The sequence below is a fragment of the Ixodes scapularis genome, unplaced genomic scaffold (assembly GCF_016920785.2).
Source record: "Ixodes scapularis isolate PalLabHiFi unplaced genomic scaffold, ASM1692078v2 PGA_scaffold5__190_contigs__length_132052651, whole genome shotgun sequence".
Lineage (NCBI taxonomy): Eukaryota > Metazoa > Arthropoda > Arachnida > Ixodida > Ixodidae > Ixodes > Ixodes scapularis.
Window position 1 is genome coordinate 116,777,670 of NW_024609880.1, and position 288,358 is coordinate 117,066,027.

The window sequence follows — 288,358 nt, forward strand, 5'->3', positions numbered from 1 at the left end:
GAATGCACAAAAATATAATGTGGAATAGTCATGCACAATAATATTACAATTTTATTTTGCGTGTAATAAAACTTGTTGCGTGTAATAACGAAGTAGTGACAGGTTGCGAAAAGCTTTAATTTTGATTAATACATTTCAATTCGCGACCGTTGGCTTCGTTTGTGCTACAATGACATTAAATAAGCGAAGGGAGGCTTGCTTGTGGGCAAGTTGGTGCACGGCGCTCAGGAAACTTGTGCCATCAAAGGCGGGGACATGCGGACAAGCGCTTATCCGTGTGCCTTTTGTGTGACTGTGCGTACGAGTCTCCTGAGCGTTAAATTGGTAATCACGCTCCGCCACGTGGTACGTCACTTCAAAATGCGACGGTGTAAGATTTGAGAATTACTTAAACATGAAGCGATTTACTTAGGCGACAGAGGACAAAAGTACCAGGCAACTTACAAACATGCAACGAAGTGTCTCAATTCCTGCCTTCTTTCTCGTACAAACCTGCGAAGGAAATGCGATTGTTAGCGCCCTGAGAAAAATGACTTTCAGTTGTCATGGGCAGCTTAAGAAACGGAGGGCGTGGTTTATTATTTTACCGCTTCGGGCTTTGTGATTTTTCCTTCTGTATTCTTATCGACAAATACCACAAACTCTTTGGGTGCGGGGCGCCAAGGGAAAGATTCAGATTCGACACGACCTACGTCTCTTAAATTGTCAATCAACATAGGTGTGATCACATGGCGTTGTTAACGTAAGAAGTCGTACACTCTTATACGAGGAACCTTTTCACATCACCGCTGCTTTATTGCCTAGTTACAAACATAACTATGTTTAACCGTAAAGTGCTATGTGCTGGACATGGTTTCCATTTTTCTTGTAGTGTTGGTGTGCTACAGTCTGGCTGTAAATTTAGAATACTCTTATTTGCAGTTTGTTCTCTAAATGTTGTAGTTACTGGTACTTCGCAATTGTTTCGGAATTACAGTTACTGAACGCGAGAGACGATTGAACTACTTCGAAAGCAGTTCTTGCGCCTATTTTCGTTTCTTAGTTACAACGAGAGCATAATTTATCGTGAAATATCTTTAAAAAAAGATATCCCTTATTCACTCGACTAAATATATTTACAGGACTAAAAATATAAAAAAAACATATTTCCTCACCAAAAACTCTTCGAGATTCTTGCTCTGTAGGAAAACGAAAATAGATGACCATAAGCAAAATATATATCAGTTTTCGAAATACGTTTCGCGGCTTTCAAGAGACGATGCCTGATGATCTATTTTTTTTTTGCAATTTTACCTGGCATCTTTATTAGAGTGGGGAACGATTTATTAGTACCTTACACGCATCACTGAAGGTAAACTATCACACATTTGATATCTTGTTCCTGGTACTTCATTTGCTTGTGAGAATGTCACAGATGTTTATTTCGCTTCTTGAAGCATTCATTTTATACTAAATTGCGTCACCCAAGTTTTTATATTCAATATAAGTTAGACATATATATATATATATATATATATATATATATATATATATATATATATATATATATATATATATATATATATGTAAATATTAGCTTTAAATTACGAATTGTGTTTTATGGCGATGTACCGTACCTGGTGCAACAAAACTTCCATTTACAAAACTCACGTCCCTGTGGGTAATACTCACAATATATTGGACGTCGTACCCTTCTTCCGATCCACATTTCGCATGATCGAGTTTGACCTGCAATTATTTCACCGTTATGATTTGAACATATTGTAAATGAGTATGATAGATTGAATAGCATGTATAATCTTCAGAATCAGATTTTGCGACAGTACTATATCTGCCAGATTTTCGCTGCTGAAAACAACATTTGACAAATTTCTCATCAATATCTTATTTTGTTATGTAAAAGCAGCGAGCATTATTAGCACATAAAGGGATTTCTTCTCTAAAAATATAAATGTACTCTAATTCAAAAACTTCTTTTTTCAGTACACATCATTCTGAGAAAACACGAGATGTTTTTGAGACGTATCCCTGCCGAATGCCGTAGGATATGTGCTAGTTGATATTGGAATGCCAAGGGCGTATTAGCGCTTTTAGACGAGAACGAAGAAGAAACTAAACACGCACCAGCGCTGCTTTTGAGTGTCTAGTATCTTCTTCGTCCTCGTCTGAAAGCGCTACTCTGCCCTCGAAGGTTTTGAGCCCAATCCCAGGTCGTATCAGTTAAAGCCTCACACATAATGGGTTCATAAATTTATAGACCCGGGTTGTTCTGCTTTCTTTGTTTTGTTTTAAACAGTGACGCCACGGCATCGGCCTATTTGTTGCTACGCTAAAAGAATGGAATAAAAATATATCAGGCAAAGTGTGCTGCGATTAAGAGTGGTAGCTGTTGCGTCGTTGAAAGATGTGCTCTAGAAAATTCGCTTTTAGCCAATGTGCTATAGGAGATTTTCTTGAAGTTGTTGTGCTCTGCGATATTTACTTTAGAAACCTTGATTTTGCTATCGTAGGATATGTGCTAAATGCGCCGGAGAGCCTCGCAGAACACGGGAAAAACAGTGTTCATTTTTTTGTTTTATTTTTGTTTTTGCAGCTTTATGGTTCTTTGCCATTTGATTAATTCGTTTACACGGCCCGACAACGTATAGGGCGTGGAAAACAACAACTCGTGCCCCGATTTTTTTGGGAGTGAGAAACCCTGCGAATGTAGGGAATCAAATCAACATTTATTTTCTTATCTGTAAGGTCGCTTCCAAAATTTTTTGGGCGAAATTTTGTTACCAGCTTACCCACGACAGGCACTTCTGCAAAAGCACTGACAGTGGTCCCTCGTACTCGCCGCAACTTTCTAAAAAAAAAAGACGTTTAGTTGAACAGAGATTAAGATATTAACCAGGTGGTTCCCAAGGATTCTACGTCAAAATGTCCAACGGGTCTGTATGTCCAATATTGGACATTTCGTCTCGGTGGACATTTCGTCTCGTTGGACATTTTTCCCTGCTTAGACATTTCGTCTCTTTGGACATTTTGACACTTTGGACATTTTGACCCGATTGGACATTTCGTCTCGTTGGACATTTTGACTCTTTGGACATTTCAACCCGATTGGACTTTTCGAATCGGTAGACGTTTTCACCCGATGGGCATTTTGACCTCTTTGTATCGTTGGCCCAGACTCTGGCACTGCATTATGCTGAGACGGACGTCTTTAGAATTCCGAATACTTACACGCGCCCCGGGTTTTCGCTAAAGCGGTAGTAGGGCGATGACTTGAAGAAATCTGACAAACTTTTTTTGGAAAAAAACAAAATATTTCTAATCGCAAAAAAACAAACAAAAACCAAGACGTTGCGGACGCTGAACGTCCGCTAAAATGTAACCCTAGCGGTTGGAAGAAACTGTCAAATTTCAGATTTGTGCGCTGGTTAAAAGGTGAAGGGGGGGGGGGTGATTTTTTTAAATTAACAAATGGGGCCCGTTCCCGGTGACGGACGCTATTCATCTTTATGTATTCGCGGGCTCTGTTGACCACCATTTTAGCACTGACAATTTCTAAGTATTGCCTAAAATGAATCAGACTGCGCTATGTTCCGAAAAATTGAGTTAATTGCTCCAGCCGCTGGAGTTATATACTGGCGGGGTTGGTGCTGACCGCGATATTCAGCTTATTTTTGCGATGCTTAAAACAGGGCTTCCTTCCTTAACCTGCAAATTAGGAGACAGCTAAGGCAATATAATTAAACGTGATGAATAACGGCAGCAAATGCAATAATAGATTTTGTAGTTAGGATACGGTGATTGAAGCAAAGATAAAATAGCTCTAACTAAAACTTTGGATTAGGTAGCTGGTTCATGACTAAAAGGGATCAAAAACGCAAAAAGACACGAACGAAAAAAAAGAGGAAAAAAAAGAAAGGTTGTGTTCCATGTCTTCTTTTTCGTCTGTATCTTTTTGCCTCTACAATGTTATCTTATATTGAGCCAATTTTAATATATAAAAACCAAGGAGGGTGCTTCGTGCCCATGTCCACGAGGTTCACATGCGGACGTTTGCAGCAGAAGCGTTTAAAACGAGATTCAAGAAGAAATTACTCATTGCACGTGCAAAACCTTAGAACAAAATTGTGCCTCCATGAGCTTGGCCGACAAAAGAGGTCGGCGCCTTTTGCGTTAAACAGGGTCTTTTGTGTAAACGGGGTCACCGACCGATCGGACCCAGTGTCCCCGACAGTGGGGCGAAATCCTTGAACAAAATTTTATCTCCACAGACCTTGACCCACAAAAGAGAAAACGAAAGAATTTAGCGCCTTTTGTGTTAAACCGAGGGTTGTGGGTAGTCAATCAGCCAAGATAGAGCACTTCTACATGAACATTTTGACCCCTTTTGGATATTTGTCTCCATGGACATTTTGACTCGATGGACATTTTGACCCTATTGGACATTTCGTCTCGATGGACATTTCGACTCGATGGACCTTTTGACCCGATTGTACATTTCGTCTCGATGGACATTTTGACTCGATGGACATTCTGACCCGATTGGACATTTTGTCTCGATGGACATTTTGACACGGGTGTCACGTGGCCTATTGGACATTTTGACTCGATGGACATTTCGTCTCGTTGGACATTTTGACCAGAAGCCGTTCCCAAAGTTGTAAACGTCTTGTCTTTGTGCCCTTCTTTCTTGTTCTCTTCTTAATTGTAAAAAAAAAAAGTCCTTTCATGCGATTTTACAGTGAGGTGATCTCATATTTAAAAAAAAAAAATAAAATCACTATTTCCCACAGACAGCTTCTTTTTTTATGGCTTCCATAAACCTTCGGGAAGTGGGTATAATATGTGTTTTCAAGATGACCCCCGTATGCAGAGACCCCTCTCCTTCTTAAAACGTTTTTTGTTGGTACGGCCCTGGCCCGAACCGGCAGGTTTTGATAATCACTCTCGTATCTCACAGCTGTCAATGAGGGGCAACGTTGTGGGTGCGATATGAATTTAGCGGCGCGTGGACCTCATGGAAAGACGCAACAGAGTCAAAGACGCGATACCCCCCCCCCCCCCCCCCCCCCCATGAGAAGCTATCTCATTGAAATAAGAAGTATTATTCGGATCTTTAATCCTATTCAACCGAAATTACTTCTTTTTTTTTTAACCAGGAACTTGTATTCGTTTGTCGTGACACAAAGCTAACTGAAATTGTTTCTGCGGAACGCCTCCTCTTCCTATCCCCTCTTTTTGTCTGCCGTTTACTCTCCAGCTCTGCCCAACACCTCCTGGGTAACATATAATATTATGGAGGATATAATATTCAGCGTAAGTGCTGAATATTCCAGCGTCACCATAGAACGTCACCGTAGGTCAGAGATTGGAGGTGACTTCGGCCTAGCGTTCGCCTAGCAGTCGTGCTCTCACTGATTGAGCAAAAGCTTCAGCCGAATGATGACGCAGTACTTGGGTCCAATCTCTGGCCGTATACGGTGGCCTTCTTTAGTGACTCAGGAAAATTCTGCACTTAGGCCTTTTTTATGTAGGAGGTGTTACTTTGCTACACTTTATCTCAGGTTACTTCATCCCAAGACAGCTTATCGGGGACACTTCATGCCAAAAAACATTTTCTTCCACGGCATTTTAGCGCAAGACGCTTCATCCCAGGGACATTTCATGCCAGGACATCTTACACAGGAACATGTTTGCTGTCACTGGCAGATTAAGGAACGCATGGTGCGGCCTGTTCTGCTCACGTTCATTGCCCTGTGATTCGATATGTGGTGTTCTTACTAGCTAATGACGCAATCTCATAGGCCGCGGAGCTATAAGATGATCCAGGCTCTTTGCACGACCTTTGATTCTCAGACAATCAGCGACCGTAAGATCATCTCGCTTAATTCTTGAGTCTTTATATAAACGAAACTAGGCGCCCGTCACCCCTCTTCCTTGTTAGTTTTATTCTTTCAAACTGAAGTAACAACATTTTCGGGACGCAAGGCTTTGACATTTATAGTTCAAAATGTGAATACGGGTGCTTTGTATGCTCACCGCACACGACGGAGTCGAGAAGAAGGTGCGCAACATGAAACCTCGTTGTTCGTACGTAGAATTGGGCTGGGATCACGTCGTTGTAGCCGCTGTCGACCAACACCTGGTATGAAGTTCTGTTGTCCGCTACGTCGGACGCTACAGGTGGAGCATTGCCTGTCGCGGCGAGCACCAGACCAATGACCATCGACGGAAACGATGACAGTAGCTTCGTAGCCATTGTCGTGTGTCTACGGTCCACAAGAGAAGCCTAGAAAGAAGACGGTATCCTACTTACTGCACCTCGCACACTAGTCACAAACGCCAATAGTAAGCTACTGGCCTCCCTGTGTCGCTCTTCTACTTGTACTCATCTTTCCGCTATGTACGTCGACGAGCAATCTCGCGGCTATGTGATTGGTCGGCGTCAAGGTCAAGTGCACGTTGGCCAATCACGGCCGCCGGATCTCTCGAAGACTTGCTCGCCAAGTGTCCCGATTTGGGCCCCAAGTCTGGGCAGCCTTAGATAACAACCATGGCGCGGTGAGGCTCCATCAGAGCATGCTCATGTCATACGCCTATCTGATGTTAATATACTCAGTTTAGCTTTAAGTCCGACCGCAGTTTGTCCAATCTGATAAAGCCAATCAATCGGAGCCAAATGTGCATTGTCATGGCACTCATCGCAGTTGTGCGTTTTTTGTCACTGGCTAAACGAATCATGCACAGTGAATGCGCTCCGATTTCGAATTTCTTTTTCTCTCTGCATGAGTGGTTAAGCCGGCGATAGCGGACCCGCAAAGACTACGAGCGCGGCGACAATTCACTTTCAAACGATTTATAGGACTCCGATTAGCCAATAAGACCTGTCGAATAACTACTATTTGAGAAAACGCATACGATTGACTTTGCGCATGGCCACAAACACTCTAACTCTAACCTGCGTAAGAACGTGCGCTACAAACCTACTGTGACAGGATTGAGCTAAACGAAAGTTTATGGGCTAAACTTAAGCATGTATTAGCGATAGTGCAACGCGCAAAACGCAAAACGACGTTTAGTGGGTGTTAACGAATGAATTGATTGCGCCCGTGATGATTAACTTAAATGACATTTTTTGACACGAGCCTTTTTTTTTTGTCTGTTGGTCCGTGTTACGGGCACCGTTCATTGCATGTCAGTGTTTAAAATTGGATTTTGATTCGTGTATATTTTTGCTGATACACTGAATATTCCATATTCGACTTCTACACACCAACAAATTAAAAAAAAACCAAAAAAACTCGGGGCATGGCGAGTTCAAAGCGTATAAGAAACGTAAAAATAGTTAAGAACGCCCCGAGGTTCTTAAACTGTCAGCGACAATAACTAAGTATGGAATCGTCTCCATGCAAAAGTAATTATACGCGTTAGGACTAAAGCACATGAGGAATTTTTCCACTTACTTTTAGCGAAAATTGATTCGACGTGCGTGATCGTACGTAATGTACTAACTGCATCGTTTTTTTAGGGAGGATTTAGTTATAAACAAAATAAGACACAAAGGCTGCGAATTTAACGACTGCTCGTCTATGATTGATAAAGGGCGTCGCTTTTTTGAGCTAACCTCCCTGGCAAGTGTGGAGGATATTGTTTCTCGAACCTGCCCGTATGTGATTCGGAGTTTTATTGTTCTATGTATCGGGAATCGCTGTAAAACGTCGAGTGTATTTTATATCCTACATATCACTAAGTTCGTCTTTATTCGGTCTTGTGCGTCTTTCTACGCTACTTTTTCTTCTGTGTCATTTTTTTTTTTATCCTGGCTTGCCAAAAATGGCTAGCTCAGCTTTCCCATACTAATTCCGTAAAATTTAAAAAAAAAGTTAAAATTACTGGTCAGAATTAATAAATTCGCATGCTGCTGCTGGTGAGAAAATCATTGTTAGAATTATTTTCTGAGTGGGTGGCGCATGTAACTGCCTTTCACGTAGTTCACATGAAGCGAATGTACGACTAACGCAACAGTCATGCTGGTATCGACTTTGCATGTCTCCAGTATGTACTGAATCATATGTTTAAGTGCTTGCTTTACGGTTAATACATTTGTCAACGGAATGATTTCATCTCTTAGCGACTCCCGGAAGGCGTCTGGTTGGATATTTTATCGGGTTCAAGGACGTTAATCTGAATACGTGGATATCTAGAAACATACCTTCAATGTATCAGAGTGATGGCCGACGTTTGGCTCAACTTTATTTAGTGAGATGTTTTCTACTATACTCTTGGTCTTTCTCGAGATTGTTTTTGCACCTTTTCATATCACTTTGGCCATCTGGGTGTGCGTGCGTGTGTGTGGGTGACTCATATTCTCCCGCGTGGTTTCCTGCTGGCTACGCTCTTTCGGTTCGCCATGGCGAATTAAGGCCCGATCACACGCTTGCAACCGAGCACGACTGACTAAGACAAGACCGCTTTTTAAGCCTCTTGTGAAGGGGCTTAGGACCGGATGCGTTGCTGCGGAGCTGGTCCTTAACAGTCGCCACAGGTTTAAAACTTGCTAATGTTTGTAGGTGGGCTAGTCGGTGATGCATTGTAAACATAGAAATAAAACAGCGCAAACGAACACAAGGGCAAGTAGAAAAAGGGGCACAGACACAGCGCTGTGTCTGTGTCCCTTCTTCTACCTGTCCTTGTGTTCGTTTGTGCTGTTGTTATTTCTATGTTTAAAACTTGGTCTTGTCTCAATGGGTGCTACTCGGTTGCAAGTGTGTGAACGGGCCTTTCTGAGAAGAGCGCGGGGAGAAGGATAGGATATTTCAGTTTTTGTAATTAAATTTTGACTTCCACGTCACTTATGTTCTGTACTGAGCAAACATGCATTTGCTCGATACGCCGAGCGACAATGTACAAATTACGCCTGAGAAATCCGGTGCGTTTACGTAGACTGTTTATTCAGGTCCACATATATTCTCAGCGTCATCATTGGCCGAGCTCCCTCTGTAGATTGCATCGATTGGTTCTCGTAGTGTTTTGGGGGAAAGTAGACGCTTCTTAGTCTTGGTAGTGCAACAGACGCTCAATCGATAACAAGGTACGGTCTGCCACGACGCGCCACCGTACATAGGCGGAGGCGAGATGGATCAGTTTACACTACAGGCCGCATCGGCGCTAGTAGTCGAGGCGGAATTCATTCGTTTACAACACTGACCGCGTTGACGCTAGTATAGTCGTGGACGCTTCAGGCAATTCCGGGAACGTGCGCAGCTGAGTGGCAGCTGAGAGATAATAGGGGATTTTAGGGAACCGTTTGTGCACATCCGATGCGGTACGATGGGCCCTCTGGTACGAACTCCGCATATACGAGTCTTCTGTGGCAGCGCGCGCGCAGTTTGTACCGGAGGGCCAATCGTACAGTATCGGATGTGCAACAACGGTTCACTAAGACTCCCTAATGATCAGCGGAGAGACACCACAAAACGGAACGGCCCGTTCAAACTCTACTCATTTCACAAAAAGAGCTCTCCAATATCCCGAAGGGGGCCAGACCTCCCTTCCTCCCCGCGGCCGCCCACAAGGGCTTAAAGGGAAGCTGAAGAATTTCTTGAAAGAAAAAAACGATTTAGAGGTATATTTTAAAGTATTTTTTTATTTCGTGAATCTGAGTGTCACGTATGTCTCTGTTTCTCCCTGTCTGTGTTTTGTCCCTATCGTTCTTGCTGACCGTTTACTTATGCATTATGTACCAACTAGCTTAACTTGAGCCTGTTAATCGCGTTTGTTTTCCCCGAAGATATAACTAGACGCAAGAAAACACGAAGGACCTCCGACCAATGGTTACGTCATGAAAGGATCTTTCTGCCGCCAAGCGCGTGTCGCTCGTGTGGGCAGCGCGTGCAATTGCAAGCTTGCAAGGGGTAACGTATTTTTTCACCTTTTTGAAAATAGCGAGAGTGCGAGTGGGCATAGCCGTGATAGCCGATGAGGACGTAACACTCCGGCGAGAAGGGACTTCAGCGGTATATTTGAATATAATTTTCTGCAACCTCCGTGCACCAAATTGAAAACTAAACTTCGTTCCAGCTTCGGTCCAGACGCAGCCGATGCTACAAGCGCGAGCATGTGGCCCAGAACAGTGCTTGCACTGCACGAGCGCGAGTGCTTGGCAGGGTTGCTGAAAGCCCGGAGCTCGTGCTTGTAGCTTTGGCTGCGTCTCGACCGAAGCTAAAACGAAGTATAATCTTGATATTTGTGAACCTGTAGGCTCAATAAAGATGATTTAAGTGTTTTTACTGAAATACAAAACTGCTTTAGCTTCTCTTCAACAATGTCAATTCCCCAATGATCTTGGTCGGAAGGGGAACTACCCACTCCCGTCCTCTAAACGAAGGCTCCGTTCCCTTCCCATGCAGGGAAAGCGGGTTCCACTTTCGGGAGTTCGCGGCAACTTGCTGCCAAAGGGAAAAGCGTGGGACATCGGGCGCCTCCGTTGGACGCTCCGGGTGACCACGGAGCCGATTCCCCGAGTTCTTTTAGCTGCGCTCAGTCGGCCATCGCTAAAGGCAGGCCTGAGGATAATAGTATTGTAAGGGAAGAGAAAGTAAGTGTTGTGCCGTCTTGGCTTGGAAAAGGGGGGGGGGGGGTGAGTCAAAGATTGAGGGAAGAAGGACTGTAGAGACTGTTTTACTAAAAGAGGGCAAGAGAAAAAGGAGATGGCTGCCGGCGCTTTCCTCCTTAGGTTAGGAACGAGAGGATGACCGGGATGAACGCCTTGGACGCGTTTGTTTCTCCAAGTTCGATTGCTTTCTTTACGGTTTCCTCTATTTTACTTACAGGTGTAATTAGAACTAGCGGAATCAATTACAACAATCTTCTGGCCATCGGGGCATCATTCTTCCGTAATAGGCTGCACGTATGAAAAAGCTCAGAATAATATAGGAGGACATCGGTATCGCGCACAAGATCCGACAAAGGAAACTGCGGCTGCATTGTCTTCAAACTCCATCGCTTTCCAAATGATTAAAACTTCCGGCGGCAGTGGGTGTCGTCCCCAAACAGAAAAGGCATTTCCCCGACGCCATTCTCCCGAGTGTGCTGGGAACATTTCCCGAATAGAGCGCGCACCAGAGTTACCGCTGTACCCGTAATGAACACGGACTACGCTCGCAAGGAGAGTGCAAGTTTTCTCGTGAGAATTGCTGTTTCATCTTGAACTTTTCCTAACTTAATTTATCTTAAAGCTGATACGTTGCCGTAGTAACTATGACTTGATTTTATTATCCATAGCGTTCAGTCGAAGGTTCATTTCTGCCTCCGGGTGTGGCTAAAAAGTGTCGAAAAGTTAGTTCTATCTCTTTTTCTTTACCGCGATCTCTTGTGGAGAGAGCTGCCTTCTATCGTTCCCTGCAATGTGCTTATTTCGCGCGTCCTTGTAAACATTATATTTAATTGTTGTGGACGAGAGGAACGCCAGAATATTATTGGTGTACTGCATCTAAAACGACAAAAGATCTCAAGGAAAATTTAATCGCTGAAAACGGTTGCAGTATTTTAAATACTCACCTCCGGTTTCTATCGGTGGCACGCTCAGTGCCGTTCTTCTCGGCATCCCCATACTGGTAAATACCATAATGGGGGGCAAGAAACGCTTTCAATGAGCTGAAAACACCAACCGCGGCACACAAGAACACAAGACGCGCCCTAAGTCGGATACCCAACACTTTGGGGCACCCAACTACAACACCCGATGCGGGAGAGGCGCCCAGAAGAGCGCTTTCAACAACGCTTGTAATCACTCAGCAAGGCCGCGAAACTTGACGCTCGCTAGGTGGCGCCAGAATAATTACAATGGCGCTACACGCGATCAAACGGTCTAGAGTGGAAGGGATGCTGCGTCACTGTCGGAGGTCGCGTTGTGCTTTACTTCGTGGAGGTTTGACCGAGACGGTAGACCTCATCGGATTGTCTTTCACCAAGTACAGCAGTCAAATGTAAAATATTCGGCTTTGAAATGTTATAAGGCCGAATAAGGATCGAATCAGAGAACGAGCCTAAAGGCAGGCCTTGTCTCTTAGGTGGTATTGCCTAATATCGCTCCTCCTCAATTTTATTTACTTTGATCCACACCGTACAACCGTACCCTCAGGGCTGCAAAAAATGTAAATAATGGTACCCTGAGCTTTCCGAATCGTATTTATTCAAATTATTCTTCGCCATCTTGGTCTTCGTCTACCTCCCTTTTTCACTCACTTTTTTCGCACGCTGTAAAGGGAAACAAAACTCGAATTAAACCAGGTTTGTAATGAAACAATGCTTTTAATTTTTTATCATACAAGATGTTTTTGTTGAACTTTCAATGCTATGCTGACTCTATTTTGTGTTATAACTTTTTATCTGTTTAAGAGCTTTGATCGGAGGAATGTTTTTCTTCTATTTTTCAATGAAATCTGCTGCTTTTTCACGCACTTTTGGTGATATATTCTGTTCCATTTGTTTTAAAACGCAGCTCTTAGGCGCCCGTTTCCGGCTAGAGCGGCGTCGGTGTAACCGCGTGGTGCATGATGGGCAAATTTCCTCGCTAAATTTAGCGGAACATTTTTCCCGCTAAATTTAGCGGACAGTTTTCCCCGCTAAATCTAGCGGAAAATTTTCCCCGTTAAATCTAGCGGAAAATTTTCCCCGCTAAATTTGGCGGAAATGTTTTCCTAAATGGGGCGAGCAGGAGAAGAGGAGGGGCATAGCCCCCTCTCTGTACCTTCCCCTCCTCCTCCTCAAGAGCTGCGCCCTAATTCGGTGTTACAGGGAGGCGTAAACGGCTTTCATTTTTAGAGCGCAGCTCTAAGGTGCCCGTTTCCGGCTTGAGCGGCGTCGCCATCGCCGTCGGCGTAACCGCTAAATCTAGAGCAAAAATTTTCCCGCTAAATCTAGCAAAAATATTTCCCCCCTAAATCTAGCAGAAACAATTTTCCTTTAAATCTAGCGGGGAAACTTCCCCGCTAAATCTAGCGGAAAAATTTCCCCGTTAAATCTTGCGGAAAAATCTCCCCGCTAAATTTAGTGGAAAAATTTTCCCGCTAAATCTAGCGGAAAATATTTTCCGCTAACTCTAGCGGGGGAAATTCCCCGCTAAATCTAGCGAAAAAATTTCCCCGCGAAATCCAGCGGAAAAATTTCCCCGCTCAATCTAGCGGAAAAATCTCCCCGCTCAATCTAGCGGAAAAATCTCCCCGCTAAATTTAGCAGGGAAATTTAGCGGCGATTTTCCCCGTTAAATGTAGCGGAAAAATTTCCCCTCTAAATCTAGCGGAAAAATTTCCTCGCTAAATCTGGCGAAAAGCTTCTCTGGGGGTCACGTGACCCCCCCCCCCCCCCCCGACGTCACGTGACCCCCAAGGTTACGTGACTCCCCCCCCCCCCGAGAATACGTGACCTTGTGTACCCTTCCCTCCTCCTCCTCAAGAGCTGCGCTCTAATTCGACGATTCGGCGTTACAGGGAGTTGTAAGCGGCTTTCATTTTTTTTCGTGTAAATCTGTATATTTCCCAACTTCGTTTCAAATTGTATGTGTGGAACCATTGGTAGCTTGTTTATTTTACCCCACCATATCTTGTCTTTTTTTATCTCGTGGAAAATACATGCTAAAGTGTAGAATTCTTCATGGTAGATTTGTTAGTGACATTATCATAGAAAACAGATACTATTTTCTCGAAGATTACATTCATCTAATAACAGATTATCTTAAATGTACAACAAGCCGAATGACCAATCTCTTTTTGCGCCTCCCGAAATATCGGTCCAGTGAGAAGACGATGGCAGGTCCACCTTAACCTTTTCCTTGATTTCTTTCTTTGAACCATTTTAAGGCGAAAGCCTTACCGGTCGCATTGCGCCAAAAAGCGCTGGCGTTATGCCCGAAAGATGATCACCCGAGTACGTCATCAAGCACGCACCTCAGAAATAAAACACAAAGAAAAGTACAGCAACGCAGATGCATCGTCACGGAAGCCGTGGAGCCGGCGGGGTTCGCCGCGCATGCGCAGTGGGTGAGCGTGATGTGACCGCCAAAGCACCGTGTGAAAAAGGAAAACGTGGTGCACTGCTTGTAGGAATGCTTTTGTATTCCTCCACGTAAGCAGTCTTAAGTGTCTCTGCTAAATTTTTATTTCTGTTCGTCTTTCAAACACTTTTCTTTTTTTGTAGCTTGTGGTATTTGTTTATATAAATCATGCTGCGGCTTGCATTCATATACGCGCGGGGCCCAAAAAATATGAAATTTTAAATTAAAAAAGCACATGTTTATTTTTACAACTTTCTACGTTAATCAGCTTCGAAGTAGTCTCCATTTGAGTGGATACATTCGCCCAAACGTGTTTTTCACTTTAAGGAACAATTCTGCAACTTATCCAGAGTAATGGTTTCCAATTTCTCCCTTGTTTCTTATCCGACCTCTTTGTCATCCACAAGATGTATTCCTTTCAGGATATTTTTTTACAAAGGGCGAAGAGAGATACGTCACACGGGGTGGGGTCCGGGAAGTATGGACGGTGGAGTAGCGGTGTCATGCCATTTTTGTTCAAAAGTATTGCACTGACAGAGCGTTCACTCTGGAAGGTATTTGATCCACAGGGAGTAAACAAGACAGGGACGTCACTGAAACTTTTTTCATGTAAAATAATCTCGGTCAAAAATGCGTTGACACGAACTCTAGAAAACTCAACTCAGTTCAGCAAGTTATTCAATTGTTCTTCAAAGATCTGCCAAGACCAAATCCCGAACTTTTTCAATGTTTCCATCAATTTAGGAGGTTGAGGGTCGCCCTGAAGAAGGTGGGTCGTCTATGAAAAGCTCAACGGCCTTGAAGCGAGAAAACCACTCTAGACTTGCGCTTTCTCCATAACATTTTTTTTTGTAAGCTGTGTGAACCGTTACAAGTGCTTCCGCCGCCGTTTTCTCTAAAAGAAAACAGAATTTCACGCCCGCACGCCGTTGTTTCAAATCAGACATTTAAAAAAAAATAACAAGGGGTGATTGCGATGCGCTTGGGGAATAAATTGCCAACATGCAGCTAGAACTTTAAGAGACGACGCCGGTCGGCAAACTGACTCGAATGGGTTGCCGCTAAACGCGGCTAGACGCGGATGCTGCTATTGCGAACGTATCGCCCCCCCTCCCCCCCCCCCCCACAAATACATTCCGGTCACTATTGAGTCCTCCCCCCCTTCCCCCCCCCCCCCCCCCCCCCCCTTTCCTTTCGTACATATGTATGCCGAATTGTCTTGCTGTGTGTCATGAGCATTATTAATTAGTGGTCCAGGTCAAACCATTTTTCCTTCAAAACATAGATGGTATTCACTGTACTCTGCTTTAGCGGAAATTGGCTAACGGCGAAGGCTACTGCCATGTAGAACAAATCAGATAATCAGAGCGAGGCAGGTAACAACTTTCTATCAGAGCACCTACCTCCCTTGTAGAGCTGTCGCGTGCTGCACTCAATCGTTTTCATTGGATCACGACGGTCGTGGTGTTCGCCCTTTGTCAGGTTACACTGATACAATGTGTAGACATCGTAACCTAGCCGTTGCTTACTGCGCAAACTCAGGATGCACCTCCACGCCTTGCCTGCCGAAAACTACAATCTTGATGACAAAAATAGCTCACAGAAGCGTTCTTGAAGCTGGCTCTCAGCAAACCACTAAGCAACATACGCAGAAATGGCCGCCAGGAAATACGCCCATAGATGATGCAGTGACGTGTATATTACTAAAAGAGCGTTGTTTAAAAAGGAAAAAAAAAAGCGCTCGGTTTGCGAAATTTAAATGTCAAAAAGTACGTTCTGCTGTGTTGTATAGCGCCTATAGGAGCCGTGTGTGGAATACCCCGTGCTTCTGACGTATTCGCTCACTGGCTCTGATTGGGAGAACTTAAAGTTCCCTTTCCTCCAGTGCACCGTTTATCTTTCGGCCGAGATAATAAACCAGAACCTTTTCCACCGTGCCTTTAATATCCCCTTTTGATTTTGTTGGTTCTGTGGGCCTCTCTGTTCTTCTTGGTGTTGTTTGTGTTTCCTCAGTCGTTGCCTCTGATTTAGCCACCTTTGTTTTGTGTCGCATTTTTTTTTCATAGATATCGATAATAGATCCAGAATTTTATTTAGTGCCTGCCAACAGACAATTGGCCTGGGCAGCAGTACACTCTACGGTGAGTGAATACAAGGATGTTTTTCAAGTAATGAAATAAAATAAAAAAATTTTATCGTCTAAAACAGATTTGCCCTGCACATTCCTGTTTTTGTGGTGTATTTCAAAATCAACAGCCTCTGATAAGTTATTAGCCCATATATACGAGCTGAACCTTGCTGAATATGGTCGAACAACGGACGGCATGTGTCAGTAAATTGAGAGCGATGGGTTCCCGCGTGGACAAACGGCCGATCAGTCCAGCTCACCCACGCGCTCAAACCCATCGCTCTCGAGTGTCTGACAGGCGCCGTCTGCCGTTCGACCAAACTCAGCAAGGTTCCGTAGTGCTACCTGTCTTTCTGCGCCGACGGTGAGTGGCGACAACTTCGTCGCTTTTTTAATACGCAAATCTGCCGCGTATGATCGTAATCTCGGGTCTTTCAGGATGAGTAAAGGTTGCAAACTGAGTTATGAGAATACAACGAGGGTCCCAAAAAGTACTTTAGTGCCTCGTTTAATAAATAAATGACAGGACGAGTTTTAAGAACCTATTAGTGCTCCGCAGCCGATGGGGTTGGGGAAAAAGCTGACAATGTTGCCAAAGAACCAATGACAAAGCAAGAAGCACGGGAATGGAAGACCGCGCACTTCGCTTCTGAAGTTCTATAGGTTAGCTCTAGCTTTCATTTCCCTTTTCCCAAAAACTGATACGATATCATGATATGGAGGAATGCCCGATCGTGCACTTTCAACGCGCATTGCAGCCACTAAGGATGGCGGTTTTTGGCAAATGATGCACGGATGCTAGTCCTGAGCATGAGCTGCGAGCATCGACCAACAATATGGCGGCCTGTGAATTCATCACCCTATTAAGTGCGTATTTCTTTAATACAAAATAATTTATTCAGACTAATCTTACCCTAATTCACTCGAACGATAACTGACATATCGTCTATCGAAAGCGTAAGAAGCCGAACTGCAAATATAAATTAAAAATTTCTCAATATATCTCAGAGCAAACCGAAAGGTAAATAGTTGTAAAATGCTGCCAATACAAAAACTGAGCGATAACTTAAGGCTTTTCTAGAGGCAGATACCTTCTTATTTCGCTGAGTAAGTCGCGACATTGGACTTAAAATAAAAAACAACAACTAAGTGAATCCTCGAAAAAGAGCTATTCATTATTTCTTTAATGGTTTTTCCTACACCTAGTCCTAAATAGTTGATTTATGGATAGATTTAATATGTTTAATTTATTTTTTCCTACATTATAATATATAGCTTTTCCTATGTTGCTTCATAAATGTGCAATACGCTAGTCTGTTCTTTTAGGATGTGTTTCTTTGTTCTGCCACGGGGGTAAAAGCTCGTCAGGCAACCAAAAGTTTTGTTTTTCTCTAACTCCCTTTTTGAAATGGGGAAAAATAAAGAATTTACATTTGAATACCTCTCAGCTGGTTGGCTGTGAACTCTTAAGGCTATCACGCAACTGTATTTGGTTTGTCGTGCATTCAGTAGTTGTATATCAATCGGTAGAAAACATGCAGAGTGCAGAGTAGCCAATGGGCAAACTTGCAAAAATGCATTTAAATTCAAATACAAAACACTTCTACAAACATTTGTTCAGTTGCACTTCGTGTACGATATTTAAATACAACCTACAAATACAACGAGGGTATTCGATCATTTTCAATTACTTTTACCATTCATTCTGCACTGAAAGATGGACATCATTGACCTAAGTCTAACCGGGTAAAAAAGGCCGTGCCCATAGAAAGAGTAGAGTTGATATATACAAATGATCGAGTGCTCAAAATATTGCTTCAGCTATGAAAGCGAAATTAGTTTGTCATAACTTGATAGGCAGGTACAGCATTGAGAAAAGTGATGATTTTAATGTGAGATTAATTCTAAAGGCTCAGTTGAGGCATCAAATCCTTCTGAAACAACATGTCGCTAGTGCAGCGTGTTTAACAATTTGGATCACTACACCAAAAAGGTAATAATTAGATTCGTCTCTTTCATTCATTGTTCTACTCTTGCTTTTTTTTCCTGTTATGTTAATCATTCGCAAATCGGAGCAGGTTTTATGCGTATCGCAAAGAGTGTCCACAGTCTCCCCATCTTTATGACATGAAAGATAGCTTGCAGAAGCGTTCTTAAAGCTGGCTGTCAGCTTTCAGTCAGCAACAGGCGCAGCAATAGCCATCGTGTGAAAATACGCCTTTACATGATACAGCGATGTGTTCGTTACTAACTAAACAGTGTTAAAAAAAGCGTTGAGTTTGCCAAAATTAAATTTCGGAAAGTTTGTTCTGCTATGTTGCATAGCGCCTATCGATGCCCATCGGTATGGAATGCCCCTGTTATTGGGGTGCATTCACTCACTGGCTCTGATCAGGAGAATTTAGGGTTTCCCTCTTCCGGTCCACCATTTTCTTTCGGCCGAGATATTAAACCAAAACGTTTTCTACTGTACCTTCAATTTCTATTGGTGGTTCTGGTGGTTCTGTAGGCCTGTGTGTTGTTCTCGGTGGTGCTTCTGTTTCCCAATAGAAAGTCGTCGCCTCTGATGTAGTCACCATTGTTTCTGTCGTTTCTGTTGATGAAAAAGGATATGTCGAGCGTATTCCTGTTTTTGTGGTGTATTTTAAAGTCAACAGCATCTTTTAAGGGTTTGGCCTATATAAATAGCATTGACGGAAGGATATGTTGCAGGCCCTTCTTTGGGGTGAGTGTTCCGAAAACTATTGTCATCGACAGTTTAAAGGGGAACTAACGGCTTTTTAAAATACTCGCGTTCTAGGGTCATAATAAATTCTACAAGTTCTAGGAATCATAAACAATCATAAACAACCCGAAATCGCATTCATGCACACGGAAATTTGCATATTAAAAGCCTTTACAAACAACATGAAGTTAATGCGACGGCTTAAGAAAGTAAATCACTCAACCAAAAAGTTATTCATTTTACTCATCCCGTTATTTGACTGTTCTAGTCTTCTCTCATATTCTGTGATGTTTATTATGCTCAAAGCGGACCACGTCTCATGCTCATCGCAAAGAGTGTCTCGTCCCCAGTATCGCATTTTTGCGAAGAAAATTCTCTCAACATTGTATTTGGGCAGTATTTGATATACTTAAGTTTTAGCATTTAAATGAATTACCTGATATGTAATTAAATATAATATACTCAAATTAATTCATAAATACAACCCGGTTACTTTTGGGTCAACCCTCGTAGGTGTGTAAGCTGCACGTCTCTTTCTAGGTCTCTGGAACATTATTAATTAGTGGTCCACGTCAAACTATTTTTTTCCTTCAAAACAGAGGTGGCTGTGGTATCCACTCCACCCCATTTCATCAGAAATTTGCAAATGGCGAAGGCTACAGACCCAAAGAACAAATCAAATCTTCAGAGCAAGCCAGGTGACAACTTTTTCTGAGAGTAGCAACTTCCCGTGTAGAGTTGTCAGATGTTGTGTTCCATCGTTTTCATTGGCTCACGATGGTCGTGGCATTCGCCCTTTGTCGGGTCACACTTATACAAAGTGTAGATATCGTAGCTCAGTCGTTGTTTACGGCGAAAACACAGAATGCAATTCTACGTAGGGTCTGTCGAAAACTATCATCTTGATGACTGGAAAGATAGCTTGCAGAAGCGTTCTTAAAGCTGGCTGTCAGCATTCAGTCGGCAACAGACGTAGCAATAGCCACCGTATAAAAACACGCCCTTAGATGATGCAGCGATGTATACGTTACTGACTAAACGGTGTTTAAAAAAAGTGCTGAGTTTGCGAAAATTAAATTATAGTATATCGGATACCACAGCCACCTATGTTTTGAAGAAGAAAAAAGGATTTGACCTGGACCAGAGTTCCAGAGACCTAGAAAGAGACGTTCTGTTTTCATACGTACGAGGATTGACGCAAAAGTAATCGGGATGTAATTATCAATTACTTGAGTATATTATATTTAATTACATGTCAGGTAATGTATTTAATGCTAAAACGTAAGTATATCAAATGCTGCCCGAATACGACCTTGAGCAATGTTTTTCCCAGTCAATGTGATAGTGGGGAGACTGGGGACACTCTTTGCGACACGCCTGAAACCTGCTCCGCTTTGCGCATAATTAACATAACAGGAAAAAATAAAGTTCGTCCTCCTTTTCTATGTATCTTCTTCATGTTTATAACGTTCTGCTATGTTGCATGGCGCCTATAAATACCCATCCGTATGGAATTCCCCTGTCATTGGGGCGCATTCTATTACTGGTTTTGATTAGAAGAATTTAGGGTTTTCCTCTCTCCGGTCCACCGTTTTCTTTGGGCCAAGATATTAAACCAAAACCTTTTCCACTGTACCGTCAATATACTCTGTTGGTTCTGTAGGCCTCCTTGTGGTTCTTGGTGATGTTCGGGTTTTCTTGGTCGTCGCTTTTGGAGGCCTCCTTGTGGTTCTTGGTGATGTTCGGGTTTTCTTGGTCGTCGCTTTTGGAGGCCTCCTTGTGGTTCTTGGTGATGTTCGGGTTATCTTGGTAGTCGGTTCTACAGGCCACTCTGTTGTGCTTGGTGATCCTTCTGTTTCCCAAGTCGTCGCCTCTGATGTAGTCACCACTGGTTTTCTCGTTTCTGTTGTTTTAAAAGGATATGTCGAGTGTATTCCTGTTTTTGTGGCGTATTTTAAAGTCAACAGCATATTTCAAGATTTTGGCCCACATACATAGCATTGCGGGGAGGACATGTTGCAGACCCTTGTTCGGAGTGGGTATCCCTACAACTATTGTCATCGACACCTTAAAGCGGCACTAAGGGCTTTCTAAGGTCCTCGCGTTCTATGGTCATAACCCGATCTACAGGCTCTAGGAATCATAAACAACCCGAAATCGCATTCATGCGCAGCCAAATGTCGTTAATGCGACGGCTTAACAAATTAAGTCACTCAACCAAAAAGGGAATAATTTTCCTCATCCCATAAACTGATTGTTGTAGTCTTCTTTTTTTTCTGGGATGTTTATTATCCTCAAAGTGGGCCAGGTTTCATGCTCATCGCAAAGAGTGTCCCCAGTATCGCATTTGATTGCGAAGAAAATTTGCTCAACATCGTATTTGAGCAGCATTGAAATACTAAATTTCCAGTATTGAAATATATTCCCCAATATGTAATTAAAGATAGACAATGTATTTTAAATATGTGCTTGAAATACTTGTATTTTAAATAAGTCCTATCTTGGGTAGCACTAACCACACAAATAATTTGTTTTGCCAAATTTCCCAAACGAAGGTGCAATTTGAAATATTTAACTTTTCTAGCCTATCTTTTAGAGAGGTTATTGACTTGATCGTGATGCGTTTTGAACGTTGAGATGCCATACGCCTCGCAAGTAGGCTCATTTTCGTCTCCTGCGCATGAGAAAGGAAATAGTGGTGACGTCAGAACGCCGAGCCCTGATTGGCTGATCGCGACCCCCTATCTCAGCGTCGTCTGCTCCTTTGCAACGTCGTCTGCTCGCAACGTCGTCTGCGCCTGTCTTACCTTTCCTGCAACTTTCGGAGCGTACTCGACTTCGCCTTTAAAGGGCAGACGAAATAACTCGAGCGGTACGTTGTTTTTCTCTAAAACTAGCAGACGCGCATCAAGGAGGGAAGTCAAAGGACTCACTGGCGAGGTGTCCCGGGGCGCCGAGGTTTGTTTGCTTAAACCGAGAGTGAGCGTGTTAGTGTCCGCAAGTTCCCTCCCAAATACGTTTTTCATCCTTTCGTGTGCGGCGAGACTCCTCACTTTTTAATGGCGTCGGCAGGTTGGCGCAGTTAACGCCGTCTGCTTTACGTCTGCTAGTCAAAGCGATGGCTGCTTTACCTTTCCTGCGTCTGTCGGAGATTCACCGCTTTTTCACCGGCGAGAGTCACCGTTGCCTCGGGAAGCAAGGAGATAACAAGAGGAAGAAATTGACCTCTTAATCTAAAATTGAGGTCAGCGATCAAAGTATAATACGGGAAGGGTTCACAAGGGTCGCGCGGGCATATTCCATTCAGCACGCCAGCCGGTCGTGGGCAGACCGTCGCCGAGTCGCGGAGCGCCTGCTAGGCCTAACTGCCCAACTCGTTTGGTCGCGTTCGGTGGAATCGAGGCCGTTGGAGCTTTTCCTGGGTGTTTGTGAATCCAGCGTTCTTGTTCGTCGTGGTCTGTTTCAAGGACTTCTTAATTTTTTCTTGCTGCTTGAAGTCGGGACGCGTCAGAAGCGCAGGGAGAAAAATAAACGTCCGTGGGTCGTCGCGACCGCGACGCTGTCGGCCATGCTGATTTGATCGTAAGAAGTGCGTAAGACAGCTTCGGAGCTGCCGTAGGATTTCGTCGTAACCTGCGCAAAACTTACGAAAATTTCGTTTCCTGAATACGAATTTGTTCTCAAGTTTTGTCTTACGCACATTTTTGGCGTACGATCGTTTCGTGAATCTGGCCTCTGCACTTCGGAAAGTCGCAGGAAAGGTAAGACAGACGCAGACGACGTTTGCGAGCAGATGACGTTGCAAAGGAGCAGACGACGCTCAGATAGGGGGTCGCGATCAGCCAATCAGGGCTCGGCGTTCTGACGTCATCACTACCCCCTGCGCAAGAAGCAGACGAACTTGCCCTCCGCATTCTCTGTCCTGCCTATACGTCCGTGTGTTTAGCTTTTCTACCAAGGTAGCGCTGCTAAATGGGGCTTATGATCTCGAAACTAGAACTGCGTCTTCGCGTAAAAAATTGCATCCAGGTACCTTTTCGGTGTCTAGATTTTATACAAACATAAAGCATTATGGGAAAACCGCAAAATGTCGTGTTACACTGTAAAAGAAACAGAACAAACAAACATACAAAGAAACAAACAACAACAACAGAATCATTGCTTTGCACAATCTCCCGTGGCCAACATGCCAACCTCTGAACGTAACAACGTTGGCGTTCAAATTTGGATAAGATGTGGTGCTTCCTTTTAGGCTTTAAAAATTTCTTTAAAAAAGTACATGAAAGCTATAATAATCCCGTTTGTGCAGTTGACTTGTACCGAAAGAGGAACATAATATGGGAGTATAATCGCCAGGATTAGTCGAATAATGAACTAAAATGTGTTTATTAACTTTTCTCTAGTGAAGATAAACATATGGTTCTAATCAGAAACTTCCTCAGCGTAACTGAAAACCACGGAATATGTTCATATTAAAAAGACAAAAAAGCGTACGTGTGAAGTGATGTTACCACCCGTGCAGCGGGAGCAAGGCTACCGGTGTGGTAAGGCGCCCGCGCGATTTTTCCGTCTCTTATCATCCCTGTTTTCTCACCACCAGCCTTGTGCCTGTGTCACGATTGGTAACTCTGGCAAACTAGTGCAGTTCTTAAGCGTTCAAACCCTCTCTAAAAGTAGATGATTTAGGGGCTTTCGATTATGCTCAGCTAATTTTAATTTGAACTATGTTTACTTTCACTACTTAAAAGTTAGCAAATCTAAATTAAATCATTGATCTATCGCGACGATTAACCCCCTATATTACGTCCCCCGGGCCCTATAACTTACCTGCACAGACCGAATAATTGTACCTTTCACAACTTTTTTTTTTAATTTCTAAGGTTTGCAAAATGCTTTGTTTATAGTGTGTCCAAAATAGATTCTAACTCTCTAAGACGAGCCAAACAAATCGGCGCCGGCGCATACAAAGCTCGAACTTTCACTAAATGTGCATTTATGTGCGGAATTTCACCTGGTGAAATTCCAGGACGTTGCGAAGGCCCTTTATGTGAAAAATAAAACCACCAACTTTGCCACGGTCAACGGCGGACCTGTTCGCAGATGACCGAGTTAGCAGTGGTTTTAACTTGGACCACCATCTTCCGATTGGCACAGCGAGCGGACGACAGAGTGCGCCGGCTGTTTACTGTGCCTGTAGATAGATTGTGCAACAAGTTACAATCACAGCTAGCTTGGTCGTCTGCGAACACGAACGCCTTGACTCGGGCAAGTTTGTTGTTCTAATTTTTCACAAGAAGAAAGCTACGCCTTTAAACTTTACCAGGTCAAATTCACCTCATCAGTACACCCTCAATGAGACTTCAAGCTTTCTATTTGCAGGCGCCGATTTGTCCAGTTTTGTTTAGAGCGCTGTGATGTATTGTGGACACCCTATAAATGCCTTCTAGACACAGTTTTTTTTTTCAGGTATTGGGAAAGACAGGTCGGAACTCGTCTAGTTGATTTAGTAAGTAAGGATCGGATGGACCAACTGATATGCACACGAGGTCGCAAATGCATTATTTCACGTTGTTTGTAAAATACATCGAGTTAACAATACGTTTGATTTCCAATGCTGTTCTTCAGCCGTGACCAGGCTGAAAAACCCGTAACATGTGACAATGACGAGTGTATTGATGATGACGACAAAGTTGGTGGAAATGGCACTCTCACTGCTATTCTGATCTTAATTGTTCAATACCTACATCTAAAAAAATTATGAATTGGTAGATTTCTACTTTATATTTGTTCGAATACTGGGTAATTCACGTTTCTTGGTCAATTTCGCCTTGTTTATGTAACATTTCAGGTGCTGAAAAGGGATCAATAATTAAAATTTATATTGATATTTTGTTAGAGACATAAATTGTTCAACAAAATATACTTTAGTAACCATGTTAAACTTTGAGCCCACACATGCCTCCCAAATATATCGCTCACCATCTCCCATGCCGTTCTGTAAAACCAAGGAAACAAATAGCGCTTCATAAACTCAAGACCGTCTAAAATGTTGCATATCACTATTTTGCTTAGTGACGGTAAATCTATTTCATCAATAAACGGGCTTGGCCTCGGCTCTATTCGAATGCGATTTTATATAATCGATGCTTTGCTTGGAGCATCAGTAAAACATACAACAAATGTTTTGTTCCAGATCAACTGGAAAAGGCTAACATTATAGTAGCAAATTCCATGTAAAACAAAACTGGGCCAATTAATTTTGCGTTCGAAAGTGCCGACACCGTTCTAGAGCCCTTTGTCAATGTGCACTTTTGACAATTGCTCATGAGGGTTATGAGGAAGCTTAACGACTTTTGTACCATGCCAATTTTTTATCTAGCAACTGAACGTACGAAGGCATGATAATAATAATAATAATAGTCTTTAATTTATGTGTCCACAAACAGCACAGGGCCTTTTGTGTGGTACACAGCAAATTATGACAAGATAAAAAGTATAAGCATAAAGAAGACATAGCTATCCCAAAAATAACTCACAAAACAAACAGAACATATAGCGACATCTGACAAGCAAGATAAGGTAAAAGAAGAAGAGGCACTGAAAATACATATACAGCAACCTCAAAAAGAGAGAGACACGTTCAATGTATTCGTTCAATATATACCTTCAGGCATGAGAGGCACGTTTAATATTATTACAATTTAATTGTGTTTTTTTTTTTGCAATTCGGACCTGTTGGTGTCATTTGTGGTACAAAACTGTAAAATAAGTCAAACAAGACTTGTTGTCTGGCTAGTTCATCCATAATGCTCCGGGAACTTGTAAACAAAAACAAATATGCATAAAAATAAGGGGACACGAACAAGCACTTGACCGTGTCCCGATACCTTCGTGCCACTCTCTGCGTACGCTGATAAGTTTCCTGAGCGTTAAATAAGTAATTGTGCTTCTCTAGTACGCCATTTCAAAATACAGCGGTGTAAGATTTAAGATTAGCACAAACATGACGCGATTTTGTTAGGCTATGTGAGCACAGAGAAGCCAGCAACTTACAAGTAAGCACTCATGTGTGTCCTCCCGTGAGTTCCTTCTAATACAGAACTACCAAGAGAATGGAAAAAAAAAGTGAATGGGGAAGAGTTATTAAGTACAATCAGATAGCGTTGGTGTTAGGACGATAAGTTGGGCTAATTGGTTGTACTTTATTGAAGTAAAACTCCTTAAGACAGCGACAGAAGAAATTATATGCTAACAGGACACGACTGTGGTGCCTGGAACGCGTTTCCAGTTGGTGTGTTTACTTCGTCTATAAGAGTGGTTCCTCGATTTCCGTCTGGTGGCGTCATACGGGCGTCATGCTGTTGCCAATCCCGAGCCTGGCGGCGTCCCAACAGCGGTGGTGGATGTGGCAGACGCCTGTCCTTCTGCAGGTCGCACTCCAGGTTGACAGCTCACGGAAGCTTCGGGAGCCAGGAGTTGGGACGCCGTGACGACAGCGACACTCGCGTTCGCTCGTGCTTTTCGCCAGCATTTCTCGGACCAACCGACAGGATCGTAACATCCGACGGCCTGACACTTTTGTGGCGTCATTTGTTCCCACTTCGTTACCACTTTTGATGTATGGGCGGAATAGGATGCTAAACACACCAGTCGGAGAAGTGCTCCAGGAATCATAGCGTGATCTGTCACAAGGCTCAGTGACGCAGTGCAGACCGCGTTTTTAGGAATAAACATCTGTTCAGTCACGTTATTTACCAAGCTCCTTTTTTTGGATTACGAAGGTTGGTTTCCCTAAGCGCGTTGCGGGAAAGAGGTTTATGCTCCAAATATTCTTATAGTAGCGATGTTTTGACCATAACGAACAAGACAAAAAAAAGTATGAGTTTTCTTTTTTTTTGCATAACACGAGACAGTGAATCACGGAGAACAATTGTGGAATCTCAGTGAATGACGCAGCCAAGAATACAAGTAGACAGAAAAAAAAAAAAAAAAAACGATCTGCAGGGCTACAACGAGCATGACGTTTCACTTGTCCATTGTCTCTGCGCACATCATTGTTTTTTGTTCTAATGATATCCTGATCTTTGTCAATCGTTTAGATCGCTATTATTGTTTGCCATGATTGACTGTCTGTCTGCTATCCAGGAAAGGCAATGTAGATGCATTTTTAGACTGTATTGTATGCCGCGTATTGTTTCCATTGTCCTTGCTGGGATGAGGCGGTAAGCACACAGGTGAGCTATTTAGAATACTCTTATTTACAGTATTTTCCCCAAGCTTTATATAGGCGATGCATCAGATGTGTTTCGCAGTCACAATATTTATTTGAAGATCTTATAATCACCGACTCACCGACAGCTTAAAAACGCGGGTCCCATGGATCTTATTATGCGGAGAGCAAGTTTTCTGTGTATTGCAAAGGTGTTGCGATGATGTCAAAACGCCGAGCTCCTATTGGCTGATTGAGAAAAATAGGGGGCAGGCCTCAAGGCATCTAGCCAATGAGGTCTACCCACTGTCCTTCCAATCGGAGCCAATCAGAGCGCGGCGGCGTTCTGACGTCACTGCAACTACTGCGCAAGAAGCAGACGACCTGCTGTCCGCATAGCAATGTCGGACTACTTTAGTGACCTGAGCGAAGTTAACGAGGCTCGTTGCACCGCAAAACATCGTGTCAAAATGTGGCATGCGGCGATCCATTCCGCGTGAACGTCGCGGAACCGGACGCTAGAGCCTGATTCACACGATGAGATTCTGCCCGCTATTTTCATTAAAACTTTGGTCTGAGCTAGTTGGCCCATGAGAGGTATAAGGTTTAAAAGCGCAAACAGACTGGGAAAATAGAAAATAACTTGAAACGAAAGGGACAAGGCGCTACTTTGATTTGAGAGTAGCGCGCTGTTCCTGATGTTTGTGTTATTTTCTAAAGTCCTTGTCTGTTTTCGCTTTTAAACCTTATACCGCTACTTTCAGTCGCGAGTCGTCGTTCGGGCTGCAAGAGCGTGGTAGGTCGCTGCGGTGCTCGACGTCGAGACTAGGTTCCAGGCGGGTTTTACAATTCTGGCTGAGCAACCGCACTTTCAGTAAACCATTTTCATCAGCCAGTTTCGGTAAGCCGGCGCTGCCGCGATGCATCGAGCGAAATTTAGTCTTTCTGTACGCGCCACGACCTAGCTGGAGCTCCGCACGCGCTCGAGCACTGCCGCCTGCCTCCCGTGAACTAAGGCTATGGCGGCTTCACGTTGGCGCCGAACGCTTGGTGCTATCGGTGTATTGCGATGTCTAAAAAAACAAAAAACAAAAAAAAACCACCATTGTTGCACATATAAGGAACATTTCTTTTGTGACCAACATACCCTTTTACAGAAAAAGCCCGAAGCAATGTTTATTGTTAATGCACGCCTCCGCGAAGTTCCCGTCAAATAGGAAGACAAGCAAGCTCCCCCATAGCACCTCTTGTGATGTTCATGAAATATTTTCTGACCAGTTCTCCAGGTGATTAGCTGAACTGCTAGGTAGCGAGAGATTTGTTGGAGATTTTTTCACACTTTTGTAAGACGACTAATCCCAGCTTATCTGTCTTATAGCACAACAGGGTGACCTCGCCAGGTCCCATGCTTCGTTTTTCTTTTTTTTAAAGAAATTTATAGCCTCAGAAAGTTTTACTTCAACGGGCTCGAAAACCCCTTCCGAAACAGAAGTGACGAATGTCTTTTAGCGGCCAAGGGAATGCCTGTGTTTGTAAAGATTAAGAGGGTCCTTTCACTGCGATTTTCTCGTGAGTTGATGCAACATGCCTGCGGAATTGAAAGAGGCTAGCAAACTATTTGCTTCAAAAATTCGTTTACTTAATAATATTTTTTTCTTTCTTGGGGGCACAAAAATTACACTAAGAGTTTTTCCAAATTTATTTTGAAAGAATGATAAATAAATTAATAATATTTTGATTTAAAAGAAAGCCCACATTGTTGGGCACAACCGTAATGAGTTTCATTCCCCCAGTAAGATTACACATGTCTGAAATGTTCCTTAACTAGAGTGAAAAAAATGACCTTTTTATAACCTCTACATGATTCAGTGTTTCGGAGCGAGACCTGCTATGCAGCAAGTGTAAAGTTTTGATTTGTTTATTTTAAAAGAAGCTAAGAAACCGGCAAGAAATATTAAAGCCCAATGTAATCCTGCCATCTTCTTTAAAGGAATACCCCGGCGTTTTCTTCATAGTCCCCGATTTGCCTCAAAATTGAAGAAACGCACCTAAGAACATTCATATTAAAAATTGCGCAAAAGAGACGGGACAAAAAGACGAAGAAGCACACAGGACAAACGCTTGTCCTGTGTGCTTCTTCGTCTTTTTGTCCCGTCTGTTTTGTGCTATATTTAATATGAATGTCCACTACCAACTTGCCCAGCCAACCAAGCTTTTACAGCACCTAAGAACATCGCTGAAATAGTCACCCACCCCGTTTTTTTAAAGGAAGTCTATACTGGCAACGATGAAAAAGTGACGTGAGGGGAAGGCAAGGATTCACTCTTTAAATCGTAGACTTTGTTGCCAACTGATTAAAAGCAGTTTAAGGTTGTCAAATGAATGCTTTGGGAGCTTGCTCCAGCACCGGCCCAGCGGCACTAAACAAATGCTCGGCATAGTCTGTACTTAGACAGCCCGCTCGACCTGCAAGCCTGCCCCCTCCTGACATCACGGCACTGAAAAGCGCGGGTGTATTTGAATGTTCCTTTTGACATCATGTTCACTTGCCGATTTCCCAATAGCAATTCTTAATTTCTCGATACTTAATTGCTTACCTAAACGGGTGAAGGCCGATGATTCCGAATATATAGTTAGTTGGGGTAGCTCAAAAGATCGCCTGAGTGCCCCTTAAAGCTCTCAGTGGCGCGCTTTCCGTACCTTGTTTCCGCCTCTCACGGCGCGCGAGACTTCGCGAGACTGCCCCGGCATAGCCAGTTGCAACACGGCGCCTACACCAACGAATATTTCACGCCTTCGCTGCACGATTGTCAACGACCTTGAGCTTTTGCGCAAGGTTCTGGCGGGTGTCCTGGAGCCCTTGATCGAGTGGCAAGATGTCACCGTGAATTTCCACTTCGCGACAGAAAAAGGTAATTACGGGCCATGCGGCACAGGAGTCGCTAGATTTGTTGCCGTTAATTCGATGGCGACAGCGGAACAGGTTGGGAGTCACATTTCGTCGATTCCACACCTTACACACATGTCTGTGTACAAAACATGCTCAAACCGCTGAACCTGAAGTGCTCGTAGACTTTAAACTAACCTCCATTGCCAGCAATATAAATTACCCCATTTTCTTCTTGGACGATTGAAGGACCTTGAATTTCGTTTGCCAGATGGCGAAGTTAGCATCTGCGTTCATACGACCCTCAGCAGTATGACGCAATCCTTAACCCACCGTTGGCATGGTCAGATTAGTTTTCGTAAACTGTTCGAGTATTGTATATGCATGAAGGTTGACACTCAGAAATAATACTCGGCTATGAAGTCTGTGTTCGCGGACAACATGATGGTATAAAAATATTATCCTTACCAAAAACCATCCGATATTCCTTTCCTGTAGGAACGTGAAAATATGTTAGTATGATCAAACTGCTATTTTTCTTAATTTGTAGTGTTTATGGTGGGGAAACAGCTTGAACACTAAGCGATTACAAAAAGAGATAGAAGTCACACCCACCATCAGTGACAATGTGCAACAGCTCAACTCAAACGGGTATTTTTGGCGGTTTCAAAAAAAGATACCCGATGAGTTTTTATTTCAAAAGACTTCCTGGCTCCTTCAGTTCGACTAAAGAACGTTTATTAACACCTGACGCATCACTGAATATAAATGTTCACTTATTGGATATCCTGTTCCTATGCACCACGGGTCTCAGACCCGCGGCCCCCAGTCATCAAGTGGGTGCTTATCCCCGTTCCCCTGTGTCAAGCGCCACAGGCCTCATAAATAATCGTTTAATGACGTCGGTTCCTTTACGTTCGAAACACTCTGCTTCGATAACACTTGATCACCTATTAGAGCGCAGCTCTTAGGGACCCGTTCCCGGCTTGAGCGGCGTCGGCGTCGCCGTTGGCGTCGGCGTCGGCGTAACCATGGTCACCCCAAGGTCACGCGACCCCCCAAGGTCATGTGGCCCCCAAGGTCACCCCAAGGTCACGTGACACCCAAAGTCACGTGACCCCCCCCCCCGAGGTCACGTGACCACCCCCAGGGTAACGTGACCCCCCCGCCGAGGTCACGTGACCCCCGCCGAGGTCACGTGACCTCCCCGATGACGTCATCGTCACTGATGACGTCACCGGCATCCGCATCGTCATCGTCATCATCACTGATGACATCATCAGTGACGTCACTGATGACCTCACCAGCATCCGCATCGTCATCGTCATCATCACTGATGACGTCATCAGTTACGTCACTGATGACGTCACCGGCATCCGCATCGTCATCGTCATCATCACGAGTTACGTCATCAGTGACGTCACTGATGACGTCACCGACATCCGCATCGTCATCGTCATCATCGCTGATGACGTCATCGGACTCCGCATCGTCATCGTCACTGATGACGTCATCAGTGACGTCACTGATGACCTCACCGGCATCCGCATCGTCATCATCACTGATGACGTCACCAGCATCTGCATCGTCATCATCATGGATTACGTCATCAGTGACGTCACTGATGACGTCACTGATGACGTCATGAGTGACGATAACGATGCGGACTCCGATGACGTCATCAGCGATGGCGACGTCATCGGAGTCCGCATCGTCATCGTCACTGATGACCTCACCGGCATCCGCATCGTCATCGTCATCATCACTGATGACGTCATCAGTGACGTCACTGATGACGTCACCGGCATCCGCATCGTCATTGTCATCATCACGAATGACGTCTTCAGTAACGTCACTGATGACATCATCGGCATCGTCACGTGACCCCCAAGGTCACGTGACCCCCCCTATGTCACTTCACCCCCCAGTACCCTTCCCTCCTCCTCCTCAAGAGCTGCGCTCTAATTCGGTGTTACAGGGAGTTGTAAACGGCTTTCACTTTTTTTGTGTATTCCCTGATATTTCGTACTGAGTATTGTTTCCTTTCAATGTATATGATTCTCAGCTCTTTCTAGTGTTATTCAACTGCACGACAATCCACTACAATGCTACCAGCGCAAGCTCTCCAGGGTCCCTAGACTCACCAGACAAAAAGTTAGAGCCGAAAGTTCGCGGAGCGCACCGATTTGGACGTTTGCGTAAAAAGCGCCAAGCCATCTTCGTAATGGGCCAATCGGTGCACTCCGTCAACTTAGGCCCCAACTTTGTGTTCTGACGAGCTTAGACGCCCCAGGACGCACCTCGACTGCACGAACGCACGCTCAGCAGGAACAACTTTCAAACATAAAACTGTGAACTTTGCTTTGTAGCTGTCAAGAAAAATCATTAAAGCCGAAAAAAAAAGTTTTATAATGCTGTTCTAAAAATTTTCAGGGGAACGAGAAGTTTTGAATACAGTTTTTTTTTTTGCTTTTTGGAGACATACGATGCATTTAAATACTTCCCGAGGGAACTGAGTGACAGTGGCAGCGACTGTGTGCTTGCTCTCTCGTTTTATTGAGAAAAAAAAAATGCAAGAACGTTGGCGGTGCGGTGTCATTTCAGATCTCGTTATCACGTCAGGGAAGGGCCCAAAAGTAATCAGAGAATGACATCAAAAGTTAAAGATGTCACCGCTTTAAAACGGCAAGTTTGCGTAAAGCAGAGAGCACGAGTTTCCTTCTCCAGAAAATACCAAACGTTCCGCTGTTGAGAGACTCGGCTACTTTGCACAATGAAAACGGGCAGTTTTTTTTTTTATTTTGCTCTTAAAACAGATATTTCTTTTCTTTCTTTTTATTCCCCCCCCCCCCCCTCTCCCTGTTTTGTGTTTATTCTCGGACCTCGTCAGAGATGGGATATCTGGCCCCCAAACCCGAATGAGTTTGAGACCTTTTCTACAGACCAAATCAACTCAATAACGTCACGCCAGAGCGGTGGCGCTGCTGTCGGTACTGCGCATGCGCAGATGCTTCCCTCCTCCCGAATTTGGTTTCTGCGCAGGCGCAGTGCCCACACCTGGTGCGGGCAACGCGGGCTTCTATGTAAACACTGGTGTATACACGGTCTCACTTTAAGTCTTAACTCCGACAGCAGCGTACACGCCACGATCGGTCGGAGCCGATCAAGTGCCGCCAAAAGTGCGTCGTCACGGCGCTCGTTGCCTTTGTAGGTTTGCTATTTCCAGCAATACCATGCAATCACTCACAGTGATTGGTCCTGCGCGTGATTGGCTTAACAGGCGACAGCAAACCCACGAAAACGAGGATCACCGTGACGGTGCTCGTTTGGCGCTGATTGGTCGACTCCATTGTATCGTAGCGTCGGCTGCGGCAATTGGCTGCGGCCGGTGTTAAAAGTGAAAAGAAGTATAGTTCTCCATTTAACTTGTACAAGTGTCACACTCGTAGTTTTTTTAATTTTTAAATCGTTTTTTTTTCTATTACATTGTTCTTTGCAGTAGATAAAATTACCACCCGAGTTTTCATGTCCGTATACGTTAGAAATATAACGACTTCAAAGTTAAGAATCACATTTAATGGAGATATTATATATCTGGTTCATCAACAACTTAAAAGTAGTACCATTAGGGTGACACTCACGGTAAATTCGAGTTGGCTTTTTGTTAGCTGGTTGCAGCTGAGGTCACCGAGTGCCGACTGTAATTAGTAAACCGTTATGATTAGGACACAGTTCGAGTGCGTGTGGCAAGGACAAATAAATATTACACTGCGCAGGCGAAGATTTCACGAAAGCAATACTATACCACAATGTTTCCGTTTTTGCCAGACTTAGACCGGCGAAAACATGTTTGTAGAGAACTGGACCATTTTATCATCAATATTTCCCGTTGTTACGTCTAACCAGTGAGTTATATATATTTTTTGCAGTTGTAATTTTCTCCAAGATATTAACATAATTTAATTCAGGAACTTCTTACGGTAAAGTGTAGCTTTTTTAACGGAAATAATTATAAGAAAACACGAAAAGGTTTTGTGACCTAGGCAAGCCGTATCAGAGGTTTAACATCTCGCAGAAATGTCTCGATGGATTTATTGAATCACACAGGCTGCAAAATCCAACTTGAACATTCGGTATATCTCGTAGCTGACTAATATCTTGTAGCTGCGAGGTTGCGATATATGAGTAATGTGTTTCTAAACGTCAGAGAGCGGGCTGTGCTTTTCACGCTATAGGTGTTGCAGTAGAACTCGTTAAATCCTTTACAACAGGTTAGCAACGAGGCTACCTATAAATCATTACACATAAATAGCTTGCTTAAGGTGTTTTCGGTATAGATCAATGAACGCTGCAAAGTAACCCCTAGCAAGCGTATCAAAATAATAAAAAAAACTGAAAAAAGCAACAAAATGGAAGCTTCCCTCTAATCGCTTAGCCGGCAAATCAACACTATTGTAGCCCTACGAAAAAAAAAAAAATCGAGACGTTCAAATTAAATACAACCGCTAATGGAGTGTTATTGATGCACAATTGCTCTTCATTATAGCTTAGAGACCTTTCGGCAGATGGCGCAAGCTAGTTTTTGAATGGCGAAAAGCGCACATCTTTATCATCCTCTGGTTTTGTTCGTGTTTACCCAGTTCTCGTTGCTGTTGTAAGATCTCTCGGGTAAGACAAAATAAAGCTATGTACAACCTTCCACTTCAGTTCCCAGCGTTTATATTTCATGTAGTACATTACCGCTGACAAACGCCTGCTTATTCACTGTTGACTGACAAATTATGGGGGCACGACACCTAAACGGAAGCCATGACGCTTATTCGCATGTTCACTTAGGTCGGTTACCTCAAATATGCCAAATGCTTTCACAGCAATGACCTTTGTTCATTTTTGCTGTCGTGCCCACAATGCGCACTTTTGATGGAAAGTGTTTTGCCATTACTGTTTACAGTGCTCGTACATTTTTTTTTGTATCTCGGCTTCTCTTAGTAATCTCGGGGGATGTCGAAATGAATCCAGGTCCCGAAACCGATAGGGGTAACACAGTTAGTATTCTTGCTGCTGTTCAAATAATCGAGGCTGCGCAGACAGACGTGCTGGCGAATTTTGTATATCTAGAAAGGAGACAACATGATAGCGACATATCAGTTCAACGGCTCTTTTCTAGGACAAGTGCCGTTGAAGCGAAGTTGACTGAGCTGAGATGAACACTGTATCGGAGACCACGCTTGCGCCTTCCCAATGCGTGTCCATTGAGTGGGCTAATATTCAAAAACAGTGGGAAGACAATGAAAATTGACTTCGAATGTCAATTTTGTTGTTTTTTGGCTGTCCTGATAACCCGGCCAAAACATGGCAGCAGTCAAATCAAATCAAAGGTTTATTTAAAAAAAACAAAAAAAAAACAGGAGGAATCGCCAAACAAAAAGTTGTTAATAAGCTGCTTGACGGGGTCTCGGATCCCTTTACATTTTCAGCAGCTTTCATATTCAAAATCACATGTTTACATAACAAAGTCATAACAAAAAGATGCATTTAAATATCTCACTTCCTGAATCTACAAACTGTACAAGCGGATGTCTGTTTTTATTGAACGCGTACATGTGTGGGCTGTTTGTGACATACTTGCTTAATAAGGATGGTACATTATGACGTAGTGACTGAAAGTTAGGTATATGCGAGATTGAGAAAACAGATATGTTTCAGTATGACGTATGTTAACATTGTTTCGGTTTTTTTTAAGTCCTGAAAGAATGTACGAAAAATCTACAAATACCTCAGATAAGACACAAAGCGTTTAAGGTAAACTGTACTCGCACATGTTCCCACAGGATAGAAAATATTAAAAATTTTGTAAACCAAGGTTACGCGTAGTCTACGCGAAACATCCGCAATAGAGCGCAATATATTTTTCAGTACTAATATTATATCTTGAAGATATATTATTACTGTCTTTGTTGTTGTAGCCCACACAAGATGACAATACCTTAAACGAGACCGAAATGGAGCACGGTAAATTTCTAGCTTAATGTTGTGGGGCAAAACACTACGACAACGAGTGGCAATTATGACAATTTGAGAAATTTTACCAATTGGATACTTGGAATGAGATTCCCATATCCAGTGCCCCGAAAAAAATACACTTAAAATTTTATGTTCATTTACTAGTCCAATTGTCGAACTGCCAAGTTGGATTTAAGATTTAGTACGATTGGTTTATTTGTAGCCCTGAATAAAATAGCCTTGGAGTTTGTTGGGTTTACGTTGAGCTGATTTACCGCAGACAACATAGAAAACTCTCTTAGAACAGAGTTTGCTTTGCATATCACTGTATTAGCATCGTCACCATAGTGAAACAGGTTTGTATCGTCTGCATAAATAATAATCTGTGCTATATCAATGTTCACAATAACATTGATGTAGGCATTAAGCAGAAGAGGTCTTAATATACTTCATTGTGGAACGCGTGCTGTATATTTCACAAAGAAGAGAATGACCATCAATAGCAAGACACTGTTTCTTATGTTGTAAATACTATTTCAGTAAAAGAACTGGCACACCATGGACGCCTTAGCGACTTAATTTCGCGCGCAAAATTTTGTGATTTAAGACATGAAATGCTTTGCTAGAATCGATTAACACACCTAATGTAATAAGCCTCTTTTGTATGTTCCGCATTATAATTTAATTTAAAAAAAAAAACGCAGCTGCAGTTTTTGATTTGTCTTTTCGAAAATTAAACTGGTTGTCTGTTGACACACAATGATTTACACAATAATGATCGAGACGGGCAAAAATAATTTTCTGGAGTCCTTAGAGAAAACACACCACGGATATAGACCTAAAGTTTTTTTACCATGTTTTTATCACCACATTTGTATATGACTGAAACTTTAGCAAACTTCACATTTGCGGGAAATATCCCAGATAATGATATATATATATATATATATATATATATATAAGAAGAAGAAACGAACCCTTAGTAAAAACAGCAACAACGGACGATTTAATTTTCGACGTTTCGGACGGAGTCCTGCCTTCGTCAGGAAGAACTTTTACAAATGAATGCGGGTGGTATTTATACAATGCTGCGGTCGAGTCCAAATTTTGGCGGGGTGACGGTTGGAGCCTTCATAAAAGAGAAGCGTAGGGCAGTTCTTACCCGGGGGAGGAAGCTTGACGGTCGGGGCCCCGACCGTCCAGCTTGTTCACACGGATAAGAACTGCCCTACGCTTCTCTTTTACGAAAGCTACAACCGTCTCCCCGCCAGAATTCGGACTCAACCGTAGCATTGTATAAATACCACCCGCGTTCATCTGTTGAAGTTCTTCCTGACGAAGGCCGGACTCCGGCCGAAACGTCGGAAATTAAATCGTCCGTTGTTGCTGTTTTCCTCCACTAAGGGTTTCTTTTCTTCTTCTATACCGACGCCTTCGGCCCCCCGCTACCATGCGCGTTGTATATATATATATATATATATATATATATATATATATATATATATATATATATGTATTCATTTATTTAAGCGCTAGGCATGGCACAATACTGTCCTTTACAAATTTCGCTGGTTTTATTTCTAGCTTGTCAATATCACTAATGTTACTGCTTGCGAGCCCTGAACTATGTTGAAGACTTCCTTGTCAATGGGGTCAGGAAAAAAGTATAATCGACGTGTCTGACATAACGAATGGCACTGTCGTCATAAGCAGTAGTCTGTGTATTTGTAAAGTGGGCGTTAAAAATTCGGCTAGGCACGCTTTCGACATAGTTCTACCTTCTAGGGATAGTTCTCTTATACAGGAAGATACCTTAGTGCGATTAAGAGCTTCATCTATAACTTTCCAAAAAACCTCATGGCGCTGTCTTGTGGCATGATAGACTTTTTGCGGATAGTACGACAACTTTGCTTTCCTTAGCTCGGACGTTAATTCGTTTCTAATTTTTTTTAAGCGTTATAGCTTTTCTTGATTTCTTTACGAACACCCTATCTAAGCGGTTTTTCTTTAGCAACATTTTTATGTGCAGAGGGGTTACCCACTGCTTCCTCAGTTTTCTGTTTACAGCTACTGCTTTGAATGGAAAAAGTTACTCATAACGTGCTTTGAAAATATGCAAGACTTCAAAGTTCGTTGGACATGTCCTAGTCAGTAACGTCTCTGACTCGCAACCGAAGGGTCGTGGTTTTAAATCTCGCCTACAATTACAAAGTTTTTTTCGTGAAAGAGGTGTTGAACCAGGTATCGATGTATGAGTGGGGTTTTGGAGTTCGTAGCATCACATTCAACGCTTCTGTGGCCTTATTTTGCGAACACCCACATTTCGAACGGATGGTTGAATTTTTTGAAAAGAAGGGCGCGACCAAAACGAGGAATGTGACGTCACGATTCTCTTCGAGCAGTTAAGAATGAGGCGAAGCGGCCTTGCTTCTCTCCTCGTCGCTTCGGTTCACTTACTTAAGTGGACGAAGCGAAGAGGAGAGGGAGCAAGAATCGTGACGTCACATGTCTCGTCGGCCTTGTTGGCCGTGTTTATTCGCGCACTTAGTTTTCCAAAAATACGGCCATCCATTAGAGATATCGCTGTATGAGTGGTGTTTTTGTGTTTTGCAACGTCTCGCCTATCGCTCCCAGACTTGTTTTTTGCACTCCTAATTTCGGTTCAGTATCCCGATAAGGAATGTGTTTTACGTTTTAAAGATAAATCATGTGAGCTATGCGGTGACCTTTTACTTCGCATTACATGTCATATTTTTAATCACTTTCATTCGACGCGTGACATCACATTTAACGTGAGTGTTATGAGTTGTTTGAATTTACAGCGCGAGCTCATGACCATATCGACCAGTCAGTATTTCCGCGTCACGCCACCGACGCCAGCTTTTCTGCGACACGAGCTCCTTAACGCTTCAGCGTTAACATTGCAAATATAGCCAGTTGTGTGTCGTGTCTAGTCAAAGCAGCAGATACTTGTGAGAACAGACCCTGCATTTGATGTAGCAGACCGAATTTTCGCAGGGACTCACATCAGGTGCACGGGGAAAATGCGCACACACACACGCACACACATACACACACAAACACACACACGCGCGTACACACACACACACACACATTTAAATGTTTTATCAAAGCACAGGCTGAAAGTCAGAGTTAGTGTTTTAGTCAAGTTTTATGTAGGTTGAAGATGAGTCCTAACGAAAAACACTAACACACACAAAAGCACTCAAAAACAAACCAACTAAAACCTCCCCGATGTATTGGATTGTAGACATGGATGTCTTTTGCTCAGTCAGGCGAATTCACTCTGGGTGTGCTTACATGAGAAATCAAACTCATAGAATCAAAAGAAAGTAGGTTTCACACAATAAATACACCCATCAGTTTGTGTGTCTACTAAGGAAAATGTAAGAAAAAAACTTTAAGTGCCTCGGTACGAAACAAAGTAATAAGAGCTAAAAAGCAGCAGAGTTTCCAGCCTATACACGTCGGAGAACAGGCTTCTCAGAGATTTTTTTTAACTTCTTGTTTGATGTAAGGTCAAGCAAAGAATCGGGCACTTCAATAAAGATTTTTGGGAGATAAAATGAACGAATACCTTCACCGTAATGAGCACTACCACGTGGAGGTTGGAAACGCGGAGCGAATCTCAGATCACGAAGTGGACTTGGTGGCACCTTGAAGTCACTGCCCCGTCCATATTGATAAACTATCTATGTGACCCACCGAGGTTTTTTTAAATGTTTTGAACTAACCCTTGAAAAATTTTTGAGGGGTTTGAGTTGTTCGTCAAAATTTTCTAAACGGTCTGACGTACCGTTTAGAAATATCTAAAGAGTGTAAGATACCCGTCATAGTTTTTTTAGATGCCTCCGGGGTGAGTTTCAGTTCTTTCCGTGAAACCACAGCAGCCATCGAAATTGTTCTAACGGGTGCGTGGTAGAGATCACGTGACCCTACAGGATATATGCGTCGGGGAAGTCGCTTGGCCATTTTGTATCGGGTGGCCGCAACGTCTCTGTGTGTTCTGTGTATGTGCTTCACGGGCTGGAGTAAGTATGCCTAGGACACCTCCCCGCGTACCCTCTCGCCTTCGCTCGCGAGGGAGAGAGGTTGCGGGGGAAAATGGGAGGGGTAAATTTTGCTCTTTGATTGAAGAAAACCTGTTTTTTGTCAGTCGAAATACAGCCATCCTCCGAAGCTGGACGCCCTTTTCGCTCCGTCAACAAGCACTAACTAGATGCGGGACAACGAGCGGACTCTCAGCATTGGCTTCTCGTTCTATCCGTGATAGCTATATCTTCTAGAGAAGCTGGCTGTGCGAATCAAGAAAAAGGCATTTCAGTGCCCTGTTCCTTGCACCTTTTCGTCCGTTCGGTTTCAAAAATATCCAACGATCGAGAAAGACGCCGCAGACGCCGTCGCGACGGCATCAGGGACGACAGCGTAACTGTGCTCAGGATTTCCCAAAGGCGGCGGATGTTGGTTACGCGTTCGTGGTTTTTGCTAAACGTGCTACTGACAGTGTGTATGTGTATGTATGGTGCACCTGCTTGATTTTATACGTGGAACTACCGCACATTCCAGGAATTCACTCAGCGGCATTGTGAGTACCTCGAAAGATATTTTTTGCGACAAAGAACTCGGTTGTACCTACTTGATCTGATAGCTTTTGTGTACAGCTGCTTGCGCCTGGGTTTGAATAAACATTGGTTCTTATCGTCTTTTGAGTTACAACATGGATGTAAAACTAAATGTCTGAAACGAATGTTCAATAGGGTTTCAAATTGCATTTTTGGTTCATGGTTCACAGTCATTTCGGCGCCTAAGGGGTTGAAGGCTCTAAAAGGCTGATAGGATGTGAGAGGCCGAAGGGTCTGAAGGGCTGAGGGGGTTTGAAGAGCTGAAGGCATTTAAACGATTGAAGGGGTTTAAGGGGCTGAAGGGGTTTGATGGGTTGAGGCGTTTAAAGCGCTGGAAGGTTCCCATAACACATCAGGACTGAAGTGTTATTTTCAATGAGTAAAAGTGTCGCCAGATAACAATTTGGAGAAACAGTGAGTTAAACAAGCTAACTCGAGCGAGGCAAACAAGTTGTCACTGGATAGAAAGTCTTTGTTATTTTTGACAATTTTCAATATTTCAACTTTTTAATGCCAGAACTGTGGACAGTTAAAACATAGTGATGCGGTGCTTGAGTTTACTGTAGGCTAACGGGGCGCAATGTTCTTTCTAAGTGACAGTGGTAGAAATCCTTTTATATTCTACAGGAAACAAGAAGCAGTTCTCAGTCGTTGGCATTGATAAGACAAGTGAGTATTCCACGAAAGGACACAGTCAAATTAAGGCCTATGCATTTACTAACATTCGACATACCATTATTACACGGGCTACTGGAGTTATTTAGAAGCAGTGGAAAATTCAAACTTGCATTTTTAAGGGATAGTGAAAGCATATCAGCTTTGTTTTGGAAGCATTAACACAAAGTTATTTGAAAAGAGTGTGATTTCAGATAAGATCGAACAGGGGGTGGCTGGTCGACCTTTTTAATTTGCTCCATAATTTTATATGTTATTTCCCGATGTCCAAAATAAACGAAATCAGAATTATTTTCACCAAGAAAAAAAATTGTCGCACGAAAAATCGTACATCACGTAGAGGTGGAATGTAGCTTTAGCTTGCATAGCCGGAGGGTGCAACTTTGGTGATTAAGAACTAAAATTATACTTCTTAGGTCAATTTCATATTGTTTTAACACAACCTATATGTACTTAGCAATACGAAAAAGAATATTATTATTCTTTAGTATGTTTTAAAAAATAAATAAAAAACATCAATTTTGGCTCCTTGACCGTTTTTCCCCCAACTTTGCAGGCCTGTATCCTAGGAAATAATTTAGTCAGAAACGTCATATTTTAAGTAAATACACTACTTATAAATGGAAGTACATTCACTAAAATTCACATTTATTTAAGCGCGGGTCGGGGAGATTTTAGCAAGCAAACACGAGACAAGCACCAAGATAAAAATATTTTAAGGGCGATTTAAAAAAAATCCCGTTCTTGATTTGTTTTAAACTCTGACCAGTCATTCTACTCTATATGGGGGTTAATATCAATTGAAAACATCTTGCATTATATTGATGGTGTAATAGATACAGCACCTCTACCGAGCCCCTTCCGCGAAGCTCGGCACGGTGTACCCCTGTGGTGCGAGGCAGTTATTGCGACTTCTTACTTTGAGAGAAAAGTATATTTTTATTCGTTCGAGTATAGCAAGTCACATCTTTTGCACGTTCTAATAAATTGAGCATTAAATATAATAAATTACATATCATATACAACACACTTCTGGCTTCATAGGTTTGAAAATTGACAGAATTTGACGCAAACATTTTCTGACGGTGTGCACTTTTCCAAGGGTTTTTTCCAATGAGTTTTTTCCAAGGGGACCCGACAGACCGTGCCACTTCCAAGTCACAGGTCGAAGCTTCTGATGTTTTGCATAGCCACACACGCCACGACTGAATACCAGGAAAGGCGCGCATTGCCACCCACTCTTCATTTTTGCGTTCACGGAATTCAACAACCTTGTATTCGTCCAAAATTGTGAAATTCACTCCTTTTAGTTTTTGGGAAAAACTGTTCACCATGCATTTTGCAGACTGTATGGCCTTTCCTGGGAGCTGTCTCAAGGTGTGAAGCGTTGCTTGGTGTTTGACGAGTCCTCCAACTCCGCCCCACGCGTTTTTCCCGTGCCCAGTGGCAATTGGGCCTCGGGAAAAATTTTTTTTTTTTTGAATTCATGAAGTTGGAAGCGATTCTTGAAGTGACTGGCGGCACCATCACTTAATTAAGTCAAATAAGAGTACACAGCGAGGTTGTCATCGACCCACTCTCTCACTTTTTGTACAGCCAGACAGGCATGAGCGGAGTCATGATGCAAGTCGTCACTGATGACGGCAAAAGTGTATGTCGACTTTCTAGTCGTCAATACACACGTAAACATTGAGACCTGATTTTTTTTTCCAGTGGTACGCTTGAATCTCGTCAAGAAGGATAACAGTTCAGTTTTCAGCAAAGTCGATGTGGAAGACAATGCTAGAACGCTGCGCGCACTGCTTTTCTTCGTAGATGGCTTTGCCTTGCGTCTGTCTGATATGGTTGTGAATGATCAACCTTGAGACAGACACACGAAGCTCTTCCAGAAAAGTGACCGGATCTAAAGTCTTTTTCACGAGCTCGCCTGACTCCCATGCTGCCGAGACTATCTCTTCATCCTCGGAAATGTTGTTTTTCGAGTGTAAGACACTGGCCTTTAGGACAATGGTCACATTCGCCTAAAAGGCACTGGCGCGATAGGGGGTTGCAAATGAACGCCGAGTTCAATTCCGCTGCGTCAAGTTGTAAGCCAGCGGCCGTTTGTAGAGAGGCGACACAGAGGTTATAGTTTGCGCAGTACACACAAACGCACGCTTCTTGCTGGGGATTGCATTTAACCCATCGGGGTCGCAGGGAGTAAAATTTCGTCAATCCGATGCCGGAGTCGGGATGGTCACTTTTATATACACGAAACGCTTCTCTCATTGACCGTGTCATAAAACGTTTCGGCTTGAACGTCTTCTGGCCTTCGAGCACAACGGAAATGACGTCCTTCTGATTGGGACTCCTGCCCAGAACACTCTAGCTCGTCTTTCATGTAGTACTCAGCCGCTGCAGATATGTTTTCAGGGCTCACCTTACCTCTTGTATAGGGATCGGGCACATACCACACGCCGCGGTTCCCTGAGCTTCCGAGACCTATTAATGATGCAGATCGATGACTCTGGGATAAATTTCTGGACTTCATTTCTTGTCAAGATTGATGGCAGGAGGGTCAGCACTTGACAGCGTTCCCGTGGAGAGGCTGTGGTCGCAAAAGGTGTATCCACACGACGGACCGGGCCGCGGACCGATTGATCACGTGATGCGCGGCCCGCGGGCCGCCCGGCTGCAATGAGCATCCACACGGCGGACCAAAAGAGCAGACGACAGAATGAACGGGCCGGTCAAACCCTCGACCTCACAGCTCCGCCAAACACATGCAGCGAGCTGCTTTGAGGCTATTTGTAAGGAGCCAAGATGGAGGTTGAACGAAAGAGACTTTTGGCCGCGGTGGCCGTGGCGTTGACTACTGAGGGCGAGGAGGACTTAAGTGAACCGAAAAGGGCATGCATATATTGTCCCGCAGAGCGGGAAATTGCTCCACGAGCGTGATGAAGCAAAAAGTTGCATCGTCGCACCATGTTGCCATCGTCGCACAACAAAAGGTTCGTCTTCAACAGTTGGCGCCAAAAAAACACGACTTTGGATTTGGATTCCAATCCAAACAACAAAAGTCCGCTTGTTGCCAGACTTAGCACTTCAATTATACTAAAAACGCCTCGGTTCGCCGCCAAGGTCCGGGCGAGAAAAGTCGCTTGGCATTTCTCAGAAGCGCGGGCCGCGGACCGCCGGCGGACCTCAAAAAGCGGTGACGTAAGATCACGTGATGCGCGGCCCGCGGACCAAAACAGCAATTTGGTCCGTCGTGTGGATACACCTAAAGGCGCGGCAAATGTTGTCCGCCCACTCGGTGCATGTGGAGCGCTTTTGCTCCGACGACCCCGATGCCACGTTATATATATATATATATATATATATATATATATATATATATATATATATATATATATTAAATTTCTGTCCCGCCACAGGTTTTGTTGACGAATTTCAATTACTACGCGACCTCGACAACTTTGCTCGAAATTTAAGATTGCGGGAATACTTCTTGGACAAAACTTCTAGCTTTAACACCTCTCAGCAGCGAGCAACGAGCGACTGGACGCCAAAAGCTAACCGTGATAATTGTCTTGACTTATACATAGCCGCTGTGCAAAAAGACATAATGCGGGAATATCGCAGGCAGGCGGGAAGACGGGATAACCTCACTAAATCCGAACGGGCTAGCTTAAAAACCCTAAGCAATAGGACAGACATAACGATAAAACCAGCCGATAAAGGAGGAGCAATTGTGATTCTTAGCACTTCTGAATACATCCGAGAAGGAAACCGCCAACTAAATGACTCAAAGTTTTATGAACCTCTCGCGGATGACCCTACGGCGCACCACACTCAGATTGTGACCTCGGTTCTTAAGGATCTCCTAGACGAGGGCAGAATAACTGCTAACGAACATAAATTAATGAAACCGGTACAGCCTTCTCCGGGCCGCTTCTATATGCTCCCTAAGATTCACAAACCTGGTAACCCAGGGCGTCCAATCATATCCGGAATAGGTACAGTAACCGAACCCATATCAGGATATGTAGACAGTTTAATTAAACATATACCTACAATTCTTGATTCGTACATTAAAGACAGAACTCACTTCTTAAGAGAAATATCAAATTTATGCATACCAAAAGAATCATATCTCGTTACACTCGATGTGTCATCGCTGTATACGAATATTCCACATGATGATGGAATACTCTCTTTAATTGACATGTACGAACTCCACAAACAACCGGATACCCCAGATGGACACGTCGTCGCTACTCTAGCGAGGCTTGTCTTAGAACTAAACACGTTCGAATTTAACAATAAATACTTTAGGCAGGTTAGCGGAACCGCGACGGGCACCAAAATGGCCCCGAACTATGCCAACATATTCATGGGAAAATTAGAATCTCAGTTTCTTTCTGAATGTCCCGTAAAGCCGCTAATATACAAAAGGTTTATAGATGATATATTTATTGTATGGTCGCACACTGAGGAGGAGCTGGTGGACTTCATAGGTCGATACAATGCTGCTCATCCGAGCATCCGCTTTACACATTCGTACTCTCAAACCGAAATAAACTTTCTAGACGTCAACGTTAAGATAGACGAAAGTAAACTCGCCACGAGCCTGTACCGTAAGCCAACAGATCGGCAGCAATACCTTCATTATCAAAGCGACCACCCACACCATTGCAAGAACAGCATTCCCTATAGCCAAGCTCATCGTTTCAAACGAATTTGTTCAAAAGAGACAGACTTTGATGCGAGCAGTCAAAATTTAAAGTCAGTGCTAGAGAAACAAAAGTATCCACCCCGTATAATCGACGATGCAATCAGAAAAGCCAAACAACTGAACCGCGCAGACCTCATCAGCCCGCGCCCCACGCAAAGCGCCACACAACGCACAAATCTCTGTCTAACTTATAGCATAAACCATCCTAATGTAAATAATGTCTTGAGACGACATTATAACATTCTCGAACAAAGCGAGCGCCTTAAACGCGCGTTTCCATCCGCCCCGGGGGTAGTCCACAGACGATCGCGTAACCTCAAAGACGCGCTAGTAAACTCTCGGATAAATTCATCGCCACCACCTAACGAATGTAGGCCTTGCAGGCACCAAGGATGTCTAATCTGTAAACAGATGCAGCACACAAGCACGGCCAGCAGCACGCACTCGCAGTTCTCGATCAAAATTAAAGGAAACTTAACATGTGCCTCGTCGAATGTCATTTACTTATCGGAGTGTACGGTATGCAAAATGCAATACATAGGGCAGACTAGAACGGCATTTAGACTGCGCTTTAATAATCACAAATCTCACGCCACAAATCTTCCGGCACTGCCTTTATCCAAACACCTCGCTCTCCCAAAACATTCTTTTGATAAATTGTCAGTGACGCTCCTAGAATCTGGATTTAAATCAAATCGCGAACGTGAGCAGCGTGAATCCTACCTAATTTACCGATTTAACACTATTAAACAAGGAATAAATGAAAGCCCCGGTACTCTGGCATCGATTAAAATGCTAACAGACGAATAGCAACAACAATCCAAAAACATTTTTTTTTGTAGATTTTGTTGTTAACAGTGGTACTGTGTTTGGGGCCGGAACTGGACCATCAACTTCTCTTTTATTTCCAGGTTCTGATGTCTATTGTATTTCTTTTTACTTCTAGGTTTAACATTGTTCCCTTCCAGGTTTGACTCATGTATGCCGGCATGCACACAAGTGACCGTGCCGCCTTTTTTTTTTTTTTTTGAGACAGCACTTCAGTTTGCGCGTGTAACTTTCGTCTATTGTACGCTATCGTCTATATAGGTCACCGCTGCCGGCCCGGACACAAAGTCACCCTGCGCCCCCTCTCAAGAAGCTACAACCGTCATCCCGCCGTCCTTGAAACTTGGCACCGACCGTCAAGCTTCTTCACCCGGATAAGAACTGCCCTACGCTTCCCTCTCTCGAAAGCTTCAACCGTCACCCCTCCGAAATTTGGACTCGACCGTAGCATTGTATAAATACCACCCGCGTTCATCTGTAAAAGTTCTTCCTGACGAAGGCCGGACTCCGGCCGAAACGTCGAAGATTAAATCGTCCGTTGTTGCTGTTTTTCACTAAGGGTTTTTTTCTTCTCAGTTATATATATATATATATATATATATATATATATATATATATATATATTATATATATAATACTTTTTTTTTTTTTACAAAATAACAAGTTGCATTGATTGCGTCCCAACACGGGGTGGGGTCACCCCGTGCCGAGCTTCGGATAAGGGGTTTGCTAGAGGAGCTCTGGCTCCTCTAGCAAAAAGATGATGCCAGGTTAGGTTAGAGAAATTAATAATGTATGAAATATGTATACATATTTTTTTTTTTGATGGAGCATGGGGAACATAAGCTCGGGATATTGAAAGTATTGTTTTTTTGTGTCAAAATGCAGTGTGCTGCATAGACCTGTCAGGATTTGTGTAGCGATTTTGTCCAGTCTAAATAATGAATAACCTTTCCTGAGCTTGTTATTTTTCCTTTACAAATGCAAACCGCTAAAGTAACCATGATTTATAAAGGAGGCGATATAAATAATCTCTCCAACTATAGACCTATTTCCATTCTTCCTGTATTTCCAAGGGGCTTGAGAAAATCATTCATTCACGCTGAATTACCTTTTTTATCAAGCATATGTTGTTGTCTAATTCACACTGTGGTTTCCGGAAAAATATGTCGACTGAGATTGCGCTCATAAAGCAGAAAGAGATAATTATTGAAGCTTTTGAAAAAAAAAGCTGGTTTCACTCGGCATTTTTATAGATCTTTCTAAGGCGTTTGACCCCTTGAATCATAACATCTTAATTGCTAAGCTTGACATGTATGGTGTTCATGGGACAATGTTATCACCGATTAAATCGTATCTCCTAAACCGTAAGCAGTGCGTATCTCATAATTCATTCCTATCATCTACTGTTGATATTAAATCAGGCGTCCTACAAGGCAGCACCTTGGGGCCCCTATTATTTATTATTTATATGAATGACGTTTTCAATATCAATACCGAAGTACAGTCAATAGCATATGCTGATGATATAACCTTGTTTTTTACTGGTACTGACCCCGATAAACTTATAGTTTCTGCTAACAATTTACTCTCTTCCTTAAAAATGTGGGCTGACTTGAACTGCTTAAAAATTAACGCCAATAAAACAAGGGCCTTATTGTTTAGACTCAGAAATAAAATAGCACGTGTGTCTACAAATCTTTGCTTGGGCGGAAATAATATTGAATTCGTTCAGGAAATTAAAGCTCTGGGTGTTTTCTTCTCGGAACATCTCACGTGGGACCAACACATAAACCACGTTGGCATGAAATTAAACAAACTTAATGGCTTGATGAATAAACATAGACATATTTTGCCACAAAACACACACAAAAAAAACTCCTATATAATTCATTGTTTCTGCCGACTCTCACTTACTGTCATGTCATATGGGGAACAACTACAAATCAGAACATGTTAAAATTACTCGTCGCACAAAAAAGGGCTCTACGTATTATAACTCACGTTCCATGGTTTACATCAGCTCGTAAGTATTTTAATGAAGGAAATATTATAAATGTGTTAAAAATGCATGATTTCAGACTAGTTTCTCTTTACAAAAGTGCAGTAACAATAAACAACGCACCACTGCTACAATTATTTAATCTAATCAAACACATACCATCGTATAATATAGGACAGCCCGAAATATGGAAAATATCAACCATCAGAACCTCGTATGGACATCAATCTATACTTCATAGCTTGCCTGTTCTCCTTAAAGGGAAGCTACGGAGCTTCTTGGAAAAAATGAGTTAAAAGTGAATTCTAGTGTATTTTTACCCCGTGAACCCGAATACCCAAACCATTTGCTGCGTAAGTATTCTTAAACGCGAGAAAAATACGAAAGACAGTCGCTGTCCGTGACGTCATCGACGGCTCTTTTGGCTGCCCAAGGCTAGCGAGGCGGGGCTTCAGTCCTATTTTGAAATTGCTCGTATGACTCTCCGGCGCGTCGCATTGAAATACAATTTTGATATCTGTTAATCTAAAGGCCAAATGAACGCAATTCAAGTGTTTTTTCTCAAATGTATAAGTGCCCCCATCTTCCCTTTAACAACCTCGCAAAACAAAACATTACACCTGAAACATCAACAAAACAGTCCCCGAAGTCCCATTTCATATTTTACTGATGCGACGTTTTCGAATTTTTCTTTATGCTTATATGGTTTCTCGCTGTAGTATTTTTTTATGTGACCTTGTTGTATAGTATGTACGTATGGTTTTTTTGTGTGCATCATGATGTCTGCAATTTCATCACCTTATGTTTTACTTGACTAGGTATGTAGGCATGTATGTGATGTATATATGTGTGTATGTATGGCGTATTGCCTGTAAAGTGTGTTATTTATGCTGATTCACCAGTTATAATATTTGCGTTATCATTAGTTATTACTTGACCCGGTGTATATATTTTTGTGCGTTTATGTCTGTATTAATGTCACTCTACCTCTTCGTCGGTTAGACTTTAAATGTTCTGCTATGCTTTCAGTGATTATTTAGTTTGAATTTTATTGTGTACTTTATGTCAAGTGGTGGGGGGCAAGGGCCTGTCAAGCTGCAACTGCAGCTTGTTTTCCTGCTCTCCACACTCCTTTGGAGTGAAATATAACGATTATATTATTATTATTATTATTTGTTTTACTTCTACCGAGTCATGTCTCTTAAATGTTCCAAGTTACCATAATTGGCTATAAGCATTAAGTTTTGATGAGATTGACTTGAAATGGCTCTAATTGACTACAAATGTTTATTGTTTATAATTTTGTGATTTTTTTGTTTGTTTACACATGAACGGCTTCAAGTAGCTTTTGTTGGCTACTAACATCTTCTTTGACCAGATTGACCTGAAATGGCTGCCAATGGCTATTGATGAGATAATTGACAATTATTTGACAATGATCTATTTCGGTGTTGGTGAATGGGTATGGCTTCAACTGGCTATAATTAGCTATCAGCCTCTAGTTTTATATATATTTGCTATATATGGGCTACAAATTGCTATTAATAATGGATATTTAGAACTTTGAGCTATTTCTGTTTATGAGCTGGAATGGCTTCAGGTGGCTATTGTTTCCAACTAGAATCTATTTCTGACCAGATCGGCTTCAAATGGCTACAAATGGCTATTAGTAGCTAACTATTGATTGAGCCATTTTTGTATTTACGACATGGAATGGCTTCAAGTGAATATTGTTAGCTATTTATATTTATTTTCGACCAGTCTGACTTTATATGACTACTGATGGTAATTGATGGAATATTAATAATTCTGTGCTATTAAAATGAGTATGGCTCCAAGCAGTTAATATTGGCTTATTCCAATAATAGCTGCTTGGCCAAAATACAGACAAGCTATGGCTCTCAAGCATTAACCCACAAAATACCAGAAATCTTAAATGTAACCCCTGTGTCGTTGAACTATTGAAATCTCCAACTTCATCACCCAGATTTAAAGAGATTATAAAACACTACCCTTTGGTCGCAACTGAATAGGTCTGTATTTATGTATGAATGGTATGTATTTGTATTCTGTATTTGTAATTGTAGTTTTGTGAGAAGCTTCTAGCCATACGCCAGCGGTTATCTTTCTGTGTATTCAAGCTGAAACTTAATCTAAAACATATCCCCCTGTTAAATGTGCATATGCTAATCACATGTTTCTATGCTTGCAACCGGCTTGTCTGTTTGTGTTTATTATTACCATCGCCTTTCTTCTGCTGTGCGATGTAGAAGGGAGGGGGAGGCCTTGTCAGGTAAAGTCTGTTTTCCTTTTGCCCACTCACCCGTGACTCAAAGTCCAAATAAATGCTATTAATATTGTTATTGTGCGATTTTAGATAAATTTGATTGAAATGACTACAAATGACTATTAGTGACTAGTTTGATAGCTATGAAATTTTTTTCGCATTAACTTACAAAAATGACTAAATGGCTATATATTAGCATCTATTTCTGACCAGATTAGGTTCAAATGGCTAGCAATGGCTATTAGTGAGTATAATTGACAGTTCTGAGCTACATCAGTGTATATGGATGCAAATGGCTATAAGTGGCTATTATTAGCTATAAGCATTTCTTTTTTATTATATTGACTTGATATGGCTACAAATGGCAATTAGTGACTAGTATTGATAGTTATGGCTGATTTTTGTTTACTAACTAAAATGGCTTTAAGTGGCTATTGTTCGCTATTAGCATCTATTTCTGACCAGAATGGCTTCAAGTGGCTAGCAATGGCTGTGAGTGAGTATAAGCAATTATGTGCTATTCGGTGTTTATTGATTAAACTGGCAACGAGTGGCTATTATTGGTTTTCTACATTATTTTTATTAGATTGGCTTGAATGACTACAAATGGCTATTAGGGACTAGTGTTTATAAAATGAGCGAGTTTTGTGTTAGTAACTGAAATGACTTTAAGTGGCTGTTGTTGGCTATTAGCATCGATTTCTGACCAGATTGGCTTCAACTGTCTAGGAGCGGCTATTCGTGAGTATAATTGAAAATTCTGTGATATTTCAATGTTTATGAATAAAAGTAGATACAAGTATTCTTGGCTATATGCATTTATTTTTATTAGATTGGCTTGAAATGGCTACCAAAGGATCTTGGTGACTATTGTCCATTTTGGTGCTTACAAACTGGAATGGGTTTATGGGGCTAGCAGTGGCTATTAGTGAGTATAATTGACAATTCTGTGCTATTACGGTGTTTATGTACGAGAATATCTTCAGCTTGCTATTTTTGGCCATAAGCTTGTATTTTTATTAGTTTGGTAACTAAAATGGCTAGAAATGGCTGCTAGTAACTAGTACTGAATAATATAAGCTATTTCTGCGTTTACGAAATGGAATGTCTTCAATTGGGGGGGTTATTATTGGCTGTTAGCATCTCTTTTTTACTTAGATTGTCTTGAAATGAATACCAATGGCTACTAGTAGGTATAATTAAATACGTGCTGTATCAGTGTTTATGCATGATAATGGCCTTAAGTGGCTATTTTTGGCTATAAGCAATATGAGTTTAACTGAATAGTGTCCATATGCAAACAAGTTTACTGATGTGCATATGAACTTACTGGAGCAAATCAATTAATACAGAAGTTTTATAACCGAGTGTGTCTCAATTTTATTCAGTAACTGCATTGTTAACGATAGTAGGAACAGTGGAGCACATGACTAATATCAAACAAATTGTTGACACCGAGTTGACCACTCCTTTACTCCTTGCCAAGATATGGCACTACTTCTGTGTCTTCCGCCAACTCCATGTATTTTTGGTTCAGTTTCCTGTACTAGTCTGAACGGTATTTGCCGGCATTCTCAACGACGTGCCGACAGGCGGCGCAAAAAATGCATAAGGTCTAATAGATGTTCACGAGAACACAAAAATGATTAGGTCATGATGATGATGACGATAACATAATCTCGATATTAGGGAGAAAATGAGATTGATATACGCCGGCATGGCCCGTTATTTGTTTCCGGTTTTCTTCTGGCTCACGTACTTGACTGCAATAATCTGGTACGTAGTATCTGTCTATCTTATTCGGTACTTATTTATTTACTTTTAAAGCAATACAATATATAAAAAAGAGGGGGGTTACATAACACGCTGAAAAACTAAGGGGAAAACACGCATACACAAATTAACTGAAATAACGAAAATCAAGAAAAAGCATTTTTGAAAGTATAGTTGCGTCATTAACAATTGCTTTTTTTTTTGGGGGGGGGGGGGGGGGGGGGACCTGGTACCCCATTCTACTGATGTGCGAGGGTTGAAAGAGCAAACAAAATAAAAAAAAAGTTCATTCGCATGACATGCAAGTGGAAGTTTCAGAAGAAAGTTTGAAAATATCAACCTACCTGCAGCACGCAGTATCGATGCAGCCTAGTAATATCGTTACTAAAATGATTACATCTCCCTGAAAAAAAAAAAAAGATCTGTTAGCCGAACGGAGATTCAGATATTATCGCCAGAGTGGCAAAATTGTCATGATGACTTACTCCGCAAGCTTTTTGGAATATGCGCAGCTGGACTTTTTGGTTTATAGTTCGTGCTGTGTGGTCATCGAGAATGCAGTGACCAAACAACTACTTAGCGTAAACGATTGCCTACGCGTGCACCCAAAATGAGGCCACATTTGGCTCCGATTGCCTCCCTTCGTAGCTCACACTGGTCCATGCCGAGAAGTGGCTCTTGTTCACACCAGTATAGACCTTTTTCTAGTAAGCCACGGCGCGTGCGTACACCCACTATCCTGGCTTTGCTTCCCGCTCTCGCCATTTTAGAATGGCGCCATCCCGTACGCTCAACATTCCCAGCACCTACTTTTGCGCCTATTTTATCTGTTTTGTCGTTTTTGTTTTTTAGCATCGGTAGTATAGAGTATGTAAAGCAATTAAAAGCGATGCAACGCCGCGATGATAGTGTGTTGCGACGGGCGGAAGCATGCAGTGCTTCCCTTCATTTGTAGTTCGCAGAGCATCTGTCAGACGGCACTGGTTATAGGAAAAAGGTAAAAAAAAGGTGCATTCGGTGGAACGTTTATCCCATGGGAATACGCTGACAGGACCAAAGACCGAAAATGATGAAAACCTATCTCGTCAGAAAAGGAAAAGAAACCCGTTCTCATCTTTAATTTTATTCAAGTGATATCATTCTGCGTCTAATTCTCAACTTGTTCAACTTACGACTGGGCAAATAAAACCGACATATTGTCCAAGTTTAAATGCTTTCCCTCTTGGCCTGACCGTTGCTAACACATCTTGTATCTATAGTCACTAAGGGACGCTGTTATGATCACGTTAATCTTTCGCTAGACGATTCGTTCTGTGGTGTCCTTATCGTCAAATGTCGCAATTTATTTGAGTACGGAGCAACTGTATAAAATATCTGAAACTCGCTACGCCATGCGTTGCTTACTCCCTAAAAGAAAGGCCTGTGAGCGCGCTCTCCTGCAAAGCACGGAGACAGCCAATCACGGCGAACAACGAGAGGATACCAGCGAATGGCGAAGCTATGAATACGATGGCTGACAGGGGTAGCTGCTGCGTTGGGGAAAGTCATGCTAATTGTTGAAGGAAATTTTCCTTCAGCCAGTGTGCTGTGCAATGCTTGCAGTTGTTTCTTTTCTTTCAGATGAATTGGTATGGGAGACGTCTGTGAGATGTGGGCTTTGGTGGAACTACTGTGCGACTAACGTAGAAGTTTGGGCTAGTTGGTATTTCATGACTAAATATTAAAACAGCGCAGGGACACGGACAAGATCAAGAAGGTAGGCGAACTGTGCGAGATGTTGCATGTGTTAAAGAAGAATAGGGGCGTGCTTTTTTTCTTTTTTTTTTTACATCAAACGCTTTTTTAGAACGGGGTGCCCGTGACCGCGCCTGCGGTGGAAAATGCGAATCTACGCGAGCTGTTTTGTAGAGGCGCGGAAAGCTGACGAGAACGGAACCTGGGCGGCGGCAGGGGGGAGGCGAGGGACCGTGTCCGCACAGCGCGACCACGTAGGTACTTCGCAACGGCAGCTGCCCTAGGGGAGGGGGGAAGGGAGGGAAGGAAGGAAACATATGAGCCTATTTCAAATAGTCTACTCGCGATACTGTATTTCAGATACTTTTGGTAGTATTTTGGTGTCTTGAAAATACATTTCCTCTAAAGTATTTGCCAGTCTATCTTAATTACGTTTCTCACTACCTTGCACTCAGTATCCCAAATACATTTTTCAGATTTGGAAAAAAATTATTGCCGAAACAATCTAAAGAACTAGGGATTTTCACACTCCAGTCAAAAGCTGAACCTATTGCAAACTTGGAGCCAGGCGATTGAACCCAAATCAGGAAGCAAGGGAGGAGCAAAACGTAGTCTCCAAATGCCAACAAAATATCAAATGGATTCACCCAAGTACGCCCGCATCTGTATCGTCTGGTCCGTTTTTTTCTTCAAATAGTCTTTGAATATCACATCACGCTTGAAGCTAGCAAAGTGTTGGTGACTTCATCCGAATTCTACCCCATTTATCTAAATCTACACTCTCAAGAAAAAAGGGTGTAAAAAGGTGTATCGTTACAGCCTTTGCCCCGTATAATACACCCCAAAACTTCAATTCGACGTGCAGCGCCCTACAGTCGAACAGACGACCCCAAAGTTTACGAGGGGCTTGAGAGTCGTGTGGTACAACTTATTAAAATAGCTGATGTACGTTTTACTGAATAGAAAAAAAAAAGAATAATCGGGGTTTTCTTGGCCCTACTGTAAAAACTCAGTGTCTTATTTCTGTGTTCTTTGATACGTACTTTAGCTATTTAAAAAGTTGTATTGCACCGTTATCAAGCCCCTGGTAAATTTAGGGTAGTCTTTTCGACAATAGGGCTCTGTACGTCGAAATGAAGTTTTGGTGTGTATTATATGGGACAAAGGGTGTAACGATATACCCTTTTACACCCTTTTTGTTTGAGAGTGTAGTATGGTTACGTCAAAGGAAGATTGTGACTCCAACGCTTAATAAGGTCACAATCAACCATTTTTGGAAATTTCCGGTTCAGGGTGTTCTGCTATGAAAATGCGCGAGCGGGTTTTCGAGCGAGAGCAGACACACCTTCAGTTAAGGAAGCTAGATCTTGAGGCTTTACTGATCTGCAATGACCTAGATTTGGCTTTCCCAAAGCCCGTCCTCTGCCTATTGTGGCTTAACTTTCGCTTCCAAGCTCGTTCAAAGGCGTTTCTTTCATCCACTTCCGAATGCGCGGATTGTTTCATTCTCAAAATCCTCAAACAGTTTTCCGTCAGGCAGAGCAAGTTATATCTAAGCTGCTGGATTCTGACTCGGCAGTCTTCACATCTATGCCTCAAGAATGGTTTCTGCTGATGCGGAAGGGGGGCAAGGGAAAAGGGATTAAAAGCGGTTACGTGGTAACTTCCTTGTGTTACTTGTGTTTCCCTCTTGACATTCCTAATTTCTTTTTGACAGTTTGAAGGTACAGGCGCTCCTTCTCCCCCTTGACTGGGGAGACAAAATACTCGCTTTTGGTTGTTTATCAGCGACAGGTGCTTCTGTCCTCGAGCCGATGTTTCTCCTGAGCGTACACGTTTGTCGTTCACTGGCGTACTCATCATCAAGTCTGACTGCCTGATCAACTTTCAGTTCGGATGTTACAAATATGAAATGATGGACTATATGTCGAGTCCTCCGAGTTGCGTCAATGCATATTACAAACTTATTGCGAAATGCGTTATGAGCCGAACCTGCAGCCAAACTAAAGCACACCAATCGCCATGTCTACAATATGTGAGTTCCCCTTGTTCCTAAAATATTTTGGTACAAGTTACGTTGCATATCCCGAATTATTTCAAAGTAAACTTCGATTGCAGCAACTAGGTTGTATTTTTGGAGATCATGAGGATCAGAGGAGATGCTGATTTTCAGGGAAGTCGTCGCGAGTAGATCAATTCTGTCCTTTTAGATCACAGCTCTTAGGCGCCCGTTTCCGACTTGAGCGACGTCGGCGTTGGCGTAACCGCGTGTTGCAATATGGGACGCTTTCCATAATGACGTCACACGTGACGTCACGTGTGATGTCACAAGTGTGAAAGTTTGCGGTTAATGTTTGGCGGGAAATTATTTGAATAAATTTTGCGGGAACTTTTTTCGCTAAATTTAGCGGGACATTTTTCATAATGATGTCACGGGACGTCCCACGTGATTGTTAACGGCTCGTTTCACGTGACGTAACACGTGACGTCACACGTCAATTTATCGGGAAAATTTGCCCACTAATAATAGCAGGGTAATTTCACGTTAAATTTATTGGAAAAAGTTTTCCGCTTAATTTAACGGGAAAAGTTACCCGCTAAATTTAGCGGGGAAATGTTACCGCTACATGTAGAGAGAAATTTTCCCGAAAAATATATCGAAAAAAATTCCCCGCTATGCCTAGCGGAAACAGAAATTTTCGCTAAATTTAGCGGGAAATTCGGCGAACATTTGTCGCTAAATAGGATGGGATCAGGAGAGGAGCATGGAGAGGGAGGTGGGACAGTCCGTCCCCTCCGTACCCTCCCCTCCACCTCCTCAAGAGCTGCGCTCCAATTCGGCATTATTGAGAGTTGTAAACGTTTTTAATTTTTCTTATATTACCGGCTTGTGACCTACTTTCCAAGTATCTCCGGTTTGTTATTATATTAATGCTTCAAAGTATCTATACTCTATTCTGGATAGTTAAGAGTAAAAGTAACTTGAATACTGCTCTAAAAAAAATAAAAACACCTTCAAATGTAGGTGTTTAGTGTCTGATCTTAAATGCTTTTGTTGAGTATTTGGCACAGCACTGGAACGAAGGGATAGTCTTCTTCCCGCGAGCACGTCGGTTTTTCGGCAAAGCGGTGGCATACGCGGGGGAAAGGGGGAGGGGGAAGTGGGCAGCGAAAGAGAGCCTTGCCGTGTGTAAGGAATGACGGGGAGAGGGAAAGCAGTGCCCCTGCTGTTGAGTGCGGTTTTTGCGTTTGTACATGATCATTTTTTTTTTTTTTTTTGCCGGAAAGGGCACTAGCAGGTATTGCTGTGAAAGCGATGTGAGCAGGAAATGAGCGCGCCGTTTCGACCGCATTTTTGTCCCTGTGCACATCTATTTTTTTTTTTTAAATATATAATCGTAATCTAAACGTCTTCATTGGCTGGGATACTTTTATTGTTGACCGTGATCGACTGTTTTCGTGTTAAGCAGATAAGTAAACTGAGAGGCTTTTTTTTTTTAAGTGTCGACATATAGTACTGCCGCTTCAATCCAAGATAAACGTGGCTTATAAATAACTTTAAAAAAATGATTGGCTCGCCGTCCTTCGTGAGATTTTTTTTTCTGAAAAAGAAACGTTTAAAAAACAAAGCGAATATTCTAAAGTTCGAAAATTAGAATATGACCACGGGCAAGAGGCAACTAAAAAAAAGCGTTTTTTATGCGACAATTACTCACCGCAACCGAAGGTGTCGAGAAAATGGCGCGCAATATAATTTATCGACCTTCGTCTGTGCAAGTTGTTCGGAATCAATATCCGGTCGTATCCGCTATCGATTAAAAGCTGGAACAAAGTTTGTCTTTGTGATTTTTGCGACGCTGCAGGTGGAGCGTTGGTTATTGCCACGAGGACCAAACTGATAGCCATCGACGGAAAATATAACAATAGCTTCGTAGCCATTGTCGTGTTTCTACGGTCCACAATTGAAACCTGTAAAGAAATAAGCATATCCTATTTGATACACTGAAACACAGAGACCAAGGAGAAAGAGGGACGACAGGACAGCATAGTTTTTCCATACTTGCTGCACCTTGCGCACTAATCACACCAGGTCTGGCCATCTTTAGGCGACCATATTGACATGGTAATTATACTGAAGGTTTCGAGTTTTTGATAAATACCGATAAACTTCAAAAATTACCCCCCAGGTGGTTTCTACCAAAATCGGGGCAGCCCGACAAAACCCCGAATCGGAGCTGTCCTTGAGCGAGAGAAAACCCAGGCTTCACTGGAAGCAATTTTTTATATGTAGTTGCAGTTGGTGTTAAACGCAGGACATAGCCCACACTGAACAACATAAGCGCCGATAAACACCGATTGTTTGTTGTCAGACACTGACGATAGGCGTTGAAGAGCCCCCAATCTGCGGGGAAAAAAATAAACCTCGAAAACACCCCCAGATTGAAAGAAGAAATAAACCCGGAAAACGTGTAAGCGTAATCATAACGTACCTCCAATCATACACCTCTCATATTCTTCTGCTTTTCATTAGCCATTAAATAGATACTGAACCAAACATTTTAGTGTCCATATTAAGTGGCTTACGATGTTTCCCCGACCCAGCAGCCGCCGGTGTTCGCGAGCACACGTAACGCAAGTGACGTCATAGTCCTCTACTCGCGCTTAAGATGTTAGTGAAATGTATGGGCTCCGGGAAAAAGGAGAATAACGACAGGCTTCTCATATCCACGAATCAAAGCTAGGTGCTTGTTAGACCAAGTAATCGCCTAGAGATGAAAAGCCTGTCTTTATTCTCCTTTTCCCCGGAGCTCACACATTCACTGTCATTTTAAGCGTAACCATGACGTCAATTTCGTTGTGTGTGCTCGCACACACCGGCGGCTGCGGGCTCGTTGAGAGATTGTGCGCCACTTATTATGGACACTGAGATGATTAGTTCAGCATACCGTTAAGGCTTGCCGTTCAAATTTAATGTCGCCGATTCAAATTTCGGATTTGTGGAGATCCTAACCTACCTTGTAACGTCCAAAAACAAAAAAAAAATATTTTGAGTGTCCACAAACAATTCCGTTGCCTCTTTGTCACGTTATTCACCTGAATAACTTATATAAGTCAATGACTAAGTCATCGACTCAAAATCACACTCTGACACTAGCCTCTTTTTGTTAGTCCGTGTTGCGGTCACCGTTCATGACATATCAATGTTTTGAGAGGTTATCACATCGTCTTTGTTTTAGATGCGGAGCATCTCTTGCTCGGGTCTATGTCCCGCGGCGTCGTAGTCCGCACTCGCACTACACATGCGCAACTCTCCTCCTTCCCTCTCTCCAACAGCTGCGCGTTACCCTCTCCGCTCTCTCTCTCTCTACCAGCTGCGTGCACTTCGCGTGCGTTCGCTTCTACTCACACCGCGCACGCATGCGCAAATCTCCTCCTCCAGTCACCTCTCCTTCAAGTGTGAATATAAGCAGCGGTAGCGCGCTGCGCGCGTTCAGTTCACCGCTATTGACTTGCGTTGGTTACATGTCATCACACCACTCGCTGCAAGACGTATCATACGACGACCGCAAACAACAGCCAACTACCATTCACGGCACATGCATTGATCACGTCTTCACCAATTTCAAGATCCACCCACTGCACCAAGATCCTTCACGGTTCACTTCAGCGACCACAAAGACATCCTCATCAAAGCAAAGTGCACACCTCAAGTACTAGACGCTGCTCAATGAAGACCTTCGTGAACCGTTTCACCTTCGTCTACGCAATTAAAAAAATTACACCATCTACCCGAGGGGAACCATGGGGTGATGCGGAGCATCACGGAGTTTCCAACAACGTTCACGCGATGTGTGGTAACCAACGCAAGTTAACAACTTTACTAACAACGTTACTAACAACGTTACTAACACCGTTAATAACACCTTTAACAACAATCCGCGATGCTCCGCATCACCCCATGGTTCCCCTCGGGAAGATGGTGTAATTTTTTTATTTAGGCCCTTGAATCTTCCTTATACTGTCAATGAGAACAGAGCATACCGAGAGGCAGACAAAAATTAAGTAATTCGCCTTCCGGCATGTGTACTCGTATAGGTACAAACATAAGACTCGACTGATGTGTTGATTGATTAATTTATTGATAAATTATCACTCTGTGGCCAATTAGACTGCAGCAGTAGCCAATTAAAATGCCGAAGAACTAATAACGAAGCAAAAAGCGTGAATGTAATACGCCACATTGAACATGATGTTACCGTGAAGCCAGAGTGGAAACAAAAGTATATTTTTCACCCCGTCGTGCTTAAAGGGACATGCGCCAGGGGAAAGTGTTTTAATATTATTTACGATAATTGAATGAATTTTTCACAGATTATATCGCTTGATCTCCTCTTTATCAATCTGGTGTTCATTTTGATAGAGCTTGTTTTTTTTATGTTCTGGAAGCGATGTACATGCAGAAAAAAACACGTTCTTCCGCACAAGTGGGGCATGGTAACAAATTTGAAGGGGCCCTGACGAGGTTTCCGAGATCGCCTAAATATGGTGATAATTCAGTCTTCGGGCTCTGAGCATCATAGAAATGTTTAAAATACAATCAATCATTCGCGGCCGATTTCCCCATTAAAAAGGCAATCAAAGATCGCAACACACAGGGGTGATCACGGGCGATGGGAGGAGCATGGTCCAGCAGCCAAGGCGACATATGGCCAATAAAAACGCGACAGTTTGTGGAGGCTGCAAGCGCTGTTTTTATAAAATGTGTACGCTTTTGTGGATGATAACAGCAAATAAGGGTATAAACAAATGTTATTTTTTCGCGGAGAGTGGGCATGATACTGCAATAATCGTTTCAAAAACAGCGCTCTACGTTTGTTCGTTTGTTTGTTTTGTTTCGTCTTCCGCGGGAGTGAAAAGTCCGGTCGTCTGCTCTCTGTCTATGCGCGATGACAAACTCAACAGTAAAGTTAACTCAGTCGGTCGCTGATTGGCCTCCCTCTTGGTCACGTTATGTGCCATTGCGATTAAGATTTTTTTTGGGTGTTTGATGAAGTTTGAGGTATGCTGGTGAAGTAATAAAGTTTGCGGTGACGTCAAAATGTCGTCAAGATTCAGTTTGGCGATGGAGAAACGTTTGTGGTCGTCAGGCAGCTGGAGTTGCTAAAGTTAGTGAGGATGGCGACCTCACGCTCGGATACAGGGCGGGCCAAGGGAAGCTTGCATGGACAATCGCTGCGTTTTTTTTTTTTTTTTAATGTTCGGTTTCAGGTTGGTCAGGGACGTAATAGGGGAGTACTGCCCGACACTCGATGGCTATGACAGTGGCTGTGGGAGCTTTGGCGGCGTCGCGAGGGGCTCAATTACTGACAGCAGAGCAGCAGATGCTCTCATTTTCTGCGTTGCTGTCGACACTTTTTGCTGTGACAAAAACATCACCTTGCATCAACGCGCTGTGAGTCGCGATCTGTTAAATGTTACAGAGGCGGTAATTGATAACCTGGGTTTCAAGGTGGCTGGGCTTCGCGCAAATGGAAGACGGAAAGAAGACGACCAAGAAGTTTACCGCGTTCTGCTCGGTAAATACTCTTACGTGTGAGTATGCTGTGTTCTAATACAGTCTGAATAAAACGTTTTCTCAATGCGCTTGCACTAGTGCCCTCCGAAGAAAACTGGCTCCTCATTCACTTGAGGAGTGTGGTGTGAGATTGTCCTAAGCACGCTTTCAAACACACTCTCTTGACTGTATCTGTATGATTTATCGAAACGTGTAAAGCCCCATCAATGGGAAATCGTTAAGCTGCCAGCACGCTTTCATATTTTCACTTTACACTTGCCAAACTTTGATTTTATGGACAGATCATGATACATAATTATGATTGCCTGATCTTAGTACTAAACTGGTGTAGTCCATATCCAAAATTCTTTGAACGTCTTGCAACAATGTGTGCGGTGCCATTTTTGTTGCGTCAATATTCCGCCGCTGTTTGTCAATTTCGTAGCGTTGTTGGTAACAATCGAGGCTTACTGCTCAACGTCATCGATCCTCACCCACACCTGAGACCTAAGGGTTAGTATTGTTCTACGCTCTTGTGGCGCATCTACGTGCTCGTCGCACCGCCGGTCGCTGGTTTCTCGCCACAACCAACATGGCGGAAGTACACTTCCGCTCGAGATTTGTCTTTGAGTGCTGGCAAAGGCACGCGCGCGGGAACCTGGTTTTCGAAAGCGTCTTCTCTTCGCGAGTGCTTTTGCGAACAAAGGATTCTTCAGAACTACGCTTTCGCGCTCTGGCCTTTGCCTGCGATAAAGCGAACTGGTGAGACGGTGCTTGCTATTCGGCAACCGATTAAATAGCACTATGCATTTCGCATATGGTGGATTGGCTCTGGGAGCACAAGGCAAAACGCTGAACCAAGGTGTACAGGGAAATATGAGATATTTCTCATTCGAGAGCAGGGAAGGTATCAGTAAGATGGCATTTAAGGATAGGCTAAGTGAGAGAGATGCAGTATGATGGGCACGAAGAGTTCATAGCTATTTACACATCAGAAGCGTCGATACAAAATGGAGAATGCGGACTAGAAAACTTTGATCTAAATATACAGGCAATAGAACTGAGGTGCTTGAGAAAACAAAAGTTAAGAAGAGAGTTAAAGGAACTCATAGGGAAATATGCCAAACAGGCATGCAGACTAATTCGGCCTCGGAAATTTACAGATAATTTAAGAAGGGCATCACTAAGGAGCCCATTTTCGACAATTCTAGGGCAGCCCCTTGTTGTTCAATCCGAGGACGGGAGTGTTATGGACTAAGACATATAGAGCTATATATCAGGAAGTAGGTACGGTGTGTGGAACTTGCGGAGAGGAGGAGGAGGCGGCTAACCACTTGATACTTTACAGTAAGGGGCTTCATCCTGTAGTAGCTGAAGAGGCGGCAAAATTAATAAAAGCTCTGGAAAAAAGTAGTCATGGGGAAGATGGAGATAACCAAGAAGAGATGACTTGACTGGTGAGATATGTCGAGGGAAGGATGAATATTATTCCCTTCCGGGCGACCTGTAGGGTGGATGGTATGTTCAACCGGTTGCATAGCGGCGCCTCCATCGTGCGGATCGTATATATCTTTTAGGAATATATGTCTAGATATATATCTTTATGTTAATAAACGTTAGAAAAAATAAAAGAAAAACACTGGCTAGGTGGCTCAAGCCGCCACCCGATTAAGGGTTCAGCCTCATTTATCCATCCATCCATGGTCTATAGGGGATATCAAAAATAAGCGCCGTCTGTTGAGTTTGTCGCGGACTTCGCACTTCCGCGATGTTGGGGGGTTGCGTTTCTGTGAATTCCTCCTTCGCCAAGCTTGGTGACACAGTTTTGGAGGATTGCGACGAAAGTCGAGTAAGGCCCATGTGGCCACAGTCGAATAAGGGTCATGGATTTCACACGAGTATTGCGTGAGCACTCGACTTCGGTTCGTAACAATCAATGCCTCAGCCAGCACTAGGGTTGTGGCTCCTATCCAATTTCTGTGGTCACGGAAATAGCGGAACTCCAACAATGTCTGGAGCTCAGGAAGTTCCCCTTGCTTTGACAAAACCAGCGCGTGGCTATAATTTCTGTTGGCGGCATAGCCTCCGCCAACGTATCACGCGGCTCCTTATTATGTCCGTAAGTTGAGGATATGAACGCTGTTCGTTTCTCTCTTTTTTCTGCAACTGCCACAATGTGGAAACCAAAGTTAATGACTTTTGTGGGACTTTCAACGTAAAGAAATAATCTCGAATAGGATTTAGCAAAAATAAAAAAAAAATGTTGCACAGCACCTTAAACAACTAAATATTGATTAGGCAATAAGTTTTCTGCTGTTGCAGCTGTACACTAACAGAAGGTGATTCGTATCGTGTTTGCAGCATTCCTAGAGACCTTTTTTATTGCACAGCTGGCAAATCACCAAACATGATGTACGGGACCGAACATTCCTGTCGAGTACGGAATTGCCGGTGGCTTCTATCACTAGGCTATAGCTGGAGTTTTTTTGTTTTTTTTCCCCACTTGTTACCTTCCCCTTTAGCCACAAATGCCATATGCGTACTTCTGTAGCCCTGTGCCAGTTCATAGGTTTATTAAAACTCCGGTCCCGCTCCTTTCTTGGAATACATAACAATAATTTATGTGATTTCTGCTTTGATTGCTATAAGTAACACGGGTGACACTCAGGTGGCCCAAAAACATTTTTCTGAACCCTGACTTTTTATCAAAAGATACTTTACCGAATGGTCGACCGCCGCGAAGCGGCGTTTGCGGGTGAGTCAGCTGAGCTGACAACTTTTGTAATGAGTCGTCGCAGATTGTATGCCGCAAAGCGGCGTGAACGCAATGGAACGGGTGATTTAAAACGCGCCCCAGACATTCGCTAAAACATTGATTCCCTCAAATGACCGTTGTTTGCTAAAAAGTCATTCGCTCATGTGATATTAACTTAAGTAACACACTCAACAAAATAGTCGAGCAGATTCATAAAGCCTATATTGTTTACTGCATTACAAAAATACAGTAATAGGGGTTTCGCAGTGCAAACTAAGATAAACACAAAAGACAAGCAAGTTTGTACTCCGATCACCTATTTAGAAGCTGCTTTCCCTATTATCACCGTTGCGATGACTAAGCTTGGACGGTCCCCCGAGGGACCGTTGAAGCTTTGCAGCTTCCTCTCGCTGCACGCTTTCTCTCCGGGCCCTTTTACGTGTGTCGTAAAGACTGCAGGGAATGGGATTGTCAGGTCGACTAACTGCGACCATTTCGTCCATTTAAGTCCATCACCAGTTCCGGTGCCATGGCTTGACGTGGATGTCTCCACTGCTGAGGTAGTTCAGTTAGAACGAGCTGCTCCTGGGCTTCTATGTAGCCTCTGTTCTGGAGAAGAACCACAATCTTCGAAGAGTAAAGCTATACTCTCGAGGTTGTGCACCTCGACCGGAAATGGCTTTACGCACGACGCGAACCTTGGTGGGTCTCGTATAAAACGAACGGTCAAAACGAATATCTGAAGCGGTCGCGTAGCTTAGTGGCAAGGTGTCTGCCTCATACGCAGCGGACCGAGGCTCAATCCACAGAATGGGCTTCCTTTTTTTTCTAACGTTTTTTTTTTTTCCGAGCATTTGGCGATATCTACGGCATTTCTTCTTAGCAATTATCACACACACAAAAAACAAAAACAGAAAACGAATGCTCTCGACGAAACTGCGCTGAGCTAAATGGTAGGGGAGTCCTTCTCAGAAGGTGCAATGGGGGAAAGCGGGGCTTAGGTTGCCGGCTGGAGGCCGCGAAGCGGCGTGTACGGGGGGCCAAGTGGGTTGATAGTTTTGTAATGAGCAGCCGCTGACTGTCGCCGCGAAGCGGCGATAGTGGGAACACGCTTTCTAGTGATACGCGCGCCGTCCGAAAAGGGTGACCCAAATGGAATGAGCTCTGTGCGTCTTGCGTATAGCCATTTCCGGTCGTAGAACACCGTAACGGGCATACCGTTACAGTGTTCTACGGTCGCCACGGTACGGCTTTAGGCACGCGCTGAGGAGCATGCTTCTAAGTCGAACCGTAAACTGCCAGTAGAAATTCCGCTGCGCGCAGAAATGCTAAGTTAAGACGCCCCATTGCGTTTCCCAGCAGTTAACGACACTGCAGCCGAGATGATGTGTGACGACGGACGAGGCGCGTCCGATCTCGAAATCATGTGCCTTCTCCCGCGCCCTTTCAAGGAATGTTCTTATCGCTTCAGGTTGTGTACTCGAGTTCAGCGAAAACACTTGAATCACGTCCCCCACCAGACTGTCGTGTGGCAACCGAGACGTGACAGTCTTTACAAAAACCCGGTTGGACGGCGACAATTCCAGAAGGAAGGCGAATCTTTGTACAGACACACACGCACTTTACGCGTGACATTACGCCGTAGCTCATGCAGTTTAAGCGTTGCGATCACCTAAATTCGGTCACTTACGTAAAAATACATAATTAATGCGAGTTAAACGTAACACCGGTAATTTTATTTAAATAGTACCGAATTATGCAGTTTTTAAACTTTAAAACGCTGCGTTTACAAGAAGACCCTGCTATGTGGCATTTCGCATTTCCCTCTTGTGACCTCTTTGGGTACCAAATCCAGATGAAGTTTCAACTCAATCGCCACTCTTCGTCGACGTCATCAACACGCCGTGCTGGGGTTTTCTGCCAGTAGAGTTCGCCGGCAATGGAGATTAGGCTCCCCCCAAGGGGCGACATCATAATTGGGATTCTCCATTCTTTTTGCAGCATAGACAGGTCTGCTCTGAGCGCGCGCTCGCTGGGCTGAATCATCGGAGTCAGGTTAGCGAGAGCCAGGGCGCGATGAAGAGATGACTTTAATGGTACACGATTGACTTTGTCAGCTACGAACGTAGAGAGCGCGACACTCTTAGCGCAAACAAGCGATCGCCGGTTTTTCCAGTTTTTCTCTTTGAAACCACGAGATGTCTTCCAGGCTATTATTGCTACGGAAAGAACTCATTTAGTTCTATAACGTAAGCGATAAAATTTCGTGCTTGCTAATACTATTTAAAAGAAAAATGCAAAAATGCGCCAAAGACGTGTTCGCGCTAACAGTGTCGTGATGTGAACGACCGACTAAAAGAAATCGCAGAATTCCGGGTGTCCGGGCTATTCGGGTGACGAGCCAAGCGCATTCTAGATATCACTCCGCGGGTCCACAAGTCGGATGCACGTGGATCGCTCACCTGCTATTGACTGATAAAGCGTACCTGGTTTAGGAACAGGCTCATTCCATCGTCTCAGATTCCCCCGGTGCGTTACGAGTTTTGATTGCTTTTTTGATGGGAAAATTTTCCGCGTATCATCATGATTCAGAAATTTTTGGGATGCTGAGAGCCAGCTGAGCGAGTTATCATCATATTTAGGCGTTCTCAGAAACCTCTTCAGGGCCCCTTTAAAAGAACCTACTAAAATAAACCAATTCGCTACTTTTAAACCCCTGCGGGCAATAATAAAAAAAAATAATGTGTGCGAGACCTATTTTATTTTAAAATATATTGAAAATACCAAAACCGTCAATATTAAGGACACATATTCTTGTGGGTAAACTATGGAGATGCCCAAAATTACATGAAGAGAAAAACGCGTCTGATTATTACCATAGCAACAATCGTTGGCGGTTGAAATTATTATTTTGCTAATAATTTTTTTTTTGTGGGAAACTGAACCTACAGACAACTGCGATGAAGAGGAGACAGCATGTCCTACTTCTCAATATAAATCTGATGACGGGCGACGTCACAATGCATAGAACCGTGCACTGATGAAAGGCTCAAATTTGTGCCGTTTTGGCTTGCCGTGAGGCATTCCAATGCCTGTTTTACTGATTTTGCGATTATAACCGGCACGCAATATTTTTTATATATAAAACAGTAATATTCCAAGATAATGAAACACCATACAGCACAAAACCGAGTTTTGTTTTCTCAAAATATTGCCGTTTTTCGACCCGCACCTCCGCTTAATATATGCCAGCTAGTTCCCACTTTTAGCACTTTTTTAACGACAACCCACGTTTTGAGTTTCTTCAGCTTTCACTGAGTAACTATTTTGAGGAAGTTTTGAATGCAAAAGTAATGCACGGTAAGACTAAAGTACATCAGGAATATTTTTACGCTTACTTGCAGTTGAAGTTCCGTCAAACGCTTTGATACGAGTAGGAACCCCCACTGCTTCCCCTTTTCTCGAGAACGTGACTGAGATGTATAATAATAAGGAAGAAATTCGGAGTGTTTCAGTGTTTTACGATTACTCGCATATAATAGTGCAAATGGCATCGCCTTTCTTTTCAATTACGCCCCTTGGGACATGCGCGAGCAATTGCTTCTCCGAGGTACCCGTACATAATTTGGAGCCTATTGTTCTGAGCGCACTTGCGGGAAACACGAGTACGACTAACTTACAGTCGAATATTTTTACGTTTTTGTATATTTCAAGCACAAGCAAAAGCATAAAGAAAATCTCCCCCCCCCAAAAAAAAAACAAAAAAAAAACAAACAACAACAACAAAAAAACAAACAATTAGGTGTTTTTTTTTTTTGCAAGATTACATTGCATTATTGAACGCTGGTTCTTCGCCCATATAAAGTGCTAACGGTCCAAGCCAGAGTCTGAAATTTCAGAACTACCCGTTGTCTTATTCAAACGTTAAAACTTATAGGTGAGTTTTTAAAATTCCAAATGGAGAAGTGATGCCCGTTTTTGGTAACTGCCGTCATTCAGCTTCATGCATTTGAGTGCTGCGTCGGCCGCCGTTTTTCCATTAAAATTTTCAGAAAATCGTTCGAAACCTTTTAAGGTTAAATATCTTATTGAAAAGCATATTCATGTTATTTTCATTAAGACTTAGAATGTTTCTTCGTTGTATGATGCAAGCCTGAGGTGCCTAGGGAATACGAAAAAACGTCTATTCAGGCGTGCCAGGTGCCGTGACAGTCTCTCCGACTGGCATGCATATCATGAGTGCGAAACAAAATATGCGCAAAAAGTTGCTCTAGCTAGAAATTTTTACTACCAAATCACTCTCCCCAATATGTTGCGTACAAACCCCAAAAAACGTTGGACAGTAATAAATCCTAAATCGGCTGATGCATTAAATCTTATTGATATACCAGGAAATTCACTATCTGACCTCGAAAGTGCTCGTGTTTTGAATTCTGCTTTTTCTGCAGTATTTTCATGTGAGAATACAGCCCTGCCCACTACGGATACGTCTTTTGAACATGATAAAATGGAAGGTATAACGGCTAATTCATCTGGTGTTGTAAAACCAATTGATAACTTGAAGGTTTCTTTTTCGAGTGGTGAAGACGAAATTAATTTGTAGGTTTTAATGAATACTAAAACAATTTCCAGTGTCATATTATCCGCAATTTTTTCACAATCTTTGCTTTCTCATTCAGTTCCTAGTGACTGGAACGTCGGTAAAATTATCCCGTTATTTAAATCAGAAGAACGCAGCTCCCCCTTAAACTATCGGCCCATATCCATTACAAGGATGGCCTCAAACATTTTTGAACATATATTCCATTCGAACATCATTCGCTTTTTAGAGGAAAATCAAATAATTTTTAATTGCCAGCATGGGTTCTGAAGGGTCATTCCTGCGAGACTTAACTCGCAGGATTCATTCATGATATCCATCTTTCTATGGAATTCGGTTCCCAAATTGATGATATTTTTCTTGATTTCGCCAAAGCGTTCGACCGGGTCCTACATAAGCGTCCGTTGCAAAAACTTACCCCTCTAAAATTAGATAATAACATCATCCTGTGCATCAAAAACTGGCTTTCTAACCGAAGTGAGTACACGGTCGTGAACTCGCATTGTTCAACTTCTATTTTCCTGTGTCTTTGGGTGTTCCTCAAGGCTCCGTCCTTAGACCCTTGCTTTTCTTAATATATATTAATGACTTACCTTTATGTATTTCCTCCCGCATCCGTATATTTGCAGACGACTGCGTTGTAAATAGGCAAATTTCTAACGAAGAAGATAGCATGAAACTACAACATGACCTCACTAACCTATCATTGTGGTGCTCGACTTGGCTTATGAAGCTTAACCCTTCTAAATGCAAACTCATCTCATTTGTTAGGAAAGAGACCTTTTTTTATCATAACTATTTTATTGATTCTAACGTTGTTGAATCTGTTTCCTCTTATAAATACTTAGGTGTTCGCGTCGACTCGCATCTCTCCTGGAAGGTACATATTCGGTCACTGTTATCATCGTGCAATCGTTCCTTGGGCTACCTAAAACATACACTTCGTTGTGCTCCTCCTCACTTAAAGAAAACTGCATACCTTTCATTGATTCGGCCGAAACTTGAGTACGCATTGAGCATCTGGGATCCTCACCAAGCATATTTTATCACTAAAATTGAAGCCCTTCAAAACTGTGTCGCGCGCTTTACTTTTTTCTGATAATTCTCGATATTCCAGCGTCATTTTATTAAAGCAGAAAGCAGACCTTCCAGAACTGGCCTTAAGACGCAAGCTTTCTTGCTTATGCCTTTTTCATCGCATTTACTATGCACCATCTCTCAGCCAAGGCACCCTAACACAGTCGCCTTTCCTTACACCTCGTCTTAATCACTCATGTAAGACTGACCGTTTCACCTGCCGCACTTCTTTTTTGTATTCCTTCTTTCCTAAAACAGCAGTCTGGTGGAATGATCTAAAAGAGTGGATCGTCACCGATATTAACCCTGATAGCTTTCGTTCTCTTATCAGCAGCCATTTAGGCATTGTAACAGTAAGAAAGCACAAAACAAACAGAGGGACAAAAACAGACATGTACAAGCTTGTACATGTCTGTTTTTGTCCCTCTGTTTGTTTTGTGCTTTCTTACTGTTACATCTGTCCCAACACGCTCGTCAAAGTCTTTTTAGGCATTGTATGACACAATTTCTTGTATGTTGGCAATACTGTGGAAAATTTTACTTTCTGTTGCTTGATTTACGATATTTTATATGTTTGCACTGCTGTGCATGTTTTTATTTTATTATTTTTTGTGTGTTTCATATATGATGTGCTTATCTCCGCCTTATGTAATGTCCTCCCCAGAAGGGCGTTTAAGGTATTTCAATAAATAAATAAAGAAATATGATAACGATTAATTTTGACACTTTGGCATCTGATTTAGATCGCTAGACAAACCACGAAGCAAAAAATACCGTGATAGTAGGCCACGGCCTGTGCTTCTTAAACTGTTGGTGGCTATATAAGCTGTTTTTTCTAAGTAAGAGGACGTTAAATTGGCGCTTACTGCAGTACTGTAAAGGCCGGTGCACACATACAGCGGAGTGCTCAGTTAGAGCCTCATGAGCGCTCAAGCAGGTGTTCGGTTAGCGCTCCAACAGCGCTCGGTTAGCGCTCTCACGCTCCTTGTGGCGTGCTTGCTGCTGCGGACCAGCGCATGCACGGCGATTCTTTTATTGTTGTTTTTCCTTTGGTGATGAAAGAAGAGGAAGTAAGAGAGTTGTTCTCTAAACAGACGGTCGGGCAGAGAATCAAGAGTCATGAAATTTGAGCAACTAATTGATTGGGTACGACCTCATCTCTTTCTATTCGACGTACCTAACCCTGGTTTCAAAGACGCACGGTTAAAAAATAATCACCCTTGAAAGAGCTCTGTATCGGTCCCCCAGGCTGGGAACAAGGTTCGCCGGGCACCGGTCGGTATCTCGGTGGCTCGCGCACCCAGAAGGCTCTTTTGAGTGTTAAGCTGTCCACACACATATGCACTAATTGCGCATGTAACAGCATTTGTCACGTTTCAATTTCAGCGTTCACGTGTCCGCCATAATGCTGCTGATGCACACCCAACCACAAGAACCGGAACCGCAGTGCACGCTCTAATCCGCAGCAGTAACCGCGGCACAAGAAACGCTAACAAGGCTCTACTGACGCGCTAACAAGGCGCTATTAAAGCCGCTACTGAAGCGCTATCAAGGCGCTACTAAAGCGCTACTCGCACGCTATATTAGAACTAAGCCACGCGCTAGGAAGCGCCACATGAGCGCTCTTTCGAGCGCTCACGTGGTGCTCACTTAGCGCTGCACTGCATGTGGGAACAGGCCTTAACTGTGCTGCCTGGAACGCTAATTCCACTTGCGTGCTTACAGCCTCCTTTTTTGTGGTACCTTAATATACGCCAGACGAGGGAACGTTTGTGTCGTGTTGTTTCCTGCTACACTCCTAGCGGTGGCAGTGGAGCGGAGGTGGATTTGGCAGACACGTGTCCTAATGTAGATTGCTTTACAGCTTGACACTTCACGGAAGTTTTAGCGGGCAAGGATTTGGGACTCCGTGACAGCAATGACGCTGTGCGTTCGCTCGCCCCGGTGTGCCAGGACTTCTACAACCGACAGCCAGCATCGTGACATCTGACAACGTGATCTGCCGGCTCCCGTGCCGTAACTCTATGCTACTTAGTAACCACTTCTTATGGATGGAGGCATAGGACGCTCAATGCGCCAATCCAAGACGCGTTCCAAACTGTAGCTACTCGGTGTCACTCTACCAGGCAGGATGGCTAAACCCTTCTTGCTGTACACGCAGGTTCTGTGGCAGATGACTTCAGCAACGTCCCTGGAAACAAGATACCATGAGTTAACGAGTGCCGTGCGAATGGATCATCATGACCACCAGTGAGGATCTTTCTCCGCGATTTATTGGTCATTGGCTTATCTGGAACATGATGACCACGGTGCTCAGTGCACTGGTGTCTCAATGTTTTTGGACTGGCACAGTATACCGCCTAGAAGACAAGGCCTGACCCTCTCCCCCCTCCCCCCCTCCCCCTTACCGCACTCGAATACGCGAGTTCACGCGTTCCGTAAAGTACGCGCTCGTTCTCGGCGCCGCGGTCACAAGGCGGGCGGCAAAATGGTTTCCGCGGTGAGGCTAAAGCGGCACTCGCCCTCACAAAAGATGTGCGCAGTCTCACAAAGCGCATCCAGCAGGCAACAATGAATTCTTTCTATACTGGGCAGTCCACCAGCGCGACATCTCACGTTCGATCACATATCATATACATTTTTATTAACTTGGTACCTACACGCACAAAGATGATAAAAACCAGGAGGTGTGCCACCCTGCAATGCCAATACTTTTCCGAGTTTAACAAAGGCCTCGGGCACACAACCGACACTGCATAGTGAACCGAAGTTACTAAGTTGACGGACGCCTATTCAAACTATAGACAAACAAGGCCCCTTAGCCGAAACGCTTGGAGACCCCTTCTCAGACCGCTGAGCTACTAGAGAGTTGTTCTCCAGTTCAGTCTTGTTTCTTACTTGCATCGAGAGTTGAATTCAACGTTAAATATCACAACAAAGACCCGTATTTACTGGACTAATTATCACATCTAATGCAGAACAATTATGTTTTCACCGAACGCCTCTTAGATTCTTTCTCTGCAGGAAAATTAAAAGAGCTTATCATAACCAAAGCGTCAGTCTTCAAAATAGGTTTTGCTGTTTCAAGAAGAGATACCAGATAGATTGTATTTTTCAAAACTTTGCCTTGCACCCTCGGTTAGACTGTGGAATTAGATTTATTAGTAACTGACAAGTACCACTGAAGGTAAACTTTCCCTCATTTGATATCTAGTTTTTGGTACTTTATTTGTTTGTATGAATGTCAGAAATCTTTTTTCAGCTTTCTGTATCATTCGTTTTATATTAAATTGCTCTTTGTAGTACTTAAAAGTGCCATCCCAGTTGATATATTTAATATATTAGATTTATAGTAGTTTTGCAATTAAGGTTTGTGTTTTATACCGATATATCGGTTCCTGGTGTATCAACACTACAATTTTCAAACTCACATGCATCTAGGTAATACCCACAATATGTTGGACGTCGTTCCCAACTTGCGATCCATATTTTAGATTATCAAGTTTGAACTGTAATTAGTTTACCGTTATAGTTCGGGCATACTGTAAATGAGCATGATAACATTGAATAGTTATTATACTTTAAAGGTAGAGACCTCGCAAAAAGCACTGCTATACCATAATACTGATCCTAGATATACCAGATGTTGGCCGCCAAAAACATTATCTTGTAAGAAAATTCGACAAATTGATAATCAATATCTTATATTGTTAAGTAAAAGCCGCGAGTATTCTTAGCACACCAAGGAATTCCGTCTTTAAGAAATAAATGTACTCTAATTTAAGAACTTCCGTACAGTAACGTAGGCCATTTTTAATAGATACTTCTAATAGAACACTAGAAGTCTTCAGCCCTAGAGTAGGTCGTACCAATTAAAGCCCCACAAAACATGCGTTGACAAATTTATTGAACCATTGACGCTACGAGATATGAGTAATGCATTTCTAAACTTAAGATAGAAATTCGTTGTGTTGTTCATGGTAGGCCTTCTAATAAAACTCGTTAGTTGGTATAGTAAAAGTCAGCATCCTATGAAAGGTACCTATAAAGTTTTATAAATAAATCATGTAGCCGAGGTAATATCGTGGAATAACCGCGCTGTTCTAAGTTCTTTGTTTTGTTTTAAACAATGACGAAATTGGCCTATTTGTTATTTCGCTAAAAGAATATAGTAAAAAAACGATCACACACAGTGTGCTGTGATTGAGGGTGGCAGCTGTTGTGTTGATGAAAGGCGTGCGTAAGAAATTTGCTTTTAGTCAATGTGCTTTTGGAGATTTCCTTTTAGACGTTGTGCTCTAAATTAATTTCTCTAGAAGCTTTGTTTTTAGAATAATTGTAATAGATGTGCTAACTGTGCTGGAAAACCTTGCAGAACCCGGGCAAAAAGTTTTGATGGAAAACAAGACTCGTGCCCCGATCTTCTTGAGAGTGAGAAACCTGCAGTGAATGTAGAGAATCAAGCAACATTTGTTTTCTTATCTGTAGGATCGCTCCCAACCTCTTTAGGTGTTTTTTTTTTTAATATCAACTTACCCACGACAAACACTTTCGCAAAGGCACTAATAGTGGTCACTCGTACTCGCCGCAACTTTCTGAAAAAAAAAAATACTTTTTGGCTGAACATAGATTAAGAGATTAACCAGCTGGTTCCAAAAAGCTGTAAACGTTTTGTCTTTACACTCTCCTTCGTTGTATTTTATTTAATTGTAAAAAAAAATCTTTTCGTGTGTTTTTACTTGATGTGATATCATAATTGGAAAAGAAAATCACTTGATTCCACTCCGCCAGCTTCTTTCTTAAGGTTTCTATAAACCTGCGAAAAAAGTGTGTAAAATTCGTTTTGAAGATGACCGCCGTGTGCACAAACACTCCTCCTTCCTGAAATGTTTTCTGGATATGACCCTGACCCACGCCATCCCAAAATGGGGAAGTTTTGATTATCCCTCCGTACCTCACAACGGTTCATGCGGAGGAGTGTTGTTGGTGCGATCCAAATTTAGTGGCACGCGGATCTCATGGAAAGGTGCCGTACAGCCAAAGACGCAATACCATACAAGCCTACCTCATTAAAAAAAAATATAATTCCCATCTTTAACTTTATTCAACCGAGATATATTTTTTTTATTAATCTGAACTTATATCAGTTTGTCGTGACGCAAAGCTAACCGAAAGGTCCGCTGAAGCGCCTCCCTTCCCTGTCCACTCTTTTCGCCTGACCTTCATTCCCCGGCCCTGGCACACTTTGCCTCAGGTCACTTCATCCCCGTACAGCTTATCGGGAGACTTCATACCAAAAACATTTTCTTCTACGGTGTTTTACCAGACGTTTCATTCAAAGGACAGTTTATGACACAACTCAAGCAGGAACAGGTCTATTGTCCCTGGTAACCTGAGGAACGCATGGTGCGGCCTGTTATGCTCACGTTCATTGCCCTGTGATTTCTTGTGTGGTGCTCTTATTGGCTAATGACGCAATTTCATAGGCTGCGGAGCTATAAGATGATCCAGGCTCTTTCCACGTCCTGCGATTCGCAGACCACCAGTTACCATATGATCATCTCACTTAATTCTTGACTCTTTAAATAAAACAAAATGGGTGCCTTTCATCGATCTCCGTGTTTGTTTTATTCTTCCAAAATGAGGTAACAGCATTTCTTAGAGCCACTGTTTTGAAGTTTATAATGCAAAATGTGAATACGGGTACTTTGCACGCTCACCGCACACGGCGGAGTCGAGAAGGAGGGGCGCAACAGGAAACCGCCGTTGTTCGTTCGTAGAATTTGGTTAAAATGTGGTCGTCGTAGCCGCTGTCGACCAACACCTGGTACAGATTACAGTTGAAAACGAGCGTGTTGGTTAATATATACAAAACTTGAAAGTATAAAACAGAGAGGACGAGGACGGGAACAGGACATCTTTCATTTAGCAACAACATAGAATGGCACAACGATAAAACCGCCCCCAAGGGTCTCAACGTTCTCAAAGAGGGAAAGGAGATACTAGTTATAAAGGAAAGGGAATACACTAAAAGAAAAGTTTGAAAAGCGCATCAGTAATCTGGTTATTTTCGATTACTTAGAATTAACCTTGGTCATTGTCAGTGATGATGCGCAATTATTCTTGTTTGCAGTCCAAAAAGGGAATTGTACTATAAATATAAAAGTTTAAAATGCTCTAGCGTCACGACGAGGTGTCAATATTCTAGTCATCTCTGGTGTTAAGAATTCGACCTCTGTCTTTGTCAATGATAATGACGGTGCAGAAATGTTGTTGTTAACAGTCGCCATGGCAAATGACTCGATGATTTCTCTCCCAAATCTGTAAAACATGCAAAAAAGTTCGTAGACTGCGAAGAAAGGAAGGTTTATTCGATTCCACTAAGCTGTGGCAGTCAGTACATTGGACAGACTGGGAGATGCGTCAACCACCGACTCAGAGAACATAACTTGGAAGCATCAAAGGCTTCAACTGAGTCGTATCACCCCATTGTCGTTCACAGCCGCACATGCGATGACTGTACACCTCATTTTTCTAATACTAATATACTGGGCGGGCACAATAACAGATTGGGGAGAGAAATCATCGAGTCATTTGCCATGGGGACTGTTAACAACAACATTTCTGCACCGTCATTATCATTGACAAAGACAGAGGTCGAATTCTTAACACCAGAGATGACTAGAATATTGACACCTCGTCGTGACGCTACAGCTTTTTAAACTTTTATATTTATAGTACAATTCCCTTTTTGGACTGCAAACAAGAATAATTCCGCATTATCACTGACAATGACCAAGGTTAATTCTTAGTAATTGAAAATAAAAAGATACTGATGCGCTTTTCAAACTTTTCTTTTAGTGTATTCCCTTTCCTTTATAACTAGTATCTCCTTTCCCTCTTTGAGAACGTTGAGACCCTTGGGGGCGGTTTTATCGTTGTGCCATTCTATGTTGTTGCTAAATGAAAGATGAAAGTCCTGTTCCCGTCCTCGTCCTCTCTGTTTTATACTTTCAAGTTTTGTATCTGGTACAGAGTTTTGTCGTTCGTTACGTCGGACGCTACAGGCGGAGCATTGACTATCGCGGTGGGCACCAGACTGATGGACATTGACGGAAACAAGGAAGGTCAGTAGATTCGTGGCCACTGTCGTGATTTTACGGTATACAAGAAAAACCTGGAAAGGAAATGGATCCGACTTACTGCATTTCGCGCAGTAAGCGTAAAATCCAGTAGAAAGTTAGCGCCTTTCCTGTGTTCTTTTTCTGCTTGCCCTCGTCTCTACGCTATGCATGTTACTGTAATCGATAATTTTCGTTGATCTTTTTCCTTACTCCGCTACGCTCTCCGCAACAAAGACGCCGCTAATGCGCATGAGCGCCTTGACTGCAGAGTTCTAGATCTTGTAGCGGGTTACCGAGAGCGTTGCGCGACGGAAGCAACGACCTACAAAAACTACCGAATCACAAAAGGTGTAGGCAACCTTAGATCACAACCATCATGCAGCGACTCTTCATCAAAGCATGCTTATGTCATATATATACTCTGTTTCGCTTTAAGTCCGACCGCCGCCTGACTGATCCGACAAAGCCAATCAAGCAGCGTCGAATGTGCATCGTACGGTGACGCATCGCTTGGGTTCCGTGTTTTCGGTGTTTATTTTTAGAGCGCAGCTCCTGTTTCGCACGCAGCGACTGTGCGAAAAAAAATCGGTGCGACAGCCGACGCAGCGAGTTCGATCGCAGTGTTTGGTTTCACATGCTCCAACAACCGCGCGATTTCTGTCTGCGCGGCCGGCTCTTCGGACACGGACGCGACGCGTTTCACTTTGCCTAAACTACAACAAAAACGTCTCAAAAAGCACAAATGCTTTACAAATACACTAACTAAATATTTCTAATAATTAACCATTAAACCAAACGCTTTTAGGTGTCTAAATTTATTTTCGAATACGCAGCAGTCGCTTATGAAAGCTGGCTAATGAACGGCTGGTTGACGAGAAAGCAATCGCACCGACTCTGCGACAAAATACCAACTTGGTGCGAAAAAGTCGCAGAGCCGCTGCGACAGTATGACTCCGATTTTAATCGCAGATTTACTGGAAATTCCACCGATTTCGGACAAGAATCGCAGCATGTGAAACAGCCTTTAGGCGCCCGTTTCCGGTATGAGCGGCGTCGCCGTCGCCGTCGTCGTCGCCGTGGCGTAACCGCGCGGTGCATTATGGGAAATGTCCCAAATTCACCAAGCGGGACCCTCGTGACATCGCTCGTGACGTCACGTGTGACTTCACGAGGGTCCCGCGAAGTGCATTATTGGCCATTTTCCACGATGTCACGCGCGGGGATGAGGTGTGGGAGGAGGACAAGGGGGAGGGGAGGAGAGGGGGAGGAGGGGAAGGAGGAGGAGGCGGAGGAGGGAGGAGGAGGGGGAAGAGGAGAATGGAAGAGGAGGTAGAGGGATGATGATGAGGAGGAGGGAAGGCAAGGGAAGGAGGGAGGAGGATGAGCGGAAGGGAGGAGCTTGAAGGATGAGGGGAGAAGGGGGAGGCGAAGAAGGAGGAGGATGGGAGGAGGAGGAGGGGAGAAGAAGGACGAGGAGGAGGAGGAAAAGGCGGGAGGAGTAGCAGAGAGGAGGAATATACCCTCCCCTCGGTACCCTCCCCTCCTCCTCGTCAAGAGCTGCACTCTAATTAGGCTTTACACGGTGTTATAAACGTCTGTCGCTTTAGAGCGCAGCTCTTAGGGGCCCGTTCCCGGCTTGAGCGGCGTCGGCGTCGCCGTCGGCGTTGGCGTAACCAAGGTCATCCCAAGGTCACGTGGCCCCCAAGGTCATCCAAGGTCACGTGACCCCCAAGGTCACGTGACACCCAAAGTCACGTGACCCCCCGAGGTCACGTGACCCCCCCCCGAGGTCACGTGACCCCCTCCGGTCACATGACACCCCCAGGTCACGTGACCACCCCCAGGGTCACGTGACCCCCGCCGACTCCCCGATGACGTCACCGGCATCCGCTCGTCATCGTCATCATCACTGATGACGTCATCAGTGACGTCACTGATGACGTCATCAATGATGATGACGATGACGATGCGGATGCCGGTGACGTCACTGATGACGTCATCAGCGATGATGACGATGCGGATGCCGGTGACGTCATCAGTGACGTCACTGATGACGTCATCAGTGATGATGACGATGTGGATGCCGGTGAGGTCATCAGTGACGTCACTGATGACGTCATCAGTGATGATGACGATGACGAGCGGATGCCGGTGACGTCATCAGTGACGATGACGTCATCGGAGAGGTCACGTGACCTTGGCGGGGGTCACGTGACCTGGGGGTGTCACGTGACTTCGGCGGGCATCCGCATCGTCATCGTCACAGATGACGTCATCAGTGACGTCACTGATGACGTCACCGACATCCGCATCGTCATCGTCATCATCGCTGATGACGTCATCGGAGTCCGCATCGTCATCGTCACTGATGACGTCATCAGTGACGTCACTGATGACATCATCGGCATGGTCACGTGACTCCCCAAGGTCACGTGACCCCCCCAGGTCCCTTCACCCCCCAGTACCCTTCCCTCCTCCTCCTCAAGAGCTGCGCTCTAATTCGGTGTTACAGCGAGTTGTAAACGGCTTTCACTTTTTAGAGCGCAGCTCTTAGGCGCCCGTTTCCGGCTTGAGCGGCGTCGCCGTCGCCGTTGGCGTCGCCGTCGGCGTAACCGCGCGGTGCATTATGGGTAAATTTCCCCGCTAAATCTAGCGGAAAATTTCCCCGCTAAATCTAGCGGAAAAAATTTCCCCGCTAAATCTAGCGGAAAAAATTTCCCCGTTATATCTAGAGGAAAATTTTCGCCGCTAAATCTAGCAGAAAAATTTCCCCGCAAAATTTAGCGGAAAAATCTCTCCGCTAAATCTAGCGGAAAAAATTTCCCCGCTAAATCTAGCGGGAAAATCTCTCCGCTAAATCTAGCGGAAAAAATCTCTCCGCTAAATCTAGCGGAAAAATCCGCTAAATCTAGCGGAAAAAATTTCCCCGCTAAATCTAGCGGAAAAAATTTCCCCGCTAAATCTAGCGGAAAAAATTTCCCCGCAAACTAGCGGAAAAATCTCTCCGCTAAATCTAGCGGAAGAATTTCCCCGCTAAATCTAGCGGAAAAAATTTCCCCGCTAAATCTAGCGGAAAAAATTTCCCCGCTAAATCTAGCGGAAAAACTTTCCCCGCTAAATCTAGCGAAAAAAAATTTCCCCGCTATATCTAGCGGAAAAATTTTGGTCACGTGACCCGGGTCACGTGACCTGGGGAGTCACGTGACACCCCGAGGTCACGTGACCCCCTCCCGAGGTCACGTGACCTCTGAGGGGGCACGTGTTTGCCCCCACGTGACCCCACCAAGGTCACGTGCCCTCGGGGGGGTGGGGTCACGTGACCATAGCTACATGCGAATTTATTATCGCTGGCGAGGAAATTTAATTTTTAAAAGGCACTAATCAGTTTGTGGGAGCAGAACTCACAATGTTTGACGAGCCCGAATATAAGAAATGCCACATGGAAGAAACAGTCGCGTAGAACGACGCGGAAGATCGAATAAAGCGAATTTTGTAATCTAGAAGGCATAAAATATACATGACGGTTTACAGCAATAGCCGATCCACAGAATAATTAAACTCTGAATCATGTACTTTGAAAAACAATTTCTCCCACACATGACAGAGATGTTAATTGACAAAAGCGATGCCATTCATCAATCGTAGGCGAACAGTCAAATCCGCAGCCTTTGTGTGATATTTTTGTTTAGAACTCAGTCAGTATCTGAAAAAAAACATAGCAGTTTGGACATCGGCTCGAATCACGCACCTCAACTCAATTTCTGCTAAAAGCAAATGAAAACATTCCTGGTGTACTTTAGTCCTACCACGTATTACTTTTGGATTGGGACAATTCAAAATCTAGGTATAGTCGCTGGCGGTTTAAGAAACTCAGTGCATTTCTACCCATTTTCTCGCATTTTATATAATCTGAACTCGGCACAGCCAAGTGTTTTTTCTTTTCTTTATCTCTCAGAAACTTTAAAGCGCCGTTCACACAGTTGAAACCAAGTAGGACGGAGAGAGACAGAGACCGGTTTTTAAGCCTCTTACGACGTCTTTGGACCACCTCCGCAGCAGCGCGCCCGGTCCTAAGACGTCGCAAGAAGCTTAAATCCGGTCTTGTCTCTCAGTCGTTCTCAGTTACAAGTGTGTGAACGAACATTTAGGCGTGTATAGAATATTCAGGTGGACCGTAAGGTCCGCCTTACGATGGACCTTACGGTCCATCGTAAGGTGAAGTAGATTGTCGTCACCGCTCTTGTCGCGTGACCGAACTGGCTAGAACTGCAGAAAGACTGTTTCGTGACATGGGGGGCTAAGCTCGCCTCCGGCGGGAATCTCTCCGATGCCACGTCACGAGGGAGGGGATCGAGGAGCTTCTTTTGATTCCGCCCCGGCGAGTTTCCCACTCCCCCTCTTACATTTCCGACCCCCCCCCCCCCCCCCCCCCCTGCGGCGGCGAGTTCCCCAGCGTAGCTCCGATTTTTTCCTACGCTCCGCGGTGAAGGGTTTTTATTTTATTTAAATCGGGGGATCGGTGGCCGGCTGGGCTAGCGCACACCACCTCGGAGCACGTCGAGCGAAAGGTCCGTTGCAGAACCCAGGAGGCTGGGTTCAATCCCCACCCCTGCCCGTTTCGATGTTGATGAGCATCGTACCGGCGTGCAGTCGTGTAACACTACAGCGGGATGGACGTTAAAGACACCAGGCTAGCGCTTGTACGGTACTGCATGGCTAAATTTTTCATCTACAGCTGGGAGAATCTTCCCCGTTGAGGCAGAACAAGTTTTAGGCAGTATAAACATACATACAGCCCAATTTTTTTTAAAAATTTAAATCGTAAATGACAAATAAGAATAGGTAACAGCAGGGATGCTAATTATACAAACATTGCTTGGATGTGGGCTAGTTGACTAGACACTCTGATGGTTTGCTGCGCCACGTAGATGCAAGAAAAACGCTCTTGATAAATATATAAACTAAAGCAGAGTATAGACGAAAAACGACATACAAAAATGGCGCAGACTAACAACTGTGTAATTTCTTTCTCATCTTTCTCCCCCCACACCGCCACACAACTACAATATATATATATAGATTTTTTTTTTTTCAAAATAGGGTGCACGTGGAGCGAAAGCTCGCGCTGCAGAACCCAGGATCGTGGATTCACCCCCACCCCTGCCCTTTTCGGTGTTGATGAGCATCGTACCGGCATGCGGTCGTGTATCACTACTACGTGGTGCACGTTAAAGACCCTAGGTAAGCAGTCATACTGCACTGGCTAAATTGCTTATCTACAGTAGGTTAAATGTCGCAATGTTCTGGCATGTTCTCCTGCTGTATAAACAACTAACGGCCAATTTGTTTGTCAAAATACGGTGTGGAAGAAGAAAGATGAGGAAGAAATTACACAGTTGTTAGTCTGCGCCATTCATGTCTTTTCTTCTATCATATGTTTTAGTTTGAATTTTATCAAGTGCGTTTACCTTGCATCTACGCAGCACAGCAACCCATCAAAATAATTGTAAAAGTCTGTAGGTAATGGTAAATTGCGTTCCTGGTTAGAGATTGCCGTAAAAACACATTTGTTTCTAGGATTCACTTTGTAGATTTTGGAGGTAGGATTCACGACGGGGGCGACGGTTCATTCACGGCTCCATCGCCTCAAGCCCGGTTCGCCACGCAGTTCATCGCACAGCCACCTTACCACGTCTTTCGAGAGGCGATAGTGTTGTTGAAAATAAACGTCGTCCATGTCAAAACACATTGGCGTGGTTTAAATACCTATGCCGACGGCAAAACACGAACGAAAACGCTGCCATTTTGGACGCTTCTCCCTGATCTCGCGCCCAACTCGGCCAAACTCGCCTAGGTCGGAGCCGGCAAGCTTTTCCCATCCGCGGCGGCTTCTGCCACGTCTCAATGACGTCACCGTATCTCGCCGCGAGTTCCGAGTATGCAACTCTCCGACCGCCTCAAACCCTCCGTTTAACGTCACGATCTAGGGAGTGTCGGCGCGTGTCGTCATGCACGGCGCCGACCAATCGCGGCGGTCGGCGAGTTTGGCGGAGAACTCGCCTCAATCTCGCCGCGCCGAGCTTAGCCCCCATGGTCTCTCGTGCTGCGCCGTAGAGGTTGCACTTTGTCAGAGGATGTGTTCCTGCCACTGTGCATGGAGTCGCTTCCAGCAGCGTAATAACCGTATTACTGTGCAGGTAGTTGAAGAATACAGTACTTAATATAGCTTATTTCTGCGCCACGCACAAACTGGATATTTTTATGGTCTTATCAAACAAAAAGGCTGGCCGGGTATGTCCTATAAAACAAATGCAAAAAAAAAAGTGTGCCAAGGAAAATGAGTGGATTTACGTTTTGCTGTTTGTTGCGAGCCACGTGGTCGAAAGACCGACGTTTTAAACAAGCATCGACATATCAAGAGGCTTTCTCGATGTTTGCAGGACAATGTAAACAAACACTTTGTGCCACCAACGCCCCGCTTAGTAAAATCAGTGCTTTTTTTAGGCATTTTGCATTGTGTTGCAGTTGTCTATGCGTTTGATAATGTCAGCTTTATGTGCTTATGCCGGCAACACAATGTAGCTGTCAAGAGCCAATTTTTACATTTTGGAATTAGAGGAATGAAATGGAACGATTCAGCCATTCCAGGAGTGGGAATGGGCCCAGTGTCCCCATTCTTAGGTGTTGAAAGGAATTGAATTATCGCAAACTCTAATTCCTCGGAATGGAATTGGAATGAAATGGAGGTGCCCATTCCGCAACACTGATCTACAGTAAGACACGTGTTTCTGAAATCCAGCTCCGCTGCCCTGCCGCCCCCAGGAGCGTGGCAGACAACAACGCGACACAAACGTTACGTCATCGGACAGATATTTAGGGAACAGAAAGGAGGAAGTAAGCAGGCAAGTCGAATTAGAGTTCCAGGCAGCACAGTTTGCAGTAAGCGCCAAATTAGCGTCCTCATACTCAAAATGAATAGCTTTTAAATGACAAGTCCAAACGTCTATACCCACCGTCAGTGTAGGAAGCAGAGGCCGTGGCCTATTATGATGCCTCTTGCTTAGTGGCTTGTCCCTCGTCGTCCTTATCGACTGATACTGGAATCGCATAGCCTGTGGAGCGACCATAAGATGCAGCGGACTTGACACGTCCCGCATTATTTAAGCTGTTTGTGACTGTAAAAAAGTTCGCGGAGATGTGAAATTATTAAGTTATCAAAGCTCTCAGCTGTAAAACAAATACTATAATATGCAAAATGTCTGCAAAAAAAAATCGAGTCACAAAAATTATTTATGCATTGACGAATTTTCATTTTCCGCCGATTCACATCCCTTTTCGAAATAAAAAACAAAACGAAAAGAAAAAAAAAAAATTGTTGGGAAACGCGATATACGTTTTTTTTTCTTTATGCGTATACTACAGAAAGAAGTCAAAAACAAATAAAAAATGACTGCGAGTTAGTCGTGGACGTGGTTCATGCCAAGTGCGCGTTAGGGTGCCGTTTTGGGGTTGTGGGGATATTTATACAGCGTGTAGTTGGTCTGCCATTTAAAGCTGCGACGAGTCACTCGCTGCAGATGAGCAATTTAGCCAGTGCAGTACAACCGCTAGCCTGGGGTCTCTAACGTGCATCACGCAGTAGTGGTACAGGACCGCACGCCAGTACGATGCGGGCAGGGGTGGGGCACGAACCCAGGATCCCTGGGTTCTGCAGCGCGAGCTTTCGCTCCACGCGCATCGAGCTGGGTGTGCGCTTTAGCCCACTCTACCACCGATCCTTTCTTTTTTTTTTCTTTATTGTCGGCCACCGATCCCCCCAGTTAGGTGCCGTTGTATATACATTATGTGTTAATAGAAAGATTATCTGATTGGCACTGATAGCCTAACGAATGCAAGGCGTGGTGAGCCCAGGGCATTCTAATAAATGATTCGCAGCCAATAAGGAGCGCGGCCTCAACCGATAAGAACGTCGAAAAATAAACCGCGAAGCAAGAACCGTGATCACAGAAGGCCACGCCGTATGTCTCTTTAGCTGTCCACGACTATATTCAACATATGTTTTCACCGTCAGCCGTATAAAAATTCAGTGCCACTGACGAGGGAATGCAATCTCCAAGAAAACTGTTGTATGTTCTCGGGAAGGAAAAAAATTGTTATGCCTGAATACAAAACAATAACAAAAAAAATAATAAACGCGAGAAACGTGGGTCTAAAGACGCACGAGGCCAAATAGAAATTGCAGGGACTTCTCCTTAATTCCGGCATAAGACCCGCTTTAAAATATAAATTAAGTTGTTCAACGAGTGCCGGTACAAGCAATAATAGACTCCAAATTATCTATACGGACAGCTCGGGGCAAAAATTGCTTGCGCATGTTCCAAAGAGCGTAATTTAAAAGAAAAGTGACGCAAACTACAGATTATATGCGAGTAATCGTTAAACACTAAAACACTCCGCCGTTGTGTTCTATTATTATACATTTCGGTCACGTTCTCGAGAAAAAGCGAAGCACCTGGGATTCCAGGTCGGATCAGACCCCTTGACTCAACTTCAAGCGCAAGTAAGTGTAACATATTCCTGATAAAATTTAGTCTTAACATGTATCAACTTTACATTCAGAACATACTGAATACAGTTATACTCAGTGATAGCTCAAGAAACTCAAGACTTAGGCTATCAAGTACGAACGAGCTGGCGTATGGTGTGAATAAGAGTTGGTTTTTTCCCACCCTAGTCTTAAACATCACGTTTAATTTGGCGTACTTAGTTTTTAGTAACTAGTTTTTCGGCAAATTTAATGACTACTGCTGCAGTCTTATGTGCCAAGTAGCAAAAATCAAGCAATCGATCAATCATTGAATTTATCTGCATCTATACGAGTACACATGGAGGAGCTCAGACGACTGTTGGTTTTTTGTCAGCGTCCAGGCATGCTCTGGTCTAATACACGCCACAAGAAATATTCAAGATCTAAATACAAAGCATACACATGAAAACCTATGGAAACATTGATATGTAGTGAACGTTGAATGTAACACGGACTAACAGAAAAAGGCTCGAGTTAGAATTGGTTTTTAGTCAGTGACCTGGTCACTGACTTACATAAATTGTTTAATTGAGTCACACGAGCCAGACACGACGGAATTGCTTCCGAACATTCAGAACCATTTTGGCGTGTTGTGATATAAAAAATAGTTAATCAATTTGGCTGATAAGTTTTCTCTTCAGCGTAAGCATATTACGTTAGATACGCCGTGCACGCAACTTCACAGATTAGGCTCTCTTAGGGATGTAAAATTTGAACCACAAACATTCTTTCACATAGTAGTGGGCAAGTTTTATAATGGATAATGAAATGCGTTATAATATCAGACAGATGTATGGTCTGAACAAACGTTATCATTAGGCTTACGTCGTTTTCCGGGTTGATTTCTCTTGCGATTCGGGGGTGTTTTTTTCGGGGTTGTATTTTCTCCGAAAAAACTAATGCAATAAGAGGAGAAACCGGGATAAAGGTGTGTGGATACGAAGGAAGAAGCAACCTCGCGGGGAGATAAGTTTTTTTTTTTTTTTTTTTTCCCATGAAGGACGGTTTTAGTTTTTCACTGAAGGGCAGCTTCCATTCGGCGTTTAACCTGGTTTTCCCGGTTTCGAAAAATCCGCTCGCGGGTTTCATTTTCGGCGCTTATCATTATTTTCCGAAAACACGATTCCCTCGTTATGGTTCGGAGTGACCGTGTAAATTTGGTTACTTAAGGGTGGCGAGGCCCGGTGTGACTATAGTGTGCGAGGTACAGCAAGTATAGACAGACTTTGCTGTCCTGTCGTCCCTCTTTCTCTCTAGTCTCAAGGTTTTAGTCTATCAAGTAGGACACGCTTATTTCTTTACAGGTTTCACTTGTGGACCGTAGAAACACGACAATGACACTATTGTTATCGTTTCCGTTGATGGCTATCGGTCTGACACTCGCCGCAATAATCAATGTTCCGCCTGCAACGTCGCTATATTTTTCAAACCAAGGGAATAGAGGTATGGCGCCGGAGGAAACGGCGCGCAAGATTCTCCGATACATCGCTTGCGGTGAGTATAACGTCGCATGAAGAACGCACTTTTGATTTGTCTGTTGCCCGTTGTAATATTTCAGGCTTCCAACTTTAAAATATTATTTTTTCTAAAATGTTCTTTCTTCATGTAAAAGAAAAAAAGTCACAACGATCGACGGCAGCTAACCAGTTTTTTTTTTGTTTTTATATTTATAAACTACGTTTACTTCGCAGTCACGACGTAAGCGGGAGGACCTATGTGAACACTCTAAAAAAAGCCTGTGGGCCCAGTTGCCGGCTTAACACGGAAACACCCAATTGCGGTGAACAACAAAAGTATCCCAGGCAATCATAACATTATAGGTACTATTGAATATAAAAAAAAATAAAAAAAGAGATGTGCGCGGGGACAAACGATCAAGTGCCTATTTCTCTGCTCACAGCACTTTTTGCAGACGTTGTTGTTGGTGTCCCTTTCCGGCAAAAAAATGCTCACGTACAAACGGAAAACTTTTGTGTCCAGCAGACGCCCCGCTCTCCTTCTTTCCGTCGTTCCTCAGACATGGCAAGGCTCTCTCTCGCTCCCCCCACTCCCTTTCATCCATGTAGGCCGCCGCTATTCCGATAAACCCACGTGATCGCGAGAAAAACATGTTAAACCTTCACCAAGCTCGTTTGCGCCCTAACTTTTTGGCCGTTAGCACTCTCTCTTCCTCCCCCCCCCCCCCCCCCTCCCCCGCACCCTTACGGCAACCGCCGTCGCGAAATACCCACGTGGTCGAGCTGCGCGGACACACTCCCTCGCTTCCCCACTGCCTCCACACAGGTTCCATTCTCCACAGGTGATCTTTGAGCGTACACACTTTTTCTTCTCCTCCGCAGGCAGGGTCATGGGCGCCCCCGTTCTAAAAAAGCGTTACAAAAAAAAAAAATACAGCAACAACACATGCGACATTTGACACAATGGTTCCACCATAACACACTTCACCTTACACACGTCTCCCACATCACTTCCACAGAAGGAAAGGCACAGTTGCTGAAGGGACATCTACAACAGACCTTTCCAAAACGCAGGAGCTAGCGCTGTCAATCGCAGTGCACTTTCTGTGGTTGGTTATTTCTAATATTTTTTGTCTAATCGCTTCGTCATTCGCCGGTACACTTTCGTTAGGTTCGCCGTGAGTGGCTGCCTTCGTGCTCTGCAGAAAAGCGAACCACAGACTTTTCTTTTAGAGAATAAGCAACGCTTGTTATGTCGAGTTTCAGATATTTTATACAGTCGCTCCGCAGTCAACGAAATGGCGGCATTTGATAATAAGAACACCACAGAGCGAATCAACTAATAAAAAATTACAGGAGGACGCTTAAGCTTCGCCTTTAAGAGAGGAACGCGATAGGCAATCATGTAAAGCCTCGCTCATTCCCACGCCGTCGAAGCGTGTCTGGCTCACAACCGAAAGGTCATGGGCCTTAAATTTAAAAAAAATCCACCTTAAATTCGTCAAATATTTTTTAAGGCAAATGACTTTATTGAAATGATATCATTTGAGACATGCGGGGACTTCAGTGGCGATTATATATCACATTTTAATCAATTTCATTCCACGCGTAACCACACGTTTCACGTGAGCTTTGCGGGTTGTTTGAAATTACCGCCCTAGGTTATGTGACTGTGATGATATGATCCTATGGACCAAACAGAATTTTTTCGTCCCGCCGATGCCGATGCCGGTTTTTCAACGACACGAGATCCTAAACACTTTCGAGTTAAAATTACCGTGATCATAATTGTTTCCGTTAGTGACTATAGATACAAGATGTGTGACTAAAGGTCAGTCGAAGAGAGGAAGCGCTTCAGCTCAGGCAACATGTAGGCTATCTCTGCTCAACTGTAATCTAAGTTGAACGAGTTCGCATTTAAAAGACAAAAGAAATGATATCGACGAAGAAATGATATCGATTGTTCCTTTTTCTTCTAGTTTGAAACTTCCTCTTTTCCTGCCTCAGTCTCAGGCTATCATCACAATGGACAAAAGAAATATCTTATTTGCATGAAATTAAAGAGGTGAATGAGACTTTTCTTTATCTTTTCCGGCGAGATAGGTTATTACTCTTTTTCGGCTTCGGCCCTGACGGACTCCCATTGGTCAAGCCTGCCACCGAATGGACCTTTTTCCACTAACAAGCGCCGTTTGGGGGATGGTCGGCAAACTGCAAAAGAGGGGCAGCTCAGCATGACTCCGCCCGTCAGAACACATTGGCATCGCGCAGTTGCATCGGTTTCCAATGGGTTTTAACATCCATACTACCGATGGAAAAAAATAAATAAATAATCGTCAAATTCACTGATTTCTACTAGAGGGAGCTGGATGGCGCTTCAGCTCCGAGCCTGGGGCAGGTGAAGTCAGCGGAAGTTCGATGCTTGTCCCGGAAGCCTGGCGTCTGCCGGTCGCCCTAGTGCATTCAGTCGATGTTTTGGTTCATGCTTTGTTGTGTCTTTGAGTGGGCGTTAATAATGCCGTTTTAATTAAATCCTGATAATATGGCATTTGAACGTGGGACATATACAGGCTTGATAAACCAGAATCTCAAAATATTCTTATACAACTGCTTCCCAGCATACTTCTCAGGTCTGCATGCGCTGTTACTGCGTGGCAAGCAGGCACTCTTGAGATGACCCGAAAAAATCTATCGCCCTGAACGCTGTTCGGACCAGCACTCGGAAGACTTGAAAAACCCGTGAAGCGCTCACTTTCGGTGGCTTCCTACCTGCTTGCTCAATGCGCCACTCAGCCTCCTAGTGGAGATCGGTGTTGAAAACAGACGAAGTACGCGAAGAGGTAGGCGCTGACATTGCTGGTAGTCCGGGATGACGCCATGCCACTTCTTGGCCTGGATCGGTGTGAGATATGAGGCGAGGCAATCGGAGCTTGATGCTGCCTCGTTTTGGTGCTCACGTTGGCAATTGCTATGGCGGAGTTTTCGTTTAGGTACTTTATTCTCGATGAACACAGAGCAAGAACTATAAACAAGACAACGGTTGGGCACACCCAATTACCCGAAACAAAAGCTGTGAAAAGGGTTTAACCCCTCCCCCTACACAAACGCGCGCACATAGACACACCCCGGGAACGCAGAGAGGTTCCCTATGCGAATGCACTTACTTTCTCGAGGAGGAGCTCTTGGCGGTAGGAGACTTGAGGTTTCGAGTCTTTCGGCGTTTATAGATTGCGGAGTAAGTCAACGGGACAATTTCGCCGCTCTGATTGGCGATATTCTGTGAATCTCCGTCGAACTAAAATATCCTCGTTTTTTTCAGGGTACTGTTTTGATCTCCAAGAACCTCTCACTAGGGCGCTCAACAAATGCCTGCCGACGGTAGGCTGATATTGACAACCTTTGGCCTAAATTGTTTTAGTTAAATTTAATGTGAATTGACCCTCTAAGTGTGACGTCACTGCTCCGAACAAACCGTTGCTCCGGGCGTTGTTATGGACGAATAGAACGTACTGGAATTCTCTCCGGAAGAACGATCGGCCAAAAATTTAACGTAAACTTTAAACGTCTACAAATAACAGATATAGGAAGCCTAGATTTCGCACTTACCACACAGAAGTTTGCCGAGAATCGGCAGTTTCTGAAATATTTGCGACGATAACTTCCTGTCCTCAGACGTCTCGAGATGCCTGATGCAGACGACGAAGGCATGACGAACGCAGACGGAACGATAAACTATGGCGTCTGCAACAGCTTGAACCGTTTGCACAACGATATGCTTTTGATTTAGTTGGAGCATGGGAAACCTATGAAAGCGCATCAGGTTTATATAAAAAACGTAACAAGAAGAAACTAGTTGTATATGCGTGCGATACTGGAAACTGTCTGACGTAAAGTATGATAATTTGAATACTAATAACAATAATAATAATAATAATAATGCAATAATAATAATAATAACAAATAAATCAGTGTTTAATATAGTGTCCAAGAACGAACAATCGGTCTTAGTGCTGGCACACTTAAAACACACACACACACACACACATACAAACACACATTCACACGAGTGCAGAAGGCGAACGTGGTTCACCTCTAAGACTAAAACTATTAACAAGTACGACATACACTTAAATCAACAAGGGAAGTCAAAAGCACGAAACGGAGACATCACCAGGTGTGAGGGCACAAAGCAAATACTTGCATATCGTACTGACAAACATCAACCCTTCAAAAGATGAGCCCTGTTCTTGCAAGGGGATGTTTCAAACAGCGTTTCCGAACTTGCTCCTGCACGAGTTTAACATATCAATTGTATCAGAGTGGCGGTTATAACACTCAGCCGATCTTTGGTTCGGGTTTAAGTGGCTAAAATGTCGCGCTTTATAAAAAGATATTTGAAGCCGTGTAGCAACAACTGGAACTCTAAAGCTCACTTCGGACAGAAGGGGATCTGCCTTCACCGGACGCATCTGTAGAATCAACAAGTTGACGAGTTGCAAGTTACATCTTTGGTCTAAACAAAGATCACCCTTCTCAAGGTAACGATATTTAAAGATGGAAATGAATTTGTTTTGGATTCTTTCGACAGATAATCTGTTAGTTTTGGAAATGCCGTTCCGAACAACCGAGGCGTACTCAAGCAGGGATCTAACTAAGCGACAGAACAGCGTGAAAAAAGCGGTCGGGCTCTTGAATTCCTTTGTTATGCGAGCCGAGGCACCTCACGTGCGCAAGGCCGATTGAACCACTTTGGAAATGCGAGTGTTTAATCTAAGGGTTGAATCAAAAACAGCACCAAGGTCCCTCAGTTAACTTACACGTGACAGTAGTTCGCCATGATAACTATATGGAAGAATTACATCGTGGGACTTGCGAAAGTATGTCATTACTTTTGTTTCAGAATGATTCAAACGGAGCTCATTGTCTAAATACCAATGACCGAAGGAATATCGTCATTCTGAGGCGTAATGCAATCCTCTAAGGCCGATATTTATGTAAAGTTTTATATCATGAGCGTACTACAGAAATAACGAGTTTGATATAACCTGAGAGACATCATTTACAAAAGTATTGAAAAAAGGGGGCCCAGGACAGATCCCGAGGCACCCTAGAGCTTGCATTGTACATTTACGAGGTAGTATTGTTGACACAAACGAACGCTTCCCTATTGGACAAATAGCTTTTTCAAAAATTGTACACCGAACCACATACTCCATAAGAGTAAAGCTTCTATAAGAGAGTGTTGTGGTTGACTGCGTCGAAGGCCTTGCTCAGGTCGAAATAGAAATAAAAGACTTTTACAATCCACTGTAACGCCGAATTAGAACTCAGGTCTTGAGGAGGATGAGGGGAAGGAACGGAGAGGAGGGTTCACCCAACCACCTCATCTGTACCTTCATCTCCTGCCCCCCTCAGATTTCGCGGGAAATCTTTGCTAAATTTAGCAGAAACATTTTTCCGGTAAATTTAGTGGGGAATGTTTTCCGCTGAATTTAGCAAGGATCTTTTTCCGCTAAACTTAGCGGGAAAATCTTTCCGCAAAACTTAGCGGGATGATTTTTCCGCTAAATTTAGCGGGGAAGTTCGGCGCTAAACCTAGCGGAAGAATTTTTCCGCTAAATTTAGCGGGAAATTTTTTTGCTAAATTTAGCAGGGAAATTTTTTCCGTTAGGTTTGGTGAGAAAATTTTCCCACTAACTTTAGCGGATAATTTTTTCCGCTAAGTTTAGCGGGAATTTTTCCGCTAAATTTAACCAAATTTAGAGGGGAAATGTTTCCGCTAAATTTAGCGAGGAACTTTTTCCGTTAAATTTAGCGGAGAAATTTACCCATGATACAACGCGCGGTAACGTCACGAGTGACTCTCGGGACGTCACACGTGACGTCACGTGTGACGTCACGTGTGACGTCATTGTGGGAAATGTCCCATAATGCAACGAGCAATTACGCCGACAGCGTCGCCCACGCCGACGCCGACGGCGATGCGGCTCAAGCCGGGGACAGGCGCCTAAGAGCTGCGCTCTAAATTACGTCAAGCTGACCTCTATTACAAGCTACTTCAGATACAGCAGATGTAAAAAAACACGAGATAAAAAAACACAAAATTTTAACAACAAAAACACACTGCAATCTAGTTTTAGGTTAGAAAAAATAAGGTAATGGCCGCAGCAAATTTTTTAGTGTCAGATATGTAAAGAATTACGTCAGGAAGTGCGTTTCAGTCGTCAATAGCCAACGGTGAAGTAGACATTTGGTGAGTGAGGGTGAACGGTGAAATCAGACGGAGTTTACAAGACTGGTTGAGACGAGGGAAAATGCGCTAAGGAGGCGGTATCAAACTTTATCAGAGATTATTGTCAGAGAAAGATGAGACACCCGGTGGCGGTGAGAAGGTGTGTCAAGGTTCGCTGATTGGAGATATCCTGATATTCTTGCACAAGGTGAATAGTCGGAATACATAAAACGGAGGGCTCTGCTTTGAACGGATTGCAGGTTGTTAATTAGACATGCCTGCCTCCGTTACCATATGGAAGAAGCGAATTCTAGTTTAGTTCTGACCAAAGTAGTATAAGCGAATTGTTTTACTGGGAATGTAGCTTGTCTGAGGTTACGGCAAAGAACTCCGAAAGTGCAGTTAGCATCGGCGATGACAGATGTTATGTGATTGGTCCATGACGGGTCAGATGTCAGATGAATTCCTAGGTATTTATACGATGAACAAGCAGTTACTGGGATGTTAGAAATGTGAAAAGAGGAGGGTAGAGCATGTGAACTGGGGGATAACTATAGCGATTTACATTTATTATAGTTTAAACTGATTTGCCAATTTTGACACCATTGAAGTATATCTTGGAGATCGTTCTGCAAGATTAGTTGATCGTGGCGTGAATCAATAGGTTTATAGATGACACAGTCATCGGCGAACAAACGTACTGCAGAAGAGATGCCATGGTGGAGATCATTAATGTAGAAAAAAAAAGGAGGGGCCAAGAATGGTTCCCAGAGGGACGCCAGACGTTACTGTACTTGTGGTAGATTTTACATCGTTAATAGAAGTGTACTGAGTGCGATTAGGGAGGAATTCAGAAATCCATTTGACTACAGAGGGGTGAAGATTAATATCTCTCAGTTTCATTAAAAGACGTTGATGAGGAACCTTATCAAATGCTTATGAGAAGTCAATGAAGATGGCGTCAGTTTGAACATTGAAATCGAAAATCGAGGAAACGTCAGTTAGAAATGCATAGCTGTTTTTCGCATGAGTATGACTTGCGAAATATGTTCTGGTGCTTGGAAAGGAGGTTATGAGAGTCCAAAAAGTTTATTAAGCTTGAAGAGAGAAAACATGCTCCAAGAGTTTACATGAAACGCTGGTGAGCAAGATGGAACGATTGTTGCTGACTAGTTGGAGATCGCCTGTTTCATGAACGGGTATGACGGGGATACACCGCCTCCTACTCAGCCCCGGGAAAAGAAATCACGATTGTGACGGGAGGCATCGAAACCGGGCGGAAAGTAGTCGGAGGAACTAGCACTAGAACATAACCAAGTTTCCGTTGAGCAAACAATTGAGTGATTAGCGAGAGTAATGTTGCAAATGAAACATTCAGCTTTCGTCCGCAGCCCACGGAAATTCTGAGAAAATAATAATAATAATAATATTAATAAAGCTTTATTTATTCAGTGCCTCAGAGCAACCGTGAGGATTTGATAAGGTGGCAAATACAAAGAAAAATAAAGAGTGGCTCATTAAGGCACCGTCCTAGGCAGGATACGACAGCATATCAAGATCACGCTTGAAAGAAGCAAACTAACGAAAAATATCAAAACATGGTGACCCTACGTCGTTCACTGAAAATTGCATCCGAACTAACGGTGACAGTCTGTTCTTCGAAGAGAGATATAGTAAAGAGGGTTTTCTACAAACGCGAGTAGGCGCGTGAAAATGTACAGACCTCAACAGGTCCGCATCACATGCATTGACCGTGGATCACTTTGTGTAAAAAATAAAATATCACGCGAGAGTCTACGAGTCAATAAAGTTTGTAAGCTGTAAGTGTTAAGAGTATTGCCGCGCGCGCAGCTGACCAAGTAGGCAGCGCGCTCGTGGCCTAACGGTTATCGCGCTTGCCTTCCACGCAGGAGGCCAGGGTTCGATTCCTGGCCGCGGCTACACATATTTGTTGACTCTGTAATGTGATGTTCTGGTCAATTCGAGAACCGCCTTGTTGATTCGAGGTCGGAATGTTCTTCGCGCCGAAACTTTTACGTCGATTGTTCCAGAAGCCATTGCGTGTACTTAAGAGGCTCCGCGTGGTGAGCCGGGGTCAGTCTCGCCCCAGAGCTCGAACCTGCTGTTACGCCGCGACGCTCTGTTCTTATTCTTTGTGTTCTCTTTACTTTGGGCACAGGTTCGCCCCAGTAAACGTTAATTCGTCCGGTTTATTTATTGTTCTTCTAATCACCACCCGTGACATTCTGGTGGTGGTGCGGGGTACGCACCCTATGTTTCTTAACCGCGCCCCTCCGAGGACCCGTTCGGCAAGCCCCACTCCAAGTCGTCGATTCGTGGAAGAGGCAAGGCCCCGGGCAAGCCAGCGTCTGCAAGGACAACGCCCTGAGTATGAACCACTGCCGGACAAGACAAAGAAGCCATCAAAGCCGACGATGACTTCCCCGGCCCTGCAGACGGAAAACCTTCCAGCTGCGTCGTCCTACGTATAGGGAGTATTCACTGGACGCCATATTTGTGGGTGCTGTTTAGAGCGCATGCTCAGAACCAGCTCACATTAATAGGTTGCTGATAACGTCAATCTTGATGGTTTGGTATGCACGTTTCAAAAGAACTGTGGAAGCTCGCCATCAGCACGCGCTCAGCAGCAGCGCACAGGGATATGGCCGCCAGTGAATACTCCCTATTCTTGCCTGTGGTCCCCCGCGTGCCGACGCCATTCCATGGTGAAATCTACGAGGACGTAGAAGACTGACTCCTGCAGTACGACCGAGTGGCCCGCCACAACGGATGAACTGATGAGCAACGCGTCCAAGATATCTACTTCTCACTGGAAGGAACAGCAAGGCAGTGGTATGAAAATCACGAATTCGCCTTGACCACGTGGGGAGTCTGTAAGAACGACTTGAAGAAAACATTTGTCAGTCAACACCGACGTGAGCGTGCCGAAGGCTTGCTTCGAGGGAGGAACCAGGGACCCAAGGAAAGCGCGACATGTTTCACTGAAGACGTCCTCCACCTGTTCGCCCGCGCCGACCCGCAGGCCACAGATGAAAAGAAGCTACGGGTACTCATGCGAGGTGTCAGGAATGACATTTTCGGCGGCCTTGTCCGCAATCCTCCGTCGACAGTGGAAAACTCCATCTTGGAGGCAACCAACCTTGGAGGGGCGCTCCTCGCAAGGGCGAACCATTACTAGCGGTATAATGGCGCCACCGTGATTCCACCATCTACCTGCAGCATCAGTTCCGGCAACCCTGAACTCTGCGATCCGTGAGATGGTTAGAGACATTGTCCGCGAAGAGCTTAGGAAGTTGGTGCCGGCAGCAGAACGACCAGCTGCGCTCTCACTCACCGAGCTCGTCAAAGAGCAAGTGCAGCTGGCCTTTCAACCGGAGTCTCCTGTCGACATTGCTGAACCAGAAGAACCGGTGGTAACCTACGCTTCAGTGGCGCGACGACCACCACCGGCTGCTCGCCTATACACGTGGCCACCTCGGCGAAACGCCCCATGCGCCGCACTACCTCCGACGACACGAAGAACGGGTCCCGTACGTCCGCCCGGAACAGCCTGCACCCAGAAAAACAGACGTGTCGAGGACGCCCCACCGACGCCCTCTGTGCTTCCACTGCGGGGAAGCAGGCCACACCTACCACCGACGCCATACCGACGACGCGGGCTGCGCGGGTTCCAGCCGAACGACCCGCTCCCACGTAATGGTGAACGCCCTCGGGAAATCGACGAGTACCTGCGACGACCTCAGTCCCCCGAGCCTGCGTCCCGCCGAGAGTTCCGATCGCCGTCGCCACTACGTCAAGCTTCCCTGATGAACCGACCCCGACGTGAAAGCCTGTCGTCCCTCGCTCCTCCCCGGGGAAACTAGGCGCGGCAACCCCTGGAGGTGGTGTTGCCGAAGATGACCGACGCAAAAATCCTCCACGAACGTCGAAGGGCCCCCACTCTAACGACGCCGCACGTAAAAACCACGCTCCTGCGACTGTAAAGAACCTAAAGCGCGAAACACATGTACGACGAAACCGTCCAATCCGGCGTCCGACCGCGCAATACGACGGTCGGAGGCGAGGGTTTTCAACGCTCTCCGATGCTACGAAAACCCTCTCCCTCCAAGGACATTCCGGCAGTCCGCACGTCGGATCGGACGGTTTCGTCGTACATGTGTTTCGCGCTTAAACGTCGTTATCGACGGCCACGACGCGTCGGGTCTCGTCGAAACCGAAACAGACTACTCCGTCCTGAGTGGGAGGCTCTCCCAACGCCTTCGTAAAGTGACGACGCCTTGGGATGTTCCAAAGATACGAACTGCCGGTGGGAACCTCATCACACCAGTCGGGATGTGCAAAGCTCGCGTCGAGATTCACGGTGAGACATGTCCGGTGAAGTTCGTTGTTCTACGAGACTGTGCAGGAGACGTTATACTCTGCATGGACTTTCTCTGCGAATACAGCGCCGTCATCGATCTGGAAGCCAACCAGCTGACACTGCAGAAACCTGTTATGACGTCCGGGGATCAGGAAACAACGCCGGCCGCCTCAGCCACAGCACGTGTACTGTCCGAGCACGTGAACGTGCCACCGCGCTCGAGCGTACTGGTGACCGTCGGAACCGAGACAGCAATCTGCGGAGACGCCCTGCTGGAAGGTAATGTTCAACTGCTCCTGGTCAGAGGGATCGGTGTCGCCAGAGGCGTAACGAAGCTCAAAGATGGACGCACCGCTGTCCTTGTATTGAACTTCCGACAAGACGCTCATCACCTTACAAAAGGTACCACCATGGGACACATCGACGAGCTCCAGGACTCAGCCGCAGTCGCCGGAATCCCTGAAGACTCTCCTTCGTCGCAACGCGAAACAGCGTCATCTTCTGAGCTCGACATCGACCCAACCCTCCCCCTTTCCCACCGACGACAGCTGACTGACCTCCTCGCAGAGCTCTGTGAGTGCTTTGCCACGTCATCAAAGGTGCGCCAGACGACGATTGCGAAGCATCGAATAGTTACTAATGACGACGCCCATCCTGTGCATCGACCACCGTACCGAGTTTCCTTGATAGAAAGGGAAGTCATCCAGAAGCAAATTCGGGAAATGCTTGATGACGACATCGTCCAGCCCCCAAACAGTCCGTGGGCTTTCCCAGTAGTCCTGGTGAAGAAGAAAGACGGAGCCCCGAGGTTCTGCGTGGACTATCACCGGCTGAACGCAGTACCAAAAAAGGACGTCTACCCACTGCCACGCATCGACGACACTCTGGACCGGCTGCGCCACGCGCGATACTTTTCGTCGATGGACCTGAAGAGCGGGTACTGGCAGATAGAGATCGACGAACGGGATCGTGAAAAACTGCCTTCGTCACGCCGGACGGACTGTACGAATTTGAAGTGATGCCATTCGGACTGTGCACCGCACCGGCGACCTTCCAGCCCGTAATGGACACCGTCCTATCCGTCTTGAAATGGCAAAGCTGTCTTGTTTACCTCGACAACGTCGTGGTATTCGCAAGCGACCTCGGCGAGCATCTGAGACGCCTGCGAGCCGTGCTACAGGCTATCCAGAGTGCTGGACTGACACTATAACGCCATTAAAATGTCGGTTTGCTTATGGCAAGCTTAAATTCCTGGGCCATGTCGTGAGTGCTCAGGGTTTAAGCCCAGACCCTGACAAGATATCCGCTATCGCCGACTTTCCGAAGCCATCCGAAAAGAAAGCCATACGAAGATTTCTTGACCTGCGCGCTTACTACAGACGTTTCGTTCGCAATTTCGCCAAGATTTCTGCACCGCTCACGCATCTGACGAAGGATGACGTGGACTTCCGGTGGGGGGAGGAGCATGAACAAGTGCTCAACGAACTGAAGGAAAGACTCCAGTCGCCCCCTATCCTCGGACACTTAGATCCATCAGCGGAAACCGAAGTTCACACGGAAGCCAGCAACGCCGGACTCAGCGCGGTACTCGTCCAAAGACAAGATGGAGCAGGGAGGGTGGTCAAAAGCAGAGCAGAATTACTCAACGACCAACAAGGAATGCCTCGCTGTCGCCTGGCAGTTAACCAAGTTCCGCCCGTACCTGTATGAAATCCCGTTCCGCGTTGTCACGGACCACCACGCTCTCTGTTGGCTCGCCAACCTCAACGACCCGTCAGGACGCCTCGCTCCCTGGAGTCTTCAACTGCAAGAATTTGACGTAACCATTGTGGATAAGTCTGGCCGCAAGTATAACGACGCTGACTGTTTGTCTAGGACCCCAGTCAAATCTCCTTCTGACAGCACCGACGACGAGGATGACGCCCATTTTCTCGGCGCAGCTACAGATACCGACATGGGAGCACTTCAACGCGACGACACGGAACATCACGCCGTGATCGACTACCTCGAAGGTCAAGGAAGTTCAGTCCCGCAAGTCTTGGCCCAAGACTTGTCAAGCTTCGTTCTGCGGCAAGGCGTGCTCTTCAAGGAGAACTTCGGAACCAGCGACCCTGCTTGGCTCCTAGTTGTTCCTGCCAGCCTGCGAGAAGAAATCTTTCAAGCATGCCACGACGACGCGACGGCTGGACACCTTGTCTACAGCAGGACGCTCGCCCAGATTCGTGACAAATACTACTAGCCGAGACTCCCGAAAACCGTCCATCTGTACACACGGTCGTGCCATGAGTGCCAACTACGTAAGAAGCCTCCGACGAAGCCAGGAGGACACCTGTAGCCGATATCTTCCCCGACTACTCCCTTCCAGCAGGTCGGAATGAACTTGCTTGGGCCGTTCCGAACATTGACGCATGGAAACCGGTGGATTATTGTCGCGACCGATTATCTTACGCAATACGCCGAGACGAAAACCCTTCTATCAGGCACAGCGATTGAAGTCGCCAAGTTTTTCGTCGGGTCCATTCTCCTTAGACACGGCGCACCTGAAGTGCTGATCACAGATCGAGGATCATCTTTCATGGCCCAACTGATGCGAGAAATCCTTCGTCTCAGCCACACCAGTCATCGTCGCACCACCGCGTACCACCCGCAGACAAACGGGCTGACGGAGAGATTCAAGACCATCGCCGACATGATCTCTATGTACGTCGACGTGGAGCACAAGACATGGGACGAGGTGTTGCCGTACGTTACGTTTGCGTTTAACACAGTGGTTCAAGAAACCACTGGAATGATGCCGTTCCAACTGGTACACGGCCGGACGGTTACCACGATGCTCGATGCCATGCTGCCTCACGGGCCTACTGACGATGGCAACAACAACGCTCAACTGATTTCTCAGCGCGCCGAGGAAGCTCGTCAACTGGCAAGATTCAAGATTCAAGACCAACAGCGAGTCAAAGCACACCGGTATAACCTTCCTCGCAGGGAGGTCCACTTCCAACCCGGAGTCCGGGTATGGGTGTGGACATCGATACGGCCCCGCGGTCTCAGTGAAAAACTGCTTAAGCGCTATTTTGGGCGTTACAAGATCATACGCCGCCTCAGAGACCTGAACTACGAATTGCTTCCCGACGGAACACGACCATCGACAAGACGTCAGCCGCTACCCGATGTGGTGCACGTCGTCCGGCCTTTACGAACGATACAACTTTGCATTCTCGTCGACGAGTGAACTGTGGCTCGCGATTCTGCTGTCCTTTTGTTGTGTACATTTGTTTTCGTTTCGTGCTGCATCGGGACGATGTGTTTTTTTAAAGCGGGGAATAATGCCGCGCGCGCAGCTGACCAAGTAGGCAGCGCGCTCGTGGCCTAACGGTTACCGCGCTTGCCTTCCACGCAGGAGGCCAGGGTTCGATTCCTGGCCGCGGCTACACATATGTGTTGGCTCTGTAATACGATGTTCTGGTGAACTCGAGAACCGCCTTGCTGACTCGAGGTCACAATGTTCTGCGCGCCGAAGTTTCTACGTCGACTGTTTCAGAAGCCAACGCACATTAGAGGCTCCGCGTGGTGAGCCGGGGTCAGTCTCGCCCCAGCGCTCGAAGCTGCTGTTACGCCGACTTCGACGCCCGTGACGCTCTGTTCTTATTCTTTGTGTTCTCCTTATTTTGGGCACAAGTTCGCCCCAGTAAACGTTAATTTCGTCCTGTTTATATATTGTTCTTCTAATCACCACCCGTGACAATATCTTCGCGAACATAATAACACCTTCTATTAAAATGCCTGTCATACACAATGCGAACGAAACGCTTCTGTACGGATTCAGTTCGCGACACATCAATGGCCGTCAGCGAGTTCCATATCACACTATCAAGCTCAAGTTTTGTACGTACCATACTGTCACAGGTTCGGAAAAATTAACAATAAAAGATCCAAATGATCCCCATGCAAACAAAATTTATAATTTTGTCTGGACCGCTGACCGGACGATAGGTCCACGCCCTGGTGGACGGACTCACTGTGAGGGGCGAGGAACGAGACGGAGACGTTGCGTTAAAATAACGATGGATTTACTTGACTCACGTTCAAGACAACGTACACACCAAATGCAAACAAAAAATAATAATCACACGCTAACACTGCCCTTCTCGCGCGCGGCGCTTATACACATAGTGAAATTCAAGAAAAAAAAAACAAAGATCACACCGCTTTTCTTATCGCGAAAGGCGCTACTCACAAAACAAAACCAAAAAAATAATAACCGGCAGAGCAGCGGTTTAAAGGCCTTGTCCACACTGGACAGTACACAAGAACAAACGAACAAAAAAATGGTATAACAAAATAATAGCTCTAAATTGTACGATACATTTTTACAAGGGTGAGTGATGCGAACCTGGCTCCGGAGAGTGGTGTGGGTGACGCGGGCCTGTTGCGACGCTGGTCGAAACGGGGAAGTCTGTGCGTGCTTGGATGCTCCGTGCGATGCTCCTCGGCACCACACTCATCCACGAGCACACACACTTGGGGGCCTGCAGAGCCGCTCCGAGCTCTTCCCGCCTTCCGCCTTCCGCCGCACCCGCTGTCGCTCCCAACTTTCGCGACGCGTCCACCCACCGGTCCAGTCTCCGCATACACTGCCTTGACTCGGCTCGGAATCAAACCGAGGTCCTCACTTTCTCAAATTCCAGCGGCAGACACCACTCTCCCTTGCCCAAAAAATAATTGTTTCTCTGCAGTGGCAACAACAAAAATACAAAAAAAAAAAAAAAACACGTCACACTGGCAAGCCCCGCAGTGAGCCTACCCCAGCTAACCATAAAGCGCACCCCACTCGGACATCTCGAAGCTATCCCCAACATTCCGGGAAGCGAGTCGGCCCATCGCCTCCAACTAACAACCCCGCGAGAAACGTCTTCGAGACGAGGGGGGCCAAGGGGCCATAAAACAGAAAGCGGGCGAGACCCGAACTCTCCCGCTCAACCGACGAGGGGGCCAGGGGCCATAAAACAAAAAGTGGATGGGGCCCGAACCCTGCCGCTCAACGCGCGGGGCAAGGGAGCGTCCGACGACCGGATGCGCTCCCTCGTGAAAACTTTAACAAAAGATTTGTAAAAAAATAGTCGAATTCTGTGACACATACAAGGGAATAAGCGAACAATGTATAAAGGATTCTTAAAATCACGAGACAAGCGAAATATCAAACTCAGCTTTGGCATAAAGGGATAGCCGATACGTCCATAAGAAAAATAATGTGTGGCATCAAATGACATCCCAAGGTCACGAGCCACAGTGAGTCGTGCGACAGTGGCAAACTGGAGTAGGTAAGTGTAAGATAATATATCGCGTTTTCGAGACTTTGGCACAACTTCTGTTTTGCTTGGATAAAGTTGAAAAACAAAATACAAAATGCCACTCAGATATACATAGTATATTGTAAAAGACTGCAGTTGTAAGATGACCCTACATTCATAATGATCTTGATCTGTACAGCAAACATTATTAAGTGTAAAGTTTGTACGCACAATTCGATGTCGTTTACGAAGACGAGAAATAGAAGAGGCGCCGAGTTCAGTCCTTGAGAGACCCCAGATGTTATAAGAGTATCAGAGTAGCTCTCTGAAATCCTAACATTGTTCTGAAGTTCAGTCAAATAAGTCTTGAAGCAACTCAATAGTCCCTGTGATACTCACTATAAGGATAATTTATACAAAAGAAAATCATGATTCACTTTGTCAGAAGCCTGTCGAAATGTACAGTATTGACCTGACCACGAGAAAGAACTTCGGCAGTGATCTCAAACTCCTTGCAGGGTGTTGGCCAGCTAGTCCACGTCGGAAAGGTGGAGGATCAACGGAAAAAGGGGGCAGGGGGGGGGCAACATTTTGGTATTTTGGGACAAAATAGCAAGCAAAAGGAGAACATCAATGTTGTTTTATGTTGAAAATCAGCCGGCTCAAAGATTTTCTAGAGAAGAAACCTCGTGCTTTCTGCTTTTTGTAAGCTTTGTGCGCTGAGCTTGGCAAAGCTTAGGGCACGCGCTGAGTTCCACACCTTGATTTCGGCTATTCCCGACATCGCAGCGATCGGCATTGATTGTAACGAGCCCACATCAAATGCTCAGGCGGTGCTTGTGTCCACTGAATGAGCCGCATTTAGATATTCTCACCGCTAGGTTAACGCAGCTCGATAACAAAATCCCAGGGTTGCATTAAGCGGTATTCACACGAGGGAGAAATCCCGGGTATTTCTCCCCGGCACGCGCATCGCACGACGAAAACGTCAGGCTTTGCGACGTGCAAAAGCCTCGCGTTTTTATCTCGTGATGCGCGCGTGCCGGAGAGAAATCCCCGGGATTTCTCCGTCGTGTGAATACCCCTTTATTGACTATGCTAAAAATGCAATCCCCATAGTGTTGTCGTAATGTTTATCAAATGAAAGAAAAAGCCAGTAAGCTTGAATAAAATTAAAAACATTCCAACACAATATTGTTGCACGGCCTCCTTAAAGGGTAGGGAAACGAAATTCTGGAGCTCTTTTATTTGCCTTAATATGAAGCGGGTTGAAGTAGGACTTCACCAATACCAAGATTTCATTGAATAATGCGAGAAAGTGTAGTTTAAATAAATAAAACTACCTCGTAGATGCCTGCGAGGCTTCGATGGCATGTCGTAATGAAAACATGCAAATAAGAGCAGCTCCACAACGGAAAGTTCGCTTACTCATAAAACATTATTAGGGGTAAACGTACGTAGTATTGAGGCGCTTTGGTGAAGAAAGTAACAGCAGAGTTGGCCACCATTAGTTCAGTATTGGGTTGTCCTACCGGCGACGCTTGTTTGGTGTGATTTGAGGATTGCGTACGTGCAATGTAATACCGACACTATGAAATGTCTATTTAAACGGGCCCTAATGCCCACCTATCCTGATAATGGGATAGTCGCCTTGGTCAAGTGCAACGAACTTTATAGCTACAAAGTCAACACAAGCTACCATCGTTGCGAAAAAGAGACGGCCCACACGGCCGTGCAAAGCAGGGCAGATTTACACAAAACGCTCCGGCGTTTTTTTTGTTTTTTTTCGTGGGTGCGGGAGAGAGCCGACGTCTTGAAGATACGTTTGAACTGAAAAAGTGTCAGCAAGATACACGTAAATGCCAGTTCGCACTAGGAGCAAAACCGCACTGGCACCGCGTTCTTGGTAGCCGCTTCGCAAACGATATTTTAGAACCGATTTCATGAACCGCTGGGCCAGTAGACAATCGCAGCTCGATGGTGACGTGACGCTTGGCAGAGGAAGATTGGACCAGCAGTGAGCGGCTCCACAAAACTGCTCTGACATGTGTTGCCGTACCGTCATGTTGGAATAAAATGAACATACTAAAAAAAGTGTAGGTACCAATGTTGCGAAGGCAATCCACATGTCCTTCATTTGAGCTATATAACACAAAAAAGGTGATAGAATCGAGGAGGCTATCGCCGCATCTGAAAACAAGCGTCAGGTGCGACGAAAATAGAGGTCAGGGTTCGAACTATTCATAAGTGAGAGGTCCACTAAGGTCGCGCATATTCCATTCAGTGAGCCAGTGTGCAGATGGTCTTGTCGTGTGCAGATGGTCTTGTTCCTGGTCGTCGGAGCAATGCTGGTTCGGAGCGCCTTGCTAAGTCTAGCGTTCCTAGAAGGCCCTTAGCGGTGGCTTGGTGGGTGAGATCGTGGTCCTTGTAGTTTTTTCTGGTATCCATGGCTCCGCCCCGCTGCTCAGTTTAAATAATTTTTTTCCTCTTGCTGCTTCAATTCGGGACTCGCATGGTGAACACATAAAAATGCGCGTTTGTCGTCACGACGATGTAAGCGAGCGATCTTGCCAGCGATGTGGATTCGCTCATGAAAAGTGCGTAAACCTCTGGAGCTGTCGTAGGCGTGTCGTAAGATTTCATCGTAGCTTACGAAAAACTTGCGATAATTTCGCTTTGTGAATACAGATTTCTTAGGTTTCTTCGTAAGATCGGTTCGTGAATAAGCTTGTTACCTGTTGTGGACAACGAAGACAAGGCAGACGGGTCATACAAATACGACTATAGGCCTACTCGCTTCTCGGCCATCATGGCCACTGGATATGTAGCGGCATTTTCGTCCTCATTAATATCATCATACCGACCACTCTCGTCGCGTTGGTCGGCCATCGCACATTTGAGGCAGCTCCGCCGGCTCCGCGATATGCTACAGCGTCCGGATACTTCGACTAAGTGAGATCGAATGTCGTTGGTGTCTCCATGTAGCAAAGCTTGCAACTACGATACGCTTGACCCTTCATGGCATGATGACGTCAAGGCCGCGCTGGATCTGCCGGATCTCTCGAAATGCATCGCAATCTTCGATGACTGATTACGAAGCGGTTGCCAAAATCCTGTCATTTAAAAAGAAAAATTTAGCCATCCGCTTAGTGAGTCAGTGTATTGCAGTTCTGTGTCTGTTTTACGTCCCTTCTTTTCCCCGGCTCCAGGGTTACCATCTCAGTATTGAACCAGCTCGCCTGCACCCTTGCTTTAGTTACATAAAGTACAACCATGCGATCATCAATTACTGGTCTACCTGATCCTATTCGAGTTATTTCTTGATGCTTTCTGTAGATTTTAATTTTTGATTGAATATCCTTTTAATGAAGATTTTCTATATAATTAGTAATAAATTAACCAACTTCATCCCTTTGCTATTGGCCCATGTGGCCCCCAAACTAGCCCCAGACCTAAAAGAAACCCTAACAGAGTCCTCCTTTAAAAATAAAAAAGTCTAATACAAATATGCACATTGTATTTTATTAACAGATCATAAATAGAACAAAGCACATATATATATATATATAGCATATATATATATATATAAATATATATATATATATATATATATATATATTTTATTTATTTATAGGCGAATGCGGAGCGTTCATTGAGTTTGGCATGGCTGCATGGTGTACCTGTAGGGTTCCGTGTTTTCTGGGTTTCTTTTCCTTGGAATTCGGGAACGTTTTTAAAGGTTTGTGTTTTTGCATAGATCCGGTGTATTCCAAAATCTTCAAGGAACAACGCACGGGACACGAATAATTAAAAAAAAAAAAAAGGAAACATCCGAGTGCCGATGTACAGACTTAATGTCCAGGCGAGGTGGAGGTGGTGGCCAGTTAAGTGAGGGTTGTGTTTAGGGCAACACGAAGAAAAACAACAAAGGTAAAATAAATGAAAACATTTCCCGTTACACAATATCCTAAACCGGAGATGACATTGAATTTTTTTTTTTTTGTGAACTATTAACGTTACTGGTTGAGAAATAGAGATCTGACATTTTTATTAGTTTATTTCTTCTCCGTGGCGCACAAATACACACCCGAAAGAAATTCCTAAACATGTAATAAACCTTTAGCTATCTATAAAAGGTAAACAATCCTTGTTGACCTACCAGACAACTGTAAAAATGCAGGCCTATGTCAGCGGTGTTTCACTACAAGAGATAAAAAAATGGGAACCAAAGTAAAAAAGTTCTAGTTACAAAATAGATATATTTATTTACACCCAAGAGATCTTCCAAGCGCATCGAGAGTACAGTTAACACGAGTACCCGCTTTTTTCTGTTCAAGCATCAGCTTCCGCCATCTGGCAATGTATTTATCAGCTACAACGAAGAGAAATTGTGCAGAAATCACACTACATTAGCGGCGCAGATTGGTAATTTTAACACGTCTTGCTTTACAATCTTTTTTTAGGCTTACAGTATTCCTGAGTTTCCGGTTAAAAGGTTAGAGGAAAGCTTTCATTCGAATTTGTTTAGTTTTCCCCCGATTTTTATGAAATCGGCTCAGCGGTGTCTCTTCGGCGTTAGTCGGTCTAAACAAAAAACAGCTTAAACAGCCTATTTATACGTAATGATTCATATGTAAACGTTTTGCTATCCTGTCGTAAACCCTTTAACGAGTTCTAGCTGGAACACCTACCGTGAACAACAGTGCACATCGCTATCTGACGTTTAGAAGCACATTACTCATATCTCGTAGCCTTGCAGCTACGATACATATTGAATCGTTGAGGCAGAATGTTTTTAACCTAAGCGAATCAATAAATTTATCAGGGTATTTTCGTGATAACTTGGATCTTTGATACAGCCCTCTCTGAAGCTCAAAACTTTTCGTGTTTTTTTTTTTCTTTCCTTTAGAATTATATTGACTGAAAATGGCACGCGTTACTGTCGGAAATGCTAAAACTAGAGCATATTTATCGTTTATAAAACAAAAATTCATAGTGTAATATAGTTGTTGCACGTAACAGCATAACATATTGATTATATATTGGCCAAATTCTCTCCAATTATTGGTTTTAGTCGGTCTACGTCTGGCAAACACGGGAAAATATGGTATAGCAGTGCTTTCGCTGAATCTTCACCTGTGAAGTATAATGTTTATTTACCCTTGCCAAACAAATTCACAATGTTTCCGAATAATAACCATATACTAATTACAGAGGGATTACGGTGCCATCCTTTGTCACAATCTCACCCGGTACTCGGAGCATGTTGTAAGTATTACCCTAACGCTCAAGAGTTTCGTACATTTATTTTTTCTTTTTGTTGACACGCGAACTATATAAGGTATCTCAATTAAACGTAATTCGTCATTTTAAAGCTGATATATTCCTGACATATATCGACATATACACTCAGGTGTTAATATTCTGTACTGCCGAGGGCCATTTAAAAATGCCCTAAAAAGCGAAAGCAGAAAGTGTGACGTTCATACAAGCGAAGTTTAGAATTATACTCCGTTTCACTTTACCACCGGTCGCATCGGACAATGCAATGGAGTCGACCAAACAGCGCCAAAAAGAGGATTGTCGCGGTAATCGTTGTATTTGTAGGTCTGCTATTGCCGGCTAAACCAATCACGAAGAAAAAAAAACGCAGGATCGCGTCGCGTTTACTGTGCGTGATTCGTCTTCTTGGTGAAAGCGGAAAAAATGCGCGATGATCACACGACGTGATGCGTTTAGATATGTGACAGCTGTGCTGCATATTCAACAATATTGTGATGACCATCGATTGACATTGTGCCGACCGTGCGTCAAACGGTGGTCTGATATTAGGGTATTTCAGTAAAGCGTTCCCTCATTCCCGCTACGCTATCCGCAATCCGCTAAGACCTCCAATATGTGTAGCTTAGCTGATCCGCCGTTGCAAGTTTTAGTAGAACTTTCGCAACCGACTACACAGATTACAGCGTTACGTGAGCTAACACAGCGCTGCTAGGGGCTCTTTCAGACATGAAGGCTTGCGTGAAAGAAAGGTTTATAAAGCTATTCTTTACAATTGTTTTGTTGATGTCGCTATATTAATAGATTATTGTTTCTTTGTTGAATAAAACGTTAATCCTTGCTTCTTTTTTAATAAATAGTTATGGTGTTTGTTCTGGAATACAACTCACGGCAAACTTGTCCAAGCCAGTCCGATACATAGAGTTATTATAATGTACGCTAGCGGTTCAACTGGCGCTAGTGTCTATGCGACTTCCGTGACGCAAATTGAAGCAGACAGCAACCAGTCTACTTTTGCGGTGCTCCTGTGCATTCCTATGGGAAAACGCGCGTCCATTTTGTCTCTTCGCCAGAAAATAACACGAAACACTTTGGTTATTTCGGTCGTACCGAATGGTATGTACCTTGATTAACATTGTAAAAGTGTAATTGCTAAAGTTAGCGCATTTTTCTTCATCAGTGAACGATGTTTAACTTCGCTACATTTCAGTCCCAAACATGTGTTCCGCAGCAGGTGTGAAAAAACAAGCGACGATTCAAAGCAAAATTACAATAAAAAAATATAGAGTGTGTTAAAGGTTCGCCAGCATTCCGTGAGGCTTATATATTGCTAATATGCCAGTCCTCGCACTATATGAAACTGACCCGCTGTGCATCAGCGAATAAAAACATTCAAAACGTAAACAATAAAGTACGAAGGCTGTGAAAGGTGTCTCTTCGCATTGTTTTCTCTGCGGGCACATTTAAGCATGCATGCAGACACTTGTTCTCAAAGATTTCAAGCGTGCGGGTGATATTTTGAATGCAGAACAAGCATCTTCGCGCAGAACAGAAAGAATAAAGCGGTACTTACTTATTTAAAATCGGAATAAATTACGTGGCCTTCAATTTATTTTGATCGTACATGCACTGATAGTTACTGATGCAGTGTTAGTGCATGGTTCTTCCCGTCTCACGCGGCTTCCCAGATGACCTTCGTTCGTCTGGCACGTGTATCCTCATGCTGAAAAGCGCCGACGTCGTGTTCGCACTAACCGTGCCCAACAGTAGACATAAATACACGAACGAAGCCATTTTATGACCGTTTTAATGCAACGAATTTGAAAGAAAAACGCCGTAATTAACCAATTATTTCATCGGCCTGACTGAGAAATCTTCCAAGCTACCTAGTACGTATGAATTATTCTGGATATTTGCTTTTATGATCGAGCGCAGGGAGAAAATGCACTCACCTTCCCATAGAAATGCATTACCGGAAGTAAATTTTCGACTGGTTGCTGTTGCAGTACACTAGCGCCACTTGAACCTCTAGCGTACATTATAATAACTCTATGGTTCGATATGCGTTAAGCGCCAAAGTCATCGAGAGAAATCTTCAAGAATGAATGACAACAACCGTAGCTCTTCTGTAGTGTCGTTACGATCGGTCTTTCTTTCCACTTTCTCACTGTCACCGAAAATAAAACGCCACGCAAATTTCTCAGATCCGCCTGCCTGCTCGCTTTTTTGGTTTAGTTGTGCTCACGGCTAAAGCGGCCGAGCAGGAGGCCGCACACTTCACTTACAGCATTACGGATCGCGAAGCTTTTCTTTCCGCCATGGTCATAATTAGCATGTCCGCCATAAATCGCTACCTGTTGCACATCCTCAAAAGGCTTTGTCGCGGCTACCTCACCCAGCGGGAAGCTAAAATTCGCCATCAGAACCGCGAGACAGCGATCGCGAAGCTGACAGGCGCGACATGGCGGCCATCTAGAATTGCGTCCCTTGCTACAGTTCGGGAGGGTGACGACCTCAGGCGCGGAACCAAGAGTCGGGACTATGGCTCGCTGCTAGTATGGCCCCGAGGAAAGGGCCTGCAGTGGAAGTACTGAAGTAGAACTTTTATATACAGTGAATATACAAGTAGCATGGTCGACTGGTTAATCGGCAATCGGCGATTTCGGGCACCCCAATAACAAGTTATATAGCCCTCCGAGGGCGAGAAGGCCCTCTGAGAGAGAGGAGCCTTCCCCGGTGTTCGAGAGTTCACGAGGTGTCCGAAGTGCGGGGGCGGCTGATGCAATTTCCGGGTGTTCTTTCAGCGACGGGCAGATGATGTAATCCCTCGACGTTCTTGCCGCGCTCCAGTGGCTGATTTAAGGAGTCGACGTTCTTGCTGAAGCCCAACACCGACAGACCCACACACACACCGGCACGCACACGCACGCCGGTGTTTCTCCTTGCGAGGGCCCGCGATTCCAGATGGTCACGTGGCTTCCGGAAGACGTTCTTTTTGAGTTTAAAGCCCCCAGCGAAGGCCGTCACAACACCCTCGCTGGCTGTCAGTGTATCACTAATCGCGCGAGCTCTACCCTATGACACCGCAATACGGGTGCTACGTTTCTCGCTAATTTCGTAGAAAAGAGCACCTCGGCTAGCTTCTGCAGCTCTGCTAATTCTCCGCTATCATCGCTCTAGCGCATAGCGTAGCGGCGGTGCCGAAACGATCTACTAAAAATCTATATTGAAATAACGTTGCGTTGATTTAGCGTCGACACGTTGTTGATGAACGAATGATTTTAGGTCGTGATGTGTTTTCTCGCCAAATGTAGCGGGGAAACTGAATTGGAACATCGATCACGTGATGTTAAATTTCATGCTAAATTTATCTCTAAGTCCCGTGACGTCAGGTCACGTGACATCAATAGAAATTTTTGTAGATCGTTTCTTCCGTCCCACAAGGCTCTCCGCAATCCGTACGGTATCCAAAACTCTGGAGTCAGGGTCAGCGGCGCGCATGCGCACTAGCGGCGTCTTTGTTGCGGAGAGCGTAGTAGACTAGAGAACGATCTACAAAAACTCCCGAATTTTTCAGCGAGATTTAGCGGGGAAACTGAATTGGTGCATAGGTCACGTGACGTCTATTCTTCCGCTAACTTTAGCTGAGAAACTGAAGCGGTGCAAAGGTCACGTGACGTAAGTTTCGTGCTAAATTTAACGGGGAACCTGAATTTATCTGTAGGTCCCGTGGCGTCAGGTCGCGTGACATCAATTCTCCCACCGAATTTAGTGGGGAAACTGAATATGTGCATAGATCTGTGGGCATGGACGGATTGCTCGCTCAAATGTGTGAAAACGAAGACGACAAAAGGACTGCCATTCACGAGCGCGGCGACAGAGCACGCTCAGCGATCCCGACAATCAGTTTACATCGCGGATGCTGTTGAACTTTGTAAATATTGTACATAAATATGTAGTGCCAAGATTTTGGTTCCTACGTATTTGGTGAACCGGACGTGATCTAGACCCAGTCGCAGCTACGAGCGCGTTCACTTGCGCAGTCAGGCGGTTGATCTGCTCACGCATGTCATCAAGAGCAGTTGGAATCGGCGTGTTCTTGCTTGCAGATCTCGTCAAGGCTTACCATCAAACACCTGTGGAGCGGGCAGATGTTCCCAAAACGGCTGTCAAAGCACCATTCGGCCCTTTCAAGCTTCTCCGGATACCGTTCTGACTCGGAAACGACGCCCGAACCTTTCAGGGATTTATTGACACCGCCCTTGAGGCTTGCCTTTCTGCTTCCCACACGTTGATGATTTACCAGATTTCCGCCGTGATGAGACCGAACACGTCCACCTGCGTCAACTTTTCCAGTGCCTTGCCGACTACGGCGTCAGCATCAGCCAAGGAAAAGCGAACTGGGAGCAACACGTCTAGAATTCCTGGGACACAAAGCTAACCAGCACGGAATACCACCACTTAAAAAAAAATAGGTGGAAGTTATCGATCATTTTATAATACCCAAAACGATTCGTCAGCTGCGCAAATTTTTTCAGACTTGTAAATTTCTACAGAAGATTTGTTCCCCGATGCACTGGAATTCTATTACCACTGAAAGCCCTTCTGAACGTAAGCAGGCCACCTTCAATTGTTGTACAATGGAGTTTGACTGCAGAGCAAGCGTCGAACCGAACAAAATGTGAACTAGCCAACCGCTGTGCTTCTTTCACACCATGAACACGACACGATATATTGAAAAACGTTGTCAACGCCTCTGAAGTTGGACTAAGAGCAGTACTGCAGCAAGTGATAGATGCTGTATGGAAGCCGATTACTTTCTTTTCAAGACAACTACGGCCAGCGGAACAACGTTATAGCACCTTAGGGCGTGAGCTGTTAGCGATTCACAAGAATACGACATTTTCAAAATTTTCCACAAGGTACGCAGTTTTTTTCTACTCACGGATCACAAGCCTCTCAAATACGCCTTGCAAAGTGGCAAAGGCAGACATTAAGCCTTGCGAAACAAGACATTTGGCTTGCATTGCCGAATTCACAACCGACATCCGACACGTCAAATATGTTGTTAACCGTGCAGCAGAGGCTTTGTCTCGGCGCGTTCTTGTTTACTGCGGAATTAGCTTTCCTCCGGCAGTCGATATCGACGGCATCAGCACCGAGCAAAGGCAAGACAATGATATCCAGCAGGTGCGCGAATTTCTTGGCCGACTCATCCTGGACGAGATTACCTTTCCTACAACACCCAGGACATAGTCCGCGAAATGTGACACGTGAGGCAGTGGCATTAGTCAATTTCAAAGAATACAGAAACCAACTAACAGCGGAAATTAGAAAATCTAAAAGAATTTATTATTCTAGTATGTTTGATGCTGAGTGTCTAAAAAAGGCCGATATATTATGGAAACGTATAAATAATGTTTTCAATTCGTCTTACAAGCCAGAAAGTTTTGAAAATTTTAAACATAATGGAGAGGTCTTAAGTGCCTCAAACCTGGCAAACGTATTTAACAACCATTTTGTGAATATCGGGAACAACTCTTATTATCATGAATCGTCAGAAAATATTAAGCCTATCTCGGAATCGCTCTTTATGTACCCCACATATGAGACTGAGGTGTGCTCCTCTATTATGTGTCTGAGTAACAGTGGCAGTCGTGATGCGGATGATTTACAAATTAAACCTGTAAAATATGTAGCAGATATTATTGCCCCATATATAACATGCATATACAACCTCGCAATATCTTCAGGCATCTTTTCTAAAAATTGCAAATCGCGAAAGTTGTAGCTTCATTCAAATGAGCAAACAAAAATGAGTTAGGAAATTACCGTCCTATATCCATTCTTCCAGTATTTTCAATAAAGTTAGAAAAGATTATTCACTCCCGCATTATTAATTTCTGTGATAAGCACTCGCTCATTACTGACTGTCAATTTGGATTACGAAAACATAGATCAACAGAAACAGCCTTATTAGTTCAAAAAAACATATACTTAGAAATTTCGAAGACAAAATTTTGACGCTTGGGTTGTTTTTAGATTTCAGCAAAGCATTTGATTGCATAAATCATTTAATCCTGCTAGATAAATTATTTTCTTATGGCATTCGCGACCTTCCACTCACACTAGTTAAGTCATATTTACAGCATCGCTCCCAATTAGTGCAAATTAAAAATCAGAGATCAACACCTTTAAATATATTATCAGGAGTTCCCCAGGGAAGTATCCTCGGGCCACTTCTTTTTTTGTTATATATAAATGACATAGTGAAACTAGATTCAAGTTGCAAATATATTATCTATGCAGACGACACCAGTGTATTTTTTTCAGATTCATCCGAGGAGGGTCTTGTAAATAAAGCAAATGCGTTTCTTATAAAATTAAAAACATGGGCTAGTAGTAAATTGTTTAACTATTCATGTCTCAAAAACAAAAGCAATAATATTTCGCCCACGTGGTTCGAGCGATAGATTATACAATCCTCTCAACTTTGGATCCTTGCATATTGAATTTGTAAATAGTGTTAAAACACTTGGAGTTTTTTTTTTTGTGATAATATGCTCTGGACTAACCATATAAGAAAGCTCTGCTCTAAACTGGGTAAATCTGTAGGAATTATGAACAAACATAGACATGTTCTACCGAAAAGCGTAAAAAGGGTTTTATATAACTCATTATTTTATTCCCATTTGTGTTATTGCAATCTCGTCTGGGGAAATACGTCTGATTCAAATTTAAATATGATACATTTATTACAAAAAAAGGTGATACGAATAATAGCAGATGTTTCTTACATTCATCACACCGAATCATTGTTTCAATTATATAGGACCCTTAACATACAGCAAATTTATAACTACCGTTTAACAATAGCTTACAGAAATGCTACTTACGGCCGTTCCAGTACAATTCTTCAACTATCTGAATTAAAAGAAACAGAGAATCATTACCCGTCTAGGCATCACCAACCTTGGAAAATTCCGAAATGCAGGACAAATTATGGAAAACAAACAATACGTTATGCTTTACCTTTTTTGTTGAATGAATATTGTGATCAAAATATAGATGCAGTGAAAATGTCAAACAGCAGTATACTCAATTTGTATTTTAATACTTAAGAATGTATTCCTTATGTGCGCACTATATTTGCATTGTTTATTTCTGAACGCATTTTATTTGTTTTTGTGCTCCGTCATAGCTGCTGAGTGGGGGGTCCGGAGCTCGTCAAGCTGCATTTCTGCAGCTTTTTCTCCGGCCTCCCATTCACTACATGTATCTGTGGTGAGAATAAAGTTTGTATTGTAAAAATATAAACAGGCACACCAAGACCCTTTATACCCGCTGACTTTTGCAGGAAAGTCTGTGACTCCATGCAAGGCCTGTCCCACAAAAGCATTCGTGCTACATAAAAATTTATAACTGAACGCTTTCACTGGCCAGGTATCAACACAGATATTCCCAGCTGGACTCGATCCTTCATACAATGCCATAAGTCTAAGGCCCAGCGTCACGCCTATCCGCCATTTCATTTATTCCCGACCAGCAGAAAACGCTTCGACCATATTCATATCGACATCGAGTGTCCCCTACCGCCATGTAAAAGATACCGTACCCAAAAACCCAATATAACCTTTCACTATCTAGATTATCGAACAAGAATCCCTATAGAATTATATCTGGATTTCAAGATTTCAGACTGGCTTTCAGGTTTCCAATAACATTTCTAATTAGTTTTCTTGTTCCATGATCAAAACAGCGAAAGGTTATATTGGGGTTTGAGGTATGGTATCGTTAGGTCCTCACCTGCATTGATAAGCTTACGCCATGGCTGAAGGCGCTCAACACCCAAAACATCCAAGCGGACACTTAGGCTCACACCTCCGTCCAAGGTGGGTTTCCCGATTCGGCGTTTACCCCACTTTCATCAATTATTATGACTCATAGGAACCACCCGTATTTAAACAACAGCATAACACCCTATGGCAAATGGTCTCGGCAAACCCTTTCACCATTCACTTAAAACGCTCCTTATCGGGGGCAATCCAAACCCAACAAGTAGTATACAAACTTTCCCATCGTTCTCCAAGGACTCCGAGCAGCATTGGAAACAGATCCCCATTACAGACCAGTTGAGCTTGTATATGGTCAGCTCTTCACCTACCCAGTAGTTTTTGTTTTTTGTTTTTCTTCATCTGGACCAGATGAGCCAGCTCCTGATCCCATGACGCACACACGTCAGCTACGAGCGACAATGAGAAACCTCCGGCACATGCCACCGCGCACTCAAAACCGAACTACAGTATAGGTATCAAACGATCTCGACAACTGTAGCCGCATATTTCTACGAAAGAATGGCGTCAAGATATCTTTAGAAGAACTACTCTCTGAGCCTCCCAAGGTACTTTCAAGAGGAGCGGAAACCTTCACCGTCAATTTCAACGGGCGTCAAAAAAACGTTTTTGTCGAGCGCCTGATGCTGGCTCACTTGGAATATCTCTCGAATAAAAATGATACCACTGATGCTCATACCGTCAACGCTCGAGCCTCCACTAACCAATGCGGTTTCCCGGCAAGGCGAATTCCTGGAAAAAATACGACTCAAACTAATATTTTGCCGTAACGCTTCAACCGACACGAACCCTCCGGACTTCAATGCACACGAACTGAATTTAACCGATGTGACTCAAGATATTTAAGAGCCGAATCGTCTTCACCTCCCGTCTTCTTGCAACTACTACGATCCACCGCAAACAAGCACCTCAAATGGCATCATGGTATCTAACACCCATAAATGCACGACGCAAACAAAAATAAAAATATTTCTTTTTTAAGGGCGGAAGAGGGAACAGGGGGGAGGATGAGTACTTGTGGGCATTGACGGATTGCTCGCTCAATTCAATAAAAATAAAGACGACAAAAAGGGAGTGTCATTCACGAGCGCGGAAGCAGAGCACGCTCAACGATTCCAACAATCAGTCTACATCGCGGATCCTGTTGAACTTTGTAGATAATGCACAGCGCCAAGTGTTTGGTTCCTACAGGTCACGTGGGGTAAATTTAGCACCCAACATGAATTTGTCTGTAGGTTCCGTGACGTCAGGCCACGTGACATCAGTTGTTCCGTTAAGTTTCACGGGGAAACTGAATTGCTGTATAGGTCATGTGCCGTCAATCTTTACGCTAAATTTAGCGGGAAAACTGACGGTGTTTAAGCTCACGCCGTCGAAAGACCGGGGAAAGGGCCACTAACAGCTGGCGCTGTATAAGGCAACAAGCGCCGTGATAATGCACTTTCGACGGTATTTGATCGGTTCCAACGGACTGTAGCCTAGGCTGCCGTCGCACTACAACTAAGGCAAATTTAAGGAGCATAATATCTAATGAGTGAACATTTACATTCAGTGAAGCGCCAGGTACTAATTAACGTTCTTCAATTTAACCGAACAGGCCAGGCAGAGTTATGAAATATAAATTTATCAAGTATCTTCTGAAACCACAAAAAATATTAAGAAAATATACATTGTGGTCATGCTAATATCTTTTGCATTTTCCCACAGGTCGACGGTCCCATATCGTTTATGGTGAGGAAATTATTTCTATACCATCATGTAGTCCGCGGACACAAGCTTCATGGCAAAGCATTTGTACCGCGTACCAGCCCCCAGGCATACACAAGCGGAAACAGTTTATGGCCCCTAATCTGACCTTGTCAGCGATGGGTCACGGGCTGAGTAATAATGCCGAGGGTCGCGAAATGCCAATGCTTACTGTGCCATCTGGAAACAGGAAATGCAAGGCACTTCAATCTTCCAACATAAAAAAATAGTAATTTATACTTCTGACAATGCAGGTTAGCCCACAGGCTACGACCCCCTTTGTCGGAGCTGTTTGAGCATGCTTTGTACAGGAAAGTGAGCGTAATCTGTGGACTTGGGGAAATGAGACACCGAGCTTGTTCTGTTGCCTGGAGCAAATTGACGAAAACATATCAATTGACTCCCGTGCCACATGGCCCGTAATTACCTTTTCTGTCGCAAACTGGACACCCCTGATGACATCTTCACACTTGATCAAGCGCTCCATGGAAGACACTCACAAGAACTTTGCGCAAAAGATCAAGTTCGCTACCAATCGTGAAGCGAAGGCGCGCAAAATTCGTAGCTTTGGGCACCGCAGTGTTGCAGCTCGCTATGCCCAGGAGTCTCGCGAAGTCTCGCGAAGTCTCGCGCACCGCGAGAGGCGCATGCAAGATAGGAAAAGCACTAAGCGCTCCGAACGTAATCTGTCTAGCATAGCGGGCGCAGGAAACACACAAAGCTGATCTCACGGTTGGCAGTCCCGCAGTGTGAACGCTTAATCTTTGCGCCTACCCAAAACAGCGATTTTATACTATGCCAGAGTCGATGAGAGCTTAAGGGCAATGATAGGTTGACATAGGGCTTTAAAACGTCGTGCCTGTATCACCAGCTTTCCTTGAAATAAACAAACTAAAACTTTCGATGTCATTTTTTCCGCTTTCACTTGCTGGAAACAAAAAAAAAAAAGAAACAAAAAAGAAACCAAAAAAGAACACTGAGGCGCGTTAGAGTTATACAATTTTATTTTAAATATTTTTTATTCCAGTCAAGGAACAGCTTAAACATATATCTTACTGGGGAAATGAAACTCTTTCCAGTTATGCCCAAAAATGTAGGCATTTTCTGAACCGATATATTATTAATTAATTTATTCATTCTTGCAAAATACTTTTTTTTTTAAAAACTACTGGTCTAATCTTCGTGCTTCCCACCAAGAAAACAGTCCTTAATAAATGAACATACTTGTAACGAAATACAGTTTGTTAGCCTCAGCCAATACAGCAGGCACGCAGTATCAACTGACGAGAAACTCACAGTGATAGGTCAATCGGTCATTTTGCTGTAGGCCGTTTTTTAACCCCCAGGAAACTTCCTGTCACTCTGTTTCGGCAGACATTTTCGAGCCTCTTGATCTCAAATTTTCTGGGACGATAAAGTTCTACTGAAATAACAAAGTTGGGGATCCAGCGAGTTTTTCCTGTTGTGCTATAAAACAGATACGTTGGGTCGGTCGTTTTACAGGAGTATTAAAAATATCCAAGAAATCTCTCGCTATAACCAGTCCTTCAGCTAATCACCTTGAGAATTGGTCATTAAATGTTTCATGAACGTTACAAGTGGTGCTATGGTGGCGGCTATTTGTCTGATATTTGACCGGAACTTGGCGGGGACGTAACTGCAAAGAGCCCCTCTTTCTGGCGCTTTCAATAAGAGGGTCTCTTGGTCGCAGAGGAAATGTTACTTATATGTGCAAAAATAGTGTTTTCTAGAAATCCCAATTTAAAGCGCGGTTGAACAGGCACAATTCTAAAACCCGCCTCGTGCATTTTCTTCTGCGTTATTTCCTACGCATTGCCTTGTCAAGTCTTTCCCGACACCCTCGTCCTTTTTTTTTTACATTAGTTGCCTTTTCGTTAGATACCGAGTGATAATAAGATGCTTGAGACTTGCCACGCCAAGAGTTTCTTATTAGGCCAGTGACCACAGCTGCTGTACGCCAACTCAACTCTGTTGCGTCACGCCGAGGTTACACTTCCGGCCTGGGCTGTTTGGCGGAAGTCGCCATGCGGGACGAGCGTTCCTGTGTTGTTTTGTAAGAAACCAGACTAAAGCCTCCCTCGTCAAAACGGCGCGACTGGGACTGTAAAAAAAGAACCGGGAAAGGCTAGAATATAATTTCGCATGCGTTTTCTACCTTCTCGGGCTGAGAACGTGGATAGGTTCCCTGAAAAACGAAACCAGACACCGTCGGACCACGGTTGCTTGTGCTGGAAGCCCTCTGGGCTGAATTCACGGATAGTTGTGGTCGCCTGATTTATTTGTTTTGTTCCAACATGAATGCGTAAAAACCGTCAAGATTTCCGGACCCCCCACGGACCACGTTCAGTGAGTCTGAACGTTCAAACGGCCGTCTGCTTGTTCATACCCTCACCTGCTCTTAGACTCGTTCAAGCTGTTGTCTGCTCGTTCAGACGACAGCAGCTAGCATAGACCAAACGCGGAAATAAGAAGCCTCAAAAGACTTCTATGTTTTTTGGCCTCAAAAGACTTTTGACAGGCCTCGAAAGACATATGTTTGAATGTTGCTTTGGGTAAGTAAACCGAGCGACGTCGCGACTAAAAATAGCGAGCAGAAATTTAATAACGAATGAATCAGGCTTCAGCTTCCATTCTGCGGCGTTCACGCAGAATGAATAGCCGCACGCTACATCATTTACACGAAGTTTCGCGGTGCAACGAGCCTCGTTCATTTCGATCAGGTAACTAGAGTAGTGAGACATTGCTATACGGATACGTAGAATCGAAAATTCTAAGGGGAAAAATAGCACGGGGACAGACACCGCGACGCCGACAACCTCACGTTCCATTGGCTCGTTGATGCGGGACGCGGCGCTTCTTGCCCACACCCCATCGCGCGTGCGTAACGTCGATGGCGTTCCGCTAGGGGCACTCCGGTTTCTTTGTAAACATTAGTTGGTCAATGCCCTCCGACAACTTTAGAAACGCAGAGCATAGATCATTATACGAATACACGAAAGAATAAAACATCGAAGATGGGGACGGAAACAAATCTTCTTACATTTAGCAACAACAAACAATTACGCTTTTCGAGCCATCTGTCGTCCAAACTCCAACGGAAAGGTCATTCTATGCCGTTGCTAAATGAAAAAAAAAAAGTTTTTTTTTCCATCCCCGTTTTTAAAGTTTAATCTTTTCATATATTTGCATTTATTCACCAGCATGCTTGTTTTTAATTATTATTGGATTATTATGTTCACGGGGCGTGATAGGTTCTTTGTGAGTTTTTTATTGGCAAATGTCCCAATCTCATTGGCTGCCAAGCTATACTAAGATAAGGATGGCTAGTTGGGCTAGGTGCTTACTCATCATGGTGTAATACGCTAAGAAAAGAAGGCGAAAACCAAGGAAGAACTGGACGGGGCGCAGCGTAATTTTCAATTCACGGTTTATCTGGAAAATATACGAATACAACACTAAAACCGATACACTTGGCAACACAATAAGATATGGTCTAAGAACACACCCCCTCGGATGCCAGCGCCATTGGTTCCTCAGATAGTTAAATTCTTTGTCGGACAATGACAAAAAAGGTGCGCTCACACAGGAGTCATCGTTGTGGAATTTTGTAATTAAGGTTTCGTGAATTTCTCTAGCCGTTTTTTCCCTGTAATGATCCATGCACTGGCCTTACCAAAGATGAGTCTGCACTTGTCAGAGCTCGGCCCGCACTCGATACGGCAACAGTGGACCGCTAGATGACCAGACGGGGACTGCTTGATTGTTAATGCATGCTCTCTGACCCTATCATTGATGTACCTCCCCGTCTGGCCGACGTACACCAATATACCACATGACAGGGGAATTTTTCGCTAAAGCTTCAGAAACATCTCAAAGATCATGCAGAGGATGCCTTGCTGCTTCAAGTCTGCTAAGTTGAGAAATAAAATTGAGTTTCATTCTGTGAGGGGACAATTTTTTTAGTGCGGCCCTTAAGCAAGATTTAGCAATGCTGCTCTTCACCAACTTTGAGTGCGCCGAGCGGAACGGGAACATTCCTTTCTTGGAACGGGCATCAAACGTCCAGCAGGCATGCTCCGCACCGAAATACAAACCCAGACCCAAAAAATGCAGCCGACCTCGAACCGATGTCTCATGGGAGAATTTGAAGCCGTAAGAACAGCTCGTGAACAGTTTTAAGAACACCGCGATCGCATTATCATCCGCAAATACAGGATGGGACAGACACGAACCAAATGATCGTCCAGGTAACGAAAAACTTTCACATGTTCCTTCTGTTGCATTTTTACAGCAACGCTTGTCGCAATACGCAAGAAAAATGTCGCAAAGTAACGGTCCAGCATGCCCAGAGTGCGGACCCAGCTCTGAGAAGTGCAGCCTCTTCGTTGGTAAGACGAGTGTCATGAGCGATTACAGGACAACAGCGGCCAGAGAAATTCATGAAGCCTTTGTTATCAAATTCCACAATGATAACTTCTGTGTGAGCGCACTCTCTTTGCATTTTTAAGCTTTTCAAAGGCCAGACATATCCATTTCTGCCCTTCGATTTGGTTGTGCAACGTTTTTAACTATCTGAAGAACCAATGATGCTGGCATCTTAGGGGGGGGGGGGTGTTTTCGAGCGCAACTCTTAAGGCACGACCACATTGGCGTCGCGGAGGCCTGCGGCGCGACGGTCGGCACTGCCGGCTGCCGACCGAAACCAGTTTTCGGCTTCAACGGCGGCGCGACGTACAGCGCCGCAGAGCCAACTGCTCCTTGCGCGGTTCAGAGCTCGCCGCTCCGCGCCGCAGAGGAGAGGAGCCAATGGGAGGTAGCGTAGATAGTGACGTTGCGATGCCATGGCAACGCTCAAGCCGGTCCTCCACGCGTGTTTCACGTTCCGAAGGACGTAGCGTTCGTGTCGTCTGCTATCCCTATTTCTCCCCGATGCCTTCCCCAATGGAGCGGTTCCTTGAAACTGTGCTATTGTTTCCCTTTTAGGGACGAAACTCCTCAGGGCCTAGCCTTGTCCTTCCGTCCGGCGTCCGTGCAACATCGATTGCCATCCATCTGTCTTCTTAAAGAAGAAAAAATGTTTGCGCAGTCGACAGGATTCGAACCTGTGCGAGGAGACCCCAATGGATTTCTAGTCCATCGCCCTAACCACTCGGCCACGACTGCGGGAGGAGTAGGGGGCTCTGAGAGGTGGTAGTAACTCAAGAGCGCCGTCACGAATCACGCTACGAGAGTTTTGATTTTGAGACTTCATCAGCGCTCGCCTGCAACTGTGTTTACATTGTTAAAATAAAGGCAATCACTGCGTTCTTACTTCCTCTGGGAGTCGCTGTTTCGTGCGTGAAAACGAATGCAACGGTTGCTGAGCCTTCACGAGAAGATATAATGATATTATTGTAAATATGCATGTTTTTCGAATTGAGTCACTTGACGTCAGCTTTGAAAGAAAGTGTGCGTTCCATATTCGCAACGTGCTGTTATTAACCTTTAAAATTCAGGTTTCTGGTGTTAGGACAGACACGGACGTTTAGGAAGATGGGGAGAGTTAGGAATGTCGGATGTGCAACGTCGAGCATGATAGTTCTGTGTTTAGGTTTATGCAGATACATGAAAATGGCGAAATAACGCGAACTAAAAAGCAACTGTTTCGGCACAAACTACTTATGAGCCAAAAATAGGATGGTTATAATAATAATAATAATTTTATTTGCACATACTGGAAGGGGCCCATGTGGTGGTGTGCGGGGCTAGGCAGATAGATGAAAACCCTTACGCAGAGCGCCTGCCAGCCCGCCACCACATGTGAAAAAAAGAAAACCGATATATAAATGTACAGAATATACACACCACAGAAAGTGTGTAAAAAGGAAAGAAAAGAAAATGGAAAACATGTATCACATTATGACGAGGATGCCAGCTGCATCCCACACATTCTGGCAAGCTTTCGTGACTCTGCCCCGTTTGACGGCAATGGGCTGCGAGCACTGAGCGTAATTGTCCAGTTTTCAGTCAATGTTTCAACTACCTCGTTTCATCAATGGAAAGGTCAAATGAAAATCACGTTATCCAGAATGAACCGCATCGTTTGTCACTTGTGCATTGGACTGCGTAAATTACTGGTCGATCTTCTGCTTTTGAGGCAGAAAATATTGACGAGAACCACACTCGCAAAAGCTCACAAACGCACAGTTACCGTGTCGCCTACTCCACACCTCGCCGTAACCGCTGGTTGTACTAAACAGTACGATGGTAACCGCGCAAACGCGCGGCTTCCATTTGCGATCCATGGCCCCGTTGCGTTCGTGCGCGTGCGCAGACATTTGCCGAATTTTCGCCGAATCTTTGCCAAACATTCCTTCTAAATTTCGGCATGTGCGGAACTTTGCCCAATCTGAAGTTCGTCATATACGGTCCATCGCTAACTTTTACGGTGCAGGTGATAGACCCCCTAGCAACGACGCTCACGCCGTACTGGCTACTCGGGAACGCGCAGAAACTTAAATTTTGGATTCGGCGGCGCGTGTATCACTCAAAGCGCGTTAACCCCCGCCCCCCCCCCCCCCCCCCCCCTTCCCCGGCCTGCGGTCACGCAGCTTCGCGGCGACAGTGTGCGGCTGCTAGTCACAAAATTACTAACCCACTGAGCCCCCCCTTCTACGCCCGTACACGCAGCTTTGCAGCCGGCAACCCAAGCCCCGCTATCCCCCATGCACATCCGTAAATAGAGTCCCATATGACTAAGTTCAGCGCGTCGGCAACATTCGTTTTTTTTTTTTTTTTTCAGTGTTAATCGTAAAAAAAGAGATGTCGTAAATATCGCCAAATGCCTCGACAAAACAAAATGGTCGACGAAAAAAAAAAAAAAAGAAGTAAGCCCACACCGTGAATAGAACCCGGGTCTGCTACGTATGAGGCAGACATTTTACAACCAGGGTGTCGAACCGGAACCGAACCGAACCGAAAACCGGAACCGAACCGTTATTTTTGTTCAAACTGTAACTGAACCGAACCGAAATCTTCGCCGCCATCTTGGAACTGAACCGGAACCGAAAAAATATATTGGTAACCGGTTCAAAATGGTTAACGTTATTTTTGTTTTGTTTTGTTAGTATCACGAACATAAAACTGTATATGGGAATAAAAATTGGCAGTTGTATTGTCACTATGATTAATCACGTGTCACGTTGTCACGTGACGTCATGGTGTCAATGCATGTTGTCAAGTAATGTCACGTGACCCGTGACGTCACGTGACTCACTGCGTCAGATCGATCAAATTTGAGGAAGTCACTAGATGTATTACCCTTGTTGACAGCGTGACGTCATATGACATCACGATTTTGCACTGAGAGTCACGTGACACCGTGACGTAGGCGATTTTCATAACACCTAGTCGAGTGCACTGGTTGATGACAATCAGCATCGTCAAACATTCCGGTAACGGCTCGTGTTCAATTAAATATGATAATAGTCCAACTCTAATAATGCCTTAAGCTCAGCTCAAGCTTTTGATCTCCAAGCCTTAGCGCATGACTATGATGAACACTGACGGTATATAAATAGCGTCAGATCCCGTGGCCAGTTGTTCAAATTGCGAGTTGAGTAGGGGATCGACAGCTGTCTCTTTTCTTTCTTTTTTCCTGCATCTGCTATTGCGCGGAGGAGAAAACTAATGAATGTTTTCGCAAGCTATCAACGTCAAGGGTTACTTCTTAACAGTATTTACTGAAAGTACAAAAAAAAAAATGTTGCACGACCAATTTTAAATTATTGAGGCACCCAAACATTTTTTCGTTGTTGCTGAACTGCATCCGAAAGATGTCCCCGACTATAGAAGCATCGAAAGGACTAAATGCGACTTAATAATATGACGTTACATAGAACTACGTGCGTGTACAAAACGGATACTTGAAAAAATAAAAAAAATAATGATCCTATTGGCCTGAGAGGGACAGCCGAACGTTGGCAGTCGCTCCAAGTCTCACACCAGCATCGTTCTCAAGTTTTTGCCCAAGTTTCGACCACCTCTGTATTTTGCTTAAAAGAACCATAAAAATATTTTTAAACATTAACTAACTGTTACTTAAAATCACTCCCTGACGTTAATAACTGAATAAACTTGGCTTTGTTCTCCTTTCTAGGCAATGGCAGTCGCCAAAAAAATTAGAGAAATATAAGCATCTTTCATCCCCTCTACTCGGAGCCAGAAGCGGCCACGTGGCCTGGTGCCTATCCTATGCCGCCAACGTTAATCCTATCCCTGCGCTGGGGTTGGAAAGGAAGAAAATGCGCCTTGAGCACCAAATATTGATAGAGTTCGGCTATTCTCATCACCGCAGTGGTTGGACACGAGCCACTACCCAAGTGTCCGCCGAGGCATTGATTGTTGCGAGCCGATGTACAGTGCTCACGCAGTTCTCGCGTCCAGTCCATGAGCCGCACTTGACTGTCGTCTCATTTTGTCTTCGCAATTGACCCTTTTCAAAAGTGCACCGAGCAACATTGTTCGGTGACCATTGTTTGCTCACGAAGCGCGTGATTGGCTCCGAGTCCTCGCCGAACGGTGACGCCAGTGCTCGTTATCAACACGAGTTCAGCCGAGTTGACGCTGAACGCTGATGTCACCCTCGTGTCCAATGCATGCTCAGAGTATGTGAGCAAGCAATGGCAAACAGTCGTTGGTGCGGACTTATGAAAAAGAGTCTATATTCTACCGCGACAAAGAAGCTTCTGAATCAGTACTGGCCCGTGCGAGTATATTTGGGCCAGACTGGGACCAGTATACGCCTCTAAAAAATCATGAACATTCCAACCCAATATTGTTTTATGACCCTTTTAAACTTCACGGGGTGCAAAATAAAAGCAATGGCGGGTTGTTGTTAACAAACGACAAATAAAATTGTCGAATTAGCGCACCCAAACGGAGGAAGCAATTCCTCAGGAATACAAAATATTCTCTGCAGGAGCAACCAAATAAATAAATAAATAAATAAATAAATAAATAAATAAATAAAAAAGACGTATTTGTGCGTGCGTGGGGGGGGGGGGGGGGGGAGGCGGGGAAGGGCGGGGGGAAGTTAGTTGGAAAAACAAACTGTGTTGTAACGGTTCCTCTTCCTCGTATCTTCGACGCTGACCAAAAAGCGCGTCCCCGGAAACTACTTTGTTTGCAAAGACACTCTTGCCAAAAAACACGTTTTTCTTTTGCCAGACGCTCGCGCCGTTCCTCACGACGACGAACTAAGAATAATAATACGTGCCTTTCAAATACTTGGCTTTCATTGAGTGTGAACCTCCTGGAGCGTGCATTTTGCACCATTGAATTTTTCTCAGCAAGAAGAAATCTCAATGACCACGAGCATATAGAGTGATAACGTCACGTGCATACCATGTTAAACAGTTCAGCTTTCTGGTGACATGCGGTGTTTGCAACACTAGCAATAGATGCCCAAATTGTAAAGTTGTTCAGTATTTATAGCAGTTTTGCGATAATATACGGCAGACTAGAGAAAAGTTAGAGCGCATGACTATTGAAGCGTAGTATTCTAAAATGAGGGCCCAAAACAAGTGCAGGTAGAACCGAATATAACATTAGCGTCCCGAGGCAGTATTTTACGAAGTTTCGAGCCCATGCAAGCTGAGGAAATGTAATTTATACTAAGATTTTAAGAATCTTTGTCTGTCCTTCGCACTTTTTATGTAAAATCATGAATTTCATTGCATGCATCTTTACGCATCTCTTTTTGCCGCAAGGCGTTCTGTAAGGAATTATTAAAAAAAAAATACCAGTAATTATCTATCTTTTTTTGCACATCTCGTGTATTTGTCTTCCGATCCATCATGTGAGCACAGAGTCCTTTTTGGCGCACCCTCCAACCCGATGTCTCACACTGCCAATCAGCGAACCAAAAAAAAAGAACACAATTAGGCAGACTCAACAGCTCGCGTAGTTTTGAGTATCGTCCTTCCGTGTCGGTCTTAAGCGGTTATGTAAACTTTATAAAGTAAAATTTATTGATCAATATAAAAAATATGTTTAACTACTAACTGAATATTTTGAAACATAAATAAAGTGCCGACCACCCTAAAGCAATGTCCACCCCCCCCCCCCCCCAAAAAACAATACATATAAATATATATATATATATATGTGAAAGGTGTTTTGCCAATCTTTTCCGGCGTTTTTATCCTCGACAGGCACGCTGTAAGTGATTTCAGACAGCCTTACACACATTCCTGATTTTGGACCTGATTTAAATAACTCTGTGTTCCTCACCCATATAAGTTGTCAAACATAGAGAAGTCTGTTATTTCCTATTTTATGTGGTGAACATTACTTTTATGTTACTGTTGGCTGGACAAAAACAAGGTAAACAGGGGCGAGCGGCGGAACTATGGCGCTTACGCACGCAAAACCTCAGAAACTGTCCAATAAAGTAGCTGCCATGTCATGTCGAGAAGAACATGAAATACTATACTTAGTTTTATTTAAAAAAAAACTGTCTTGGAGGACGCATAAGATTCGCCTTTAAAAGTGGAACGAGATAGCGTTAACGGGTCTTGTACGCATCGCATTCTTATTTGCCGTGCAATCGTGCCTCGCTTGGCCTTGTCAGGAACGTGTCTGACTCGCAACCGAAGTGCAACCATTTGAGACACACGACGACCTTTAATTCACATTACATCTCATGTTTTAGTCACTTTCATTCCACGTGTGATGTCACGTTTCACGTGAGCATTGCGGGTCGTTTGAAATTCTTGCGCGAGGGCATGTAGCTGTGACGTCATGACCTTATCGACCAATCAGGATTTTCCGGTCACGCCACCGACATCGACTTTTCTGCAACATCAGCTCCTTAGAGCTATCGCTTTAAAATTATTAATTAGCAAGGGTGATGGTAATTTGCAAAGTAAATTGACCGTTATCTTGTCAAGAACAAACCTCAACAGGCGCGCTACATATCCTGTATAAGAAAATGTTCACTTGGGCAAGCGCTATTTCGGGCCAGATTCGATCTGAGTGCGAAGGTGCGTATAGATTAGAGTGAACAATTTCGATTACTTCTTTCTGCGTGATTAGTCGCATGCATCCCGGTGCTGACTGTAAATAATGTTTGGTTAGAAAGACAAGCATTTTCCGCTCGGTGTTTCTATAAAAAATAGACTGAAAGGAATTGCCCTAAAACATTCGTGACATTTTGATAATTTCATGGTTTTTAGCTCAGTTGTGTTGTCCTTATATATATATTGTGAAACGTATTTCGTAAACCACATTTCATTATACATATGGCCACCAGGTGCCCATTTTATGATTTTATGTGCTGTAATTAATTCCTTAGTTCAAGGACACAGTCATCATTTAAGTTTTAATATTGCGACACAAAGTTGTACCTAGGGCATTTTAGGCGACCTACCACACTTCGCGACAACATTTTAGACCGTGTAAGTAGATCAGCTTGAACTTCAAAATTTTATTTAAACACGAAGAAGCGAATGAAATGGACAGTATAGTTCTAAATTTCAAGCTGATTTATTTAAAGGTATGTACCAACAAGCTCAACGCTGTACTGTTGTACTGAAACATTTTGAATCAGGTAAAATATATGTGACTGGTAAACAAAGGGATGTTGAGTCGTATGAACACGACGTTATGTACGTTAATGTAGATTTTCTTTTACTCTTGCGTCGAAATTAAATAACTGAATTTCATATGTTTGGTACATAAAAACAAAGTGAACTTCACGGACGATAGAATAAACAATATAGTTAATCGTTTCACGGCGTAAACAGTGTCTATTGCCAAAACAACGCGGAAAATATATTCTGAATTTAGCGGTTCAAACCGGTTCGAACCGGTTTGAACCGTTATTTTTTGCTCCCTGGAACTGAAGCGGAACCGAACCGAAAGCCGTGAACCCGAACCCGAACCGAACCGATAAAAATTTCGGTTCGACACTCTGCTTACAACTAAGTTACGCTACCGCTTCGGAAACTCGCACTGTAACCACTGCCTACGTTGATGGCGGCAGCGCCTATCTCCATGAACCAGCCAATCCGGCGTGAGCGCCGTTACTAGGGTTTGTTTTGCCTGCGCGTTAAAAATATGCACCCGCGGGTCGGAGGCGGTGTTCTTGGTATTCCTTGGGCGCCGCCGGCCAGTGTTTGCCCTGCCCAGTGGCGGCTGTTTCAGGGGGGAAGGGGGTGGGGGGGGGGGGGGCAAAACACATGCCTTGCCCCCCACTCTGAGAACTGGGGGGGACGGGGGCAAGCGCCCCTTTCCCCCCCCCTCCCCCTCTCCCCCCCCCCCCTCTCCCTCCTCCGGTTGGTATGCCCATGAGCAAAGCGCTGACCTGTCCTTCGGTGTTTTGGTAGAACCACCTCGGCCGGACCCAAAGCTGTGCCTCCTTCCCTTTAGAGCGCGGCGACGTCGCAAGATCAACGAGCAGGCTAGGATAATCACATTCACGCTGATCACCAGGTCATCATGGACACCTACCATGTAGGCAGCGAGTGCGGTTTCGATGCCGATATATGTGAAAAATGAGAACCGAAACGGAAGTTTCTATACTCTGTTTCATACTTAGCGTGCAACGCTGTCAAAGCTACTGGCGCGAGCCCGTGGCTTCATCTATGCCTTTGTTTGCGCGAGAACTCGTGCAAAAGATCAACGAGATCAAGCGCCACGCTCGCGCCAGCAGCTTTGACAGCGTTGCACGCTAAGTATAGAACAGAGCATAACGAAGAGCAGACGACGAAAGAGCGAGAAATCCGACGGGAGGCGCGCGCGCGGTCGCGAGAGCCAGCGCTCTCACGTGACGCCCGCAAAACGGAGGCAAATGTGGACTCCTCGCGTTGAGACGCCGGACGGCCGTGTCGTCCGGCGGCGCCGTTCACGCTAGTGTGGTCAGGCCTTGAGGCGCCGGTTTCCAGGTTGAGCAGCGTCCCCGCCTCCGTCGATGTAACCGCGCGATGCATCATGGGACGTTTCTGATTATGACGTTACACGTGACGTCACGTGTGTCGTCACGAGGGTAAAATTTTCTCGCTAAATATAGCGGGAAATTTTTCCGCTAATTTTAGCGGGAACAATTTTCCGCCAAACTTAGCGGGGAAATTTTTGTACTAAATTTAGCAGAAAATTTTAGCCTCGTGACGTCACACGTGACGTCACGTGAATGAATATGACCTCATGTGACGTCACGAAGGTGATATTTCCCCGCTAAGTTTAGCGGGAAAACGTTTTCGCCATGCTTAAAGGTGAAATTTTACCCTCCTGACGTCACACGTGACGTCACAAATGACGTCACTTGGGACGTTCTGTGAATGAATGCGGCGTCACGTGAAATTTAGCGGAAAACTTTTTCCGCTAAATTTAGCGTAAACATTTTTCTGATAAATTTAGTGGAAAAACTGACGTCACGTGATCTCAACACCAATTCAGTTTTCCCGCTAATTTTAGCGGGAAAATTTGTGCTAAATTTCTTGCTAAATTTCCCGCTCAACTTTGCGGGAATATTTTCCGGCTAAACGTAGCGGGAAATTTAGCAAAAATTTTCCGCTGAATGGAAGGAGAGAAGTAGAGGCGGGGCCTTTCCAAAAACAGGTCTCAATATTCTTTTTTAAATTTTGTTAGACTTCTTATGACTTTCCGCGATCCTACTGAATTCCTTTATAAACACACTTTGTTTTGATTATGTTCAAAAAAACTTCCAAAAGAAAAATACTGATTTTTTTGTAGATTTATTTATAAAAAAAAATAAAAAGAAGTTATAATGACGTTTTTCTGTAGATTATTTTCTAAAAAAAATTCGAAAGGAAAAACAATAGATTTTGTTTTGTAGATTCATTTATAAAAAAAAAATAAAAAAAAGTTGTAACGACGTTTTTTTGTAGGTTATTTTCTAAAAAAAGGAAAAGAAAACTTATTGACATCATTTTTTATATTATGAAAAAAGGAAAAAAAAGCTTTTATTATTTTATATGGTCTGCGGCGATGGATATATGGTTCTACAAACCTTATAAAAATGTTCTGTGAATTTTTATTAAAAATGTGTTGACTTCTCGTTCACTCTGATTACTTTCTTTTGACTTTGACTTCCTGTTGACATATTCAACAGAAAGTTTGTTGATTTTGTGTTGAAACTTTTCTGGTGATTTTCTTCTGCCTGAGTCAAAAGAAAAGCTGTTAACTCTACGCTGATTATTTTCTGCTGACTTCCTGTTGGAAGTGTCATCAAAAATACTGCAGATGTTCTGTTTGCTTCGTGTTTAAAATCAGTTGACTTTTTATAGCCAGTGTCAATAGAAAGGCTACAGACTTTCTGTTGACTTTTTATTGAACATGGTACATCTTGACTAAATGTCAAAGATCACTAAGTTTCTCAATAGTCTCTGACAAGTTGAGAACCGAGGAAGGAGCTTCAGTTCTCCTGCCTCCAGCGCAAGCCTTCTATCCTTGACAACGCTTCGACCTCATTTGCCCCTCGAGCTGGAGCGCGCAGTAAAAGCACAACGGAAAGCATGGGACGCGTGCTGGAAGCCAGGCGTTCGAAAAACACACCCTGCCGTTCTCACTTTGTAAGTGACTATCGTGACTTTATTGACCCTATTCAACTAGTTAACTAGTAAAGAAAAGCAAAATAACTATTTTAAAGTGGAGAAACCGCCTTGACTTCCTTGGTCCTGAGCGGTGCAATGCACACAACCAATAACATTTGTTCTATGAGCCGTTTTTGTGGATGTTGTTGTAGCGACTACGCGGAATTAATATTAGTTCTACCAATGCTTTTTAATAAGAAATAGAGTCCACGAACTTCAACACTGTCTTCCCTCTGACAGACTTTCGAGAAGGAGATCGGAAACTTGGAATCTTAGTAAGTGCTGAGGTGGTCACCGGCCAAATGATTACCTTCAATATGCAGGCTACATAAGGCTCTGGAGCAGTTGACGGGACTGTGATTCTGGTGTTGAGTGCTTCATGGTGTTTGTGTTTGTTTCCAATGCTTATTTGTGGGATGTGTATGTACAAAGGGGACACTATACCCCAACAAAATTCAAAATATATATTTAAAAAATTGAGTGACTTTTTTAACGTTAATCTGCGGTTCCGTCAAAAGGAATTCAACACAATTTATGTAAGAAGGAATTCTAAAAAATGCATGTAAGAAAGAATCCTGAAAAATTTAAGTGGCCAATTTTTAACTAGGAGTTAAATACGTAGTCAAATAAAGTCTAAAAACATCAAAAAAGTTTAAAAAGAAGTTCAATACGATTCCAGAAAATTTTCAACCGAAATTCTAGAGAACTTAACTAAAGAATTTTGTAAGGGGGGTCAGGGTACGGAGCCTCCCCTTCTCCTCCTCAAGAGCTGCGCTCTAATTCGGCATTAAAGAGAATTGTAAACGTCTTTCATTTTTTGATTGTATATTTTCCAAATAAAACGTCAGTTCAAAGTTACGCCGCGTCCTGTCCAGTTCTTCCTTCACGTTCGTCCGTGTTCTTCTGGCGTATTACACAATAATAAGATGCACGGGGCTCGGCACTCCCCGCCTTTTTTAAGCTCTCAATGTGTCAGTGATTATAGGATCTTCGAATAAATATTGTCATTCCAAAACACACCAAACGCATCGCCTATATAAAGTTGAGCGAACAGAGTCTAAATAAAGGTATTCTAAAAAGCTCGCCCGCGTGTTTAGAGCGTCGTCCCCGCAAGGGCAGATGTTGAGGTCGAGAAAATATTAAGAAAAACGACTGAAAAATGAAAATCCCCTTGTCCGCTCCCGCCTCGATCGCACAGCAGATTTAAAACCAAGACTAAAATAAATGAATAGGATCCGTGAATCAAGTTGAATTTCATAAAAAGCCATTGCGTAACGAGAATAAAGAAAAATTCGGGCAGCAGCCAACAGAACGGCCCAGGTGAAACAAACGGGAAGAGAGGACCCCACAGGACCCGGCACCAGCCCCACCCCACGAGGGGGCACAGCTAGGAGGGTGACACTTACCGATTGATAATGGTCACAGAGCAACAAGTCAGCCAAGAAACCACCGCCACAGTGATACTTGATTCGCCCCTCCCCCTCTCTTCCCTAAAAGGAGCGCCATTGAGGCCGTCCCCCCTCACCGGGGAAGGGGGGGAGGAGGTGAACCCTGCAAGGAAAGTGGAAGATATACAAAGAATAAATTACACTCAATAAAACGCCTGTAAATGGGCCTTCTTGAAGAGCAGAAAAACAGCCAATCATAGCGAACAAATAATAACCATCCCACCGAATAACAAAGCTAAGAATATCGTTAGAAGAAGAACAAACGATGTGCGCAGAGACAATGGGCAAGTGAAACGTCATGCTCGTTGTATATCTACAGATTTATTTTTTATTCGGTCTAATTGTGCTCCGAGCTCCGTCATTCACTAAGATTCCGCAATTGTTCTCGGTGCTTCACTGTCTTGTGCTGTGCAAAGAGGGCACCTGATACTTTTTGTTTCGTTTTGTTGGTTACGGTCAAACATTGCTAAACAAAGAAATCTGAAGTATAAACCTCTTTCCCGCGAAGGACGTAGGAGAGCCAACAACTCTAATGACGAGATGACGTTCTGGCATTGAGCCTTGCGAAGCGTCACGCTGGGTGCGCTTAGCGTCCTATCTCGCCCATACATCAAAAGTGGTCTCGAAGTTGCAAGAAATGACGTCACAAAAGCCGGAGTGTCAGGCTGTCGGATGTCACGATCCTGGCAGTTGGTCCGAGAAATGCCTGCGAAAAGCACGAGGGAACGCAAGTGCCACTGTCGTCCCGGCGTCCCGACTCCTGTCTCCCGAAGTTTTCGTGAGTTGTCAAACTGGAGTGCGACCTGTAGCAGGACAGGCGTCTCCGACATCTGCCACCGCTGCTGGGACGCTGCCAGGATCGCGACCGGCTACAGCATGACGCTTCTGTAACGTCACGTGGCGGAAATCGAGGGACCACTCTTTTAGACGAGGTAAACACACAGCAGACGGAGACGCGTTCCAGGCACCATAGTTATGCCCTGTTAGAGTTAATTTTGTTTTGTCACTGTCCTTAGGAGTTTTACTTCAAGAATGTACAAAAAAAGTGAAAGCCGTTTACAACTCCCTGTAACGCCGAATTGGAGCGCAGCTCTTGAGGAGGAAAAAAAGAGGGTACTGGGGGGAGGTAGACACCCTCCACCTCCTCCTCCTCCTCCTCCCCTCATTCTTTAATATGCTCCGGGGGGGTCACCTGACCTCGGGGGGAGGGGTCACGTAACCTTGGGGGGTCGTGGGGGTAACGTGACCTTGAGGTGACCTTCGGAGGGGTCACGTGACCTTGGGGGTCACGTGACCTTGGGGTGACCTTCGTTACGCCGACGGCGACGCCGACGCCGCTCAAGCGAGAAACGGGCGCCTAAGAGCTGCGCTCTAAAACTATACCGACTTGCGAACCATATTAATGCATAGTGTTACACAGCACATATTTTTTGACAGTCTAAATGTATTTTGAATTTTGCACCAATCGCATGGGTCCTTCCCTAGGTTGCAGAGACAACACTTGTAAGTGCATTGTGAGAAAGTAGGCACTCCACATTTCTTAGAGTATAGCCTGAAACTGTGAAACAAAAGCAGCAGTGGCACGAAAGGGTTCTTCGTGTTGGAGTGCGTGCGTCCCCGCGAATTGCCAGCGCCATCTGATTATGCTTAACACCTTTTCCCTTCGCGGTACTAACTTTTGTACTTTCTTCGTAGAATTGTTTAAAAAAGAGGGCAGAACCCTGGGCAGTAGATGACTGCTTCGATGTAAGTGAACGGCTTTTTCGTGCTCTTATAGCCCATGAAAATCGCGTCATGTTTATGGGATTTTCAAATCTTATACAGCTGCATTTCGAAATGGCGTGTTGCAAAAGCATAATTACTTCTTTAACGCTTAGCAAACCTGTAAGCGTAAGCAGGGAGTTACATGAAGATATGAAGTGTTTCTTTGCGTTTCCTTTTTTTATGTACGCTTTTGTTTTTGTTTACAAGTTCCCGGAGCTTTATGGACCAACTCGCCAGAGAACATGTCTTGTTTCACCTATTTAACAGCGTTGTACCCCATACAGTGCCATTATTCGCGAATAGGAAAAAAAGCACAATGAAGTTGTAGTAATATTGAACATGTTTTTTCCGTCTCGTGTTTTTTACGTTCAGTTTCTTGATGAAACATTGATGGGGGTGGGAAATGATGAAATCATGATGACCCCCCTCAGCACTTGTCAAAGTTCAACATTGAGAAAGGACGCTTGAATGGTGTTTGCACTTTTAAATATAAAATTAAACTGCCCATTTTTTTACATAGAATTAGTCATTACTCTTAGCCTGTTTTAATCAATCTGGCAATCGGTACACAATAATTATTGTATTGTTTACTGATGCTCCAAGCAAAACATCGAATATCTAAAGAGCGCATTCTGAGAAAACCGAGGCCAGGCACGAATACTGATGAAATAGGTTTACCATTTCTAAAACACATATTGACATGGAACATTTTAAAACGTCATGAATTTATGACGCGCCATTTGTTTCCTTTGTCTTACAGCGCAACTTCCAACGAGGTGAGCGATATATTTGGGAGGCATGCGTGAGCTCAAACTTTAACATAGCTACTAAAAGACAATTTCTTCAACAATTTCTCTAAAAAAATGTTATTAACAATTTTAATTGTCTAGCCTATTTTGAACACTTAAAATGTTATTTAAACAAGGCAGAATTGACATAGAAGCGTAATTAACATAGTATCCGAATAAATATCTGGTTAAAGACTACCAATTCCTAAAAATAATTTCTTAGATGGAGGCAATGTACAACAGCAGTAAGGCCGCCATTTCCACAATCATTGTCATCATCATCAATATCATCGCCATTGTCACATGTTACAATTTTTTCAGCCTTGTGACGTCGGAAGTGTAGCCTAGTAGCTCAAACCCATTGTTAACTGAATGTCTTGTACAAACAACGTGAAATATTTTATATAATCGTAGAATTACAAAAAAAAAAAAAAACGACCGGAAAAAGAAAGTCTCAAACAAGGCTGAAAACGTATATATATATAGAGAGAGAAGGCTAAGTAAAGATGAAATACTAACCTCTATGTCATAGCCCGGGGCCAGACGGTTTCCATTAGTTGGGGGAGGGGGGGGGGAGTTAAACGGGATAGCAGCTGATCAAATTTTATGGCCACCAAATACATTTATATGTGGGTGGTTTCATTTGAAATCGAACACGCTTGTCGGAGTGGGTCTTTCGATTTTTTTGAATATATATGTAATTGCCCCATTTCTGGGAAGAACAAAACCGCTTTTCAAAATTTAAAAAAAAAATGTTTTGCTTCACAAAAAATTATTGAGTGGAGGAGAGTGAAAATCTGTTTTTCACTCCGTGGTTTTTCTACCCAGTTCTGTACGCTGGTATGAATACGGGAAGCATACAAAACTCACAGCTATTTTTTGTGCTCTTGTATGTTATTTGGGCTATTTTGTAGTTTAAAGGAAATTACCTTTGTAGTTTTTTTTATTGAGGTAAAAAATGCCAAACATCGTCTCTTTGGCAATCCGGTGACATCTTCAGAGCCTTGTAACTCATGAGTTATTATATTTGTCACTTATTAAATACTATACGGGTGTAGCCCTACACATGGGCTATCGACGGGCATAAGTTTTCTTTATTTTATTTTCACTGAATTTTTTATATAAAATTTCAAATATCGTCGAAAATTAAATTAACCGATATTTTGAACTCACTTTATCAAAAAAGGCCATTTTTTATTTTGTTCAACTTTTTTGTTATTGCTGCCGATCATATGAACTTTCAATTCGCTTGATGCGATCTTCCCCTTTTTTTGTTGTATCTTCTCTAGAAGTGATCGAAATCGACAATGCGGACAATGCGGTGACAATGCGGTGACAACTTCAGAGCCTTGTAACTCATGAGTTATTATATTTGTCGCTTACCAAATACTATGCGGGTGTAGCCCTATACATGGAATATCGATGGGCATAAGTTTAGTCTATTTTATTTTCACTGAATTTTTTATATAAAATTTCAAATATCGTCGAAAACAAAGTTAACCGATATTTTGAACCCACTTTATCGAAAACGGCCATTTATTATTTCGTTTAATTTTTTTATAATTGCTGCCGATCATATGAAATTTCAATTTGCTTGATGCGATTTCCCCCTTTTTTTTTGTTGTATCTTCTGTAGAAGTGATCCAAATCGCTCCCACGTTCTCAGAACAGTCAAACGCAGTTTCCGCAGGTCGGCTTCGCTGCAAAGACTATACTGCTTATTTGTGTGTTCAAATGCAGCGGGTAAATTCATTTCGATTGAGAACACTCGTGCTTGGCTACATTGTATTTTATTAATTTTTAATGATGGCAACTAACATTCCTTAGTCTGATATTTAGCGGTGCAGCGGATATTCCATTATCCGATGTTTAAAGCCAGGGCACAAGGGGCGGAGAAAACGGAACGAGCTCTTCGTGTAGCCAGACCGGGGTCATATACCTGTACAATCTTTGCATTAAGCTCGGTGCGACAAAGTGGAGAAACAAAGTCTACAGAGACATTAAGTGACTGCTTTCGATGCCTTCTGTGCATGTGGGAATCCTTGCTTCTTGGCATCAGAGATATCGATCAGTCTTGAACAAAACCTAACACTTTTATTTTTAACTGCACACACTCGTTCAAACAGAAGGGCCACCGTCTCAGGTTCTCGCCTTGGCTCCAGTTTTCGTTCTGTCCGTCTCGACTTACCACACTGTTGAACTTCTCGGGTGCATCCGACCGCTGCGGTACAAAGTTCAGCTCGCCCCCGCGCTCGATCGTCTCCACAGGCAAGCCAATGCCGTTGTTAAAAAGTTCCGATATTGTGTTGCTCGTGATCTGGACTATTTAAAGCACAGCAACATATGGTTTTACAAGTGAGTCCTAAATATATTAGCGTTAATTAATAGAAGTGACTATTTATCGCCAATTGGTGTTTGTGTTTTGTAAAAAATTGTCTTCGCTTCATGTAAACTCAGTCCGGTTTCCTCACTCTTTTTCTGCAAACTTCTTTTCCTTCTTAAAGAGGGGCATGTGATATTAGATATTTTTGATATACATGCTGACAATAAAGAACAGGTGATTGCATGGTTATTTGATCGCACGCGACAAGACACATCATGGATAGCGCCCGTGCCGGATGCTTCTAGGTTGTAACGAAGATGGGCCTATAGCGCGAAGGGCCGGGCCGGGCGTGCTGTACCTTCTTTACAAGCTGTGTATAGCACAAACAGATATATGACCCCGGTCTGGCTACAAGAAGAACTCGTTCCGTTTTCTCCGCCCTTTGTGCCCTAACTTTAAACATCGGATAATGGAACATCCGCTGCACCGCTAAATATCAGACTAAAGAATGTCAGTTGCCATCATTAAAAATTAATAAAATACAATGTAGCCAAGCACGAGTGTTTTCAATCCAAATGAATTTAACCGCTGCATTTGAAGACACAAATAAGCAGTATAGTCTTAGCAGCGAAGGCGACCTGCGGAAACTGCATTTGACTGTTCTGAGAACGTGGGAGCGATTTCGATCACTTCTACAGAAGATACAACAAGAAAAGGGGGAAATCGCATCAACCCAATTGAAATTTCATATGATCGGCAGCAATAATAAAAAAATTGAACGAAATAATAAATGTCCTTTTTCGATAAAGTGGGTTCAAAGTATCGGTTAATTTTAATTTCGACGATATTTCAAATTTTATATTAAAAATTCAGTGAAAATAAAATAAACGAAACTTCAGCCCGTCGATATTCCATATGTAGGGCTACACCCGCATGGTATTTGGTAAGCGAAAAATATAATAACTTATGAGTTACAAGGCTCTGAAGTTGTCACCGCATTGTGTCGTGGGAGAGATTTCGATCACTTCTAGAGAAGATACAACAACAAAAGGGGGAAATCACATCAAACCAATTGAAAGTTCATATGATCGGCAGCAATAATAAAAAATTTGAACGAAATAAAAAATGGCCTTTTTGATAAAGTGAGTTCAAAATATCGGTTAATTTCATTTTTGACGATATCTCAAATTTTATATAAAACTTTCAGTGAAAATAAAATAAAAAAAACTTGCACCCGGCGATAGCCCATGGATAGGGCTACACCCGCATAGTATTTAATAAGTGACAAATATAATAACTCATGTGTTACAAGGCTCTGAAGATGTGACCGGATTGTCAAAGAGACGATGTTTGGCATTTTTTACCTCAATAAATATAACTACAAAAGTATTTTCCTTTGAAATAATATAGTCCAAATAACATACAAGAGCACAAAAAAAAATGCTGCGAGTTTTGTATGCTTCCCGTGTTCATACCAGCGTACAGAACTGGGTAAAAAATCCGAGTAAAAAACCGATTTTCACCCTGCTCGACTCAATAATTTTTTGTGAAGCGAAATATTTTTTTTTTATATTTTGAAAGCGGTCTTGTTTTTTCCAGAAATAAGGCAATTACATATATTAAAAAAAAAAAAAAATCAAAAGACCCACTCCGACAAGCGTGTTCGATTTCAAATGAAACCGCCCATGTGGTCTGAACAAATGGGGGAAACGGAAACCAGGAAAAAGGAAAAAAACCCGCAAATGACACATTCTCAAGGATAAAACACGACAGAGCTAAATTAGAAAACACACGGTACTAACACGGACTGTAGCTGTCAGTTTGAGGTCAAAGGGACGGTGAAGTTGGATTTTCCTATCCATAGTTCACGGTCCGAACATGCACATAGAAGAGAGGTGACCTCAAAGCCGTGCATTGTAAAGGACAAACATTCACATTAGGTCATAAACTTTGCAAATCGAAGCCAGTTAAAAAAAACACGGCATAATGTTTCTTACGGATATCCCGCAAACATTCGGCCTCCAAACAGAGGGAGCGCTTATTTACTGCTCTTCCCTCTTTTACTGTCAAAATTGACTCAAAATGACAGCAAAACACACGCTTGTTGTCATTTTGTCTAGTGAAATTACTGACGTCGAATTCCACAAAGAAACACAATTTTTACACTCTTGCATGTGCTTTGACGCTTCTAAATACGGCTTTTTTTTTTTTTTTTTTGTACACACCGTCTATGCAGTGTCAAATGGTCAATGATACAGCGCTTGGTGTGAACAATATAGCACAAGCCACAATAAAAGGGGATTTTGTACCATAATATTCCAAAAGATAGACCACCTAACATCGAGCGCTAATCGGGTGAAAAAATGTAGTGGGCAAACTTTCGGTGTACAATCAAGAAAAGTTTAAAAATTGCTATTGTTAGGTCGTGTAGCAGGACGAGCTCTAGCTTGCAACTAAAATGTTTTGCGCTACTCTTTTTCCATATCTGGTAACGTACGACTAGTCCCTTAATCTACTTTTTTTAACATTTATAGTGCGTTCACAATAAATTCCAGCGCTATCAAACGAACTGGAAAAATCGGCGCCTGCAAAATATAGGAACCTCCAACTTCCATTGAATGTGCATTTAGGAGGTGCATTTGCCCCGGTGAAAATTCAAGGTGTAGCTCCCTTCCTGTAAAAAATGAAAATAACGAACTTTCCGGGTGTCAAGGCGGACCTGTTCGCACACCATCAAGTTAGCTGTGGTTGTAACTTGTGGCGCCATCTACCGATAGTCGCTTTTAAGAGACGACGCACTCTGTCGCTTTCTCGCTGCGCCAATCGGGAAATGGTGCCTCAAGTTGAATCCACTGCTGACTCGGTCCTGTGGGAACACTTCCGCCGTTGACCCTGGCAGGTTTGGTGGTTAATTTTTCGCATAATGGGAGCTACGTTTTGAAATTTCACCGGGCAAAACTCCGCCCATAAATGCACATTTGTTAAAAGTTCTGGCTTTGTGCAGGCGCCGATTTGTTTGACTCGTTTTAGAGCGTTATTCATTGTGGACACGGTTACAGTGTTTTTTCTAGGTTTTCAAGTTTGTTTTTAAACAAATCGTGAAAGCTATAAGAATGTGGTCTGTGCAGGTAAGTTTATGACCCTGGTGACATAATATATGTTGTACCCGCCACGATAGGTCGATGAATTAACTCAGATTTGTTATCTTTTTAATCAGTGACATTTAACATATATTTGAAATTAAAAGCTTGTTGAGCATCACCGATAGCCCCTAAATCAGTAACTTTTAGAGAGAGTTTGAGCGTTTGAGAAGTGCAGTAGTTCGGCTAAGGTTACAAATCATGTAACAGCTACAAGGCTGGTGGTAAGGAAACGTGGATGATAAGAAGCAGAAAACAAACAAAAAAAAAACAAAAAAACGCGCGGGCGCCTTACCACATCGGTACCCTCGCTTCTGCTGCACGGGTGGTAACATGAGCGCTCAACAATGCTTCACACGTACTTTCTTAAGTCTTTCTAATATTGACTTACGTAGTGGTCTCTCATTACGCCCAGCAAGTTTCAGATTAAAGCGATATTTTTGCTTCACTAATAAAAACTATAATGAACACAATTTAGTTTATTAATCGACTTAATATGCTGACGATTATACCCCTATATTATGTTCTCCTGACCGGATAACTCAACTCCGCGAACCGCATTAGTATAGCTTACATGGCCTTCTTAAACAAATTCGTAAAGCCTAAAATGAAGTACATGGTATTATCCAAACTTGAACCCCGAAGTCATTGCCTTAGAGGTCGGCACATTTGCCACGGAAAATTGCACGGAACAGTGTTTTTTTATGATTGTGTGACATGGCACTTTTCGTGTTTTTTTTTTTCATAATTGCAATGACCGGTTACAAAACCTAAGGCTTTGTGTTTGCATAAAAAACAAAACACTGAAACGGTCCCTGAATGCAATTCGCGCGAAGACGCAGTTAATGTCGAGATCATGAGCCCCTTTCAGAAGTACTATCTTGAGAGGAGAGTTCAACATGCGAACGTAAGCGAATAGCGTTTCAACGTTCGAGACAAACCACGATTAAGTCACTACACTCACCAAAGGATAGACTAGAAATGTGCCATGCATCAAATTGGACCCTTTAAGCAATTTCACAAAACAAATGGCTTTTCTACTTTGCACTGCCCAGAGATGGACTGTATTTTAAAGAGAAGTATTTGAAATGCTTACTTAAAATACTTTGAGTATTCTGTATTTAATTACATATTGGGGAACCCATTTGTCAGCTGTATTTAAATATTAAAAATTGAGTATTTCAAAAACATGTATTTCAAGTCCTGCCCAGATACAATTTTGAACAATTTTCTTCGTAATTCAATGTGATAGTAGGGACACGCTTCGCGATGAGCATGAAACCTGCTGCGCTTTTGGCATATTAAACATAGAAGGGGGAAAAAACAGAACAATGAATGAACGCAATGAGTACAATAGACGATATACGGTATGCGCAGCGCCATCTAGTGGGGCGCCGAAGGACATGCTCCGTCTCACCAGTTGGTTCGGGCGCTGGCAAACGCCAGGGCGCGAAAGCGTACCGTTCTGAAGAGACTTTCACTCGCACAAGCACTCGCGCACAGAACGCGCTTTCGTAAACCAGGCGCCTGCGCCCGTGCCTTTGCCGGCACTCGAAGACAAATTGTTAGCTGAGGAGTAAGTCCGCCATGTTGGTTACAGCGAGAAACCAGCGACCGGCGAAGCGACGTGCACGAACATACGCAACGAAAAGCGTAAAACTTCTACCAACCTTTAGCTTGCAAGTGTGGGCAAGGGTCGATGACGGTGACCAATTGGGCTCGATTGTTACCGGCAAAGCTACGAAATTGACACAGAGAAGAGGAATCTCGACTTAGCAAACATGGCAGCGCAAATAGTATTGACAGACGTTCGAATTATTTCGCACATGCTATATTGCGACAGCCAAGTGTTACTAACAGCACTCCACAAAAAAAAAAAAAAAAAATTCCGGAGACATTTGTGCACTTTTTATGAGTTGTGAATGCAAAAGCATGAATGTCGTTCTTCTGCTCCTTTAGTATTTCTACAGTGTACTGGCGTGGACGACCACGTTTCGCTACTGCCAAGGTGTCGACCGGCGGCTGAGGGCGCGCTCCCGTAAAGCGGCCGCAGCCCCCCCCCCCCTCTCCCCCCCTCCCCTTTTTCTCAGGCACTGCCTGGCACGAGACCGGTGGCTGGCATCAAACGTTGGAAATGCGACACCCTTTTGTGTGAAAAATTTCAGCTCCTTGAAACGATAGGTTTAAACACCCCAATGTCGATCTTTCTCAAGGCGCGCACGTGCACTTTGTGACGCGCGCACTGCCGTCGGCGCTCCAGTTTCGTGCGCTCTGGTGTTAAGCGCGAAACACACGTACGACGAAACCGTCCGATCCGACGTGCGGACCGCCGGAATGACCTTGGGGGGAGAGGGTTTTCGTAGCATCAGAGAGCGTTGAAAACCCTCGCCTCCGACCGTCGTATTGCGCGGTCGGACGTTGGATCGGACGGTTTCGTCGTACATGTGTTTCCCGCTTCATGCTGCCGAAAACCTGTATGTTACGATGACGGACGAATAAATTAAACATTTTAAATCTATCTATAACTCAACTGTTTAGCGCATGTGTGGGAGAAACCATTAAAGAAGAAGTGAATATAACTTTTCCAAGCATTCACCTAATATTTCTATTTTAATTATTTCAAGATCGCTTCTTACTTAGCGAAATAAGAGGAGAGTTGCCTCCGGAAGAGCCAGCACTCCAGTACATTTTACCTTTTGGTTTTCTCCGAAAGATATTGTGGGGTTTTAAGTTTATACCTGGATTTCGGCTGCTTAGTCCTTCGATCGAATGTATGTCAATTATCGTTTGAGTGAATTTGGGTCAGTTACTATAAAGAATACATGTTTTTTTTTAATTCTTAGCTTCAGTGAAATACGCGCTCTATAAGGTGATGTGTACGGGACGCCATATTGTTGGTCGATGTTCGCCGCTGATGCTCAGGACTATCATCCGTGCATCGTTTGCCAAAAACAGCCATCTTCAGTGGCTGGAATGCACATTTAAAGTACACAATCGGGCATTCTTCCCAATCAAGATACGAGTTTTGGAGAAAAAGGAAATGGAAGCTAGATTTCCCTAGAACTTAAGAAACGAAGTGCGCGATATTTTTTTTTTATCGCGCTTCTTGATTTGTGATTGGCTCTTTGGCAATCTCGTCAGATATTGTACCGACCCTATTGGCTACGGAGCGCTAATAGGATGCTATAAATTCACCATGTCCTTCTTTCTTCAGCAGTCATTGACAATAGTCCTCAGGATGTTCACAGCGAACAACGGAAACCAATATGTCCTCCCGTCAAGGCTCTCTAGTTGGGCTAATAACTTACAAGATGCTGTCGATTTTAAAATACACCCCAGAAACAGAAATGCCCCCGTCTCAAACACAAATGGAGGCGACGAGTGAAGGAATACCACCATTCCCAGAAAGAACAACGTGGCAAACAGAACCACCAATGCTACCAGAAACAACAACGTGGCAAACAGAACCACCAATACCACCAGAAACAACATCGTGGCAAACAGAACCACCAATACCAGGGGAGAGTGAAGGTACAGTGGAAAAGTTTCTCGTTGAATATCTCGGCCGACAAAAAACGATGGACGGAGAAAAGAAAACCTTAAATTCTCCGAATCAGAGCCAGTGAGAATATTCCACACGGAGAATCATCTATAGGCGCTATGCAACATTGCAGGTCGTAGTTTCTGACATTCAATTTTCGCAGACTGAGCTATTTGTTTCCCTTTGCTCTTAAAATACCGCTCAGTACATAACGTGCACGTCGTTGCATCATCTATGGGCGTATTTCCTGGCGGCCATTGCTGCGTCTCTTGTTGCTGAGTAGATACTGACAAGAACGCTTCTGCGAGCTAAATTCCGGGTGATCAAGATGATAGTTTTTGACCGACCATACATGTAAGTAAATTCTGAGTTTGCGCCTGAAAAATCGGTTTAGCTGCTACGATGTCTACATTTTGTATCAGTGTAACCTGAGAAAGGCCGAAGGCCAGGGCCGTTGTGAGCCAATGAAAATGACGGAACGCAGCATGTGACAGCGCTCCAAAAGATGTAGGCATGGGCGTACCAACCGGGGGGGGGGGGAGGCAAGGAGGGCGCTCACCCCCCCCCCCCCCCCCAGTTCTCAGAGTGGGGGGGGGGGGGGCAAGGCATGTGTTTTTCCCCCCCTGAAACGGCCGCCACTGGGCAGGGCAAACACTGGCCGGCGGCGCCCAAGGAATACCAAGGGCACTGCCACCCGACCCGCGCCGGCATATTTTTAACGGGTATACGATACAAACCCTAGCAACGGCGCTCACGCCAGATTGGCTGGTTTGTGGAGCCTTGCTCCACGAATAAGGCTCCACGGTCCCCTTGCCGAATCCCTCCGCGATGCGTGAGCCGGACGGGCCGTCCGGACCAGGGCGTAGGCCCTTACACTAAAGCAAGTTTTGCTTGCTTGCTTGGAGATGGGCGCTGCCGCCGTCAACATAGGCAGCGGATACAATGCGAGTTTCCGAAGACGTAGCGTAACTTAGTGGTGAGATGTCTGCCTCATGCGTATCAGTCCCGGGTTCTATTTATGGTGTGGGCTTACTTTTTTTTATTTTTTTTCCTCGAACATTTTGTTTCCTCAAGGCATTTGGCGATATTTACGACATTTCTTTTTTACCATTAACACACACACACACACACACACACAAAAAAAAATGTTGTTGATGAAATATCGCTGAACTAAATCGCATGGGACTCTATTTACAGAAGTGCATGGGGGACAGCGGGGCTTGTACGGGGGGAGGGGAGGGGGGCTAAGTGGGTTAGTAGATTTGTAATTAGCTGCCGCACACTGTCGCCGCGAAGCAGCGTGAACGCAGGCGCGGGGGTGGGTTAACGCGCTTCGAGTGATACACGCTCCGTCCGAATCCGAAATATAAGTTCGTGCGCGTTGCCGAGCAGCCCATCCGCCGTGAGCGTCGTTGCTAGGGTGTCTATTGCCTGCGCCGTTAAAGGATCCAGTGACCAAGGCGCCCAGTGCCTTGGTCACTGGCTCCCGGAGCCCGCCACTTTTTTACAACGCCTACACGCACACACACCGTAAAAGGTAGTGATGGCTGCCGAACTTCAGATTCGGCAAAGTTCCGCACATGCCGATATTTTGAAGGAAAGTTGGGCGAAGATTCGGCAAAAATTTGGCAAATGTCTGCCCACTCGCACGAACTCGACAAGGCTATGAATCGCAAATGGACGCAGCGCAGTCGCGCGGTTATTATCGCACAGTTTAGTACAACCATCGGTTACGGCGAGGTCTGGAGTAGCTAGGCTACACGCTAACTGTACGTTTGTGAGCTTTTGCAAGTGTGGTTCTCTTTAATATTTTCTGCCTCAAGAACACAAGATCGACCAGTATTTACTCAGTCCACTGCGCAAGTGACAAATGATGCGGTGCATTCTAGATAACGTGATTTTCATTTGACCTCTCCATTGATGCAACGAGGTACTTTAAACATTGACTGACAACTGACAATTACGCTCAGTGTGCGCAGCCCACTGCCGACAAACGGGGCAGAGTCACGAGAGCTTGCCAGAGTGTATGGGATGCATCTGGCATCCTCGTCATATTGTGATACATGTTTTCTCGCTTCGTTTCTTTCCTTTTTACCTACTTTCTGTAGTGTGTATACTCTGTACATTAAAGGCCCGTTCACACATGCAGCGGAGCGCTACATGCATAGCGCTAACCTCGCGCTAAGCGCGTGCTGACGGCAGCGTTCACCAGCTTTGTATCGCACCGTCAAAACTGTTGCTCATGGCAGACAATAAGTAGCTGACGACACGTGAGGAGCGCTACATGAGCGCTTCGCTGCATGTGAGAACCGGCCTTTATTTGTCGGTTTTGTTTATTCATATGTGGTAGTGGGCTGGGGCAGGCGCTCTGCGTAAGGGTTTTCACCTATCTGCCTAGCCCTAGCCCCCCCCCCCCCCCCCCTTCCCACCATCACATAGGCCAAGAAAGGTTTAGTTTTACTGCAGAGGAGAAATCAGCAGGGTTCAAGATGGTGACAATGGAGGATCGGGGACTGTTCCAGTCGCTGATGGCTTGAGGAATAAATGACCGATTGAAAGCGTTAAGAGAGCCAGAAATGCGTTTGATGGTGCAGACGTTTTTGAGGAGAGAAGATGTTCGGTCGGGGGGTAATAACAAAGTGGTCTTGAGGTCGGGAATGTGGTAGTAGAGTTTATGAATAAGGCACAGCTGAGACACTTTCCTGGGAAGCTGCAAAGAGGACATGGTTAGTTGAGTTTTTAGCGCTGAGTCACTGAAAGAAAAGTCATAATTGGATGAAATGAAGCGAGCAGCTCTGTTCTGAACTGCCTCTAGGGTATTGATGAGGTACAGTTAATGGGGATTCCAGATGGTTGAAGCATATTCTAATTTTAGTCTGACGTACGTGTCAAAGGTTAGCTTACGGACAAAGGGTGGAGCGCTGCTTATGTTACGTCTGATTAGTCCAAGAGTTCTAGATGAATCGGCAGTAATGGTTTCAATGTGATTATTCCAGGAAAGGTCAGATGTTAGTGTTAAACCGAGGTATATATACACAGTAGCGGTCTCAATCAGATCGGGCTCCAAGAAGTAATTAAATGACAGGGTGGTTTTTTTTCCTGGTGAAGTGAATTAGTTTGCATTTAGACTTTGTTTAAGAACATAATCCACTTTTGGCACCAATTGTTAATTTTATCTAGATCCTCCTGAAGCTGGTTATTACTTTGCACACAAGTTACTTTGTTATAGATGACGCAGTCGTCGACGAAAAAACGTATTTTCGAAGAAATCTCAATGGGAACGTCATTAATAAATATTAAAAAGAGTAAGGGCCCAAGTACGAACCCCTGGGGAAGACCAGAAGATACATTTATTAAGGAAGATTCATGATCAGTAATGGACGTTGTTGCGTTGGAAGGGTGGCGACCTCAGGTGCGGAACCAAGAGTCGGGGCTGTGGCTCGGTGCTAGCATGGCCCCGAGGAAACAGGCCTGGAATGGGAGTACTTAAGGAGAACTTTCATATACAGTGAATATACAAGTAGCATGGTCGACTGGTTAATCGGCAATCGGCAGTCTGCAGTCGGCGACTTCGGGCTCTATGAGCCCAAGTTATATAGCCCTCCGAGGGCGAAAATGCCCTCTGAGAGCGAGGAGCCTTCTCCGGTGTTCGAGTGTTCACGAGGTGTCCGAAGTGCGGGGGCGGCTGAGGCAATTTTCCGGCGTTCTTTCAGCGAGAGGCAGATGATGTAATCCCTCGACGTTCTTGCCGCGCTCCAGTGGCTGATGTAAGGAGTCGACGTTCTTGCTGAAACTCAACACCGACAGACCCACACACACACATGCACGCACACGTACGCCGGTGTTTCTCCTCGCGAGGGCCCGCGATTCCAGATGGTCTCGGGGCCTCAGGAAGCCGTTCTTTTTGAGTTTAAAGCCCCCAGCGAAGGCCGTCGCAGCAACGTGGGCTGTACACGGGAAAAAAGGAAGTCATGAATCCATGCAAATGGTTACTGGTCGAGGCAAAGTGATGATAGTTTAGAAAGAAGGCGTTGATGGGGGACACGGTCGAACGCTTTGGAAAAAAAGAAATACTGCGCCAGTTCGGACGTGACATTCAAGGTTAGTTTGCAAGTCATGGATGAAGTCGCACAGCTGTGTTTCGCAGGAAAGTACCTTTTGAAAACCGTGCTGCTGTTTAAAAAAATGAAATGGGATGATAGGCGCCTCATGATATCGGAGTAGAGGATACGCTTAAGTAGTTTGCAAGAAATTGAAGTCAAAGAAATAGGGCGATAATTAGATGCGGAAGAGCGGCTACCCTGTTTAAAGACTGGTATTACCCTTCCCACCTTCCAGTGAGATGGAAGGCAGCTTTGAGATAAGGATAGATTAAAGATGAGTTTGAAATACTCACTAAAAATAAAACTGGTCTTTCTTTTAAACTTTATAGTTGATGTTATCGGTTCCAGCGGACGAAGTAAGTTTTAGTTTATCAATCAATTTTTCAATACCGGTGGAGTTAACGTTAATAGGATGCATGCGCTCGTAAAGGTCTTCAGGGACAGTGGGGCGGAGTCCAAGCACTCGTTAGTAAACACTGATGAAAAGTATTGGTTAAAGACAGAACTATCATGCTCGACGTTGCACATCCGACATTCCTAACTCTCCCCATCTTCCTAAACGTCCGTCTGTTTCCTAACACCGCAAACCGGAATGTTAAAGGTTGAAAACGGCGCGTTGCGAATATGGAACGCGCACTTTCATGTAAAGATGACGTCAAGTGACTTAAATCGGAAAACATGCATATTTACAATATTGTTATCTCTTCTGGTGAAGGCTCAGCAAACGTTGCATCCGTTTTCGCGCACAAAGCGGTGACTCCCGGAGAAAGTAAGAACGCGGTGATTGCCTTTATTTTAACAATGTAAACACACTTGCAGGCGTGCGCTGATGAAGCCTCAAAATCAAAACTCTCGTATCGTGATTCGTGACTGCGCCGGCTACTACCCAACCTCGTTGTCGCGTCCCTTTCTGCAAACAAACACTAAAATTGCCAGTCAACACACAAAAGCGGCATCGATACAATTATCTTCTAGAATATCACCTTATTTAGTCATAACTGTTTCAATGGGCACTCCATGTTGTATTTATTTCAAGAAGAAAAAACAAAATTTCTTTCGTCAGAAAAAACAAAATATCAATGTTAAGTCTGGTAACATTGTATTTTTGCCGAATCATTGCCAAATCTGTAGAAAAGTTCGGCAAAAGTTGCGCCGAATTTTCGATTCGGCAAAAGTTCGGCCCATCACTAGTAAAAATATGCGATCCAGAGAGGGGGGGGAGAGGATCTGGTTTGGCCGCCCCCCCGCTCAAAAACAAGTTTGTACGCCACTGGAGGTAGGTACTCTGACGGAACGTTTTCACGTTCCTCAACCTGATTATCTGATTTGTTCTCTGCGGCAGTAGCCCTCGTCGTTTTCCAATTTCTGATAAAGCGGAGAATAGTGAATACCGCCAATGTTTTGAATGAAAAAATGAAAGTTGCTTACAAATGTCTGTAATGCGAAACTAGAGCGCAGCTCTTGAGGAGAAGAAGAAGAAAAAATAAGGGCAGGAGGATAAAACAGAGAGGTTAACCAAGCCTGCCTCAGTTGGCTACTCTGAGTTGGGGAAGGGGTGAGGAGATAAAAGAAGGAGGAAAGAAAAAGTAGAGGAGAGAAAGGTAACATTTACTAGCACTCACGTTAACACTGTGAGGGCAGAATCAATAATCAAGAACATGCCCCAGAGCCAATATGGTACTAAAACTAAGTACTGAAAATGCGTGCTGGACTGTCATCAATGCTCACACAAAACACTCGAGTTTTTGTACGCGACAGCGAGAAGTTCAGCTTCGCACATGAACAGTTACAGGAATTGGAAAACACATAATCCTCGATACGACAGCAAATAATGAACTATAGATAACTTTTTACAAACAGAACTCGAGGCCAGTTTCTGATAAAAATCGCAGAAGGGCGTTAGTGGCCTTCTCCCCTTTAAGTGGGGAGTCCGAGACCCCTAGTAGTTTAGACGTAGTAAATGGCCGGTCGTCTAGATGTGAAAGAATGCTCTTTATGAGTTTTCTTTCTGCATCGTAAAGTGCATAATCACATAATAAATTATATATAGTTTCTACACAATCATATCCCGGACAGTTCGGATCCTGCGCTTTTCCGATTCAGTGCAGACATTCCTGTGCGTAGGAAACGCCCAGACGTAATTTGTGTATAACAGCTTCAGTTCACTTGGGTAGGCTACGTGACACACGATATGTTTGGTCAGGATCCAGTAGATATAGAGGAGGGTAATGGTGTGCAGAGCTCTTCCAAAGACTTTTTGTTGCATTTCGGGCGTGGAGATTTATCAATGATGTGACACCGCTTCTGGAGTTGGCTATTTCGACGTCGGGAAATAAGGTATGGGTCTCCTGCGTTGCCCAGGGGTGCTGCGAAAAGGGACTTGTTAGGACTTGTTTTGGGAAGTACAAACTTTAGCGTCTCAAACTGCCACGCATGCAGAAGCGTGGCTGCTCTGGTACGGAGCTCGAGATCACGATGAAAAGCAACAACCAAAATTCGAACGCCGTCAAAGCTAAGACGCTAAGAGCGTGAGCCAAGAGGTGCCGTTTCACGCGTTCCAAACCTGACAAAGAAAGAGAAAAGTTAAAGCGTCGCGACACAGCTGTTCTGACGTCACCCCCCAGAGATAAGAGGCGCGTACCCTAGCGGTGGTGTCATGAATTCGGCACTTTCGATTGTCTTGCGGCGTTGAGTCTGGGCGATTTCTGGCGTCCAAAGGTGTTTTTTCGTTCTTTAGCACCAGACAGAATTTTTTAAAAAATCGGCTAACGAGTCATAAGTAGTACGAGGCTCAATCAGGCGAGCTTGTACTACCCGAAATGAGGGCGCTACAGTTTGTTCAAAGCTTCAGCGCAGGAGGCATATAGGCGAAAGTCGCAGCACTTTCCGCCAATTCATTTCCAGGTATCTTGCAGTGTCCAGGAACCCACTGAAACTCAACAGGGTGTCGTAGGTATGTGCACATGCTTTGGAGTGCAGGTTTAGAATCCGTAAACACCGTCCATGCCCTGAGGGGGCTTCGTCAATATAAATCGAGGGGTTTACTGAAGTCCTACAAGTTCAGCCGCTGTTGAAGATGTCTTGTGGCTAAGTTTGAAGTTAGAAGAAGGAGGGAGGCTACGGAGGGGAGGGTATGTCCTCCTCCTCCTCTCCTCCTCCTTCTACTGCCCTCCGCCTCCTCCTTTCCTCCTCCTCTCCTTCTGCCGCGGAATTTGTTCATGGGTGACGTGACACGAAGTCGTTACGTCATTTTCCTCGCTAATATTTATCGGAGAAACTGATTGGTGTTGAGGTCACGTGACGTCAATTTCCCCGCTAAACTTAACGGGGAAACTGAACACGCTAAAGATAGCGGGGAAATTGTCCCGATAAACTTAGCGGGGAAATTTTCAGGCTAAATTTGGCGGGGAAACTAAACCCGCTAACGATAGCGCGAAAATTGTCCCGCTAGATTTAGAGGGTGAATCTTCACGCTGGATTTAGCAGAAAAACTTGTCCGCCAAAGTTAGCGGGGTAATTTTTCCGCCGAGTTTAGCGGGGAAAGCTTTCCGCCAAAGTTAGCGGGAAAATTTAGCGGGGAAACGTCCCATAATAGGGAGTTTTCGTAGACCGCGTTTCCCACTCCGCTAAGCCCTCCGCAACGAAGAAGCCGTTATTAGGGAGTTGTAGTAGGTCGTTTTTCTCCTCCGCTACGTTATCCCCGAAGAAAACGCCGCAGCTGCGCATGCGCGCCGCCAGCCTTTTCTGCATAGTTCAAGGTCTTGTGGCGGATTACGGAGCGCTATCCGAATGCTTAGTGGGCTGCGGGAACGGTCTACTACAATTCCCTAATGTGCCTCCGCGCTGATGGCCTTGACTCTAGAGTTCCGGGTAGCTTAGCCTGTTGCGGAGAGCTTTGCGGGACGGCGAAAGCGATCTACGAAAACTCCTTAATGTAACGCGTGCAGTCACACCGACGGCGACGGCGACGCCGACGCCGCTCAAACCGAATATGAGCGCCAATGGTACGTTTACACCTGAAAAGAAATCCGCTCCCGCGGGAGCGGATCCGCTCCCGGCGGCGGCGGCGACGAGCGGGTTGCGTTTACATCTATTTCCTTCGAGCGGCGACGGCGGCAACGGCTTCGGCAGCTGTTCTCGTAACATACCGTCAAGTATGACGAGAAGGCGCGAGAGTTCCCACCTCGGCTGTCTCTCCCTGGCGTTGCTGCTCCCGGAAGAACGTATGCTCATGACGTAGGCAACGTCGCACTGCGCAAGAATGTCACATCCGGTCAGCGAAACGCCTCGTTCGGCGGCAGAAACGCTTTCCGCCCAGCGTTTCGCCCCAGCGGCAAAAGCTGGGCGGATTCGCTGGCGGATCCGCAAGTGTAAAAGTACCATAAGAGCTGAGCTTTAAAAAATGGTCTGAAATGAACCACTAATTAATAATGCTACAGATACATAGAAAGATACTACAGTATCCAAAAGTAAGAAGAATTAATTTCTGGAGAGCGGCCCGTCCGTAGTAGCAGCTTCCGTCGCTAGCAGCTATTGGCGTCACCCCTTCGGAGTCAGTTTGCCGACCGGCGTCGTCGGTTAAAGTTCAAGAGCCTTGTTGTAATTTTGTACCCCAAGCGCTTCAAAATCAATCCTTGTATTTAGCAATGTTATATCTCAAGTCACAACGGCCGTGAATTCTTTATTTTTTCTTTATTTAGGAAAACGGCGGCGGGAATTTTCGTAATGCCTCAGACATCTCACAAATAAGATGCTTTAAAGAAATCGGAAGTCTTCCAATGGTTTTGTCACTTCAAAACCGCTGAATTTTTCATCGGAGACCAACCTCGCTCAAGGCGACCCTTAACCTCCTCAGCTTACGGAAACTTCTAGACAGTTCGGGACTCGGTCTTGGTAGACCGTCCAAAAACAATTGAATAACTTGTTGAACGGAGGGAAGTGTCTTGGAGTTCGTGTCAACGCAGTTTGACCGAATTTGTTTTACATAAAAAAAGTCCCAGCGAAATGTCTGCCTCGTTTGCTCACTGCTGATCAGAGACATCTCCGAGTGTACGCCTTGTCAGTAAAACACTTCTTTTTAAACGAAAGTGGCTTGACATTGATTCTCCACAACCCTCTTTTTACCGGACCTGGCAAAGTGTGACTTTTTTTCTGTTCGCACGTTTGAAAAGTGGTAATCATGTTTGTACCGATGCTTTCATTCAAAAGGATATTACTCTAAGGTTGACTAACGTGGAAAATTGTCAAAATAGACAAATGCCCTTCTGTTACATCAATCCGGTTATTTCGGTTTCCCCCTGGTATATGTATGTAAGCCGCAGCATAATTTAATCAAGTATAGTAACACCAGCAACACAAAAAGTGTTTTAAAGACTGACAAAAATAAAAATGCTAGAAAGAAGGAAACGAAGGAAAAGGTTGAGGTGGCTCTGCCATCGCGTCCTCACAGGTCGGAGTTTTTGCGAAGCGCAAAAAGGGGTTGGACATCTGGATTGGTGTACGTTCAAAATAATTTGTTATTAGTCGAATCTCCTAGTATGGCTCTTCTTTGAGGTAAAAAAAAAAAAGAAAGACGTTTACAAATCGATTTTTTGAATTCCCCACGTAGATCCGGAGCGCTTTCCAAAATTCGCGAGGGAGGCGAAATTCATCCGCGGGACCCGCTCCCAATCGACGAGCGGAAGATAGACTCGCCTTTTTGAAACGGCCCCTTCACCCCCCCCCCCCCCCCCCCCACACCCCCCCCGGCTCGCCTCTCGGCCGTTCAAAATGGCCGCTGCTCGAACTTGACAAGCCCACCAACGCCTCAGTCGACTGATCTTTCCGACGACCAGTGACAGCTCTCACTGCTTGGCTGCAGAAATAACACGCGACACAGGCCGGGCGAAATTATACGGACCACGGCGCCCATGTCATAAATAACGAAAACGTCCGCGTTCGGCCAGTTCGGCACCGTCACATACCTTTCGGCCGCCTCGAAGCGGCGGGGCACGCACGGCGATTGCCATCGGTGGAGTTGAGATTGCTGGTACGACTTTGATAAACACACAGGTAACAAACCATCACTGGCACGGTCGTTGCCTAATCTGTTCTTGCTTCATTGCACGAGAAAACACCGGCGGCATGCAGTGTAAAAAAAGTAAACAATCAGTGGTGGCAAAATGAACAGGCTTTACCTTGCGTCTGCCTCCTTCCGATTTTCGGCCGTTCTTTCTCTCGTTCTTCCTCTCACAATCACAGATGTCAGCGCTTCCGATTTGTCACGCTCCTGTCCCGGCTTTCCATCCCTTTCCTACGCAAGGTAGAAGCGTTCGAGCCGTCACAATCCCGCGTAAACAACCGACGCATCCGAGCAGATCCAGCTCGACCGACTCGACTCCGTCACTCCGTCGACGGCGCGGCGGTCGCCGGTCGGCCCACCGTACTCGTCGCGCATGCGCCACCGCCGAGGGAGAAGAAATGACGTAGCGCGTTCTGTCAATTTCCGTGTAGATCTCTGAAATCCCGCGGATCAAGTTCGGCGGAGTTGGAGGCGCTCCACGGAGCGGGAGGCGCCAGAGATCTACGAGCGGAAGATGACTAAGTCAAGCCAGATCTGCGAGCGGAATATGCGCGCTCAAAATGGAGCGCTTTTGGAGCGCTCGAAATCTGCGACGGAATAGACCGATCTCACCAGGAGTTGCACGACGCCACCACTGCCGCGGTGCATTCTGGTACCTGTAGTTCTCCCCAGTTTTCTGGCCGCGTCAAGGCGCGTTGTACGCCCGGCGTTTGGCAATTTTCAGGTTAGCACGAGTCTTTTAGTCGGCCGTTTACTCACGGTTTTTGTGGGCGTCTTCACCCGTTCTGTGTCAAGGTGCTACAATAACCGCACTAGGCAAAAAGGCATCGGATTTTATGTCTTCCCGAAAGAAAGCAGCCCACGAAAAGAGTGTCTAAAAAAGGTAAAGAGAGCGGTAGAAGAGCGGCAGGAAAAAGAGTTTTTAGGTTTGTTTCGTTATTTGATTCATAATTTATATTCACCCCAGTGCACGATAACTAATTTCTAAAGAGGGTAAGCTTACACAGGGCATGAGACATAGTAGGGCGTGCTAAAGTGTTCCGTACGTCGGAATCTCCTTGAGCATTCGCTCCGTAGCGGTATATCCGTTGGTCTATCTCAATCGGAACTTCCACACTGCCTTGCTGCGACTGTTTTTAATACAATGTTTGCTTGATGAATTTTGGTGGTTACAACTGTTATTGATACGACATGTTTTGAGCACAACTGTGCTTCAAAAGATCAGTACAATCACTGAAGAAAAAGCAGCGAATCTCGGTTGGTATAACTTGAAATAAAACGACTTTTTCCAAATCAGACTTAATTTTTTTTTTGGTGGGCTATTATGCCACAACCTGATTTTGGCTGGCGTTACTGATCCATTCCGTATTAACACCAATCGACACAGCGGAAAAAAGCATTTTCCGTCGGACAGCTCTTATCGTTAACCAAATAAAATTGAATAGAAACTGTACACAAAAGCTCATCTCTACCCGAGGTTCTCAGGCATCTCGCATGGTTACGTTTCATTTTGACAAATGCGAGTTGTTACGGCTCTTCAGGCAGGTTCTTTTTGTGGATCGTTTCTTTGTGTGCAGGCTTCCCCCCGCAGTTCATCTGTACCAGACTTGTACCGTACGCATTACAAGTAATCAAATTACTTGTAATCGATTAGTTTTTGGAGTAATTTTGTAATCAGTTGATTACTTTTATTAGGCAGTAATCACAAGAGTAATCTAATTACTTTTTGAAGTAATAAAATTACTTGTAACCGTTACAATTTGTCCAAGGGACCCCCCAATCCCCCCCCCCCCCCCCCCCCCCGGGCACACGCCTTTTTTTTTATGAAATGACAAAAATAAAATTTGCTTCTTTTTTTTTTTTTGTGGTAATAAAACCCGAGACTCAGGAACACAGAAGGGGACGAACACAACACAACGTCTCAAACACAGCTGAACGTTTATTTTTCAGACACTCGTTTAAAAAGGCGAGCCCCCCCGGTGCCCCCGCCCGACATCCACAGTCCCGAAGGTCAAGCCACTTCCTCTCGTCCAGTCCACGTCAGCAGCCCTTCTCGCACACACAGCCATCCACATGCCCTAGGCGCCACAGAGTCGATGAGAACGTCCACGTAGTTGACTTATCACCCTCATCGAACGGAAAAAAGAAAGATTTTTACGGAGCTGTAGGAAACAAAATCAATCTCTTACTATGTACAGTTTCTGTGGAATGTCCGTTTTTTGTTTTGCTTTCGAGCTGCGACTGGGAGTGGGAAGCCCCAGGGAAGCCACAGTGCGTGACAAAGGCCATTCAGGGCGAAGTTTGAGGAAGCAGAATGTAGCTTTGTGAGTCCTTCGTTCAAACTAGCCCCCTCAAGCACACACACACAGAAATAAATAAAAAAGTCCTGCTGAGGGTACCTATCGCAGCTCGTAGGAGAACCAGAACCGAAGAATGCCTAAAGCGGATGCAAAATATAACAAAGGCAGTCGAAATATTTCCCTATTTCCCCTACGTGGCCTTTGTAACAAGCAATGTTTCGAGTTGAGAAGTGGTCGGGGCGATCTCTTCCGCTAATGGATACTGCACATGATCCGTTTCAAATCCTGGAGCTGCTGCTCTTTTGTATAACATGCGAGCTCATCCACATATGAATAATAAAATGAGCGACGCAAACTTTGAGCGACAACCCTTGCTCAAGCTTAACAAGATCCAGAACCCCCTCCGCTCCCCCCTTACACACACACACACACACTGGCGAACGCCCTGTTTCCGCATTGTGAAGGTGCAACGACCACGAAGAGGGAGCCAGTTTTTCTTCTTCAATACTTGTGCAAATGTGAAATATAGGTTGGAAGTGGCTCATTGTTATGAGCGCTAAAGATGTGTCTTCACACAATAAAGTAATTGGAAAAGTAACGATTACTTCTTTAAGTAATGTCCAATTACTTTTGCCGTCGAGTAATCAGGTAATCTAATCTTAATACTTTCTAGCCAAGAGTAATATTAATTGTAATCGATTACTTTTTTTAGTAACGTGTACAAGACTGATCTGTACCTTGTCGGAAAGGCTGTCAACCAGAATAAAACGAGTTTTAGAAAACGATCGCTCTCCGAGAATGTCTATCGAGCTCGTGTTCATTGTCGAATAAAAGTTATGCCCAAGCCTGCGCACTACATTGCTCAGTATTTCACCGACACATTTGACGCTGTTCCGCGGTGCTACACCGAGCCGATGGTCCCTCGAATTTTGTGCTCTTTCATGTTGAGGTAGATATTCACTTGCTTCCAAGTTTATCCGGAGTGCTCGAGGGAGTAGCGGCCTCGTTGTTTTTCCCGCTGTTGCAGTAAGACCACCGCGTGAACGCAGTGGGTTCACGCGCGTTCACGAAGGCGAAGAAGCGGACGACGACGAATCAGACGACAAAGCGATTCTAAAGAAATAAGACGACCGAAACTTTTTTCTTTTTTTTGCGCTTGATGACAAACTGAGGCATCACAAACAGCACAATCTTATAAAGTGCTGATATGCAGGAGAATCCAAGCTAACACCAGGGCTTCCCGAACTATGGTGTACGCCCACATGAGCCCTTTTAAGCCGGGAAGCCGGAGAGCGATGACTACAAGTAGCATGGCGGCGGAAATACTTCCGGAATGCGCGCGCCTGCGCAGTTCGCTTGGTGGCATCGGTCGCGAAATTAGAACAAAGCTCTTGAGTAAGAGGAGGGGATGGCACAGAGGAAAGGTATGCCTCTCCGTACCCTGCCCTCCTCCTCCTTAACCCGCTAAACTTAGCGGGAAAATTGTTCCCGCTATCCCCACTAAATTTAGCGGGGAAATTTACCCCCTAAATGTATCCGGGAAATGTTGCCGCAAAATGTAGCGGGGAAATTCTTCCCTTAAATTTGGTGGGAAAATTATTTCCGCTAAATTTAGGGGGAAACATTTTATACTATATTTAGTCGGGAAGTTTCCGGCTATATTTAGCGGGAAAGGTTTCCTGCTGAATTCAGCGGGAAAAATGTTCCGCCAAATTTAGCAGGGAAATTTCCCCCTAAGCTTAGCGGGCAAATTTTTCTGCTAAATTTAGTCATTAAATTGGCGTCATGTGACCTGAACACCAATTCAGTGTCCCCGCTAAATTTAGAAGGGAAACTGAATTGGTGTTGAGGTCATGTGACGCCCATTTCTCTGCTAAGTTAAGCGGGGAACGTAACCAGCTGAAATTAAAGGGGGAAGTTTCCCACTAAATTAACGGAAAATTTACCGTTAAATTTAGCCAAAACATTTCCAAGCTAAATTTAGCAGGAAAATGTCCGCGAATGTTAATTTAACGGGAAAATTTCCTGCTAAGTTTAGCGGAAATATTTTTCTATTGTTTTAGCGGGAAAATGTCCGCGCTAAATTTGGCGGGAACATTTCCCCGCTAACTTTAGCGGGGAAACGTTTCATAATGCACCGCACGCGGTTACGCCGACGCCGACGCCGACGCCGCTCATCCTGGGAAGGGGCGCCTACACTCTTAGAAAAAAAGGGTCAGTATAGTCCTTCCTAAAGGAGGAACGCTCTTGACACATATGTTCCTTCAGAAAGTGAGAAACTTTCGTCCCTAAAGCAGGGGAGCGAAAGTTCGTCCGTCGCCTGCATCTCATTATGGCTGCCACGAATCAAGCAAATCGAGCTCAATAAGGCTTTGCGAGAACACTAAGTCTATTGCACGGAGCGAGAAGAGCAGCAAACAAAAACGTAACGCGAACTTTCCGCGAGCTGTATTTATTTCCGAAGCCGGCTTCCCCCTGCAGGTAAAGAAACTTACGTTTCGAAAGCATGCAGTCACTCAGTCTTCTCATCGTCAGCACTGCGATGCTAAACGGAGACAATCGGCACCCAGTTCGCGCACTGTATGTCTTACCTTTGCTATTCCTCGAGCCACAATTCCTTCGTCAACCGTTGCGTCAATCGCACATCACGGAGGAGTGGTGGGTGAACCATTCGCCCGCAAAACCGAAAGCCGCTCTCAAAAAAAGCAAATGCGAAGCAGCCTCTTGGCTCATTTCAGCACGGTAACACGAAATTACGGCGTAGCCGCGTAGAGTAAAAGGAGGTTAAATTGCTTGCCACCAGATGGCAGGGTCACGCAGAGTAATGGCAAGTAGCTAGGCTAGGTGGCGCTAGATACCACCCAATTAATGTTCTAAAAAAATATTTTTATTTTCTCGAACGAGGTGGAGGGGCTTAGAGCGATAAACCGGGGTTCCGGACTGCACTCGAAAGTGACCCCCATAAGGCGGCTGCCATTGTACGCAAATTTGACCGCTCGTCACATTACCAAACCAAATACGTGACGTCACAGAAAAGATGGCAGCGTCCATGGCCACAGCTGGGCCGGAGCTTGTCGGATGCTTTGTTGGTTGTCGTTCGTCTCGGCGAGTTAATTTCAGACGCGGAAGCCGGAAGAGGCCGGTCGACAGCGACTTCAGAGTTCGGCGTGGTGTCTGACGTAGGTATAAAGGCGCGTTCACACTCTTGCAACCGATTACGACCGAGAAAGACTTCTTGGGACCGGATGCACTGAGCGGAGCTGGTCCTAAGAGATCGCAAGAGGCTTAAAAACCGGTTTGGTCTCTCTCGGTCGCACTCGGTTGCAAGAGTGTGAACGGGCCTTAAGGTGAAAATACGGAGGAACGGTGTGCATTTCGCTGGTGATCGACGGCGATATTGCCACGGAAGAGACAATCTGCCCTAAGTTGCTCGTAACCTCGGATTGATTCGGATACCGCTAGCGACGTTTCTGTGCTCTCGTTGACGATCGGAATCTTCGAGGTCTGCAGAGAAGCGTGTGCAATATATTTGGATTCACAGTTTAGCGACGGAAATTGCGTGAGTCGTGCATGGCAGTGTGCAATCGTGGTGCAGCTTCGTTCAAATAACCAAAGGCTCACTTTGGTTGTGCGGCGCCCAACCAAAGTGGCCTTCAAGCCGGTAGTTCCCGTGCCGTGCTAAATGATGCTGTGCTGCTTCCCAAATTGTTCCGGCGTAACGTGCACTTTCACGGAGCACAGGTGTTGCAGTTGGCATTGATTCCGCTGGTCTGTCGCACGCTTCGTCGGCACAAAAGTTTCATCAACACTGGTTATGCAAATAGCAAGCCGTATGGACATTTTACTGCGTGTGTTATCCTACACAGTCCACCCGTTTACGCCGCTTTGCGATGACAGTCTGCAGCGGCTCATTACCAGAAAATTGGTCCCACATCCATTACAGCTCCGTTCGCCCACGGCAGTTGCGAAACCCCGAGGAGGAGAATTTATTCGAACATAATGCCACTAAAGCAATGCAGCATCTTTAGTAGTCAGGGTAGACTCTCCTCTGTCAGTTTTGTTATATTGTCACGGATGCTTGCTCCGGTAATATCTTATATCAATATTCACTATTCTGGAAAGTTTCAGGCCATGCTCAGCTGTAATCGTATGTTCTGGTGGAGGTGCTGGGTACTTTACCCGTAGCCCTTCACTCTGTGTGCACCTTGGCGGCTCCTCGGCCGAGTTGCCCGATAACGGGACACGGGTGGCGGACTATCCCGCGTCTTAAACCCCCGGCGAGCCGTGAACCAACTCCTATCCCGAGCCCAGCAGAAAGACCGCAAGACGAGCAAGTACCACAAGGAAGAACCTCGAAAATACACCACGAAGAACCTGAAATCCGAGTCGGTCGCTGCTACCAGCAGGAACCACCGGAATTCGGTCTTTCGCCAGAAAAACCGAAGTTGACTTAGCCAACAATGACAAACCTGTAGCAGCGAACCGCGTCCACTCCCACCATCGTTTCTATGCCCGTCACACCTCACACTCCGACGCCCTTTCACGCATGGTTAATGAAGACGTCGAGGGCTGGATTAAACAATATGACCCTGTCGCCCGCCACAGTGGGTGGACAGACAACGAACTCCTGCAGAACATATACTTCTCGTGGAAGAAACTGTCAGGCACTGGTTTGAGAACCACGAATCCTCCTCAACGTCATGGGAAGTTTCAAATATCGAGCTGAAGTGAACGTTCATCAGGCAAAATTGACGAGACGGAGCCGAATTGCTAATTCTGTCCAGGACACGGTTCCAAAAGACGTCACTGCCTTCGTGGAGGATGTTTTGCGCCTGATCGAGCACCCACGCCAACCCTCGTGCTACAGAAGACGAGAAGCTAAGAATCCCATGCCCCTCATGTGAGGGACAGCACCTTCGGCAGCCTTGTCCGCAACCCCACGACGACAGTCGAAGGTTCATATCACCGAGGCTTCCAACATTGAATGTACACTGCAGGCCCGAGCCTGTCACTATCAACAACTCCCCAGCGTCTCGACGCTCGAGTCATACACCTGCAACTTCGACGCCAGACTCCCAGGCATCCGCAACATCATCCACATTAATTGTTGTCCGGGAGGAGATCAGGAAGCTACTTTATGCCATCAGTTGCCCAGCTTTTATTTTGATTGCCAAGATTGTTTCGGAACAAGTTCGACAGGCATTTCAACTGAAGACTTCTTCGAGCAAAGCGGCATCTGACGAACCGAGGGCGACTTATGCCGCAAAGTAACGACGTCCACCACCGGCTACCCGTTAGTATTGAATGCCAATTCAACGAGACACTCCAATGCCGAAGCATTCCCGACATCGGAAAGAACCATTGTAGGTTCTCGCTGAACAAAATACACAGAGGAAAACGGAGGTGCTGCGAATGGTCGACCGAAAGCCACTCTGCTACCACTGCATGAGGCCGACCTAGTCTACTGGAGGTGTCCGTACCAATGAATTGGCCTGCAAGAGTTTGCGCCGAACGACCTTCGACCACGTCTCGAGGAACGTCCGCGGGACATTCAGGATTATCTTCGGCGGCCTTTGCCCCTGGTGCTGACATTACCCCGAAGCTCCTGATCCCCATCACCTCGACGGGAGGTAAGCACGACAAAGCAGTTGAGCGGCAACGCAAGGACAGTTGATTTGGTGTTGGTTGTCGTCCAAGGACTATACCTAATAATTTGGTGACACCAATTATCTGTGTCCACGCAATGAAACACACAATTTCCAACTTTGACGGAGAATGCCGCTTGAGTGACCTGAAGAAATACAATGGTTGGTTGTTCTCAAAAGTGGTCACCAAGCATCACCCGACTTCACTTTGCCACACGAGACTTACACAAGTTGCAGTGGTCGCGGGATGCAGAAAAAATCGCCATTACAAAATGGAAGTGAACTGGCTTGGGATAGCAAACAAACACTGTTGCCTGTTGACAGCCATGAAGTCAACACTACAGCAGAAGGGACAGCCACATAAGCACTACATGCCCGAGCTTGCTGCATTGACGCAGAGAACTACCAGAAAAATTTGTGGATTAGAAGCCAGCTCTGCAGCTTCAGTGCATCAAATGTCAGTGGCCGCACGTGACGTATGATTACAAGACGGCATATGTCGGTCGAAGTTGCTACTCGACCAAACTGAACACCGACGTGCCAGGAGCGTCATCCGACAACAAGGAGCACAGGTACCACGAGTGAACGTCTGACACGAGACTGTTGCAGAAAGAACTCGTATGGAACCATTTTGTAAGAATCAATAATTATATAATTAAGTGGAAATAAACATATTTGATACACTAACCAGATAAACATATTTCCGCTCGCCTTTACGCCTTCAGAGCTTTTACACAAAAAATTATGTTCACCGCACGTGCTGGACCTTTTGAGGACACCCGGATCTCTGACCCCTCAATATTAATTGATGGGACATTCCAGACTGGCAGACTGGTTGCATTGGGCTGCACTCGTTCCACTCCTCCTGAACATGTGGCGCACCCGAAAACCAACTCCAGTGATGTGAAATTGTTGTTTATTAATTTATTTTCTCCAAGGGCCTCTGTAGGCATTGCAAAGTGGATACTTAAAGCTACACACATGATAACATCAAAGCACACGGACATTAATGAGCACAAACCGGGCCCAGCTACCGAAAATAAATATTACACTCGTAAGAAATAATTATTGCTGCAACTTGTTGACTGCAAAAACAAACACACCTCTGAGCATCTAATTTAAAAGTATGGATGCATTGTTATATAGCAGGACACTTTCTACACGTATGACACAACAGACCCTTTGCAAAACCCCATCAAGCAACATATCTTTCACCAATCTTTTTTTTTTTTTTTTTTTTTTTTTGCGTAAAGCACACGAATGGGCCCCAGTCCACGTCGAAGGCTATTGCAGCATTTGAGTCCAATAGGCGCTGAGCCAAGTTCACAGTGATGGCTGACATAACATTCTTGTCGAACAAATGCCCAAAGCATGAAGGCCTTGGGTAATTAAAGTAGTAGTTACTGCGATCCGTTTCATCACAATTTGGCAAACAGTGAAGGCTACAGTCTCAGTCAGTCGGTATGTCGGTTGGAGAGAGGCACATGACAACATATCAGCACAGTGCTCATCTGCACAGATTTGTCACACACCTTCACTCCGTCTCTCCGATTGGGTTTAGGGGGCTGTGACAACTGCCCTTTTCCAAGTTATGGTAAAACAAAGTATAGGCCGCCCACACTTTTGAAAAAAGTCTATTGAAGAGATATAAAGGGATGGTAGTCATCATTTTTCAACTTTCTCAGGAGCTTCCTCGCTAAAATTTGCTGCGATTTTGCAGTTGCCTAGGGCTGAAACAAATTTGGCTGGGCCCTATGTCCGACGCATACATTTCGCGTCGATTCTCAGACATTCCAATGTTCACAGGGATGGGCAGAATTTCAAATACAAGTATTTGAAATACGTATTTCAACTACTTTGTGTATTTTGCATTCGTATTTAATTACAAATTGGATAATGCAGTTGACGTGTGTATTTAAATACTAAAACGTGGGTATTTCAAATACAATTGCAATTAAATACAATTTTATGGGCGAAAATACATCCCTCGAATTTATTGTCACTGTCCAGAGCAGGAAGCAAAACTACGCTCTGCACCGGAATGCAGTGTCTCTCAATCAAGCTCACGCGTTTAGTGACTTTGTGATTACGGTGCTAGTCCAGGGCAAGAATAGTGACGAAATCGACGTTCACAGGCAGACTGGCTAAATAAGTGCCTGTGACAACTTGTGACGCTTTCCAGCCTGATTTCCATCTATATTTTTTGCCTGGAACATTCTAAATGCGCGGGTCATCCAGATTTTCGTAACTGGTGCGAGTTGCAACAATAAAAAATTCTCTAGCTAGTGCTGCGCGTCTTGGTCGTCTCGGTTCTTTGTTGGTCTATACCAAAATGTAATCGACAAAAAGAGCTGCTTGAAGCTCTGTACTTTTTTCACCTATTACGTCCAAACTTATTACATTTTTGTGATTATATTTCTATTACGTTACTAGAGCCTCGCACACTAACTTCCGAGTGTTCGACGCAAAATTAAAATGAGATACCCAGAAACTCGTTGCAGGTGCCCTGAAGTCGCTGACGCAAATTTCGAGGAATGTATTTCGAAAAGTATTTGCAGGAGGCCAAATACATTTGGTTGTATTTGTTTCTTGTACTTAAATGCTTTTTGGGAAATGTAATTAGATTTGTAATTAAATACATTTTTGACGAAGTATTTTGTATTTGTATTTCGATACATATTTGCATGTATTTTGCCCATCCCTGGACGTTCAAACAAAGCTAAGAGAATGCGAAAATTTCATGCTAAATAAAAGCACTGAAAGTTCTATCGACCCTCGAACACATCCGGGAATCCGAGCACCGGTACGGCGATATGGCAGAGGCTGTCTCATAGGTATTAATATCCGCATGATCCAGAGCGATCTTGCTCAAAAAAGGTATAAAGTCTCATCTTCATGTCTTCACATTATACCTGCGTCAGCGAGCACGAAGAAGCTCGAAGTCGTCGGAAAGCAGCTGCACATCACGGCTACCGCGCACCGAACAAACGTGCATCCGCCATCCGCCTGCTCTGGGCGCTGCCATCTTACCGGTGACGTCACGGCTCTTGGGAGGTCACGTGACGAGTTGTCACATTTGTGTACAATGTGGCGGCAACCGGGGGAGTGCCACTTCGGAACTTCCGGTTTATCACTCTAAGCCCCTCTAACTCGTTGATTTTCTCACGCCACCATCGCGTCTTCTTATCTTCGGGAACCTGTATTATACACATATATAGACACATTACGCGTGCAAGCATCAGGTGAACATACAGTGAGCGCATGGACATGTATCGCACGTACAAACATCAATACAACAGCACACTAACCCGATCACTACTCCCGAGCTCTGCGTTTCCGTCTTTGATAATGGTCGTCTTGAACGTACGGAATTTTTCGGTGACTCCCTACGCAATAAAAATTATTCCCAGCATGTTTATTTTTTCCCAGCAATGTCATACCTCTGAGAGTATTCTAAATGGCTCAGGGGATGAATCTATTATTAAAAAGAAAGCGCTTGATCATGCCGTAATTATTTGAAAGCCAATAAATTGAGCCGCTCCAATGTGGTTCCAAGCCATGAGTTTGTTTCCCCACACGGCACGTCGTAGCCTGTATTTCTACTGTACCGTTTGTCTTTCTATTTGGCTGCAATTGCCGTCTTGAATTAATCTCTGTAGAGCGGATATTTACTCAGCTGGGAGTGATGCTTCACGGGCAGAGAAATCGCTTTTCGATCAACCTGAATGCAGTCAAAGCCGCGACTTGCAGCAGGTGTTAAGTGTACGGAGCTACGCCGTGGTGAGCTCGAAAACTTCTAGCGCTCATCCCAGTGCGCCACTTGGAGGGCAGTTTCTCCAGGAACCTTAGTATATTTAAACAGTAAAATGAAGGATAGCGTGTTTTTTTTTTTCGATTTAAATTGCTTTTTTTAATGCTAAATTTCCATTGTAAATATACGTACTTTCCGTCATAATTTCGTACTTTTCCCCAGAGCGCAATCGCTCTCGGGGACCGACATTCACAGTGGCCACTGTACGATAGAAGCTTACCGTTCAGACCAGCGTTCCTACATGACTATCCACACGTCGATCGACTGCACCTAATCCCTCAAGTGGTCTTAAACTCTTTAATGTGAAGTGGAATGTCATCCTCGACACACCACCCCCTCCGATCACGACCCGACCAGCGGCATCAATGCCCGACAGTACGTCATCTCGTCTTGTTGTTACACCCCTGATACGCGAACACACGGTCATATCGGCGATAATTCCAGTCTTCTGTTCACTACGCACAACACTGCCACCACGATGTTGCTGACACGCAGAAATACAGAACCACGTTAAACGCCGGTTGTCGCTCGGCACGGGAAAACGCAACCGAACTCAGCACGGAAGGCACCCAGGCAGCCGGCAGGACGGCAGGAAATCCTGCCTGCCTTGGACGCAGTTCCTGCGATTTCCATAACGTCGAAAACGTCGACACAGTTCCGCGTGGTTTCGCTACTGCAGTTCCGCGTGCATCCCGCAATCCAAATACAGTGTACTAGAATACTTAGGTAGTGTTGGGACCGGAGCGGCTCGGCAACGGGAGCTCGTGAGGGCGCGTGTATTGACAGTTCGTGGCGGTGCTGTAGTCGAGTTATCCGGAAAAAATCGCGCAGCCCGCCTTTTTTTTTTTTTGTCACTTTGAGCGGTGCACGTGTCGGTACCACGATTTTATACGCTCCGTTTCACCTTATGTTGTACCGCAGCGAAGGCTAGAAGCGCGAGCTCATAGCGTTGGCAGCTGACCTTGGTGCACGACAGCTTGTGCCACCGAGATGTGCTTTAGAGCAAGGAGCTCGCGCTTGTAGCCTTTCCTGCGGTACGACACAAGGTGAAACAGAGTATAGTTCCGTGTGTTTTTCACTTCGAGCGGTGCGCGTGTCGGGACCACGATTTCATAGTTCCGTGTGTTCGATCGTAATATGCTTTGAAACTTGTGTTCTGATTTTGCGGATGGTGAACGCGTAAGGGCAGTGCCGAAATATCGTCGGCGAAACAGCGACAGAACTCTTGCTCTGGACCTGATTGCAAAACGGGCCTCATCCGAGTGAAAGGAGTGGAAACGGCGTCAATTTTCGGCGTTTTAAGTTCAATGTTAAAACGCCTGATAAAAATTGTCACGGCTTATAAGCCATCTCTTACAAGTGAACGTCGGGTGGTCCTCGGATGCTCGTGGCAGTCATGAAGAAATAAACAATTCTCAACCCTTTGCGACCGTCGCTTGGATGGTTCGTCGCATAAATGAACACAATATAGAGTGACAAGTGAAGCGAGCTGATTAAGGTCAAGAAAAAGAAGACGGACAGGAAAGAAGACAGAGAAGTTAACCTGGGGTATTAAAAACATATTAAAACAATCTCGGACTTTATTATGTGCCGTTTCGTTCTATTATAAAATAAGATAAGAAAAAAAAAATGCTTCCGAGTTTTAGATATCCCTTTCAAATATCCGATGTTCGGCATTTGCGACCAAGGAAATGGGCATTTTACTTAAAATCCTCCCCATCCGACAAACCGAAAGTCGGAGATAATTCTAAGCTGAAACATCTTGCAATCCGCTTTTTTAAAGTCGCAATCGTTTTTATATAAAGGAAGGGTAATGTAGCTTGTACCGTCCAATACATTGAAGCATCATGTTGCTAAGGATCAGTTTTAGTATAGCGTTGCTGGATCTTACGTACGCAATACGCAATAGTATAGTGTACGCTAAAAATGACCTGCTCGGACCGAATTTGGTTGTGCGTTACGTTTTCGAGTGAACACCGCGCATGATCTTGGTTAAATTTGCTAGAGCCGTAGAATTCCGCGTGCTTATAGCGCAACCATGGTCATGGAAAGAAATATTGAAAAAGAAAAATTGTCCAATAATTTTATTTCAGATTAAACCAAGCCACAGCTGTCTCGTCAAGCGCGCTTTTCTGCGGGGTACAGAGGCTACGAGTACGAGTGCGTAGCCAAATTCGATCAGGGAGCCTCCGTCAGTCGTCACGTGCAAACGACACCTTTTATCAATGCTATCGCGGAATGAGATTCATGACCCTGATGTCCAGCGCATAGCGAGAACTTCGGCGATTTCTTTTAGAGTCGTTCGTCCGTCGGCAATGAACTGTGGGAATAGGCTTAGCGTTGAGCAGCTCGCAGCGTCGACGCACACTGCGAACGGCGAACATTTCCACTGTGCACTCCTTCAGCTGCAGGGCGATCTGATTCGACCGTGGTTGGTCCCAGAAAGAATTGCCGAGCTGAACACCAGGCCATTTCACGTACCACAGAACTTAGAAAACACCACGTCGCCCTTGCTGCGCCAGTCGAGGCAACCGCCATCTTGAAACTGGCGCTCTCGTTAGGTCCGAGATCTCTCGAGAGCGTCCCGCAAGGCCCGCTAGCCAGCAACGCAAAATCCCCAGCGTTGCGTGCGTATGCAATACGGTAGCACTTCTGTTGCGTTCTACGCATGCGCACTCACAACCCGCAATCTCCTTGCGTACGCAAAGCTATAGCGTATGGTCCACTAAAACTGTCTATTGATGCTGCGGTACGACCGCTGGCAAGTCGTAGCTGTATCAGAAATCCTATGTGCACTCCACCAAAGCGGCACCAACGATTCATATTTTCGCGCGTGCAGCCGCGCATGCGCACACCTTCTGGATAACGCGCCGGTGTCGACACCTGTTGCGATCAATACCACGCGCTTCAGGCGAACCCCACTGATCTCTATTGTAGTAGGCTGGATCGCGGACCGCGGCCTCTGCAGCGGGGGCCGAGTGTCGCCACCGGCGGCCATTGATTGACACCAGCCAATGCATGGGACTCTACGGGAAGAACGAGAAAAAGTGCCGTTTTCCCAGTTTCTAAGCTGCTGTCGGCACTAAAACTTTTTGGGTGCATTTCGATAAGCCCGTCAAATAGCCTGCGTAAAAACACTAAAGCTGACAGCCCTCGCAGCTCTTATAAATAAATATTTTGTGGTCGAGAGTGACTCCGCTGTAGTGCAGCTCAATGAGACGAGAGTTACCTAGAGTTACCGCGGAGTCGGTGGCGATTTTGTTGAGTTGGGTTTAGCAGACGACAAGCTCGAAGGCCTTGCTACGCGGAATCGGCTCACTCCCGGAAAGCCGCCGTAGAGGTGGAGCTTCTTTGTTATTCATCAAGTTCTGGGCTTCTTCGAGGACGGTCTTATTGACGTCAAGTTCCTTTATTTACTCCACTACGAGAGCAAGCTTGCCAGCTCAGCCGTAGGTGCTCCGGTTGGCTTGATTTTTTTTAATCGGCGTTCGAACGTTTGAGGAATACCAATTCAGTCTCCAAACACCCGAGAAAGGGATTGCAGCACACCATAAAATACTCGCCTCCGAGCACAGCGTACATGCTTCAATATTCTTACTTTTGTGCGTTTCTCCCATAGAGTTGCGTGTATTGCCTGGTGTCAAGCAATGGCCGCCGGTGGCGACACCGACGGGCTCCCGATCCGCGATCCAGCCTACTACAATAGGGAGTACTCACTGGCGGCCATTTCCGTGTGCGCGACTGCTGAGCGCGAGCTGACGCTGAGCTTCCACAGTTCTTTTGCAACGTGCATTCCGCACCATCAAGATTGCCGGTCTTAGCAGCCTATTAATGAAGGCTCAGTCTGAGCATGCGCTCGAAGGAGCACCCAAAAATATGGCGTCCAGTGAATACTCCCTATAGAGATCAGTGGCGAACCCCTCCAATCCCAACACTACCCAAGTATTCTAGTACACTGTAATCCAGAGACGGCCTCTTACCCAGTGTACGTAGCGCAGCTGCCACTGCTCCCGAACTTCGCTGTTTCTAGCGGCTTCGTTTACTCGTTTGATAAAATTAGTGGTAAAAACGTCAATGCAACCGAAATGTTCTGCCCGTTTGGACTAGAAGACGGAGTTACATTCGGCCTTCGCAGCCGCTGAAGCTCAATCAACTCAACAACATTTACTAAACAACGTGCGCGACGTGCTCGAAAAACGAAACCGAAAGAAGATGAGTCGGGAGGGCGAAAGCTTTCTCCTGTCTGCCTGGAGGAGAGGAAAACGTCTCGTTCCTCCCTGTTTCTTGTGTCCGCTTGGGGGCGCGTCAGTAGAAGGGAGGAAGACGCGCCGTTGCTACCTTTTTCCTCCATTTTTTCTTAAAGAGTAAGAGCTCCACTCTAAAATTATGGTCTGGGGAGTATAAACCAGTGACCAGTAATTCGAACATTATAATTGAAAAAAAATGAAAATACATCAATGAAAATAAGCGAATGTAACAGAACATATCACCAACGGTACGCGGAAAAGTAGGAAATCTCGTCCAGATAAAACAATCTAGAGATTCCTTCGAACAAGGCTCCTAAACAGATACCAAGTTATAATCCCAGAAAGAATCACAATAGCACACCAGATACTTCCAAGAAAGCACCTTGAATAATACACACGCACGCACGCACACACGCACGCACGCACGCACGCACGTACAGATTGGTTCATAAAAAAAAGAACTGAAATACTTCCATTTTTCGTTCGTTTTCCTTTACAGCGTGTGAAAGAGAGAGCGTACCCCAGATCGATGATCATAAAAAGAAGCTGGACGAAGACGAAGAAGGCGTGTAATAAACTGAATAAATACCATTCAGAATGCTCACAGTGCTATTATTAACAATTCTTTTCTTTGCTGCCGACAGGTCACGGTGTTCTGTGTGCATCCAGTTAAATATGTTTATGAATACCATAGCAATACTATAGTCAATATCACATAGAAGACAAGGCCCGCCCCTTACGACATCATCAGTGGATCCCTGACCCGCCTTAAGTGGTATGCACACCGAAGCTAAACGAAAGCCGCCGAAAAGCGGCACAGATTGGTCCGTCTTGACGTCACCGGGAGCTAACGTCGCACTCCTCGACGCTACGTCGATTCACTATAGTCCGTTGCAACCTAAGAACGAAGGGCGAGGGTAAGACGGGCCGGGGAAGAGGAAGCAGACGCAACGCTAAAGAGAGAAGGAGGTTTCGACCTCTCTTCTCCAGCGTTCCGTCTGCTTCCTCCTCCCCGGCTCGTCTTACCCTCGCCCTTCGTTCTTAGGTTGCGACGGACTATAGTCATGGATGAAGAAAGAATAAACAATTAAAACAGGGACAACACAACTACATCTTTCAACTAGCAACAGACGCGTAAACTTTCAACAGCGAGCAGCTGACTATACCCAGTAAGAGTAGGGGAGAGAAGGGGAGAGAAGGAAAGATAAAACACGCGAAGTGCAAGTCAGGGTGGTAGGGTTATCTCGGATTTTAAAAATTCAACCTCAGTTTTCGTCAGCAGGAGGGAAGGGTTTGACACGTTGTTTTTTGCTGTGGTCATGGCGAATGATTCTATGATTTCCCTGCCGAATCTGCTGTCATGCCCCCCAAGGATTTTTGTGTCATCAAAGAGGGGATGACAACGCAAACACGAACGGGCATGTATGACTATGGGATGATAAGAATCTGGAGAGGCCTTAGAAACTTCGTTGTGATGTTCGCGGAGTCTGTGATTGGTGCATCTGCCGGTCTGTCCTATGTATTGATGGCCACAGCTCAAGGGGATGGAGTAAACTATAGTGATGATCTTTTTTGGGAGGAGGGAAAGGGGGGCGGGGCTTGTTCCAGAGGTTGTTTTGGATGAACTGAGTGTGAAAAGTTACCAGCTGGAAAAGAAATAGAGAAAGTTTGGTTCATCATAATGACGTGCCGAAAAATCAGATCATCTCTCAATCATGGGGAATTGGAGCCGGCAGGGATCCCAGCACGAGTTCACCGTGCTTTTTTCGCATGCAGGCGACAGTCCTGTCGGCACTCTGCTTTATCAGTAGCGACGGCTTTGGCGGGAGTGGCCCATCAACGATCACATCAAGCAGGTGGATTTCCACTGACTTCACGGCGAACGCGACCATGACTTCGACGGTTCTGCTTCGGGGGGCGTTCTTCAGTGTTCCCGTGGCTGCCACCCCTACTGCAACAAATGGACTATCCCAGCGGCTTTATAAGACGACCGACGCCACCACTTCTTCGGGAATTGGAGCCGGCAGGGATCCCAGCATGAGTTCACCGTGCTTTTTTCGCATGCAGGTTGGTACTGTTTACTCTGGATAATATCCTAGAGTTTGTTTTTACCTGCCGGCTCCACCCAAAGACGTTTTCCTAATGACGTATACACGTTATAAGCATCATTGCTTTTATGTGCACCGTAGATTTTGAAGAAAATTGGTATTTTTAGTATTGTTGTTATTATTGGCGGGTGATGTCGAATTGAATCCAGGCCCCCCTACGAAGGCTGAACAGATGGCAAATATGGAATCCATGCTTATGAGCCTAACTGCTAGCATGAATAGGGTTACGACACAACTTTCCAGTATTCAAAGTAAGCAAGAAGAATTTGAAAAGAAACTGGACACCTTGATTAAGAGCAATGACCACTTAGAAAAACGTGTTGATGGTTTTGAGGGATTGACCAAAAATCTACAAGCACGGATTGATGCTCTTTAAAACCGCAGTCGAAGGTGCAATCTGGTGTTTTACGGCATAGATGATACGAAGAGCAATGAGACATGGGAAGAATCGAAGAATCATGTGCTACAACTCTGTAATGATGAAATGGGCATCAACCCCATTTCGATTCAAAGGGCACATCGGATTGGTCAATTTAGAGCAAATGGGAAAAGGCCAATTATTGTAAACTTTGTGTCGTGGAATGAAAAAGAAAGCATTTTACACGCGGGGTTCAAATTTAAAAATACCAACTACAGTGTCTCAGAGGATTTTAGCAAACCACTTCGTGATAAAAGACGTATGTTATGAGATTTTTCAAAAGAAATAAGGTTAAACAAGGCTAACAAAGTCTTTTTGTCGTACGATAAGCTGATCGTGAATGGAGAAGCGTATATCTGGGATACTGAACAAAAGAAGGCGGTCCTCGTGCATGGTAATAGACATGTAAGAACACAAGAATGACATAGACCTTTCGCTCATACAACTTCTGATAATGTATCCATATCTTCAAATGCTCGCCCAACGGTTCTGTTGATAAACTGCCGCAGTCTTAAAAATAAAGTAGAAGAGTTTTTTTGTTTAGTAGAGGCAATACAGCCATGCGTAGTCATGGGCACTGAGTCGTGGCTCGATGACTCAGTGCTTAATAGCGCAGTGTTTCCTAAGGGCTTTGCAGTCTATCCTAATGACCGCAACGCGCATGGCGGTGGGGTGTTTTTATTGATAGACTCACGGTGGGCAAGCAGTGAGCTTCAAGTGCCGCCAAACGATACTGAATCTGTTTGGTGCCGAGTACACTTGCCCAAAGGAGGCACCCTTGTATTAGGCACTTACTATCGTCCCCCAAAAAGAAATAATATCGATGAACTTGGTCAAATACTGTCCACTATCTCTGATAGTTCTATTATTGTAGGAGGGGACTTTAATCTTCCCAATATCAATTGGGCAGGCACTGCATATACTTGTGATGACAGTTCCACCTTGTATAAATCTTTTAATGATCTATTTATTTCATTTGCTCAAAACCAATTCGTACTCACACCAACAAGCAAAAAACTCTATTTTGGATTTGTTACTGACGAATAACCCTAGTATATTTTCAAATGTCTCCATAATTCCTGGTATAAGTGATCACAGTGCAGTTGTATGTGAATTACCATTGCATAAAATAAATAGGGTGTCAAAGCCTCCACGCAAAGTAATGATGTACGGACAGGGTAATTATGAAAGTATTTCGTTTGAGCTCTCGGCATATTTCCCTTACTTTTCCGATCTCAGTAAAGAGTGCGACGTTAAAGAATTATGGAAAACTTTTAAGCATAAAATTAAGGTGCTCGCTGATTCTCACATACCATCCAGGACTATTAGGGAAAATAATAAGCATAAACCATGGATAAATGCTACAATTCGAAAACAAATGAAACGTAAAAGTCGAGTTTACAAAAAAATATAGAAAAAATCCGTCCGATATCTTAGAACAAAAACTTGAGGAGATAACCGCAAATCTTAAAAACGATATCCAAGAAAGCAAACAAATTTTCTACGAGTCTTTTGAAAACAAATTAAGAAATGGCCCTACTGAATTCTGAAAATTCGTTAAGGCAAATAAAAAAGAGGATACTTCAGTTCCTGGTTTATTGAAGGATGGCAACTTAGTGAACAGTGATATTGAAAAAGCGGAATCATTTAACACATACTTTAAATCAGTTTTTTCACCCCGCGCTCTTGGAGGTATTCATTCTCTGCCTGATAGAATAGCAAGATCTGTTATGCCAGAAGTGATAATAGGAATGGACGGGATTATAGCACTTCTAAGAGACCTAGACACTTCAAAGGCATACGGACCAGATGAGCTCTCGCCGGTAATTTTTCACAATTGTAAAGAGGAAATTGCAAGATACCTACATATAATATTTACCAAATCACTAACAACAGGCATAATTCCCGACGACTGGAAAAAAGCAAACGTAACTCTAATTTTTAAGTCAGGATCAAGAAATCTTGTTGAAAACTACCGCCCCGTGTCTCTGACATGTGTTGCGTGCAAACTCTTGGAGCATATATTATATAGCTCAATATATAACTTCTTAAGTTCCAGAAACTTTTTCTGTCCTTCCCAACATGGTTTCCGTCGTGGTTATTCGTGTGTAACTCAGCTAGCTGAATTTACACATTACCTTTCAAACGCCATTGACAACAAAAAACGAGTAGGTTGTACATTCTTGGATTTCTGTAAGGCGTTTGATACGGTGCCACATCATTTGTTATTGAATAAGCTTACAATAATAGGAATTAATGAAAATATTATAAATTGGCTTGCTGTTTACTTATCTCAGCGAGAACAAAGTGTTGTATTAAATGGTCAAAAATCTTCACCTGTACTTGTAACCTCGGAGGTGCTTTAGGGAAGTGTACTGGGACCTTTGTTATTTCTTATATTTATTAACGACATTTGCGAGGGGATACAGTCAAACATCAAGCTATTTGCGGATGATTGTGTATTATACAGAGTTATAGAAAATGACGCAGATGTGTGTATGATGCAAAAAGATATAGGTATTTTAGAACGCTGGTGCGATCATTGGGAAATGGACTTGAATATAAAAAAGTGCAAATACATGTGTTTTACTCGATCTATTGTTAGTATGGCTACAGATAAGATAAAGAACTGTGAACTTGAGCGGGTAGATAAACACAGATATTTGGGAGTTAATTTTTCGAATAATCTAAAATGGAATGACCACATAGATAGTATTGTAGCAAAGGCAAGTAAGATGTTATTTTTTATTTGGAGGAATTTTAAGAATACATCTCGTAGCGTAAGACAAACATTATATTTTTCTTTTATCAGACCTATTTTGGAGTATGCCTGTGTTATCTGGGACCCGCCTCAGTGTTACCTCGCGAATAAGTTAGAGCGAATTCAAAATCAGGCATTAAGGTTTGTCACAGGCGATTATAGTCCGTACTCGAGCCGTACAGAAATGAAGAATAGACTGGGTTGGAACCTTCTTAGACTTCGGAGAAAGTGTTTGCGGTTAAAATTCTTTCACAGTATACATCACGGAGAAACAGGCATTGAAAAGGGTCTTTACATTCTCGAACCACACCATGTATCTTCAAGGCGGAATCATTCTAAGACTGCGGCAGAGTATCGTTATCGTGCTGACTGTTTTTGCTATTCATTTTTTGTTCAAACCGCCCGGGAATGGAATGCCCTTCCGGAAGAACTGATAGCTATTATCAATGATGACGTCTTTTATGACAGACTGCGGAGAAGCGTGGTCGAGTGAAAATGTAGTACTGGATGATTGTCGATTGCGTTACTGAAAATGTTTTTTGAATGCGTTTTTCTTTTGTACCCCCCTGCATAATGCCTAACGGCGAAGCAGGTATTTGTGTAAATAAATAAAATTGGCACCGGAAAACCTCTTTCGCAGTTGGAACATTTTCAACGTTAGTTCGAGAAACATAACACAACTCCTAGAATTCCCAGCCGGGCAGCTGCTGCAGAGGAAGGTGTAATGTCGATGGCTATGGAACTCCTATATACACAACTGTATGACTAAACGGTGCAGTCGCTTTGGGAGGTCGGTGGACGAGTGTGCAAACGCCCCCCAGCTCGAAGGCTCATGCTGCAGAACCAAAGGATCGTGAGTCCAACACCAAACCCTGCTGGTTTTGTATATCACTGCTGGGTGATGCACGTTAAAGACCCAGGCTAGCGGTCGTACTGCACTGTCTAGCAGAGACACCAGGCGCATTTCTGGCTCACTAACTTTACGTTTTATAAACATACGCGCAACACAATTTATGCCGTTGCTTCTATCATGACGAAAACAATTCAATGACAACACGGGGTACAGGGACAATCACAATCATGTTCAAGCAAGAGCGCCAACCACCACGCACCTATAATCTCAGAGAGAGGATAGGACGAGAGCGCGCCGGGACATCAGAACGCCGAGCTATGGTTGGTATGATTAGTGGGTAGACCCAAAGCTTCTGCGCAACCTGGGCATTCCAAGCGTTTGGCCCAGGGGGCCCCTCCGGCAATCATGAGTAATTATCTTCACCACGAAGGGGTCAAGGGCAACTGGCCACGCGAGCGGTGCTCCGCCGCTGATAAAGGGCTGTCGCAGCGTATGCGCGGGGGCTGTTGGGATCGCGGCGCGGGCAAGGGCGGCCATTAAATGCTTACGTGTTGTTGAACCGTTGTGCTGTGTCATTCGCCGAGACCGGTAACAGCAAGGGAAATCCCACAAGCGATAGCTTCCTTCATCTTCACTGCACTCTTCAAACGCGTTAGAACACGGGAGGCCGACGTCCGGCGTTTGTCGCTCGCATTCGAATGCGTTTGACGAGTGCAGTGGAGACAAAGACAGCTGGCTTAGGTCTACCCACTGCTCGTTCCAACCAGAGCGCGTCGTTTTGCCGTCTCTTCGCCCTCTCGTCTCCTCCTCTCTCTTAGTTTCTCGGCGAATAGAGTAGCTTCTCCAATCACCCCGAGGTGTCTGCGTGGACCACGACTCAAGCGACGAAACGCCACTTGCAACCACACGACTCCAAATCCCGCCGTATAAAAATTAATCGGCTGAACATCAAACAAAAACAAAGGTCCGGTTGGAGAAAACACAAGATTCAAAGAAAAACAGAAAACACTTATGGACAAGGACAGACAGCACAATTCTTTCAACTCGCAACGAACATTTACCCTGATGTCTCCTTCAATACGTACAATCTCCCTCCCAAGTTTTTAAATTAAAAAAAAAAAGATGCATGAAAAAACACACGGAAAAAGACGAAACTCCTTCAAATAAAGTAGAAGATAAACACATAAAATAAAAACGAAAATCCATTGACAAGTTCAAACAGATGAGCGCTTTGACTAATGAGCCCTGACTTCAGGGCCCATTTTCTCGAACGCGAACCGTGGGTTAAAGTTAACTATTGTCCCTAGAAGGGGGAATTCTAGGTCACGTGACTGGGAGAGCAGGGGCGCCGAGGGAGGAGCAGTACCTACAAGCAAAATGGCCGCGACGTCGCTTAATGAGGGCTAATAGTTCTGCTTTGTTCTGCTGAACAATCATTTCGATCCGGCTGTTATATTAATGACGCACCATCAACCTATTAGCACGTCAAGCAAAGCGGTAGTTCAGAGGGACTACTAAACTAACCCACGGCAGCATTCCGCGAACGCATCACTCTTCAGCAGTACGGGATCCAAGACATATGACGGTACATAATCCTTGCAAGTGTTTTTATGGTGAGTAAAAAAATGTGTTGCGAACGAGTGTTGGTATATATTTATACTAACACGTTTAATTTGTTACACTATGCACGCCAACTCGTGAGCAGCGATTACTTTGCGGAGAAAGGGGGTTTTCCTCGATAAAGTCTTCATTCCGGGTGAACAGCTGGGACAGTGTACTGTTTTTTTGTTCGCAGTGCGCCGACAGTATGCCGACAGCCATCGAGGTTTCTACATATCCCCATTGGCCAGCAATTCAACGGTGACTTGGAGCTTAGCTTCTCGTCACCGGTGGATCGGTTGGGCAAACGGAAGAGAGGGCATACAGTTGAGGTCAGCAGGAATCGCAGAAACGTGCGTCGCAAGGAACAAAAACGAGACTACAGCACCGGCTTTGCCAGACTGGAAGGCACACGGGAAAGTTATGCGTTGTTTATGGCGAAATATATTGAAGGAAATGTTTCTTACATTTTCGAATATTCGTCGACAAACTCTAGCATAGTAGCTAAAATTTCTTCGTACCATCTGAAGCAAATAAATTGGTCTTCAAGTACAACATTACGATATTTTGACTTAAGGTACCATACTAGATCGATAACAACCAGCGGAAAAAGAGGATAAACAAAATGACTGGCTCGTTTCACCGATAGATGGCGCATCTTACTGCCCAATCAAGAATAATTATTGTTGCTTTATATCCAGCCGTTTATTACAGTACCTAGGTACTTTTTCCTTCCTAGGCACCGTGGTTTACCAAAATGGGTTTACCATCGCTTCGAGATAACCGGCCCAGGTAGTTCATCTCAACCCAGGATAGCTCAATAGAAGGAGCAGCTTGTTTTACTCGTCAGCGGCTATCCTGTTTGCTTCAATAATCTCTCGACCGAGCTTGTTTTTGTGTCTTCCAATTATGCTGGTGTCCTTGAATCGGGCTTCACAGTTCGTGCAGAAGTGTTTATGCGCAACAATTGGATGAAAAGAGTCTCTTGAAGCACGGGAAACGTCGAGGACGTGCTCTCTTAGGCGGATGCTCAGGCAACGTCTTGTCTAACCAACATATCGGTCACCGCATAAAATATTGAAGGAGTATACCACCCGCTCTTCACAAAGAACTGTCTGATGGGCATGTTGGATGGAACATCCTTTGGAGGCTTTCTTGTTGTTTACTCTCCTGCAAAGTTGTTTTAGGCGCAACTTGCACGATAAGACAATTGCAGTTTTGAAGCCGTGCTCATTCCCTGCAGTCTGTGTGAAGAGTTGTACACATAAGGTATAGAGGTTACGGGTGAAGCCTTACTACGTGGAGCACGGGACCTTTGCGTAGCTAAACTTAACTGAACCACAATGGCGCTCAGTAGGTCTTGCGGATATCCTGCTTTGAGGAGACGTTCTTTTTTGTTTTGAATGCTTACGCCAACAAAGTGAAAACGGGATTTGGTGCGAGAAGATGAAAGGAGAGACCGAATGATTCCATTTACCATGTATGCACAACTCTGCACACAGACTGAAGGCAAAGGAAGCGCGCTCCAATACTTCAGTTGTCTTTTCGTGCAAGTTGTGCCTAAAACAACTTTGCAGAAAAGTAAACAACAACGAGGCCCCCAAAGGATGTTCCATCAAAGATACCAATCAGACAATTCCCTTTAAAGAGCGGGTGGTATAATCCATCCCTTTTTTATGCGGTGATCGATACATTGGTCACAAAAGGCGTTGCCTGAACATCCGCCTAAGAGTGCACGAACTGTGAAGCCTGATTCCAGGACACCAGCATAATTGGAAGACACAAGAACAAGCCCGGCCGAGAGATTATTGAGTCACACACAATAGCCGGTGACGAACACAGCACCGGTGCTCCTTCTCTTGGGTTGTCCAAAGTTGAGATAAACTACCTGAAGCCTCAGCTGAATTTGTCAAAGGGCTCACCTATCTAACATTTGTCAATGAGTTTTCTTTGTTATTTCCCTTTTCTTTATCTTCTAGTTTATTCGAAGTATTTGTGTTATTTCCCGAGTTTTTTTATGTATTTGTTGTTTTTTAGTTTAAAAGTTGGGGGGGGGGGGGGTGGATAGTACGTATTGAAGGAGACATCAGTAAATGTTCGTCGCTAGCTGAAAGAACTGTGCTAACTTGAGGCCTTTAACGCCCCACCCCTACCCGTTTCGATCTGGATGAGCGGCGTGCGGTCGTGTATCACAACTGCGTGATGCACGTTAAAGACCCAAGGCTAGCGGTTGTACTCCACTGGCTAAATTGCTCATCTACAGCTGAGACATCAGCCGCCCACTGAGGCAGACTAATTTCTGGCTGTATAAACATACACACAATAATTTGCTTTTCTTTTTTTCCTCAAGTGTTTTTATTCTTTCTTTGTATCTTGTGAACAACTAACTACACGGGTAAGTCACACATCTGGAAGAATGGCTAACAGTTGATTACGCCTACGGTCAATGTGCAATTTCCCAAGTTATATGATCAATTTTATCGCGAAAGATGGTCAGGTATGTTTCTGCTATTTTCTCTGTTGAGCGCGCAGACTCTATTTTATTGTATTGAACGTGCTATTGTATTTTTTACGTGCCCCTTCGTACAGATAAATATTGGCAGATGCTGACTAAGGTGACAGGCGAACACACCGGCTTTTACTTGGTCGTAGCTCATATTTCTTAAACACAGATCAATTAGAGATGAAGAGTGCTCAGGCACACTTTTGGATAGCATACAAAATTCCGCAAATTATGCAACATTAGTAAAATGTCTAGTAGAGACCTCGTTGTTTCCCTTTTTATTATATTAATATTCATGTTCCCGCCGCAGATAAAAGTGAATCGACTTGTTGTGATAAAGTGAAAAAGTCCTCCTAAGCAATCCAAGAATGTAGTTACGATGCCAATGGGAGGGTGGTAGCGAACGGCAATTACCATGCTTTGTATTTTAATTTGCAAAAGTTCACAATCAGTCGTGCTTACAGTAAACCCTGGACATATTTCAATGCTATTTTGTTTTTTGACTAAAATACATGCACCACCACCGCTGCTACTAGGGCGATCTAAATAAAAGTAATCGCATATTTAGCAGAGGCAAACACTTTAATGTTGACTTTCTTAAACAGTTATGCGCAGGGATCAACGAAACCGATTAGTCGAATAATTAATCAATTAAATGATGGTGACTACTTGGGTTAAAATTTTTAATCGACGCCCATCCCTACAGACAATGAATGACAATTTTAGATCAGATCAGATCACTATGCACGCTATACACAAGAACGCAAAGACATTTTTTCATAGTTACGCACACAAAAAGCAGGGTCAGAAGGTTAAAAGGCGCGAACTGAAGAGGACGAAAAAACACACGTACGACACCAAAGAGTCCCAACTTCCAACTGCTTTAATGAAACACGAATCATCGTCAAACTGTCAAGCCACATCGTCTAAAGACAAGCAACAAAATGAAGTTCCTACGTGTCATCACACGGAGCCCTCACGAAACACGACTTCTTTGTTTAGCAGATAAAGGGATGGCATGCTTACGCATTTGTCAGCCCCTTCGTGTATACAGAAACCCTTTCCATCTTCTCATTCCCTCTCTTAATAAATCCTGTGCGCTCTAACAAAGGTTCACACCTACATCGTTTGCCGTGCTCTGCAGGATTCCCATCCGAATTATTGCGTACGGCTAGCTTGTTTTCCTGCGCTCTTTAATTAAATCATCGGCCAGTCTGACCGATGTAGACTTGCCCGCAACTAAAAGGAATATCATAAACCACCTTAGTCACGCATTCAGTGTATCTAGCTACATGTTTTTTGAGCACGTTATAAACTTTTCTTTTGACATCGCACAGCATATCTTTGAAAGTTTGCACGGGGCTGAGAACACTCCATTCCAACTTTGTCTAGCAGTCATCTTTTTTTTTTTTTTAATTGTGGGACACTTTAGGTGCAAATATGAAACCACCTGCACTGACATCTTGTTTGTCTGTTCACGACATTTGTCCCCGCCCTTTTGTTTGATTTTCTGTAGGACCCTTTGACGCACATATGTCACTAAGCTCGTCGGGTAAACGGCACTCGCTAAACGTGCAACCCGGTGATCAAAGCTGACCGGCAGTCCATGCTGGCACCTTTTTGTAATGGCTGCGTGAAGGCAGGTGGAAGCAGTCAAACGTTTCACAAGCTTTGGGTGGGCACTGCTAACAAAAAGGAGGCCTTTCTTAGTTCGTGGATCATAGCTCCAGCACAGATAACCCTTAGTACAAATGAGGGCAATTCTAGAAACTGAATACTACCATCATTAGGCATTTCCCATGTAAAGTGCAGTCCGCCGGACTGTGATCTAAACAAATTAACAATTTCTGCCACAGCATGCTCCATACTATTCGCTGTACATTTCCCCAAAATAACCAAGACTTATCCCCATAGCGAAAAATCTTGACCATATTCAACGCGTTAAGAGCCCCCGATATGTGCCTCTCCATAGCAGAAAGGTAAATGTCACACAAAACGGGTACCACGAAAGAACAAATACAAATACCCTTCTTCTGTACGTTGAACTGTTGACATAGGCGTACCAACCGGGGGGGGGGGGGGGGGGGGGCAATTAGGCGCTTGCCCCCCCCCACCCCCCCAGTTCTCAAAGTGGGGGCAAGGCATGTGTTTTGCCCCCCTCTCCCTCCCCCCCCCCCCCCTAAAACGGCCGCCAATGGGCAATGCAAACACTGTCCGACTGCGCCCAAGGGATACCAAGGGCACCGCCCCCCGGCCCTGGCAGGGGCGGATCCAGAACTCCGTTTTTTTTTTGTTTGTTTTTTTGGGGGAGGGGGAGGCGGGAAGCCTTGTAAGGATACTATTCTCCCATCTTTTTTGTGCACCGGGGGTCCAGCCATGTCAAATCGCCCTCCGAGAAGAGGGAAAGAGAGGGGGTCGACCTCGTTTGGAAGGGGAGGGGGGCGGCCGCCCCTCTTGGATCCGCCACTGGGCCCTAGGGGGGGGGGGGTGTCAGGTTTGACCCCCCACTCAAAAACAAGTTAGTACGCCACTGACTGTTTATTAAAAACAACGGCCGTGGACTGTAAGTACACTTCTAACAGCGCCATAAAATGTTTGCAGTTAACAAGAGTAGAATTCTGGAACCCCACTTCACCTGACTGCGTTATGATCTCACGAACAGCGGTGTAAAGTCCATGGTGGGAAACCAAGTAAAGGCCCATACGCACATTCGCGTTTGAACGCGTTTGAGTGCGTTGCGGAGTCCTTGCGGCCAGGCGCGGTCGCTTGCGGAGCGACGCGTGCCTCCCCGCAACGCTCGGTAGCGCGACGCAAGCGAGTAGAGACTTGTTCAACTTTCCGAAGCGTTGCGGTGCGTTCGGGTGCGTTCGACCAATCAGAAGCCGAAAGAGGAGAGGGGGTGACGTGTTCGCTCGCCCCACCCGGCCGACTCGGCGACTGCGAGACGTATCCGGTTCGCCGGTCGCAGTGCTTGCTTTTTCGTTTTGGGGAGCGGTGGGGACTGTATTTTCCAAGGCTGCGATGGTTCAAGCTTGACAAAACGTCGGGGAAGCCGGCGAGATCGCCCCAAGATCGAAACATTTCGACGCTGTCGCTGTGCGCCGCCATGTTGCCTTGGATCTCGCTTCCTATTGGTGAGCCACTAGCGACGATAGCGCGTTCTTATTGGCTCTTGACTGCGGTTGACTGCGTGTCAACGCAACTGTGCGTACAAGTTTGGCGCAAGCGGTGTTCGCAACGCAACGCGTCCGCTTGCCGCTACGGAACGCACCGCGCTCAAACGCGAATGTGCGTATGGACCTTAAAACAACTCTACTACATTCACAGAAAAGGCTGAAGCTGCATTCTGCAATCCTGTTTTCAAAATTTGAACTAGTTCGCCGGAGCCCCGTACCAGAAAGGGATCGTCAATGGCCAATGCACTTAGGTGACGCTGTAAGTACCTGCTGACCCTAACCTGCCAGGCACACTTTTTCGAAACTATGACTCCTAAGGGTCAGCTAGGCTTATGAGTCTTGCCGCTAAAGAAGACCTCCAAGACACCATTTTTTCCCTGTAGTATATGTCGCCAAAGCAACATGATCTTCTAGGCATGATGCGCCGGGTTGCCAACCGCGTCAGTGAACATGACAGAGAACGAGCCATCAGTAAAGAGGGGACTCTCTCAAGCACACAGTAAGTCAAGAGCCGAGGGAACAACCGCCTGTTAGGGAAATTGGCGACTTTCTGAGAGACAATGGCCTTACAGTGGTACAAGCCGTCAAAGAGGGCGGTTTTGTTGTGATAAAGAAATACATTTTTTAGGAGAAGGCATTAGCGCCTAATAAAAAGAATTTCAAGCCTGTGAAATTTGTCCCGAAGAAGCAAAAGACGGCTGCGCTCAGGTTGCTCAAAGGCGTGAGCCTTGAAGGAGTATGAAAGGCGGTTAACAAGGAAGAAAATGTTTTTTTGGGAAGTATTTAGAGGCAAGACTCATAAGCCTAGTTATCCCTTACGAGCCATTGTCTCGGAAAAAAAGTGCCTGGCAGGTTGAGGTCAGCAAGGGGATCGGTGGTGGAGTGGGCTAGCAAACACCAGCTCGGAGCACATGGAGCGAAAGCTCGCGCTGTAAAACCCAGGATCCTGGATTCAATCCCCACCCCTGCCCGTTTCGATCTAGATGAGCATCGTACCGGCGTGCGGTTGTGTATCACTACTGCGTGGTGCACCTCAGGCTAGTGGTTGTACTGCACTGGATAAATTTCTCATCTAAAGCTGGTAGACTCGTCGTCCGTCGAGGCAGACCAAGTTCTAGGCTTTATAAACATACACACAATCCAATTTTTTTTTCAGGTCAGCAGGTACTTACTGCGTCAGCTAAGTGCATTAACCATTGACGATCCCTTTCTGGTTCTGAGCTCCGGAGGACTAGTTCAAGTTTTGAAAACAGGATTGCAGAATGCGGCAGTTTTAGATCTCGTCTTATGCAATGACCCAAATATGGTTTCTAGCGCCCAGGTACATTCTGGAATAAGTGATAACGATGTTGCTGTTACCGAGTTGAATGTATCAGGCGTACCTGAACAGAAACAAGAGCCAAGCAAGTGTACTCATCTATGAAAAGGGTAATTTTGACGCCATCAATAATGCATAACAGACATATTTTCTAACTTTTTCATGTTTATCTGAGTCTTGTACAACAGAGGAGATTTGGATTTTGTTTCGCAATAAAATATTGGAATTAGTTGAGGCTTTTGTACCTTCAAGAAGTTTGCGGCAAAGGCGTAAAAAAAACCTTGGTTTAATGCCGAAATACGGAAACTACTGGGGAAAGCAATGCGGGCTTACAAAAAACGTTGTAAAGATAACTCTGACCTTAATTTGCAAGGGTTAAAACATATTAAAAATCAATTAAAAGTAACAATAAAGTTAGCTAAGCAGTCATTTTTTACCAGGCTAAACTGCGATCTTAAACGAAACCCAGAGGTATTCTGGAAATATGTGAAGACATGCAGGAAAGACGATATTTCTACCCCAGTTCTTAATGTTGACGGCCAAATGTTAAAGGAAAATGTGGAGAAGGCAGAATGTTTCAATTCCTACTTTAAACCGGTATTTTCTTCGGGACTCTCCGGGTATGTGGTGGAGTCACCGAATAGTTGTTTTACTGGCGTGATGGCGGATACTGATATTGATGTTCAAGGTATTTCCTCTCTTTTGCGCGGCCGAGATCAGTCAAAGGCTACAGGCCCTGATGGTATATCACCTGTTATTCTCATTAAGTGTTCCGAGATTGTATCACAGTACTTGTCTATTATATTTAAAACGATACTTGAGACAGGGTTGGTCCCAATAGATTGGGAAACGGCAAATGTGATTCCTGTTTTTAAATCCGGAGATAAGAAACTTGTAGAAAATTATAGGCCTATATCACTAACGTCAGTTTGCTCTAAGCGTTTTGAGCATATTTTATGTAGCGCAATGTTCAAATATCTTGAAAGCTTTAACTTTTTTACTCCATCCCAGCATGGCTTTCGGAGTGGATTTTCATGCAACACGCAGTTGGCAGAGTTCCAGCATTACCCATTAAAAGCAAACGACAAAAATACGCAAGTAGACGCAGCCTTTCTAGATTTCAGCAAAGCTTTCGACATGGTACCACACAACCTTCTACTGATAAAACAAGCCTCTATAAATATTAATAGTAAGGTACTAAATTGTATACGAAATTACTTAATTCATTGTGAGCAATGTGTTGTCTTAAATGGAAGTAAATCCTCAGTCGTTTCCGTGACTTCAGGGGTCCCCCAGGGTAGTGTTCTTGGACCGTTACTGCTTTTAATTTATGTTAACGACATTGTACAAAATATTCAGTCGACAATGAAACGTTTTGCTGATGATTGCGTTATTTAGAGGGAAATAAATTCGACGAGAGACATCGAGATCCTACAGAGCGATCTAGATAAGGTAGCATACTGGTGTAACCAATGGAACATGAGCCTAAATATTGAAAACTGTAACCTCGTTAATTTTGCTAGAAACGTCTCTAATTTTTTTACAAGTTATACTATCAAAAACCTGACAATCGGTAATGTCTCTGAATGTAAATATCTTGGCGTTTATTTTCACCAATCACTTAAATGGAATAAACATATTGACTACACAATTAATAAGGCGAGTAAAATGTTTTTTATCCGTAAAAATTTCAAACACGCGTCCCGAGACGTAAAAGAAACTCTTTACGTCTTGCACCTAAGGTCAATGCTTGATTATGCGTGCGTTATACGGGATCCCTACCAGCAGTATCTGATCGATAGATTAGAGAAACTTCAAAATCAAGCAGCGCGATTTGTTAGTAACAACTACGATCCATACGCTAGTATGACAGAGGTTAAAACCATGCTGGGATGGGAGCCCTTGAGCATTCGAAGGCAAAAATTAAGATTGAAGTTTTTCCATCGCATTTATTATAATAATACTGGTATTAATAGGAATGAGTATCTTTTGGGGCCAACGTATGTTTCAGCTAGGTATGATAACTCTATAAATGTTTTTGAACATTCCTATGAAACAGACAGCTTCTGTCATTCTTTTTTTGTAAAGACAATTAGAGAGTGGAACTTGCTGCCTGATGATGTGGTGAGCAGCTTGGACAACAGTGTATTTTATTCGCGGCTGTGTATCTAAGCTGTGCGGACAAGTGATCACTTTGTGTTTTTTATGTATGTGTGTTATTTGCTGCCCCTTCTACAATAATGCCCTCAATGCGATGTAGGTACTCTGTAAATAAAGATAAATAATCTTTTTTGTGGATGTAGTAGAGTTGGTTTATTTGGATACTCATGATGCACTCTACACCGCTGTTCGTGAGAGCATAACGCAGTCAAGTAAAGTAAGGGTGGCGATGTGGGTTAGTTGGTTCATACTGACGAAAAGGCAAACAGCGCGCAGAAAACGGGGACTAGAGGAAGTGCAGACAGGACAAGCGCTGACTCTCAACTGAAATTTAATCACAAGGAAACAAAACAAAGAAAACAGCAACTCCGCCCACGTCACATGACACATTCACCACGTGTCCAAAAAAAACATCTCTTTGCTACTCAGGCCCAGTGACGTTTGGCTTACGCAGTTCGCGCCTGCTTTGATGATTGCATGCGCCTCTAAAACTTCTCTATTCACTCTTTCCCTACCTTTGCCAATGATACTAGTCTTACTGAAGATAGGTTTGCACCCACAACTATGACAATGCAATGGCAAATGCCCCCCTACAGCTCCAACCACAGATCGCAACGACAAGTCATGCTCCCGCAATCTGTGATTAACACATCTGCCCGTCTGCCCGACGTATGCTTTCCCGCACGTTAGTGGAATCGTGTAAACAACTCCCACCTTGCAAATAACATATTGATGCTCATGCTTCACCGAGCAGGCGGGGCCTTTGTCCTTCTTATCGGCAACTCTCGCGCATAATTGCGACAGCTTACACGGAGCGGAAAACACCAATGGCACATCGTACCTCGAGGCAACTTTTTTCAAGTTGTGTGAAATTTTATGGAGATACGGTATAACGAGCGGTCTCTTATTTGGCCTTTCAGTCCGGGGACGGGGTTCTCCCTTGAGTTTCTTCAACAAACCCTCCGCAACGCTCAAAAAAACCGAAGTTGGGAAACCTGCCACGGTCAGTCTCTCAACCTGCCGGGAGAAACTATCGTTAACGACATGATGACATGACTTCTCGAGTGCAGCTTGTAGGCAAGACGAGGCAATGCTTCTCTTGACCAGCTTAGAGTTTAAGCTGGTCAAGAGAAGCATTGCCTCGTCTTGCCTACAAGCTGCACTCGAGAAGACATGTCATCATGTCGTTAACGATAGTTTCTCCCGGCAGGTTGAGAGACTGACCGTGGCAGGTTTCCCAACTTCGGTTTTTTTGAGCGTTGCGGAGGGTTTGTTGAAGAAACTCAAGGGAGAACCCCGTCCCCGGACTGAAAGGCCAAATAAGAGACCGCTCGTTATACCGTATCTCCATAAAATTTCACACAACTTGAAAAAAGTTGCCTCGAGGTACGATGTGCCATTGGTGTTTTCCGCTCCGTGTAAGCTGTCGCAATTATGCGCGAGAGTTGCCGATAAGAAGGACAAAGGCCCCGCCTGCTCGGTGAAGCATGAGCATCAATATGTTATTTGCAAGGTGGGAGTTGTTTACACGATTCCACTAACGTGCGGGAAAGCATACGTCGGGCAGACGGGCAGATGTGTTAATCACAGATTGCGGGAGCATGACTTGTCGTTGCGATCTGTGGTTGGAGCTGTAGGGGGGCATTTGCCATTGCATTGTCATAGTTGTGGGTGCAAACCTATCTTCAGTAAGACTAGTATCATTGGCAAAGGTAGGGAAAGAGTGAATAGAGAAATTTTAGAGGCGCATGCAATCATCAAAGCAGGCGCGAACTGCGTAAGCCAAACGTCACTGGGCCTGAGTAGCAAAGAGATGTTTTTTTTGGACACGTGGTGAATGTGTCATGTGACGTGGGCGGAGTTGCTGTTTTCTTTGTTTTGTTTCCTTGTGATTAAATTTCAGTTGAGATTCAGCGCTTGTCCTGTCTGCACTTCCTCTAGTCCCCGTTTTCTGCGCGCTGTTTGCCTTTTCGTCAAGTAAAGTGGGGAGCCAGAATTCTAAGGGGCGTTAATTGCGATCATTTTATGGCGCTGCTAAAATTTTACTTGCAGTCCACGCCGTTGTTTTAATGAACAGTTCTACGTGCAAAAGAATAGTATTTATATTGGTTCTTCCTTGGCACTGGTTTAGTGTGAAATGTATATTTCTGCTATGGGGGGGACAAGTGCATATATGCTGTGGCAAAATTCGTTAATTTGTTTAGATCACTGTCCGGCGGACTGAACATCACTTGGGAAATGAATAACGATGACAGTATTCAGTTTCTACATTTACAGCTTATTTTTACTAAGGGTCATTTGTGCTGGAGCTATAATCCTCAAACTAAGAAAGGCTTCCTTTCTTTCAGCAGGTGCTACTCAAAGCTTGAAAAACGTGGGATTGTTTCCCCCTGCCATCAGGCAGCCATTACAGAAAGCTGGCAGCATAGTTTGCCGGTCAGCTTTTATCACCAGGTTGCACGCTTGACGAGTGGCGGTTACCCGAATAGCATAGTGACAAGTGTGGATGAAAGGCTCCTGCAGAACATTAAACGAGAGGGCGTTGACAAATGTCGTGAAAAGAAAAACAAGACGCCAGTGCAGGTGGTCGCATATTTGCTACTAGACCGTTACCGAAGTTTTCTCAGCCCCGTGTAGACTTTCAAAGATATTCTCCGCCACGTGTCAGTCTTCAAAATACGTTTCTCGGTTTCAAGAAAATATGTTGGATGGATTATATTTTTAAATATTTTGCCTAGTACCTTCGGTTAGAGTGTAGAACGATTTATTATTACCTGACACGTATCACTGAAGGTAAAATTTCCCTCATTTTAAACATAATTGTTTCTGGCATTTTGTTTGTTTGTGTGAATGTGACAAACCTTGTCCACTTTTTGAATCATTCGTTTTATATTAAAATACCCCTTGTAGGACCTAAAAGTGTCATCCCAGTTTCTATGTTCAGTATAAGTTAGATTTATGATGGCTTTACCATTAAGAATTGTGTTTTATACCGATATAATGGTTCCTGGTGTATCAACATTAGAATTTTCAAACTTACGTGCATCTAGATAATACTCACAGCATGTTGGACGTGGTTCCCATCTTACGATCCACATTTCACATTATGGAGCTTGACTTGTAATTAATTTACCGTTATGGTTCGACAATTTTGTTAATGAGTATGATAACATCGAATAGTTATTATACTCTGGAGGTATAGATTTCGCGAAAGCTCTGCTACACCATAATACTGGTCCCAGATTTGCCAGATTTTGGCCGCCAAAAAAAGAATATCGTTGAAGCGAATTCGACAGATTTATAATCAATATCTTGTACTGTTAAGTAAAAGCAGCGAGTATTGTTAGCATACCAAGGGATTGCGTCTCTAAGAAATAAATGTACTCTAATTCAACGTAGGCCATTTTTAATACAGATACTTCTCAGAAAAAACTGGAAGTTTTGAGCCCTATAGTAGGTCGCATCAATTAAAGCCTCACAAAACATGCGTTGATTAATTTATTGACCCGTTGACGCTACAAAGTATGAGTAAATTATATCTAAAGGGAATATAGGGATCTTCTGTGCTGTTCATGGTACGCTTTCTAATAAAACGCGTTAAAGGGTATAGTAAAGGTCAGCATGCCCTGAAAGATACCTATAAAGTTTTGTAAATAAGTCATGTAGCAGAGGTAATCTCGTGGAATAAACCGCGCTGTTCTAAATTTTTGTTTTGTTTTAAATGATGACGAAATTGGCCTATTTGTAACTTCGCTAAAAGAATATAGTAAAAAAAAAAAGAAAAAAAACGATCACACATAGTGTGCTGCTATTCTGAGTGGCGGCTGTTGTGTTTTGAAAAATATGCTGTAAGAAATTTGCTTTTAGTCGATTTGCTTTAGGAGATTTGCTTTTAGTCGTTAGGCTCTACAATAATTGTTTTAGAAGATTTATCTGTTTTTAGAATAGCTGTAATAAATGTGCTAAGTGTGATGGAAAACCTTGTAGAACCTTGGCAAAAGAGGTTTGATGGAAATCACGACTCGTGCCCCGATCTTCTTGAGGGTGAGAAACCTGTGAATATAGAGATTCAAGCAACATTTATTTTCTTATCTGTAGATTCGTTCCGAACATCCTTTAGGTGAATGTTTTTAATATCAACTTACCGACGATAAACACTTCCACTAGCGCACTAATAGTGGTCACTGGTACTTGCCGCAACTTTTTGGAAAAGAAAAATATAATTGTTTGACTAAACATAGTGAAGCAAATGTCTGCTTTCAAACTGTTTAACTATAGGATAGAACGTCCGTCATCTACTATCATTCCTAGCCCCATCCTCCACGCGCTCTTTTTGTCGCGTTGCTAGCTCGTCTTCTTCTCCGCTACACTATCCCCCTCCTGTCCTTCGACGCTTCAGTGAGGCTTAACGAAGTCCTTTGTTCAAAGATAGCCGGTCGCGGTGGACCACAAGGGCCCTCCATCGATCGTTGCGACATATGCCATACACCATATAACTGAGAACTTTGATGACGGCGAAAGGTCCTTGCCAGGGGCGATGTAGTTTCGGAGACAGCCCTCTTTTTCGAATCGGGTTGTAGAGCCTTACTTTGTCACCTTGCAAGAACGGGCGTGTTGTGATATGTGAGTCGTATTGTGTCTTCATTTGTGTCAGACCGCTTGCTAAAAGCTGCCGAGCAAATGCGTGCATCCGTTCGAGGTTTGTTCTCAATTCACTTACGTAAAACACAGGGTCTTTGGCCGGTTCCGATGCTCATGGGATGGCTACCTTACGGGGCATGCGAAGGTCATGACCAAAGAGCATTGTTGCAGGTGTGTAGCCAGTAACCTAATGAGCAGCCGTGCGGTATGCACACAAAACTAAAGGTACGATGCAATTCCAGTCATCTTGACGATCATTCAAGAACATGGATAGATGTTGTAGAATGGTGCGATCCATCATCAGCACCAAGCCGTTTGACTCCGGGTTGAGAGGCGTCGTTCTCGTCTTTGTGATGTTGAAAAGTTGGCAAACTTCTTTGAACACTCGAGATTCAAAGTTCCTACCTTGGTCTGAGTGGATGCTCAGGGGAATTCCATACCGGGTTATCCAGTTCGATCTTTACTAGAGCGTCTGCGATCTCGAAGATGGTTTGGTTTGGGATAGGAATGGCCTCCGTCCACTTAGTGAAATAGTCCACAATGACTAGAAGGAACCTGCTGCTAAACATAGATCGAGGGAACGGCCCCAGTAATTCAATGCCAACGCGTTCAAAAGGTGCCCCTGTCGCATGTTCTTGAAGTGGTGCTCGCTGATTTACGTGAGGCCCTTTACGCGAGGCACACATGACCCATTGAAGCAGGGGCGGACGCAGGTATTTCTTGAGGGGGGCAGCGGGGGTCAGGTGTTGGTCAGCGTATCATTTGTTTAAGAACCACCCCCCCCCCCCTTGCCGTTTCCACGCCCTAAATTTTTACACATGCAGAATTCAAGAAGGGGGTCAGGACATCCCGGCCCCCCCTCTGAATCCGCCCCTGCACGGCACCATTGCTTCACGTCACTATGGCACTGCAGCCAGTAGAAGCGTTGCCGAATCGTTTTGACCGTGCGGTTCACGCCGAATTGCCCTCCTTCAGGGCTAGTGTGCAGCTGATAAAATACTTGGGAGCGAAACTTTCGTGGGAGCACCAGTTGACAGATAACAAAGTTACCTGCAGCGGACTCCCAGCGTCGGTAAAGAACACTGTCCCGCAGAAACAAGGAGTACCATTGCGCCAAGTAACTCTTGAGGGCCGGAGACAACCTGGACACTTCATTAGTTGAGGGCTTCCTATTCTGTCTCTTCTATTTGACGAATGTGCCGATTCCCCGGTCGTCAAGTTGAGCATCTATCAGGGTTTCCGATGTCCACTCTTCATCGTCGCAGGGGAGGTTGTTGAGTGCATTGAGCGAGTCGAAGCTGCGTTTTACAATTCTCAAGCACTGCTTGCAATTTACACTGCATGGACCACGGAAGAGACCATCGGCATTGGTGTGAAGTGTGCCGGCACGATGCTGGATGTCGAAGTCGTATTGATGCAGGCGTTCCAGCCAGCAGGTAGCCTGACCATCGGGGGTCTTGAAACTCATCATCCATGTCAATGACGCGTGGTTGGTACGAATAATAAACTTTCGACCCAGGAGCTAATGGTGAAAATGAGTGTTGGCTTTGGTGATAGCCAGCAATTCGTGTCGCGTGGTACAGTAATTGCGTTCGGGCTTTGCAAAGACCTTGCTGTATTCGGCAATGTCGCATTCTAGTCTGTCCTGCTCTTGATAACGCAGCACTGACAGCTGAAGCGCTGGCATCGGTGTCGAGTATGAAGCGTGCGGTGTCCTTTGGATACGCAAGTGTTGGCGGAGACGTGAGTGCAGCTTTTAGTGCCTAAAACGCACGCTGACATACAGAAGACCAAACGAACCTCGCCTTTTTTTCAGTCGGGGTATACAGAGGCTTGGCAATGTGAGCGAAACTGGGGATAAATCATCGATAGCACGATACCAACCCAATAAAGCTTTGCACGTCTGTCATAGGTCTTCGGTTGGCCATTCAGCTAGAGCAGAGCTTCCGAGGATCTGTAGAAACCCCATCCGCCGAAATTATGTGACCGAGGCATTCCACTTGTCTTGTAAACAACGAACATTTTTCGGTGTGAGCTTCAGGTTCGCGTTTTGCAGTAGTGAGAAAACCAAGTTGAGATTGGCCAGATGGTCTGAGAATATCTTGCTAAAGACGATCATGTCGTCTAGGTATTCAAGACAGATGGTGCCTATGAGGTCGGTCAATACGGATTCCTATAGTCTCTGAAATGTAGCCGGAGCATTGACGAGTCCAATTGGCATCACCCTGAACTGATAGGAGCCGTTATCTGTGGTGAAATCGGTCTTCTCGCGATCTTCTGGGTGCACTGGGACCTGCCAATATCCGCTTTTGAGGTCGGGTGTGGAGAACCACGTGCACCCGGCGAGGGTGTCCAGGATGCCGTCAGTTCGAGGAAGAGGAAAATATTCTAATTCTTAGTGACGTGGTTAAGTCGTCTATAGTCTACGCAAAATTGGGTTGAACCGTCCTTTTTTGCGGCTACTGTAACTGGTAAGGAGCAGGAGGAACATGCTGGTTGAATCACGCCCTGTTGTAGCATTGTCTTCACCATGTCATCGACGTGTGACCTCTGTACGAGGCGAATATGTCGAGGAGATTGTCGAACGGGGGAAGCTTGTCCTGTCACGATTCGATGAGTTGCTGCCAATGTCAGCCCCGTATCTCCGTCTCCCGTGCTGAAAAGGTTTGTGAACCTTTTAAGTAGCTAGGAAGACCTTTCAGCGTCCAGTTTATCCAGGTCAGCAGACGCGCCTTCGTAGAGTGGTAATGCGTGCGCGGCTAATTTGATAGAGTATGCCTGCAGATACAGATACGGGGACGTGCCAGTTATTGGCAGCCCACTGTCTCTGAGAACCGTCAACGTGGCCGCACTTAGGGGAAACGAGTCGGTGTCCAGATGCAGTATCCAATTTCGAAATCGAGCACGCACTTGTGTGATTTGAGGAAATCGACGCCAAGGATGCACTGTTCCTCGACAGCCGCGACTACGACAGGCAGAGTAGCGTGAAGACTTTCCACTGTGAAAGGCAGAATTGTGAAGCCGAGGACAGTCACCATATCCACTGTTCTGGTTTGCAGAGTGTAGCTTTCAGAGTTTTGTGGCACAACTCGGTTCATCTTCGTAAAAACTTCTGGCCTGATTAACGAAGTTCTAGCTCCGGTATCAACAAGTGCGCGCCCTGGCACGCCATTGACATCGCCTTGGAGGTAGATAGAATTAAGAGGCGGTGCCAGTACACAAGTTGACGTGATTCTTCGTGGAGTTGTTGGGGACCGGCTGCCAGGCCCATAGTTAGCGCACTTTGCCCGCGTGTGACCCTGTCGATGGCAATTCCAGCAAACGGGAGCTGGAGGCACCTGCGTCCTTATTGCCGGAGTTTGGGGCTGCGTGCTGGGTGGTAGAAACGTAGATCGCGATGCCTGCCGAGCAGCTTCTACCTCTAATGCACAGGTGTGTGCAGCCCGCAGTGACTTGGGGCATGCTAGGCAAACGGCACCCTGCATCTCAACAGATAGGATGGCGCAGATGAATGCCATAGTTGCCACAGCCTCAAAACTGTGTCCTCCGGCCAACCGGGGAACGCAAGGTGTGCAAGTCGCTCGATGCCATCGGCGATGTGGGAGATCATTTCGGTTGCAGCCTGACGGCGGTTGCGAAGTTGCACATGATGATCTAAGCGGTGAGGTCCTTACCTATATTGGTTGTTGAGTGCTGCGACCAAAACCTCGAAGGTATGGCGGCTATCAGATGGTAAGTGGTGCAGCACTGTCAACGCTGACATGGTTAGATGGGCGGCCAAGGCGGCCTTTTGAGCCGTATACCAATTGTTAGCGTCAGCGATGACGTTGAACTGTCGTATGTAAGGCACCCAAGAAGCTGTACCGTCGAATGTCGATGGTTAGAGTCGCAGACTTGAAGCTCCCGTAAGGTTCTGGACCAGGGGATTAGTCGTGTGGTGTTTCTCGGGTCCAAGGAATCGAGACTCCAGGCGCTGCAGACATTCGGTTAGGGAGGCGGTCAGTTCCTGGATTTATGATGCCATGCCTTGATGAAGCTGGTTCTCGCGTCGAGCGTAAGATGCTTCGGCTTGCTCGAGGTGGTGTGTGATCGGAGTCTAGAGTTTGGAAGCTGTCGGCTCCTAGGCGGCCAGACTTTCAGTGCCAGTACTTGCGGTGGGGCCCACTTCGGCAGTGGGGCGAGCTGCCATTGTCCGGGGAAGGCGTTGACCGGAATGAAGCTCCACTTCGGACTCCAGTGAAGCAATTGTTTGCTTTGTAACTGTTTAATTATAGGACAAAACTTCCATCACTTTCTATCGTTCCTTGCTCCAACCTCCACGCGCTCGCGTTGCTAGCTCGTCTTCTTCTTCTCCGCTACAATAGATTAAGAGATTAACGAGCTAGTTCCCAAAAAATGTAAACGTTTTTTCTTGAGATTTCTCATCATTGTTTTTTATTGGAAAAGAAACATTTTTTTGTGTGTGTGTGTGTGTTTATACACTGATGTGATCTCATATTTGGAAAAGAAAATCACTTGTTTTCCCACCGCCAGCTTCTGTCTTATGGCTAATATAAACCTTCGAGAAAAGGGTATAAAATCCGATTTCAAGATGACCGCCGTGTGCAAAAACATTCCTCTTTCCTGATTTTTTTTTCTGGATACGGCCCTGGCTCACGCGAGCACACATTGGAGAAGTTTTGATCATTTCTCTCGTATGTCACAACGGTTCATGCGGAGGATTGTAGTGGGTGCGATCTGAATTTAGTGGCACACTGATCTCATAAAAAGGTGCCACGGAACTGAAGACGCAATACCCTAAAGGCCTACCTCATAAAAAAAAGTATCCTTCACATTTTTTTTAACTTTATTCAACAGTGATATCTTTTTTTATTACTCTGAACTTGTATCAGTTTGCTGAGACGCAAAGTTAGCCGAAATTTTGTCCGCTGATGCGCCTCCTTTCCCGATCCACTATTTTCGCCTGACCTTTATTCCCCGGTTCTGGCACACTTTACCTCAAGTCCCTTCATCCCAATACAGCTTGTCGGGAGACTTCATAATAAAAACATTTTCTTTCAATGAGTTTTACCAGACGTTTCATCCAAAGGACAGTTTGTGCCACAACTCCAGCAGGAAGAGATCTGTTGTCACTGATAACCTAAGGAACGCATGGTGCGGACTGTTGTGCTCACGTTTATTGCCCCGTGATTCGTTGTGTGGTGTTCTTATTGGCTAATGACGCAATCTCATAGGCTGCGGAGCTATAAGATGACCCAGGCCTTTTCCACGCCCTGCGATTCGCAGACTACCAGTGATCTAAGGTCATCTCGCTTAAATGTTGACTCTTTAAATAAATAAAAAAAAAAAACTGGGTGCCTGTCACCAATCTCCGTGTTTGTTTTATTCTTTCAAAATGAAGTAGCAGCATTTTTAAAAGCCAACGTTTTGAAGTTTATAACACAAAATGTAAATACGGCCACTTTGTACGCTCACCGCACACAACGGAGTCGAGAAGGAGGGGCGAAACATAAAACCCTCGTTATTCGTCCATAGAATTTGGCTGGAACCACGTTGTCGTAGCCGGTGTTGACCGACACCTGGTACAGAGTTTTGCCTTTCGGTACGTCAGATGCTATAGGTGGAGCATTGAGTTTTGCGGCGAGCACCAGACTGAAGGCCATTGAGGGAAACGAGGTCAGTAGCTTCGTAGCCACTGTCTTGATCCTACGGTACGAAAAAAAAAACCTGGCAAGTAAAGGGATCCCACTTACTGCACCTCGGGCACTAAGCGTAAAATCCAGTAGTAAGTTAGCGCCTGTCCCGTGTTTTTCTTCTGCTTGCCCTCATCTCTACGCTATGCATGTTACAGTAATCGATAGTTTTCGTGGATAATTTTCCCTACTCCGCTACGCTTTCCGCAACGAAAACGCCGCTAGTGCGCATGCGCGCCTTTACTGCGGAGTTCCAGATCTCATAGCGGGTTACAGAGGGCGCTGCGCGACGGAAGCAACGACCTACGAAAACTACCTAATCATACAAGGTGTGGGCAGCCTTAGATCACAACCATGACGCAGTGACTCTTCATTAAAGCATGCCCATGTCATACATCCATCTGATGTTAATATACTTTGTTTCGCTTTAAGTCTGACCGCCGTCCGACCGATCCGGCAAAGCCAATCAAGCGGCGCCAAATGCGCATCATCCGGTGACTCGTCGCGTTTGTTCGTTTTTTTTTGTTTTTTTTTCGCTGGCTAAATCAATCACGCACAGGGAGTGCTCCTTCATTCTGGGCTTTTTTTTATCATGGCGTGATTGGTATAACCGGCGATAGCAGACCCACAAAGACCTCGAGCGCCGTGACAGTTCACTTTGAAACGGATTATAGGATTCCCATTAGACAGTAAGACCTACCGAATAACTACCGTACTACTTGAGACAAGGGTTACGACTGACTTTCCGCATTGCCATAGAAACTAAAACCCGTCTAATAACGTTTTGCGACAAATCTAATATAGCAGGATTAAGCTAAACGTAAGTCGATGAACTAAATGTAGGCGGTATTAGCGGTAGCACGACACGCAGAACGTGTAGTGAGTGTTAACGAATTAACTGATTGCGTCTATGATTATTGATTTAAATGACACTTTTGAAAAAACCTTTTTTTCATGTTAGTCTGTGTTATGGGCAGTTTTAGTTGCATATAATTATTTATTGATTTTGCGTGATGCATGATTTTTGCTTAGACCCTCAGTATTACTTACGCGTCATATAGTTTCTGACAATTAAAAAAAAACCAAAAAAAAAAAAACCAGGCCGTGCCGAGTCTAGAGCATGTAAAGGGCGAAAAAATAGGTAGAAACGCACTGAGTTTCTTAAATTGCCAGTGACTATAACTAGATATTTAATTGTCTCCATGCAAAAGTAATATGCGGTAGGACTAAAGTACACCAGGAATGTTTCCACTTACTTTTAGTAGAAATTGAGTTGACGCGCGTGATTCGAGGTAATGCCCCAACTGCTGTGTCTGTTTTTTTTTAGAACCTGACTAAGTTTCAAGGAGGAATAAAACACATTAAAGGGCTGTGGATTTAACGACTGTTCGCCTATGATTGATAAATGTCATCGCTTTTGTCAATTAACATCTCTGTCATGTGTGGGAGAAATTGTTTTTCAAAGTACATGATTCAGAGTTTGATTATTCTGTGGATCGGCTATTGCTGTAAACCGTCATCTATATTTTATGCCTTCTAGATCATAAAATTCGCTTTATTCGATCTTCCGCGTCGTTCTACGCGACTGTTTCTTCCATGTGGCATTTCTTATATTCGGGTTGGTCAAAAATCTTTAGTTCTTTCGCACAGTAATTGATGCATTTTACAATTTTAATTTGAACTCCAGCGATAATAAATTCACACGCTGCTACTGGCAAAATGTATTTGTTAAAAAAATATTTCTGAGCGGATGGCGCATCCCTATTGAACATAAAACTTCAGCCCTGATGAGTTATGGGGTTCTCAAAGCGCTTTAAATCCCTTCAGCCCATCAAACCCCACAGTACTTCGAACTCTTTCAGCACTTCAAACTACTTCAGGCCTTTAAATCCATACCTCACCTTCGATCTTTTAGAATCCCTCAGCCCTTCAAGCCTTTATACGCCCAAATGACTGACAGCAAATACAGTTTGGAACAATATTGAAAATTTATTTCGCACATTGAGATTTACATACATGCTGTAACTTAAAAAGACGATAAGAACCAAATCTTACTCAAACCCGGGCTCAAGCAGCTGTAAGCAGAAGCTTTCAAATTAAATTGAAAAAAAACCAAGTTCTTTGTCGGAAAATTAACTTCGAGGCACTCACAATGCCGCTGGGGAAATTTTTGCTATGTATGGTAGCTCAACTATTAAAACCGAGAAGGTGCACCACACGCACACATATACACTGTCAGTGTTATTGCAAACCACGAACGCGCAAGCAATATCCGCCGCCGTTGTAAAATCCCGAGCAGAATCACGGTGTCATCCCTGGTGCCGTGGCGATGGCGTTTCCGGTGACTTTTTCTCTCTCTGGGTGCTTCTAAAGCCGGAAGGGCGAAGAGGCGCAAGGAACAGGGCATTGAGGTACCTTCTTGATTCGCACACCCAGCTGCTTTAGAAGACAGGTCCCACGCATGCAGGGGACGTTAAGTCAACTCTGAGCGTCCGCTCGCTGTTGCGCATTTACTTTTCTCTCGTTTACATTTAAAAGACAAAGCGACCAGCTTCTGTTTTTTTAAACAGAAGCATTTTGAAAAATCATATTCAAACAATTACCAAAAAGTCCCCCCTCCCCCATTAATTTTGCCACGCACTCACTCTCTCTCATGAGCAAGGACTTGGCGTCCTTGGACGCCCCTAGTCCAACCCGTGAAGTAAATACACAGTACACAAAAAACATCAATGGGGCCGCGTTAGCCAAGGCCGCGGCAGGAAGGGACGGGGAAACGTATCCTCAATTTCCAACACTTATTGCAGCCGCCCGATACAAAATAGCCGAACGGCTTTTCCGACGCGTTTGTCCTCAAATAGCCCGTGATCTCTCCCACAGACCCGTTAAAACAAGTTTAATGGATGCTGTGGTTTCACGGGAAGGATTGGGACAGACCCACAGGCCTCTCAAAATGGATCTTTTACACATACTAGTGATTCTTGAAGAGTTCGTCAGTCTCCTTAGAAACCTTCAACGAATATTTCAGACTACTCAAGCATTTTTGAAGGACACTTTAAAACATTTGGGAAATTCTAGAGAACCCAGAAGACGGGTTTTTAATAGGGGTGCAAAAGCCTTTCACGTACTTCACATGGAGACCACCTACGACTTCCGCAGCAGTTATGCTGGTATCGACTTGCATGACTACAGTGTATACAGAAGCACATCTTAAAGCATCTGATGCATTCGTCAAAGTAATGATTTCAGCCCTCGACGACTCCTGGAAGGCGTTTGGTTAGATATTTTTTTATTGGGTTCAAGGACGTTAATATAAAGATTGCGGCAGCACTGTAACTAGAACCATATCTTCAATGTGTCAGAGTGGTGATCGACGTTTGGTTCATAAGTTGTGTTTAGCGAAATCTTGTCTATTATGCTTTTACTCTTCAGCGAGCTTCTTCTTCAAGCTCTAAATATCACTTTGACCATCTGCGTGCGTGCATGTTTGTGTGCGCTTGCGTGTGAGAGTGCGTGCGTACACGTTTGTGTGTCCTTCCGTGCGTGTGGGGGTGTGGTAGCGTGCATGTGCGTGCGTGCGCGCGTGTGCTTACGTGTGTGTTCTTGTCGGAGATGCTTTATATGTGGTCGACACAAAATAAACAAGAACGCCGTACCTTTGATGACTAGTGCCTCCACCTGCCTTTTTTTTTCTTGTAATTAAACTTACAGTGCCGTTTCATTCGTCCGACTGCATTGTCACAACTGGAGCTTTCCATAGGCTTCCCTGTGTGTACGTTCTTGGTATTTAGAGTAGCCATGTTAATGAGATTTACGGATGCTTTTGCATCAATGAAGGCATCTGTTGTTGAATATTTCAAAGAGACATGGAAAAAAGAGGAAGGCGATAACGAGCGTGCCTCAGACGGGACGCGGCTCTCCATTTTTTTATCTACAACGGTGCGATTCTCAAACGAGATTTGTCCCGTTAAACCCTTTTATATGCACCAAAAAGCGTGTATCATCAAGGTATTTAACAGATTTCAAATTTGGTTCCCAAACCCGGGAGCCATCACCTCATCGACAGCCCTGACGAGATCCGAAGGACGATGGGACGACATGGAAAGGGTCGGGACGTTAATGCACCGTGCTGAAACAATCCGGCTCATTAACGAGGTCAGTAATGTCATTTCCGAGGAAACCTACAGCCTCAAGGACCTCACAACACTACTTGAACCTATCAGCGCAACCAGGGACGAAATTAAGGTTCTGAAGCGAGGTTTGGGGCGATTTCTGGTTGATGGAGATTTCGGCGATGAGTACGCGAACGTACGAAGATCAATTGCCCAGTTTTTTTGCGAGATTAAACCACCACATTGACGTCTCGAATTGGGGAAGAACTACGTCATACAAAAACTATGACCATCAGAGAAGCGAACCTAGCCAGGCTGGAGATGAAAATGTTCCACGACCGTATTGAAGTATGACAGTCGTTGTTTGGAATGTTAGTTAACAGATCCCACGAAAACGCTTAACTGAAAAAAGTGAGTAATTTCCAATACCTGTGATAACTTCTCACCGGAGCGGCTGCTGATGATATCGCCGGTATTCAAGTAACAGAGCCCTGCTATTCAGTTGTAGGAGAAATCCAAAAAGGGCAGTTTGGTGACACGAAGATCATAGTTCAAGATCATCTAGCAAATATCAGGATCTGAAGATGCCAGCTAAACGTAGGAATAACACAAAGACCGAAAGAGAGAGAGAGAGAGAGAGAGAGATAGAAAGAGGACAAACACACTCTCTTCCGATGTTCAGCTGGCATCTTCAGAACCATGAATTACCAACCAGCTTGGCTACAAAAAATCTGAGGACTTTTCAGGATGTCAAATCATCTAGCAAAATTCTGGCTCATTGCAAACTATCCCAGGCAGCGCAGAGTATTGGGCTAACATTGGATTTCATGTCGCAAAGAATTGTCCACAATGGCCCAACAGTGGCCCAACTGAGCCCTTTGTTTCCTTATATCGGAATCACATGGGCCAATAATAGACTATGAAAGCCAATGGTTTTTGAAATATTGGTGATACGTTGGCATTGGCTGATCAACATTGAACTGTCAAAGCTAATAGCTGTCCAATATTGGATATATGCCGGCATTAGCTGTCCAATATTGGACTGTCGGAGCCACTGGCTTTCTGATATTGGCAATACGCCTGCATAAGTTGTCCAATATTGGATATACGCCTGCATAGGCTATTCAATATTGAACTGTTGGAGCCAATTTATTTCCACTATTGCATATATGCCGGTATAATATGTACTATATTGGACTGTCAGAGCCAGTAGCTCTGCGATATTGTATAAACGCTGGCCGAAGCTGGTTAATATTAACTGTCAAAGCCGAGCGTTTTCCATGCCATAGCCAATGGCTCATTATATTGGATATACGTCTGTATAAGCTCTCCAATATTGGATCGTCGGATCCAATCCCATACGAAAATGGTCTGTGGACCCCTAAGGAAAATGGTCTGTGGACTCCTAAGAAAAATCCTATGGTGAGCTACCATCGTATGTGGCCCTCTATGGTCAGGCGTAAGAAACCATAGAACACGCTATTGCTAGCTAAAGAATAATCGTTGTCTTCAAAGCTATAGACTCTCTACCATTCAGATGTCTGAAGCTGGCTATAGAATAACATGTGCCTATGATGCTATAGACTCGCGACGATTCAATTTCCTTTAGCAAACTATAGAAAATGTATTTCTTTGATCCTATAGATCAGCGACTATTCAGTGTGCTTAGTTGGTTATATAGTGGTGTGCGTTCCTAAATCTGTAGACTGGTGAGCATAGAATTTTCTCTAGATGACTGGTGCTTTATGCCACCAAAGGAATAGGCCTCAGACCTTTCAATGCACTTTAGCTGGCTATAGAGACACGCATGTCTCTCGAGCTATAGATTCGTGGCCATCCCATTTTTTTAGCCTGCTCACTGTGTGTTTTAAGTCGTCTAGGCTATAGACCCGCGAATTTCTTTTTTGCACTGCTAAGGTAGGAAAGTGCGCTCGATCAAGGCGAGAATTTTATTTAGCCCGCTTCATGGGGCGTACGTCTCCATTGCTTTCAAACCGCGATCACAAAAGCGTCCTTAGCTGCCTTTAGGACAATTGCAGTTTTTACCGGCTTCTCTCCTTTCGCATTGCCTTACCTCGGCGTTGACGTCATCTTAATCTTCCGTTTTTTTTATTTAATTATATCTGTATTTTGCAGTGCACTTCGTAAGTATATGCATTTCGTAGCGTTAACGTCTTCTACATTGTTCATATCCCCGCAATGTTTGTATTTCTTTCTGCGTACTGTATTTTTTTATATTTAATGTCTCCCTGCATATTTCGTCGTTTTCGACGCAGGCGTCAACGAGCATAAAGCCGCCGCTTACGCCGCTACCGAAATTAGTTCTATTCTTGTTACGACGCTTTATCGCGCTATAAAGTCGTTTATTGGACTCGAATGAAGTCTCGAGAGGGCTCGTTCGATTGCCTGTGCAGATTTCCTCAGTGTAGGCAGAGCAACGACGTAGCACTCGCGACGCGAGAGCCGACTGCGCCTCGATCTGGCCGGCCGCCCTCGCTCTGCGAAAATGGGAGCGTGGGACTCTCGAGCACCGTAAGCTTTCTGGAGATGCAAGACGCTACTTTGTTGTCGCGAATCCTTTGCCGTTCGAACGGTTGCGAAGCCGTTGCGCCCGGCGTACCCTACCCAGCATCTTTCAAAAATCATTCGCGCAGCATCGCAACCTTCCGTCTGCGAGCGTCGGCGATTCATCGTGTGTTGAAAGTCGGAAGATAGGCTGTCCGTGGCATCTTTTAAGTGCAGACATGGACAAATTACTCAAAAAAGGTAGTTAAGTTACTGAGTATCGACGCTAAAAGTTGTTGGAGTAAAGTAGAAATTACGCATTTGTAATAGTAATTGAGTAAACTACTAACTACTGTAAAAAAGTAGCGAATTACTTTGAAGTTACTTTCGAAATTACTTTTTATGTTTTTGTGGCAGCAAAATGAACAGAAGTTTTGATCAGTGAAAAACCCTGCGAGCCGGAAATAAATGCGGTCATTTTATGACTTTCAAGATGGTTTATTCGGTCGCCGAAGCAAGTGTCTTTCAAAGTTGTTATCGGAGAGTTTTCCTCTTTTCCGTCTAATGACGTGCTCGGTCAAGGTAAAAAGACGTTCCACCGTGTAGCTGGATGGGAACACAGCGTTCAATTCCACAAGCAGGCTGTGCAGGGTCGGGTAAGCGAGTGTCGGCATCTTTGGTGTCCATGACGAAACATGTGAGGCTTGCTTCGGCTAGAGGGTCCTTTATAATAAACTCTCCTCTTTTTTTTTTCTTTCTTTTTTCTTCGGCAAGTTGAGATTGTTATGACTGGCCCCTCTTTATTCTCACGACGTTCCATTTCAGTGGCGCCTACCGTGGATCCTACCACTTGAGTCAGAACTCACTAAAGGCACACAACATGAACACAACAACAACCCTCGGAGTTTCCCCGCCTTTCACGGTTGCAGCTGGAGGCGCGGCGCTTGCGTGCATTACCGGATTAGGTCAACACCCGACCAAGGCTTGTTAACCATCTCTGCCTACTTTTGTGCGCGCCGGTGTTATGTTTTGGCTGCTCGTCGCCACGTTGGCCCAAGGACGCCTGTGATGCAGTTTGTACGGCTGCCGAGTGTAAGTGCGTGGGAACGGAATCTGAGGGAGCCCCTTGTTCGTAAATACCACTTAATCTGCCATCGTCTTATTTATTTCTGCACTCAAACTTTTGTGATAAACAAAAAATAGGATTAAATTTCGAAAGTAGTTAGTAATTTGAGTAGAAGTTACCTGAAAAACGTAGTTAAATTAAACTACTGATTACCCAAATAAAGTTGTAATTGAAAGTTGCGAAGTTACTCGGAAAAGTAGTTAAACTACATTAGTTTGAGTAGAGTAGTTCAACTACGTGCAAGTCTGTTTAAGTGTAACTACCTCGTAAAAAAAGTTGAAGTTTAAAAACGCGAATCTAACGGGTACAATTAATTTTAAATTTATTGGTAAAAATGATATATATATATATATATATATATATATATATATATATATATATATATATATATATATACATATATAACACGGGCACTTCACACCATCGTACGTGGTCTCCGAGGAGGATATAATTAAACATATGCAGATGAATGAACCGTGCGTAATCCAATGCATCAAGCAATTAAAATGTTCAGGAACCCGCCGAAAGCAAAAAAAAAAAAAAAAAAAAAAATAAATAAAACGGCGGAGCCAGGATTTGTGCGGTCGGGTGTGCTAACCTCTACATTCCTCCTCTACACCACTTCTGGCGTTTCCTATCTGTCTTAATGATGCACAAGAAACGAAATGTATGCAATCGGAGGTGTTCTGGAAACACACGCCGCCGCGTGGAACGCGGTACGACGCTTGGTGTCACGTGGTGCGTGCTCGTTTGTGCTCCAGAAATCCTCCCACTGTTTGTCTCGTCCCGTGTACATGTAGTATCCTTTGTTTATGAGCTTTAGAGACACGGCATCATCATCATCTGCCAGAATCAAGAGCCACGTTATTGAATATACAACACGAGCACTTCACACCGTCGTACGCGGTCTCCGAGGAGGATATAAACAAACATATGCAGATGAATGAACCGTACTTAATCCAATGAATCAAAGAATTAAAGCTTTCAGGAACCCGCCGAAAGCCAAAATAACGGCGGAGCCAGGATTTGAACTATGGGCCTCCCAATGTCCGGGCGGGTGTACTAACCTCTACACCACTCCACCTTGACTTTCTGGCGTTCCAGAAAGTCAAGGAGGGTTCCAGGACACATCCGACTGGATACATTTTGTTTCTTGTGCATTAATAAGACAGATAGGAAGCGCCAGAAAGTCAAGATGAAGTGCTGTAGAGGTTAGCACACCCGACCCGACCTTGGGAGGCGCAGAGTTCAAATCCTGGTTCCGCCGTCATTTTGGCTTTCGGCGGGTTCCTGAAAACTTTAATTCTTTGATTAATTGGATTCAGTACGGTTCATTCATCATCATCATCATCATCATCATTTATTATTCCTTGAAGGCCCAGGGGGCATTACACAAGGGAGTGAACACTTAAAAAACAAACAAGTAACAAAACTATTTATCTACGAAAACACGCTGTAATCCAGTTATGGGTTAGAAAAAATAAGCTAACGGCTGCAGAAAATTTCTTAGTATCAGATAAGGTAACAATTACGTCAGGCAGTGAGTTCCAGTCGTCAATGACCAATGGTAAAGTAGACATTTGGTGAGTGACGGTTGACGATGAAATCGGACGGAGTTTGCAAGAATGGTCGAGACGAGGGAAAATGCGGTAAGGAGGTGATAACAAACTTTGTCTGAGATGACTGTTGTAATAAAAGATCCGATGAAGAAGAGAAAGACGAGACACCCTGCGGCGGTGAGAAAGAGTGTCAAGGTTAGCTGATTGGCGAAGTCCTGATATGCTTGCGTATGGGGAATAGTCGGAATAAATAAAACGGAGGGCCCTGCTTTGAACGGCTTCCAGGTTGTTAGTTAGGTATGCCTGCCACGGTGACCATATGGAAGAAGCGAATTCTAGTTTAGTTCTGACCAAGGTAGTATAAGCTAGTTGTTTTACGGGGGATGTAGCTTGTCTGAGGTTACGGCGAAGAAATCCGAGAGTGCGGTTAGCATCGGCGATCACAGTTGTTATATGAGTGGTCCATGACAGGTCAGATGTCAGATGAATTCCTAGATATTTATACGATGAACAAGCAGTTACTGGGGTGCTAGAAAAGTGGTAAGAGGAGGATAGAACATGTGAACTGCGGGAAAAAGATAGCGATTTACATTTATTATAGTTTAAAGCCATTTGCCATTTATGACACCACTGAATTATAAGTTGGAGATCGTTTTGCAAGGTTAGCTGATCGTGGCGTGAATGAATGGGTCTATATATGACACAGTCATCGGCGAACAAACGTACTTCAGAAGTGATGCCATGGTGGAGATCATTAATGTAGATTAAAAAAAGAAGGGGGCCAAGAACGCTTCCCTGAGGGACGCCAGACGTTAGTGCGCTTGTGGTTGATTTTATATTGTTAATAGAAGTGTACTGTGTGCGATTAGTAAGGAATTCAGAAATCCAATTGACTACTGAGGGGTGAAGATTAATATTTCTTAGTTTCATTAAAAGACGTTGATGAGGGACCCTGTCAAATGCTTTGGAGAAGTCAATAAATCTGCATATGTTTTATATCTATATATATATATTATGTATCTATTCAATTATTTGTTTGTGTACATTGCGCACAAAAAGTAGTGCGTTTAGTTCTTTATTTTAAATTGTAATGTGGGTTATACGGCGTAAAACACAGTATCCACCAACTTGCCACGTTTTGGGTCACTTTCGGCTTGGGCTAGACAGCTTCTTCGGGAGTCCCATAGCTGACCTTCATAAAGCTGTCTTGTTCATTCGGTTTTGACAGCTGGGTAGACGCTATGCGTGTTTTAGGCCAATCGTGTCTCCGGTTAGGGTCACGTGACTACAGGCTCGAAGCTGGTGATAAGGCAGAAACCTGCCTGAAACCCAAAGCCACACGTAGTATCCGCTGCACTATCAACATTGGGTACACGTGACAAATCCTCTCGTAGTACTCATTTCTAGGATGCCCCCAAAGATTAGTCGGCGCACACCCGTTCTGTCCTTGAAGGAGCTGCTACCTTTCCACTCATTCTCTCTTTTTCTTTCTCTGGCTAAGCTGAAAGCGCGCTAGAAGGTGCGCACTAACTGGACCAATCAACCGTAGACTTTGTATCGCTTGACTCCGCTCTCTCTGCGCGAATAATGGCAGAAGCGTGATCGCGTGGTTTGACGGATAACGCTTTAGCCGTTCGCAATATCGCTATCACTGTTTGCGGACCTAGTTTGGCGTATTGCGCGTAAACCTCTTTTATACACAAAAGTAGCGATATCCTTTGAAGTATGCCGCCTGCTATCTTTAACCGATCTGGGCGGCGCTACCGTTCATGCGCGAGCCCAAAAGAGCAAAATATAACAATAAGAGTGTGCCTGAAGGACGAGGAGAGAGAAGGAATGCCTATGTTTTTGCAGTGCATGCTATGCGCTCATGTCGCCAATCAAATAACGGCGACTGTGCAACCTCACGGCTTTGATCGTCGTTCTTTGAGCACATCCTTGGCGGCTGGTAGAACGTGACAGAGCGCTCTTAGCCTGTGTGTATGTATTTGGTATTTGCGTGTCTTTCAGCCTTTGAGTGCGCTCTGACTCAAGTACAGGAAGCCCGTCCGCTATCTTGGCCCAATCCAGGCGGCGCTACAGTCGGCGCGCGGGTGTAGAAAAGCAAAACATAAAGGTAAAAGTTGGGAGCTTCAGAGGGGGAAGGAGATGTCACTACCTTTCTTCTTTAGGGGAGTTAGTAGTGCGGCCTGCGGGGCTCTGGTGGATTCCGCTTCTGTGGTAAATGGTATCACGGCCGACAAGTCATGCCCATATGTTGACAACAAACGATTTTTTTCAAGAAGCCCAAGAGATTCGTGTGGTGCGTTTAGTGCTCGGTTCGGCAATGACAGCTTGTGCTTCATCGTGTTGAATCTTCACGTACTATCGGGGAAAAATGTAATGCGAACAGAGGAGCGCGTGGCTCGCGGTACAGGCTGCGCCACCTGGAAGTGAGCCTAGGAGTGAGAAGCGTAGCCTACTCCGACGTGTTCACGCCCTCCCTTTGCGCTCCCCAAGCTTCAGCAGTGCGCCTCTTAGTGCGCTGAAAGCTATCACCGCTATCTTTGCTGGCTCAGCGCGTGCGGTGCAAAGAAGCTCGCCGCACTCGCCGAGCAGGCAAAGATAGCGGTGTCAGCTTTCAGCGCACTGAGAGGCTCACTGCCGAAGCTGGGGGAGAGCCGATCGAGGGGCGTGAACACGTCGGAGTAGGCCACGCAGTCTCGCCCCGAGGCTCACTTCCAGGTGGCGCAGCCTGTACCGCGAGCCACGCGCTCCTCTGTTCGCATTTCATTTTTCCCCGATAGTACACCTTCCGTCTCGTTTTTGTGTGTTGAGTGGTTGTTCTGCAGTGCCCGTGTCGACATATATCTCAGATTACATCTTTAAAGACCGGTATCGTCAACGTAAGTGCGCTGCAACCTCCTTCGCGACATTTGACCGTTCTTCCACTGGTACTCTTCCGGATTACGTCTAAAATTAGACAGTATCTATCTCCTGGCATCCGGGAAAATATTTTCTTTTGAAATTATACCGGCAGCCACCTCTCATTCGCTGTTTGAAATGATGTTAAAACTGTATGTAGAATACTGAACTTTTATTTTCCCTGCGTTTCCTGATAACATGATTCATGCACACTTTTCGTGGATACACGTTTCATGGACACTCGTTTCGTCCACATGAACGTTTTATCGACGTTCGTTACGCGAATTGGATGCTGTAGGGAAATCTTGTCGAGCGTGTATTCCTGAGGCACGTGCTCACCGACCGAGTCCACCTTTTCACGCCGCTTCTTGGTGAGTCTGCAGCGCCTTATTACAAAAGAAAAATAAATGACCGCATCTCGACGTGGTGAATGATGTTGATTGGGGCGAAGCTCTGGTGCTGCTGATGATACTGATTTTATTGTTCATAAGTAGTGCTGATGGTGCTGATTTCTTTTTATTGCTCATAGGTAGTGCTAGTTCCGGGTTGCGTTTCGACTTCATTATTGCTGCTTTATGGTCGGTGAAATGCAGAGCCAGTGGTTCTTCTAGCGGAAGAGCTCGGATCCGCTAGAAGCCTTGGGAACGCATCTCCACAGCTGAAGTCAACGGTCCATGTCAGAAAGAGAATGTGTGGTATTGAACGTGGTTATATACGCATTTGAGCATTTGACCGCAGCGCCCTCTCGTCCATAAACGTTGAGCCAATGCATGCAAAGTTTGACTCGATTATATACGCATTTGACCGTAGCGCCCTCTCCTGTATAGACGTTAAACGGCTACATGATACGTTTCATCCATGACAAACCCCAGCTGTTGAGTTACTACCAGATCTCAGAGCCCCCTAGTCGTCCCGCAGTCGCGGCCGAGTGGTTAAGGCGATTGACTAGAAATCCATTAGGGTCTCTTCGCACAGGTTCGAATCCTGTCGACTGCGCAAACATTTTTTTCTTTTTATGTGAGCACGGACGCCGTCCGGACGGACGGACGGACAAGGCTAGACCCTAAGGAGCTACGCCCTTAAGAACAAAGCTATTCTGAGTTTTTTTTACGAAACATCGCGTGTTGATGAAAAAAATCTGTTGATAAAACGTCGTTCGATGAACTGACTGCACGGCCAATGGGAAGCGACTGCCGGTAGAATTTCGGGGAAAAAATTCTGCCGGGAGGCTGGACACTACCCAAACATTACCCCGGCTGTTGTGTGCTTTGGAATCTCCTCAGTTACATAACAACTGAGTAGTACCTCTTCACATATTACGAATTGCTTAGTTTGTACTTGTCTACAAAAGAGGCTGTGTGTAATAAACTTCTAGAAGATACCAAAACAATCTATTGTATCAGTTTACTGCTACAGCAGCTTGGCGAGCTCTCCACACAGACTGAAGGGAATAGCAGCGCGTGTTGATATGAAGACCCAGGAACAGCGGCAGCTTCACAAAACTGAAGAGCTTTAATTCCGCCGTGCGTTCGATGCGAAAAAAGAAATGGTAATAAAAAAAACTAAACGAGCTCCACGCTCGCCGTCCACGAGCGCAGGCATCGATCTCGTGTGCAGGCTTGCCATTGTGCTGCTGAACACTGCTTCGCTGGTACTCGACCAGTTTGATCTATTTTCAACACAATCCCGACCGCGAAATGAGTCACGCGCTGACCTCCAGGGGATAAAGGCGTTGAACTGGTCGGTCGGTAATCGATTTATTTTGCAGTTTTACCTGACAGGACCGTATGTTACCGTCTCTTCCTCTGTGGGTCTTCAGCACTCTTCCCATTTGCCACAATTGTCTCGGTGCATTACTATCGTGCACGAGAACAACGTCGTCTACACTTAGGGTTGACGCAGAAGCTGGTTGCATATGGTGCGCCGATCGAAGCTGCAACAAGTATTCGTGCTGCCAGCGTTTCCAAAAGTTGTCCGTTAAGCACCGTCGGTACTTGATCCTCTTGAGTAGGTCTGTTCTTTTGGATTGGTGCTCCGTCTTCGTTGTTGGGTCGGGCAAGCACGCCAATCTTTTCCCAAGCAATATATCTCCTGGGGTTATCGGCCTGGGCTCCGTGGCGTCGGTGCTGTCCATTGTTAGAGGTCGGGAGTTGACTATTCCTTCAACCTCGGTCAAAACAGTCGATAATTCTTCAGAGGTTAAGCATGCCCTCCCTAGCACTTTCCGTAGGGTGGTCTTTACCGTTCGCACGAGCCTCTCCCACCAGCCTCCCCACCATGGGGCACTGGGAACAATGAACTTCCATGTTACTCGGTTCTTGGCAAGATGAGACGTAAAATCTTCTTCTTGCATCGCTCTAAACAACGCATATAGGTCCTTGATGCCTTCTTGAATGTTGGTGCGTTGTCAGAATAGATCGTTGTTGGCAACCCTCTCCGTGCCGTGAAACGTCGAAAGGCCATTAGAAAAGCTTCTGTAGACATTGCAGAAACAAGTTCGAGATGAAAGGCGCGAGACACTATACAAGTGAAAAGTGCAACGTAGGACTTCACACTGCCGCTTGCTGTCTTGACATACAAAGGACCTGCAAAATCTACGCCTACAACATCAAAGGGCGCGCCTTGCTTCAGTCGGTCAAGGGGAAGTGAAGCCGTTGGGGCAGTGTCAGCCGTGAGGCGGAACTTCTTGCATAAACAGCAGCTGAAGATCACTTTCTTCACCAATCTTCTCCCTCCTACAATCCAAAATCGTTCTCGGAGTTGCGCCAACGTGTCTCGTGCTCCTCCGTGAAGTACCTTGCAGTGGGCGTTCTGTACGACCAAGGTTGTGAGGTAATGCTCACTCGGCAATATGATTGGGTGTTTCACATCTGAAGCCGGCCTCCAACCCGGATGATATTGTCTTTATCCAAAAATGGACTCATCTCTGCTAGAGACGATTGTTTGTGAACATTTTCTTTCTTCGAGAGACATTTTATCTCGTCTGAGTAAGTACTGGTCTGAACGTTGTTGATCCAGTATAGTTCGTCCGCAGTGGTTTCCTCGGCACTCAGTGGTCTATTTGACGGTTTGCCATTTCGGCAGTTCCTCAGAAATCGAAGGCACCGCGCCGTCACTCTTAAAGCCCAATGAAGTTTGCTGTACCTTGTCAGATCCAACAGCGGTTCGGGTAGTGTAGTTTGCAATATCACATGAACTGCTTTTCTCTCTTCTTTCAACAAGTCAGTCTCTGCTTCGTTACTCGACCTCAAATCAGGCCGTTCATTTTCGTTTTTCAGTCAACCACTTTGGTCTTGACCACCATAAATCACTCGACACCAGTCGAGAACCTGTGATGCCACGGGTAAGCAAATCCGCTGGATTGTCACTTCCCGGACAGTACCTCCAATGAGAAGGATCGGTGTCCCTTTGTTTTCTGCAACTCGGTTGGACACGAAAATCTTCCACTTGCTGGGGTCGCCCTTGATCCATGCAAGTGTGATGAGAGAACCCGTCCACAACGTATAGTCATACGGAATGCATGGGATGGTCTTCTCAAGATATTTGTGGAGTCTCGATGCGATGACGGCTCCCATAAGTTCCAGGCGAGGAAGAGTTTGTTTCTTGATTGGAGCAACCCGTGCTTTTGCCAATAAAAGTGTAGGTTGTTCAGGTGGCGAGGACTTCGTTGTTACGTACGCTGTAGCTCCATAGGCAGTTGGGCTTGCGTCGCAGAAAATATGAATCTGGGTGTCCTTGCCCTGTCCTGCTTGGAATACGAATCTGGGGATGACGAGTGCATCCATCTTTGGCAGGTCACCACACCATTCGTGCCATTCGTTGTTCAGATCCTCGGGTAGAGCACTGTCCCAAGTGATTCCTCTCGCCCATAGTTTCTGAAACAGTGTCTTCACACGGATTGTGAAGGGCGACAAGACTCCCAGGGGAACGAAAATCCTAGACGCTGCTTGTAGAACAAATCGCTTAGTGCCATCATGCAGCTCTAGGAATTTTTGTAAAATTGGCAACGCAAACTTCAAAACATCCTTCTCTGAATCCCAGACAATTCCCAGAACCTTCATTGTTCTTTGTTCAAGGATAGGCGTAGTGTTGTCTGGATTTGCCTCTTCTTGAAATCTCTCAGCGCTTGTGAATTCGTCGTCCACTTTCGGAGAGTCATTCCTGCGTTCTGCATAATAGATTTTGCGTCATGGTACAACTTGATGGCTTCCTCCTCGGTAGCTGTGCCAGTAACCAAGTCGTCCACGTAGAAGGAGTTACGAAGCATGTCAGCCACTTCCTCCTTTTCAGTCGGCAGATTTTTCAGGTGTTGGAGGATCGTAGCGGTCAGAAGAAATGGACTACAGGTTGCACCAAAAGGAACCCTCTTCATCCTCCATGTTTGTACCTCTTCATCTTTAAAGGTCGAAGATTGTAGATCTTGAAACCAGAGAAAACGGAATGCATCTCTGTCCTTTTCTGCTACAGATATTTGCAGAAATGCCTTCTGGGTGTCGGAGGTTATGGCGAAGCGGCTCACCCGAAATCGCAGCAATATTCCAAGAAGGTCTTGATACAGGTTGTCTCCTTTCTCTAAACATTCGTTTAGAGACTTGCACCCAGCTGCGTGCGAGGATGCATCGAAAACAACTCGAAGTCGTGTCGTCAGCGCATTTTCTCGGATGACTTCGCGATGTGGCATGTAAAATAGTCTGCCTTCTTCACCAGTTGTCTCGTTCGGTACCACTTCAGCGTGACCCGCCATCAGATACTCTCTGATTGCTTCGTCGTAATGAAGTACTAGAGAGTCAGTTCTGTAGAGTCGACCTACTAGTTTCCTCAGTCTCGTCATCGCTACTTGCTTGTTGTCCTTAAGGACACCTATATTGTCCTTCCACGGTAGTGCCACTTCGTACTGTGTGCTAGACCGGCGAATGTTCTGCTCGAAATGGCGCATCACTTGGCTTGTTTCGGACATCTGGTCTTCTGAATCTGTGATTCCCAGGCTTTCTAACTCCTAGAATGATCGGAGAGCGCCTTCAACTTGTTCTGTACCGGTGATCTGCAGGACACAGACGACCAAGTTCGAGTGGGTTTTTTGCGACTTCAGGATGGATGTCCGTCCTTGAAAGGTCCAACCAAGCTTGGTGTTTAATGCAACAAGGGTGCTGCAGGTCTTACTCCGAGTGACTTCACCAGTCATAAAGCCACACATTTGGTAAGAGCCAATCAAAATACTGATGCCTGGTTGTGCGGCAACCGCTGGAAACATAAGGCGATCGGCAATAAACCTTCCATTTTTCTCCATGTCAGCTACGAAGACTGAATCCGTCGTTAAGGTAGCTATGTCTTGACATATCACTGGGATTTCGATCGCTTCGATCTTGCATCCGTCCATGTTGAATTGGCTTCTAAGTTCAAGCTCCACTACACGACGCTTCTTGCACTGTTGAGTTGAAGCACAAGCAAACGTGTTGACGCCATCTTGGTGTAGCCAACGCACTTAAGCTGAAGGTGTCTTGACAGATCCTCGGTGACAAACGTCTGTTGGCTGCCTCCGTCGATAACACCTCTAACATACCTACATGAGGTACCGCTGACAGTCCATGCCCGGAAGGTTTGCAGAAGTACCGCTCCGGACTCTCTGAATTCTCGGTGAATTGATGTAGTACAAACCGTCATGCTGTTTTGTGTGTCCGATTTACCTTCTTTAGCTTTGATCCGCGTCGGGTCACACATGGACTTAGCGTGTCTTCCACCACATGTGGCACAGCTGATCTTTCGTCTGCAGTCTCTTGCTCGATGGCCACTGAGAGTGCATCTGAAGCATCTCATCTCTTTTGTCAAACGCTGTTTCTTCTGGGCCAGGGGAAGAGAGGAAGAACAGTCTGCAGAACTATGGCTTGTTCCGTTGCAGAAACAGCATCTCGTTTTATGTGGTGAGGGTCTGTTGTAGAGCACCGATGAGGTCGTTCTAGACGATTCACGCCGAGCTATGTTTCCTCATATCTTGTGGTCTTTGTGTTCTTCGTTTCTGTGATCTTAAACTCGCTTTTCTCCCGACTTTCGACTTCGATAGCTAGAAAATCAAGTAGTCGATCCAGTTCTGAGCGGTCAGGCTGGCTGCTTGGGTCAGGCATGGCAGTTGCCGCAGACAAATGAGCGGCTCTGTGGTAGTTCACGACGATGTCACGTGGAAGAGCTCGCATCAAAATATCGCAGAGCATCGACGAAAAACTTGACTTATTCACACCCAATGTCTGGAGGCCTCGTATATTGATTTGCACCTGGTCGAACATCGTTCGTATACCTGAGGTATCGTTGGCTGACTTGACAGGTGAAATCAGCCTCAGACTGGAGAAATATTCCTGCTCCAATCGTTTCTTGTCTCCAAAACGGCGATTGAGGATCTCATTTGCATCCGCGTAGCAAGTCTCTGTCCTTGGTAATCCAGCCACAGCTGCTTCCGCTTCTCCGCCCAAGTACATTCGAAGGTAGCCGAACTTTTCGCTGGTGGACAGACTGGCGTTCTTGTGAATTGTTTCATCGAACTGTTCCCAGAACGCTGACCACTTTGATATTTCACCCTTGAATGGCGTAACGGTGAGCTTCGGTAACCTAGTTCCATCTTGTCTGCTGCCTTGGGTGTCGTTCGTGTGACGACTAGGTTCCCTAGAGGCCCCTCGAGACGATATCTGATCTAGGAGATCTTTTCTGCATTGGAGGGCACTGATGGTGGCAGTCGCTTCATCTTCGTATTGGACGACTGTCTGAAATTCGGTTTCGAACGAACCCTCCGGTATGTGTCCCTCAAACTCTTCGTTCAACCTTCTGAGCTCATCATTATTGGCGCGCAATCTTGCGGCCACGGTGGTAATCTGGCTAATCGTTGAATCTTGATTTTGTAAGAGAGCACTTGCCTCGTTGATGAGTCTTGTGTTTTGCGCGCGTCGGGTCGTTCTTTTAGTCTTCAGCCTTTCCATGGGGATCCACTGCGCTGCTGAGTCTTCTCGTGTGATGTCCCGGACCTTGACTCCCGGGTTTCGGCACCAAATTGTTGATATGAAGACCCAGGAACAGCGGCAGCTTCACAAAACTGAAGAGCTTTAATTCCGACGTGCGTTCGATGCGAAAAAAGAAATGGTAATAAAAAAAACTAAACGAGCTCCACGCTCGCCGTCCACGAGCGCAGGCATCGATCTCGTGTGCAGGCTTGCCATTGTGCTGCTCAACACTGCTTCGCTGGTACTCGACCAGTTTGATCTATTTTCAATACGCGCTTCAATACTTCAGGTATCTTCTCATGCAAGTTGCGCCAAAAACAACTTTGCAGGAAGGTAAACAAAAACGAAGCCTCCAATGGATGTTCCGTCAAACTTGCCAATCAAACAGTTCTCTGTGAAGAGCGGTTGGTATACTCCATCCCTTTTTTATGCGGTGACCGAAATATTGGTCAGACAAGACGCTGCTTCAACACCCGCCTAAGAGAGCACGTCCTGGAGGTTTTCCGTGCTTCAAGTAACTCTTTTCATCAGATTGTTGTGCATAAACGCTTCTGCACGAATTGTGAAGCCCGGCTCAAGGACGCCAGCATAATTGGAAAACACAAGAACAAGCACGGCTGAGAGATTAATGAAGCATACAGGATAGCCGGTGACGAGTAAAGCACGCTGCTCCTTCTCTTGAGTTGTCCAGGGTTGAGATGAACTGCCCTAAGCCAGAGCTCAATTAGTCAAAGAGCTAACTATCTGATTATGTCAATGGTTTTTCCTTCTTATTTCCCTTTTCTTCATCTTCTAGTTCAGTGGTTCTGAAATGGGGGTCCGCGAAGGCACTCTAGGGGTGCGAGGCCCTGCCCCGCCAGTCAAGCCCGGCAATAAAAGTCGTCTTTTTTTAGATCGGGAAAAAAATTTCATTTTCGGGGCGAATTTTTTTTTAGTGCATGTCAATAAGAGAAGTCTATCTCACACTAGCCCTAAGCTGTATTATTTTTTATTTCATTATTAAATTTAACCTATACCTTTTCTTTCCCTCACCACGAACGGGGTCCTCCATCATCTCCACCGATACACAAGGGGTCCGCGAAACATCCTTGGGCGAGAGCCACTGTTCTAGATTATTTGGGAAATTTTCGTCTTTTTCCGTGTGTTTGTTCATGTATATTTTTCTTTGGTTTAATACGTTGGGAGGGAAATTGTGCTTATTGAAGGAGACATCAGTAAATGTTCGATGCTAGTTGAAAGAACTGTGGTGTCTGTCCTTGTCCCTGAGTGTTTTTATTCTTTCCTTGAATTTCGTGTTTTCAGCAACCCGCTCGTTGTTCCTTGTTAGATGTTCAGCCGATTAATTTTTATACGGCGAGATTTTGAGTTGTGTGGTTGCAAGTGGCCTTTCGTGACTGGAGTCGTGGTCCACGCAGACGCCTTGTGGTGATTGAAACAGCTACTTTATGCGCCGAGAAACAAGGAGAGAGGAGGAGACAAGAAGCGAGCAGACGCCAGGACGACAAGCTATGGTTGGAACGATCACGGAGTAGACCTAAAGCAAGCTGCCTTTGTCTCCACTGCCCTTGTCGAACGCATTCGAATGCGAGAGCCAAACCCCGGACGCCGGCGTCCCGTGTTCTAACGCGTTTGAAGAGTGCAGTGGAGATAAAGGAAGCTATCGCTTGTGGGATTTCCTTTGCTGCTACCGGTCTCGGCGAATGACACAGTACAACAGTTCAATAACACGTAAACATTTAATGGCCGCTATCGCCTGCGCCGCGATCCCAACAGCCCCCGCGCATACGCCGCGACAGCCCTTCATCGGCGGCGGAGCGCCGCTCGCCCTTGGCCCCTTCGTGGTGAAGATGATTACTCATGATTGTCGGAGGGGTAACCTGGGCCAAGCGCTTGGAATCCCTAGGTTGCCCACAAGCTTTGGGTCTACCCACTAATCATACCAACCATAGCTCGGCGTTCTGATGTCCCGGCGCGCTCTCATCCTCTGTTCTCCTTGAGATTAGAGGTGCGAGGTAGTTGGCGCTCTTGCCTTAACATGATTTTGACTGTCCCTGTACCCCATGTCGACATCGAATTGTTTTCGTCATGATAGAAGTAACGGCATAAATTATGTTGCGTGTATGTTTATACAGCGTAAAGTTGGTGAGCTAGAAGGTGCGTCTGGTGTCATTGCTATCCAGCGCAGTACGACCGCTAGCCTGAGTCTTTAACCTGCATCACCCAGCAGTGATACACAAAAGGAGCAGGAGTTGGTGATGAACTCACGGTCCTTTGGTTCTGCAGCATGATCCTTCGAGCTGTAGGGCGTTTGCACACTCGTCCACCGATCTCCCAAAGCGACTGCATCCTTTGGTCATACACTTGTGTATATAGGAGTTCCATAGCCAGTAGCGTACCAACTTGTTTTTGAGTGGAGGGGTGAACCAGACACCCCCCCCCCCCCCCCCCCCCATCCCGCCGCCCAGGGCCGGTGGGCGCTGTCCTTGGTATCCCTTGGGCACCGCCGGCCACTGTTTGCCCTGCCCAGTGAAGGCTGTTCCAGGGGGGGGGGGGGGTGCAAAACAAAACGCATGCCTTTTCCCCCCACTCTGAGAACTGCCCCCCCCCCCCCCCCCCCCCGGTTTTTACGCCTATGTCCATAGCCATCGACATTACACCTTCTTCTGCAGGAGGTGCCCGGCTGGGAATTCCAGGAGATGTCATGTTTATTGAACCATTGTTGGAAATGTTGCAGCTTCGAACGAGGTTTTCCGGTGCCAATGAGTGATGATATCCGGATTTTTTGGCACGTCTCTAAGATGAACTAAGCTTTCTTTTTTTATTTCGAGCTAAGAACTGTTCACTCTCGGCTGATTCAAACCCTCCCCCCCTCTAAAACAAGCCCCCCCCCCCCCTTCCCTCCTGCCAAGAAACATCATCACTAGTGAATCGACGTAGCGTCCCCTACCTTACGTAGACATCGCTGACAGTGCGTCTCGCAGCCTCCCACGACGAGGAGCGCGACTTTAGCTCGCGGTGACGTCAATTCGGACCCATCTGTGCAGCTTTTTGGTGGCTTTCGTTTAGCTTCGGCGCGTATACCACTTAGGACGGGACAGGGTTCCACTAAGGGTGACGTCATGGGCGGGCCTTGTCTTCTATGTGGTATTGACTATAGTATTGCTATGGTATCCTGAAATATACTTAACTGGATTCACACAGTACACCGTGACCTGTCGGCAGCAAAGAAAAGAATTGTTAATAACAGCACTGTGAGCATTCTGAATCGTATTTATTCAGTTTATTACACGCCTTCTTGGTCTTCGTCTAGCTTCTCTTTAAGCTCATCGAATCGTGAGTCCCTTTCTTTTTCGCACGCTGTAAAGGAAAATGAGCAACAACACTGGAATTATTTCAGTTCTTTTTTTTTATGAACCAATATGTGCGTGAGTGCGCGCAAGTGCGTGTGCGTGCGTGCATGTGTGTAAATGTGTGTGTGTGCGTGCGCGCGCGTGTGTTATATTCAAGGTGCTTTCGTGAAAGTGTCTGCTGATTTTTTCTTGGATTATAACTTGATATTTGTTTAGAAACCTTGTTCGAAGGAATCTTTAGGTTGTTTTATCTGGACGACGTTTCCTGCTTTACCGCGCACCGTTGGTGATATGTTTTGTTACATTCGCTTATTTTCATTGATGTATTTTAATTTTTTTTTCAATCATAATTGTCAAATTACTGGTCACTGGTTTATACTCCCTAGACTATATTTTGAGAGCTGTGCCCGTTCCCAGGATGAGCGGCGTCGGCATCGGCGTAACCGCGCGCGGTGCATTATTAAACGTTTCCCCGCTAAAGTTAGCGGGGGAAATTTCCCCAACAAACTTAGCGCGGACTTTTTGCCGCTAAAATAATCGAAAAAAATTTCCGCTAAACTTAGCTGGAATTTTCTCCATTAAATTTAGCGCGGGCATTTTCCTGCTAAAATTAAGGGGGAAAATTTTCCGCTAACTTTAGTGGGAAGCTTCCTTCTTTAACTTTAGCTGGTTAAGTTCCCCGCATAATTTAGAAGGGAAATTGGCGTCACGTGACCTCAAGACCAATTCAGTTTCCCCGCTAGATTTAGCGGGGAAACTGAATTGGTGTTCAGGTCACGTGACGCCAATTTTCTCACTAAATTTAGCAGAACATTTTCCCCTGATAACCTAAGGGGAAATTTCCCTGCTACATTTGGCGGAAACGTTTCCACGCTGAATTTAGAAGGAAAAGTTCCCCGGTAATTATAGTCGTAAAATTTGCCACTAAATATAGCGGAAAAATATTTCCAGCTAAATTTAGCGGAAATGTTTTTCCGCTAAATTTAGCGGAAAACGTTTTCCTCTAATTTTAGCAGGAATAATTTTCCCACTAAATAGAGGGGAAAAAATTCCCGGCTACATTTTTCGGAAACATTTCCCGGATATGTTTAGCGGGAAACTTTCCCCGCTAAATTTAGTGGGAATAGCGGGAAATATTTCCCCGCTAAGTTTAGCGGGTTAAGGTAGAGAAGGGGAGCGTTCGGAGTGACATACCCTTCCCCTGTACCATCCTCTCCTCCTACCCAAGAGCTTTGCTCTAATTTCACGTGACAGGTAGTGAATTCCACTCGCAGATTTCGAGCGCTCTAAAAGCGCTCCCATTTCGAGCGCGCATCTTTCGCTCGCAGATCTGGCTCGACTTTGTCATCTTCCACTCGTAGATCTCTGGCAGCTCCCGCTCCGTGGAGCGCCTCCAACTCCGCCGAACTTGATCCGCGGAATGTCAGAGATCTACACTGAAGTTGACACAGCGCGCTACGTCATTTCCTTTAACTCGGCAGTGGCGCATGCGCGACGAGTTCGGTGGGCCGACCGGCGACCGGCCGCGCCGTCGACGGAGTGACGGAGTTGAGTCGGTCGAGCTGGATCTGCACGGATGCTTCGGTGGTTTACGCGGGATTGTGACGGCTCGAACGCTTCTACCTCGCGTAGGAAAGGGATGGAAAGCCGGGACAGGAGTGTGACAAATCGGAAGCGCTGACATCTCTGATTCTGAGAGGAAGAACGAGAGAAAGAAGGGCCGAAAATCGGACGGAGGCAGACGCAAGGTTAGGCCTGTTCATTTTGCCACCACTGATTGTTTACTTTTATTACACTGCATGCCGCCGGCGTTTTCTCGTGCAATGAAGTAAGAAGAGATTAGGCAACGACCGTGCAAGTGATGGTTTGTTACCTGTGTGTTTATTACAGTTGTACCAGCAATTCCGCCGATGGCAATCGCTGTGCGTGCCCCGCCGCTTCGAAGCAGACGAAAGGTACGTGACGGTGCCGAATGCGGACGTCTTCCTCGTTGTTTGTGACATGGGCTCCGTGGTGCGTATAATTTGGCCCGGCCTGTGTCGGGTGTTATTTTTTCTGCTGAGCAGTGACAGTGGCCACTGGTCGTCGGGAAGATCAGTCGGCTGAGGCATTCGTGGGCTTGTCAAGTTCGAGCAGGGGCCATTTTGAACGTCCGTGGGACGAGCGGGGGGGGGGGGGGGGGGGGCGGTTTGTTCCAAAAAGGCGAGTCCATCTTCCGCTCGTCGACTCGGAGCGGGTCCCGCGGGGGGGAATTTTACCTCCCTCGCGGAGTTTGGAAAGCGCTCCGGATATGCGAGTGGAATTCACCAAGAGATTTGTAAACGTCTTTCATCGTTTGTTTTTTTTTCATCTCAAAGAAGAGACATGCTAAAAGATTCGAATAATAACAAATTATTTTGAGTGTACCAGATGTCCAACCCCTTTGTGCGCTTCACAAGAAATCCGACGTGTGAGGAGGCGATGGCAGATCCAACTGAACCTTTTCCTTCATTTCGTTTTTCTGTAATTTTTGTTTCTGTCCGTCTTTAAACCACTTTCTCTGTTGCTGGTGCTATTACTTCATTAAATTATGCTGCGGCTTACATACATATGCCAGGGGTAAACCAAAATAGCCGGAATTATGTAACAGAAGGGCATTTGTTTATTTTGACACTTTTCCACGTTAGTCAACCTCTAAGTAATATCTGTTTGAATGAAAGCATCGGTACAAACGTAATTACCACTTTTCAAACGTGCAAACAGAAAAAAGTCGCACTTTGCCAGGTCGGGTGAATAGAGGGTTGTGGAGAATTAATGTCATGCGATTTTTGTTTAAAAAGAAGTGTTTTGCTGACAAGCCGTACACTCGGAAATGCCTCTGATCATCAGTGAGCAAACGAGGCAGAAATTTCGCTGGGACTTGTTTTATGTGAAACAAATTCGGTCAAAGTGCGTTGACACGAACTCCAAGACACTTCCCTCCGTTCAGCAAGTTATTCAATTGCTCTTCGACGGTCTACCAAGACCGAATCCCGAACTGTCTAAAAGTTTCCGTAAGCTGAGGAGGTTAAGGGTCGCCTTGAGCGAGGTTGGTCTCCGATAAATAATTCAGCGGCTTTGAAGCGACAAAACCACTGGTAGACCTGCGATTTGTTTAAAGCCTCTTATATGTAAGATGTCCGAAGAGTTACAAACGTTTCCGCCTTCGTTTTAATAAATAAAGAATCAATAAAAAAATCCCGGCCGCATGTTGTGACTTGAGATATAACATTGCTAAAAACAAGAATTGATTTTGAAGCGCTTTGGGTACAAAATTACAACATGGCTCTAGAACTTTAACCGACGACTCGGGTCGGCAAACTGACTCGGAAGGGGTTACGCTAATAGCTTCTAGCGACGGAAGCTGGTACTACGAACGGGCCACTCTACAGAACTTTATTCCTATCACTTTTAGATGCACCCCGTATAATAAGGTGCATACGTAAGCTGCAGTCTCTTTCTATGAATCTGGAACATTATTAATTAGTGGTTCAGGTCAAACCATTTTTTAGAGCCGAGTTCTTAGGTGCCCGAATCTGGATTGAGCGGCGCCAGCGTCGCGCCGCCGTTGGTGTAACCGTGCGCGTTACTTTATGTAACGTTTTCCCGCTAAATTTGGCGGGACAATTTCCCGCTAGCTTTAGCGTTTTAAGTTTCCCCGCTAAATTTAGCAGGAAAATTAACGTCACGTGACCCCAGCACCAATAAGTTTTCCCAATAAATTTTAGCGAAGAAAATGACGTTACAACTTCGTGTCACGTAACTCATGAACAAATTCAGCGGCAGAAGGAGAGGAGGAGGAGAGGAGAGAAGGAGTTGAGAGAACAGAGGAGGAGGAGGGCACACCCTCCTCTCCGTACCCTCCCCTCCTTCTCCTCAAGAGCTGCGCTCTAATTTCGCATTACAGAGATTTGTAAAAAAAAAATTCATTTGTTTATTCAAAACATAGGTGGTATTCACTATTCTCCGCTTTATCAGAAATCGGCAAACGGCGAAGGCTACTGCCACGGCAGTTGCGTAAGCTACTGCCGTCAGGGTAACCACCTCCCTGGGAGCGCTGTCACATGCTGCGTTCCGTCATTTTCATTGGCCCACGACGACCGTGGCGTTCGCCCTTTGTCAGATTTCAGATACAAAGTGCAGACATCGTAGCAGCTGAGCCGATTTTTAAGGCGCAAACTCGGAATGCACTTCCACGTATGGTCGGTCAAAGACTATCGTCTTGACGACCTGGAAGTTAGCTTGCAGAAGCGTTCTTGTCAGAATCTACTCAGCAACAAGAGACGCAGCATTGGCCGCCAGGAAATACGCCCATAGGAGATGCAACGACGTGCACGTTATGTACTGAGCGGTATTTTAAGAGCAAGGAGAAACAAATAGCTCAGATTGCGAAAATCGAATGTCGGAAACTACGTCCTGCAATGTTGCATAGCGCCTATAGATGTTTCTCCGTGTGGAATACCCCGTCCGTAGGGAGTGTATTCTGACTGGCTCTGGTTATGAGAATTTAACGTTTCCTTCTCTCCGGTCCACCGTTTTTTGTCGGCCGAGATATTCAACGAGAACCTTTTCCACTGTACCTTCAATCTCCCCTGGTATTGGTGGTTCTGTTTGCCACGTTGATGTTGCTCGTGGTTCTGTTCTCCATGTTTCTGTTGTTTCTGTGTAATCATCGGCTGCTTGTGTTGTTTCAGTCGTCGCCTCTGTTGTTGTTGTTGTTTTTCTTGTTGTCCCTTTTATTGTTGGAAACGGGCGCATCTTGTAAGTTATTAGCCCAACTAGATAGCATTGACGGTAGGACATATTGTTTTCCGATGTTCGCTGTAAACATTCTGTGGACTATTGTCATTGACTGCTAAAGTAACACGGACATGGCGAATTTCGAGCATCCTATTAGCGCGTCGTGGCCAATGGGTTTGGTGCAATAGCCGACGAGACTGCAGAAGAGCCAATCACAATGCAAGAAGCGCGAGAAAGGAATGTCGCGCACTTAGTTTCTTAGGTTCTAGATAACTCTATCTTCCATTCCTCTCCCCCCCCCCCCCCCCAAAAAAAAAAAAAAAAAGAAATTTCATATTTTGGTTGGGAAGAATGCCCGATTGTGCACTTTCAACGTGCGTTCCAGCCACTAAGGATGGCTGTTTTGGCAAACGATACACGGACGCTAGTCTTGAGCATGAGCTGCGAACATCGACAAACAATATTGCGTTCTGTGCACATCACCCTATTGAGCGCATATTTCACTAATCCTAAAAATTAAAAAAAAAGACTTTCTTTCTTTCTTTCTTTTTCTTTTCCTTTATTATTCCTTTGTTATTCTTTTTTGAAATACACAATCGTTGCTTGGACCCATAGCCGTGGAGGCTAGTCGCGGGTCCAACATTAGAAATAACCTTTACAATGCGGCAGGCAAACAAAACAAATGTACGCATACATCAAAGTATTCACAAAACAACATACATACTAAGTGAAAAAAAATATATAGGGCATGATATTGAACTTATTCATTGGCTCGCAATTTAATTAAATACTTCTTTAAGGATGGCAATATATTCTGTTTACATTTTATGTCGGTAGGGATATCATTCCATACCAGGGCACCGTTGAATTCAATAAGCCGTTCTCCATAAACATTTCGACAAGATGGCAAATTAAACAGATTATTTGTTGCAGCTCTCGTACTCCGTAATGGTAAATTAAAGTAATTGACTCAAATTTACCCAAGCGATAATTGACATACCTTGAATCGAAAGCCTACGTAGCCGAAATCCAGATATAAATTTATTATCCCACAATATCTTTCGGAGCAAATCGAAAGATAAAATGTACTGAGTGCTGGCTCTTCCGGAGGCAACTCTCCTCTTATTTCGCTGAGTAAGTTGCGACATTGAAGCGCTAAATTGTTGAGTTATGGATATATTTAAAAGGTATAATGTATTTGTCCTTCATCGTAACATACAGCTTTTCGGCAGTATAACACGAGAATGCACGACATTGGAGCGCCGACGGGAGAGCACGCGTCACGAGAGCGCACGTGCGCGCCTTGGGAATGATCGATATTGGGGCGCTTAAACCGATCTTTTCAAGGAGCTAAAATTTTCACGCAAAAAGAAGTCGCATTTCGAACGCATGATGTCGGCCAACGCTCTCGTGGCAGGCGTTGTTTGAGGGAAAGGGAGGGGGTTGCTGCGGCCGCTTCACGAGAGCGCGCCCTCAGCCGCCGGCCGCAACCTTGACGGAAGCAAAACGTGGCCGCTCACGCCAGTTCATCGCAGACAAACTAAAGGAGCGGAAGGATGACATTTATGCATTCACAACTCATAAAAAGTGCTTAGGTGTCCTCGGATTTCCCTTTTGACGTGAAGTGCTGCCAGTGACAATTGGCTGGAGTAATGGACCATGCGCCAAATAGTTCGAACGTCTGGCAACACTGTGTGCGCTGCCATGTTTGCTAGGTCCAGATTCCTTTGCTGTATATCAATTTCGAAGCGTTGTCGGTAACAATCGAGACCAATTGGTCACCGTCATGGACTCTTGCCCACACTTGCGAGCTAAGGCTTGGTATAGGTTTTACGCTTGTCGTTGTTATGTACGTGAGCGTCGCTTCGCCGTTCACTTCTTTCTCGCTGTAACCAACATGCCGGACGTACTCTTCAGCTAAAAATTTGTCTTTGAGTGCAGGCAAAGGCACGGGCGCGGGCGCCTGGTTTTCGAAAGAGCATTTTCTGCGGGAGTGCTTGTACGAGCGAAGGTTTCTTCTCAACTAGACTTTCGCGCCCTCGCCTTTGCCAGCGCCGAACCCAAATGGCGAGACGGAGCCTGTCCTTGGGCACCCAACTACTGGGTGTATCAAGGAGTGGCCAGGCTCTTCAGTTCGACCGAAATATTCGGTTTCTTAACCTATCGTGCTACGACTTTGTGCAGCTTTGCCCACAACTGATGCATTTGTTTTTAGATTTACAGAGAGCGAACTTACCTGTGGAGAAAGTAAACAAAGAAAAAGGCTTGGGCTCCTATGGAAATGCGGTGAAGCCAAAGGTCTTCACACAGTACGGCGCCGTTTCGTACGGGAGGCAAGAGATGGCGCATGCGGTCGTGATGACAACTGTGCCAATGAACAACCATACGGCGCCGAGAGCTGGCGTCTTTAGCAGACGAAATTTTTTACTCAAAAGCGGCGCGAGCTTTTCTGATATCAGTTGCCAATGCATTATTTTATCATCCTTACTAATAAAACATATTGAATGGACATATAATCGATGAGAAAAATGGTTTTTCGGGATATTTTGACTGTTTTTTTCGGGGTACCGATGTCGCCTGTTTTGCTGTTCCTTGTTGTTACCGCGACTGTTTTTGTTTCGACGCGCCCCGCTTTTGAGTCGACAAGATCGTCTGCTAAAGACGCCGGCTCTCGGCGCCGTATGGCCGTTCGTTGGCACAGTTGGCATCGCGACCGCTTGAGCCATCTCTTGTCTCCCCTGCGAAACGGCGCCGTATTGTTTGAAGACTTTTGGCTTCGCCGCATTTCCACAGGAGCTGAGCCTTTTTCTCTCTTTACTTTTTCCTCAGTTAAGTTCGCTCTTTGCAAATTTTACAAAAACAAATGCACCATCTGTGGGCAACGCTGCACAAAGTCGTGGCGCCGATGGGTTAAGAAACCGAATTTTGCGGTCGATTTAAAGAGCCTGGCCACTCCTTGACCTCAGACTTCACTTCCCGGTACCACGTTGTGCGGCGCCCCAAAAGGCCTTACGTGCCAACACACCGGCCCTCCTCCCAACCTGCCAATGAGAATCCCTGATAATCACACCCGTAAATCTTCTAATCTGATATACATAATTTCCTGCACACTCTGTTCAACCTTATTTATATCGGCGAAACTGACCGCCGACTCCAGGAACGCTTCCGAGAACACCGCAGACTCGTCAGACAGGAAAGAGCGGGCCAACTCAAACATGACCACTCCACACACGTATCTAAACACTTCTCCTCCACAAATCACTCTGAACTTAACATGCGAATTTGCGTCATCAAATCAGGCTTCCATACACCCACCTCACGGAAAAAAGAAGAAGAGAGATTAATTTTTAACTTAAAGACGGAATTTCCTTCCGGTCTGAACAAGAAACTTTCTTTCGGCTATTAAACACTCCCCTTTCTCCCGCTCCTTCCTTTTTTTCTTTTTTTTTTTTTGTTAGTCACGCGGGGGGCTATAGGCTTCCCCCCACCCGCATTCCTTAATTTGTTGACTTCAAACCTCGCACCCTATTTGACGACTTTTCCTCCTCCCCCTCTTTCTTCACAACGTAACCTCTGTCACGTGCTACCTATGCCTTTTGTATATATGGTATTCTTATTCTGTTCTGTCATCTCCACTTTTACCCGAAGAAGACCGTTTGGTCGAAACGTCGTTCTCCTCCTTTTCTTTGGCACTTATCTTTCACTTCATATTCCTACTAATACTCCTTGGTACACCCACTAGATGGCGCTGTTCATATCGCATGTGGTCTATTGTACTCATCGCGTTCATTCATTGTTTTTCTGTTGTATTTTTTTTCCTTCAATATTTAATATGTTGAAAGCGCAGCAGGTTTCACGGGCATCGTGAAGCGTGTCCCCATTATCACATTTGATTGCGAAGAGAATTGCTCAAAATTGTATCTGGGCAGGAATTGATATAGTTATTTTTGAAATACCTAATTTCCAGTATTTAATACAGCTGGCAAATACGTTCCGCAATAAATAATTAAATACGAAATACTCAAAGCATTTTAAGTACGCCTTTCAAATACTTGTATTTAAAATACAGTTCATCCCTGGGCAGTGCAAACAAGTGCCATGGATCAATTTGATGCATGGCACTTTTTTAATATTTTTTTGGAGAGTTTACTGACTTCATCATGGTTCGTCGCGAACGCTGAACTGCTATTCTCTTAAGTCCCAATAAGTCGGCGTGTTTAACTGTCCTGTCAAAATAGTGCTTTTGCACTGGGCTTATGATCTCGACACTAACTGCCTCTTCACGCAAATTACATTCAGATGGTTGAAAAAAAAACCGAGACTGCGGGTACGACACAACACTAAAAAGTCTCTAACACAGCTGAAATTTTTATTTTGCGAAATCTGGTTATATAGGCACTTCGATACAAAAGAAAAAAAGGGGGAGAAGGTGAGAACCTTAAAGAATGCCACTTTCCACCAGTGTAACCTTTGACTAAACACAAGGACAAAGGACTCTGCGTCATGCACCTCTCTTATCTTTGACCCCTCGCTACCCGACCGCCAAACACACTGGAAAGCCTAAGCAAATTAACACAAAAAACTACTTAACGTATTTTCTACCCGAAAACCTACATTAACCCATTAACACAAAAAAAAATAAAACGATTTAACGTTTTTTCTACCCGAAAACCTACAAAGATAAACCTTGAAGGTCAGAACTTTTCACAGCCTAAGAAAACGCCGAAGTTCGTTGTCCAACCCAAACGACGGCCTATTAGCTGCATTCCCGTGACCTAGTATTGTTAATGACTCTTTTATCAATCGCTTATGGTCATCTTTTTCCCGCAACACTACTGAACCTAAATGCCACAACGGTGCACAGTTCCTACATTCGATAACATGTTTTGACACTTCGGAGTACGGGTCTTTTTTCGTTATACAACGTTTGTGTTCCATCAGGCGCTCGTTTATACAGCGTTTAGTCTGTCCAATATAACAGAGGCCGCAATCAAAGGGTATCTTGTAAACGACACCCGACGAACATTCTACATCCCTTTCTCTGTGTTTTATCGTGCAACCTGAAACAGTCGAGGCAAAAGGGGTCAAACGGCTCAATCTGTAGAAAAGGCAGTGCCAATATTAAACCTGCTGGCTAACGCTTTGATGTTGTGCGAAATTTTATGAAAATATGGAAGGACTACTCGGCTTTAAGGGTCTAGGATTTTTCCGAATTGACTTCTTTGGACATATTGCCGCGCGCCATTCCACTTCCGGACGCGAGAGCGGACGGACGTGTTATGCATCGCTCTTCGCTAGCGGCGGCGGCCGTTATCGGCCGCGGTGATAACGTTGCCCCCGTTTTGAAGGATCATCGTCTGCAGCTGCCGACATTGCCCACCGGTGAAGCAGCGAAATTCAGCGTGGTCCTTCACGCTGACCTCGAAGGGAGACCGTACCGCATCGAAGACTTCCGGGACCCGTTGAAACAGGTGGGCGTCTTGTCAGACGTGGCGGGTCTGGGAGCCTACCAGATGAGCCACGTCTGGCTACTCAAGTTGCGGACGCCGGAGGCCAAGGCGAAGCTGCTGCAAGCCGGGAGTCTTCAGGTGAAGGGGAAGACTTGTCTGCCGGTCGACCCCAACCGGAGGGAGCTTCGCGTCAAGCTCCACTGGGTTTCCTTTGACGCGCCGGTGGACTCGATACGGCGAGCCTTCGAGCCTTTCGGGGAGGTGAAGGAGGTTTCCCAAGAGAAGTGGAAGGTCGACTGCTTCGTTGACGTCGACTCCACTACCGTCGTTATACGCCTGGCCCTCAAGGAGGGCGTTGCCCTCGAGAGCCTCCCGCACCAGGTCCGTGTCATCGGAGGCAACGTTTTGGTCGTAGTTCCCGGGCGGGCGCCAATATGTCTCCGTTGCTGTCGCACGGGGCATATTCGCCGCGACTGCCGGGCTCCCCGGTGCACGGAGTGTCGCGCCTTTGGACACGAGGCCCGGGACTGCGTCAAGACGTACGCTCGTGCGGCCTCCAGCAAAGTCAATGAGGAGTCCACGGAGCTGCTGATGGATCAGGACGAGGCTGAGCAGGCTGCGACCCCGGCTACGTCAACGGCGAGCGTAGCGGCCGCTCCCGAGGGTGTCGCGGAGCCGTCCGATGTCAATGCCACGCCGGTTGCTGAAACGACTGGCCGGGCCGAGTCTCCGGACGTTCCGTCCGTCGAGGCGTCAAGACCTGGGAACACGGCAGCCGGCACGAGCGACGTCACCGCCCCTGACTTGTCAGGGGAATCGCCCATGGAAGACCAGGACTCCTTGGCAAGCGGTGCAGCCCCGATGCGGACGCGGGACGACGGAAGCGGGGACCCTAACGCGACGAGCCAGGAAGAGCCACCCTCCAAGGCAGCGCCCCTCTGGAGAAGACGGCTCCAAGTCAAACAGAACATTCCTGTGAAGGACCAGAAAGGGGCGCAACCACCCCCCTAACCTGGCGTGGCCGGTGGCTTTCGGACGTCGAAGTCCGCACATCGGGCGGCCAGCTTCTCAGAACTTAAGGTAGGCACCATACGGTCTCCCTCCCCCTGAATGGCAATACGTCTCGAAGCAGCCTTACGCGTGGCCACGATTAATGTTCGTGGCCTGTCGGCCAGGCGTAGGCAGTGCCAGTTGAGCCATTTATTTTCTGAGAACGAGCTTGATATTATTGCCGTTCAAGAAACCAAAATTGAAAGCCAGGAACAGACTGACCGTATGGTGCGAATTTTTCAGAATTTTTTTAACGTTTGCGTGTCGCATGCTGTTGGGTTTTCCGCCGGCTGTTGTTTGTTTATTCGGCGGTCAATTGGAGTGGTAGAAACAGCCGTGCATTCTTGTGGTTCCGGGCGATTTGTTTACTGCGATTTTTCTTTTTCTAACGCTGATTGGCGCGTTTTCTGTGTGTACGCGCCGAATCGCGAAGGCGAACGCAAAGTTTTTTTTGAAAGCCTGAGCACGTATCTCGATTGCGAGCGGGTACTTATTTTTCTTGGTGATTTTAACTGCGTTTGTAGGCCACAAGATGGAGTGAGTCATGCTCCTGTTCGAGACGCGAGTTCCTTTTCTTTGAATGACCTTGTTTCGGGGCATTGCTTAGAGGACGTGGCGGCCTGTATGAATCAGGGAAATGTACAGTTCACGCATTTTCAAGGCCGGAGTCATGCGAGACTGGATAGGATCTATGTCTCTCTTGATCTTTTACCCTTTATAGCGATTACTCTGTTAAGCACATGTCTTTCAGTGATCATGCGTTATTCATGTTTACTCTTGGCAATAAGACAAAATCACCTAAATGGGACTGGGCACTATGGAAGCTCAACAGTAGTATTCTTATGGATGAACCTTTCAGAGGAAGTGTGAGTAAACTTTTTGAAAATTTATATGGTAACGATAATGCACTGTGGGCTATTCGTTGGGATCTTTTTAAGGAAGAAGTAAAGATGGCTGCAATCGAGAGAAGCAGCACCCTTAACTATCAGAAAAAGAAAGAAGAGGATGTTTTACGGCGTCAGTTAAACGGTTTTGTAACACTAGAGAGCGCGAATCCCGGTGAATTTATGCGCGAAATAAAAGAATGTAAAAGTAAATTGAAACTGATCGATGTCCAGAAATACAGAGGAGCGATAGTAAAGGCTCGAAGCGACAAGCTGTGGATGGGTGAAGCTCCGACGAAGCGCGCACTATGCGACGAAAAAAGTTACGCGCAACGTAACGATATCAGGGAAATCTGTTACGGTACTACGGTGACGCGTGACAAGGCGGTTATTGAAAGGGCTTTTGTGGAGCATTATCGAAACCTGTTTGGGCGTATCGCGTCAGTAGACGACGGGTTCGATGCGGATTTTTTGTTTTTGATGCCCCAGCTGGAACAGCACGTGTGCGACAGCCTAGAGGTGCCTATCACCGTGCCGAAAATCGATGAGCTGACGAGTGGAAAGACCCCAGGGCCGGATGGGCTTGGTGCCGATTTTTATAAGTCTTTTAAGCATGCGGTGGCGCCTGCGCTGTATGAGGTAGTGACCGAAGCCTATGAGAAGCAGATGTTACCCCTATATTTTCTTAGGACGCACACTGTGCTTATCCCTAAGTACAATGATTCGGTGAAACTCTTGTCAGTGGGCTCTTACAGGCCGATTACTTTAACAAACGTTGATTATAAAATTTACATGAAGATTTTAGCTAAAAGATTACAAAGGGTTATGAAAGTACTCGTAGGGCCGCATCGGACGTGCGGCATAAAAGGCCGTACGATTTGCACGAATATACATGTAGCTAGAAGCGTTTTAGAATGCTGCGACGCCTTTCAAGGCCGAGTAGCAATGTTGCAACTTGACTTTGAGAAAGCGTTTGATCGTGTTTCGCACCGAATACTTTTTCGTATTTTGGAACACGCCAATGTAGGGTACATTCTGTTAGAAGGTTTGAAGATGGCTTATAAAAATTGCATTGCAAGTTGAGTTGTAAATAAGAGAGTTACAGAAAGCATTGAGATACGTTGTTCAGTTAGGCAAGGTTGCCCACTTTCGCCCTTACTTTTTGCTATATTTTTAGAACCGTTTTGTTTGAGACTTCTTCGGAACGATAACGAACGTGGTTTTAAGCTAAGCACGAATGAAGTAAAAGTCCTGTCGTATGCGGATGATCTTGCGTGGATCAAGAAAGTATTCGCGAAATTGTCAAAATTGCCTCTTCTTTTTGTGCGAAAACCTGGAGTGTCATTAATTGGGACAAAACGGTAGGGTTTTGGCACGATGATTGGGATGGAAAACCAAATGCTTTTATGAATATTAGGTGGGAGAGTTTACCCACCAAGTATCTACGTGTGCCGTTAATGCATTATCGTGACAGTACTTCATACTGGAATGAAGAGACTCAGAACGTTAGAACAAAGGCAGAAGGGTGGAGGGGGAAGGATTTGTCTATTTTCACGCGTTCCACTGTGTGTAATGTTTTTTTGGTTGCGAAGATTTGGTATGTCTTACAGGTACTCTATATGTCTCGGGCCAATGTGCAGAAGTTCCACAGAGTTCTTGCTGTTCTCATATGGAACTCAAATTGGGAGCGCTGTGCCCGCACAAATCTTTTTTGTTCAGTGCGAAGTGGCGGACTAGGGCTAGCACATTTATTTATAAGGCAAATTGTTTCGAGATTTATGTTTCTTAGGGATCAAAACGACCCCATCTTACGTACTGTAATTCAAGTTCGCCTGCAAAGTTTTCTGCCTGAATTTGTTGTGTCATCCGGTGTTGTAATAGGCGCAGGTGTTCGTGGGTACATGAAAGAAGTTTTATGTTCTTTCCGCATGTTGAAAGTCCGATTTTCTATGGAATATTTGGCTACAGTTTCAAGAAAAAATTGTATAAAGATTTAGTCGATGTTTTGTTTTCTATACCATTGTATAGATCATTATACTGTGTCGGCAGTGGTTTAGACGTACTAAAAATAGTGAAAAGAATGCCGGTCAGGCCATGTGTTAAGACCTTCTTTCAATTACATTGTGGCGTTCTTCCGGTGAAAACTTGGCTGGAGGAAAAAGGTTTATTCGTCCCCTGGTCCACCAATTGTTTATTGTGTAAAAAAGCCGAAACCGTAGAACACGTGTTTATCGAATGTTGGGACGCTGTGTTCCACTGGGACATCCTCCAGCGCACCCTCAAAAAAGATTTACCTGTCAACCCACGCTGTATTCGTTATCTGGCTGTGAAAAATGAAGATGATATTCCGTATGATATGATTATGTTATTGAGTCTCCACAGTATGTGGAAGACGAGAATGAGTTTACGACACGCAGACGTGAATGTTCGCACTGTGCGTGAAAACTTTATTGAAAACATTGTCTATGTAAGAGAAGTTTATCGCGCCCTCGCCGAGCCTCCAGACTGGTTACCACTGTTGGATCAGTTGGCCAGTTTTAAACGCTTTTAACCTCCACGTCCTTCGTACGGCTGAAATGTTTTAGCCTTTCCCTTTTGTGTGTATTGTAAAAAAATCTGTCTAAGCAGGCAATAAAAAAAAAAAAAGCGGCCGTAGCCTAACGGTTATCGCGCTTGAGTCCCACGCGAAGGGCCAGGGTTCGATTCCTGGCCACGCAATTTTGTTGACACTGTAATGTGATGTTCTAGTGAATTCGAGAATCGTCTAGCTGATTCGAGGTTAGAATGTTCTACGCGTCGAACCTTCTACGTCGAATGCTCCAGAAGCCAACGCGTGTACAAAAGCGGCTCCACGTGGCAAGCCGGAGTCAGTTTCGCCCCAGCGTTTGACTCTGCTGCTACGCCGACTTCGACGCCCGCGACGCTCTGTTATTATATTTTGTACCCTTTTATTTTTTGGCACAAGTTCGCCACATTAAACGTTTATTTCTTCCTGTTTATTTATTGTTTTTTTAGTCACCATCCGTGACAATATCATATACATAAACTGCGTTAAAATATGTTCCTGAGGATATCCAGCTACCTCGAAACGTTCTGTCAGCCGACGAAGAGAAGTGCCAATAAAATGTGAGCATGATTTCTGTACTGTTGAATTTACGAGATTCCGAATTATTCCCAGCTTGACATGTTTAGAATGGCAGCTATTGAAAGGAAGAAGAGGTTTTGCTGCGAATTTTCCGTACTCCCAACAAAGGCCTCAACTATTCCTAAGTTGAATATCGAGATACTGTAAACGGTCGTCATTCGGTCTCTCTAGCGAAAACTTTAATTCGGGCGCTACTTCGAACACTACTTTCTCCAAAGAATCCGCTAAGGAGTCATCTGTTGAACAAACCAAGATATCGTCTACGTACCTCCTCACCAGAATTTCCTTACGGGATCTATGTCTAAAACACTCTAGAAGACGCAGATCTAGGTCTCTTAGATAAATATCCGAAAAAGTTGGGGCTACCACCGATCCAATACACACACCCTGTTGCTGAATTTAACTTTGACCGCTATGTTGCAGCACCGTAGAACCTAGATACACTTCTAAAATCCTCAGAACATCTTGAACAGTTATCCCCGACTGCGACTGGAAACTGACCAAATGTTCTTCCAAAAAGCTGCTGACCCTAGCCAATAACGTCTTAGGTTCTAAAGAATAGTACATATCTTTTATGTCAAGTGAAAAAATCGTGCAACTCTTTCCGTGGAAAGGTTGCAATTCAGCCACTAAATAATCAGAACACCGCAGTGACAACAGGGGATCTAGTATCCAAGATCGTGAGAGTCTTCTGAAGAAATGAGGACACTATTTTCTGCCATGTGCCATTCTCGTTTATGACTACTCTTAGAGGAAGATCTACCTTATGATCTCTAAGGAAAAAATTAATGCCAAACGTGTCTTTAGAAACATTATTAATTCTGGTGGTCAAAGCTGTCAGATCGGCGTCCTTACAAACCCCCACAATTTCCCTTTTGGACTTTTTCAAACAACCGTCAAAAGGTCTAAACAACCCCGCCATGGCTTCGTCTGATTTCCTTCAGAACTCCAACACTGGTAACACTGAAAACAAACCCGACTTATCGGTTTCTAAGAGTACTGCTTCTTTCTCATCTAATTCCCTCTTGACTGATACGATCTTGCTGAAGTCACTACAGTCGCTTTTGTACGAATCGTCAACCAAATCCGACATCTTTTTTTAAAGAAGACGTTATCAATGCATTTTTTACTCCCGGGTCAGAGACGGCACTTGACACAGTATGAATCGCAGATACAATATTCATCCTGGACGGTTTTATATTTACACATTTAGGGCCGTTAACAAGAATGCGTTCCGTCGGTTTTGATAGTTGAACATCACATGGGTTGACGTTGTATAATGAAAAAAGACCCGTACTCTGAAGTGTCAAAACACGTTATCGAATGTAGGAACTGTGCACCGTTGTGGCATTTAACTTCAGTAGTGTTGTGGGAAAAAGATGACCATAAGCGATTGATAAAAGAGTCATTAACAATACTAGGTCACGGGAACGCAGTTAATAAACCGTCGTTTGGGTTGGACAACGGCACAAAATCCCCTTTTACTGTGGCTGTTGCTATATTGTTCAGACCAAGCGCTGTATCCATGACCATTTAACAGTACATAGACGGTGTGTACAAAAAAACTATCCGTATTTAGAGGTGTCAAAGGACGCCCAAGAATTTTACAATTGTGTTTCTTTGTGGAATTAGACGTCAGTAATTTCAGCAAACAAAGAAGACAACAAACACATATTAAAAACGTCAATTTTGATAGTAAAACAGGGAAACGTAGTAAATAAGCTCCCCGTCTGTTCTCGGCCGAATGTAACGGGGACATCAGAAACAAAAATTATGTCGTTTTTTTTAATTGGTTCATGTTTGCAAGATTTACGTCCTCATGTGCATGTATGTCCTTTACAATGCGCGGATTTGATGCCACCTCTTTTGGATGTGTATTTTCGGACCGTGAACAATCGATTGGAAAATGCAGATTCGCAGTTTCGTTCCTATGTCAATTCTACCTTGTCTATATAACATTTTAGGTGTTCTAAATAGGGTAGATCATTAAACTTGTTAATGGTATTTTTTTATACAAATTATTGAACAAAATGTCTTTTAGTAATCACGTTAAGGTTTGAGCTCACATATACATCGCAAATATATCGCTCACCTTGTCGGTAATTGTCCTGTAAAACAAAACAAAAAAAAAATGGCGCGTCATAAATTCATGAAGGTTTAAAATGTTCGATATCAATATATTTTCTTTAGTAACGGTAACGCTATTTCATCAATAAACGCGCCTGGACTCGGCTTTATCAGAATGCAGGCTTTACATATTCGATGTTTTGCGTGGAGCATCAAGCAAACAATAAAATAAATATTTTGTACCAATTGCCAGATCGATTAAAAAAAGGCTAACTGTAATGACCAAAACCATGTAAAACAGTGGGGCAAACTAATTTTTCACTCAAAACTGTAAACACCATTCAAGCGCCCTTCGTCAAAGTTCAGCTTTGACAAGTGCTCAGGAGGGTCATCGTGAAGCTTAAAAGATTTTCCACCATACCAATGTTTCATCTAGAAATTGAACTTAGAAAACATGAGACGGAAACGGCATGTTCAATAAATACTACTACAATTTCATTGTGCGTTTCTTCCAATTCGCGAATGTTTGCGTCGTTTGGGGTACAACGCTGTCAAATGGGTTAATCAAGACTTGTTGTCTTTCGAGTTTTTCCATAAAACTCCGGGAACTTGTAAACAAAAACAAAGGCACACAAAAAAGGAAACAAACAAGCACTTGACCCTGTCCTCATATCTTCATGTAAGTCCCTGCTTCTGCTTACAGGTTCGCTGAGCGTTAAAGGAGTGGTGCAACAATATTCAATTGGAATGTTTTTCACTTGACACGAGCTTACTGGCACACCTGGGACTCAAGGATACTCACACGCAACGCGACTGGCCAAGAAACGTTTTTGTTGCGGTGTAATTTCAAGGACAAAAGCGATCATTTTCATTCAATCTCTCCTTTGCAAAATTTGATGACGTAACTTGGGGATCACAGTACACCCAAGTGACGATATTTCAATACGGTTCATAGAATGGACCCGAGCATTGCGTGGGCACTCGACTTGGGCTCGTGATAATTGCTAGCTCGAGAAGCATTCGGGTAGTGACCCGTGTCCGATCGCTGCAACGACGACAACAGCCAAGCCATAACAATGTCTGGAACTCAGCGCGTGTCCTGCGCTTTGCCAACCCCAGCGCGTGGCTATGATCAACACTGGCGGCATATAATCGGCTCCAGATCACGTGGCCGCTTGTTCTGGCTGCGAGTTGAGGGGGTGAACGCTGCTCGTATTTCTTTAATTGTTTTCTGGAACTTCAATTGCGTGGGGTGAAAAACGAACGCGTGCTTCATAGGTCATTAACGTTAGGGATCCGTTTAAGCGGTATTTGCGGAAAGTACAAAAATGTTGCATCGCTCCTTTAAGGAAGTAATTACGCTCCTCCAGCACGGCATTTCGAAATGCAGCGGTGTAAGATTTGAGAATTCCACGAAGATGACGCGATTTTAATAGGCAATAAAAGAACAGAAAGCCAGTCACTTACATCGAAGCATTGATGAACTGAGTGGGACACTGACGTTTTGTTCAAGCAATCCTACAAAGAAAATGCAAAATTTAGTCCCTCGTAGGGGAAGAGGTAGTAAGCATAATCAGATGGCGTTTACAGTTTGCGGGGAGGCACGCACTTTAACACGAAGAAGCCTTTCGTATTACTGCTGCTTTTGTTTCAGGTTTTCAGGAGTGCCTACCTTCTCTCAAAGCACTAACAAGTGCCGCCTCAGCAATCTTGGGAAGGACCTAGGCGATTGGCGCAAAATTCAAACTACATTTAGACTAAAATGTATGCGCTGTGAAACACTATGCATTAATATGGTTCGCAAGTTGGTCTAGTTGGTTCTACTTTTTTGAAGTAAAACTCCTAAGGACAGAAACAAAAATAAATAGACGCTAACAGGGCAGGACATGACTATGGTGTCTGGAACACGCCTCCGACTAGTGTGTTTACCTCGTCTAAATCAAATCAAACCAAATGATTTACTTGTATCTGTAAGTACAGATTCCGGAGCCACGGACAAAAGAGCCAACCTTTGTTGGCTTGACGAGGGCCGGGCCCCGAGATCTTGGCAGATGGTGACAGAGATGCAGAAAAAACAATCAGGGCAATAAATATGCAAAAAACGCGTTAGTTAAAAGGTTAACATAACTTAACACATATCATACAAAATGTAGGTACAGTGATATACGATCTAAACTATAAATGTCACGAATACCTTGGGAATTTGTTTTAGTGATGTAGGTAGGTTATAATGAAGGGACTGCAAGCTGTAATTTGTACGATAACGAGAAACCCTACATTCCTCCGAGCAGCGGGTGAGGATGGTGGTTATATTTCTGGTGAAATTTGATGTATGCCTAAAAAAAAAAACAGTCACTCCTGGTCACGAAAAACCAAATCACCTAGTAAGAAGGTATTCATACAATCTATATATATGGATAATGTTGTATTTTTGATATAATAATTCGGTGAATAATAAATAATTAACGTTTCCCATAAAGCGTAATAATCTCTTTAGAAGCCACAGTATTTTATTTAAATTTGATTTTGTCGTCGTACCCCAAGTGAGATGACATTACGTTATTTGGGATTTAAACAATGCATGATATATTTGTATTTTTAAATTTTCGGGGAGAATGAAACGACATCGAGCAATAATACTGACGATTTTGCATAATTTACTGGTAATATGATTTATATGTTCGTCCCAAGACGAGCTTTTTTTTTTTTTTTTTTTTTTTAAATATAACACTCAATGTTTTATGATTTTTCACTAGTTCAACTGGCTTAAAATTAAACTGGAGAGTTTTTTTGAGAGCTACATGTTTATTGACTTATCTAAATAATATTGCTTTGCTTTTTGTTTCATTGATATTAAGCCCATGTGACTTTCACCACATTGCAAATGGATAGCATGTCATTTCCTTTCAGTATTAAGTCATCCGCATCCGCGTCAGAGAGGAACATGGTGTTATCCGCAGACATTATGAAATGAGTGTCTTCTTCAGTATTCGTAATATCTTTTTGTGTAAATATTAAAGAGTAAGGACCCCAATATGGCTACCTTGTGGGACACCATATCTGATCGGCATAAAAGACGATAAATGTTCTTCAATTAACACACTGCCTACGATCTTCTAGATATGATCACAAAAGTTAAAGTGAGGGACCACGAATGCCGTACTAGTATAATTTGTCAACGAGTATTTTGTGATTAATATAATCAAAGGTTTTGCTCAAATCTATAAATATGCCTGATGTCACAAGTTTGTTTTCGATGTTATATAGAATAATTTCCTTTTGTAAGAGGAGTGCGGATTCCGTCGACCTCCCCTTTCTAAAAGCGAACTGGGACTCAGAAAGTGCTGAGTGTTCGGCAAAAAAAAGAACTATCTGAACGACACAAAATAATCTTTTCGAGCCCTTTAGAAAACATAGGTAGGACCGATATAGGTCTCTACTTAAACGAAGCATTTTTTTCATCACGCTTATACAGCACTGACACTTTTGCACGTTTCGTTTTCCTAGACAAATTTTCGCACGACAAGCACACATTGAAGATGTGTACAAGATATGGCGCAATAATATCAAGAATATATTTAATGGATTTAATTTGAAGGTCATCAATATAACATGTTTTACTATTCTTTAGACCCATAAATGTTTTAAACACTTCATCCTAAGTAGGTGGATCAAGAAAAATAGATTCATTGATTCCTTGCAAAATGCCGTGCACGGCTGCCTCGCAGCATGAGCCGGACGCCAGATTTAAGAAATTAGAATTAAAACATTCAGCCAGCGCGGAAATGAGTCGTCCCTCGATTTCCACCCTTCAGGTAAAAGGAGCGTTACGATGTTGCCGGTCGCGATCCTGGCGGTGTCCCAGCAGCGGTGGGAGATGTGGCAGACGGCTGTCCTTCTGCAGGTCGCACTCCAATTTGACAGCTCACGGAAGCTTCGGGAGCCAGGAGTTGGAACGCCGCGACGACAGCGACACTCGCGTGCACTCGTTCTTTTTGCCAGCATTTCTCGGACCAACCGCCAGGATTGTGACATCCGACAGCCTGACACTCCGTTTTTGTGGCGTCATTTGTTGCAACTTTGGGGCCACTTTTTATGTATGGGCGAGATAGGACTCTAAACACACCAGTCGGGGACGCGCTCCAGGAACCCTAGCGGGACATGTCACAAGGCTCAGTGTCACTGCGCAGACCGCGTTTTTAGGACTAAACATGTGCTCAGTCTCGTCACTAGAAAAGTTGGCTCTGCTAAGTACCTTGCGGGGAGGAGGTTAACGCTTCAGATTTTTTAGTTTCGCGATGTTTGGCCACGACCGACAAAACAACAAAAAAAGAGTATTAGGGGATTTTTCTGCACAACGCGAGACACAGAGTCACGGAGAACAATTGCACAATCTTAGTGAATGCTCAAGCAGGTAGATTACGTTCGGCGCGCAAATTGCTTTTCCTACCGTGCTTGCGCCTCTCGCGGCACGCGAGGCTTTGCGAGACTGCCCGGCATAGCCAGTTGCAACACTGCAGCGCCCAAAGCTACGAATTTTGCGCGCCTTCACTTCACGATTAATAGCGACGTTGAAATTTTGCGCAACGTTCTTGAGGGTGACTTCCATAGAGCGCTTCATCAAGTGGCAAGATGTCACCACCCTAGCAGCACCCTTCCCCGGCTCATACTAGGGCCAGTTTGGCGCAAGGATGGCTCTAGCTCGCGCCAATCTGGTCCAAGCCTAGCTCGGTGAAGTGTTATACTTGGGAAGGGATATCCAGTTTGCGAGAGAAAAGGTAATTGCGGGCCATGCGGCATGGGGCTCATTTGATTTGTTGCCGTCGATTTGCTTCCGACAACAGAACAGGCTTGGTGTCGCATTTTGCCAATTCCAAAGCTTACGCGCACTTTTTTTGTGCAAAACATGCTCCAACCGCTGAAACAAAGGTGGTCGTAGCCTTTTCGGTGACCTCAATAAAGTCAGAAATATAGATGACTCATTTTTATGTTGGAAGGTTCAATTACCTTGCATTTCGTTTACCACATGGCGCGGTAAGCATTTGCGTTTCGCGACCCTCGGCATTATTACGCAATCCTTGACCATCGCTGACAAGGTTAGATTAGGGGCCATAAACCGTTCCCGTTTGTGTATGCCTGGAGGCTGAAACGCAGTACTAATACTTTGCCACGAATTTTGTGTTGGCGGACCACATGACGGTATAGAAATAATTTGCTCACCAAAAACGTTTTGGGAGTCTGGCCCTGTGGGAAAGTGAAAAGATATTAGCTTGACCACAATGTATATTTCCTTAATATTTTTCGCGGTTTCAGGGAAAGATGCTTGGTAATTTTATATTTCAAGCCGCTGCCTGGCATGTTCAGTTAAATTAGAGAACGTTAATTAGTACCTGACGCATCACTGAAGGTAAATGTTCCCTCATTAGGTATTGTGATCCTAAACTTTGCCTCATTTTAATTCCTACAGAAGCCTAGGCTAGAATCTGTCGGAGCCGATCAAATACCACCAAAACTGCATTATCACGATGCTCGCTGTCTTCTACAGTGAGAGCTGTTAGTAGCCCGTTCCCCGGTTTTTCGACGGCGTGAGCGTGAACGCCGTCAGTTTTGCTGCTGAATGTAGCGCAAAAACTGACATCACGTGACCTATGCGGCAAGTCAGTTTCCCCGCTAAATTTGATGCAGAAATGGATGTCACGTGACCTGACGTCACGGGACCTACACACAAATTCAGGTTCCCCGCTAAATTTGTGCTAGTGACCTGTAGAAACCAAACACTTGGCGCTACATATTTAGGATGGTTGGGCTGTAGCGCGATACGAATATATTTTGACAGGATTGCAGAAATAATTGTAGTACCTATATTTCCGTATGACAATACAATTCTTCACACAGTATCTGTATTTGAGTACCGGAACACAATGTTGGTGTATTCTTTGTCTCGCTATACAATCCCCGGCCAATGTATCTCGCTACAATATAAAAAAAATCAGTGACCCCCAAGCGAAAACTCGAAAGTCTGCTGTTGTTTTCCTTCTTTCGCGCTTCAGGTGGTAGAGAGTGCAGTGGATGGAACCTTGTGGCTTTGTTATCTAGCAGACTAAGTTTTGTTTTTCAACAGTATGACACCGACATTGGTGACTCTCTTCCCTTTTTTTTAAAACATGTCTTCCGGAGCGGTTCAGTTGGGCAAATATTTTTGCAGAATCAAAACGTTAAAGGAACGGGAGGTACGAGTTTCATTATGCACATTGTTTTCTAAGCCCCATTTACTAGGACGAGCAAAACACTTTCTCCTTCAGATCATCACATAAAATAGCCCTATTAATTTCCAAAGCTACGTCTTGAAGTGACCGCAAAAAAGGTCTGACATGGGACTGGAGGATACTGACCTTTTCGGGGATATTTGGGTAGATATAAAACGAATTTAGAGGTTCTTGGAACGTTGCTTCGAAGTCATGCAATGTATCTAAAGGAGAACTGCACTGCATTATGAATGGAAAGTATGGCCAACCTACTAAACTCTCGCTTAGTTCACTCAGCTTTTTAGTTAAAAGAAAAATGACAATTCCATGCGAAAATAATTTCGGACTCCAGAACGCTTAAACTTCAATTTTTATCTCACGGTTAGTGTGAGTTTTTGGTTTAGTTCAAGTGCGGGCCGGGGAGCTTGGCGGATTTTGCAAATAGTCTAGTCAGCTAGAAAAATTGACGTCACGTGACCTGTGCACCAATTCAATTTCCCCGCTAAATTTGGCAGGAAACGATGTCACGTGACCAACAGACAAATGCAGGTTCTCTGCTAAATTTAGCAGAAAATTTGACGTCACATGACTTTCGTACCAATTCAGTTTTCCTGCTAAATTTAGCGTAAAAATGGACATCACGTGACCTTTGCGTCAATTCAGTTTACCCGCTAAATTTGGCTAAAATATTAGGCAGTTTCCGTAGGTTATGTTCCCTACTCCGCTACGCTCTCCGCAATAAAGACGCCTCTAGTGCGCATGCGCGCCGCTGACCTTGACTGCAGCGTTCCGGATATCGCAGCGGATTGCGGAAAGCCCTGCGGGACGGAAGGACCTTGCTCTTGCCTACCATAGAACTGTTGTGCACGACGAGCAGCACCGACGACTGACCACCCCATCTGCTGCCCTGTCGAGCACTAACAACAGTGGCTAAGGCCGAGGTCAACATAGTCAACTGCCGATTCTCTTGAGATTTCTGTGCGTAGAAGTATAAAGCAGAGAAACGATTTTGGCCGCACAAAGAAAATGAATCATCGCCTAAAAGGCAGTTAAGAAGGAAAACAGTTTACGTCTGCTTCATCAAAAGAACCTACGAGGTCGTCGAGAACCAGAGGGACAGCAGCAGCACTCCTACAACGAACAGACAACTAGGAGTGTGCGTTCTGCAAGTCGCCAAACCATGACACCGAGATATACACTGATATCATGTCTTTCACTGAAATATGACAGACCCTTCAGAAGGCTGGACGATCCTTTTAATGTATGAGAAAAAAAACGTCTCGCCAAGAAGTGCAGAAGCAAGATCGCATGCTTTCAGTGCCAAGATCGATGCGACCCCGAGTTCCCAAGATCGTGCGACCCCGAATTCCTCTCGGGATCAACTGAAAAACCGGAGACAACACGGAAAAGTGAAGTCTCCACCGATCCCGTGACACTTCATGCAGCTGTCACTGATGAAGCGAAGAAGACAGCGCTGCTGCAAACAGCTACAGTTTGGAGCTCAGGAGCCTAGCAGCGTGCCTTGCTCAGAGTCCTCTTCGATGGTGGGAGTCACCGGTCATTTATAACCAAAATGAGGTCGAGAAGGCTGGGATGCCGTCATTAGGAAAACGAGAGATTAACAGAAGGAACATTCGGTTACCATAAAACCAAAAAGGCGTTTCATCGTGTAATAGTGACTCTTGAAAATAGACACAGTGGCACACTCTTTCGGTTGGAAGCTCTCGAGGCTGAACGAATCTGTGGACAGCGACTGCCTTATCCTTCAGAAGAGGTTAGTCGACAACCGGAAGCAATAGGAGGTATCATTGCAGACCTCTACATGGATGACTGCGCCGTTGGCGTCGACGGTCTGGTAGGAAGCGACCATTACTGGTACTTTGTCACAAGCAAGATTCAGACGCTAAATGGGAGCTTCGGGCTGTGGAGACTTCCTTTGATTATACGATTACGGGTCAATGTAACTCATCAACAGTCGTCCAGTGCTCCCAGGTCATGGCCCTCAACACAACAACGCTGAAAGCGCGACATCAGGGGTGCTACAAAAGTTCTGGGACTTGGAAATGATGGGGGCCATCGAAACGCATCATACGAAAGTAGATATAGTGAGCCAGAGACTTCAGGAAACCATCAGAAAAAATTATCAGCGATGTTGAATTTCACTTTCATGAAAAAACACAGCGAATCTGGGCGACAACGTACGGATCCCCGAGAAACGCCTTCAACTCTTAATGAAGAGACTCATCCGGAAGGCTGAGCTAATGAGTGATTACGACGCAACAGTCCAGACGTACACCAAAACCAACATAGTAGAACCTGCAGCGAGCGAACAAGCAGAAAAGAGGCTCTCGCACCAAGCAGTTCATCGTAAGAGCGGCACAACCACCATACTACGAGGCGTCTTTGATGCCTCGTCTCACAGCTGTAGCTCAGTCTTTGATTGACTGTCTGAAGAGTGGACCCAACCTTAACCGAGACATCGTTGGCATACTGCTGAACTTCCGAAGGCATCGTGTGACATTGGTAGCTGAAATCGAAAAAACATTTCTTCAAATCAACATCGCAGCAGAGGATCGTAACGCATTACGATTCCTCTGGTATAAAACGGCACCAGAAGTTTGAAAGCCTCTTCCTCCAATCATCGATTGGAGGATGACACCAGTGCCCTTCGGCACCACGTCGAGCCGGTTTCTTTTGGTGGCGACGCTGAGACACCACTTGAAGGCCATGGCATCAAAATATCCGGAGACAGCACCACTGCTTCGTGACTCCCTGTGCATGAACGACATTCTCACGGGTGAAGCAAACGAGGCAGAGGAACTGAAGATTTACGCAGAAGCGACTGAAATCTTCCAACAGGAAGTCATAAAGCTGCACAAAGTGGCCCCAAGCTCGAGTAACCTGCTCCAACAAATATGCGCAAACCAAGAGAGCGACAAACCACTGGGGCAGAATGTTGGGTTAATGAAAGTGCTGGAACTGAACTGGCAACTTAACGAAGACATCCTGACATTGTTACCAGATGATGTGGTGAGGTTTTTTGAAAGAAGCACAGATAAAAAAAATATTCGTGTTACAGACCACAGCCACGTTGTACGATCATTAGGCTTCCTCGCTTCTTTTGTTGTCCATCTAAAGATAAGGTTCCAGCGGATCTGGCAACTGAACCTGAACTGGAACGACCCTTTGCCGTGGGGATTATTTACTCAGTGATACAAGTGGTGTGAAGTGGTGTGAAGTGGTGTGACGAATTGGCGTCACTTTGCGACGTCATGGTGGCACGCGTCTACTGGCAAGGGGTGAAAGGAACGACGTCACGAAAGGTCCAACACGTCTTTGCTTACGCGAGCCCCGTGGCATATGAGGCTGTTGCCTACCTGGCCACAATGAGTAACTGCGGGGACACGGTGTCTACAATGGCGCCCTGCAAGTCTCGTGTTGCTCCTCTGAAGAGGGTTTCACTGGCACGACTCGAACTCCTGGCATGCCTTATTGCCACAAGACTAAGCAATTATATCCAGACAGAGTTACACGAAGACATTCAAGAGGTACACTTGTGGACGGACTCCAAGATAGCCCTCTGCTGGATTCTGTGAGATTCCTGCAGGTGGAAGCCATTCATTAGCAACAGAGCTGTAGAAAATCAGAGCAAGTCCGATTCCGGCAACTGGAGTGCTGCCCAGGAAACGAAAACCCAGCTGATCTAGTGACCAGAGGAATTCCAGCATCCGAGTTGCTGGGAAGGGAGGCGTGGTGGAGTGGACCCAGTTGGTTAACCAACCGTTCTATGTGGCCTCAACAATCTGGACCTCAAGACGACACTGCGGGATCGCCTGAAGTAGAGAGGTTCACTATTTAAAAAAAAAACTATTTCAAACACGACAGTGACACTAGAGATCAAGAGGTTAAGTTCTGCGCTTCGCCTACTGAGAACGACAGCGTGGATGCTGCGGTTCATAAACAAAACGAGAAGAACAAGAGCTTACTCTGGGGCATTAACTGGCGAATAACTCAACCGTGCAGGGAGGTTATTGATATAAAAAATACGGCGTGTGGCCTTTTCTGAGGAATCGAAGAGTGTTCGAGAAGGCAAGACACTTCCAGCGGGTTTAACCCTCGGGACTGTTCCCTTCTTCTTAGGCAACAATGTACTTCTCCGAATGGCGGAAAGACTTAAATTTTCAGGAAAGCCTTACGACGAGCAGAACCCAGTTGTGTTGCCGAAATACCACCCTTTAGTTTGCTGGTCCATCAAGCGCACCGACGATTACTCCATGCAGGAGTGCGCAACATGCTGGTGCAGCGAATGGAGCGATTTCGGATATTACGTGCTCGACATTTATTCAAGAAATAAATAGGAAAATACATACCGTGCCGATGTCTGAATGCTCGACCATTGACTGAAGTGACTGCGCCCCTGCCTTCCGACTGTGTTACGGAAGCGGATGCTGTCCAAATCGAGGGAATCGATTTCGCAGTACTTTTGTGGGTTTCAACGAAGACGTCGACCAAAAAGGCATATGTGGCATTGTTTACATGCGAGGTGACATGGGCTGTTCATTTGGAGGTGGTTTCGGTCTTGACAACGGAAGCACTCCTGCGGGCGCTCAGGCGGTTTACTTCACGACGAGCACTTCCAAGAGTTGTTTACTCAGACAACGCACTGACGTTTAAGAGAGCAAACAAGGAAATGAAAGCACTTTGGAACATGCTTCGCAGCGAAGAGCTCAAGGATCACTTCAGCAACAACAGAATTCGCTGGACGCTTATTGCGGAACGTGCCCCATGGTGGCGCGAGTTCTGTGAGCATCTCGGTGTGTCACTCAAGACATCACTGAAAAAGGCCATTGACCGTAGACTCTTGACCAATAAAGAACTTGGATCACTGCTTAGCGAGATAGAGACTGTTTTTAATTCGAGACCACTGACTTTCACCTTCAACGAAGGCCAAGAGCCTCTGCCTCTATCCCCGTCGTGCTTTCTTGCTGGCAAGCGACTGACGTCGTTACCTAACCCGAAAGCTCTGGACCTAAAGGATGTTGAAGCTGCGACACTGCAGAAGCACTGGAAGCATAGACAAGAAGTAATCAAGAGCTTCTGGCAACGCTGGTATGAGGAGTACGTGACGGAACTTAGATCGCTGCATGCTACGAGGCAGTCACGTCACCAAATCAAGGTTAGAGACTTGGTGCTTCTACGTGAAAGTATGCAGCCACGCCAGTTGTGAAAGACAGGAATCGTCCAACAGGTACTCCCGGGACGAAACGACAAGGTGCGTTCTTGCGAAGTAAGGCTTCCCGACGGAACTACAGTGAAGCGCCATGTACAGCTGTTGTACTGCCTGGAATCCTCGGAGTGTGAAAAAAGGGACTAAGTGCGTTTTCGGAGGGAGGATGTTGGAACTATTCAGAGCAACCATCAACACCAGAAAAAGGGGGCAAGCACGTGACCAAAGCATTGGAGCTGCGACTACCACGGCCGCTTGATCGCGAGCTGTGCCACTACGCCCAGAAGAGAAGGAAGAAGACGATGGCTCGCAAGCGATGTCTACATTACAGGGTGAAACAAGGAGACGCCAGGCTTTTTAAATCGACCGGAAAATTGGGTTTCTTAACCTATCGCGCTACGACTTTGTGCAGCGTTGCCCACAGATGGTGCCTTTTTTTTGTAAAATTTGCGAAGAGCGAACTTGCCTGAGGAAAAAGTAAAGAAAAAAAAGGCTTAGCTCCTATGGAAACGCAGCGACGCCATCGGTCTGCAAACAACACGGCGCCGTTTTGCACGGGAGACAAGAGATGGCGCAAGCGATCGCGACGCCAACTGCCGCCAACGAACGAGCAGACGACGCCGAGAGCCGGCCCTTTTGCAGACAAGGAACTCCAGCTCCTTGCTGTTACCGCGCCTGTCTTTTTTGTTTCTGCAACTGACGCCGCCTGAGAAACGCGCGCCGCTTTTGAGTCGAAAAGATTGTCTGCTAAAAAGGCCTGCTCTCGGCGCCGTATGCTCGTTCGTTGCCGGCGTTTGTTGCGCCATCTCTTGTCTCTCGCGCGAAACGGCGCCGTGTTGTTTGCAGATCAGTGGCGTCGCTGCGTTTCCATAGGAGCTAAGCCTTTTTCTTTTTTTACTTTTTCCTCAGGTAAATTCGCTCTTCGCAAATTTTACAAAAAAAAAAAATACACCATCTGTGGGCAACGCTGCACAAAGTCGTAGCGCGATAGGTTAAGAAACCAAATTTTCCGGTCGATTTAAAGAGCCTGGCGTCTCCTTGTTTCACCCTGTATATACCTGATGTCTGACCAGTAAAGTAGTTTGTTTTTATTTAGACTGAAGCGTTGACCTTCGACCAAAAATGATCCGTCACTCTGGGTGCCGAAACTCAGGAATGCCTGTTGGACGATTCCTCTCTTCCACAACTGGCGGGTTTGCATGCTTTCACGCAAAAGCACCAAGTCTCCAACCTTGATTTTGTGCCGTAACTGCTTCGTAGCATGCAGCGACCCAAGTTCCCTCAGGTACTCCTTCGACCAACGTTGCCAAAAGCAATTCTGGGCGAATTCAGCGTAGTGGCACAGCTCGTGATGAAGCGGCCGTCGTAGTGGCAGCTCCAATGCGTTGGTCGCGTGCTTGAGCCTTTTTTCTATAATCGACGCGCGCTCTGAGTAGCTCCAACAGATGTCACGTGACCTGGTGTCACGGGACTTGCAGATAAATTCAGGTTCCCCGCACAATTTAGCAAAACATTAGACATCACGTGACCAACTTCGCAATTCATTTTCCCCGCTAAATACGGCAGGAAAACGCATCACGACCTACAATAATTTATTCATCAACATCGTATTAACGCTAAATCAATGCAACGTAACTTCAATAGAGTTTTAGTAGGTCGTTTCGACACCGCCGCTACGCTATCCGCTAGAGCGGTAATAGCGGAGAATCAGCGGAGCTGGAGAAGCTAGCAAAGGCACGCTATTCTACGCAATTTTCGAGGACCGTAGCGCGCATACCGTGTTGCCCTAGGGTGGGTCTCACGAGAACGAGTCTTGGCGCGATTAGTGATAGCCAGCGTGGGACGCAATTCAAGATGGCCGCCATGTCGCGCCCGTCCGCTTTGTGATGGTAGTTCCGCGGCACTGAAAGACGAATTATATCTTCCCGCTGCGTGAGGTAACCCCGACAAAGCCGTTCAGGTATGGCGGACATGGTAAATACGACCACAGGGGAAAGAAAAGGTTCGCAATCCGTGATGCTGCGAGCGAAAGGTGCCTCCTGCTGCTCGGCCGCTTTTGTCGTGAGGACAACTAACCAAGGAAGCGAGCGAGCAGGCGTATCTAAAGAATTTCCGTGGCGCTTTATTTCCAGTGGCAGTGAGAAAGTGGAAAAAAAACCGCATCTCCACGTAATGAATGATGTTGATTGGGGCGAAGTTCTGGTGGTGCTTGTCTGCGTAGACGGTGAGCCGACGCATGCCGAGCCTTTCGTTCGTTTTCATTCATGTCACGCTGCAGTCAAATGCTCAAATGCGTTTATAACCACGTTCCATGCCACACATTCTCTTTCTGACATGGATGAACCAACGAAAGCCTCGGCATGCTGCGGCTCACCTTCTACGCAGACGAGCACCACCAGAGCTTCGCCCCAATCAACATCATTCACCACGTGGAGATGAGGTGTTTTCTTTTTTCCCTACATGAGCACGGGAGCACGTGCTGACGTGCTCGTGACCCGACGGCGGACAGACATACGGACTAATACGGACATGGCTAGCCCCTAAGGAGCTTCGCCCCTAAAAAGACTGATCGCAACGACACTACAGAAGAGCTACGGTTGTTGTCATTAGTTCTTGAAGATTTCTCTCGATGGCTTTGGCGCTTAACGCATATCGAACTGGCTTGGACAGATTGGCCGTCAGTTGTATTTCATAACAAACATGATAATCATTTATTAAATAAGAAGCAATGAATGACACTTTATTCAATAAAGAAATAATAAGATATTAAGATAGTGACGTTAATAAAACAATTGTAAAGAATTGCTTCACAAACCTTTATTTTACGGAAGCCTCCGTGTCTGAAAATGAGCTGCTAGCGGCGTTGCGTTAGCCCTCGTAACGCTGTAATCTGAGTAGCAGGTTGCGAACGTTCTACTAAAACTTGAAAGGGCTCTTCCGTTACGCTACCTAAAGCGGAGTTCGTAGCGGATTGCGGATAGCGCAGCGGGAACGACTGAACGCTCAACTGAAACACTCTAATATCAGGTCATCGTATGAAGAACGATCGGCGCGATGTCAATCGATCGTCATCGTGATATTGTTGAATAAGCAGCACACCTTTCGCATGCTTAAACGCAAAGCGTCGTTTGATCATCGCGTTTTTTTTTTCTTGTTTTTTTTTGTTTTTTTTCAACAAGAGTAATTAAGCACAATAATCGCAACGCGATCCTGCGTTTTTTTTTTCTTCCTGATTGGTTTAGTCGGCAATAGCAGACGTACAAAAGCAACGATTACCGAGACGATGCTTTTTTGGCACTGTTTGGTCGACTCCATTGTATTGTCGGCTGCGACCGCTGTATTAAAGTGAAACGGAGTATAGTGCTACACTTTCCTTGTATGAATGTCACACTTTCTGCTTTCGCTTTTTAAGGAATTTTTAAATGGCCCGTGACAGTACAGAATGTTAACACGTGAGCGCAGGGCTGCCAACTCGAGAGAAATTTCCCAGATTAAGGTAATATTCAGGTCTATAGGGGAATAAGGGAAATCTTGCTGGTTTGGGGAAAATTTTGGGCAGCGTATATCTAAAACTTTTGAATGTCAATTATGCTTTTCTTTTCTTTTTTTTAGAAAACACTGAATGCCAGCGGCTTTGGCTATATTTGGATTATTCCCTCAAGCCGTTTCGCGGCCTGTTGTGCGACTATCTGGCAAAACTGAGCAGCACTCAAACTTTTTTGGCCAAATCAATTTCAATCGCTCCCTCGCCCTCGTGAAACCTATGGAGGAAGGGGCAAGGCAAGTCGATGCTTCTGAGGGCGCCAATGTGCCTTGTCGAAAAAGGAAGCTTCAGTACAAGAAGAAATATAAAGCGTAAATTAAATTTTAAAGCAACACGATATTTTAATGGCGCGCATAATGTCTGTGGCGAAGGTACGGATTATTCATTCGACAGATTGAATTGCCCTTCGCCAGATTGGCCTTGGCCACGGTTTTCGCCCGATAAACTCATTTTTGCAAAACGTACGCGTGGTGCAAAGTCTTCATAAATTTCTCTTATGGTAAGAGTGGACGTGATGCAGAAAACTATGAATATTTTGTTGCAACTAACGTCGGATAAACTTTTGTTGGCGTTATACGAAGAGGGAGTAGAAGCAGAAAAGAAAGAAGTCTGTTAAGATGCCCCGGCACGTGGGTACGGAAAAAAGGGGGGAAAGAAAGAACGACGACGATGAACGTGAGCGATTGAACGCTTTGGCCTTGCAAGCTTTCGAATGTCGACGTATTATTCTCAACGGTGTAAATAGTGAAGTGTTACTCATTCTGTGAAAATAGAACGATTACTTTGACGACTCGCAGCGACTGCAACATAATTGATATTATGCAATGATTGGGGAAAGCAAGGGTAATTTCGGTAAAAATAGGAAACTTTCAGTTGTTCGGTAGGGAAATTGTCTTTCCGTGTTGGCAGCGCTGCCTGCATTTATATCTTGATATATGTCAATAATATAACAACTTTAAAATTACGAATTACATTTAATGGAGCTCTTATGTTCTTCGAGTGTCCAAAAAAAATTAAATGTACGAAACTCTCGAGCGTTAGGGTAATACTTACAGCATATCTCGTGTACCGGATTAGTTGGCGACAATTGATGGAACCGTAATCTTTCTGTAATTAGTATATCGTTATTATTCGGAAACACTGTAAATTTGTTTGGCAAGGGTAAATGAACATTATACTTCACAGGTGAAGAGTCCGCGAAAGCACTGCTATACCATATTTTTACCGTGTTTCTCAGACTTACACCGATGAAAACAATATATTTGGAGAAAATTCGATCAATTTATCATCAATATCTTAGGCTGTTACGTGAAACCACTATATTAGCACTTGTGTTTTTTTTTTTGTTTTTTTTATAAAAGATAGATATGCTCAAGTTCAAGTAAGGTTGCCATCCTTAATCGGTATAATTCTAAAGAAAAAAATGAGAAGTTTTGAGCCCTAGAGAGTGCCGCATTAAAGATTCAATTTAACACAATAATACGTTGATAAATTTATTGAATCGGTTTTGGTTAAAACATTCTGCCTCAACGATTCAATACGTATCGTAGCTGCAAGGCTAGAAAATATTGTTAAGAATGAGGGCGACCAGAGGATGAGGAGTGTACTAAAAAGTAACGTTTAATGTGCAAAATAGTGCAAAGACAAAATAAAAGACGAGCGTCGAGACAGCAGAAAAGCGTGCGCGATTTGGCGGCGTGAGAGCAAGCGAGAGCGAGCTGATCCAACAAGGTCCCGCGCAGCTCCTTATCTAGTGTATGTCACTATCTCGAAAATTCGCCGAAGAAGCTTCGAGCTTCGCGTGTTCGGGGCGAGAATGAACAGACACTTTCGAGAACAATAAACTAGGACGAAGTGATCAAAAAAGTCACGACCTGAGTAAGAATAAGCGCGAATCTTCTCGAATTCCGTGACCGAGCGTTGCTTGTCCGGCCCTGCGCGCGGCATTATCCCCCTCTCCCCTCCCCCCCCCCCCCCCCCTTTAAAAGCGCCTCGTCCCGTTGCAATGCGAAAGCAAAACAAAAATGGCTGAAAAAAATTACGGTGAGACGAAATAAACACGCGGCGTCACAATCCTAACGCTCGTAGAAAGGCTTGAGTCGAACTACGTGGACCACTTCGGGTCGTGGCTGGCGACGTCCCGATGGTCGGGTTCCGTCGCGGAGCGCCTCGTAGGTCAAGTTCCCAACGCGGAGAATGACCTTGTAGGGTCCAAAGTAACATTTTAACAGTTTCTCGCAGAGGCCGCGGCGGTGAATGGGCGTCTACACCCGCACTCTATCTCCGGCCCGGAACTCCACGTCGCGGCGACGGAGGTTCTACCGGCCACGGTCGACGCGTTGTTTGTCATTTAGGCGAAGGCGGGCTAGCTGGCGTACCTCTTCTGCTCGTTAAGTGGCCTGCTGGGCGTCGTCGGTGCCATCGTCTGTCGAGAATCGTCGTAACCTTTCTGCCGTACACCAGCTGAAAAGGTGTTGTACGCAGGGCAACACCTCATCCCACGTCTTGTGTTCTGCGCCCAAGACCATGTCGGCGATGGTTTTGTTTAGTCGATCCGTCAGCCCGTTGATCTGCGGTTCGGCGATGGTCGGTGTGCCTCAGGCGGAGTATCTCTTCTGTCAGCTGCGCCATGAACGAGGAGCCTCGGTCCGTAATCAGGACTTGTGGAGCGCCGTCTTGGAAGACAACAGACTCAACGAAGAACTTCGCTCCTTCCACAGCGGTTCCCGACGGGAGTGCTTTTGTCTCGGCGTACCGGTTGAGATAATCAGTTGCCACAATTATTGAACGGTTTTCGTGCGTCGATGGCGAGAAAGGTCCCAGTAGATCCGTTCCAGTCTGCCGCAACGGTGCAGTCGGGGGCGCGATCGGCTGCAGGATGCCTGTCGGCTTCGTCGGGGGTTTCTTCCGTCGCTGGCACTCGTGGCACGATCGTGTGTAGAGGTGAACAGCCTTCGGGAGCATGGGCCAGTAGTACTTCTATCGGATCCTTGTGAGTGTCCTGCTGCAGCCAAGGTGACCTGATGTCGGGTCGTCTTGGCAATTGCTTGAAAGATCTCTTCTCGAAGACTAGTAGGAATCACCAGGAGCCATGTCGAGTTGCTGTTCCCGAAGTTGTCCTTGTAGAAAATACCTCTCCGGACCGTGAATCCTGGCAGGGCATGTTAGAAGGCTCGGGGAATTGTATCCCGTCGTCCCTGCAAGTGGTCGATCAGTGCGTGCAGCTCAGTGTCATCCAGCTGGAGCGCTGCCATACCGTTAACGCTCACTGCGTCAAGAAAGTGATTGTCGTCGTCGTCGTCGTCAGATGTGGCACAGCCGGTAGATGAGTCGAAGGGGGCTCTGGACAGGCAGTCAGCGTTGCTTTGCTTTTGGCCTGACTTGTAGACCATGATCACGTCGTATTCTTGCAGTCACAGGCGCCATCGAGCGAGGCGTCCCGATGGGTCCTTCAAGCTCGCTAACCAGCATAGCGACAAGTGGTCGTTGACCACTCGGAAAGGGCTTCCGTGTAAGTATAGGCGGAATTTCGTGATGGGCGGGTGGGGGGGGGGGGGGGGGGGGGGACCCAGACGACGGGAAGGTATTGCTTCTCGGTCGTCGAGTAATTTCGTTCCGCGTTCGACAACGTCCGACTACCGTAGGCGACTACGCGCTTTTGTCGTTGGACTAGTACCCTTTTGTCGTTGGACTAGTACCGCGCCGAGTCTTGTATTCCTGGCGTCCGTGTGAACTTCTGTTTCGACTAACTGGTCGCATTTGCCAAGAATGGGTGGAAACTGGAGTCGTTGCATCAGCTCGTCGAATGCCTGTTATTCGTCTCTCCATTCAAAGTTCCCGATGTCTATCGTGAGGTGCGTAAGCGGCGCAGAAAGCTTGGCGAAATTTCGAACGAACCGCCTGTAGTACGCGCAAAGTCCCAGGAATCTTTGGACGATGTCGTGTCGGCGGGTGGTGGAAATGCCGCTACGGCACGAATCTTTTCAGGGTTAGTACGAACACCTTCGTTGCTCACAACGTGGCCTTGGAACTTCAGCTCGCCGAAGGTGAACCGGCACTTCGTCGGCTTGAGGGTGAGTACGGCAGTCTTGATTGTATGAAGAACGGCCCGAAGGCGTCACTTGTGCTCGTCGAAGTTGGCCGAGAATACCACGACGTCGTCGAGGTATAAGAGACAGCTCTGCCATTTGAGGTCTTCCAGTACTCTCTTCATGACACGCTGGAAAGTTCCCGGCGCCATGGACAGTCCGAAGGGCATCACCTTGAACTCGCACAGTCCATCGGGCGCGACGAAGGAAGTATTCTCTCGGTCCCGCTCGTCGACTTCGATCTGCCAGTAGCCACTCTTCAGGTCCATCGACGAAAAATATCAGGCGCGACGCACCCGTTCCAGTGCGTCGTCGATGCGAGGAGTCGGATAAATTACCTTCCTCGTCACCGCGTTAAGCCGCCGGTAATCTACTCAGAATTGAAGCGTTTCGTCTTTGTTTTTTTACCAGTGCGACGGGAGAGGCCCACGGGCTGCTTGAAGGCTTGATGATGTTATCATTGAGCATTTCTTGCACTTCTCCGTGACTGGCCTCTATTTCCTTTGGGTTGACCTGGTACGCGCGGCCGATGCACAGAGAGCGCATCGCCGTTAGTAACGATGCGATGTTTCGCAAACGTTGTTTGGCGCACTTTCGACGTCGTCGCAAAGCAGTCGCTGGATTCAGCAAGGAGGTTTCTGAGCTTTCGTCGTTCCGTGCACTGAGCTTGGGGTTAAAGTCGAGCTGCGGCGGCGGTGTACTGTACAGCTCTGATGGCGAGGGTCCATCGCAGGTCGCGGCGATTTCGGCGGCGTTCCGGGGTTCCTCGACGTGTCCCACAGCGGCACTTTTCTTGAGGTGCTGCAACTCTTGCCGGAAGTTTGTCCCGAGGAGCGCAGTGCGTTCATCCTGCAGCTCTGTTACGCCCCTTGCGACGCTTATTCCTCTTCCGAGAAGCAGTTGGACGTCGCCTTCCAGAAGACCTTTCCCTGAGGCGACTGTATCCGTCCCGATGGGCACAAGAACAGTTGACCGCGGCGGTAGGTTCAGGTGGTCCGCGATGACTCGGACGGTGGCTGGCGTCGCTTTGGATCCCTCCGTAGGTAGGACGAGCTTCCGCAGCGTCAAGCTGCTTGCACCAAGGACGATGACAGCACCGTACTGAGACAGGAAGTGCATGCCTAGTATCCCGACTCTCATACACCCATTGAGGACGACGAATTTTACTGGACAGGTCTCCCCGTGGAGGTCTTCGCGTGCAATACACCTTCCCACTGGCATGATGAGATTCCTGCCGGCGGTTCGTTGTTTTCAGGCCCTTCGACGGCGTCATCACTTTCCGAAGGCGGCAAGAGAGCTTCCCACTGAAAACCGAATAGTCTGCTCCGGTGTCGATCACAGCCTTCGCGTCGTGGCCGTCGATGGTAACGTCAAGGTTATTCGACACCGTCGCAGAAGCGTCGTTTCGCAGCGTCTCGTCGCTAGTGTTGGAGCACTCCGATGTTTGTAGAGGATATTGGCGTCGCTCGTTTTCGAAAACACTACCTCTCGGTATTGCCGCACTTAGTTTTCCCGGTGAAGCAGAGGGAAGGGGGGGGGGGGGGGGGGGGGCAGGCTTTCCCGGCGGGACCTCTGACGAGGCGATGCAGGGTGTTGTAGTATCTGAGCGAGCTTCTCGGGGTGAAGCGGCCGCAGGAGACGATGAGCGGCGAAGATACTCATAGATGTCTCGTGGGCGCTCACCGCTCCGTCAGCGCGGGTCGTTCAGGTAAATCCCGCGCAGCCCAAGTTCTCGGTAGGGTCATCGGCGGTTCACAAGGTCAGCTTCCCCGCAGTAGTCACACAGCGGGCGTTGGTCGGGCCTTCCTCCAGACGTCCGTCTTCCTTGGCGAAGGTTGCTCTGGGCGGACGTGCTGCGGTGCTGTGGGTTCACGTCGCGATGGCGCCGTATACAGGCTAGAAAGGGGCAACGGTCATCGGGCGACTGCGGCGTAGTTCAGCATCGGTTTCTTGGGAGCTGGTACGTTGGTGGGTTGCCTCGGTCTGAAAAGCTCGCTGAACCTCTTCTAGGACAACCTCGGCGATGCAAGTCGAAGGCGGGCCGATCAGCATCGGGTAGAATTTTCCGGAGCTCTTCCCTTACAACGTCGCCGCAATTTTTCTAAGGTTGTCAGTGCCGATGCCACCAAGGTCGAATCGTGGTGATTGCAGAGTTGAAGCAACAGGCGTTCCGGCAAGTCGGGTGTGGTGGCTGGCTCGGACCGACAATGCACGCTCGATGTTCGTTACTGCGGCAACGAATTCGTCCACAGTGGCAGGGGGTTGCGAAGAAGGCCGCCGAAGATGTCGTCCTTCACGCCTCTAATCAGAACGCGGAGCTTCTCTTCGGTGGCCTGAGGGTCGGCGCGGCTGCTCAGGCGGAGTGCGTCTTCAACGAAGCTGGTGACCGTGTAGCTAGGGCCTTGTGTCCTTACTTGCAGGAGGTCTTCCGCTCGTTGTCATCATTGCTGGTTCGTGAAAGTTCTTTTGAGTTCGGCCTTGCAGGTATCCCATGACGTGAGAGAAGTCTCATGGCTCTCAAACCAGTGCCTCGCAGTTCGCTCTAAGGAAATGTAGAGGTTTTGCAGGCATTGTTCAGCTGTCCATCTCTTGTGACGTGCCACGCGTTCGTATTGCTGAACCCAGTCGTTGACGTCTTCGTAGATCTCGCCCTGGAAGGTTGTCGGAGTCCGAGGGGCGACGGACAGGTAAATGACGGAAAAAGGTAGGCGGCGGGAATCTGCGACGATTGGTTGCTCATCGCCGGCTTCGTCGAATGGTGGTGTGTCTTCCCCATCAGCAGAATAAATTCCGGAAGCAAACCTCGAACATGGCGGTTTCCTCGGATCTCGGTAGTTTCCACGGACGGTCCTCTTGGATTGGGTACTGGGCTTGCGCTGCGATGCCTCGGAGGGGTACGCTTCATGGGCTGCGGTACCCCGCACCTCCACTAGAAATGTCACAAATGAAGGTGACGAGAGGATGAACAGGGAACTAAACACAAAGGTTTAATAGGCGAACTTATGCCAATCAAAATAAAAGAGGAGCGTCAAGACAGCAGAAAAGCGTGCGGCGATTTGGTGTTGTAACCGCAAGCGAGAGCGAGACTGACCCCACAAAGTCCCGCGCAGCTCCTTAACAAGTGTGCGTCACTATCTCGGAAATTCGGCAAAAAAGCTTCGAGCGTCGCGCGCTCGGGGCGAGAATAAACAGGCACTCTCAAAAACAAGAAACTAGGACAAAATTATAAAAGTTACGGTCCAGGTAAGCATAAACGCCAGTTTTCTAGAATTCCGTGACCGAGCGTTGCTTCCTTGGCACTGCGCGCGGCAATATGAGTCATGTGTTTTCTAAACGTGAGATAGCGATGTGCAGTGTTGTTCACGGTGGGTGTTCCACTAGGAGTTGTTAGAAGGTTTACGACAGGTTAGCCAAACGTTTACGTATGAATCATTACGTATAAATAGGGCGTTCCAGCTGTTTTTGGTATAGACCGATAAACGCCGAAAAGTAACCGCTGAGACGGTTTTATGAAAAATCGGGGAAACTTAAAACAATTTGAATGTAAGATTTTCTGTAGCAATTTAGCGTGCAAATCAAAAAAATACTGTAGGCCCAAGAAAAAAGATCGTAAATCAAGACGTGCTCAAATTAGAAATCTGCGCCGTTAATATAGCGTGATTGATGGACAATCGCTCTTTGCTGTAGCTAATAAATATATTGTCAGATGGCACAAGCTGATGCTTAAATCGCAAACAGCGCGAACACTGTCATTGTCTGGCGTTCTTCGTGTTGACCGCATTCTCGTTGCTGTGTAAAGATCTCTTGGCTGAAAACAATGCGTTTGTAACTACAATTTTCCATTTTGGTTCCCAGTTTTTATATTTGTAGTAGTGAAATACCACTGACATAGGCCTGCTCCTTTATTGTTCACTGTCAGGACAACAATAATTGTTTACCTTGTGTAGATAGCTCAATTTTTATTACACGCTTTGGTATCTGTTTTCGGTTTGCATATGTGCGTTACGCAGGTTCGACTGTATGATTTCAAAGTAATACCGTTCGGGCTGTGCACTGCGCCCGCAACTTCCAACTCGTAATGGACACCGTCCTTTTCGGCTTGAAATGAAAGAGCTGTCTTGTTTACCTCGACGACATTGTGGTGTTCGCAAGCGAATTCGACGAGCACCTGAGACGAGCTGTGCTACGGGTTATCAAGACGGCTGGGCTGACACTTAAATCGTTCGCGTGTCGGTTCGCCTATGATGAGCGGAAATTCTTAGGCCACGTCATATGTGTTCAGGGTGTAAGTCCTCATCCTGCAACGACGTCCGCTGTCGCCGAATTCCCGAAGCCATGATACAAGAAGGCCGTCCGAAGATTCCTTGGGCTGTGCGCCTACTACAGACAATTCATTCGTGACTTTGCACAGATTTCTACACCGCTGGCGCATCTGACGAAGGACGACGTGCAGTTCCAGTGGGGAGAGGAGCAAAAACAAGATTTCGACGAACTCAAGCGAAGCCTCCAATTGCCCCCTACACTCGGGCATTTTGATCCGTCGGCGAAGACAGAAATGTACACGGACGCCAGCAATACCGGTGTAGATGTGGTACTCGTTCAGCGACAAGAAGGGGCAGAGAGAGTAACCGCTTACGCAAGCCGGACGCTGTCCAAGGCAGAACAAATTTATTCAACAACCGACTAGGAATTTTCTTGCTGTCATCTGGGCGATAACCAAGTTCCGTCCGCACTTTTACGGTATCTCGTTCCGCATGGTCACCGACCACCATGCCCTCTGCTGGCTCGCAAACCTCAAGGTATCGTCAGGACGCCTCGCGCGCTGGAGTCTTCGACTGCAAGAATTCGACGTAACCATTGGTCATAAGTCCGCTCGCAAGCATAATTACGCTGACTGTTTGTCTAGGGTTCCAGCCAAACCTCCCATTGCCGGCGCCGACGATGATGACGACGCCCGTTTTCTTGGCGTACTTAACGCTACGTCGCTTCAACGAGACGGCGCAGAACTTCGCTTCGTGATCAACCGCCTCGACGGTTGAGAGGCTTAGTCCCACGGGTCTTTTTTCGGGACCTATCGACCTTTTTTCTATAGCGAGGCGTTCTCTTCAGAAACAATTTCGGAACCAGCAAAGCTCCCTGACTACTGGCTGTCCCTACCAGCCTCAGATAAACATTTTCAAGCGTGCCACGAAGATGCAATGGCTGGACATCTCGGCTCAGTAGAACCCTTGCCCGGATTTGTGATGTCTACCATTAACCAAGACTCCCGAAGACTTTTCATCTGTACACACGGTCATGTCACGAGTGCTAACGGAGTAAGAAGCTTCTAACGAAACCTCCGAGACAAATGCAGCCGATATCGGCCCCAACTACGCCATTCCAACAGATTAAAATGGATTTGCTTGAGCCCTTCCTGCCGTCGCCGTCGGGAAACCGCTAGATCATCGTTGTCACAGATTACCTCATCCGGTACGCGGAGACGAAAGCATTTCCGTCGAGAACAGCGTTGGAAGTCGCCACGTTTTTCATCGAGTCTATTCTCCTTCAAAGTGGCGCCCCCGAAGTCTGGATAACCGACCGAGAGTCATCGTTCTTGGCCCAGCTGACGCAAAAGATCCATTCACTCAGCTACGCCAGCCGTCGTCGGACTACCGCGTATCATCCCCAGGCCAACGGGCTAACGGAGCGGCTCAACAAGACGATCGCCGACATGATCTCCATGTACGTCGACGTAGAACACAGGACGTATGACGAGGTATTACTATACGTCACGTTTGCCTACAACACCGAATTTCAAGGAACATCCAGGTTTACACCATTCGAGATGGTGCATCGCAGAGAAGTGATGACGATGCTCGACGGGATGCTCGCCCATGAGCCAATGGACGACGGAAACGACGATGCCTATGCGCAGTCACGAGACCGCAAGAGGCACGGCAACTAGCCCACCTAGAATCCACGATCAACTGCGCGTCGACGCTTGCCGGTACAACCTTCGTCGCCGCGCCGTCCTCTTTCAGCCCGAGGAGAGTTTGGGTGTGAACGCCGATTCGAGGCCGCAGTCTCAGGGAAAAACTGCTGAAGCGCTACTTTTAACCTTACAAGATCATCTGACGCATCGGAGACCTGAACTACGGAGTTCTTCCCGACAGAACGCGATCATTAACAAGACGTCAGCCGCTACCCGAGGTTGTGTAGGTGGTCCGTCTCAAGCCGTACTACGATCGATAGGACTGTGGACTGCGTGAACTGTAACTCTGTCTTCTTTTTTCTGTGTATTTTGCTGTGTAGTGTTGATTTCCACGCTGCATCGGGACTATGCGTCTTTTCAGGGGGGGGGGGGGGGGGGCGTGATGCCGCGAGCCTGCCCGAGTTGTAACTCACTTGGCAGACACGCTAAGTGTCTTAGGTTCGGTGCCTGGGAGCCGGACATCATTTGTTTAAAATTTGGTAGAAAAGTGGTTTAGTTTATTTGAAGCTTCTTCGTTGTTCTCAATTGTTGTCTTTGATTCCGGGTCAGAATCTTCTAGGGTCCGACATTCTAGTTCCAATGTTCGCGACACTTCCTTTGTCAATAAAAGGTGCTCCGCGTGGCTGTACGCTTGCAGTCTTTCGCCAACGTCCGATCCTGCCACATCGCCGTCATCGCCGCTCGCCTTCAACTCAGGTTATTACTCTTTTGTTTTGGCCACAAGTTCGCATATTAAACCTGTAGTTTCTTCGCCGGTCCCCGTCGTGTCAATTCATCGGTGACAATATATATATAATATATATGTATATATAGTGTTTGAAATTTTAAAAGAAAAAAAACACTATATATATATATATATATATATAGTGTTTTTTTTCTTTTCAAGTTTACAGATTTGTTTAAAAAAAAAAAAAGCCGTAAAAGTTACACTTATGCAGTTTGTGCAGGTGTGTTATACGGCCAGGGGGTCATATTATATGGGGCTAATCGAAACGGTCAGTCGGCTAATTATTTCAATTTTGTTAATTAACTTTTCAATTATTGAAAATACAGGGTGTCACAAAAGAAAATTTACATGGTTTTTTTTTACCACAAACATAAACTAGGCATCGCCGAACGCTCATTCTCCGCCCAAAGGTGGCGCTAGAGGTCACAGCCAGATGCCAAAGTTTCAGCCCGATATGATATCTTAATCAAAGTTATAAGAGATATTCTTAAAATTTCAATGGGAAAATTTAGCCCATTTTTGCCCGTTTTCGGTTTCTGGTGCCATAGAGCCCCATGTATTCGAAAACTCCGTCGGTCGCCATTTTCCCATTGAAATTTTCAGAAAATCGCTGATAACTTTTGATTAAGTTATCGTATCGGGCTGAAACTTTGGCATCTGGTTGTGACCTCTAGCGCTACCTTTGGGCGGAGAATGAGCGTTCAGTGATGCCTAGTTTATTTTTGCGGTAAAAAAGACCCTGTAAATTTTCTTTTGTGACACTCTGTAGACATATGGTTTCAATAAAGAATTTGCTGAGCTTCATGGAAAACCACTAAATCAAACCTTTTTAGGACATAAAGCAGGGGCAGCATTTTATGGCGTTTTAAAAAAGAGCTCCGTTTTGGGCGCGTTTCTATGTTTCGATTTCTTATCGGAGCGCGTCTCTGCACCCGCGGTCCTGCTCCCCAGTGGCTTAGACGCGCAACACACGTGCGCCCGACTTCCCTCGATGCTACGAGGGAGACGAGGGGGTGGCTTCGCGCCGCGACCCCCGGGGGGTAGGACCGAAGGCGCAAAGATGTGGTCCGATAAGAAAGCGAAACCTAGAAGCGCGTCTGAAATGGGGGAGCGCTTTTAGAGCGCAGCTCTTAGGGGCCCGTTTCCGGCTTGAGCGGCGTCGGCGTCGCCGTCGCCGTCGGCGTAACCGCGCGTTGCATTATGGGTAAATTTCCCCGCTAAATCTAGCGGAAAAATTTCCCCGCTAGATTTAGCGAAAAAATTTCTCCGCTAAATCTAGCGTAAAAATTTTCCCCGCTAGATTTAGCGGAAAAAATTCCCCGCTATACCTAGCGGAAAAATTTCCCCGCTAAATCTAGCGGGAAAAATTCCCCGCTCAATGTAGCGGAAAAATTTTCCTGCTAAATCTAGCGGAAAAATTTCTCCGCTAAATCTAGCGGGAAAAATTCCCCTCCAAATCTAGCGGAAAAATTTCCCCGCTAAATCAAGCGGAAAAATTTTCCCCGCTAGATTTAGCGGAAAAAATTCCACGCTAAATCTAGCGGAAAAATTTTCCCGCTAAATCTACCGGAATTTCTCCGCTAAATAAAGCGGAAAAATTTCTCCGCTGAATTTAGCGGAAAAATTTCTGCGCTAAATCTAGCGGGAAAAATGCCCCGCTAAATCTAGCGGAAAAATTAACCCGCTAAATCTAGCGGAAAAATTTCCCCGCTAAATCTAGCGGAAAAAATTCCGCGCTAAATCTAGCGGAAAAATTTTCCCGCTAGATTTAGCGGAAAAATTTCCCGCTAAGTCTAGCGGAAAAATTTTCCCGTTAAACCTAGCGGAAAATTTTCCCCGCTAAATCTAGCGGAAAAAATTCCCCGCTAAATCTAGCGGAAAAATTTTTCTGGGGTTTCACGTGACCCCCCACGGTCACATGACCCCCCCCCCCCCCCCCCCCCCCGCCACGGGAACAGGTAACCCTCAGTACCCTTCCCTCCTCCTCCTCAAGAGCTGCGCTCCACTTCGGTGTTACAAAGAGTTGTAAACGGCTTTCATTTTTTAGAACGTCGTAAGAAGCAGCCCCTGCTTTAGGTCCATCTAAAGAGTGTTGATTTAGTGGTTTTCGATGACGCTCAGCAAGTTTCTAATTTGAACCATTTGTCTTTTTTTCATTAATTAAAAAGTGAATTAACGTATTTTAATTAATTAGCTAACTTATCGGTACGATTAGCACCCTATGCTATGTCCCCCTGGTCGTATAACTCATTTCCACAAACTCATAAGTGTAACTTTCAGGACTTTTTTTAAACAAATCCGTTAAGTTTAAAAGAAATACCCGGTATATATACAGGGTGTTTCACGAAAAGTGGACAAATTTGATATCGCGAAAACTACGCATCGCAAAAAAAAAAGGCTTGTGTCGCTTTTCTCCTGGGTCAGGGGCCTATTTGGGAAAATTATATAGACTGGGATAATTAGATTGTTAATTATTTTACCACAAATAAATTTTTGGGCATGATTTCAATTAGAAAATTGCTGAGCATCATCAAAAAACAATAAATCAACAAACTGCAGAACGATAGCAGGCACGCGCAGCATTTTACGGCTTTTTGAAAAACCACAGAACTTCGGCGGGTTTTTAAGTTTCGGTTTTCAATCGGAGCGTATCTCGGCCCCAACTGCAACGCGCCGAGTGGAGAAATAGTGCAACCAACCTCTGCTGCGCTGTCCTTGCCCAACGCAGCAGAGGCTTGTTGTACTCTTTCTCCACTGGGCGAGGTGCCGTGGGGCCGAGATGCGCTCCGATTAAAAACCGAAACTTAAAAGCCCGCCGAATTTGTGCGGTTTTTCAGAAAGCCGTAAACTGCTTCGCAAACCTTCTATCGTTCTGCGGTTTGTAGATTTATTGTTTTTCCATAATGCTCAGCAATTTTCTAATTGAAACCATGCCCTTAAACACAATATTAAAATGTCAATTGCGCGAAAATAATTAACAATCTAATTATCCGGGACTTTAATAATTTTCCTATATGGGCCCCTAGCCCAGGATCATAGCGACACAAGCCATTTTTTTGTTGTTGTTGCGACGCGTAGTTTTCGCAATATCGAATTCGTACACTTTTCGTGAAACACCATATATATATATTATTTAAAAATTGCTAAAAAAATGCAGTGTAATTTTCTATATTCATATATTAGATCTTTTTATTTTTAGAAGGGAACTCTGTTAGGGCTCCTGTTAGGTCTGGGGCCATGGGGGGCTAATAGCAAAGGGATATGAAGTTGGTTAATTTGTTAGTAAATATCTAGAAACTCTTCATTAAACGGATATTTAATTGAATCTTTAATGTACAAAAATCATAAAGAAATAAGTCAAGTAGGATCAGCTAGACCAGTAATTGATGATCGTGTGGTTGTATTTTGAGCGGATGGGGGCTACATTTGTTGTTCTAAATGATAGGATTTCGGCGAGCGCCTCAAAGGCAGTTTTCGACGTGCGCTGTGCATCTCGAGAGATCCGGCAGATCCAGCGCGGCCTTGACGTAATCATGCCATGAAGGGTCAAGCATATCGTAGTTGCAAGCTTTGCTACATGGAGGCGCCAAAGCCTCACTTAGCCTCACTTTGTCAAAGTAGCCGAGCGCGGTAGTATATCGCAGAGCCGACGGAGCGGCCTCGAGTGTGCGATGGCCGACAAACGTGACGAGGGCTGTGGGTACAATGACATTAATAAGGACGAAGATGCCGCTACATAACCAGTGGCCATGTTGGCCGAGACCCAGATAGGGAGTTGTCCCATAGTCTCCCGCAGTTTTGCGTTCTGGGACGTCACATACCTACACACAGAGTCCGTTTCTTCGCTATTTTAGTGAGTTATTGAATTTATGTATACGTATGTGACGTCCCATAATGCAACGCGCGGAATGTTGCAATATGGGACTCTTAGGCGCCTGTTCCCGCATATAGCGATTACGCCGACGGCGATGCCGACGCGGACGCCGCTATGTGCGGGAAGGGGCACTTCAGAGCTACGCTCTAAAAACAAATTGATCCCGTAAGTAATGACGTCACAACATTTCGCTCTGCTCCAAACAAACCGCTGCTAGGGCCGTTCTTGTGGACACATGCATCGGGGCTCGACGGAAAGTGGAAAAGTGTCGAATAAAAAAAAAAGAAAATTTGTAACCATTATGTCTTCTCAATATCTAATCATGTAGATTTTCCTATCGTCTCAGGACCATAAAGAGATTACAAAAGCCCGTAATAAAGTTTCACAACCCGTTTTGCTTTGCTAGCAGACAACGCTCTGGCTTCGCGCGTTCGGTGGCTCTTTCTGAGGGAGTACTCGACTGCGTTGGTTGAAGTTCATGACCATCGACGAAACATGTATTCTCGGGGTCAACTTTCTGTGGGATTTAGGAAGCATAGACTGCCCCTACACAGCTTTGATTGACGCTCGAGGGGCGTGAGCGCCCGAACGACTTCCCGTGGAGCTCGCTTCCGCAGTATTGGAGAAGGTAAAAACACCGTGAAGCCGAATTTTGTACGTTGCCGACTTGAAGTGTATCTAGGTCGAAGTGCAGTCCAGCACACGTTTCAAAGATTTCTGACAGCACAGTTGCTTCAGTGCTGATTTGTGTGATCCAACGAACTGTCCTTAACAGATCTACGCAGGCATATATGTATATTGCTTCCCCGATGTTATTATCTAGCTCCTTCACGTTTCAAGGTCTTACTTCAAATTAAAATATCTGTAGGGTTTTTTTCCTCAGTGTGATGATTAAAATAAGGTACGAAACACACGTCGGAATTGCGAGCCTAAAAAATGAAGGTTGGGGTTTCGCACCCCCTTAGAGTCAAAATAATTGTTCCTTTGTTACAATGCGCGTCAACTGCAAAATAAAAAAAAGGGCTCGACGCTGCTTTCAATCATGTTCCTTACAGATGCTTTTCTCGCTGTATTTTTGATCAGATCTCCATGCGTGTGAATGTTATAGCTCGTTTTCTAGAACACATATTTAACCTCTCTTTGAAAACTGGAATTTTTCCAGCTTCATGGAAGGTCAGTTGTTGTTTCGATACACAAAAGAGGCGATGTGTCTAAAGGTAACAAAGAAAAAAACCTACAGGCTTATATTTCTATTGTGTGCTTCTTCAGGGGTTTTTTAGATGATTATTTACACGCGTGTTTCCTATTACTTTCTATAGAAATTTATCAGTTTACAACACGTCTTTTTAAAGGGTCGCTCTGTGCAAACAAATCTCTGTTCGTTTCTTGAATATACAGTCCTATAGTTCAGTCTCGTGGTCAAGTCGATACAGTGCATTTCGACATGACTAAGGCTTTTGACAAAGTGAACCACGATTTTCTTTTGTATAAATTATCATTTTATGGAGTATCACCGGGACTTTTGAGTTGCTTAAGAGTTATTTGACTGAACGTTAGATCATTGTTTGGATTTCAGACAAATATTATGATGCTCTTATAATATCTGGGGTCCCTCAAGGGTTGAACTAGGGGCCTCTCCTATATCTCGTCTTCATAAACGACATCAAATTGTGCATACAAACTTCATACTTAATAATGTTTGCTGACGACATCAAGATCATTATGAATGTAGGGTCCTCCTACGACTGCAATATTCTACAATACACTACATATATTTGAGTGGTGTTTTGTATTTCTTTTTGCATCTTAATCCAAGCAAAACAAAAGTTGTGTCAAATTCTCCAAAGCGCGATATATTATCTAACACTTACGTACTCCAGTCTGCCACTATCACACAAGTCACCATGGTTCATGACCTTTGGAATCTTCCTTGATGCCACATTTTTTTTTATCATATGACATAGATTGTGGTAAGTAAGGAAGGATTTTGTTTGTAATAAGTGAGATTTGTTTTAGAAAAGTTTATCTTTCTGCAGTTGCGTCGGCATTTTTTTTTTTTATCTGCCTATGTTTGGGTCTGGTTTTTTGGGCGTTTCCTCGCAGACCCGTGGCAGGGGGTTCGCTAGCGGGGGAGCATGAACGGGGAGTCGTCTTCAGCCCCCACGCGCAGGGGGCTTCGAGCAGCAGTCGGACCCCGGTCGTTAACAAACGAATTGGGTGTCAGTTTGGGGCGCCGGGCAGCGGTACGTCTGTCCGCGCTTGTGACTTCTAAGCGGGTGTGCTTGTGTCCGGTGTATATCGCCGTTTAGTGTAGAAACTTCGCTTGCAATCGACGCAATAACTTAACTGGGTGGCGCCAGCCAGGCGGCGAGAAAAGCATGTAGTGACTCTACAATGAATTTGGTTTTGACCGTTGAAGTGTCGGAGGGGGATCACGTTGACAGCTCGCTGATCATTGGTAAGAGTGTACCGCGTGATAATGGACACATTTGAAGTGATTGGTCGGTCTCTGGTGGAAAAGGCGGCCCCTATGAGTCTAGAAAAGGGGTTCTGAGAGGATCCTCTCGGAATTCGGCCCTTGAGTCTGGGGACTAAAGTATGGGTTTGAATTTTGGGTGTTTTGTGTGGTAACTTACCGTTTACATGCTGTCGTTTTGTTTTCGATTAAACGTGGCCACACTGGCCATTGTAAACCAACCAACGTCGTAATGTGTCCAGCGGGATCGAACAACTTTTAGTTTTTCTTTTTCCTTATTTGATTTCCCGGGGGACTTCCATCGGGCGAACACCATCATCGGTCTTCACCATCCTGGCCGGCCCCCTCCCTCGGAAAGTTGACTGATTGTCCCCTCTTCAGTACAAAATCTGGGATTGTTATGTCGCTTGTTTTGTAATTTGAAGAATCCTTTATGCATTGCTCGCTTATTTTCCTCTCTAGTACGTACTAAACTTGAGTTTGGTAGTGTGATATGGAACTCGCTGACGGCCTCTGGTGCGTCACATATTGAATCCGTACAGAAACATTTTGTTCGCATTTTGTATAACACGTATTTTAATATGAAATTTTATCATGAATGCGAATATAGTCTTAACACTTTAAGCTTACAAAATTTATTGATGCGTAGACTCTGGCATGATATTTTATTTTGCAAAAAGTGATTCACGGTCAATCTGATGCTGACCTGTTAAGCTCTGTACATTTTCACGGGCCTGCTCGCGTCTGTAGAAACCAGTCTGGTATTCTATATGTCCTCGAAGAACGCACTGACACCGTTAGTTGGCATGCAATTTTAAGTGAACGACGTAGCGTCACAACGTTTTGATATATTTTTTTGTGACTTTCCTTCCTTCAAGCGTGATGCTGATATGCTGCTGCGTCATTCATAGGACAGTATCTCAGTGAGTCACTCTTATTTTTTCGTGTATGTGCCCCAACATCAGAACCTCAATGTTGTTCTGGGGCACTAAAGAAGTAAAGAATAATAATAATAATGATTATTATTATTACTATTATTAATATATTCATTTTACTTTGTTTTTGTTTTCTGTTGTATTAGGCTTTTGACTGTATTAAGCTTTGTTTGAGAATAAAAGTATTATTATTATTAATATTATTATTATTATTATTATTATTATTAATCAAGAATCAAATCAGTCCTTATAACCCAGAAACTATCAGACCATTACTTTAGAGCATGTCAGTTGGAATTTCCTGGTGAAGTGGGTGTTGTGCCCAGTTTTAAAATACGCCGGATTGAAATTGTTGCCCATCAGAGATTTGACAAGCATGTTTCCGTTCAGGACTGGGTAACATTCCAACGGTCTGTATGTCTTTCAGAAATATATTCTTCCTTTGTCGAACTCTTCCAGAAGTTTGCTAACGCATAAAAAAAAAGTAAGTTTGTTGAAACAAAGGAACTCCGATTTACGCTGGCTTAACAATGACATATTAGCTGCATTTAAACTTAAAGAAATTGCTTGGAAGCGCTGCCGCCGCTCACCACACAACCAAAACCTGCTTGTAGAATTGAGATCTATCAGCAACAGAGTTAGCGCAGTCATTCGCTCTGGTAAACGGACTTATTTTCAAAAGCAGTTTTCTGAATCTCGGAGCAACGCTGTTAAAACCTGGTCATTGATCAACGAATTTCGCGCTGTCTCCCCGCGCGTGCAAGGGAGCGTTTTAAAAGACACCTTTGGTATTAACTCACTTGCTGCTGCAAATCGTTTTAACGAATTCTCGGCTTCTTTTCCTGGAACAGCCAAAAAAGCCCAATGTGTTTATCTATTCCTAACTTGAACTCTGCTTCCGCTTTTCTTCCTTACATGACAGCAAGCGACTTAGAATCTATAATATTGAGCCTCAAATTCAACAAATCCCCGGCAATGAATGAAATACGCCTTAGTGATCTTCGAAGACATTTAACTTACACTAAGGATACACTCACTTTACATTTCAACAATATAATCGAGACTGGTATCATACCTCGTGCATTAAAAACTGCTGTTGTCAAACCCCTATTTAAGGGAGGTCAGAGAAGTAAGGTAAAAAGCTATCGCCTAATATTTATTTTGCCATGTCTGGCACAAATATTAAAGAAATATATTTATATGAAGATGGCATTTTTTACTGCTAAATATCAAATCATGTCTCCGAGTCAGTGTGGCTTTATTGCTAGCCGAGGAACACAACCTCTCTTGGACACTTTTTCTGACGACTTAAAAAAATGGCTTTGGGAATGACTTGTTCACTTGAGCTTGCTTCCTTGGCGTGTCAAAAGCATTTTATACTGTTAATCACTCCATACTACTTAGCAAACTTTCAGCCATACGATTCCGTGGACCTTTCTTGTCGCTTTTAGAAAATTTTCTGCTTGGGCGCACACGGTTGGTTTCGGTGAACAATGTGCAAAGTTCCAAAGTTAGTTTAAAAGCTGGCGTTCCGCAAGGGTCCGTTCTTTCTCCACCATTGTTTAACATCTATGTCAACGACCTACATAGCGTGGTTTCAGTATTCATTATTTACCAATACGTAGATGAATCTCTTTTATTAGCGCGTCATACTTCCTACCCAGAAGCGCTTCAGATGCTCCAGCAATCCTCCAACGAAGTTATAGACTGGTTTTCTCGTAACTTCATTTCTATAAATGTGTCGAAAACAAAACTCGTCTGCTTTCTCAATCCCTTGAAAGCAGTTTCCTTATGTATTCCTTGTTTGCTATACATATTAAACTGTACCTCGTGCCAGTGTGCTAAAGTGCCGTATTCCGACGCAGTAAAATATCTTGGGATACACTTCGACTCCGATCTTTCGTGGAATTCTCATCTAACGAAAATATGTTCGAAGTTGAGAAGCGTTTCTTGTTTGCTTTATAACATCAAAACTTTCGTGCCCCTCGGGTTTACGCAGGCGCGTTGCTTATTCGTTAGTCTATAGTCACCCCCGCTATGGTATAACTGTTTTCGGTTCATGCTCGAATTTATGGCAAACGAAAATCGACAATATCTTAAAGGGGATTTTGAAAAATATGTGGTATAACCTCAATTGTTCTCATTTATACCTTTTTGAGACATTGTCCATGCCGGACTTTAGATCTCTTTTTTTAGAAACAGTTGTGATCAATCACTGCTGGTCGGCAACTACAGAACGTTTCCAAATATCTCGTCCCGAAATGCCACACACGGTATGGCAAAAAAATAGGCGTTCATTCTACGTTTCACACATTTTTTAAAAATTATTACCAGCAGATCTCAGGAACCTTACGTCAAAGAAAAAAAACTAAAAAAGCGCCTCCGTCTTATGCATATAATAAAAGAAAAAGTATAATTGTCTTTTTTTTTTTTGTCTCACATTTCTGTGGCGTATGCTTGTGCGACTCCGCTAGGCTCCTCACCTGGAAGTTCTGTCCCTCATATTTTTGTGTCGATCTTTGAATGTGCTGTAAACAGACGTGTCGTGTGAGTGTGCCCTTCTTTGTCTCTCTGCTAGATTCCTCATCTCAAAGTTCTGTGCCTCAAATTTTTGTGTCGATGTTCTTTTAATGTCCCATGACCAGACGGACAAACCAATTTTTACTTTTTTCTTCTGTCTCTGTGTGTTTGACATCGGCAATTTTTTTTTCTAATAATTTATACTGATCAGTATAATTGAATTGAGCATTTACTGTGGTCTTCTAGTGTCTTCAATTTTTTTCTTTATTTTTTTCTTTGAACGACTGTTACAAATTCTATCAAAAGGGGTTCAGTCACACAAGCCTATATCGGCTTTGACGAAACTGACTGCTTTGTCATGAGTATAGTCGTCGAATATAAATGTATTATTATAATTATTAATATAAATGTTATTATTATTAATATGGTGAAAAGTGCCGCCAGTGCCGTGTGTGCGTGTGTGTGTGTTTAAATAATTTTCTTACCTAAAATATTTTTTTTAGAAGGGGGAGCGTCAGTATGCAGTTGGAACTGCTGTAAAAACTTGGTGATAAAATTCTGCTTTTTTTTCTAGAACTGATTCGTTTATTTTTATGGAATTACGTAGCTGGTTTTGCCGCACAAGCCCATGATGATTTTGGCGAGTTTGCACTGTGCCTTGATTATGCTCTTCCTTCACAAATAAATTTATTATTATCATTAATATTATTATTATTAGTTAAAATATGCCTCAGTTGTGTAAAACGGAATCGCTAAAACTAACTCATTGGAAATTGAACGAGTTCAGAAAAAGTTTATTTGTTATCTTTAAACATCGCTACCTTATAAATTATGTTCATTGTTCAACTTATGACGCAACGTTAGAGCGTGTTGACTTCCTAAGCCTGCACCGGTATCGTCAGAAGGCGGACTTATTGTTTTTGTTTAAAATCTTGCATGGTTCAATTAATTCAACAAGCCTATTGTCTGAAGTGTGCCTTAGGGTTCCACGTGTTGCTACTCGAAATCCATCATCAATTTATATTTCCAAAAATTTTATTCTTTTAAGCCCAATTATTAGACTGAGCGTTATGACAAGCACTGTGAGAAACTCGACATTTTTCACTCGTGCTACAGGGAATCTTTTATTTTTATCGAAGACCTGTCTGGTCGGTGAATAATGGTTGTGGTTCACTTTAAGATTGATTTCGGAGAGCACAAACATTGCTTGGTTTGTGCTTGTACTACTGCTTCGTACAGCACCTACACCTCGGTGTGACTCTAACTAACGATCTTACCTGGAACGCTCACATCAAACTTATATGTGCCGAGGCGTCTCGCTGTCTCGGTTATATAAGACGTAACCTAAAATCGGCTCCCCTATTCGTGCGAAAATTGGCTTATGAGACATACATTCGACCCAAATTGGAATGTACTGCGGCCATTTGGAGCCTTCACCAAATATACTAATTAAATCATCTCGAGGTAATCCAGAACCACGCTGCGAGGTTTTTTTTTTTTTTTTTTCTTTGAAGAAATATGATTTGTCAGATAGTGTATCCGCCCTAAAGAGCGAACTGAACCTCCCTTTACTAAACGTCCGCCGTAATATAGCGCGACTCTGTCTCTTTTACAAAATTTACTACTACCTCCCTGCGCTCCGAGACCCCCTCCTCCTACCCCCCAGGGAATCTTCATCGCGGCTAAATCACCCGTGTCACGTTTCCCGCATCTGAAGAAGCACATTTTACTTTAACTCCACCTTCTTTCCTCGTACTGTTGTAGACTAGAAAGACCTCCCCTCACTTATTGTAACCCAGACGGATCCCGCCGCTTTTCACAACGCTCTTTGTTCTCATTTCTGTTAATCCCACTGTGTCGTTCTATTTGTTTGTCTTGTGCTTTACTAGTTGCCATGTATCGATGTTTTCATCCCCTTATGCTCCCCATGTACCCAGACTAATTCACGTGTTTCTCTTGGCGATGCCACGTTGTTTTGCAGCACCCCATGTATTCGCATCAGTGTTGCGGAATGGGCACCCCCCATTCCATTCCGATTCCATACCGGGGAATAGAGTTTTAGATAATTCCATTCCTTTTAACTCCTAGGAATGGGGACATTGGGCCCATTCCCACTCCTGGAATGGCTGAATAGTTCCATTTTATTCCTCTAATTCCTAAATGTTCAAAGTGTCACTTGACAGCTGCGTTACGTTGCTGGGTTCGGCAGAAATATTCAAAAAATGTATTTGGAAATACAAATACTGGGAGAGATGAAAAGAGTTGCTAAAATACTGATACTCAAGTCTCAAATATATCCGTAAAAATGTTTCGTGATACGTATCGGAAATATATTTTAAAAAGTCGCAAAAAGTCTTTGGAAGTGCAAATACAATAATACAGTTTAGGGAGGGCAGAAATATAAATACTAATAATGCAATACATTTTTGAAATTTCTTTGAGACGCCAACTGATATGAGGCTTTAAGTTTCAAGTGGAAGTTTTTCTGTTTTTTTTTGGTCTCGAAATTACTTTCTCGCAGGCTTGGCACTTCGCCTTGAAGGTAGTGGTTCCGGACGAAGAGTCCTCAATGGGATTAAAAAACGTTCCCACAAGGATTGACCGCGGTCCCTTCTCTGGCGTCCTGTCTGACTGACCAGTGATGCGAAAAGACTTCTACCTGTAAATAAATTCCATCAAAACGTCACCACTTCCTTGTCCAATAAGGGCGCCCCTGTCAGCACTGATCACACGACGTCTTGGTGGGATGAACTAGTATTCTTGAATCTGTAGGTGTTGCCTTGAACATAAAACTTTGCCCACGCTGCTGTATGAAACGACAATACATGCTGTTGTTGTAGGTGACCTTGTTGAAGACTATGCAAGCAATTGCATTTGGAATTTTCGAGGAAAGTGGACCACCTGACTGAAGCACATATCGTCTGTTACGGTTGAAAAATCGATACGGTGGCATCCCTGTTGTGACGGTCCTTTCTGCCGACTGTCCGCCTCCAACGCATGAATGGCAGTCTTCAAGTTTCACCTAGCATCATTAAAACAGAGACCTCGTGAATTGCGACCTGAGATGGCCGGCACAGGTGCGAGCTCTCCAAGAAACAGCGTGCTCGAGACGAGTCACAAGTGTACGAAGTCTGGGTCCGCACAGCGAGGCCACGTCTGGCATCCTTCCTGGGTATCGGATCACCAGAGCAGCGCGTCACGTTCAAGTCGGCTGATGACGCACCCTTGAGCCGTGCAATATTACAGGCGCAGACGCATTAGGATATGTGTTGAACTTCACTGGTGAAAGGCGCCACCGCCGCCCCCCCCCCCCCCCCTCCTCCCTCTGCTCTTTGCTTTGACGCTGGTTTTTTTGTATTGCATTTTTTTTTCTTTTGCTTATAAGGTCCGTTAGGGCCTTTCGCGGGTTCGCAGTTTCCCGCTCATTTTATTTCTGAACATCCGACTCCCTGACTGGCTCGGTGAAGCTGAACGTAAAAAAAAAAAAAAAAAAAAAAATAAAAAACCTGGCCCATTTTATTCCCATTCCATTCCGGGCAAAAAGGCATCCAATTCCATTCCCATTCCATTCCCCCAAAAGTTGCCGCATTCCATTCCGATTCCATTCCGGGGTCGCGAAAATGCGGAATGATTCCGGAATCATTCCAACTCCGGAGTGGCAACTCCGCAACACTGATTCGCATATGTCGTTGTTACTGTTTTATGCTCTCGTGTTTTGTACCCCCCCCCCCCCCCCCCCTTATGTAGTGCCCTCAACGAGGGCCTTTAAGGGAACTTGAATAAATATATAAATATATTATTCGTTTCGAGTGCCTCTCCAACATGTTTTTACATTACTGTGATTTCTCATCATTGTGCACAAAACCTAGAAATTGTATTTTCTTATCATTCAGCTCAGTGTATGTCGCGTATCATGAAATCCATTTACTGTATAGTGCATTACCCTTCCGTATTTGTGCAGTTTACGTATTCATTTCCATCCAATGTGCCAGTACCAAGACCGCAATGTTTTTCCTGGGCACTAAAATAAACGATTGATTGATTGATTGATGGATGGATTGATTAATTGATTGATTGATTATGATTATTATTTTCGTCTGACAGTATCCTATAACGCACGCAAAAGCAATTCGTTTTTTTTTGTATAAACTTGAGTCGTTTTCTTAGGCTTTCCATGTTCCCGAAAAATACAAAATGAAAATCGCATCGTTGTGCAAACGATTCAAGCTGTCGCAGACGGCATAGTTTGTCATTCCGTGTGCGTTCGTCATGCCTTCGTCGTCTGCAGCAGGCATCTCGAGACGTCAAAGGACAGGAAGTTGTAGTCGCAAATATTTCAGCAGCCGTCGATCGTCGGCAAACTGCTGTCCTGGTAAGTGCGAAATCTAGGCTGCTTATATCTAAAGTTTTTAGACGTTTAAATTCCGCGTTCAATTTTTGAGCGATAGTTTTTTTTGTTTTTTTTTTTTGGAAAGAAATCCAGTCCGCTGTGTTCGTTTATAAAAACGCCCCGAGCAACGGTGTGTTTAGAGCAGTGACGTTACTCTTACGGGGTCAATTCACACTACACGCAACTTGAAAATTTGTACAAAACTTTGTCAATATCAACCTACCAGCGGCACGCACCTTTCGAGCGCGTTTTTAAGAGCTCTGTTGTCGTGACGTGTACATTGCCCTGAAAAAAAAAAAAAAAAAAAAACGAGGATCTTTTAGCTGAACGAAGATTCACAGAATATAGCCAATCAAAATAGCAAAATGGTCCCTTTGACTTACTCTAACTATTAGGCGTCGACTATGGGAAGGCTCGAAAGCTCGAGCTTCCCCCCTAAGAACTCCGCTCCGAAGACCTCTAGGGAGCTCGCTCGACAGCTCCCTTTTGCCTGAATTGAGGGGTGGGCAGGGTAGGGGGGGGGGGGGGGGGAGGGGGGGGGGACGACCTTCCCCGCAACCGGTCTTTTGGTTTATAGTTCTTGCTGTGTAGCTATCGAAAATAAAATACCTAAACAAAAACTCCGCTTAAACGATTGCCAACGCGAGTATCACAGCGAGGCAATGTAAAGCTCCGATTGCCTGGCCTCGTACCTCACACCACTCCAGGCCAAGAAGTCTCAGGCATCATCCCGCACTACCAACATTGTCAGCACCTTTGCGCGTACTCCGTCTGTTTTCAACACCGATCTCCACTATGAGGCTGAATGGCGCATTGAGCAAGCAGGTATGGAGCCACCGAAAGTGAGCGCTTCACGGGTTTTTCAAATGGTCCGAGTGCTGGTCCGAACAGCATTCAGGGCGCTGGATTTTTTAGGGTCAGCTCAAGAAAGCCTGCTTGTTTCGCAGTAACAGCGCATGCAGATCTGAGAAGTATGCTGGGAAGCAACTATATATAAACGTTTCGAGATTTTGGTTTATCAAGTGTGTATACGTCCCACGTTTAAACGCCTTATTACCAGGATTTGTTTAAAACGGGAATATTAAAACCCACTCAAAGACGCAACAAAGCCTGGACCAAAGCATCGACTGAATGCACTAGGACGCCCAGCAGACGCCCGGCTTCCGGGACAAGCATCGAACTTCCGCTGACTTCACCTCCGCCAGGCTCAGAGTTAAAGCGCTATCCAGCCCCCTATAGATTTGACAATCAATGAATTTATATATATATATATATATATATATATTAGCATTGTAGTGTCAATTATAAAACCCATTAAAAACTGATACAACTGCGCGATGTCAATGTGTTCTGACGGGCGGAGGCATTTTGGGCTGCCCCTTATTTGCAGTTTGCTGACTGTCCCCCAGACGGCGCTCGTTGTTGGAAAAAAGTACATTCGCTCATAGAGTTATTATAATGTACGCTAGAGGTTCAACTGGCGCTAGTGTCTATGCGACTTCCGGGAGGCAAATTGAAGCAGACAGCAACCAGTCTATTTTTGCGGTGCTCCTGTGCATTCCTATGGGAAAACGCACGTGCATTTTGTCTCTTCGCCGGAAAACAACATGAATAAGTTTTGTTATTTCTGTCGTACCGAATAGTATGTACCTTTATTGGTATTGTGAAAGTGTAATTGCTTTAGTTACAGCATTTTTCTTTACCGCTGAACGATGTTGAACTTCGCTATATTTCAGGCCCAAACCTCTGTTCCACGGCAGGTATGTAAAAACGAGCGACAATTCTAAGCAAAATAACGATCGAAAGGAATGCAGAGTGTGTTCAAGCTTCGCTAGCATTCCGGTGGCGCTTACATATTCCTAACATGCCCGTCCTGTCATTATATGAAAATGACTCCGTCGTGCGCATATATTTACGATCGGTTAAAAAACATTTGAACATAAAAATAAAGTACGTTGGCCACAAAAAGTGCGTCTTTTTATTATTTCCTATGTCGGGCAGCTCTTACTGGGCACCTGTTCTCTGGCTTCTCCCTATTTGAAAAGATTTGGAGCGTGCGGGTGATGTTTTGAACCCAGAACAAGCATCTTCGCACATGAGTAGAAAGAATAAAGCAGTACTTATTTAATGGAAATCGGACTATATTACGTGGCTTTCAATTTATTTTGATCGTCTGCATGCACAAGGAGTTACTTATCCAGTGTTACTGCGAAGTTCTTGCCGTCTCTTGGTTTTCCAGATGTCCTTCGTTCGTTTGGCACGTGTATCCCCGATGCTAGAGAGCGCCGACGCCGTGTTCGCGCTAACAGTGTCCGACAATGCACATAAATACACGTACGAAGCGGTTTCAGCACCGTTTTTCCGGCCACGAATTTAAAGTAAAAACGCCGTAAGTGACCAATTATTTTGTCTGCGTGACTGAGAAATGTTCCAATGTGCCTAGTACGTACGAATTATTCGTGATATTTGCCCTTATAATCGAGCGCAGAGAGAAAATGCACTCGCTTTTTCCCATAGAAATGCATTACCGGAAGTCAATTTCGGACTGGTTGCTGTCTGCTTCAATTTGCAGCAGCACACTAGCGCCAGTTGAACCTCTAGCGTACATTATAATAACTCTATGCATTCGCTGGCCCGCTTAACCGATGGGAGCACGCCGTCAGAGCCGAGGACGAAAAATGACAAAAGCCTATCACGCAAAAAACATAAAAAAACGTCTCATTCACCTTTTTGATTTTATTCAAATAAGATAATATTTTGTCGTTTTAGTGTGAACTTGTTCAACTCAGATTACAGTTGGGCTGAAATGGCCAACGCGTTGCCTGAGCTGAAGCGCTTCCCTTCTTGGTCTGACCATTACTCGCACATATTGATTCTATAGTCACTAACCAAAACCCTTATGATTACGTTAAAGTTGACACAATAGTGTTTAGCAGCTCGTGTCGCAGAGAAGCCGGCGTCGGCATTGGCATCGACGGGGCGAAAAAATCCTGATTGGTCGATAGGGTCATGACATCACAATCACATGACCTCGCGCGGGAATTTTGAACAACCCACAATGCTCACGTGAAACGTGTAGTTGCGCATGGAATGAAATTGATTAAAACATGACATATAACGGCAACCGAAGGTCGCCGCTTGTCTCAAATGATTCCACATTAAACTACGTCATTTGCCTGAAAAACATATTTGACGAATTTGAGGCGGAGGTAGGATTCGAACCCACGACCATTCGGCTGAGAGCCACACACGCTTCGACGGCATGGGAATGAGCGGGGGCTAACATAATTTCCTATCACGTTCCACTCTTAAAGGCGAAGCTTAAGCGTCCTCCTGCAATTTTTCATTAGTCAATTCGCTTTGCGGTGTTCTTATTGTCAAATGCCGCAGTTACATTAACTGCGAAGCGACTGTATAAAATATCTGAAACTCGACACGCCCAGCGTTGCTTACCTCCTGAAAGAAAGGTCTGTGAGTTCGCTTTTCTGCAGAGCACGAAGGCAGCCAAGCAAAGGATACCGGCGAATGACAAAACTATGTACCTGATTAGACAAAAAAAAAATTACAAACGACCACACAAAGCGCACTGCGATTGAGAGCGTTAGCTCCAGCGTTTAGGAAAGGCCTCTTGTAGGTCTCCCTTCAGCAACCGTGCTGTACAATGTTTGCAATACGTTTCTTGCTTTCGGTGGAATGGATGTGGGCGACGTGTGTGAGGATATGTGTGCAAGGGTAAAACGCATCTGCCGAATGTCACTTCTTTTTTTTACTTATACGTTGTTATTTATTTTTTTATTTATTTATTTTTTTTTTGAACGGGGGCGCTAGTGATTGCGCCTGCGGAGGATAAGAAAAGTATCTACTCGCAAAGAGCACCTGTGGAGAATGGAACCTGGGTAGAGGCAGCGGGGAGGCGAGGGAGCCTGTTTGCACAGCTCGACCACGTGGGCATTTTGCAACAGCGGCTGCCGTAGGGGTGCGGGGAGGAGGAGGAGGAAAGGAGAGTGTTAACGACCAAAAAGTTAGGGCGCAAACGAGCTGGTGAAGGTTTAACAGGTTCTCCTCGCGATCACGAGAGTTTATCAGAGTAGCGCAACACCAGTAGCTGCGGCCTGCATGGGGAGAAGGGGGCGGCAGGGAGCGAGAGAGCGCCTTGCCGTGTCTGAGGGACGACGAGGAGAGGGAGAGCGGGGGCCCCTGCTGTAGATGAAGGTATTCCGTTCGTACGTGAGCATTTTTTTTTGCCGGAAAGAGACAACTAGCAGCAACGTGTGTAAAAAGTGATGTGAGCAGAGAATTAGGCATTGAGTTTCACTTGATCGTTTGTCCCTACGCACATCTCGTCTTTTTTTTTCGTTTTTTATATTCAATTGTACCCGTAATTTTATAATTGGCTGGGATACTTCTGTTGTTCACCGCAATTGACTGTTGGCGTGTTCAGCAGGAAACTGGTTTCACCGGCTTTATTTCAAGTGTTGACATCAGCCCTCCCGCTTAGACCTTGAGTCCGAAATAAACGTAGTTTATAAATATTTCAACACAAAAAAAAGCTGGCAAACGGTCGGCAACCTTTGTGACTTTCTTTTTAGAGTGCAGCTCTTAGGCGCCCGTTTCCGGCTCGAGCGGCGTCGGCGTCGCCGTCGCCGTCGGTTTAACCGTGAGGTCACGTGACCCCCGTGAGATCCCGTGACCCTGGCGACATCGCGTGACCCCTTAAGGTCACGTAACCCCGATGACGTCACGCGACCCCCTTGGGGTCACATGACCCTGGTGACATCACGTGACACCCGTGAGTTCATGTGACATCGCGAGGGTCACGTGACCTACGGTTACGCCGACGGCGACTCCGACGCCGCTCGGAGGGAGGAGTAGCAGGCAGGATGAGGAGTAGAGAAAGAGGGAGGAAGGATATACCTTCCCCTCAGTACCCTTCCCTCCTCCCCCCCCCCCCCCCCCTCAAGAGCTGCGCTCTAATTCGTTGTTACAGGAAGTTGTAAGCGCCTTTTTTTTTTTTTTTACCTGAAGAACGAACATTTTTGAAAAACTTATATTTTAAAGTTCGAAACCTAAAATATTACCACGCGTAACAGACAAATCAAAAATGCGCTCTTCATGCGACGTTATACTCACCGCAAGCGATGTACTGGAGAGTCTTGCTCGCCCGTACATTGATCGGCACCCCTGCCCTATTCCCTTGGGGCGACCAATATTGCGACGTTGCAGGCGGAGCATTGATTATTGCGGCGAGCGCCAAACTGAGAGCCATTGACGGAAGCGATAATAATAGCGCCATTGTCGTGTTATTACGGTCCACAAGTGAAACCTGTAAAGAAATAAGCGTTTCCTACTTGATAATCTAAAGCCCCGAGACTAGAAAAAAAAAGGGAAGACAGGACAGCAAAGTCTGTCTATACTTTCTGTACCTTGCACACTAATCATGCCAGGTCTGGCCATTATTAAGTTACCAAATCTACCCGATCACTCCAAATCATAACGAAGATTCGTGTTTTCGGTAAGTCATGATAAGCCCCGAAAATGAAACCCCCGAGAGGATTTTTGGAAACCGGGGAAACCCAGTTATACCCAGAACCAAAACTGCCCTTAAGCTAAAGAAAAAGAAAAACTCTTTCACGGGAAAACAAACAAACCGATCTCTCCTCGAGGCTGCTTCTTCCTTCGGATCCACACACCTTTATCTCGGTTTCGTCTCTTATCGACACCGGGACGTTTTCCACGGATTGGGGTCATGCGCATGTTAATTTAAAATTAAGGAATCCCATTCCCACGTCCTCTTTTTTTCTACGTAGGCCCCAATAAGTGTTGATTTTTTTATTTATTTATTCGACACAGACGATAGACGTCGAAAAACCCCGAGCCTACAGCCCCGAATCGTAAGGAAAATCAACTCGGAAAACAGGTAAACTTGGATTGAGAGCGTTAGTCATAGATTAAAAATACGAAAGAGTTAGACAAAGAGGACGGACAGGACAAACATCTTTCGACTTTCGGCCTCTTTGTCTAACTCTTTCGTATTTTTAAAACAGGTAATCCTAGTCATAACGTATGTTCAGTCCATACACCTGTCTGATATTCTAAAGTTTTCATTAGCCATTATAAAACTTGCCCACAACTACGTGAAAGATTGTTTCTGGTTTAAATTTTACATCCAAGAAGAGCATAACCTGTGAAGTTGCGTGCATGGGGTATCAAACGTATTATGCCTACGCTGAAGAGAAAGCTCATCAGTCAAATTTATTAACTATTTTTTTATATCGCCGCGCGCAAAAACGGTTGTGAGTGTTCAGAAACGATACCAGCGTGTCTGTTTCTCGTTATTGAGTTAACTATCTTATGTAGCTCAGTGACTAAGTCACTGACTAAAAAACCAATTCTTACACGAGCCTTCTTCTGTTAGTCCATGTTACATTCAGCTTTCACTACATATCAATGTTTTTTATAGGTTTCCATGTATATGCTTTGTACTTAGATCTTGAATATTTCTTATGGGGTGCACTTGACCAGAGCATGCCTGGACGCAGACCAAAAACCAACAGTTGTCTGAGTTCCTCCATCTGTACTCCTATGGATGCAAATAAATTGATTGATTGATAGGTTGCTTGCTCGCTGACTTGATTGATTGATCGATTGTTGCTACGTGGCATATAAGACTGCAGCAGTTGTCAATAAATTTGCCAAAAAACTAATGACTAAAAACTAAATACGCCAAATTAAACATTATGTTACCTTAGGACTAGGGTGGGAAAAAACACCTCTTATTCACCCCATACGCCAGCTCGTTCGCACTTTTCACCCGTTTTAATGATAGCACACGCCTTGAGTTTCTTGAGCTATCATTGAGTATAACTATATTCAGGACGTTCTGAATGTAAAAGTAATACACGTTAAGACTTAAGCACATTAGGAATATTTTACACTTACTTGCACTTGAAGTTGAGTCAAGAGGTCTGATGCGACCTGGAATCCCAAAAGCTACGATTTTTCTCGAGAGCGTGACCGAAATATATAACAATAGAATACAACGGCGGAGTGTTTTAGTGTTTAACGATAACTCCCATATAATCTGTAGATGCCGTCGCTTTTCTTTAAAATTATGCTTTTTGGAACATGCGCAAGCAATTGCTTCTCCGAGCTTTCGGTATAGATAATTTGGAGTCTATTGTTCCTTATATCGGCGCTCGTTGAACAACTTAACTTATATTTTAAAACGTTTCATATAACAGAATTAAGGACGAGTCCCTCCAATTTTTATTTGGCCTCGCGCGTCTTCAACGCTTTTTTCTCGCGATTGTTATATTTTTGTTACTATTTTGTATTCTGGCACCAATTTTTTTTTCTTTCCGAGAATATAAAACAGTTTTCTTGGAGATTAAATTTCCTCATTAGTGGCATTGAATTTGTATGCGGCTGAGGGAAAACAATATGTGGATTATAGACATTAATTAAAATGCCCGGGGCTCACCACGCCCTGCATTCGTTAAGGTGGCAGTGCCAATGAGATAATCTTTCTTTTAGGGCGTAATATATACAAACGCAACTAACGCACTTGGCGTGAGACGCATGTACGACTAGCTGGCAGTCGTTTTTTTATTTGTTTTTGACGTCTTTCTGTTGTTTAAGCATAAACAAAGACGTAGCGTGTCCCCAAAAAGTAATTAGTGTTTTTTTTTGTTTTGTTTTGTTGTTTTTCCCGTCTAAAAGGGCTGCGAATCGGCGAAAAATGAACATTCGAGAATGCATAATTAAGTTTTGAAACACAATTTATTTTTGCAGGGGTATTTTGTGTATTAATGCATTTGTTTTACAGCTGAGAGCTTTGTTGGCTTTATAATTTCAGTTCTCCGCGATTTTTTTACGGAGTAATTAACAGTTTAAAAATGCGGTACGTGTCAAGTCCTCTGCATCTTATTATCACTGCACAGGCAATGCGATTGCAGTGTCAGCCGACAAGGACGGCGAGGGACAAAAACACGAAGCAAGAAATATGGTGATAGTAGGCCAAGACCTGTGTTTCTTGAATTGTCGGTGGCTATAGACGAAAATTCACCCGCAAAATTTAGTGGACAACTTTTTATTGTTTAATTTTTTCACTAAATTTAGCGAGAAAATTTCCCCGTCAAATTTAGCTGGGATATTTTTGCTTAATTTCCCGCTAAATTTAGCAGGAAACCTTTCGCTCAATGTCCCGATACATTTAGCGGCAATATATGCTCGCTAAATTTAGCGGAGATATTTTCGCTATATTTTCAGAAAAGTTACTGAATATTCACTGCTAAATTTGAGGGCAGCGGCTGAGGAGGAGGAGAGGTATATCCTACCCTCCTCCTCCTCAAAAGCTGTACTCTAATTCGGCATTACACAGAATTGTAAACGTCTAAATTTTTTTCTCGATCGTGAAGTGTGATAAAATCCTCTGAAATAAGCTCACATCACGAAAAGCGAGGGACGGGAAATACAATCTTTAATCCTGCCTTGAAGCCTCCCCGTTTTATAGCATTAGCATATGGGGTTTCTCCGTTCTTTTATGGTCTTTGTCTGGACTAAGTGTCATTTAGAACCGAATGAAGGGCTTCCTTCCTGTCAACATCTGGTCCTTTCTTGGCTAAGATATCGAACCAGAATGTTTCCTCTTCTACTCTCGAATCTCCGTCTGTGTCGCCTGTTTGTTCTAAACTATCCGTGTTTTCACCCATTGTTCCGTCGGTTCCCCCTGTCCAGCTGTCTGGTGATTCCGCATAAACTAGTTCTGTTGAATCTGTCAACTCTCCTCCTTCGTCTTCATCGCGATAGCCGTCGCCTGGCTCTTCAGATGTGATCCGTTCAAAGCGCTGTGATGAG

The 288,358-nt window shown here is 44.9% G+C and overlaps 1 pseudogene; it reads left to right on the forward strand.

Moving 5' to 3' along the window:
* The first annotated feature begins 24,563 nt into the window (after nucleotides 1–24,563).
* LOC120843094 lies at nucleotides 24,564–175,334 on the forward strand (annotated as a pseudogene).
* The last annotated feature ends 113,024 nt before the right edge of the window (nucleotides 175,335–288,358 follow it).